The sequence below is a fragment of the Pseudorca crassidens genome, chromosome X, assembly GCF_039906515.1.
Source record: "Pseudorca crassidens isolate mPseCra1 chromosome X, mPseCra1.hap1, whole genome shotgun sequence".
Classification (NCBI taxonomy): domain Eukaryota; kingdom Metazoa; phylum Chordata; class Mammalia; order Artiodactyla; family Delphinidae; genus Pseudorca; species Pseudorca crassidens.
In genome coordinates this window covers 100,561,935-100,850,292 of record NC_090317.1, presented here as the reverse complement: position 1 = coordinate 100,850,292, position 288,358 = coordinate 100,561,935, and the positions used below count along the sequence as shown (strand labels likewise).

The window sequence follows — 288,358 nt, the reverse complement described above, 5'->3', positions numbered from 1 at the left end:
GAAAGAAAAGCAAAAATAAACAAATGGGACCTAATTAAACTTCAAAGCTTTTGTACAGTGAACTATTGACAGAACGAAAAGACAACCCCCGGAATGGGAGAAAATATTTGCAAATGATATAACTGACAAGGAGTTAATATCCAAAATATATAAATAGCTCATACAAATCAATATCAAAAAACAAACAACCCAATCAAAAAATGGGCAGAAGACGAGCAAAAACATTTTTCCAAAATAGACATACAGACAGCTAACAGGCACTTGAAAAGATGCCCAACATCACTAATTATTAGAGAAATGCAAATCAAAACTACAATGAGGTATCACCTCATACCTGTCAGAATGGCTATCATCCAAAGGGTCTACAAATAACAAATGTCAGTTTGCCTACATGCAGTAAAGTCAATTTACTAACACCGGGTTGTGGTGAAGGAAAGTGCAACATTTACTATGGGGCACCAAGCAAGGAGTAAAGGTGACTAATGCTTAAAGGCCTGAACTCCCTGAAGTCCTTCAGGGAAAGGTTTTAAAAGACGGTGGAGGGGCTTCCCTGGTGGCGCAGTGCTTAAGAATCCACTTGCCAATTGTAGGGGACATGGGTTCGAACCCTGGTCGGGGAAGATCCCACATGCCACGGAGCAGCTAAGCCTGTGTGCCACAACTACTGAGCCTGCGCTCTAGAGCCAGCCAGCCACAACTACTGAACCCACGTGCCACAACTACTGAAGCCCACACACCTAGAGCCCATGCTCTGCAACAAGAGAAGCCACTGCAATGAGTAGCCCGTACACCGCAACAAAGAGTAGCCCCTGCTCGCGGCAACTACAGAAAGCCCACGTGCAGCAAGGAAGACCCAATGCAGCCGAAAAGAAATAATTTTTTAAAAAAAGAGGAAGGGGGAGAGTTTCAGGGTGTATAATCAGTTTGTGGACATTTTTCTGATTGGTTGTTGGTGAGGTAATCAGGAGTCAACATCATCAACCTTCTGGTTCCAACTTGTCTAAAGTCTATGTGCTTGTGGTCAGCACATAGTAAACTTCTTCCACCTGGTAGGGGTTTCAGTATCTTCAAAACAGCTCAGGGCTTCCGTGGTGGCACAGTTGTTGAGAGTCCGCCTGCCGATGCAGGGGACGCGGGTTTGTGCCCCGGTCCGGGAGGATCCCACATGCCGCGGAGCGGCTGGGCCCGTGAGCCATGGCCGCTGAGCCTGCGTGTCCGGAGTCTGTGCCACAACAGTGAGAGGCCCACGTATCCTCAAAAAAAAAAAAAAAACCCAAAACAAAAAACAAAACAGCTCAAAGGATTTGGCTCAGAATATTATCTATAGCCCTTGAGGAGGAACTAAAGGTCCTTGACTTAGTTTAATGGCTAAATTATTATTTTGTCTTGTTTGTTTTCCTTTGTTTCTGTACTTTCTTATTCCGCTGATTAAATTTATCTGTTGGAATTCGGGGAAGGCCTAGGGGGTAAAGTTTTTCTACAAACAAGAGGCAGGCAGAGGACATGGGGAGTTCTTTCCCAGGAATGCCCCATGGAGTCCTGCTTAGTTATGAAACTAAGCCCAAAAATACCAGAAGGAAGGAAATTATAAAGGTTAGAGCAAAAATAAATCAAACAGAGAATAGAAAACGAATAGAAAAAACAAAATAAGGTTTGGTCTTTTGAAAAGAACAACAAAATTGACAAACCTTTAGCTAAACTAAGAAACAGAGGACTCAAAATCAGAAATTCAAGAGAAGACCTTAGAACCAATGCCACAGAAATAAAATGGGTTATGAGACTACTGAGAACAAGTATACACCAAGAAATTGGATAACCTGGAAGAAATGGATAAATTCCTAGAAACATATAACTTACAAAAAACTGAATTACGAAGAAATAAAAAATCTGAATAAACCTACATCTATAAGAAGATTAAATGAGTAATCAAAAACTTCCTAATAAAGAAAAGCCCAGGATCAGACGGCTTCATGAGTGAATTCTGCCAAACAATTTAAAGAACAAATAATGCCAATCCTTCTCCAACGCCTCCAGAAAATTGAAGAGGAGGGGAGACTTCCAAACTCTTTTTATGAGACCAGCATTACCCTGCTAACAAAACCGGAAAAAGACAGTTCAAGAAAACTACAGGTCAATATCCGTGATGAACATAGATTCAAAAATTCTCAACAAAATACTAGCAAACTGAATTCAACAGCACATTAAAAGGATCACACACTCTGATCAGGTGGTATTTACCCCTGGGATGTAAGGATGGTTCAACATACCCAAATCTGTAAATGTGATACAGCATTAACAGACTTAAGGATAGAAATCACATGGTTACCTCAACATATGCCGAAAAAGCATTTTACCGAATACAACACCCTTTCGTGATTAAAAACTCTGAACAAGGTACGTATACAAGGAATTTACCTCAACACATTAACAGCTATATATGAAAAGCTTGAGGAATTCACGTTTTGTGAGCTTTAGTGAGAGGCAGAATCTACCTCCTCTTATAAGAATAAAACAATACCACACTCAGATTTTTCCCAGCATCCCTTGCAGCTAGGATGTAAGTACATAACTACATTCTGTTACTCAGATACATTTGTCAGTCCATTCAGACTTTGGATTGAAGTCAGCCATGCACAAAATCCATAGCTGTGGAGATTCATCTTGGGTGGAAAGTATGGTTGTGTCAAGATAACGTTCTCAGGGCAGCAGAGACAGGATCCTAGTGGCAGCATGTAATGTCCGATACTGTGGTAGCTGTGGCACAAGCTGTAGTATCCACTGCCCAGAGATTGTGACAGCTGAGTCCTCAGTAGACTGTTCTGTCGGGTCATTTAGGTGAGTGTCCCTGTCTTTAGTCTCTGAGCCTAGCTTTCCACCCCTTCCAGAGTTTCTATGAGCTACCCAATTTCCTGTTAATAAATCACTTTTCTGTTCAAATCAGCCAAAGTTGTTTTCGACTGAAATAACCTCGAGTCTCTGTAAGTGTTCCTGGTTTCCACTTTCTCCTGATCTTTGTTGTTCTGACATTTTCAATTTGAGAATAATTGTCCTCAATGGAAAAACAATAGAAACAGAAGTGGAATAGTTTTAACTTTCCTTCTATCATCTGTTATGACCCAACACATACTCCTATAGTTTCCTATATCTTCTTGCTGAGAAGAGAATTTTTAAAAAAGGATTGTATCTTATTTTTGCACACTTACTTAATGACCTAAACTCTCTCTGTGTCTTCCTGATGCCTCCCTTAGACCTTCATGCTACTCCTCCGTATTCATGTTTGGTTAGTTGCTCCATCGTGTCTTTGTCTTTCTAAAATATTTGTTGCTCAGCAAATGCACTGTGCAACTCCATTGGATTCTTTAGATGCCTCTGAATTAGGCAGAACTCAGCTCAACCTTTCTACCTGGGCTTTGCCAAAAGGCTCAGAACCAAAATATCCTGGCATGGCTGGAACCAAGTGCTAAAATAATGATGTTAAGATATCTCCTCTCTCTCTGCCCCTTCCTCCCCCTCCCTCCCCCTCCCTCCCCCTCTCTCACCCTCTCCACTCCCCATGTTGGATCCCTTCTTAAGCAGGCTCTTTTCTTATACTGACAAAATAGCCACCATCAGACGGTGGAGACAGGCTTAAGTGCTCCAAATTAACGCCCTAATAAACGTGCTTCCTGGGGACTTCCCTGGCAGTCCAGTGGTTAGGACTCCATGCTTCCACTGCAGGGGGCCCAGGTTCAATCCCTGGTCAGGGAACTAAGATCCCACAAGCCGTGTGGCTCAGCCAAAAAAAGAAGTGCTTCTCTCAAGGTTTTGGCCTGATTTGGGTCACATTCCAGAACAAATCTGATTGTCCACACTTTGGTCATATGTATGACCAAATAATATGTATTTATGTGTGTGTATATATATATATGATAGGGTGTTTGTTGATGCCACAGCAAAGGAAGAGGGATACCAGGCCAAAAAATCCATCCCAATCTCTTAGTCTTTCACCCCCACACATAGAACACAACTGTCAAAAGAGTTTATTCCTGTTTTTCTTCTGTTAAAATTTTGAAATCTCTGCTCACCAAATATCTAGACAGATATATCCAGGGTCATCTAAGTCAGACAATTTCTAAAACAACAAGGCAATATTCTTCAGATTCCTAACACTTCTATAGCACCACCATCACCAGCCAATTCTTCCTTGTGATTAGAATTAAAAGTAACAGTTCCCTTGTTACCCTCACTCTCCATTGACAGATGAAACTTCCACTGGGGCTAAATAAGAATTTATCCAACATTTCATGTGTCGCAGAATGAGATTTCTGAAAGTACCTGGTGGCTGAAACCCTCCCTCTTCACTGAACCAGTTATGCTATAATATTAAGTTAATTGGAAAGCATTAGAGGTAAAAACAATTCAAGGCTCTCAATCTCTCCCAAGTTTTATCTCTTCTTTTCCACCAGGAAGGAAGCTTCAATACAAATCTTAGTCCTGGTTTTGCCACACACTAGCATATAACCTTAGGTGAGTCTTCTCAACCTCTTTGTATCTCAATTTTTAAAATGTATTTCAGAGGTTGCTTTAGACTAAAGTGTGGTAAAATATCATAAAATAATTTACAAATAAGAGACTCTAGGGACTTCCCTGGTGGCACAGTGGATATGAATCCGCCTGCCGATGCAGGGGACACGGGTTTGATCCCTGGTCCGGGAAGATCCCACATGCCGCGGAGCAACTAACCCCGTGTGCCACAACTACTGAGCCTGAGCTTCAGAGCCCGTGAGCCACAACTACTGAGCCCATGCACCACAACTACTGAAGCCCGCACGCCTAGAGCCTGTGCTCTGCAACAAGAGAAGCCACTGCAAGGAGAAGCCCGCGCACCGCAACGAAGAGTAGGCCCTGCTGGCCACAACTAGAGAAAGCCCGCGCACAGCAACGAAGACCCAACTCCACCGATAATAAAAATAATTAAAGTGAAATTAATAGACTCTAAGATCCTGGTTGTACTTCTTAGAATACTTTTGGTTGCAAGTGACAGAAACCCAAATCAAGCAAATTTGGACGATAAATTCAGGCAATGTATTGGCTCACAAAACCAGGGGAAGGACAGGGAGACAGTTAGACTTCAGGGACAACTGGAATTAGGGACTTGAGTATTTCTAGGACAATCTCATTCTGTCTCTACACTTCTTCCAAACTTAGGGGAATATGGCAACCTCACAGCTCACAATGTTCACCATCAAAGGGAAACTGAGACTCTTAATAAGCTCCTACTATGTAAGCAACAGTATTTGAAATGCTCGGTATACATCAGAGAACAAAACAGCTTCTGCTCCTCATGGAACTTCTAGTCCAGGGGCCATAAATTTAACATTCTGAGGAAGAGCTCTGATTGGCTCTGAGTGATGGGCTCACTCCTGGGCCAATCAGTGTTGGTCAGGTGGAGCTTGATAAAAGGGAGGGCCCTATCTCTAGAAGTTAGGATTCAAAAGGTGGATCCTGGAAATTTGCATTTTCAATATGCCTTACCAACTGATTCTGATTTAGGTGGTTCTTTTTTAAAATTTATTTTTTATTGAAGTATAGCTGATTTACAGTGTTGTGTTAATTTCTGACGCACAGCAAAGTGACTCAGATATCCCAATACATACAATCTTTTAAAATATTCTTTTCCATTATGGTTTATCCCAGGATATCGAATATAGTCCCCTAGGCTATACAGTAGGACCTTGTTGTTTATCCACTCTATATGTAATAGTTTGCATCTACTCACTCCAAACTCCAAGTCCATCCTTTCCCTACCACCCTCCCCCTTGGTAACCACAAGTCTGTTCTCTATGTCTGTGACTCTGTTTATGTTTTGTAAATAGGTTGATTTTTATCATTGTTTTTACATTCCCCATATAAGTGATACTGTATGGTATTTGTCTTTCTCTGTCTGACTGACTTCACTTAGTATGATAATCTCTAGTTGTATCCATATTACTGCAAATGGCATGATTTCATTCTTTTTATGGCTGTGTAGTATTCCATTGTATATATATACCACATCTTCTTTATCCATTCGTCTGTCGATGGACATTTAGGTTGTTCCATGTCTTGGCTATTGTGAATAGTGCTGCTGTGAACATAGGGGTGCATGTATCTTTTTGAATTATAATTTTGTCTAGATATATGCCCAGGAGTGGGATTGCTGGATCATATGGTAGCTCTAGTTTTAGTTTTCTGAGGAACCTCCATACTGTTCTCTGCAGTGGATGCACTAACTTACATGTCCACGAACAGTGTAGGAGGGTTTGCTTTTCTCCACACCCTCTCCAGCCTTTGTTATTTGTAGACTTTTTAATAATGGCCATTCCGATCAGTGTAAGGTGGTACCTCACTGTAGTTTTGATTTGCATTTCTCTAATAATTGGCAATGTTGAGCATCTTTTCATGTGCCTATTGGCCATCTGTATGTCTTCTTTAGAGAAATGCCTATTTAGGTCTGCTGCCCATTTTTCAATTGGGTTGTTTGTTTTTTTGTTGATGTTGAGTTTTATGAGCTGTTTGTATATTTTGGAAGTTAAGTCCTTGTCGGTCGCATCATTTGCCAACATTTTCTTCCATTCCACAGGTTGTCTTTTCGTATTTCTTATGGTTTCCTTTGCTGTGCAAAAGCTTGTAGGTTTTATTAGGTCCCATTTGTTTATTTTTGTTTTTATTTCCGTTGCCTTGGGAGACCGACCTAAGAAAACATTGGTACGATTTATGTCAGAGAATGTTTTGCCTATGTTCTCTTCTAGGAGTTTTATGGTGTCTTGTCTTATATTTAAGTCTTGAAGTCATTTTGAGGTTTTTTTTGTGCATGGTGTGAGTGTGTTCTAACTTCACTGATTTACAGACAGCTGTCCAGCTTTCCCAACACCAGTTGCTGACGAGACTGTCTTTTTCCTGTTTTATATTCTTGCCTCCTTTGTTGAAGATTCATTGACCATAGGTGTGTGGGTTTACTTCTGGGCTCTCTATTCTGTTCCGTTGATCCATATGTCTGTTTTTGTGCCAATACCACACTGCTTTGATTACTGTAGCTTTGTAGTATTGTGTGAAGTCTGAAGGGATTATGCCTCCTGCTTTGTTCTGTTTCCTCAGGATTGCTTTGGCAATTCTTGGTCTTTTCTGGTTCCATATGAATTTTAGGATTATCTGTTCTAGTTCTGTGAAAAAGGTCATGGGTAACTTGGTAGGGATCACGTTAAATCTGTAGATTGCTTTGGGTAGTATGGCCATTTTAACAGTATTAATTCTTCCATTCCAAGAGCATGGGATATCCTTGAAAGAAATTGAGAAACACTTTTGTCGGCACAGAGGCACCGTCATTTTTGGCCTTGGCTTAGAATTTCATACCTCTATCCACATGCCCTAATGCTAGGAAATATGTTCTCCTCCAGCAACACTTTCTGGAACTTTGGCAGTAAGGGCCAACCATGACAATGAATGAAGAACTACAGAATTAAAATAACAACAGCCACGTTGAAATAATTGTGCACTTTTGTAAAGAGCTGGCATGAGGCAGCAACTCAGCCATGGGGAAGCCCTTGGAAAAATGACTTTTCTTTATTACACGTGCCAAAGTGATGAAAAATACCTCAGGTTTTCGGAATTTCTGCAACAGCTTTTTTTTCCAGGCTACATGTTTAGCCAAGCCTAATTTGCATGGAAATTGGTTGAAGGTGGAGATCAATTTTCTCTCTAATAAGAAAACTTCTGAAATTTAATGTACAACTGCTTGATGGAAGGACCATTCCAAGGCATTACAGGTAACTGAGTTAAAGCAAACAGACTTAGGAAGGGCCGCTTCCCTCGTCCTGGGGACTGTCATTTCTGGGAGATGACAAGAAGGGGTGTTTTGCAGGGCAGCCAGGTTGCTGAGCTCATTTGCCTGCTGGGAGGATTTTGCATGTGAGTGTCCCAAATGGGCTTAGCTGAAGGGTGTTAGGGAAAAGGCATTGGGTAGGACTGGATTGGATGGCAAAAGAGACTAGACGAAACCTTTTATCCCCTCTTTCGTTTCTAATTATGGCTTTTTGAAAAATTTGTGTCAGATTATATGTGAGTAATTTTAGCAGGAATTAATCATAAAATGGTCCAAAAGACAGATTCTGTAGTGGTGTAATTATTTTCACCATTTCTGACTTTAAATCCCTTTTGATGATGAATTCATTTTAAAGAAAAATTCACTTGGTTATTTTTAAGTCATAAGACTTTTAAAAATATATGTTCTGCCTGCCTAGAAAAAGAATCCTTTAATAACATATGGTTTAAGGTTTTTTGGACTATTCTTCACGTACATGTCTAGGAAACGTATGTGTACCCCGTCTGGTTTGAAAAAACACAAACAGCATTAGTGAGCACGTATTCTGTATGGGTGGTCTGTGATGTATTGTCGGGGTAGGGAGGGAAGAGATAAAGGGACACAGGGAATAAAGCATTTCACATTCTCAAGGACTCAGAGAGAAGTACAGATATATAAATAATAGAAATGACTAATTGATAAAGGCAGAATAAAATATAGGCTAAAGAGTGCTGAGTGTATTAAGCTCTGTGTGTGTGTGTTTATATAGGAATACAGCGTAAGAAAACTGCCTTAGGTCATGATTCACAGAAGCAGACCCTGAGAAGAGGATTTGCGTGCAAGTGATTTATTAAGGACCTGTTCCCATGGCAGAGTGGGGGATGAAGTAGGGGAGCTGGGGGAAGGCTCCAATAATGGGAGTGGGAGAAGTAGAAAGGGAAAAGCGAGAAAGCCAAGTAAGGGTTCCATTTTAGGCCAAATTTCATAGAGGGTAGCTTCAACGTGTTTTCATGAAGGAACTCTGGAGTGTAAGTTACACTTCAGAATCATGCCAACTTGATTGTTTTCATACTTCCACATCCACAATCATTGCAAAGCAGTTCCAGTAGCCTGAGGGGAGTCTCCTTCCAGAAGAAGAGCTGCAGGTATTGGCCTGGCTGTTGAAAGCACACCAAAGTTGAGTCAGGGCCACACAGAAATCCATAAAAAGGGATCCTTGTGCCTTAATACAGGAAGTGTGGGATGTTTTGCCTAGCTGTGAAATAGACATCATCTGCTATTGTAAGACATTATGATATGATGATACTATACTTAATCCTGCTAAGGGGTGATACGTTCATATTGTGATGCCCTTCTGTAGACAATTAAAACATATAATGCTTTAGAGTAGATATTTAAAATGACTTACTGTTGAATGAATGAGTGAATGAATCAATGGACAAGGAGCAGGTAAAAATCCAATTCTCATAACATAAAATTTTCCTTGGAAAACTTGCAGGCTTCCTTTGAAGCCCTGTACATGAAATAAGAGACTATTGATTGTTCAAGACTTAAAGAATGCAATATGTAAAATTTTTCCTTTAAGCAATAAATACCTCATAAAAAATACATCTCATAAGCCTGTCATTTTCAAAACCAGATGCTTTCTACTGCTTTTCTATTCTGCCTGCATAGAACCTCTGCCATGCACTTGGCAAATCTCTGTGAGGGAAGATGGTTCTACCTTTTAATTATTGATTCATTATGTACGTATTTGTGGAGGGCCTGTTAACACAAGTTCGTGTGCCCGACGCACAGTGAAGCCATACAAACTGAAACATCGGAGTTTGGAGCAGAGAAGGGTTTACTGCAGGGCCATGCGAGGAGCCGGGCGGCTCCTGCCCTGAAAGCCCCGAAATCCCCTAAGGGTTTCTGCAGAGCACTTTTAAAAGCCAGGTGAGGGAGGGGAGGGTCGCAGGGTATGGGATCAGCTTGTGCACAGTTCTCTGACGGGCTGATGGTGAGGCAGCAGGGTGGTGTCACAGTGGTTAACATTATCAGTCCTTAGGCTCCAGGAGGCCTGGGGCTATGTGCTCTTGGTTGTCAAGTAGTTAACATCTTCCATTTGTTGGAGAGAAGGGCTTGTTTTTTTTTTTACATCTGCAAAACAACTCAGGAAATGTGCATGAAATACAATTATCTAGGTACTTCAGAGAGGAGCTAAAGCAGAGGATATGGGGGAAGGCCTGTCCCAGGAAGGCCTGCATGGGGTCCTGCTTGGTTACAGGCCTAGGAACCCTAGGAGTTCAAGGACATCTGGTCCCGCCCCTGAAGGAGCACAGGGGGTACGAGGAGCTACAGCCTCACTGCAGATGAATTATAATCGCAGAAGGCCACACACACAGGAGCGTCTCTTTACTAGAGGTGTTAGGGGGATGCTACACAGGATGTCTGTGTTGGTATTTGTATGCTAAGTTTGCATATACCAGGAGAGGAAGGAGGGAAGTGGACATTCTAGTCAGGGATGTTGGCCACGTGAAGGCAGGAATAACAATAATATCTAGCTCACGTTTATTGAGGGCTTCCTCTGTGCCTAGCACTGTAAATCAACATGGTGAAAGAGTTTGGGGTCCAGCAGGAATGTAACTGAGGAGGTAGAATCTGATTGTGAAACGTCTTGTGTGATGAGGTTCATAAATGTTGTCAGAGTAATTAAATCATTGATTTCCTGTTGTCAGTGAACGCAAGTCCATGTGCCCGACGCACAGTGAGGCCAAACAAACCGAAACACTGGAGTTTGGAGCACAGAAAGGTTTATGGCAGGGCCACGCAAGGAAAGGGGTGGCTCATGCTGAAAAACCTCTGAACTCCCTGATGGTTTGGACGTAGAAATTTTTATAGGCAAAATTTGGGGTGAGGGCGCGGGTGCCCGCGCACAGCAACGAAGACCCAAGGCGGCCAAAAATTAAAAAAAAAAAAAAAAAAAGTTCTTAGGTAATGCCAATGCTTCTGGTCCATGGACCATACTTTGAGTAGTAAGGCCAGTTCACTAATTCTCAGCAGTGGCTGTACCTTGGAATTACTTGGGAAGCTCTTCAAACTACTACTGCCTGGATTCCACGCACATAAATTCTGATTGAATGTGTCAGGGGTGTGGCCTGAGCATTAGAATTGTTTCAGAATTCCCAAGGCGGTTCCAATAAGCAGCACAAATTGAGAGCCACCACAGTTAGTTATAAATGCACAGGCAAATGACTAAGGGGAACTTCTGGCACGTAGAGGAAGTACCTTTCAGAGGAGAAAAACATTTGTTAAGAGATGATTTTGGAAAACGGAAGAACCATTGCTTCTGGTCGGAATAGAACACTTAACATAATAGAACAAAAATTACCAGGACATGCAAATGAAGTTTCATATTGCAATAGTCAATCATTCAGGCTTTCTATTAATAACTCAGCAATTAGGATTGAAAGTATGTCCTTTAAATACTTACATACATTATAATACTGAATTCTCAGTAAAAATATTTTTCCATTTAGAAAAGCAATATGTGCTCATGGCAGGAAATTTGAAAAATATAACCCATAACCCAACACCTAGGGAACTATAACATTTTCATATATTCCTTTCATAAATTGTATGCATTTACACAGGTGTCTTGATTGTTTTAAAGTGTGAAAGTGCTGTATTTTCTATTAAAAGTACCTTAAAATATAATTTTAATGGCTACATTCATAGACTATTGTTTCTCTAGTGTTTAATGACTTTTTGTAAGTCAGTATGGGACATAATATCCTTTCCCCTTATTTGGCAGAGTGGTTCATCATAGTATAGATCACAGCAGAACTTAAATAACTAAGTTAAATGTTATACTAGCCTGTTATACTCTCTCATTTCTATTTTATTTAGTTTTTCACACTCATTTCTAAAAGCACAGACCTATAGTGAAGTCTCAATGTGAAAATGATATAACTCTCTAAATGGCAGCACAACTAAGTTATGATACAGGGATACTTTTTGTTATTGTTAATGGGTTGGATTTTACTTTCCCTTTGGACAAATGGGGCTTAGCACACAGCAATTTCTTATCTTGCTTGGTTATGCACACATCTAGTTGCTAATTTGGATGTTGGGATTGCTGCCAAAGAGATACGCAGAAATTGCTCAAGACTGGACAGATACTTAAAATAGGTCAAGCCAACCGATGGAAATAGCCTTGGCAGAGAAGGTGCAATCAGCTTTGCTCTGAGTTGTCTGAAGGAGGAATCGTCATCTTTCTTATTGTAGCAAAGATTGAACAGTAATTCTCATTGTTTAGTTTCATAGGGCGCTAGGGATGGCTTTTTACAATTTTACTCAGGCTAGAACTTGGTGACTTTGTCACTTAATTAAAATTCCCTGAATACTTCATGTACATAAAGTAATCAGTGGTGAGATTTTGAAAATGGTATTATAATCATTCTGTTACTATTATTTTTAGTTGGATGATATTAAAACTATATCCGTATTGGACACTATGTATCCTCCCACTCTAGAGGTTACCACAATCCTAAATTTGCTTTTTTTTATTCATATCTTTGTATACTTTATGCCCTATATATAATTTATATATGTATATATACATGTTGATAAACTGTACACAGATGGTATCATTTTGTACATACCCTCTGTACCTTACTTTTTTTTTTTTTTTTTTTTTTTTTGCGGTACGTGGGCCTCTCACTGTTGTGGCCTCTCCCGTTGCGGAGCCCAGCGGCCATGGCCCACGGGCCCAGCCGCTCCGCGGCATGTCGGACCCTCCCGGACCGGGGCACAAAGCCGTGTCCCCTGTATCGGTAGGCGGACTCTCAACCACTGCGCCACCAGGGAAGCCCTGTACCTTACTTTTTTGATCAACATAGGTTTTTGAGATCTATATTGATACATGTAGTTCTAGTCCATTGATTTTCATTGCTGTATGCTATTGATATTTCATTGTATGACCATGCTATACCATAATATAGTTATCCATTTTACACTGATGAATATTAGAGATGTTTCACTCTTTTTCCTACTAAAAGAATGCTGTAAATGTCTAATCATTTCTATGTGTGAGAGTTTCTTTAGGGACTATACGTAGGGTTGGAATTGCTGGGTCATAAGATACGCAAGTCATATATTTTACTAGATAATGCCTAATGTTAAACAAAATGGTTGAGGCAACTTACAATCTTTATAAGCAATAACAGAGGTTGCAGTGGTTTACATCCTCAGCAACCCATGGTATTATCAGACTTTTTAATTTTTGTCAGTATGATGGGTATAAAATGGTATCTCATGATCTCCCACATTATTGCATCATTACTCTATTCATTGGTCAATGAGTTTTCCTAGTCTATGAATTGCTTGTTCACATCTTTTGCCCACTTTTGATTGAGCTGTCTTTCTCATATTTCTTTATAGTAGCTTTTTATATCTTCTGATAACTAATCCTGTCAGTTATATGTAATTATAAAAATCTTCTCACAATCTGGGTCTTGTCTGGTCATTGTTTAGTGGTATCTTTCAATGCATAGGCATTTTTAATTTTAATATAGTTAAACTTTTCCAACTTATCAATCTTTTCCATGATGGTTGATACTTTTAATGTCTGTTTAAGAACCCCTTCCCTCAAATCATAAAACATTATTATCTTCTAGTTTCCTTCTAAAAATTTTAAAGTTTTACTTTTTACATTTAAATACCACAATCTCCCAAAATTGTTTTTGGTGTATGCCATGGGGTATGGATTCCATTTTTTATCTGTTGTTAACCTATTGCCCCATACCATTTATTAAGCCATTTATCCTATCCCTACTGAATTGCAATACTACTTCTATCATATCTAAGGTTTCTATAGACACACAGGTCTGTTTCTGAACTCTTTCTTCTCGGTTTCATTTGTCTATCTATCTCTGAACCAATGCCACTGTGTATTAGATACTATAGCTTTCTAATAAGCCTTGATATCTGACAAAGCAAGGTCTTCTCTCTAGCTCTTTTCAAAATAAGCCTGGCTATTCTTGGTCCTTTGTTCTTCCATGTTAATTTTAAAATCAGCTTCTAAAGTCCCAAGAGAATGTGGTTGAAATTCTCATTGGAATTGCATAGAATTTATTGATTAATATTGGACTGGATATCTTTAAAATATTGAGTGTTCTTATCCATTGATACGATTTATCTCTACATTTACTTAGACCTTTATCATCTTTGAATAGTTTTTAAATTTTTGGCATAGAAGTTTTACTCAACTTCCGGTAGATTTATCCCTCCCAAGGAACTTTATATTTTAATAGTAATATTGATCGTCCTTCTTGGAAATTACCTTTTCTAACTCTTTATTGCTGGTGGGTAAGAATGCAGTTGATTTTTGTGTATTGCCTATACATCCAGAAACCTTGCTGAACTCTCTTTTATTCATTCTAATAATATGTCAGATCAATAACATTTTTTAGGTGTGAATAAATTTTAATAATTTTTCTGAATACTAAATGTAGTACATGGTCATTCTTTAAAAAATCTGAAAGCACCCGAAGGAAATCCTTGTAAACATTTTGCCTTATTTAGTTTATTTCATTTTGGTTGTCTTCTTACCTTTCTTTCTTCCTTCCTTTAAAAAAAAAAACACTTTTACTCTAAAAATTTCCAACGTAAATGAAACTGAACAGAAAAGTATAATGAACCTTCATGTTTTAATCTTCCAGTATCCACAATTGCCAACTCATGGTTAATATTTACAGTGCACTACCCCCTACCTACTCCTTTCTCTCCTTCCCAGATTATTTGAAACAGATCTCAAACACTATATAATTACATCTGTAAATACTTTACCATGTATCTGTGAAACAGTGGTTCTCAATTTGTGGTCCCCATATCAGCAGCTTCAGCATCATCTGGGCACTAGTCATAAATGCAAATTCTGAGGCTCTCCCAAAGATCCACCGAATCAAAAACTCTGGGGATGGGGCCTCAGCCGTCTGTTTTTTAATTCACCTCCTGCTTTTTAATTAATCCTGCTGATGTACATTCAAGTTTGAGAACCCCTCTACTAAAACATAAGAACACTTAGGAAAAGTAATCTCAATATCATTGACGTGATTAAATAACAATTCTTTCATATCATCAGTCAGTGTTCAAATTTCTCTAAAGGTTTGTTTTGTTTAATTTGAATTTTTGGCAATACATCATATGTGAGTTGTGTACTTCCATCATGAGGCTCATAATATTTTCTTGCTTTTTGTGTAGTTAGAAGACACAGATGATCACATTGCAGATGCATTATTTCACTAGAGTCACAAAATGGTAATATTCTAACTCTATCATTTCTTCATTTCTTGCTGGGATACTTCTCAAACAGAAAATGTCTTCCATCAACCGTTTGGTTACTTTGCCATACAGTGTGTATAGGAAAGGCTATTTTCCGGCTTTCAAAACTTACCAGCTTTCTTTTACTATAGAAAATTTCCAACATATATAAAAGTAAAAAAAAAATTGTTTTCCTTACATAATTTTAAACATATTTGATGTGCTTTAATTATTGTTGCTTTTCTTATTGATATCGTCTTTCTTATAATTGAGTTTTTATTTATAGCAAAGCTCTGTTTGCACAGGGTATAAAAAGTCAAATCACTTCCGCATTTCCCCTTCCAATGGCAACAGTTTTCAATTATTTTAGCTTATTAGTTTGATATCTTTAAATAACTTGCTTCCCCCTTTCTTGTTTTCAGTTTTCAGCCTTATCTATTGACTTCCCATTGCTAACAGAAGATCTTCAGAGAGAAGAGACTTCCCATTGCTAATAGAGATCTTCATCTAGTTATAGCATAATTATGGTGAGTTCAGTATTGTATTTTCATTGACTATGTAAATTCTATTCACAGCTGAGCCCCGTACAATACTATGGTTATTTTTCTATTTTTGCACAACTTTTTCTTTTACCTGGAGTTGATGATCACCAATGTTTATTTGCTTGTTGAATTTTCTACATTTGTATTACCAATTCAACCCCCCAACTCTCCATTAGTTGTCTAAATCTCCTCTTAACAATTTTGATACATCAGGTATTCTCTCCATTTCAACATCTTGAAGAGTAAAGCTAAAGTCTTCTGACCACCTCCAACCTGGACTGCTGGGTCTCTACTCCTGGGCACAGCTGCCATGCTGTGATCTCCCCTCACCCTTCAGCCTGTGAGTTTCTGTGGCTTCTTTAGTTGCATCCACAGTTGCCTGGCTTCCTTACCTCCCTTTTCCTTTATTTAGTCCCTCATTTTGATGAAGCTCATCTCTAGTAGGTTCCTGGGAAGGGGCTTTAAAGAAGCCAATCTGGGGGGACTTTACTTGTTCAAAAATATTTTCATTGCCCTCTCAAACTTCATTGGTAATTACATAGAATTCTAGCTTGAGAGTCATCTTCCTTCAGAATCTTGAAGACATCGCCCCATTGCTTTCTTGGCTCCTGTGCTGTTGTTGAGAGGACTGAAGTCATTCTAATCTTTGGCCTTTTGAATAGAAACAGTTTATTCCTCTCTGTGGCAGCAAGTAGGGTCGTCTCTCTTTTCCCTAGGTTCTGAACATTCGTGAGGATATGTGTTGGTGTAGGTCTATTTCTATAAATTTTGCTGAGTGCTTAATAGGCCCTTTAAAACCTTTGGTCCTTCACTTGTGGGGCATTTTATTACTAGTTCTTTAATAATTTATTTCTCTCCATTTTCTGTGTTCTGTTTTTCTGTGATTCTTATTCATTGGCTGTTGGACCATCTGGACTGGTCCTTTAATTTTCTTATCTTTTCCATACTATCTCTTTGTCTTCTTGCTTTACTTTATGGAAGATTCCTTCAACTTTATAGGCCAAACATTTTATTTCTCTATCATGATTTTCGTCTCTATAATACCCGTTTTTTTTTGTTGTTGTTCTCTGAATGTTCCTTTACTAGCACCCTCTTCTTATTTCATGGATGCAGTATTCTCTTTTCTCTTTAGGGATATTAACGGAATTCTCTTCTTTAAAGTTTTCTTCTCCCTGCAATTTCAGTTCCCCCACCACACTCCTTTTTCTGTTTGTAGGTTTCATTTTGTTCTGTTTGACTTCAGTCTTTCAGGTTAGAGGCTCTCCTTAGAAGATTGCTCTCTTCAGTTCATACTTGAGAATGAAGTACTTAGAAGCTGACTGGAAGCTCTATGGGAGTAGGTGGGTCTTGTTGAACGTGGGTGACATGGTAACGTGGTGACACGACTGGCATATTCCCTTGGGGGACCTCTGATGTCTACATCCACAAAGAAGTATTATCCAGTAACCTGCCTGGGAGGCACAAGTCTGGCTGCCATCGCTACAGGGTCTGAGTGGAAGAAGGCGGCTAAGAGAAGTAGCGTATCAAATTCAGTGTATACTTTTTGACTTAATCCCCTATGTTTCATACGGTACTCCTGAGTTCACCTGTAGCTGGTGTTCTCCAGGCCAGAAGTCTCCTATGCTCTCCAAAGACCAACCCCAGTCACTGCCAGAGTATAGACGGTGCAATCAGATGCTGCACCTGGTGAAGTAGGGGATCTGGAATCTAAAGTCTTCCTAGAAAGAATTTCACCAGATCCTCCTGCTTTTAGGCCCACCCTCACCCCCAGTCTCAAGCTTTTCAAGGTGCTGGCTGGGTATATCAGATCGGTTCTCAGCTTTCCCTGCTGCCAGTTTAGGATTCAGATTTCCCAGGTTTTCTAAATCATTTACTGCTTTCCAGTTTCCGAATTTTGTTCGGGAACTGTTGTCTTATCTTCTATTGTACTTATCCTTTCAGGTTTCCATCTTTAAAAAATTCCATTTCCTGTTGTTTCAGTGGAGCTTTGGGAAGGAACAAAGGAAGGTCCTAGATTACCAGCTTCAAAGTTCCTTCTGAAGTAGGACCTCTTTGTTCTCCTAAGGAGAGAGTGCAGTCCTTGATCTTCAAGAAATAGAATCATATCCCCATTTTACAGATAGAACATTTTGGGGACAGAGAAGTCAGGTCATTTTTCCAAGATGACAGCATTGGGGGTGAGGCAGTGGCTCAGTGCATTTGTGTTGAGGGAAAAGACACTGCTGTAACACTATGCAGTTGTCACATTCCTGACATGTTACTCTGTCCTGCCTGCTCAGTGCTTTGCAGTTGACCTCTACCAATGTCACCGCCAAGCAAGCGTTAGTTGCTGAATACTAAATGACCGGGCTAAACATTCACACGTTGCTCTCTTCTGCAAAAAATGGAAGTAAGGTGACCTAGTATTTTTCATAATGGACTGTAATTAACTAACCAAGCTGAACAAGCCTTGAAGTTCATCTGAGAAAAGACTACCATTGCCAGCTTTCCGAAACTGAAAGCATGACAAATTTGTGAGTTGGGTCTTTTGGAGACAGGAAGAAAAAAGCTGAGGCCATCTAAAATTGAATTTAGTACCTAAAAGTAGGTCTCAAAATGAAAATGCTGCTTTACCCTTTACAGGCAGAGTTTTCTGGATCCTTATGCCTCCTGAAGCGATTTACTGCATGGATTTCTCTTAGGTCAGCAGGATGGTTACTCCAGGTTTAAGCCAAGAACATTTCGCCATCAGTTTTTGCTCCGATTCATTACTCTTATAGCTGGCCGTCAGGCTTCTATTGCATCAGTAGGAGTCAGACTAATACTGCCAGCAGATAATGTCATAATCTGTTGATGAGACTATTCATTTCTTTTGTCATTTCTTTATTTACTTAGGATACCAACTGTATCTTCCCTCTTAAAATGTGTCAGATGTGCTGACGCTCTATATACCTCAGTTATGTTCTCTTGAGTCTATGGATGAAAGGAACCTATACCAAAATCCTGGGGAAGAATGCCTCTGAATTAATTATACTGCCTGTGAGTGCATTCTATTTAAATATGCCTGAAATTGCATTTGCAGACCATTTATATTGAAACCAATCAGTGTTGCCGGTTTGTGGCTTTGCTTTCAGGAAGAAGGCTGCTATACTTAAAGGAATCAATAAAGAATAAATATACTCGCAAAAGAGTTCCTGACGTGGTGTTGTTAGAGGGAAGATGTGGAAAGAGGAGTCCTGCAAAGTGTGAGGGCAAGAACTCATCCTAGAGAATATCTAGACCAGCTCTTTCATTTTCTAGAAAACTGAGTCTCAGAACGATTTAGTGACTTTCTACCAAAATGCTCGGTTATTTGTCGGTGGAGCTCAGAGTAATGAATTCTCCGGCTTCTCAGGCCCATTCTCTTTCCACTTTACTGTGGCATCAAGGTATTTAAAAAACCTTTCTCTATGTTATTTATTTTTAATAAAAGAATATTCATAAAGCTGGCCTTTAAAATTTTGTATTGAGAAATAACTTAAAACTTACAGAAGAATCGCATGTATCATACACATAACTCCCTAACTTTACCTTTTATCTAGATATGTCGGTTGTTAACATTTTTCCACATCGTATGTGTGTGTGTACACACATACTTAATTATTTCAAGTTGAAGAGGCACTTGGGTATAGCTAATATCACCTAAGAACAAGCAGTTCTCTTGCAAAACCATAGTATAAGTATCAAATTCAGGAAATCTAACTTTGATACAATGCTATTTTTCATATAGAGTCCACGTTCAATTTTCACCAGTTGTCCCGACGATGCCCTCCTGGCAATTCTCTTTTTTCCCCCTAGATCTAATCCAGGTTTATGTATATTGCATTTAACTGTCCTGTCTCTCTCATCTCCTTTAATGTGGACTGGCTCTTGGCCTCTGTCTGTCATGACACAGATATGCTTAGAGAATATAGGCGGGCTGTTGTGGAGGAGTCTCTCAGTTTGGGTTTGTCTGATGTTTCCGCGTGATTAGATTTGGTTTATGTACTCTTCTGGCAGAAACGCTACATAAGTAGCTTTGTGTCCTTCGAGCGTCACATCAGGAGGCACACGATGTTGGTTTATCTGCTGCTGGTAATAACATCTTTGATGCTTGGTTAAGTGGGGTCTTCCAGTTTTCTTAGCAGGATATTTTCAGCACAGCAGGAGGATCAAGAAAGTTTGCACAGCAGGAGGTACCTAAAATCCCTCTGTGACCTGGACTCGATAAAAACTTGGCAAGAGCTGGGGTTAAGTATGGTTCCTTGTAGTGCTGGCCGGTGTGATTTAGCCCTGCAGCCGAGGGACCTCACCAAAGGTCTCAACTTGTATAGTTTCTCCAGGCCTCCTTCTGCCAAACCCTACAGTCTGCAGCACTAACATGGCAACCCCTGATGGGGCCTGCTGAGTCTCTTTCCTAGGAAGCCACACTACATAGATATCTCTTTAGCGGAAGGGAACTCACAAAGCATGATGTCAAAATCCAAAACTACACGAGCTGGGTGAAACCATATGGTCTGCATCACCTGAGCCCTTTATTGATTGGTTGTAGAGATGTTTGGTTACCAAGGCTGACTTTATCTCCTTGGGCTTATTTATGAAATGGGCAATGATAACGACCAAAAGGAATGTGTTTCCCAAAGCTGTGCCTGTGGTTGCAGGGACCTCCTTTCCCCACTCAATCTTCACAAACACGGTTGTGATTTCTCTTCCGCAGACGAGCATCCTCTCTGTGATGTAGGCCCTACCTGCTAGCCACGCCTATGCCCTGCCCTTCCTCTTACTAAGCTGGAATAACGTTTAAGAGGTTTTGACGTGAATATTTTATCAAGAAATATTCATTCTTGGTCAGTGATCACTGGGCTGTCTAAGAAAGGTGATGTTATATGGGACTGTGGACCTTCAAATCGGATACTCTCCCTCTTGAGGGGCTGATCAGAAAGTAACAGTAGGGCTTCCCTGGTGGTGCAGTGGTTGGGAGTCCGCCTGCCGATGCAGGGGACGTGGGTTCGTGCCCGGATCCGGGAGGATCCCACATGCCGCGGAGCGGCTGGGCCGTGAGCCATGGCCGCTGAGCCTGCGCGTCCGGAGCCTGTGCTCCGCAGCGGGAGAGGCCGCAACAGTGAGAGGCCCGCGTACCACAAAAAAAAAAAAAAAAAACAAGAAAAAAAAAAAAGAAAAGAAACTAACAGTAATCAAAACAAAATAACCAAGCAGCTCTCTGCAGACATGTTTCCAGGCCTACCTTCCCAACTTCAAAATAATTTAATAATGAGTTGCTGTTGAGACTGGAGCTTCTCCGACATTTTAGAATGTGATGGTTAAAAAGGACCGTCATTTATGAGGGACCTGCTGGCAACCTCAGTTTCTGCACTGCACATGAGAATAACCTGATCTGAAGAGACATATTTGGAGCAAGCTTGAATTTATGTGGCCTTGCAGTTGAGTCAAAGCTATTTAACCTGCAAGGAACAGAAACATACTTAAATTAGCAGCAGTCGAACTCACAGACATGGCAATGAGCCTCATGGGAGCTGGAACTAGAGAGGGGTTCTGTCGTCAAGGCCTTTCTGGAAACAGTCACTATAGGAGTTTCTGGCCCTTCCCTGGAAGCTGCACAATTTCTGTGATTTGGCTGCACTCCGCATGTCTGCTTCTTCCTGTTTTCTCATCAACTTGCTCGTTCTTCTCATTTCCTGAAGAAAGTCTGGTAGGATCGGGGTGGTGTCTCAGTTTGAGTTCTACCCAAAGAATATGCTAAGAAAAGTGTTGGATGCAAGTAGTCTGCTTTTGGAGTGAAGACAGGAGGCAGAGAGAGGGAAGAGCGGTGGAAAGGGAGGAAATTCAATAAAAGAGGAGTTAATACGTGAGTTATTGCTATGGAGCTCAGTTCTCCGAGGGACCCTCTGAGAGACGGAGGATCATGCTGCAGAATCGTCCCTCCAAGAGAGTGAGGAAACTGGGGATGTCCTCGTTCCGTCTGTTACCCTGCTAAATATTCATCACCTTTTAAGACCATGCCTTTGATGAGGTTTTTTTTTAATGACTTCATTACAAAAGAGTAGAAGAAATGCCCCATATGGCCTCCAGGAAATCATTCAAGTATTCCAAATTACAGGTAAGAATTGTTTTTTCTATTCATGCTGGAGTCGAGGGAATAAATAAATCCGCTCTTTGTTTCCCTCTTGAGCCAAAAACCAGTTGAGACATAAGACACAAGAATCAAACAGATAAGTGGGAAAAATATCAGCTTTGTCACTCTAAGATTGAATTGTACAATGAAACGGAACATATGGCCATAATGAGTCCCCCAGAGCCTCCCTTCCTGACAGCATGTCTGAGAATGCAGCCTCCCACTTGCAGGGGGAAATCATTCCTGGGGAACTTACCACAGGGAGTTTGTGAGAGAGGGTGAATCTTTGGGGTGGCAGAGGAGAGAGAGAGAGACAGACAGACAGACAGACGGACAGAGAAGGGGTAAAGCTACAGAGCCACACTGTGTTTGTTGGGTCTCCTGAGAGGCCCACTCTGAGACACAGGAGTGCAAACATTTTATTGAGAGGTAAAGTTTTGAAAGATAAAAGAAGGAGAAAGCACAATTGGGCAGGAGAGCCTGGGATCTCAATGCACATTTGACAGGACGTCTGCCAACCCATTGGGGAGCTCCACAGCAAGCACTGTCTATTAAAGGGGTACCACCTTGGGCTGAAATGCCAGGCCTTGGCACTCCTGCTACGTTCAGTCACTGGTTGGGGCTGCCCAAGAAGAACATGGCTTTCAAAATCTGGAGGCTGTCAACTAACTTCACTCGTTGCAACTCACTGTCAAGTTCTTTCTTGAAGGGGGATCTGAGTGGCACCCCTCCAGGGCTGCCACACAGACCTACTGTGTTCCTTTTCCTACTGTCTCTGATTAGAAAAGTTACTCTTTCATCCCTGAAGAGGAATGGACAAGGGAGCAGAGAGAAGCTAGCTGTGTTGCTCCCATGTGTTTCTTTCTCAAGGGATGAAGTGGAAACACAGAAAGAAATACCAGTTAAGGAAAGGTCCTTTACACAAACGTGAGACATAAGAAATAATTCCCTCTGCTTCTTGCAACCAATACCATGTCATCCCATTTGCCTTCTCAAAAGGTCCTGTTAACTGGAGAACTTGTTATGTTGCCGAGCTAGAGATCTGGAGGGGACTCTGCGTAGCAAGAGGGAAGAGAAAATAAGTAGGGGTGAGGATGACAAGAATGGAGCCAATGACGCTGGGCACTGTATGGAGGAAGGACAGAGAGAAAACCATTGTATCAAAGAAGGCTAAGAAGGGATTTGGGAGAAGATAAATGTCAGAGATATTAAAGTTGATTACTTTGGGTAGCATGATATCAATTCCTTCTTGATCTCCACTGTGGAATCTTAAGAAAGGCTACATTGCCCTCAGCTGCCCTTGTGCGAGTGGATTCTTCACAGGATCCTCGATGAGGTATTGACATGTATGCCTGGAGGAATAGACCACGCAACAGAACTGAGTAGCTGAGACACAGTCTACCTTAGGCCTGCGTGATGCCCAAACCTATGCTCTCAACTGCTCAGCTTATACTGCTGTTGGTTGGCTTCCAAGGAGGGTGGCAGTGGTTCACAAAGTCAGCGGAACAGCTTAAACATTCTTTTGCCCTGAATATGCCAGAATTGTGGAGTTCCTTCTCTAATGGGCTTGTGTTCCAAAACCCGGGGTGTGGACCCAGAGAGTAGAGACACACTCTTCGTTTTCCATAGTTGCTCCAGAGTAACTCTGCCTGGTTAGTCAACCCCCAAGGGTTGACGTGACTTGCCAAAGAAGATAGCCGTGATCCTTCCTATCGTTGCATTCAGCCGTTACCGTGGAGTTTCTCCTGGGTCCCCCCTGGAACAGGTTACAGGTGATCAGAAGCAGTCCCTCTGGGCGGAACTACAAGGCCAAACAGCCAAAGCAAAGGAAAGAAGATGCAGTCTCTGGTGAAGAGCAACGGAGAGAAGCTAAACGCACAGATCCTGGATATAGAAAATGAATACCCTCCAATCCTCCCATCACCGCCACTATTGTTATGACTAATAACAGATCAGTTGGAGGAGTCAGAAAAGGTCTGTTTCTATCTCTTCCTTTTCCCCTAGGCTGCAGTGAGTATTGCTCGCCCTGCTTCTGTCCAAACCCCGCTGCTTCTGATTCTCTCCGGTCCTCATCCCCTGGCCTCATTGCCCACTTTTCTTCTTCCGCCGCTAGTCCACTTTCTCCTCTTCCATAGGCCAGCCTTTGGTCTCCTCTTACAATAAACATGGCAGCACAGAGCACGTAGTGTACTGAACTGCCACAGACAGAGGCCAAACAAGAACAGGACAAGTATTGACCTCACCTCTGGTGAGCAAGCCCCATGTTTCCTTTTTATTTTATATATATACATATATATATATTTTAAAATTGCAGTATAGTTGATTTACAGTGTTGTGTTAATTTCTGCAGTATAGCCAAGTGATTCAGCTATACATTATATATATATATATACACATATATATATATATATATATTCTTTTTCTTTACATTCTTTTCCATTATGGTTTATTATAGGATATTGAATATAGTTCTCTGTGCTATGCAGTAGGACCTCGTTGTTTATCCATCCTATATATGAAAGCTTACATCTGCTAATCCCAGCCTCCCACTCCATCCCTTCCCCACCCCCTCCCCCTTGGCAACCACGAGTCTGTTTTCTACATCCGAGATTCTGTTTCTGTTTCATACATAGGTTCCTTTGTGTCCTACTTTAGATTCCACATATAAGTGATATCATATGGTATTTGTCTTTCTCTTCCTGACTTACTTCACTTAGTATGATAATCTCTAGTTGCATCCATGACGCTGCAAATGGCATTATTTCATTCTTTTTTATGGCTGAGTTGTATTCTATTGTATATATGGACCACCTCTTCTTTATCCATTCGTCTGCCGATGGAAATTTAGGTTGTTTCCATGTCTTGGCTATTGTAAATAGTGTTGCTATGAACATAGGGGTGCATGTATCTTTTTCCATTATAGTTTTGATTATATATGCCCAGGAGTGGGATTGCTGGATCATGTGGTAATTCTATTTTTGGTTTTCTGAGGAACCTCCATACTGTTCTCCATAGTGGCTGCACCAACTTACATTCCCACCAACAGTGTAGGAGGGTGCCCTTTTCTCCACACCCTCTTCAGCATTTGTTATTTGTAGACTTTTTAATGATGGCCATTCTGACTGGTGTGAGGTGGTACCTCACTGTAGTTTTGATTTGCATTTCTCTAACAATTAGTGATGTTGAGCAGCTTTTCATGAGGCTCTCGGCCATCTGTATGTCTTCTTTGGAGAAATGTCTACTTAGGTCTTCTGCCCATTTTTGGATTGGGTTGTTTGTTTTGTTGTTGTTGAGTTGTATGAAGCTCCATGTTTCCTTAATTCTCAAAAAGGAAACCATTGAACAAAATATAAGCCAACAAAAGTAAGCTATCATCATGACAATTCTAACATGTTCCATGTTAGGATTCCATGAAGTATGGTTGCCTCATGAGGCGTACTTCAGAAAAGAGGTTAGCTGTTTAAAATATGTATTAGTACGCATCCAACACCATGGAGAGGAAGGTTGGTTGGTTTCTACAGGACCAGTCCACTTATTCAGAAAAATTCCTATAGTAGAAAATTTACTCATTAATTCATATTACCTTATTGTGACTATCACTTGGGAGAAAAAAGGAGTAGCAGATGCTGTTGATGCCCCACTCATATCGCCTTGACATCTCCCATGTCCATCCATGCTGCCCAACTTCCAGCTGCCAGCACCTGCCACTCTTTGCCTGAATCCTCTGTCTGGACACTGGAGCCCTGTCTGCCCTCTGCCCTCCCAGAAGCAACCCTCACCCAATGGCCGATGGAGTTACTGGGTAAATATCCCCACTCCCTTGCCTCAGGAGTAGAATAAATCTGAGGCCTGTTCTATCAGGAAGTTGCCCTTAGTGATCCTTGTCATCGATGCAAATTTTACTGGCTTCCTTCCCTTCCCTGCTTTTTACACTTCTACTTGTTACTGGTATTTCCAGGGATTTTCTGCCAAGTAAATACTTGGCATTTAAACCGTTTTCTCAGCGTCACTTCTGGAAGAACAAAAACCAAGAAAATTTGCCTGACCCACTGCTTACTAAGCAGCCTTTTGATGTGTAGTAGAGTTACATTAATGGCTAATTCCTGGTAGGACGTTCTTGGGAGGTAATCTGTCGTGGTCATATGTGAGTCTTATCTGGCTGATGAGTGACTCTTGGAAATACTGTTGGTGTAAGTCAATCTTCTAGAACAGGGATTGGCAAACTACAACCTGTGTGTCAAATCTGACCAGCCAGCTAGTTCTATAAGTAAAGTTTTATTGGGACTGCAGCGACACCCATTCATTTACATATTCTTTGTGGCTTTCACACTACAGTAACAGAGTTGGATAGCTGTGACTAAGGCCATAGGTCTGTAAATTCTAAAATATTTACGCCTTAGAGAAAAAGCCTGCTGATCCCTCATGTAGAACTGTTCACATTTGGGTTCACTGAGAAAAAGCAAGCCATGTATTTGTAAAGACGAGGGTCAGAACTTGGACCAGTGGCTTCTCACCAAATGGCAGCAGCTCAGCCTGAAATCCAGACTGATCACCACCCTCTCAGTTTGTCCCAGTGTTTGGTTATAGCATGTCCAGAATCATGTCTTGAGAATTCTAGAGTAAAAATGAGCAGGAGGGCATGGGCTAGAAAGGAGTATTGAGAAAGTGTCTTTGATTTTATTTTACGTTTTTGTTTTGTACAAAGATAAAACCATTTTTATGTTATGTATTTTTTCACATCTTTATTGGAGTATAATTGCTTTACAATGTTGTGTTAGTTTCTGCTGTACAACAGAGTGAATCAGCTATATGTATACATGTATCCCCATATCCCCTCCTTCTTGAGCCTCCCTCCCACCCTCCCTATCCCACCCCTCTAGGTGGTCACAAAGCACCGAACTGATCTCCCTGTGCTATGCAGCAGCTTCCCACTAGCCATCCATTTTACATTTGGTAGTGTATGTATGTCCATGCCACTCTCTCACTTCGTCCCAGCTTCCCCTTCCTCTGCTGTGTCCTCAAGTCCATTCTCTACGTCTGCATCTTTATTCCTGCCCTGCCACTACGTTCATCAGTACCGTTGTTTTAGATTCCATATATATGCTTTAGCGTATGGTATTTGTTTTTCTCTTTCTGACTGACTTCACTCTGTATGACAGACTCTAGATCCGTCCACCTCACTACAAATTAACTCAATTTTGTTTCTTTTTATGGCTGAGTAATATTCCATTGTATACATGTGCCACATCTTCTTTATCCATTCATCTGTCGATGGACATTTAGGTTGCTTCCATGTCCTGGCCATTGTAAATAGTGCTGCAGTGAACATTGTGGTCCATATCTCTTTTTGAATTATGGTTTTCTCAGGGTATATGCCCAGTAGTGGCATTGCTGGGTCATACGGTAGTTCTATTTGTAGTTTTTTAAGGAACCTCCATACTGTTCTCCATAGTGGCTGTATCAATTTTCATTCCCACCAACAGTGCAGGAGGGTTCCCCTTTCTCCACACCCTCTCCAGCATTTATTGTTTCGTAGATGTTTTGGTGATGGCCATTCTGACGGGTGTGAGGTGATACCTCATTGTGGTTTTGATTTGCATTTCTCTAATGATTAGTGATGTTGAGCATCTTTTCATGTGTTTGCTGACAATCTCTATGCCTTCTTTGGAGAAATGTCTGTTTAGGTTTTCCACCCATTTTTGGATTGGGTTGTTTGTGTTTTTGATATTGAGCTGCTTGTGTATTTTGGAGATTAATCTTTTGTCAGTTGCTTCATTTGCAAATATAGAAAGTGTCTTTTCAAATGTGGTTCATCCGCACACTTGAAAATTTCTCTCCAAAAAACGTTCTTTCTTGATTGACATGGTGCTTGCTTATCATCCCATTGTGCTATACCCTCTTGGATCTTAGAGGCTCAGCATTAATTATTAACCAATTTGAAACTGGTTAATGGAGGTCCTCTGTATGTGATCCTACGCTGTGGATGCCCTGATTCTAGCTAGCTTGAGCTCCTTCTGCATAGAGACACTTTCTGTTCTTTCTTGTCAACCGTCTAACCCCCAACAATTGATCAAACAGTATTCTATATATAATAAATGCTCAGTAAACTTTGTCTCATGTCCATCACACACAGACTCCTACCCTTGAGCCAACATGGTAATAAAACTGGAATCATATGCCAAATATGAAGTAATTGTGCATAACGGGTGAGCGATAAGGAATATAGGTTGGAAATATGCGAACACAGTGGGTGAAATCCTTCGTCCTGGCCATCCAGGCTTATGTTCAGACATTCGAATGGAACAAATTGCTAAGTCACAAAATTTTAAACCTGAGCCCTTCCTGAGTAGGTAATAATGAAACTAGAAAAGAAAGAATAAATCTCTGACCCCTTTGGGAAATTAACCAGATTGCATAAACTTTATGTCTTGTTATGAGATCCTTTTGGCCAGAGACTAATTACTAAAAACTTGTTTTTGCTCTATCATCCACAATCTAGTAGGGCGATAAAATAGGTACGCCAATCACGACCTTTAGAAAGACATTTAGAAACGACATTGGAAAGAATAGCCTAGCACTACATTTATTGTCTCGTCTCTCTCACTTCTATGCATTTTTTAAACCACTGTGATCTGGCCTTTATTTTCAGTTAGGTTCAGCTTACCATTTTTTTTAAAGTTCCTATTACATGTATACTAGTGCTTAAGGAGAGGGGAAAAGACCCCACATATTCCCTGCCGTCAAGGATTCTATAGCCTATTAAGGAATGTGTATAATGTGCATGTGTATAAAAAAATTGTCATACAGAGTGGTAAGTGTGATTGAAAGAAATGAAGTAGGAGTTGTATTGCCTGTGTTTAAGGGTGCATTTTAGGTTGAGTGTTCTGGAAACAGAGCCCGAGACGGATTTATTGAAGGAGTATACTCAGGGGAAAACTGTATACAAGTAAGGGAAGCCGAATAGGGCAGGAGAAGGAATCAAGCAAGGATGTGATCTTAGGCAAAATCTAACCTTGGCTTGACACAAGACAGATTCTGGAGCACAAATCTCACTGCAGAGACAGGGCAAAGCGTTCAGGCTCTTTTGCCTCTATCATTGGCCGTCCCAGTTAGCCAAGGGCACTCCTGAGAACATCACAGATGTAAGCTGTCAGCTGCAGCACGCACAAGCAGCTGGGGGTTTGGCTGTCCTGGCTGGTCAAATTGATCTGGGCAGAGCACCAATAGCATCTACAAAAGGAGGGTTAGAAAAAACTAGATGATATGTTTATCCCTTTGGACAGCTCAACATCTGTGCACCCTTCCTGTTTGGTGAAAAATGTCAAGACTGGAAACACTCCCATTTACCATTGCAACAAAAAGAATACACCTAGGAATGAACCTAGGAATGAACCTACCTAGAGGAGGTAAAAGACCTGTACTCAGCAAACTATAAGACACTGATGAAAGAAATCAAAGATGACACAAACAGATGGAGAGATATACCATGTTCTTGGATCGGAAGAATCAATGTTGTGAAAATGACTGTATTACCCAAAGCAATCTACAGATTCAGTGCAATCCCTATCAAATTACCAGTGGCATTTTTTTTACAGAGCTAGACCAAATAATCTTAAAATCTGTATGGAGACATAAAAGACCCCGAAGAGCCAAAGCAGTCTTGAGGGAAAAAAACGGAGCTGGAGGAATCAGACTCCCTGACTTCAGACTATACTACAAAGCTACAGTAATCAAGACAATATGGCACTGGCACAGAAACAGAAATATAGATCAGTGGAACAGGATAGAAAGCCCAGAGATAAACCCATGCACCTATGGTCAACTAATCTGTGACAAAGGAGGCAAGAATATAAAATGGAGGAAAGACAGCCTCTTCAATAAGTGGTGCTGGGAAAACTGGACAGCTACATGTAAAAGAATGAAATCAGAACACTCCCTAACACCATACACAAAAATAAAGTCCAGGGGCTTCCCTGGTGGCGCAGTGGTTGAGAGTCCGCCTGCCGATGCATGGGACGCGGGTTCGTGCCCCGGTCCGGGAGGATCCCACATGCCGCGGAGCGGCTGGGCCCGTGAGCCATGACCGCTAAGCCTGTGCGTCCGGAGCCTGTGCTCTGCAACGTGAGAGGCCCGCGTACCGCAAAAAAAAAAAACAAAAAAAAAAACAAAAAAAATAAAGTCCAAATGGATTAAAGACCTAAATGTAAGGCCAGACACTCTAAAACTCCTAGAGGAAAACATAGGCAGAACCGTCTATGATATAAATCACAGCAGGATCCTTTTTGACCCACCTCCTAGAGAAATGGAAATAAAAACAAAACTAAACAAATGGGACCTAATGAAACTTAAAAGCTTTTGCACAGCAAAAGAAACCAAAACAAGGCGAAAAGACAACCCTCATAATGGGAGAAAATATTTGCAAACGAAGCAACTGACAATGGGTTAATCTCTAAAGTATACAAGCAGCTCATGCAGCTCAATATCAAAAAAACAACCCAATCCAAAAATGGGCAGAAGACCTAACTAGATATTTCTCCAAGGAAGATATCCAGATTGGCAACAAACACATGAAAGGATGCTCAACATCACTAATCATTAGAGAAATGCAAATCAAAACTACAACGAGGTATCACCTCACACGGGTCAGAATGGCCATCATCAAAAATCAACAATAATAAATGCTGGAGAGGGTGTGGAGAAAAGGGAACCCTCCTACTCTGTTGGTGGGAATGTAAATTGGTACAGCCACTATGGAGAACAGTATGGAGGTTCCTTAAAAAACTAAAAATAGAACTACCATATAACCGGCAATCCCACTACTGGGCATATACCCTGAGAAAACCATAATTCAGAAAGAGTCACGGGCTTCCCTGGTGGCGCAGTGGTTGAGAGTCCGCCTGCCGATGCAGGGGACACGGGTTCGTGTCCTGGTCCAGAGGATCCCACATGCCGCAGAGCAGCTGGGCCCGTGAGCCATGGCTGCTGGGGCTGTGCGTCCGGAGCCTGTGCTCCGCAACAGGAGAGGCCACAACAGTGAGAGGCCTGTGTACCGCAAAAAAAAACACAAAAGAGTCATGTACCACAATAGTCATTGCAGCTCTATTTACAATAGCCAGGACATGGAAGCCACCTAAGTGTCCATCGACAGATGAATGGATAAAGAAGATGTGGCACATGTATACAATGGAATATTACTCAGGCATAAAAAGAAATGAAATTGAGTTATTTGTAGTGAGGTGGTTGGACCTAGAGTCTGTCATACAGAGTGAAATAAGTCAGAAAGAGAAAAACAAATACTGTATGCTAACACATATATATGGAATCTTAAAAAGAAAAATGGTTCTGAAGAACCTAGGGGCAGGACAGCCATAAACACGCAGATGTAGAGAATGGACTTGTGGACACGGGGAGGGGGAAGGGCAAGCTGGGACGAAGTGAGAGAGTGGCATGGACATATATACACTACCAAATGTAAAATAGGTAGCTAGTGGGAAGCAGCCGCATAGCACAGAGAGATCACCTTGGTGCTTTGTGTCCACCTAGAGGGGTGGGATAGGGAGGGTGGGAGGGAGGGAGACGCAAGAGGGAAGAGATATGGGGATATATGTATATGTATAACTGATTCACTTTGTTATAAAGGAGAAACTAACACACCACTGTAAAGCAATTATACTCCAATAAAGATGTTAAAAAAGAAAAAAAGAGGGAGGGGATATGGGGATATATGTATACGTATAGCTGGTTCACTTTGTTATGCAGCGGCAATTAACACAACAACGTAAAGCAATTATAGTCCAATACAGATGTTAAAAAAAAGAAAAAAGAAAACAAGGCTCTGCTCCATATGATGCTTCCCATTTTCTGAGCAAAGTTCTAGGGCTTCCCCATCGGCTACCAGACATCCTTCTAAAATGCCTTTTCTGTTTTGATTAGCCAGGGTCCCATTTTGTGGTTTGCCACCAAGAACCCTGACAAGTACAGAGATTATGGAAATTGTTAGATCATAGATGATTAGAGCCTGAAAAAGATGGGGGTGTCAGGTAAGAGAAGAGCTAATGGAGAGGAAAGAGATGTTCAGACTGAGTAAGACCAGAAGTCTAGGGTCGACTCTGAAATGTTTTACTTGTAACACTCCCAGGAGGTGTGTCAAATCTAGGGGGAGTTTAGTGAAGGGGCAGTGAGTTCATCTGGGGACTTGGGGAATCTGAGTTTTCTGGCGACATCCAGAAGGAGATGTTTCACAGATGGCTGTGCAAGTGTCATAGTCAAGGGAAGCGTCTGGGAGTGGGGGCAGAGAGAGAGAGAGAGAGAGAGAGAGAGAGAGAAAGATTGGCCCATGGATGTGGCTGAATTGGAGGGGAAATATATATTGAACAAGGGTTGAAGAGGCCAGCAGCAGAATGCAGGAGGATGGTTCGCTTTATATAGTTCTCTATAGATAAACCTTAGGTAAACCACGAAAGGACAAGGAAGGTAAGAAAAGAAGGACACTGTTAAGAACTGCGGAATGATCAAGCAGAGCAAGTGCTGAAAAGGACTTTTGTGATGTGAATTAGTAAGCCAGTGATTACTTTTGAGAGAGGAGTTTTGGGAGAGTTCCTTAAAGGGGAAAAATCTCTCCCTCCTCCTGTGTCACGTAAATCCACTGCCTCTCCCCTGTCTCCTCTGGGTCTTCTCTCATTAACTGTATCCCAGTCCACTCCTGAATTTGTAACCTTTCCCACTCTGTTGGCTCCCCTGCAGTAAATGAACATAGCTAAAATACCCTTTCCACTCTTCTCCACTTGTAGAACTCCAGTTCCTCTCTGAAGACTCCGTGTTACCTCCACAGCGGATGTTGCCTTCGACCCAGGTAAGATCCAGACTCTACCCTTTCCTCTCCTGCACTCACACGGCACCTTGTAAGCCTCCTCTTTTAGCTCTTACTCAGATAGATGGGTGGTATCTCTCTGTGTGTGCATCTTTTCCACCACGCTTGTGAGCAGGAACTGTGCCCTAGTCATATTATATTCCTAGTGCCAAGCATAGCGCAGAAAACTTCCAAGAATCCAGGATAATTTGTTGAAAGAATTTGGCTAAAAATTCTTGGCTATTTTAATTGGGCCATTTGGCTAAAAATGTCAAAAGCTGCATGAATGCTCCCTCCTAGAATGTTTTCTTTTAGGTTTGTTTCTTGAATTACGGTTCTAAAACATATTTTAAGGTGGAACTTTTACTTCTCCATCAACTTTATAGAAGAATTAAACTTTGGGGAGAAAAAACAATCATGCCCAGGGAATTAGCGCACAGGAAAAAAAAAAGAGAATAAATCTCCTCGTTGCATGTGGCATAGTTAATATCAGATATAACATGTTGTAAACCAAAAGTAATGTTACCAAAAAATAAACGTTAAAATACAGATGAAAGGGAAGGAGTCTATTCCTCCTCAGGCAAGGCAGTCGCTTTGCATATTAATGAACCTTAAATGCCTCACAGTAAGAAAAATGATTGGAATGGATTGCAGTAACTTAAAAATGAGTACACTTTAAACAGCTTCTGTGACGAATATGTGATTATGGAGAATCAAAATGGCTAGTCCCACTCTGATGCTCCCAGAAGAGAGATGACTGCTGGCCCTTAATTAACAAAGCCACATGTGGAGCCCAGGAAACTGAAGACACAAAGAAAGTTGACAGGTTGACGTGCTGAAATTCGCAAAGATGTCAGTCTGGAAGGTGACAACTACAATTCTGGGGAGTGTGAGGGTTAGGGATGTGTATAAAATATTATAAACATCCAAGCCATTCTAGAATATTCATTGAAAGCGACCCAAAAATGGAAGGAAACGGGAAAAGACAAAGAGCTGCATAAAGACAGGTGAAAAGTTTAAAATATTTGATGGCTTGAGATGACGTCAGGGCTTGCGGCAAATTACTGTAAAACATGGCTTGGCAAAGATTTCCTGTAACGTGTTAGGCTTTGCAGGCCACACGGTCTTTGTTGCAATGGCTGACTCTGCAGTTGTAGTGCTAGTGCGTATGTAGCCACAGACAATGGGTAATTGATTGGGTGCGGCAGTGTTCCAGTAAAACTTTGTTTATCAAAACCCTTGGGGGCCAGATGTGGCTTGCAGTCTGTAGTTTGCCAAGCCGTACTCTAAAAACACCAGTTTGTGACAAAACAGCACATTGCGCAAAAGCCGGTATGTAAATACGTGTGTGTGATCGATAGTTGTTGGTTCAATCATTGTTGTTCGGGTTTTTATTGTGCTTGGTATGTTTTTGTTGTGCTTGGTCCCGTACTTACATGAGGGTATGGCTGAGTGAGTTGGTTAAATCGAGGCATCAGTGTCATTTTCCAGCGTCCCAGGCGATTCCAAGGTGCAGCCACGTGTAACAAATAGGATGCTGAAGAATGCTGCCCAAAATTCAATGTGCATATTATTCGTCACCTGGGGTCTTGTTAAAATGCAGATTCTGATTCGGGAGGTCTGTGGTAGAGCTTGGGATTGTGCATTTCTAACAAGCTGTCAGATGACACTGACCTGCCCGTCCAGGGACCACATTTTGAGTAGCAAGGTGTGCTTGCACTGGCTTTCAATACTTGGGATGTCGTGGTCCTGCCCCTGAGACTGATGTAATTGGTCCTGGAGGTGGCCTGGGCATTGAGAGCTCTAAAAACTCCCAGGTGGCTCTAAGGTGCAGCAAAGCTTGAGAACGTCTTTGCTAAATCAAGTGCGTGGTGACATACATTTTCGTTATTATGTTATCAGTAGCCCTGTTGCCCGTTCTCCCCTTCCAATCCACCCATTCCTCTCCTTTTCAGGTCCCAACATCCAGAAGATGGGTGGGATCAGGATTAGCTTTTCATCCTTTCAGTCTTTCCCACCTCTGAGGAGTGGACTGTAGTTCAGGATGGAAAGAGGAGGGAGGCTCAGGCAACCTGGGTCGGGGAAGAATAAGCAAAACAATTGTTCTAGGGGCCGACTTAAAGGGGAGGCTGATTGAGACAAATGGGGAATTACCACAGAGGGTTGTCACAGCAAAACTCACCTCCAGGCTTGGGCCTGAGTTTGGGGCACTGAAAACAGCAATCTGCCCTCCCTGAAGCCTGGCAGCAACTGGCAGCCAAGCAGCTAGGAAGGATTTCTCCTTCTTGATATGCAGAGTGACACAGTTGGTGGAGATGCAAGAGAGCCCCCTAGTGGCAAAGTATAAATGTGAATGAAATCCTTTTATCAACAAATCATAAACACCACAAATGAACTTAGAAGTAAGTGAATGATAATGATGGTAATGATGATAAATGGTGGCTTACAAATATATGTACTATATGTGCCAGGCACTGTTGTAAGTATTTAGAAAATATTAACTCATTTAATCTCAGCAACCCAGTGGGGTTGATGCTTTTTAAAAATTTTAGTTGATTTACAATATGTTTCTGGTGTACAGCAGAGTGATTCAGTTATACATATATATTCGTTTTTCTTATTGTTTATTACAAGATATGGAATATAGTTCCCTGTGCTATACAGGAGGACGTTGTTGTTTATCTGTATTGTATAGAGTAGCTTGAATCTGCTAATCCCAAACTCCTAATTTATACTGCCTCCCCCCTTCACCTTTGGTAACCATAAGTTTGTTTTCTATGTCTGTGAGTCTGTTTTTGTTTTGTAAATAAGTTCATTTGTATCATACTTTAGGTTCCATATATAAGTGATATCATATGACATTTGTTTTTCTCTGTCTGACTTAACTTCACTTAGTATGATAATCTCTAGGTCCATCCGTGTTGCTGCAAATGGCATTATTTCATTCTTTTTTATGGCTGAGTAATAGTCCGTAGTATATATATACACACCACATCTTCTTTATCCACTGATCTGTCGATGGCCACTTAGGTTGCTTCCATGTCTTGGCTGTTGTAAATAGTGCTGCTATGAACACTGAGGTGCATGTCTCTTTATGAATTATAGTTTTGTACAGATATATGCCCAGGAGTGGGATTGCTGGATCATGCTGTAGCTCTATTTTTCGTTGTTTAAGAAACCTCCAGACTGTTCTCCACAGTGGCTGCATCAATGTACATTCCCACCAACAGTGTAGGAGTGTTCCCTTTTCTCCACACCCTCTTCAGCCTTTGTTCTTTGTAGATTGTCTGATGATGCCCATTCTAACTGGTGGGAGGTGAGACCTCATTGTCCTTTTGATTTGCATTTCTCTAAGAATTAGTGATGTTGAGCATCTTTTCATGTGCTTCTTGGCCATCTGTAATGTCTTCTTTGGAGAAATGTCTTCTGCCCATTTTTTGATAGGGTTGTTTGTTGTTTTTGTTACTGACTTGTATGAGCTGTTTGTATATTTTGAATATTCAGCCCTTGTCAGTGGCATCATTCGCAAATATTTTCTTCAATGGGGTTGACACTTTTATTATCCCTGTTTTACATCTGAGGAAACTGAGGCGCAGAGAAGTGAAATAACATGCCCAAGTTCCCCCAATTTCGTAAGTGGCGAAACTGGGATTTGAATCGAGTCACCCTGTGGTGAAGGATCCAAGACACCAAACTGCTTCTCCAAAACAGGAGAGTAAGAAGGATCTTCAGTCAATTTATAGCTGTAAACACTGATGAACAGCTGCTCAGCCTGTGCTTCCTCATATCTAGAGGAGAACAGTTTATATATATATATATACACATATATATGTATATATATATACACATACATATATATGTATACGTGTATGTATGTATGTATTGAGACTATCAGAGAGAGAACAGGGACCTCAAAGCAGACAGAGAAAGAGTGAAAAAAACAAGTTTGACTAAAAAGAGTAAAGGGGGAAATACCATTCAACACCATTTTCTGGAAACTAAACTCAAAGGACCATAATCCTCATTTTTAAGAAAGTATTGAAGCAGAGTTATAGGGAAATGTAGAAAGAAATTACTCCTTAGCTACACTTGTTCATATTTCAGTAAATGTTAAAACAATCTAGTTAACTCTGAAATGACTCAAGCTACTCATGTGTCTTTGAATATAGGATACGAAGTCTGAAAATTTCTAACTCTGACCCTTGTAAACTATACAGGACACAGAAGAAATTATATGTTTTGAGTATTTTTTCTCAGACCTAGACAACCTTAGGGTTTACATGGGAACAGATTTCATCTGCTCAAATAGAGAATGGACTGAGAGAGGGGAAGAGTTGTAAAAGGGGAACGGAAAAAAACCAAAAAGCCAAACATAGAAAAGCAGGTCTGTCGTTTCCTTGGGAAATCCTTTTACTGGGAAATAATTGTCTTTCTACCTATAGTCAAGAAGACAAGGTAATAGGCTAACACCTCTCCACATCTAGAAAGGAGAAACCAGAGACCACACTGAGATTAAGAACAGGCTGATTTTGAGATAAACTCTGAGCAGACACAGGTGGCCACAGTCTGGAATGAGGCAATGGTCCAAGCGGGACCAGCGGCTCTCTAGGTGTTCCAGTGTCTCATCCCATCCTCTGAGTGCTGGCTGCTCTGGGTTTGGGGCCGCCTGTGCCATCATCTCTCTACTTCCTTTCTGGTGAGCTTATCTACTCCGTGACCTCAACCCATCTATGTATATATAGGCTAATATGTCCCATATGTATTTTTCCAAACCTGACATCCCCCCCTGAGCTCCAGTTTCATTTTTCTGGCTACCTGCATGACAGTTCCACTTGGGTATCTAATAGGCACCTCAGATTTTACATGACATGCCTTCCCAGCTCCTCGAGTCCCCCTGCAAATACGCCCAGCTTAATAAATAGCACGACCAGCAGCCAGGGTGTTCAGATCCAAACTTGAGCCTAGATTATTTTTGTCCTTTCCCATTCCTCACCTCTGGTCCATAAAGCAGATCCTGTAGACTCATCCAGTTCATCTGCAATTTGTCTGCATCTCTTCATTTCCTCTACCAACACGCAGTTCAAGCCACCATTGTCTCTCTGGGCCTGCTACAGTGATCTCTTAACTGGCCTTTCAGCTTCAACTCTCCTCATCCTCTACATTCTTCACAGCAGCCAGAGTCAGAGTAACGTGGCTTAACATTCAGAGAGCTTTATTCTACATGATATTCAATATCACAAAGTGACCTTCAGCCGGGACCTTATATTTTTCAGTCCTTCTGTTGAGTAATTTGGGGTTTGTGGTAACATGTTACCTTAATGGAAGAAAGAGTACAGTAAAAAGCCTACATTTGCATGTGTTGTAAGGGCAATATGCATGTCCAGCATGGTGACGAGGGAGTCACCCCTGTGTTTGTGTGCAGGCCAGCCTGAGGCTCAGTTACCATTATCACTGTTGCTCAGGGTGAGCTTGTCAAAGAGGGACCCTGCCAAGCTGGCTTCTGGGGTCTCCATCTTGCTTCCCAGAATCAACAGACACTAACATTTACATATTTTAGTAAACTCGAAGCTTTCAGGTAAAGTTTTAAGGACGTTTTATTTTAATCCCTGTCCCACCCCATTCCCTTCATTCTTCCTCCAGAAGCCACACTACTGTGATTTTTATACCGCGTTTTTATACTCCTGCTATTCGCAGGCACCCGCATTCAGCAGCGCCTCACCTCACCACCCCCCCATATACCCACATTGTTTATAAGGGGAAGATGGATTTTGCACTTTCCGGCGCCCCATGGAATGCCTTCTCCCTCCCTCTGTGGAGATCCTGAGCGGCATGTGGGTGGGGCATGGGTGGGTGGAGAGCCTCCTGGATACCTGTTTTAAAAAGTGAGCGATTTGCACACAGGAACCAAGGAGAGACCTTTATTTCTTTAGGACCCAAATAAGTTTATTGGAAGAAGTGGCAAAGCTGGAAGAAAAAAACTTAAGTGAACTTCTTCTGCAATGGCACTATTGCCGTGTGCATGGCAGGCACTGTGACCAGCGCTCTGGTCACCCCGTGGCTCTGGGGAAGTCCAGTCCACGCTCAGTTCTTGTCACTGTCGCCCAGGGTGAGCTTATCAAAGAGGGACCCTGCCAGGTCGACGTCCGGGGCCCCCATCATGCTCAGGGTGGTGACATGACCCTCCAGCTCGCTGACGAACGCCACCTGCTGGCTGGGGTAGTGAGTTGCCAGGAAGCGGTGCAGGTGGGGGTCGCTCTTGTCGATGGCCAGCTGGTGCAGGTGGAGCAGGCTGTGGTTCATGAGCTTTTCCAGGAACAAGGTGCACTTCATGGCCTTGAGGCCGCTCTTCCAGTTGACACTGACTGGGCTCCTGATGTCTTGGAAGTCGAGGCAGCCCCCGCGCTGGTTCTGCAGGCGCATCAGGCACCGGGCCCGCATGCTGTGCTCGCGGGAGCGGCGCAGGAAGAACCGGGTGAAGTGCTTCAAGGCCACGTCGTCGCGGTCGAGGTAAAGGGCCGTGGCCAGGCACACGAAGGACGCGTGGAACTCCAGGGTGAAATGGCTGTTGACGGCGGCCTCGCAGTCGGGGTGGTAGCTCTGGCGCACCTGCGAGGGCGGCGCGGGCAGCAAGGTGGACAGCAAGGGCATCGTGGCGGGCGTGAAGGTGAAGCCGCGGGGCCTGCGGTAGCTGCCTCGGAGCGAAGAGGGCGGCCGCTCTGGGGTGGACCGGAAATGGTGTTCGTTTTGGGAGTCAGGCGGTGGGCTCCTGGTCCTGTTACCGGGAGAGGTCGCGTGGCGTTGGCGGGGCACAAACGCTGCACGCACGTTGCGTCACAGGCTGGGTGAGGCAGGGTGACTTTGACGTACGCCCCTGGTATCTATTACGTTTTTAACGTTGCAAAAATATTTCTGTTTCCAAGGGCTTTCTCTTGTTCTCCAGTTGCGCCCTCTTATAGCACCCTGTTCTCATTTTATAAATCCATTGTCTTCCTTAAAATTCTGAGAATATGAATTTGTAAGTTTTGGTAATGTTCTCTTCCGTTTCCTGTATTATAGTTGTTTTCTTCTCCAGAAATACTTATGTTTGTTCATCATGATCTTCTCTTTCACTTTCCTCAAGTATCTGGCAACCATTTGTCCATTCGTATTTGGGAGTAAAGGAGTCATGTGATCAGCCAAGGTAACTGGCATGGATCTGATCTACAGTTGGGACGCCATTTCACTAACAGTCTTCTGCTGTGAATGGAGGGGCTCAGTGTGTCAGTTAGGGAGTCTTTTCTATTTGGGGTACATGGTGTGGAGCTTGTAGGTAAGATAGGGACCATCCCAAGTGCCCAAAGCTTGGCATTTTCTGACATTAGAAGACTTTCGTGTATCTCTTCTGTAATAGATCGTGTCGTTCTCTTTTGTTTCTTCCTCTTCTGCTGAGCGGGTCTGCGGTTATCTCAAACCTGTTGTCATATGGGTTCCCTTCCTGAGCCTTTGAATGACACAAGGAGACTATCACCCCATCGCCTGCAGCACCACTGTGCACTGGATCTTGGTAAGAACAAAAAATAAAAATGTACTGTCTTAGGCCAGCAAGACTTGGGATATTTGTGACAGCAGTGAGCCTACCCTGACTAGTTACCCAAGGGAAGTTCTGGCTGACTACGGGTTATAAGCCATTGTAAGCTTATAGCATTTCCTCTTGGTGGAAATGCAGTTGCAAAAGTTAAACAGTCTAGATAGAGCCGAATCATCATGCTCTTCTTTCTTTTGCTAAATTCATCAATAATATGTATCAGTCCTGCTCCCTTTTTCCCTCATGGAGAGTGGAATGAAAAATCCCTCAAAGACCCATGAAGCACAAGGAGTAAGTTTTTCCGTTTCCCTCAGTGCTGGGGAAGAAACCCAGGCTGGGCCTCAGGTGGCCGGCCTCAAGCCGACAACAGGAGGCGTAAGGGGTGGGAGTGGGACTGGCTGACCCCTGAACCAGTCAGCTGTGGTGAGGGAGATGTGGGTCACGTAGGAACGGGGGGCGCCCCCGGAACCACATAACCGGAGGATGTGTTTGTGTGGGGCAGCTCCCCCGAAGAGGAGGATACTGGTCCAGAACTGGCAGCGGAGCTAGGGAGATGGTCCAGGGATTGTACCAGTTAGCCTTCCCGATTGGAGTGTGAGGGCTGGAGGCTGGAGGGAGTCCCAGACCTGTGGGTGTCCTCTCCACCACACAGCACGCCGGGCGCTGAGCACCTCATTCCCTGAGCAGTTCTTCGCCTTTGGAAAAGAGTAGAGAGAGAGAAAGGAGCAACAACAGTGGGCTCAGAAAGGCCTGGAAGAACGAGTTTGAGCCATCTGTGGGGGTGGAAAATGGCTTCAGCTCCCAAACGCAGCCTCGGGAGGCCCTGGGGCAGCGCTCTCCACGAAGGGCAGGGTTCGGGAGCCTGGCCGCAGTGAGCACCGGCTAACCAAGGGGACCAGGGCGCCATTCCCAGGGAAAGATTTGATGAGTCCTCACCAGACCCGGTGATTCCCTGCCTTCTCACTAATCCTCGCGATTCTGTGAGGGAGGATTGTTTTTATCATGTCCCACACGAGGAAACTGAAGTCTGCGATATAAACTTCTTGAGCAAGATGATGTGGAACCTGGAGTAAAGTCAGATCTGACTCTCAGCTACACCCCTGATGACCTCAGTCAATAAAATGGGGTATACACAGGACACTGTCATGTGGATTCTTGAGGCCTCTCCCAGGTTTCCATAATGAGAGAACAAAGAGGTGCAGACAAACAGCTGTTCTGCTTCTGTAGCCGCTCAGTTACCCGCCTGCCCCCCTTCTCGGCACAGTCCTAACCTTCAGCAAGGCCAGGTTTCCCGTACGCGGCCATACAGGACAGTCTCTTCTTGCTCAGCTTCTACTAGGAAAGAAGTTTAAGTAAATTTTTGAAAATTTGTGGAGGACCACAGTTTGAGATGGAACAGAAGTTTTCCTCAGCAGGCCGCCAAGCCCCTGACCATGGCTGGACGAGGGCGTTGAAGTTGGGCATCACTCCTGTCATGTGCCTCCTGGCCAACGCCTCCAGCGGGGTTGTTCTTGATTTACATTCTGCTGGTCTAATTGATAGGTGACATTTCCTCTGAAGTTTGTGATCTCTCATCCTCTTTCAATGGGGGTAATCAATATTTCATCCTAGGGTTAGAACAGAGACTTGGCCTGCCTTTCCACGTAGACTAAAATCAGTTTTCTAGAGAATTATTTAGCACCTCTCTCCCAAACTCCTGTCCCTTGGTCGATTCTCCAAATAACCATTGACACGTGTGTATGCTTCTTCCCAACCAGACTGTACTTGGTGAGGTCTTGTGAAGATCACCACCCGTCTCCCTCTCTCCACAGTTTGATGCACGTAAATCCCCCCAAATTGCTTACTGGTTCTGTGTACCTGTTTGGTGTAAGTAAACCACACTTCTCAAATGTGGACGGTAAATCTTCACACCTGAGTTTTTAATCTGGGGGAAGGGGTGGGGCTGATATGTTCGAAAACCACCCATGTTCTGCACTTAGTGGCCAGCAATGGACTCAGACCCATTTCTTGGAGAAACGAGCGCAAAGAGCGATGGGGATCATCCCTGGTCCTCCGTGCATTCCTCACCGTTACTTTATGATTGAGCACGTGTTGTTCAAAAATCCAGTACCTCAGTTGTACTTCTTCATGCAGAAGGAGTTCAAATGATTCCTCTGTCACGTGTGGCCAGAGACTGTGACTCTCTTGTGGAGAGTTGTAGTCTAGCTGTGGTCCTGTGGTTACTGACTGCTATCAAAGGATCCATTTGACCCAAGGAGGGGTGAGGGAGAACCCCTCCAGGAGGAAGGTAAACAACAGAAGTCTTGGGGGTGGGCTCAGCCTCTCAGTAGTGATGCTATTGTCCAGAAATGCCTGGGGCACTCACCTGGGCCATACTGCTTGAGGCAGCCCTCACAGACATTTCCCCTTTGGGAGCCAGTATTGTGATTAGACCCGCCCTCCCCCCCACCCCCCACCCCCCACCCCCCACCCCCGCCACCTTGCGGTTCTTATTATGATTGCAAGACACACTTCAGTAACAGCCATCAGAGAACTTCGAAGAAAAAACATGATTTATTACTCACAGGTCCTGGGGGACACATGGCATGCGTGGAGGCACACAGCGAGGTCATGGGTAGAAAGAGTACGTGTGCAGGCCTGGGCTTCTTTGACTTGGGTCTAGCACGGGATGCCTAGGGGTTCACAGGTTCAGTCTTTATTGGTGAATTTAAAACATGAGCGGGAATTACAATGCCAGAAGGGAAAAACAAGTGGTCAGATGGTCAGTTTCCTAAGTCGACCAGAGATCTCCGAAACAAAGGAAGCTTCTGGGGCGGGGCCGCCTGACTCTTCCTCTAGTCCTGTAGCTGGCAGTGTGTTTATTCACGATAGCTGTCTTTGATGTGGGTGCCTAGGCAATGCGAAGCTTAAAGTCAGGCACTTGCATTACAATAAAAAAAAAAACTAACTCAGCTGCTTTCAGTAGAATCCCCCCTGTGATGCTGAAGCATCTGAGTTAGTGGTGAGGACGTTAACACCCTTCAGTCGCTTGTAGGCGGGGAGCTGTCTGGTTTGGAGCGCACATTGTGGCCTGCTTCCGTGGGGAAATATGATACAGCGCTGTCCTGCTGTCGGCGGGGGACAAACTCACAGTCTGGCGAGCCTCTTGGTATAGGGTAGGGTCAGCCGGCAAGGACCTAGCAAGTTCTGCAAAATCATATCATAGTAGGTCATCCCCCGATGCCATCAGGGCAATGCGTTTACTCTACTGTTTCTGGGAAGTCTTAGTCTCCGTGGCAGCGTTCCGCAATATAAACTTTACCTTTTTGAGCTTAACTTTCTACATATGTAGTAATGTATATCTTCGAAGGTTAACTGAATCACAGGGAGATTGTCATTGAAGGCTGTTTTCCCTAAGCAAGTGGGCAGCTGCCCATCCAAAATATCTAATAAATACACAGGCACATTGTACATCAAACTGAAATAGGGCAGCCTAGTGTAGTGGCTAAAAGGATGGATTCTGGAGCCTGATGCCTCGGATTCAAATCCAACCTTTATCATTTAACAGATGTGTGGCTTCAGGCAACTTATTTCATCTTGTGGCTCCAGTCTTCTCATTTATAAAGTGGGAATAATGATAGTACATACCTCAAAAGCTTGGTGTGAGGATTAAATCAATTAATACAGCTATAACACCTAGCACAGTGCCTGGCACATACTAGGTGTTCAAGAAGGCTATCTCCTCTTATTATTGATACAAGTGTTGTTAACACTACTACTAATAAATAAATAAGTAAAGATGATAGATGTAGAGATTGAGATAAAGGATGATACCTTGGTCTCTAGCTTCAGCAACTGGTTCTGTAGTGGTACCATTTATTGAGATGGAGAAAACCGGGAGAGGAGTACACTTGGGCATAAGTTTGGGGAATGGCAAAGTTTAGTTTTTGATGTAAATGTGAGGTGCCTGTGGAATAGGAATATAAAAGTTTCAAATAGGCAGTTTTTCTACAGGTCTGGGGTTCACAGAATTATGGACCAGGGATATACTTTTGAGAGTAGTCAATATACTGTATTTTTAAGATTATGACACTGGATGACATAACCTAGAGAGAGAATTTAGAAAGAGAAGGAATGAGGGTGTCCAGGATCAGTCTCTGGGGGTATGGCTAATGAAGAACCAGTGAAGGAGATGAAGAGGTATGGCAAAAATAAAAGAAGGAAACCTACCTTTTACGTAGGTTTCAAGAAGGAGGGCATTGTCAACTGTATAAAGTGAGGGCAGAAATATCCATTGAATTGGACCCTTCTGAGAAGTTTGGTTATGAAGAAGCATAGACTAATGAGGATGATAGCTGGATGTGTCATCAAGGAAGGATCTCTTTTTTAAAATATCGAAAATTCTAGCACATGTTCATATGTCAGCAGAGGTGATCTGTTCGAGAAGGAGCGATCAAGGAAGAGAAAACAGGAGGAGATAGAATCCAGAGCATAAATGGAGGGGTTGGCCTTTGACAGCGGCAAGAACACTGCCTTTATTTCTATGAGATAAAGCGCATAGCACAATGCTTGACATATAGTAACTGCTCGGTAATTAGTAGCTGTTATGCTTGTTGTTTTTGTCGTAAGCTCAAGAGCCATGCTGACTTGGACATGGAAAAGGCAGTTTGAGTATGCTCAGAGCCCAAGCCTTAGTGGAAGGAAAGCCTGGGCAAGGAGTTGGCATTTAGGGTGTGCTATTCTAAACAAAGACCCAAGAAATGTGAATTTTGAGATATAAATGCATTTGGCTAGGCTGCCCCACCTAACATAGCCGTATTTTATATATCAGGGGAGGGTACGAGGCATCTCTGATTATGACATGGACGAAAGACAAGGTACTTTTATTTTATCAAGTATACTTCAAAGACGTGGCTCTGAGAAATGGGCAGATTGAGCTCCATTGAGATTCACTGATCAGCATCTCTCATAGTGCCTGTTGTCCCTGTGACACATGTAATTAAGGAGAAAGTGTTCCCATCCATTATATGTACCTCAGCAAAATGTGCTTCCATATGATGACATTAAGCAGTAAGTGCTTTGTGATTTATGCTGTTTCTATGATGTCATTGTCTGTGCTCTCACTACAATAAGCTGAAGGCGTTTTAGCTATTATTCCTTTAGAGACAAGTACCTTTTGTTAAGGGCCGGTTTTTCCCAGCATCCTGAAATGCCTTTTGCCTAATCATCTCTGAGCATAAATGCAAGCTTTGTGATTTTTCAAAAATGCTTCAGAATATCCTATAAATGTGTGCTTTTTAATTCTTTCCTCAAGTGGTCTTTGTGTATCCGGTAGAAGTCTAAATGTTTGATTGTTTTTTTCACCCTATGTTTTTTAGATTAAAAAAAGAGTTTGATTGGTATTAGATATGAAAGATAGAATATGCTTTAAAACTTTCAAACTGTTCTTTGAGATCAGTATTAGAGAGAGAGGCTCTTTCAACAACTATCTGTCATCCTGGTTAAAGTGTGTAAGAAGCTACCTGGCCAGGAAATGGGCTGCATTGGTTTTGAACCTGCCTTGTTATTGGTACCATCTGTCTGTTCTCCTAAATACTGAGCCTGGCCCTTTGGTTTCTGTGAATTTCCAGATTCCTGCATATTTGCCTTAGTCTCTAGGATTTAGGCCTTTCTAGTTCCCATATCTTTGCTTGGTCTGGCCTGTCATGCTTTGTCCTGTGTGTTTTCAGACATGTGTGTGCTTGCCTGGTTTAATTCACTAACTTTTCTCAAATGCTCAATCAGGTATGCCTTCTGACTTTTGATCCCGGGACTGATCTCTGTCCTGGAGTACCAGCTTTTTACCCTGGCCTCCATGTTATACTGTAACTCCCAGCACCGGCATTGAGAGCTGAATAAATCACTGATCTGACCCAGTACAGCATTTCTGATTTTCATAGCAGTAGTCGTAGAATGTAAAGGATGCTGTGCTTGACGTTTGAATCTCTGGGGTTAAACTCTGGCACTGCCAGAAACTCACTAAGTGTCTATGAGCAAATAGCTTAGCTTCTCTGAATTCAGTCTCTTCTTTTGTAAAATAGGGATAATTTTTGCTTCATTCATTTTTGTGAGGATAAAATGAGAAATAAGATATCATATGTTGCAAAAAAACCCTAACATGATAACTAGCACATGTCTGTTAAATCTGATATTTTCATACACAATTGTGTGTCATTAAGTAGTTTCTTTTTACAGGCAAGTACTTTGTTTTCAGAGCAAATACTAGCCCATAAGTAAAAAGTATCAGTGACAAAAATTTCCTGCTTAAAAGTCAGAAAGACATTACCACACAAGTTCCTTTTAACAATGATCCCAAGTTTCCCAATTAATTTATCTTCAATTCTTATGTATTCTGATCACCAATTGCATTATGTCCCTTCTGAAAACAATTCATAGGACAACTTGTAAATTTCTTGCAGAGAAACTGGATATTCAGAACTGAACAAAAACATGACAGTGATCATAAGAACAAATATTTGTGTATTTGGTGGGGAAGCTTTTTGTTATCCAAGAAATCATTTGAACTTTTGTCCATTTATAAGATGTGATTTGCTTCTTATGTTCAATGTGCCATTCATTAAAACAGCAGCATAACATGCCATTTTAATCTATATATTTCTGGTGAAGTCATGCTCTTGAAATACAACTTCATGTGATTACAATGATTGCTGTCACATTATCTAACCATAAAGAAGATGAGAAAGTAAATCAGCTCTTTTCGAGTACTTGGTGCATAGAGAGGTATTCAATATACAGCATTCTGTTCAAAGTTCAGGGAGGCAAATATCATTATTCCTGATTTACAGATGTGAAAACTGAAGCTCAGAGAATTTGAGTAACCTATGTTTATACAGCTAGTTCAGAGTGTAGCTGAGATTCGAACTCATGTGTTCTTTATTCCAGTTCCATGTGTCCTTTTCACTACTTGAGGTAAACTACTACTGTCTCCTGATGCCAGAATGGTAGGGAAGACCCCCTGTACTTGGAGCTGTTCAACGGTTAATCCGATTCCTGGCAGTGAACACATACAACTGAGTGTGAAAGGATAGGTTAGTAAGGGAACAGAGAACAGGCAAAGGCTGAATAGCTCACATTCAGAGGCATGTTGTATTCAGCTAATCCATAAACACTGCACATTGGACCTGCAGGTACGTAAAACTCAATGATTGCAACCTCCCATCTTCAAAAAAGGGAAGGTCAGTGTAGAGGAAGTATATCATATGTGGAATGAATCTGTAAGTCATTTTAGTGTCACGTCATTCCCGTTACTGTCTTACTAGGGGATGGCAGCAGTGTTTTTTTTACTCGATGTGTGCATGTGTGCAATTGTTTTCACTGGGAAATAAATCAGCGATGCTATAGTCTTATGACCCTAAGAGAAGTGTATAGGTTTGTAATGCATCTATCATGCATCCTACAGAGAACTTTGCCCAGGACAATTCAGCCATCAGTTTCATTCTTGTTGTTAACATATACGACATCCATAATGTTATAGTGTAGATCAGGTTTCGTATTTCAGCTCTTCCATTTTTGTTTAAGTGTCCATGATCAATTACTTAATGTCTCTGAATCTCAATTCCTTCTATGAAATAGGGCTAAGACTACCTTATAGATGTATAATAAAGAGGAAATGAGGAAAAATAGATGGACATATTCCCTTATATTCTGTTCAAATGTTACATGGAGATGAATGAAAGCCAGTTCCATTGCTGTTCATGACAACACTCTTGTAGTAGCTTAAGTTCCACTAGCTCTGCACTGCTCATGGAAGCTATTATGTGTGTATGTGTGTGTTTTGTTTCCACATCTAGACTGCTTTGCTCTTGAGGACAGGGCAAGTGTCTAATAACATTTTTGTATCTCTAGGGCCTTTCATAAGTATTTAATACATGGCGGTTGCTCATAATGATTACAAAGTGTGTGCCTACAACAACAGTATTCAGATCGCCTTTCTTTGTTGTCCACATTCCATTCCATAAACCACCAAAGCTGATGCAGAGATGGAGCTCCTTTAGGCCTGCTCATTCATTCATTCATTCGTTCATTTATTTATGTATTTATTTATTTATTTCCATAGCTCTTTGCAGTGACTATCCTAGAAAAGTTATATAGTTATATTTTGAAGATATATTATTTTGAAGATAATTACTAAAATTTTAAACTATTTTCACTAGGTATTTTTTCTGCAATTAATGAAAGCTATAGGTGGGAGTGACTTTCATTATGTCATGTGGTTTGACTAATAGCCTTTTACTGCAAGAGTAGTTTACTGAAGACATTTTTTTCCAAAGATGGAAATTCCTATTTAAATAGCTAAAATTAAAGATTCTTAGTAAACACGGTATTTTAAAACTAGCTAACTAACAATTATCAAGTAGTAATTATGTGTCAGATTCTATACTAAGTCCTCTGTGCACATTAAATTATTTAATCCTGATAATACCTCTGTGAGGTAGAATATTGCTGTGATCCACATTTTACAGATAAAGAAACTAAGGCACAGAGAGGTTAAGTAACTTGCCCAAGCTCACACAGCTAACATGGGCAGAGATTCACATATAGGTGATCCAATTCCAGAATCTGCTCCTAGTTTCAAAATTATGCTGCCTCTTACTATACCTTGGTACTAGGTTTTTAAATGAAATGAACTCTGGCTGTCATTATCATTGATGCTGAAACATTATGCATTTATTCCAGTTCTTGGTCTCATTCATAGACCTTAATTAGGATTTTTCCTTTATAATTTGCTTTGCTTCTCTTAGCTGGGAATCCAAAACTTTGTTTTGTTTTGTTTTTCCCAACTTTGCATCAGAATCCATTGCAGGGATGTGGAATGTTCTCATCACAAGAAAAAACTGTGAATATGTGTGGTGACAGATGTTAACTGGGCTTAACTACGGTGATCACTTTGCAGTATATACAAATATCGAGTTATTATCTTGTACACCTGAAACTAATATAATGTTATGCTAATGATACCTCAATAAAAAAGTTTATTGCAGTTACCTTTCTTCATGGGCTGCCTAATTAAAATATTCCACTTTGACAGTTCCTATATTTTAAAGATATGTTTATAAATATACTTATATATTTATCCATCCACATTTTCTGATATTTTCTTGCTATTCTGCCTATGTGAAATTGAAGCTCACAGGTGTCTGTCTCATGGAGACTTGACATTGACGTGTAGTTAGATATGCAGTCAAAAGAGAGCAATTTTAAATTGTTTTCTTCAAGAGTATCTCTTTGCCTGTCTGCCTGTGTAGGAATCTGTCTGCTGTGTTCAGTGTTATTTGACATTTCTATACAATGTGTTAGCCTTTTATAGCCTTGGCTACATACTGCTTTAGAAACGCACTTGTCATATGAATTTAAAAACCAACAGATATGTATGCCTCCCAGACAAAAGATATTTTGAGGATAAATGTAAAGCATTTTCATCATAACGTTTGAGTGAGTCCTTTGGTTTCCAGACGCTAAAACATTAAACTTGTCTGTTCAACTCCAGTTGCCTTTTATTAATCATTATGATGTTTTCAAAAATATTATTTAAAGGTAGCTAATATCTGATTTTAGGTTCCACATATAAGTGATATCATATGACATTTGTCTTTCTCTGTCTGACTTAACTTCACTTAGTATGATAATCTCTAGGTCCATCCGTGTTGCTGCAAATGGCATTATTTCATTCTTTTTTATGACTGAGTAATAGTCCATTGTATACATATATACCACATCTTCTTGATCCACTCATCTGTTGATGGCCACTTAGGTTGCTTCCATGTCTTGGCTGTTCTAAATAGTGCTGCTATGAACACTGGGGTGCATGTATCTTTACGAATTATAGTTTAGTACAGATATATGCCCAGGAGTGGGATTGCTGGATCATGCTGTAGCTCTATTTTTCGTTTTTTAAGAAACCTCCAGACTGTTCTCCACAGTGGCTGCATCAATGTACATTCCCACCAACAGTGTAGGAGTGTTCCCTTTTCTCCACACCCTCTCCAGCCTTTGTTCTTTGTAGATTGTCTGATGATGCCCATTCTAACTGGTGGGAGGTGAGACCTCATTGTAGTCTTGATTTGCATTTCTCTAAGAATTAGTGATGTTGAGCATCTTTTCATGTGCTTCTTGGCCATCTGTATGTCTTCTTTGGAGAAATGTCTTCTGCCCATTTTTTGATAGGGTTGTTTGTTGTTTTTGTTACTGACTTGTATGAGCTGTTTGTATATTTTGAATATTAAGCCCTTGTCAGTCGCATCATTTGCAAATATTTTCTCCAATGGGGTTGACACTTTTATTATCCCTGTTTTACATCTGAGGAAACTGAGGCGCAGAGAAGTGAAATAACATGCCCAAGTTCCCCCAATTTCGTAAGTGGCGAAACTGGGATTTGATCGAGTCACCCTGTGGTGAAGGATCCAAGACACCAAACTGCTTCTCCAAAACAGGAGAGTAAGAAGGATCTTCAGTCAATTTATAGCTGTAAACACTGATGAACAGCTGCTCAGCCTGTGCTTCCTCATATCTAGAGGAGAACAGTTTATATGTGTGTATATATATATATATATATATATAAAAACATATATATATACACATATGTATGTATATATATGTGTGTGTGTGTGTATATATATATATGTATGTATGTATTGAGACTGTATCAGAGAGAGAGCAGGGACCTCAAAGCAGACAGAGAAAGAGTGAAAAAAACAAGTTTGACTAAAAAGAGTAAAGGGGGAAATACCATTCAACACCATTTTCTGGAAACTAAACTCAAAGGACCATAATCCTCATTTTTAAGAAAGTATTGAAGCAGAGTTATAGGGAAATGTAGAAAGAAATTACTCCTTAGCTACACTTGTTCATATTTCAGTAAATGTTAACAGGAATCTAGTTAACTCTGAAATGACTCAAGCTACTCATGTGTCTTTGAATATGGGATACGAAGTCTGAAAATTTCTAACTCTGACCCTTGTAAACTATACAGGACACAGAAGAAATTATATGTTTTGAGTATTTTTTCTCAGACCTAGACAACCTTAGGGTTTACATGGGAACAGATTTCATCTGCTGAAATAGAGAATGGACTGAGAGAGGGGAAGAGTTGCAAAAGGGGAACGGAAAAAAACCAAAAACCAAACATAGAAAAGCAGGTCTGTCGTTTCCTTGGGAAATCCTTTTACTGGGAAATAATTGTCTTTCTACCTATAGTCAAGAAGACAAGGTAATAGGCTAACGCCTCTCCACGTCTAGAAAGGAGAAACCAGAGACCACGCTGAGATTAAGAACAGGCTGATTTTGAGATAATCTCTGAGCAGACGCAGGTGGCCACAGTCTGGAATGAGGCAATGGTCCAAGCGGGACCAGCAGCTCTCTAGGTGTTCCAGTGTCTCATCCCATCCTCTGAGTGCTGGCTGCTCTGGGTTTGGGGCCGCCTGTGCCATCATCTCTCTACTTCCTTTCTGGTGAGCTTCTATCTACTCCGTGACCTCAACCCATCTATGTATATATAGGCTAATATGTCCCATATGTATTTTTCCAAACCTGACATCTCCCCTGAGCTCCAGATTCATTTTTCTGGCTACCTGCATGACAGTTCCACTTGGGTATCTAATAGGCACCTCAGATTTTACATGACATGCCTTCCCAGCTCCTCGAGTCCCCCTGCAAATACGCCCAGCTTAATAAATAGCACGACCAGCAGCCAGGGTGTTCAGATCCAAACTTGAGCCTAGATTATTTTTGTCCTTTCCCATTCCTCACCTCTGGTCCATATAGCAGATCCTGTAGACTCATCCAGTTCATCTGCAATTTGTCTGCATCTCTTCATTTCCTCTACCAACACGCAGTTCAAGCCACCATTGTCTCTCTGGGCCTGCTACAGTGAACTCTTAACTGGCCTTTCAGCTTCAACTCTCCTCATCCTCTACATTCTTCACAGCAGCCAGAGTCAGAGTAACGTGGCTTAACATTCAGAGAGCTTTATTCTACTTGATATTCAATATCACAAATTGACCTTCAGCCGGGACCTTATATTTTTCAGTCCTTCTTTTGAGGTAATTTGGGGTTTGGGGTACCATGTTACCTTAATGGAAGAAAGAGTACAGTAAAAAAACCTACATTTGCATGTGTTGTAAGGGCAATATGCATGTCCAGCATGGTGACGAGGGAGTCACCCCTGTGTTTGTGTGCAGGGCAGCCTGAGGCTCAGTTACCATTATCACTGTTGCTCAGGGTGAGCTTGTCAAAGAGGGACCCTGCCAAGCTGGCTTCTGGGGTCTCCATCTTGCTTCCCAGAATCAACAGACACTAACATTTACATATTTTAGTAAACTCGAAGCTTTCAGGTAAAGTTTTAAGGACGTTTTATTTTAATCCCTGTCCCACCCCATTCCCTTCATTCTTCCTCCAGAAGCCACACTACTGTGATTTTTATACCGCGTTTTTATACTCCTGCTATTCGCAGGCACCCGCATTCAGCAGCGCCTCACCTCACCACCCCCCATATACCCACATTGTTTATAAGGGGAAGATGGATTTTGCACTTTCCGGCGCCCCATGGAATGCCTTCTCCCTCCCTCTGTGGAGATCCTGAGCGGCATGTGGGTGGGGCATGGGTGGGTGGAGAGCCTCCTGGATACCTGTTTTAAAAAGTGAGCGATTTGCACACAGGAACCAAGGAGAGACCTTTATTTCTTTAGGAACCAAATAACTTTATTGGAAGAAGTGGCAAAACTGGAAGAAAAAAACTTAAGTGAACTTCTAATGCCAGGGCACTATTGCCGTCTGCATGGCAGGCATGGAGACCAGCGCTCTGGTCACCCTGTGGCTCTGGGGAAGTCCAGTCCACGCTCAGTTCTTGTCACTGTCGCCCAGGGTGAGCTTGTCAAAGAGGGACCCTGCCAGGTCGACGTCCGGGGCCCCCATCATGCTCAGGGTGGTGACATGACCCTCCAGCTCGCTGATGAACGCCACCTGCTGGCTGAGGTAGTGAGTTGCCAGGAAGCGGTGCAGGTTGGGGTCCCTCTTGTCGATGGCCAGCTGGTGCAGGTGGAGCAGGCTGCGATTCACGAACTTCTCCAGGAACAAGGTGCACTTCATGGCCTTGAGGCCGCTCTTCCACTCGATACTGACTGGTCTCCTGATGTCTTGGAAGTGGATGCGGCTCCCGCGCTGGTTCTGCAGGCGCATCAGGCGCCGGGCCCAACCGCTGTGCTGGAGGGAGCGGCGCACGAAGAACCAGCTGAAGTGCTTCAAGGCCACGTCGTAGCGGTCGAGGTAAACGGCCGTGGTCAGGCACATTAAGGAGGCGTGGAACTCCAGGTTGAAATGGCTGTTGATGGCGGCCTCGCAGTCGGGGTGGTAGTTCTGGCGCACCTGCGAGGGTGGCGCGGGCAGCGTGGCGGACGGCAAGGGCATCGTGGCGGGCGTGAAGGCCAAGGTGAAGGTGAAGCCGCGGGGCCTGCGGTAGCTGCCTCGGAGCGAAGAGCGCGGCCGCTCTGGGGTGGACCGGAAATGGCGTTCGTTATGGGAGTCAGGCGGTGGGCTCGCGGTCCCGTTACCGGAAGAGGTCGCGTGGCGTTGGCGGGGCAGGAACGGCTGCACTCACGTTCCATCACAGCCTGGGTGAGGCAGGGTGACTTTGACCTGCGCACCTGGTATCTATTACGTTTTTAACGTTGCAAAAATATTTCGGTTTCCAAGGGCTTTCTCTTGTTCTCCAGTTGCGCCCTCTTATAGCACGCTGTTCTCATTTTATAAACCCATTGTCTTCCTTAAAATTCTGAGAATATGAATTTGTAAGTTTTGGTAATGTTCTCTTCCGTTTCCTGTATTATAGTTGTTTTCTTCTCCAGAAATACTTATGTTTGTTCATCATGATCTTCTCTTTCACTTTCCTCAAGTATCTGGCAACCATTTGTCCATTCGTATTTGGGAGTAAAGGAGTCATGTGATCAGCCAAGGTAACTGGCATGGATCTGATCTACAGTTGGGATGCCCATTTCACTAACAGTCTTCTGCTGTGAATGGAGGGGCTCAGTGTGTCAGTTAGGGAGTCTTTTCTATTTGGGGTACATGGTGTGGAGCTTGTAGGTAAGATAGGGACCATCCCAAGTGCCCAAAGCTTGGCATTTTCTGACATTAGAAGACTTCCGTGTATCTCTTCTGTAATAGATCGTGTCGTTCTCTTTTGTTTCTTCCTCTTCTGCTGAGCGGGTCTGCGGTTATCTCAAACCTGTTGTCATATGGGTTCCCTTCCTGAGCCTTTGAATGACACAAGGAGACTATCACCCCATCGCCTGCAGCACCACTGTGCACTGGATCTTGGTAAGAACAAAAAATAAAAATGTACTGTCTTAGGCCAGCAAGACTTGGGATATTTGTGACAGCAGTGAGCCTACCCTGACTAGTTACCCAAAGGAAGTTCTGGCTGACTACGGGTTATAAGCCATTGTAAGCTTATAGCATTTCCTCTTGGTGGAAATGCAGTTGCAAAAGTTAAAAAGTCTAGATAGAGCCGAATCATCATGCTCTTCTTTCTTTTGCTAAATTCATCAATAATATGTATCAGTCCTGCTCCCTTTTTCCCTCATGGAGAGTGGAATGAAAAATCCCTCAAAGACCCATGAAGCACAAGGAGTAAGTTTTTCCGTTTCCCTCAGTGCTGGGGAAGAAACCCAGGCTGGTGCTCAGGTGGCCGGCCTTAAGCCGACAACAGGAGGCGTAAGGGATGGGACTGGCTGACCCCTGAACCAGTCAGCTGTGGTGAGGGAGATGTGGGTCACGTAGGAACGGGGGGCGCCCCCGGAACCACATAACCGGAGGATGTGTTTGTGTGGGGCAGCTCCCCCGAAGAGGAGGATACTGGTCCAGAGCTGGCAGCGGAGCTAGGGAGATGGTCCAGGGATTGTACCAGTTAGCCTTCCCGATTGGAGTGTGAGGGCTGTAGGCTGGAGGGAGTCCCAGACCTGTGTGTGTCCTCTCCACCACACAGCACGCCGGGCGCTGAGCACCTCATTCCCTGAGCAGTTCTTCGCCTTTGGAAAAGAGTAGAGAGAGAGAAAGGAGCAACAACAGTGGGCTCAGAAAGGCCTGGAACAACCAGTTTGAGCCATCTGTGGGGGTGGAAAATGGCTTCAGCTCCCAAACGCAGCCTCGGGAGGCCCTGGGGCAGCGCTCTCCACGAAGGGCAGGGTTCGGGAGCCTGGCCGCAGTGAGCACCGGCTAACCAAGGGGACCAGGGTGCCATTCCCAGGGAAAGATTTGATGAGTCCTCACCAGACCCGGTGATTCCCTGCCTTCTCACTAATCCTCGCGATTCTGTGAGGGAGGATTGTTTTTATCATGTCCCACACGAGGAAACTGAAGTCTGCGATATAAACTTCTTGAGCAAGATGATGTGGAACCTGGAGTAAAGTCAGATCTGACTCTCAGCTACACCCCTGATGACCTCAGTCAATAAAATGGGGTATACACAGGACACTGTCATGTGGATTCTTGAGGCCTCTCCCAGGTTTCCATAATGAGAGAACAAAGAGGTGCAGACAAACAGCTGTTCTGCTTCTGTAGCCGCTCAGTTACCCGCCTGCCCCCCTTCTCGGCACAGTCCTAACCTTCAGCAAGGCCAGGTTTCCCATACGCAGCCATACAGGACAGTCTTTTCTTGCTCAGCTTCTACTAGGAAAGAAGTTTAAGTAAATTTTTGAAAATTTGTGGAGGACCACAGTTTGAGATGGAACAAAACTTTTCCTCAGCAGGCCGCCAAGCCCCTGACCATGGCTGGACGAGGGCGTTGAAGTTGGGCATCACTCCTGTCATGTGCCTCCTGGCCAACGCCTCCAGCGGGGTTGTTCTTGATTTACATTCTGCTGGTCTAATTGATAGGTGACATTTCCTCTGAAGTTTGTGATCTCTCATCCTCTTTCAATGGGGGTAATCAATATTTCATCCTAGGGTTAGACCAGAGACTTGGCCTGCCTTTCCACGTAGACTAAAATCAGTTTTCTAGAGAATTATTTAGCACCTCTCTCCCAAACTCCTGTCCCTTGGTCGATTCTCCAAATAACCATTGACACGTGTGTATGCTTCTTCCCAACCAGACTGTACTTGGTGAGGTCTTGTGAAGATCACCACCCGTCTCCCTCTCTCCACAGTTTGATGCACGTAAATCCCCCCAAATTGCTTACTGGTTCTGTGTACCTGTTTGGTGTAAGTAAACCACACTTCTCAAATGTGGACGGTAAATCTTCACACCTGAGTTTTTAATCTGGGGGGAGGGGTGGGGTTGATATGTTCGAAAACCACCCATGTTCTGCACTTAGTGGCCAGCAATGGACTCAGACCCATTTCTTGGAGAAACGAGCGCAAAGAGCGATGGGGATCATCCCTGGTCCTCCGTGCATTTCTGACCGTTACTTTATGATTGAGCACGTGTTGTTCAAAAATCCAGTACCTCAGTTGTACTTCTTCATGCAGAAGGAGTTCAAATGATTCCTCTGTCACGTGTGGCCAGAGACTGTGACTCTCTTGTGGAGAGTTGTAGTCTAGCTGTGGTCCTGTGATTACTGACTGCTATCAAAGGATCCATTTGACCCAAGGAGGGGTGAGGAAGAACCCCTCCAGGAGGAAGGTAAACAACAGAAGTCTTGGGGGTGGGCTCAGCCTCTCAGTAGTGATGCTGTCGTCCAGAAATGCCTGGGGAACTCACCTGGGCCATACTGCTTGAGGCAGCCCTCACAGACATTTCCCCTTTGGGAGCCAGTATTGTGATTGGACCCGCCGTTCCCCCCCATCCCCCACCCTGCCACCTTGCGGATCTTATTATGATTGCAAGACACACTTCAGTAACAGCCATCAGAGAACTTCGAAGAAAAAACATGATTTATTACTCACAGGTCCCGGAGGACACATGGCATGCGAGGAAGCACGCAGCGAGGTCATGGGTAGAAAGAATATGTGTGCAGGCCTGGGCTTCTTTTACTGGGGTCTAGCACGGGATGCCTAGGGGTTCACAGGTTCAGTCTTTATTGGTGAATTTAAAACATGAGCGGGAATTAAAATGCCAGAAGGGAAAAACAAGTGGTCAGGTGGTCAGTTCCCTCAGTCGACCAGAGATCTCCGAAACAAAGGAGGCTTCTGGGGCGGGGCCGCCTGACTCTTCCTCTAGTCCTGTAGCTGGCAGTGTGTTTATTCAAGATAGCTGTCTTTGATGTGGGTGCCTAGGCAATGCGAAGCTTAAAGTCAGGCACTTGCATTACAATAAAAAAAAATAAAAAAAAATACTAACTCAGCTGCTTTCAGTAGAATCCCCCCTGTGATGCTGAAGCATCTGAGTTAGTGGTGAGGACGTTAACACCCTTCAGTCGCTTGTAGGCGGGGAGCTGTCTGGTTTGGAGCGCACATTGTGGCCTGCTTCCGTGGGGAAATATGATACAGCGCTGTCCTGCTGTCGGCGGGGGACAAACTCACAGTCTGGCGAGCCTCTTGGTATAGGGTAGGGTCAGCCGGCAAGGACCTAGCAAGTTCTGCAAAATCATATCATAGTAGGTCATCCCCCGATGCCATCGGGGCACTGCGTTTACTCCACTGTTTCTGGGAAGTCTTAGTCTCCATGGCAGCGTTCCGCAATATAAACTGGGAAGTCGGGCCATCTGGGTGAGCAGCTAGGTCTCCAGCTGGTGCCACGGCCCTGGGGTGTCATCTCTGGTATAGGACGCATAGGCATCTCCAGTGGTGAGCTCTTGGGCTGGGGCGGTATTGTCTGGAATGGTATCCTCTCCAGCAGTGAGTCTGTCTCACTCAGGGGTGAGGTCCTCTGGAGTGGTGGCCACCCAGGGGCGGGTGCATCCTCCCATGTGGCTGTGCAGTTGGGGTGTTGATCATGGGCTGGGCATAGGCTAGCCTGATATAACTTAGAGGCTTCCCCGAGGACCGAGCTGCACGTCTGGTGCCTGCTGCTAGTGGAACAAATGGTTAAGAGCTCTCTGGGGTCATCAAGGGCACCTTTAGCAACAGAGTAGGATGCTGTCCTTTCCTTCCCGGAGGAGCTCATCCAAGCACATAAAGATTCTGGGCACATTTATATCCCAGGCTACGGGAGATCTTATGGGTGCTCCTTAGGCATTCCTGGGCTCGAGCCGTGAGGGCAATCAGTGGACAAATCCTGGGAGCACAGTCCCTGTACCCAGGTGGGTTTTATGTACGAGCAATCATAGGGCCAGTTAGCTTGTAGCAGTGTTTGATGTTGAAATTGGGCGAGTGTCATTTAGACATTGCTTCCAGCGGGCCCGTTGCCTATAAAGGGATGCGATCCCCTTGCCCCTCAGACTCAGTGGCACACTAGCCTGAGCCCTTCCAACAGGGCTCGCCAACATTCCCTGCTTTTCCACCCTGTGGTGCTACTGTGGGCCGCAGCAGTGTTTTGACAGCATTCTATCTGGGTGAGGGTTAGGCCCAAGGGCTCTACCAGTAACCCTATCACCCAGGCGGTACAAAGCAATAAGAATAGCCATCAGCAGATGGAGCGCTGACGTTCGAATGAGCTGGGGTCAGGTTCCTTCTGGATGAGCTCTCTGTGTATTGCTTAATGGCTGAGCGCGGTTGCTTGGTGGGGGAAAGTACTGGGTCGCCTTGCCTGGCGTGGGGTCAGGCCACGACTTGTAGCTTGCTCGGCATGTTCTCATCCCCAAATGTGGCCTGCGTCCACCAAGCAGAGTTCCTTTCCCTCTTTCAGACACCCAAAGTGCGCCACTGGTTGGTCCCGGGGCGCTGACTTCTGCTTCCTCTAAATTAGCCGGGGCGTTCAGTTTCATCAGCCAGCTCTTGTGGCCACTGTATTTGGTGAGAGCGGCCGGTGTGGAGGTGGCTGCTTTTGGAGAGTCGTCACCGTTGGCAGGATTTCCAAAGAGATGATCTCGCACTGACTTGGTGGGCTTGTGGCCTGTGGGGCATTCAGTGGTGACGGGACCATATAGGACTCTCTGCCCTCGATCAGGCTATATCAGAGGGAAGCGGATGGTCAGATGATGAAAAAGAAAATCATAGGAGCATAGGGAAGTGGAGTCAGAGGTCAAAACATAAAGGGCGTCGTGCTAGAGTGTGAAAGCTTGAGAACTGCCAGAAACGACCCGCGGTGGCATTTTGGAGGGTGTGTGATAATTGTGTAATCATTGGTATGAGGGGTATAAAGGCTCAGGGGGTGAGAATTAAGCAAGATGAGGGCCTGCGGCAAGAGTTGCATCCATTTCGAGAACCACTTGCTTGCAAATAATTTAAGTGGTGTCTCTTTAAGGAGGTCATTAAGATGCTTGATGAGGCCAGCCACCTGGGGGTGGGATCCTAGATGGAAGTTTGGAAGAATGTTGGGTGGGAGAGCCCACTGTTGAATGTCCTGAGAGGTACAGTGGGTGCCCTGGTCAGAGTCAGCAGTGTTTGGCCATCTGAAGGGAGCAGCATTGAAGGTAGTAAGGAAAGAGATTACCTGTTTTGAGGAGGAATTGTGGGCGGAGTTCACCAAGGGAAGCCTCGTGTTAAGTATCAGTGATGGTGATGGGTTATCTGGAAGCCCCAGCAGAGCAGGAGTATGGTCGGTCTCCCCGGGGGAGTGGGTCCCCGTTGTTCGGTTTGGGTGCAGAGAATGCGCTCATCTATCACCACCTTGGCTGCCGCTGAGGAGGGGGGCGTCCCCTCGCACAAGCACGAGTTGTTAAGGCACGAATTCCCCGATGACCTGAGGTTGTGCGGGTCCATTTTGCAAGCTGGGGAGAAGGGTCGGTACCCTGAGGCATCTACAGGGCAGAGAGTGGAAGGCTGAGTGAGGGGGTCTGACCGCAGTATTCCTAAAAATGGCCTCGGGTGTGGAGCGGTTAGCGTGAGCAGAAACGTGAGAACTGATGATAGGGATGGGGGATTCTGCTAGTTCCTTGCGTATCTTGGAGCCCCAGATGGCCTTGCCTTGTATGAGAAAATTGTCCCTTAGCCATTGGCCAGACCCAACTGCAAGGCTGTTAGCAACAGCCCGGGAGGCTGTGAAAGGCCCCTTTTGGTGGCCTCCTTAAGGGCTGGGTGAACAGCTACAGGTTCTGCCAGTTGGGCTGAGCCAGGAGTGTCCTCCTCGACTAGAAAGGTGCCCGAGGCCGGGTGGATGACGCAGCCCTCCAGCGAGCTGCATGGCATGCAGCGATGGCACTGCCCTCGGTGAAGAGCACTGACTCCCTGTCCATTTCAGACAGGTGGTCCCAAGGGGCGCCCCAAGTAGCCACAGGAGGAGAAAGCGGGGTGGGGTGGGGATGGGGGCTGTCACCTCTCGAGGCTCTCCGGCAAGGGGCTGAGCATGGGGGAAACCACATCCTCCTGTCATTTGGAAAGGCCTTTGACATCAGGTTTAGCCCTCCCCTGAAGGTACCATTTCCCTGTTACCAAGGAGGCATCAGTGGCCGTGCTGAGCTTTTCTCTTAAGAGGCATCTCTCACCCAGGGCACTTGAGGAACTTGTGTTCAGAGTGATACCTGGTGGGGGCTGGCTAGGGGCTCAGTTCCTAAAAGAGCCCGAGAGGCTGCCGAAAGCTGGTGCCCAGGGGAGTCTACGGGCCTGCCGCTGGGGAAGGTGCTTAGTCCACAACCCCATAGGAAGCCAGGTAGACTCCTGTTTGGTCCCGAGACTGCAGGAGGCCACTTGACATGGAATGTGGAACCAGTGGGAACTAAAGGTAAGACTTGCTGGACTGCGTGCTGGGCACCTTGCAAAGCACACTTGTCGGGCTTTGCCCCAGTGGAAGGTGGGTGACTTGTGTGCGATTGCGTATACGATAGGGCGGGATGAGGGATGTGTTGCCTCCAGAACGTGAAAAGGCCTGATATGTGTTGTGCTTGTCTGAGTGTCGTGGGTGGTTGAATGGTGAGTAATTGATGTTTGGCCGTTGGGGAAATTTCTCAGCCCTTAGAGGACTAGATGATGCCCAGAAACAAGACAGATGAGGCCGGGCCTTGGCTCTTGAGGTCCGGGTGGTGTGCGAAGGGATGCGAATCTGCTCGTACTGCTTTCTCAGAGGAACCCCTGAGCGTAATGTCATCAGCGTAGTGCCCAAAGCGGCACCTTTCCAACTGTTAGGTGCTTAAGTCCTGGTGGCAGAGGTTATGTATGGTTGCAGGGCCGTTTCAGTATCCCACTGGGAAGCACGTAAATGTATAACCTGCCCCCTTCAAAAGTGAAGGCAAACGGAGCCTGGGATTCCTCCAAGGTGGGAACAGAATAGAAGATGTTAGTAGGTCAGTGAACACAGAGGACGCTCCTTGGGCCGACTGGACATCCTCAGTCAGTTCTATGTTATTAGGGATTGGAGCCTTACTGGGGAACCTGAGCCACTGAGGTTTTGATGGCCAACGGTCAGGTGCCTTTGGTTGGTGGCTGGCTTAAGTACTGGCCAAATGGGGCTACTGAACGGGGAGATGGTGGCTTCGTGACTCCAGTCTGAAGCACCTCTTTAATGACGTAGGCGTAGGCCTCCAGCGGCCTGTTTAAGTCCCTACTGGGGAAGGTTTACCGTCTTGACCAGGGGACGAAGAGTCCCTGGCGTCCATTTGGAGAGTCCCACCAGCAAGGCCAAGAACTTGGGCTTACTCCATGTGGCACGGTGTTGTGTCAGTGCCTCCATGCCTATAATAGGAAAGAACGAGCTGGGGGGCCACCACCAGAGGAAGCCATTTGAGGTGAAGGGTCCCAATAGTGATATCCGAATAGCTTTGTGAAGCTTTGATTGTTTTACCAGCAGTGCCCTGTAGGTGGAAGGGCTTCCCTTTTGGGGATACAGAGGGATTGCCTAGAATGGCAGTGACTTGGGTCCCCATGTCTAGTAGGGCCAAAAAGGACTGTGCATTTTTATTGTCCTAATGGACCACCAGAGTGGTACAGGGGTAATTGTCCCCAGGTGGTGGGACAAGCCCCTGGGAGCGGCTGATTTCCTAGGGTAGGAGCTTAAGTGGCTGCCAGTCCTGGAGGTTAGGGAAGCGGGCAGAGGGGGTAGCGGGGACGGGCTTGGGGCTAGAAGATGGCCGGCAGAAGAGGGCTGTAGCTGGGAGAATGTGAGTTTTGGGGCCTGGAGTTTAGAGAGTGGCTGTCCAGAGGTTAAGTAGCCAGGAACCCCAGGTTTTCCTAACTCCCAGTAGAGGTTTTGCCTGTGTATTCCCATAAGGGACAAAATTAAATCAGAGGTTTATTAGGAAGGGAGTGGGGAACCCTTCCCATTGAGGGACATTTGTTCGAGGGAGACCTTCCTGGAGCGGTGGTGACGGAGGGCCTTGAGTGTGACGTATTGGGGCATCTGGGCAGCAATCTCCTCTGTGTCTAGCAGCCATGTCAGTGCCCTCCAGTTGCCTGATGGATGGTTTCAGGAGTCCCCCCGAAATGTAGTAGCGCTGCCCTGTGATTAGGGGGGCACTTTGTAAAAAGGAATTCTCTGGGCTTAGGGTCAGATGGGGCCTATTCAGGGTTGGAAACTCAGGGAGTCGTTTGGGTCACTGTGGTGATGGAAATGACAAAGCCATTGGATCATGCCAATTTTGCACAGCAGGAGGCACGGAGGACCCTCACGTGCATGAATGGTCAATGAAGGCCTTTTAAATTAGTGGTCTGACTGTCTCATTCGACCGTATGGCCTTGATCACGGCTGCTCTGGGGAGATCATTGAATTATTATGGCAGCAGTGACATTTTGACGTGGGTACCGCAGGCATCGCACGACAGAGGCGATATGCAAAAGCACGTAGCAGCATGGCAGACCTCCAGCAAGCGGTGTTCCGTTCCCAGGTGGTGTTCCCCCCCTGGGCTGGTCAGCTAGTAAGTCAGTCGCAGCTAACGGGTATTCCTCTTGATTAACTGCAAGGCAATCATGCAATCCTGCCAACAAGGCCAATTGTTTTGTGCTGGTCTCAACCTATCAGTAGTGATCTATTGGCTAGAAATGCCTAGGGGCACTCACCTGGGCCTGAGGTGAGCCCTCACAGACATTTCCCCTTTCAGAGCCAGTGGTGTGATTGGACCCGTCCTGGTGGTTCTTACGATGGCAACAACCATCAGGGAACTTTGAAAGAAAAGAAAAGAAAACCAAGGATTATTACTCACAAATCCTGAAGGATACATGGTACAGCTGGGGCCACTCAGCGAGGTTGCGGCAGAAAGGTAGTGGGCCTGGGGTTGTGTCTTTATTGGAGTCTAGGATGGGGTGCCTAGGGTTTCACAGGTTCACTCTTTGTTGGCGAATTTAAAACATACGGGTGGGAATTAAAGCTCGGGAAGGGAAAAACAAGTGGTCAAATGGTGAGTTATCTAAGTGGACCAGAGATCTCCGAAACAAAGGAAACTTCTGAGGCCGGGCTGCCTGGCTCTTCCTCTAGTCCTGTAGCCTGCAGTGTGTTTATTCAAGATAGCGGTCTTTGAAGTGGGTGCCTAGGCAATCCGAAGCTTCAGGTCAGGCACTTGCATTACAGAAACAAAACAACACAAAACAAAACCCAACTGTCTGGTGCTTACACTATATTTACATAAAGATGCCCTAATCTTATTGTACATCCTCTAGGGCAGGGATTGGTTACAAAAATGGCTGAGGGAGCAAGAGTGTCCTTCAAATGCGTAAGTCTGCCATATGGTTTTTCTTCCAGTTTTACTGAGATATAATTGACATGTAGCACTGATAAGGTTAAGATGTACAGCAGAATGGTTTGACTTACATAGATCATGGAGTGATTGCCAGTATGAGTTAGCATCAATCATCACATATAGATACAAGGAAAAAAACATGTTTTTCCTCGTGATGAGAACGCTTAGGATTTACTCTTAACAACTTGCGTGTATACTATAGAGCAGTGTTAATTATATTCATCATGTTGTATATTACATCCCCAGTACTTATTTATCTTAAAGCTGGAAGTTTTCACTTTGTGACCGTCTTCATCCAATTTCCTCTCCCCACATGCCCCACCTCTGGTAACCACAAATTGAATCTCTTTTTCTGTGAGTTATTTTGCTTTGATTCCATATACAGGTAAGATGATACAGTATTTGTCCTTCTCGGACTGATTTCACTTAGCACAATGCCCTCAAGGTCTATTCATGTTGTCACAAATGGCAGGATTTCCTCCTTCTTTATGGCTGAGTAATATTCCGTTGTATATACGTATCCCATGTCTTTGTCCGTCTACAGGTGAAAGGATAACATTTAGGTTGTTTCCATGTCTTGTCTATTGCAAATAATGCTGCTCTGAACATGGGGCGTGGGGTAGGGACAGGTATCTCTTCAACATAGTGTTTTCACTTCCTTCTGATGTATTCCCAGAAGTGGAATTGCTGGATTATATGGTTGTTAATTTTTTTGAGGAATCTCCGTACTGTTTTCCATAGTGGCCGTGCCAGTTCGTAATTTCGCCATCAGTGCATAAGGGTTCCTTTTTCTCCACGTGCATGGTGGCATTCGTTATCTCTTGTCTTTTTGATGCTAGCCATTCTAACTGGTGTGAGGTGATATCGCATGTGGTTTTGATTTGCATTGCCCTAGTGCTGTTGAACATCTCTTCACGTAGCTGTTGGTCATTCATGTATCTTCTTTGGAAAAATGTCTATTCCAGTCCCTTGCCCATTTTTTAGTTGGATTGTTTGTTTGCTATTGAGTTGTATGGGTTCTTTACATATTTTGGATATTAACCCCATATCAGATATTTGGTTTGCAAGAATTTTTTCCCATTCCATAGGTTGTCTTTTCATTTTGTTGGTCGTTTCTGTTGCTAAGCAGCTTTTTAGTTTGATGTAATCCCACTTATTTATTTTTTAAATTTTGTTTGCTTGTGCTTTAGGTGTCATGTACAAAAAATTCATTGCCAATACCCATGTTAAGGAGCTTTTTACCTATGTTTACTTCCAGTAGTTTTATGGTTTCTGGGTTTACATTAAAGTCTTTAATCTATTTCCAGTAAACTTTTGTGAGTGGTGTAAGATAGGGGTCTCATTTCATTCTTTTACATGTGAAGATGCACTTTTCCCAGCCACAGTTATTGACGAGATCGTCTTTTCTCCACTGAGTATTGTTGCCTCCCTTGTCAAATATGACTTGACCATATATATTTGGGTTTATTTCTGGGTTCTTGATTCTGTTTCAGTGGTTGAGATGTCTCTTTTTATGCCAGCACCGTACTATTTTGAAGACAGTAGCTTTACAACATAGCTTGAATTCAGGAAGTGTGACGCCTCCTGGTTGGTTGTTTTCCAGGATTGCTTTGAGTATTCAGGGTCCTTTTTGGGTCCATCTAAATTTTAGGATTGTTGCTTCTATTTCTGTAAAAAATGCCATTGGACTCTTGGTATGGATTGCATTAAATCTATGGATGGCTTTGTGTAGTGTGGCAATTTTAACAACATTAATTCTTCCAATCTATGAATGAGGAGTCTCTTTCCCTTTATTTATGTCATCTTTGATTTTGTTCATCAATGTCTCATAGTTTTCAGTGTAGAGATCTTTTGCCTGCTTGACTGTATTTTTTCCTAAGTATTTTATTGTTTTTGATGCTATTGTAAGTGGGATCGTTTTCTTTGCTTCATTTTCAGATAATTCTTTGTTAGTGTATAGAAACGCTACTGATTTTTGCATGTTAAATTTGAATCCTACAACTTCATGGAATTTATTGATTCGATGGTAAGTTTTTGGTGGAGTCTTTAGCAATTTTTTTAGATATAAAATCATGTCTTCTGCAAATAGAGACAATTTTACTTTTTCCTTTAAAATTCTGATGCATTTTATTTGTTTTCCTTGCCTGATTGCTCTGGCTTAACCATCCAGTACTATGCTGAACAGAAGTGGTGAGAGTGGACACTCTTGTCTTATTTCTAATTTTAGAGGAAAGCTTTCAACCTTTCCACCTTTATTATTATATTAGCTGTTGGTTTGTCAACATTATGATCATGTTATATATTGTTATTAAGTTGAGGTAAATTCTTTCAATACCTAATGTGTTAAGAGTTTTTTTTTTAAATCATGAACAGATGTTGAATTTCATCAAATGCTTTTTCTGCATCTATTGAGTTGATCATATGATTTTTATTTTTCATTCTATTAATGTGAGGTATCACACTGATTAATGTGGATGTGTTGAAACATCCCTACATCTCAAGATAAATCCCACTTGATCATAATGAATGGTCTTTTTAATATGCTGCTGAGTTGTGTTTGATAGTATTTTATGGAGAATTTTGAATCTATATTTATCAGGTATATTGGCCTGTTATTTTCTTTATTGGTGGTGTCCTTTTCTGGCTTTTGTACCAGCGTAATGTTGGCCTCGTAAAATGAGTTTGAGAGTGTTCCCTCCTCTTTGATTTTTCTTTGGAAGAGTTTGGGAAATATTGGCGTTAATTTTTTATTTTTATTTCTTTTTATTTTAAAAAATTTTATTGGAGTATAGTTGATTTACAATGTTGTGTTTCAGGTGTACAGCAAAGTTATTCAGTTATACATGTACAGACACGTATTCTTTTTCAAATTCTTTTCCCATTTAGGTTATTGCAGAATATTGAGTGGAGTTCCCTGTGCTATACAGTAGGTCCTTGTTGCTTATCTTTTTAAAGTATAGTAGTGTGCATGTCTGTGACCACCAAAATCCCAGTTTATCCGTGAGCCCCACCTTTCCCCTTTGGTAACAACAAGCTTGTGTTCTAGGTCTGTGAGTCTGTTTCTGCTTTATGCATAAGTTCATTTGTATCTTTTTTGTAGATTCCGCATATAAGCGATATCATCTGATATTTGTCTTTCTCTGTGTGACTTACTTCACTTATGAAGTAAGTAGGAAGTATGATAATCCCCAGGGTCACCCATGTTGCTGCAAGTGGCATTATTTCATTCTTTTTAATGGCTGAGTAGTATTCCATCATAGATATATGTACCACATCTTCCTTATCCAGTCATCTGCTGATGTACATTTAGGTTGTTTCCATGTCTTGGCTATTGTAAATAGTGCCGCAGTGAACATTGGGGTGCATGTATCCTTTCGAAGCATGACTAACTTTACTGTTGTGTTTGGGTTCCTTATTCTTTTTTGTGTTTGTATCTATTGCAGATTTTCAGTTTGTGGTTACCATGAGGTTTTGACATAGCAGTCTATATACAAATAAGTTTGTTTTCAGTTGCCGGTCTTTGAATTTCAAATGCATTTCCAATATCCTGCATTTGTACTCTCCTGTTCTCACGATTGCCGGTTTTGATATCACGTTTGTGTGTGGATGGTTTCGTACCTTTACTTTATGTTTGCCTTTACCGGTGAGCTTTCCCATTCGTAATTGTCTTGATTCTAGTTGTGGCCTTTTCTTCTCCTCCTAGAGAAGTTCCTTTAGGATTTCTTGTAAAGCTGGTTTTGTGGTGCTGAATTCTCTTAGCCTTTGCTTGTCTGTAAAGCTTTTGATTTCTCTGTCGAGTATGAACGAGAGCCTTCCTGGGTAGAGTATTCTTGGCTGTAGGTTTCCCCCTTGTATCACTTTAAATGTATTGTGCCACTCCTTTCTGGCCTGCAGGGTTTCTGCTGAAAAATCAGCAGATAACTTTATGGGGATCCCCTTGTATGTTATTTGTTGCTCTTCTCTTGTTGCTTTTAATATTTTTTCTTTGTATTTACTTTTTGTCAGTTTGATGAACATGTGTCTCAGCATGCTCCTCCTTGTGCTTATCTTGCACGGGACTCCCTGCGCTTCCTGGGCTTGAGTGTGTTTCCTTTCTCATGTTAGGGAAGTTTTGGGCTATATTCTCTTCAGATATTTTCTCAGCCCCTTTGTCTCTCTGTCCTCCTTCTGGGACCCCTGTAATGGAAATGTTGGTGTGTTTAGTGTTGTCCCAGAGGTCTCTGAGAGTGTCCTCATTTCTCTTCATTCTGTTTTCTTTATTCTGTTCCATGGCAGTGATTTCCACCATTCTGTCTTCAAGCTCACTTATTCGTTCTTCTGCCTCAATTATTCTGCTACTGATTTCTTTTGATGTGGTTTCCTTTTTAGTTATTGTGTCCTTCATCTCTGTTGGTTTGTTCTTTAAATCTTCTAGTTCTTTGTTAAACATCTCTTGTATCTTCTCGATCTGTGCCTGCATTCTTTTTCCGAGACCTTGCATCGTCTTTGCTGTCATTACTCTAAATTCTTTTTCAGGTAGTTCGCCTATCTCCACTTCATTTAGTTGCTGTTGTGGGTTTTTATCTTGTGCCTTCATCTTCCACATATTTCTCTGCTGTCTCATTTTGTCTGACTTTCTGTATTCGTGGTCTCCTTTTTTTTTTTTTTTTTTTTTTTGCAGTACGCGGGCCTCTTACTGCTGTGGCCTCTCCCATTGCGGAGCACAGGCTCCGGACGCACAGGCTCAGCAGCCATGGCTCACAGGCCCAGCTGCTCCGCGTCATGTGGGATCTTCCCGGACCAGGGCTAAAACCCGTGTCCCCTGCATCGGCAGACGGACTCTCAACCACTGCGCCATCAGGGAAGCCCCGTGGTCTCCTTTCTGCTGCTGTAGGATCATGGCTCCTCTTGCATCTGGTGTCTGCCCCCCGGTGGGTCAGGTTGGTCCTGAGGCTTGTGCAGGCTTCCTTGTTGGGGGAGGACTGGTGCCTCCCCATTGGTAGGTGGAGCTTGTCCCTCTGGTGGGCAGGGCCGTGTCAAGGGGTGTGTTTTGAGGTGTCTGTGAGCTCAGGACAACTTTAGGCAGCCTGTCTGCTGATGGGCAGGGTTGTGTTCCTGTGCTGCTGGTTGCTTGGCCTGAGGCGTTCCAGCACTGGAGCCTGTAGGCTGTTGGGTGGGGCCAGGTCTTGAGGCCAAAATGGTGATCTCTGTGAGAGTTCACACCAATCAATATCCTGTGGGTCCTTTGCCACCTGTGTCCTTGCCCCCCCTCCAAGTGAGCCACAGCTGACCCCCACCTCCTTAGGTGATCCTCCAAGACTCATAGGTATGTCCAGCCCAGGCTCTTATGGAGTTACTGCCTTGTGCTGGGTCCTAGTGCATATGAAACCTTGTGTGCACCCTTCTGCAGTGGCATCTCTGTTTCCCCCAGTCCTGCACCCAAGCTCAGCTGGCCTTCGAAGGCAAACGCTGTGGGTGTTCCTCCTCCCGATGCCAGACCCTCAGGCTGGGGAGCCTGACGTGGGGCTCAGGACTCTCACTCTTGTGGGAGAACATCTGTGATATAATTATTTTCCCGTTTGTGGGTCACCCATACCTGGTGGGTATGGGATTTGATTATGTCATGAAAGTGCCCCTCCTACTGTCTTGTTGTGGCTTCTTCTTTGTCTTTGACTGTAAGGTATCTTTGTTGATAGGTTCCAGTCCATTTTGTCAATGGTTGTTCAGCAGTTAGCTGTGGTCGTGGTGTTTGCATGAGAGGAGGTGAGCTCAAGTCCTTCTGCTCTGCTGTCTTTTCCATAATAGAGGGGCTGCTTTCAGTTTGCATGCTTGCTGCCTCTTTCCTCCGTGTGTGCTGGCAGTTCTCCCCTTGATATGGGGTGTGCAGGTGCAGCAGCCCTTGCGTGCTCCCAGGATGGCGGGGGCAGGGCTTGGCACCTGCTCACAGGTCTCCTAGGGTCGGCTGCGGTCCATGCAGTCCCAGGACATCAGGCGTAGGGCTTGGCGCCTGCCTGTGGGTCTCCTAGGGGCAGCTGCTCTTTGTGCTGTCCCAGGACAGCAGGAGCAGCGCTTGTCACCTGCCTGTGGGTCTTGTAGTGGTATCCTGTGCCCACTTCTGGAGCCCACAATGGCGTTGGACCTGCCCTGGGAGCTCCTGTAGTTGGTGTCTCGTTGCCTGGGAGTGCTCACAGGGAAAGAAGCTCTTATAGTGGTCCCACCCCTCTTCTCGTGTGCCCCCCAGTAGTGGCACCTTGCCTCTCTGGCAGGTCCTGGCTTCTTCGGAGTACACCGTCAGTTGCCACAGTCCAGCCTCTTCAGGCTGTCTCCGCACAGCCAACCCCAGTCCTGTCTCTGGGCCTGACCTCTGAAGCCTGAGCTTCAGCACCCAGCCCCCACCTGCAACAAGTGAGGCAGGGAGACTGCACTGAGCTTCTGGCCCAATCTTTTTAAATGTTATTCACGAATGTAAGTGCAAGCGTTTTGAGTTAATCACTTGCGTGATTTCTTATTTGAATAGTGCCCTAATGTGATTCTTTCCTTAAACTGTTCTTTTGTGGTATCATTGGTTATATTTACTGTCACGGAGCTCTATTGGAAGTTAGCTCTCCTCAGTGACTTCAACATCCATACTAATGACACTTCTGGTAGCCTCTTCACTGGGTTCCTGGACCTTATTAACTCCAGTGGTCTCCACTTTTCTTTTTCTGTTTCTGGTCACGTTCACACTTGTCTGACAGCAGAGCACCACCTCCAAAGTCTCAGTGAATCTTGCCACCTCTCCAGCTTTCACTCGTTTTGAACTTGGTCTTCGTTCTCTTTGTTGTCTCTCATCTCTTAATCTTTCAGCACAGCCCTAGAATCACAGCCCCTTTCACCTGATTTACCAATTCCTTCCTCTGGGGTAGGTACAGACTTCTGTTTTTTCTGTCAGAAAACAAAAGGCTTGGATGCAGTCTTAGAGAAAGCTCTTAACCATGTGGATGTATTCATCCTCTCCAACCTCATTTGTCCTTTCACTGGCACTCAGCCAGCATTTCTTTAACCCCTCAAATTATGTTGTATGGAATGAGGCACAGTGGTAGGAAATACCATTGATCTCAAATTATCTTTCATTCATTCATTCAACAAATATTTATTGAATATTTATTATCCTTACAACTTTACTCCACAGATTTTTAAAATAATAATACTCTTGAATGGTTATATTCGTACTAAGGGGTGATAATGGATGGTGTTTCTCAAGTATTTTATACCTCAGCATTACTTCCTAGGTAAGTAGGTAACAGTAGAATATATGTTATAGCTAAGAAAAACCTAAAACTTAAAAACTACCTTTTCTAAGGGAAAATCAACAAACAAGCATGGACTGGGACCTCAAATTTCCACAAAGGAAATATGCATATGTATAAACAAAAGCCTTTCATCCAGTGTTCTGTTAACGAAGAATGTAAACTAAGTAGAAAGACAGAGTGAGAAACCTTCAGAGCAGATAGATTGTATTTTTTTAATGTGATTATAGGACCATAAAATGAAATGTTTGTGGTCAGTATTTGTATTAGTCAGTGTTCTGCAGAGAAACAGAACCAATAGGATTGATTGATTGATTGATTGTAAGAATTGGCTGGCGCAATTAAGGAGGCTGACAAGACCCAAGATCTGCAGTCAACAAGCTGGAGACACAGGAGAGCCTGAGTAGAAAGAGAAGCCAGAGGAGCTGCTGGGTCAGTTTAAGTCTGAAGTCAAGAAAAAAACTGATGTCCCAGATCGAAGGCAGTCAGACAGGAGGCGTTCCCTATTGCTCAAACGAGGGTCAGCCTTTTTGTTCTTTTGAGGCCTTCAGCTTATCCACGCTAAGGAGGGCAATCTGCTTTACTCAGTCTACCAATTCAAGTTGTTTTTTTTTTTTTTTTTCCCCTTGCGGTACGAGGCCCTGTCACTGTTGTGGCCTCTCCCGTTGCGGAGCACAGGCTCCGGCCGCGCAGGCTCAGTGGCCATGGCTCACGGGCCCAGACGCTCCGGGGCATGTGTGATCCTCCCAGACCAGGGCACGAACCCCTGTGCCCTGCATCGGCAGGCGGACTCTCAACCACTGCGCCACCAGGGAAGCCCTCAAAGCATTTTAAAAAATATATTTTCTTGGCCGCTGCGCCACGCAGCACGTGCAGTCTTCGCTCCCCGACCAGGGATCAAACCTACGCCCCTTGCATTGGAAGCACGGAGTCTTAACCACTGGACCACCAGGGAAGTCCCTCAAAACATTTTAAAAAGTAGGTTCATTGGCTCATTCATATTGGGGAACGAATTAGGGACAACCAGTTGTCAACCATCACCTGCAAAAAATGTTCACATAAAAATAGCAAAAATTGGGAATTCCCTGGCGCCCCAGTGGTTAGGACTCAGTGCTTTCACTGCCGAGGGCGTGAGTTCAGTCCTTGGTTGGGGAACTAAGATCCCACAAGGCACACAGCAAGGCCGGGGGAAAAACAAAAAAAAAAAAGCAGAAATTGTAGAAGAGGGAAAAGACTAAAGAAAATACAGAGTGACTGCGGAGGGGACAAAGATGTAAAAAACTGGGGTATTGTGTGATGTTGGGACAATGCAAATCACTGGACTTCTGTATTACATTTATTTTATCACAGGTCCCTTGGTGAAGAAAATCTTTGCACATGGTCACTTCTATCTCAGTGTGTCTTCTTCAGACAGTGACCACCAGGCAACTCTTTAAAGGAGCAGTTGCACAAATTAGTTGCATTCAAGGACTTTCATTTCTTCAGTTTAGCCCAAGGCTCTTAATCTCAGCAACAAAGTATATCTGAGACTGGTGCACTCAAGGAGTGTGTCATCTCAAGACAGAAACGCAGAGTGCCATTCATCCATTGCTTTCTGTGCCACTGCCCACCTTCTACGCCTTAATACCTTTGATCTATGGCCAGGGCTCCTTATCTGGTTGACTTCCCTTTAGTCTCTTTCTCACCCCTCCAATAAATCCTCCATACTGACTCTAATTGTGCATCTTTCCAGAACCAAGACCCAGCATGGCGTTCTTCCTTCATTGGATTTCTGCAGCTAGAAAAAAACCCAGCTTCTCAGCCAGCCGTTTAAAACCTTCCACAGCCTTCTCCTGACCTGCCTTTTCTACTTTGTCTTCTTTACTCCCTGCGTTCTATACAACTCCATGCTGTTGTAGCTACTGTTTCTGAATGCATCCTGCTCTCATCCACTTTCTGGGTCAAGCTCGAGCTTGCTTCTCAGCCTTGCTGCTAACCCCATCCCTTTACTGCCATTCTGACAATGGAGTCCTATCCATCCTCCGTGACCTTGTTCAAATAATTCCCTAGAGAATCCTCCTAGATGTCTGCAGTTGGAAGCAACCTACCTTTTGCTTATGTTCCCAGAACACTTTGCACCTTTTTCAGAAAACTCTTCAGCAGCTGGCCTTTTTAGTCAATTACTACCACTGCCTCCCTTTCACTAGATGATGAGTGCCTTTGGGGCAAAGCCTGTGTTGTAGTCATCATTGTGTCCCTGATAGTACCTAGCACAGTATGAACATTTGATGGGGATTCAGGAAACATTTGGTGACAACCTAAGATAAGATTACAGCAAGAATATCACACAAGTAATATCCAGGAGGTAATACTGAACATCCTGTTAGTTTTAATGGTAACTTTATCTCTGGCCCTATTTGTAAGACTGTTAGGCAATAAAGAACTTGCTAGATAAAACATTTCTATCCCCTTTACTGAAGATTGTCATTCTATCCATTTATGCTAAATCTTTATTAGGGAGGTCAAAGTCAAATAGCAGAAACAGTTGAGATTGGCATTTTAAATAGAATTTGGTGTTACCCAGGTGTAACGAAAATTTCTAGTATATGATTATTGAAAGTCAGTTCTCCTACCATTGTGTAATATATTTTTTAGCGCATTGGTCAAGTGTTCTTCCCTGTTTGTTTTTAGAACCCTCTCCCTCCCGTACCATGGCAAACAGACCAGAGAGAGTTAGTAAAGAGTACTGATAACTATCACTTATGTATGTATCTTTTTATCATGTTCTGAGCACTATACTGTATTTTAGGTTATTTAAACCTTCTAAAATCTCTTCAAGGAAGGATTTGTTTCCTTTCTGTGAATGATGAATATTAGGCTCAAAGAGCTTAAAATTTCTTGTCTCAGATCTAACAGTCAGCAAATGGCAGAACCAGGTTCCAATCCAGATTTTCTGACTCAGAATAGCCTACTCGACCTTGGACGAGAGAAAGAAGAAGAGTTGGTCTATAGAAATATCATTTGCAGTCCATCCCCAGACCCAGCCAATATTCCCAGAATGTATCTAACCTCGAAAAAATCCATGTAATGACTAGATTTCCCTGTATAACCAAGCTTATCTATTTGTGTTTCAGCAATACCTGTATTACACTGAAAACTATCTGTGACCATTTTCCAAGATTAGTGTGGTTTGTTCTCTGAAAGAAAAACTTATACCAGAGCTTATTAGAGCTCCAAAATGGGGAAGATGGAGCTAATGCAAGTCTTGTTGTAAATTATCTAATTATCTTGACCTTCAAGAAAAGTTCAGAAGGAGCTTCCTTCATTCTCTCTTTCTATTATTTTACATTTTCACCGTTTTCTCAATACCAAAGAAATGTTTCTAAGGAGCTCCACTCCCGAGAACAGCCTGTCTGGGTCCTTTAGCTCCATCTTCTCCTGTATTCAGAGCCATCCCTATCTTTGCCTTCATGATCCTCAAATTCAGTATTTCTTAGCGAGCCTTTAATTTGCTCTCTTTTTGTTCTTCTCCTCACGGGACCAGCAGGTCATTAGATGCCCTCTCTGTGTGTCTGCCAACCTCGCTGTACTTCCCAAGTCAAAATTGGGCTGTGTGGTTTGACAAATACAAGCATGCTCTTCGAGGTAAGGGAAATGGACATTAAAATTGAGATTGTCCCAAACCCTTTGGATGTATGGCCCCATACCTATCTATGTATATTTTGTGTTCCTTTATCCTGTAGCTGTAACTTACCTTCACATGAGAGCAGAGGAGAGGGACTTGGATACCCCCGTTCCTGACTAGATACGCGATTTAATTCTGTTACTTCTTCTTATTCACAACACCTCTCCACAGATTCCCTTGGAAAATAGAGACTGGCTAATTTAGAAGTTTCACGGATATGTCATCACCCTGTTTAGAGTGATCTTACTCCAAATTCTTGCACATAGCATTCAATAAGTATTGTTGAATGAATGAATGAACGAATTGAAATGCAACTGAGTTTATTTTAACTGTAGCACACAGGTACTCTTTGTGGTTAATATTCTTCTGTTGTCCATTCTCTGATTCTTGGCATGTGCCGCAAAGGTGAGGCAAAAGCTAACCCAGACTCTGAATTTTCCTGATAGTGTCTCTGATAAGGTTGGGCTACTTAGTGACATTAGTGAGATGTAAAAATCTCAAATGTTTCTGATGTGCATATCTCTCCCTCATCACCACAGATGATTCAGCCCCAGTTTTATTTGATCGAGACCCCGTGGATGTTGGGGATTTCCCCACTATGCATCTTTATCGCCGCAGACTTACACCAAGACTCAAGGTGCTTTTGTTTTATGACTTAAATCTGTAATATCCAGATCCTGACATATTTTCCTCTGCACTAAGTGAACTCAGACTTGCCCCGAAACTCAAGATGTGACCCTAGAAATACAAAAGGAGCCTTTATGAGAGGCAAAAACACATCTTCATTCTGCTGCCTGCACATCAAATCCATTAGCTTGTTCCCGAGTCTAAAAGGAGGGTAAATGCTGAAGGTAGATGATTCACTGTGAAGTGTAGAGTTAATTAAAGTCGTTGGCAGATGTTATATGACAACAGGGGACTCTATGGAGTCTTAGTACCTCCTCAGTACCTTTCATATGTCTTGTGGTTGGGTGACCAGACATGATGCAGCCTAAACTTGAGTTGTCTCTTGCTCCTTTTCATTTCTTCCAGTGGTCATGCAAGATTGTTAATGTTGTTTTCAAAGAAATTCTAGATCGGTTACTTATGCCACTGAATTAAACTAGCTGGAGATCATGATCCTTTTGCTTTCCCTTGTCAGTGATGTTACGACCGGGCCCGAGGCTCACAGTTTTCAATGTTCGCCGTCTCAGGACGTCTTTATTCCACGTTCCTTCCTTAGGTCTTTGTGTGAGTCTCACGTGATGGTGAGGAGATGGCCAAGATGAAGGGAAGCCGAAGGGGGTCAGGAGTGGGCATTCTGAGCTAAGCAAGGAGCATAAACAAAGGTGTCAGAGAGGAACAGCACAGGATGCTTGGGAAACCGCAAACAGTTGCGCGACCTCTGTAATTAGTCCAGAAATGGGAGGAGATGAAGCCGGACAGGTCGGCAAAGCCAGGTGGGGAACGACAAGGCCAGGTGGGGAGGGACAAGGACGCGGTGCGGTGCTGTGTGGGGGCCTCCTCATGTAGTACAGGGAGCCTCCCGGGGGTGAGCCAGGAGCGATGCTGTTAGAGTTACACTTACATGTGTGACTTGGGCAGCTGGGCGGAGGTTGGGGGGACTTTGAAAAGCACAGGCCTGGAAGAAGGAAGTCAGATGGGGAGGGAGCATGGAAGCCCAGGAAAGAGATGATAAGGGCCCACAGGAGGGTATTAGAAATGGGGAGGATGGGCTGAATCTGAGGGATATTTTAGGGGAGGGGAGGGGCGGGGTGTTTGGCTGGCTGGTTGGGCGGATCTGGGGAGGGAAGGAATGAACCCCAGTTCTGGCGGGTGCAGGGCGAGACCACGGTTGTTGGCAGCTGGGACTGACAACTCAGGAGGAGCAGCAGCAGGGTCGTCCTTCAGTTCAGCAGGATTTACAGAGGGCCTTCCTCAAGGTCAAGTAGCTGGAAGATGGTGCATGGGGTGCAGGAGACGTTGAGTTTGAGGTTCTGGTGGCATACCCACGGACAAATGTCTGACGGTGGGAAATGGAACTTTGAAGCTGGAAGGAGGGGTGTGGGCCAGAGATAACAGATCTGTGAGTCCCCAGCTCATAACTGGTAGTCGAAACTGAGAGTCAATTTATCTACCCAGGGAGCACGTGGCAGAAGGGGAACAATGGGCTTGGTAAAACTCTAGAAGATGTAAACATTAAACTGTTTATAGAATTCCCTTTATTGTTTAATAGGTAATCCGTGCACATTATATGAAATCCAAAGGGTCGGAAAGGCACGTAGAGAAAAGTGAGTCTTTCTCCAACCTCATCCCCTGGCTGTCGTGCTCCCAGCGCTGGGGGCTGCCACCTTTATTGGTTTCTTGTGTACCGTTTGAAAGATATTCTCTACATATGCACATATTTGCAAATATGTTTGTGGTTGTTGGGGTTATTTCACACAGTGCCGTCTAGTGTTCAGTCTGGTCGAGCTGCGGTCCTGGGGACCCACCCATGTGCAGATGTCTAACAGTCGGTGAGAAATAGACCTTTGAGGCTTGCAGGAGAGGTGTCAGCCAGATATAACAGGTTTATAAGGCATCAGCTCACAGGTGGTAGTTGAAACCCTGAGAGTGGATTATCTAGTCACAGAGTGCTTATTTCCTCCTAGAAGTGCAACAGAGAGGGGAAGAGAGGAGTGAGCGATAGAAAGAAAAAGGGGGAGAGAAAGGGTGTGAACCTGAGGAGAAGTGAAGAAGGGGAGGGACGTTATTGCTTTTAAGAAAATAAATTATTAGAGGAAAAAAAGAGAACAGTTCAAGTTGTGTTTTGTTCCAGATAGCTAACGGGGTGGGGGAAATAAAGCATTATGATAAAACGGACAGCATAGGGCTTTTGGAAGAGGTGGAGGGACAGACACCACAGAGACACCCTTTCTCTGCTTGTTTAATTTCCTTAAGACTTACATTCTGGGAAGTCTCGCGAAGCCTTCAAACCTAGAGGCCTCTCAGTAGTATGCACTGAAAATACATGGGACGTTTTCCTTTTAAAAGCATTCTAGCAACACCCTCCTCCTTTTGAATGAACCGGCCTCATGATGTCAGAAGCGGCGCACTCCAGCTCGGAGGTTCTGGGCAGTGGCTTGCTGGCCTCTAGTGGCCAGGAAGGAGCCTCGCCGCTCCCGGCTCCGCCTGGCTTCACTGTGACTTCAGCGAGGAGAGGGGGATGTGGACAGGGGTTTATGCTAATAAGGGTCTTAGTTACTAACCACGTGGAGGGCTTCTTGGGAATACTGGAGACGATTGGCTTCTTCATGCAAACCCCCATTTACCTGGATAACAAACTTGCTTTGGCCCAGAACAGATTATGAAGGCAGCATTTAGGCCCACACTCGAATTCCTTGTTTCTAAGACGTAGAAAATATTCTAAAGATAATGCTTTCCAGTTTCTCTGGTGAAAGGTGCAAAAGTAGATGGCAGGTAAGATAGGTTTGGAGCAGACTCGTGAGCATGTGAGGAAGCAGATCAAATGGAAATAACGAAAACCAAACAAGTGTGTAAACTCTAAAGGAGGATGTACATAGCATTATTTTGAGGAAAACTCAGTGATCATGTGGCCTCCGTAATAGTTTCTTGAGCAACCTTTGCAACTTCTCCAAGCTTCAGCTTGCCCATCTGGGAATACCGGTACGTCCCACGTGTATGCGTTGCCAAGATTACACGAGTCAGAACGTGAAGGGCTTACTTTACCTTTCACTGTGCAGCAGTGACACTTATTAAGTTTTAATAAATTTAGCTATTATTATTATTTTACTGTTTTAGTATTATTATTCTCTAGGAGATACAGTCCCATCTTCAGTTTTAGGACAGACCGGGAGAATCTTGCCCTAAATTGAAATTCTGCTTGACAGTTTATACAGCTCTTCAAGTACATGTTGATCCCACTTAATTAAGGCAGCGCCTAAAATTCCTCATAAACTTCTCCTCAAATAGATGGAATGCTCCTTCTTCTAAGGGGAAAGATGTACTTGAATGGCCTCTTTTTTTTTTTTTTTTTTCCCCCGCGGTACGCGGGCGTCTCACTGTTGTGGCCTCTCCCATTGCGGAGCACAGGCTCCGGACGCGCAGGCTCAGCGGCCATGGCTCGCGGGCCCAGCTGCTCCGCGGCATGTGGGATCTTCCTGGATCGGGGCACGAACCCGTGTCCCCTGCATCGGCAGGCAGACTCTCAACCGCTGAGCCACCAGGGAAGCCCTGATAGTACTTTTTGTTATTTATTTTTATTATCCCACTAGACTATAAAGAAAATGGTTGTTAGAAAACTCCGTTTTTAATAACTCAGTTTTAATAAATTCTCAAATACATAGGGACTTTAAAGGAAAAGCTTTTCATCTAACTTATATCATTATTTGTGGCGGTAAAGAGTGGGTTATCAATTGTTAAAAAAGAGAAAAGCCCTACCTGAAACATTCCACGATGAATGTTGAAGCTAATCCAACGTTCCCTGTCAGCCATTCTGTAGGGTTCCATTGATCACTTAGGAGCACGAAAGCGAGTGTCTGGATACTGTTTCGAATGTGACTGCCTTTCGGGACTTCCGTGGTGGTCCAGTGGTTAAGACTCCGCCCTTCCAATGCAGGGGGCGCGGGTTCGCTCCCCGGTTGGGGAACTAGGGTCCTGCATGCTGTGTGGCGTGGCCGAAAAATAAAAAATAATTTAAAAAAAGAATGTTACTGCCTCTCAACTTTAAATAAACCTCGTCAATTACCTTTATTTTTCCAGAAGGAATTAACTTCTAGTTTTCAACTAGCTTGGCATTTTCATCTTCATTTCTAATATTTCCGGTATTCTCCAGCACAAGGGTCCTCACTTTTCTCCACGTATCTTCAGAATAGAACTCCTGTCTGTCCTCATGACTAAGCTTCGAACCACACGTCATCATATCCCAAAGACAGATTCATTCCTAGGTAGACACTGAAATGCCCAAGGTCGCGAGGCCCCTCCACAAGACCACCAGAGTCGAGAGTCAAAGCCAAACGGCAAGGGTCATTTATTGCAGGTTCGAACCTGGAACTCCGCGCACTCGTTGCCAGTGACGCTAAGAGGTCCTGGCGGAGTTTAGTACAGCTCTTTTATAGACCGGTACAAACATAGTCGCCGATTGGTTGACTTTTAAACAAAGACACTAGTCGCCGATTGGTTGACTTTTAAACAGAGACACTAGTCGCCGATTGGTTGACTTTTAAACAGAGACACTAGTCGCCGTCTGATTGGTTGGACGGTTGCGGGGGGGGGGGGGGTCAGCAGGCGTAATTACAGAAGCGAGAGCGGCTGGTTAAGTTTCGGTTTCCTGAGGTTTTGTTTCTTAATTAGAAATACTTAAGGCGGGGCCATGGTCGCAAAAAGAAATAGTGCAAACAGGAGGACTGATACAACCCTAGCAGTGCTGCGGCCTCCACCAGCCCAACGGCAGGGCGTCGGGAGGCTGTGCGCCCAACTTCAGGCGGCGCTCCCAAATGTGGCAAGCCCAGCGCCGCGCCCTGGAATGGTCCTTTTTCGGCCCTTCCCCTCCGGAAAGAACAGAAAAGAAATTCCAGGAAAAGCACAAATTGAATGCAGGGCGTCAACTCAGTCCTATTCTCACCAAACTAGAACATAGCCCCCTCAACACAAATCAAAAGTTTGTGAGTGATTTGACACTTATAATGTCCTTTATTATTTTGAATAAGTACATTATCACCAGGTACACCAAAAAACTGATATTGACATTACTTGTTTGCATTCAAGGCCACGGAACCAAGAGTAGGATGAAAACTGGAAGTGGAGAGAACGGGAGAGGATGACATCTTCCTGACTTGGCTAAGGAGCCAGACTTGGAGGAGTCGCAAGAAATCTGTCTGTCTTTGACTGCTGTGTCACTTTCCATGTATCTCCCAGTGCCCTAAGCCAGAGTTTCTTGCTCCCCGACGCACACTCCCCTGCCCCCCTCCCAAGCAGAAGTCCTCTATTCTCAGTCTCTGTGGTCTTTGCTCCTTGTACCTGATCACACTCATGGGGTGGACAGTGCTTGCTACATTGTGCAGTTCATCTGTGGTGCCTTAATCTTCAGGCCTTTAGAAGAAAAGCAAAAACTTGTGGATAATGATGCCATCATGGATCTTTGTTTGAACATGGGCAATTCCTTGTGCCACAGTGTTGGTTTTGGCAGCCAAATGTATCTGATTCTTCTTCAGACTGTGAGTAAATCTGGAGATTTTACAGGGCTGCTAGCTCACGAAGTGTTTCATGTTAGACTTGTGGAGTCCTCGCTCACGTAACTTCCTAGTTACCCTAGACAAGCAAATCTGCGCTCCCCGTGACTTTCATGACAACAAAGGGAAGGTTCTTCTAGTATGGCAGAGGCCCCAGGGACAATTCTACTGGTGATTTTAAGTTTTCCAAACACTGCTGAGTTTTCCTTATTATTCTCTTGGCCTTCTCTCTGAGTGGTGAGGTTACGCTAGAAGTGGAGCTTCTTAATCATAACATCACTACCTCATTAGCAGAAAGAAGTCAGGCCCAAAGAGCCTGAGTCCTAGAAAGTTGTTTGCAAGCAGCCTCAGTAGTGGTGCTGCTGTCCTTGCCTGTCAGTGTAGAAGCCCAGCCGGAGAAGGCCTGGCCGGGACAGTAAATTAAACAAGGAGGCCCCTGGGCTGAGGTGGCTCGGAGGCCACTGTGAAAGTGAACTGAAGTCTAAGCCTGCATATGCCTCAAGGCTACTAAATTGAAACCTAAGGGCAACCAATCACAACAGGCCAACTAGGCTTTAAGCTGTAACCCATCGAAGCATTTCCTTTCTTTGCTTCCACACTTCTCTGTATAATCTTTCAGCAGAGCACCCCTAACAACTTCCGGTTTGGCACTGTGCCATTGGAATCAATGTTTGCTCGGATAAGCTCTTAAAATTTTTAATATACCTCAGTTTATCGTTTGACAACACCAAACGCTGAACACCTTCAGACAGGGACATTTATTTCCTCCCGAACATTCAGTTCAGTGAGCAGATGTGATGTCTGCTACGGTAGAATTCTGGCAAACAGGGAAAATAATCATCTGCTGTTTTCAATCTTTCTATGTTTTGCATTATATTTTTGATGTACCAGGGCGTAAAAGGCTTCCGACAGTAATAGGGACATTCCATGAGGTGGCAGTAATTTTACTGAAGCAAGTGCATTGAAATTCACTTGAGGTTTTTCTCATTATCAAATTCTATGCCAAATGAATATTCCATAAATCCAAATGGATTACCAGTGGGATATACACTTGTTATAGAACAACATTACATATTTGGTCTACATCAGAAATAGTAAGCCTTGTTTGCCATTGAAAATGTCTTTATATGTTCCTTTTTAAACTTTTTAAACCATTTTTAATTGAAGTATAGTTAATTTACAATGTTGTGTTAGTTTCAAGTGTACAGTAAAGTGATTCAGTTATTCATATATATATATATACATATTCTTGTTCAGATTCTTTTCCCTTCTAGGTTATTACAAGATATTGAGTATAGTTCCCTGTGCTGTACAGTCGGTCCTTGTTCGTTATCTCTTTGATACATAGTAGTATATGTATTTTAATCCCAACCTCCTAATTTATCCTGCCCCCCCACCCCCCCATCCCCTTTGGTAACCATAAGTTTGTTTTCCATATCTGTGAGTTTATTTCTGTTTTGTAAATAAGTTCATTTGTATCATTTTTGTAGATTCCACGTATAAGTGATATCATATGATAGTTGTCTTTCTTTGTCTGACTTCCTTAACATGATAATCTCTAGGTCCATCCATGTTGCTGCAAATGGCATTATTTCATTCTTTTTTGTGGCTGAGTAGTGTTCCATTGTGTGTGTGTGTATGTATATATATACATACACACATACACACATACCACATCTTCTTTATCCATTCCTCTGTTGATGAACCTGTATTTTGCTTCTCTGTCTTGGCTGTTGTAAATAGTGCTGCTCTGAACATTGGGTGCATGTATCTTTTCAAATTAGAGTTTTGTCTGGATATATGCCCAGGAGTGGGATTGCTGGATCATATGGCAACTCTATTTTCAGTTTTTTTGAGGAACCTCTATACTGTTTTCCATAGTGGCTGCACCACTTTACATTCCCACCCACAGTGCAACAGGGTTCCCTTTTCTCCACACCCTCTCCAGCATTTATTGTTTGTAGATTTTTTAATGATGGCCATTCTGACTGGTGTGAGGTGATACCTCATTGTGGTTTTGATTTGCATTTCTCTAATAATTAGCGATGTTGAGCATCTTTTCATGTGCCTGTTGGCCATCTGTATGTCTGCTTTGGAGAAATGTCTGTTTAGGTCTATTCTTCCTGAGAGGCGCGTCTTAACTATCTAGCGCCCATTTTTCCAAAGCACAATGCTGTTGCATACTTAATAGACTCCAGCATAGTGTAAACATAACCTTTGTATGCATGAGGAAACCAAAAAATGTGTGTGACTGACTTTATTGCAATATTGGCTTTATTGCAGAGGTCTGGAACTGAACCTGCAGCATCTTCGAGGTACACCTGTGTTTGTAAAAAAGACTGCAGTAATATCCTCCCACTGTCCATACCCATGAGCACTTCCCTCCCACACTGGCTCTGTGCTTGCCTGCGTGACTTACTTTGGTTAATGGGGCAATAGCAAATGTGACATAAACGGAGACTTGAAAAGTGCTTGCCCTCTTTTGCTGCTCTTGGGAACCCTGTAATCACCACCATGCAACAGGCCCAGACTAGCCTGCTGGATGATGAGGGACACATGGCCAAGTCATCCCCTGCCTCACCTGACAGAGAGCCAACAATCAGACACGTGAAGGAGGCCATCTGGAACTAACCAGAGAAAGAAAATTTAAGATAAGATCTGAAGCCTACTAGGAGTTAGCCAGCAAGTCTCTCTGTGCCAACCAGTGCCCAATATCAAGCCAGGAACTGCCTCTCAAAGAAGGTGGGCTGGTGCCAGACACGTAACAAGACCCTCCTCAGGAGGATAATAGTTATGTATAATGCCTGCACTAAAAGATCCTGGTAGATAACCTTTGATCAAGTGGTCACCTGGCAGTCATGTGTGTAATACTCGTGTGATAAACTGTATTCAGCATTTGAAGCTATAGTAAAATGATAGCCCAAAATTAACTTAAATTTGAGATACTTTATTCTTTAATAAAAACACAGGATCATACTATACAGAATTTAAATATGCGTGAATCTGAACAATTTCTTTTATCACAGTGAGCATGCAAGTGTCTACAAGATGAGCACTCTTAAAATTAGGGCCAGATGATAGCTTCAGTTAGCTGGTTCCAAGTTTCTTTTAACTCTTAATGTCTTGGAATAGAATCTCGAGTGAAGAAGTCCTATATTTGGCAATATCTTAACACACTTATTTCTATCTCAAGAGACCTAGTTACTACTACAGATGTGAATAATTCTAAACAGCAATACATGATTTACTTAGCTTCTGTACTTGTAAACTGGGAAAGGGAAGAAAAACAAAAAGTGTGGAATCATTTTAACATCATTAATTGTTGACTCTTAGTAAAAGTTACATATGGCCAGAAATATACATGGGATACAAGAACAGTAAGAAAAAGTCCTGCATCTTATTCCACTTAATCATCACACATGTAACAAATAATTGTAACTTTTATTGATATTTCATAAAACCAACTTTCACTCCCTTTTAAGTCCTCAACTTCATTTTCTTTTTTTAAGGAAACTTTATTTATTTATTTATATATAAACATCTTTATTGGTGTATAATTGCTTTCCAATGGTGTGTTAGTTTCTGCTATATAACAGAGTGAATCCGCTCTACCTATACATATATCCCCATATCCCCTCCCTCTTAAGCCTCCCTCCCACCTCCCCCATCCCACCCTTCTAGGTGGACACAAAGCACCGAGCTGATCTCCCTGTGCTATGCGGCTGCTTCCCATTAGCTATCTATTTTACATTTGGTAGTGTATATATGGAACTTTACTTTTATTTATTTATTTATTTTTGGCTGCGTTGGGTCTTCGTTGCTGCACGCAGGCTTTCTCTAGTTGTGGCGAGCAGGGGCTACTCTTCGTTGCGGTGCGCGGGCTTCACGTTGCGGTCGGTGGCTTTTCCAGTTGCAGAGCATGGGCTCTAGGCGCGCGGGCTGCAGTAGTTGTGGCTCGCGGGCTCTAGAGCGCAGGCTCAGTAGTTGTGGCGCACGGGCTTAGTTGCTCCACGGCATGTGGGATCTTCCCGGACCAGGGCTCGAACCTGTGTCCCCTGCATTGGCAGGCAGATTCTTAACCACTGCGCCACCAGGGAAGCCATCAACTTTATTTTCAATCCCTGCTGTTAGCTTCATGCTTGGGACTTGCCAGATTAAAAATTTTATAACCATAATCGTTTCAGAAGGAATTGTGATTAATTTTGGTAGATTGTATAGTGGATTACCACCATCTTCATTTCCTCTCCCCTACCGTTTAATTCAGTTAGGCCGTAAAGCTTGTGAAGGATATGTTTGCTATTTCGTTTTTGGCCTCTTCAGCACTCACCACAGTGTTTGGTAGGAGCTTAGTAAATGATTGTTGAATACTCAGAGGAAGTGCCTAATCCGTCCCTTCTTCTCCCTGACTTCCTCTTAGTCCTCAGTAAATTTTGGCGAATATGTCTAAGACATGCTCAGAATCTGCGAGGGGGTTTAAGTCGGGATGCTTTAATGTCTCTGCACTTTGTCTCCATATTTTACTGCCTGTAATTCCATGACTAGTGATACTCCCCTAGAGATCTGGACAGTATGCTTTCTTCTTTCCATTTCTCACGCTCTCTCTGTGAATCCATCCTACGCATCAGGGCCAGGGCTGAATAACGTGTGTATCTTTACCTGGGTCAGTTTTGCAAATGTAAGGAATTTGTTGCTTCAGTGATGTGGACAAATCAATTCAGGTGGTTTCATGCACACATTCAAAACTGTGCCCATGTAATCATTGGAAAGAGTTAGCAAGGAAGGAGGCAAGCCTGGGAGAGATGGAATGCACTTACATTTTTCATTTCCCTCTGCATAAATACGTGTCATAAATACATTTTCTAAAATCTCTCTCGAGACTTCCTCTTTCACTGGATTGTTTAGAAGTGTGGTGTTTAATTTCCAAAAGATTGGAGATTTTCCTTTCTGTTAATGATTTCCAGTTTAATTCCATTACGATCAGAGATTTTAATTCTTTAAAATGTGTTCATGTTTTATTTATGACCCAGGATGTGGCCTATCTTAGTGAGTATTCCCTGTGTGCTTGAGAGGAATGGGTATTCTGTTGTTGTTGGGTAGAATGTTCTGTAGATGTCAGGTGGATCCCATTTGTTGATGTTGTTCGGTTCTTTCATACACTTGCTGATTTTTTATCTGGTAGTTCCATCAGTTACTGAAAGAGAGGTGTTGAAATTGTCAGCTATAATGTGGATTTGCCTATTTCTCTTTCAGTCATGTCAGTTTTGGTTTTGTGTGTTTTGCCGCTCTGTTGTTTGGGGTGTACATGTATGTGGGATTGCTACATGCTCCTGGTAGACTCATCTTTTTATCATTATATAATGTCCCACTTTATCCCCGGTGATGTTTTTTCCCCTGAAGTCTACTTTATCTGATATTAGTAGGTCACCTCTGCTTTCTTTTGAATGGTGTTTGTATGATACATCATTTTGCATCCTTTTATTTTTAACCTACCTATATCATTATATTTGAAGTGAATTTCTTGTAGACAGCATGTATTTGGGTTTGGGGAAACTTTAATTATTGTTTATTCTGCTCTTCCTTCCTGTTCATAATCTCTCAATCTCCTGTTTTCCCATTGTACTTTATTTGTATTTACGGTATAGCAGTTTATCACATTTTGTCTTATGTACGTATTCGAATGTGATTACAGAAGCAGTTTCTTATGTATTTGAATGCGATTATAGAAGCAGTTTCTTATATCTTTGATCCCCCATATTGGAAGACAGGCAAATTTTGGTGGCTTGAGTTCAATATAGTACTATTTTTAAATTCGCTGTGCTCTATTACCTGGTTTTCTTTCATTGAAGTGCAGTTGACTTACAGTGTTGTGTTAGTTTCTGGTGTACAGCAAAGTGATTCAGTTATACATATATATACACATTCTTTTCCATATTCATTTCCATTCTGGTTTATCACAGGATATTGAATATAGTTCCGTGTGCTATACATCAGGACCTTGTTGGTTCTCTCTCTTACCTGTTAATGGTAAACTTAAAGTGTGAAACCCATGAAAGAAATGAGATTTTACATTTTGAAAAGTCTCACCCTTAGTTTACTTTAGGAAGGCATATTGATGTTTGGTTGCTACACATAAAAATGCTTATGTAAAAGATTTAAAACTTTGTTTTTAATTCCATCAAAGGGAAATATTATATCAGAGAGTCATAGTCTCAAATTCTGAAATCTGGGAAATCTAAATTTAAGAAAATACAAACTCGAGTGTATTTGACATGAGAACTTCTTGGGTGAATTAACGTAAGATGGTTAGAGGATGAAGAACTGTGGTGAAGGAGGGGAGTAGGTGGGAAGAAGCAAGTGAAAACTCCTTTCATTGCCAATTCATACCCATTCTCTGCAACAAATCAAATATTCTTACTCCCTAATTTAATGTCAATGCTAACATTGCCCCTCATATATATATATATATATATATATATATATATATATATATTTTTTTTTTTTTTTAAATCTTTTTTGGAGTATAGTTGATTTACAAGGCTATGTTAGTTTCCGGTGTACAGCCCTCATATGTTAATAATAGCAAAATATAGGGATTTCTGTTGGCTCATAAAATAATAGCCTCATTGATGAGAACTAATAATTTTCGCAGAAGTGTTTTAGTAACATGTAGAGACTATGGTAACATCAGGGAACATTTTGCTTTTCCTTCAAGGGTTGCAAACCCCACCGCCCACCTGGGTCAGGGAGGTCATTTAAATGTGTGAAATGGGTCAAGGGTTTACCAAGGAATGTTGAGGACTGTGGTAAAGTAGCAAGCGCACGCCCCATATAAAGGCATTCCATTTAAAACATTTTAAAAATTTTATGAAGGACATACAAAACACGTCTCCTGGCCAAGCCACCTTTGTGCGACCTCCAGTTAAATTACTTAGCCATTTCAATGGAGAAGAAAACCAGTCTGTCTTTATCACGTTCAGGGTGCCTTTACCTCACATGTAACTTTCTCGTTTCGGAGTCATGTGGAATCTCTGTATATGGAATCATCATATGGGGACATTTTACAGTATGTAGTGACTATAAGACATGATGCTATGCCTCAGGAATTTCTGACCCCTAGAATCTTAAAATCAATAGGCAGATTAAAAAAATCAGGGTCCCAAAAAGGTCTAAATAGTCATTTTTACTTTAAAACTTATTTTGTATATGAACATATATAATCTTTCTTTAAAATTAAGAATGGGACTTCCCTGGAGGTCCAGTGGTTAAGACTCCATGCTCCCCCTGCAGGGGGTGCACGTTTGATCCCTGATCGGAGAACTAAGATCCCACATGCTGCGTGATGCGGTCAAAAAAAAAAAAAAAAAAAAAACTTAGGCTAAAACAGCAAATAATTAAAACACTTAGCAAAAAAAAAGAATAACAATTATTTTTAAAAATTAAATTAAGAATGGCATCAATGATTCAATATATATTTTGCTCTAGATCAGGGGCCAGCAAAATTTTTCTGTAAAGGTTCAGATAGTAAATATTTTAGGCTTGCAGGCCACATGATCTCTGTCGCGAGTAGTAAATTCTCTCATGATAGTACAGATGTAGCCACAGACAATATATGTGTGTGACTGTGTTCCAATAAAAGTTACTTATGGACTTTGTGATATTTTCACAGAAAAAAATTGGGGTACTAGTTTTTTAAAAACAAATGGGTAAAACCATGACTAGTTACCCAAACCTTTAATGCTCAGCCAAAATTGAGTTGATATGACCCTTGTTTCTGCACTCGAAGTGAGCTCCATTTACTATCAAAATCCCACAGGGTGTTTTCCAGTTGTTTTGGAAAGAAGGCAATATCATGTCTCAGAGCCAGCCCAGTGGCGTACAATGACCAGGCAGTGGGAGTGTCTGCCCACATGGGAAGGCTTATGACTTGCACTGTTTTGCTGTGCCTAGTGATAATAAAATGCAGACAGATTTTAGTCAGGTTTATTTTTTATTATTCTTGAAATTGTCTGTAGTCAGTGAACCCTATTGTTGGCTGTACTCATTGCCTACACCAAGGGGCAGACCGCTTCCACTGGCCCATCCTTGGAATGCCACATGGGACCAGCCTACATGACGTTTGCCCACATGGTATCATTGGAGGGCTGTAGGAAAGCCTCAGACAAGTCTACCATAAAACAGCTGAAATTCTGCCATTCATAACAGAAATAATAATGATAGAAGTGGAGAATTAGCATTCATTGACTGTCTACCATGTACCAGAAATTATGTGTTAAATGCTTTATTTATATTTGAAAGATGAGCGAATGGAGTTTCTGAGAGGCGAAATAACTTATCCAAGGCCACAGAAGGGGGCCAGATTCGGGGGGATTCGGGACTGGGTGCAGGGAGTGAGTAGGGTGGAGAAGGCAATGTGAGAAACCTCAGGAAAGAGGATGCATAAAGTCATGAGAAGAAACGGTTCTGAAGAACCTAGGGGCAGGACAGGAATAAAGACACAGATGTAGAGAATGGACTTGAGGACACGGGGAGGGGGAAGGGTAAGCTGGGACGAAGTGAGAGAGTGCCATGGACATATATACACTACCAAAAGTAAAATAGATAGCTAGTGGGAAGCAGCCGCATAGCACAGGGAGATCAGCTCGGTGCTTTGTGACCACCTAGAGGGGTGGGATAGGGAGGGTGGGAGGGAGGGAGACGCAAGAGGGAGGAGATATGGGAACATATGTGTATGTATAGCTGATTCACTTTGTTATACAGCAGAAACTAACACACCATTGTAAAGTAATTATACTCCCATAAAGATGTTAAAAAAAGAGAGAAATGTATGTGAACAAACAGCTCATGAGATGGGAACTTGAAGTGGCTATTAAAAATTTGGGGAAAAAAGAAAGGAAAAAAAGTCGTGAGAAGAGAGAGTTGCATGAGGAAAATATGAAAGGGTAGGGTTGAAATGAACGAGTGTGTCACAAGTTTCCCATGGCTGCCTTTGTTCCCCAGTGTGTCCTTTCTCCTCATCTTGAGCAGTGTATTTACAGCTAACAATATGCAGAATGCTTCCAGATTGCTGCTATCACAGGAGCCAGGGCTTTTCTGTGTCCGCTGAGCCTGCGGAATGCTCACTTGTTCAGTTTGTCAGCTATGCTGCAAACAAAGACTATGAACCATGTGACCAATCGTCATATAGAATTGCTCGAAAAGAAAACTTACTCCATACACATTTATAAAGAAGCTCAAATAATCATTCAAGCCTTCTTCCTAGCACTTTGACATAATATTAAAAAACAACACTGAAGCAACATTCACAAGCATCAGCATATTGTAGAAGAATTAATTACCATAGTTTGATTGTTATATAAGATCACCTTTTCTAACCCCTAAAAACTATTTAACACCTTTTGAAAAGTGAGGTGATTGTGTAAGATGTAAAGGTAGTTTTGGTCTCATAGAAAGATTTCAGCACTTAACAGGCTCAGGGCCTTCCTCGTTCAAAAGAGGTGTGTCTTATTTTGGCAACCCAGATCTTTTTCCTATGACTCTGTAAACATTTTAAGTATGGCCATAGCTGTCATGTAGTAAAAGACCTCAACTAAGATGAATACTAAAAGCATCTCTAGTGAGAAAAAGAAAGAGAAAAGAATAGAAAAAATAAGATGAAAGCATGTCTACAATTGGTGAAAAGAGAAGGGAGAGACAGGGAAGTTATCATCATATTCACTGAAATTGAAAGTAAATGTAAAATGGATAGAAAGTTTTAACGTTAGGAGACTAAAAGTGGTCCTGCAACTTCAGTGTGCATCTCTATCACCTGGAGGGATTGTTAAAACACAGATCACAGGTCCTCACCCTGAAAGTCTCTGATTCAGGAGGTCTGAGGTGAGGCCCAATAATCTGCATTTTTAGCAAGTTTCCAGGTAATGCTGATGATGCAGGTGTGGGGACCACCCTTTAAGAACTGTTGGACCAGAGCAATGCTGCTTACTCTTTTCAAACTAACTACTCCTGATAGCAGAGGAGAGCAGGCCACCATGGGCTGCATGTGTGAATCCTGTATCTACCATTCACCAATTGTATGACCTTGGCCTAGGTACTTGACTGCTCTGTGAATTTTGCATTCTACTCTGTGACATATCCCTGTTTTTTTTCATATAAGAATGATACCCCCTTAAATCTTTTGAGTAAAATGTTAAGTTCTAGGGTAAGGCACTGATCTGCAAACCCCACAGCACGCTAGAGTCACCAAGGGGACTCGAAAAAATACTGATGGCTGGTACCCATCCCCAGAGACTCTAACGTATTAAGTATAAGGTTAGCTTGGGAAGAGGCATTTTAAGAAAGTGGTTGGTGTAGTTATAACAGTACATGGTATAGATCAGTGAAAATATATAAGCCGAGGCTGCATGCATCTACATGGAGAAATAAACCCTCAAAAAAGCAACAGGAAATAGTCACATTATAACACAATAATACTTCTGTAAGGATCAAACACATTTAAAACAACTCCACATACATAGATGGTAAAAGAGTGAGAATGTGGACAGGAAACATAACGTACACCCCCAAGGTAATATTTGCCTCTTGTTAGGAAGGGGCTTGGAGGATGCCATTGAAGCGGCATACAAAAGAAACTTCTGGTGCAAAAATACTTAATTACTTTTAAAAAAGGAACGGGAGCAAGTGTGACAAAATGTTAACATCTAATACATCTAGGTGGGAGTTAGATGAGTAATTTTTATATCATTATATACATTTCTGTTGTGTATTTGCAAGTCATAGAAAGGGAAGCTACATCTTCTATGCTCAGGGAGTGTGTCAGTTGTGGACCCTGCTGTGTGGTACTGGAAAAGACAAAGGGGAATCTATTGCACTGAGAGAAATCTCAAAAATACTTGACACAGGGCCCTTTTATTCAAGGAGAGTCTTGTAGGATGAGAGCTGTCAGAACACATTTGGGAAGCACTGCTTTATTGAATGGTGGACACCATCATCCAACGTTCGATGTCATTATATGTCACCCCCGATGAGTGAAGACACAGACTTAAGCTTGTAAAGGATGGACTGTCATAGTCAGGCTTGGGCTCCCACCCCTGCTTGATAGTAGGAATCAGGCAATTTAGATCTGCAAGTAGCTCAGAGTCGGGAGGTACGTCCCGGGTCCTCAGTGTTGCACCCAGGTTCAGAGATTCACTAGGATTCTTGGAAGAGGATTCTTGGGAATCAGCATATAGTTGCAGTCGGGGCTGAGATTTATCACAGCCATGTCGTAAGGATACAGAGCCAGATCCTACGGGGACAAACACAGGCGGAGTCTGGAGGAATCCATGTGTACGCCTCCCATGAGGGGCCACACACAACATCCTCTTCCCCCAGAAATTAAAATGCAGCATGATGTGTGCAATGCTTTTGCCCAGGGAAGCCCTTTGAGACTCAGTTTAGGGTTGTTTTTTGTTTTTTACTGGAGGCTGGTCACATAGGCACCCTCTGCCTATCATGTAGCAGAAGTCCAGACTTCCAGAAGGAAAGTAGGTGTCAGAATAAAAGACGATGTTTGTATTCGGTCCAGGCACAGTAAAAATTCGTATCAATTAGGGAGTATTAAGTACCCCCCCCCCGAAATCGAAGCTCCCAGACACCAGCCAAGGGCCAAGTTTGCAAACAGGCCTTTCTGAGGGTAGCAGTCTCAGGACTGCTATGTTCTTGTGTCTGCAGAGGACAGTTGGTGGAAATCTCAGATACTACCATCGCTAGTATTAAGGAACCCTACAGGATAGAATGATGGGGTGAAACCAGCAAGGTGAAGCCTATTAAGGGAAAACAAGAGCTTTGCCTTAAAGTCCAAAAGATCAATTCCGAGTACTGGCTGGAGGAGACCCCAGCTTGACAGCAGTTAATGTGAAAACCCCCAGGGGGTTTGCTGCTCAATATCAATTAACAGTGTTAACTGAGCCATTGGAAAAACTAATTGAAACTTATTCTAAATTAATGAGCGTGTCATGTCCAGATCAATGGATGTAGAACTCCCATGGTATTCTGAAATGACCAAACATCATTTGGAAAATGTATGCACTTCTAAGGCTTTTATTCTAATACATGGATGAATATATAAAAGATGTGCAGTAGGTAGTGTGGGCTGCTAGAGTGACACATGTATGAGCAGCTTTACCTTTTTTTTTTTCTTTGCGGTACGCGGGCCTCTCACTGCTGTGGCCTCTCCCGTTGCGGAGCACAGGCTCCGGACGTGCAGGCTCAGCGGCCATGGCTCCGCGGCATGTGGGCTCTTCCCAGACCGGCGCACGAACCTGTGTCCCCTGCATCGGCAGGCGAACTCTCAACCACTGCGCCACCAGGGAAGCCCAGCCTTATCATTTTTGAAATGAGGTTTTGAACATTTTGAAATGAGTCTGGGAGATTCTCTTTTGCTCCATTTGGCAGAACTGAGACCATGGAGGCAGCTTTAGGAGACAGATACGGAGACAATATAAAAAAGGAATGAGGGCAGCCCAGCTATGGAATTAGCTGACTTGGGCAAGAATGTCTTCCCCAATAATGGAAATGTACACACAGCTGGATGAACATGAGTCTCTAGACTGGAGGAGACATTGAAACTGAAGATCTGTAGAGTCTCTTTCTACTCTACAATGCTTGACCCTGTGGTCCTATTAATTTAGACGTTTCCACTGTGCCCGTGGCTCAGAGGCTGCTGAATGGACGGTCAAAGGAAGAACAGGAGTCATGACCTTTGTCCGGTGTCTCAGTCTCATTTTGAGTGTTGCTGCAGGAACCCCGGGGATGCTCCCAAGCCCTGGGGGCTCATTTCATAACATTGCCTCATACAGGCAGGCCCTAAAAGTTTTGGAGACACAACTTTTCACTGGCAAGATTCATGCTTGAAATTCTACCTCGAGAATTAATCTGCTAAGGATTCTGTGACAGACATCAAGACACTACCTCAGTGAAGGACTCTGTTAAATTTGAGATGCAATTTCAGTATACACCAGGAAGTTCCTTAGTCCCAACTGACCAGAGCTCCTCACGTTATACCATTAAGCATTCATTTTTCTGCATCTTACTAATATGTCAACTTTCACAAAACACCCACTAAAAATAAACACCCCTGGGTGAAGTAGTGCTTTAGCTAATCTCATGTAAATCAGGGTTCTCTAAATGCTTCATATTATGTAAAAAATATTGATTTCTATCAGGAAAAATTCAGTTGTATCAGTAAAAAAAAAAAAAAAAAATTGTGTCCCCACCATGCCTATATCTATTTTATTTCCTCATATACTTGACTCCCTGGACTCAGTCTCATTCAAACTTACTTCCTTGAAACAACCAGAACCCTAGTCACAGCCAGCTCTCTGCCTGCCCTGCAGCTGTACCCTGCTAGTGCCTTTGGCTGGAGTAAAACTCACCGCCACGCAGACGGGTGTCTCTTGAAATTCATAGTGCAAACCTCACGTGGGCCCTTAGTGCAGCTGGGCCATCAGACTGTTCTTCCCCAATCTAGTCACTCTCCCGGAAGTATATCTCAGACTTGAGTGTGCTGTCAATCACCGGGGGTCTTGATAAATACACTTTCTGATCTTGCCATTGAGTATGAGAGCCTGTGTTTCTAACAGGCCTCCAGGTAAGGTACAACGCTGGTGACCCTCGAGTAGCAAAGTCCTAGATGACTATTTCATACTTTATTATCTCTCTTCAAGCTTCTAACACTTGATCCCCGACCCCTACAACCAGCTAGTGACCTGCTTCTTACTGTACCGAGAAAGTGGTAGGAATCAGAGGAGGGCATCACAGACTCCGTCACCTCACCTACTGTCCTGCCAGCACCTGGACCCACGCATTCTGCCTTCCCATCTGTTAACAGACATCTCAGACATACGTTGCTCAAGAGTGAACTTCTGATGTTGTCCCTACTATCTCCTCTACCAAGTTCCATGCGCCCATCTCTGCCGGGCGCATCTCTGTCATTTCTCCAGTTGCTGAAATCAAAAGCCTTGAAGTAATCCTTTCTCATGTTTCTTTCCTTCATACCCTATATCCAATCCTATTTGCTTTACCTTCAAAACACATCCATAGTCTGACCACTTCTCACTACCTGTACTGTTACCACCCCCTCCAAGATACCTGGATCACCATAATCATCTGGTAAATGGCCTCCCTGCTTCTAACCTTGCCCCATTAGGGTCTATTTAAAACTAAGCAGTGAGAGTGATCTTATTAAACTTACCATATGTTATTGAATCTAAGATGCCATCAATTGTAGGAAGCAGCCTTATTTTATGTATAAGTAAGTTTAAAGTAAGGGACATTGCCTTGAAGTAAACTATGACGTTTTGCCTTAATAATAATCTTGTGCAAAACATCACTTAGTCTCACCAGAACCTGTCTGCTTTGAAGATACTTCGCAATTCCAGGATACTTGATACTTTTTACTGCATGCAGATTCATTCATTGCTTGATGGAATGGTAGGCAATCCTTTCGGATGTATATCATGAACAAAAGAAAACCCAAGTCCATCTACTCATTGATACATTTTTAAAGCACTTACTTGGTAATTGCTTTGCAAGAAGTTATGGACTTTCAGTCATTCCTCCAACGATGAACATTCATTTCACTAGTATCCAATTTTTACGCTGCTGCTGTGTTTCCCTGACTTTCTGTTGCACCTTAACTTTTTGTTCCAGTACCAAATCATCATATAATCTTTTGGAAGGCACTTGAAAAAGCAATTAGACTCAACATGGGTAGTACGGATAATGCACAGAACTCGCCTAAAGGGAGGAAAATGAGAACTTTCCTGAACAAGTTCCTCTGTGCAGGCAATGACAACTATGCCTGAACTGCCACTTGCCAGACAGGTATTCTAATACAATTTCTACAAGGATAATCCTGATAACCCCAGTGATAAAACGTAGGGAAAAAGTGACAAAATTCAGTACGTCAGATCATGTCCCTCCTATAGTCGAAACTATCAAAGGCTGTCTATTGCATTTACCAGCATCTGTACCATACCCTACAGAGTGTTATGCGTGAGCTCCCTGGCCCCCACCACAAGCACTTGGGTCTTTGCCCTAGAGGGGGTTTGTCGTTAGAGTAACCAGGTAGGTGTTTGGAATCTAGCCACGAGGATACTGAGTTGAGGATATATTTAGTTTGGACTTCTGTGCTGTATTTCAGTGGTTCACAGTCCTACCTAGAGGTAAGCTACTGCTAGCTTTCCCACGTACGAAATGGCTTCCAGAAATTCTTCTCATGTCCGCTGTGCTGACTCACCTGTGTTAGGACATGAGGATGCAAGGCCAAAGGCTGTTTGGTAACATAACCACGTGCTCTGGCTCCTGGCACCGGGAAGAAGGGACGGACTGGCAGAGAAACAATTATCGGAATGCATGGTGCCAGAAGCTAGACCATGGGAAACTCTTCTAAGCACTAGCATATAAAATTGTAGGCAGAGTGGTTTACTCACATCAGTGCTTGTCGAACAGAAGTTCTCTCCTATCAGGAACATACATGAAAGTGCAGCCGTAAACGCCACCCCATACTTCAGGATTCTCAGTGTGTGTGCTGTTTGTCGGATTTTAGGGGTGGTAATATACTGCAGTTTCCTTTGTCATTCTACATAAATCTTTGATTTTGTGCCTCATCTTGTATTTGTGCCTTTGAAGTCTTTTTTTTTCTAATACTTTTATTGGAGTATGATTGCTTTACAATGGTGTGTTAGTTTCTGCTTTATAACAAAGTGAATCAGCTCTACATATACATATAGCCCCATATCTCCTCCCTCTTGCGTCTGCCTCCCTCCCACCCTCCCTATCCCACCCCTCTAGGTGGTCACAAAGCACCGAGCTGATCTCCCTGTGCTATACGGTTGCTTCCCACTAGCTATCTGTTTTACGATTGGTAGTGTATATATGTCCATGCCACTCTCTCACTTTGTCACAGCTTACCCTTCCCCCTCCCCGAGTCCTCAAGTCCATTCTCACCATCTGTGTCTTTATTCCTCTCCTGCCCCTAGGTTCTTCAGAACCATTTTGGTTTTTTTTTTAGATTCCATATATATGTGTTAGCATACGGTATTTGATGTTCTCTTTCTGACTTACTTCACTCTGTATGACAGACTCTAGGTCCACCCACCTCACTACAAAGAATTCGATTTTGTTTCTTTTTATGACTGAGTAATATTCCATTGTATGTATGTGCCACATCTTCTTTATCCATTCGTCTGTCAATGGACACTTAAGTTGCTTCCATGTCCTGGCTATTGTAGATAGAGCTGCAGTGAACGTTGTGGTACATGACTCTTTTTGAATTATGGTTTTCTCAGGGTATATGCCCAGTAGTGGGATTGCTGGGTCATATGGTACTTCTGTTTTTAGTTTTTTAAGGAACCTCCATACTGTTCTCCATAGTGGCTGTATCAATGTACATTCCCACCAACAGTACAAGAGGGTTCCCTTTTCTCCACATGCTCTCCAGCATTTATTATTTGTAGACTTTTTGATGATGGCCATTCTGACTGGTGTGAGGTGATAACTCATTGTGGTTTTGATTTGCATTTCTCTAATGATTAGTGATGTTGAGCGTCTTGTGTTTGTTGGCCATCTGTATGTCTTCTTTGGAGAAATGTCTGTTTAGGTCTTCTGCCCATTTTTGGATTGGGTTGTTTGTTTTTTTGATATTGAGCTGCATGAGCTGCTTGTAAATTTTAGAAATTCATCCTTTGTCTGTTGCTTCATTTGTCAATATTTTCTCCCATTCTGAGGGTTGTCTTTTGCTCTTGTTTATGGTTTCCTTTGCTGTGCAAAAGCTTTGAAGTTTCATTAGGTCCCATTTGTTTATTTTTGTTTTTCTTTCCATTTCTCTAGGAGGTGGGTCCAAAAGGATCTTGCTGTGATTTATGTCATAGAGTGTTCTGCCTATGTTTTCCTCTAAGAGTTTGATAGTTTCTGGCCTTACGTGTAGGTCTTTAATCCATTTTTAGCTTACTTTTGTGTATGGTGTTAGGGAGTGATCTAATCTCATACTTTTTCATGTACCTGTCCAGTTTTCCCAGCACCATTTATTGAAGACGCTGTCCTTTCTCCACTGTACATTCCTGCCTTCTTTATCAAAGATAAGGTGACCAAATGTGTATGGGTTTATCTCTGGGCTTTCTATCCTGTTCCATTGATCTATATTTCTGTTTTTGTGCCAGTACCATACTGTCTTGATTACTGTAGCTCTGTAGTATAGTCTGAATTCAGGGAGCCTGATGCCTCCAGCTCCATTTTTCTTTTTCAAGATTGCTTTGCCTATTCGGGGTCTTATGTGTTTCCATACAAATTGTGGAATTTTTTGTTCTAGTTCTGTGAAAAATGCCATTAATAGTTTTATAGGGATTGCATTGAATCTGTAGATTGCTTGGGTAGTAGAGTCATTTTCACAGTGTTGATTCTTCCAATCCAAGAACATAGTGTATCTCTCCATCTGCTTGTATCATCTTTAATTTCTTTCATCAGAGTCTTATAGTTTTCTGCATACATGCCTATCGTCTACTTAGGTAGGTTTATTCCTATGTATTTTATTCTTTTCATTGCAGTGGTAAATGGGAGTGTTTCCTTAAATTCTCTTTCAGATTTTTCAGCATTTGTGTATAGGAATGCAGGAGATTTCTGTGCATTAATTTTATATCCTGCTACTTTACCAAATTCATGGTTTAGCTCTAGTAGATTTCTGGTAGCATCTTTAGGATTCTCTGTGTATAGTATCATGTCTTCTGCAAACAGTGACAGCTTTACTTCTTGTTTTCCAATTTGGATTCCTTTTATTTCTTTTTCTTCTCTGATTGCTGTGGCTAAAAATTCCAAAACTATGTTGAATAATAGTGGTGAGTGTGGGAAACCTTGTCTTGTTCCTGATGTTAGTGGAAATGGTTTCAGTTTTTCACCATTGAGAACGACGTTGGCTGTGGGTTTGTCATATATGGCCTTTATTATGTTGAGGAAAGTTCCCTCTATGCCTACTTTCTGGAGGGTTTTTATCATAAATGGGTGTTGCATTTTGTCGAAAGCTTTGTCTGCATCTATTGAGATGATCATATGGTTTTTATCCTTCAATTTGTTAATATGGTGTATCACGTTGATTGATTTGCGTATATTGAAGAATCCTTGCATTCCTGGGATAAACCCCACTGGACCATAGTGTATGATCCTTCTAATGTGCTGCTGGACTCTGTTTGCTAGTATTTTGTTGAGGAGTTTTGCATCTATGTTCATCAGTGATATTGGCCTGTAGTTTTCTTTCTCTGAGACACCTTTGTCTCGTTTAGGTATCAGAGTGATGGTGGCCTCATAGAATGAGTTTGGGAGTGTTCCTCCCTCTGAATATTTTGGAAGAGTTTGAGAAGGATAGGTGTTAGCTCTTCTCTAAATGTTTCATAGAATTTGCCTGTGAAGCCCTCCGGTCCTGGGCTTCTGTTTGTTGGAAGATTTTTAATCACAGTTTCAATCTGAGTCCTTGTGATTGGTTTGTTTATATTTTCTGTTTCTTCTTGGTTCAGTCTCAGAAGGTTGTGCTTTTCTAAGAATTTGTCCATTTCTTCCAGGTTGTCCATTGTATTGGCATAGAGTTGCTTGTAGTAGTCTCTCATGATCCTTTGTATTTCTGCAGTGTCAGTTGTTACTTCTCCTTTTTCATTTCTAAGTCCATTGATTTGAGTCTTCTCCCTTTTTCTCTTGTTGAGTCTGGTTAACGGTTTATCAATTTTGTGTATCTTCTCAAAGAACCAGCTTTTAGTCTTACTGATCTTTGCTATCGTTTCCTTCATTTCTTTTTCACTGATTACTGATCTGATCTTTATGATTTCTTTCCTTCTGCTAAATTTGGGGTTTTTTTATTCTTCTTTTTCTAATTGCTTTAGGTGCAAGGTTAGGTTGTTCATTTGAGATGTTTCCTGTTTCTTAAGGTAGGATTGTATTGCTGTAAACTTCCCTCTTAGAACTGCTTTTGCTGCACCCATAGGTTTTGGGTCGTCATGTCTCCATTGTCATTTGTTTCTAGGTAGTTTTTGATTTCCTCTTTGATTTCTTCATGATCTCTTGGTCATTCAGTAGCGTATTTTTTAGCCTCCATGTGTTTGTATTTTTCCTGGAGTTGATATCTTGTCTCGTAGCGTTGTGGTCAGAAAAGATAGTTGATGTGAACAACCAAACCAAAAAAGAAATCCACCAATGATAACAAGCACTAAAATCTATACTAAGAAAAAAAAAAGGACATACAGAACCCTAGGGCCCATAGTAAAAGCAAAGCTATACAGACAAAGTCACACAAAGAAGCATACACTTACATACTCACAAAAAGAGAAAAAGGAAAAAAAGTATATATAAAAGGAAGAGAGCAACAATAGCAATAAACAAATGTACCAATGATAATAAGCTCTACATACTAAATACAATAAACATAAAACCAGAAACAAATTAGATGCAGAAAGCAAACCTCAAGTCTGCAGTTGCTCCCAACGTCTACTGCCTCAATCTGGGGATGATTCATTGTCTATTCAGGTATTCCACAGATGCAGGGTACATCAAGTTGATTGTAGAGATTTAATCCGCTACTTCTGAGGCTGCTGGGAGAGAGTTCCCTTTCTCGTCTTTGTTCGCACAGCTCCTGGGGTTCAGCTTTGTATTAGCCCCGCCTCTGCGTGTAGGTCACCTGTGGGCATCTTTTGGGAAGTCTGAGGTCTTCTGCCCACATTCAGTAGGTGTTCTGTAGGAGCTGTTCCACACATAGATGTATTTTTGATGTATTTGTGGGGAGGAAGGTGATCTCCATGTCTTACTCCTCCACCATCTTGAAGGTCCCTTCCAATTCTTTCTTTTAATTGTGCAAGATTCAGGCCCCATGAAACCTAGATCTGTCCATGCTCTGACATCTATACCATTAGTCTTGGGCCCCTGTCCCCACACACTTGCCCTGAGCTCCTGCCGTGCTGGCCTTCTCACCATTCCTCAGACAATTCCGTCATTCCCTGGTCTCTGCACTGGTCCCCCTGCCTGGAGCCTTCTTCCTCCAAACATCCACATTGCTTGCTTCTTCCCCTTTCAGCAGTTTTTCTCAAAATTGACATTTACAGGGAAACTATATTCAATATCCTGAGATAAACTATAATGGAAAAGAGTAGTTTAAAAATGTCTATGTATAACTGAATCACTTTACTGTACATCAGAAACTAACAAAACATTGTAAGTCAACTATACTTCAGCGAAGAAGAAAGAAAAAATAAAATTCACCTGCTCCGTAAGGCGTTCCCTGTCCTGTCCTCTCCTTTGAATATGAAGTCCATATCTATACACACTCCTGAAATTTCTTATTCCGCTTTCGTTGTCTCCTTTCTGTAGCATCTTTCACACTCTAAAGTAGATAGATTGATAATGATTGATCAAGCAATAGATAGATGATAGACACTATCAGCAAACAATCAGGTTATTATGCTTCAAGCTAATTGCCTGCCCCTCCACAAGAATGTACTCAATAAATATTTGTTAAATGAATGAAACACTCCTTACATCAAAACCTGTGAATCATTTACTTAGGTCACACACACACACACACACACACACACACACACACACACACACACACAAAACGGTCTTCTAAACCAAATGGATAACAACTTCTAGGACCTTAAGTGAAATGAAAATCAAGATGGAGTCACTATTGCTAAGAGAGCTCTCTAAAATGGAGCTGGGAGGCCATTAAGGAAGTGTGACTTATGCATGTCTCAGCCTGGATGGAATCTGATCTTTGGACCTGATGAAGCCTCCCAGAACACCGGCCAGAAACTCAAGATACTTATCTGACCGTGACCCCTAAAGTAACTCGTGACAGTCTATCTATTATTGGACCCTTACCCTAAAACAACTTGTGTTCCTTAAGGACAGATATTTTCTGACTCGAGTCAGAGTCAGTCACCGTTCTCTCTCTCCAGGCAACTTTTAACCAACCATCGTGTGGCTTTTTGTCTCTGTAAGCCCCTGACTCTTTCTCTTCCCCAGAGCATTCTTTAGGGATGCTAAAGAATGTGGGGATCTCCCAAATTGCAATTCTTAGGATCCCAGATAAACACTTTTCTTATCTGCAGCCTCCTGCATTATTATTATTTTTTTTGGTTGACACCCTTTACTGTGCCTTGTAGAAATTTAATATCAACATGATACTCTGTGCCCCAGAATGTGAAAGTGTGGAGAAAATGTGACTCTTTGATTGAAAAGGCCCAGGGAAATATTGTAGGGTTTAGTTGTAGTTGGTGGATGCATAGTCTTCTTTTTGGATTGTGTGAGGATTTTTCTTTTAAGACCATTTTTTTAGAGCAGTTTTAGGTTCGCAGAAAAATTGAGGAAGGTACAGACTTTTCCCATATACCCCCTGCCCAGAGGTTGCAGGTTCTTACTACAGAAAAAGGACAGGATGATTTTTATAGTTGAATGACTGCAGGACAAAAGACAAAAGCTGCCTTTGAAATAAAGCTTCTCAGACGCATGGCTCTCGGTTCAGGAAACCAGAGAATTCTATGGTGGTCATTATGTAGAACAGTGAGGAAAATGAGTACAGCGGAAAATGTGGAATGCTGTGAGCATTGGATACAAGCCAAACGTTTGAAATGATTGTTTATTAACTTCTTTTCTGCCTGAATTTGTTTAGCTTTTTTTTTTTCTTCTCTTCTCGCCTGAGAAGTGAGGATCATTTCTCCACACCTGCATGATAGGGTAGCATCCAGGGCTCCATTTCCATCACAGTGCAGGAGGGGATGGCGGCAGGATCCTGACAGATCTTAATTTCGCTTCTGTCTCAGAACTTCACGTTTCAGGAAAAATCTTCCTCCTTGTCAACAACAAATTAAGTTAGTGTTCATAGCTATGTTTCTTGTGTTTCCCCTGGCTGTGGGCGGCTTCGAGCAACTTCTGTCACTGTGTGAGAGGCTGAATGAGAGGTCACGCTTCTCCTTCTCGCTGAAACAAAAGAAAGATTCAGTCACTATGTTTTCTGCTTGGCTTAGCACATACCCTGGGATGCTTACATATTTTGCATGGCGATTCTAGGGAAATGTTAATTTCAAGAGCAGGTATCCCCCATGAGGATCAGTTGTCAGGGTGGTTAACCACGTTTGTTCTTAATGTATATTTTACAAACGTATTTGTAACTTCGGTTCATGTCTGATACTGAGCCTTGCCAGTTGTCAGAGAGCTGTAGCTTTCTGTTCACAGCATGATGAACTGGCAGGAGGGGGCCTCCAATGGGAGCTGATGGCTTGTGGGGGCCGAGGGAGGGGCCACACGTGCCAGGGCCTATGAGGGCTTATGAGGTTTGTTACTTTGTTATCCAAGTGAATAAGACACTAGTCTTACTGCCTTCGTCCTGGCGCCCACACAGCAGGCCGAGGGACCCTGTTGAAACCGGAATCAGATCATGTCACTCCGCGGCTTCGCACGTTCCCCTGGGTTCTCATTTCACTCAGAGGAAAGACAGAGTCTTCACAATGGCCCCCAAAGCCCTCCTCGATCGGACCCATGCCCGCCTCTTACCTCTCCAGCCTCTTCTATTATTCTCCACCCCCCTTGCTCCATCCACTTGGACCACACCGGTCTTCTTGCTGGGCCTAGGACACACCAAGCCCATACCCTCCTCTGGTCCCTTGCATTTGCTGTCTCTTCTGCCTGGAATTCTCTTCCCCCAGATTTCCTCAAGGCACCCTCCCTCATCTTCCACAAATCTCTGCTTAGAAGTCATCTTCTCACGGAGGCTTAGCCTGACTGCTACATTTTAATTAGCACCCTCCAGACACCGCACGCACACATATATACCTAACTTTTCTCTGGTTTCATTGTCCCATAGCCCTCTGTCATCATGTAACATTCTAGATTATCTTTCTTGATTGTTGTATCGTCTGTCTTTCCTACTGTGTACAACGTAAGCTCCAAGAAGGCATTGATTTTTACCTTGATATGATATTCACTGCTCTAGTCCAAGCCCCTGGAATAGCACTTGGAATATAGCCAGGTTGAGCATCCATTACTGGTTTGCCAGGACCGTTCCGGTTATGCCTGAGGTCCTGGTGTGATTATTAACGGCACTCCCTTCGCTGTGCAAAGTGTTAATGATTAGATTTATGGTCACTGTACACAGAGGAGAGGCTCAGTAACTATATCTTTATTTATTTATTTTTTTCATTTCAGTTTATGGACAATGTATCTGCTAGGTTTTTTTGGTTATTTTTGTGTTTTTTTTTGTTTTTTCTGGGGGGTGGTACGCGGGCCTCTCACTCTTGTGGCCTCTCCCGTTGCGGAGCACAGGCTCCGGACATGCAGGCTCATCGGCCGTGGCTCACGGGCCTAGCCACTCCGCGGCATGTGGGCTCTTCCCGGACCGGGGCACGAACCCGTGTCCCCTGCATCGGCAGGCGGACTCTCAACCACTGCGCCACCAGGGAAGCCCTCAGTAACTATATCTTAATTGAGAGGCTGCTCCCTCAGGGGTAGAACCTTTTCTAGTTGTGGTTCAGGCAAATAGTCAGGACTGGGGGAAAAAATCAGAGCGCTCACCAGGATAAAGCAGCTGAGGCTCAGAAATGGTGGTATAGAAGAGCAGCTGGCAGCTGGACGGTCAGTCTTTGGGCTACAGTCCATCAGTCTCTGATATTCAGGAGCAGGGTACCAGTTTCCTACAAAGAGCACAGTGGAGTCACTGCTCCTGCCAGAAGCCTTGGGGACTAGAAAGTTGACCAGAGCAGACATGTCGAATAGCATCCAAAACAGAAATCTAGCTTTAGAAACTGGGGTAGCAGCCAGGTAATCACACGCTCAGTTAAAAGCGCAGCTAATGAAAAGGATCCTCGGGACTTCCCCGGCGGTCCAGCGGTGAAGACTTCGTCTTCCCACGCAGGGGGTGGGGCGTCGATCCCTGGTCGGGGAGCTAGGATCCCACATGCCTCGTGGTCAAAAAACATAAAACAGAGGCAACATTGTAACAAATTCAATAAAGACTTTATTTTACTTTTTTAGTATTTATTTACTTATTTAATTTTATTTATTTTTGGCTGCATTGGGTCTTCGTCGCTGCACATGGGCTCTCCTGTAGTTGAAACGAGCGGGTTCTATTCTTCGTTGCGATGCGTGGGCTTCTCATTGCGGTGGCTTCTCGTTGCGGAGCATGGGCTCTAGTCACGTGGGCTTCAGTAGCCGTGGCACGCGGGCTCAGTAGCTGTGGCATGCGGGCTCAGTAGTTGTGGCTCGTGGGCTCAGTAGTTGTGGCTCGTGGGCCCTAGAGCGCAGGCTCAGTAGTTGTGGCGCACGGGCTTGGTTGCTCCGTGGCTTGTGGGATCTTCCCGGACCAGGGCTGGAACCCCTGTCTCCTGCACTGGTGGGCGGATTCTTAACCACTGCGCCACCAGGGAAGCCCTCAATAAAGACTTTTAAAATGGTCCACATCAAAAAAAAAAAAAGAAAGAAAAACAGGATCCTTAATGCTTTACTCTCTTGAATGAATTCTGTGAAGCCTTTACGTATATTCAGAATCATCCTTTTCTTAATGAAGACTGTGGCTCCCCTTCTATTTGCCTTGTTAATCTGTGACTTTCCCTTGTTTCAAAATATATTCTTGAATATCTTTTTAAATATATCTTTCACCTTGATTTCTCTTATTCCCTGTATTAGTTTTCTGTTGCTGACCTAGCAGCCGGCCACAAGCTTTTAGCAGCTCAAAACAACACAAATTTATCATCTCACGGTTCTGCAAGTCAAAAATATGGGTTGGATCAGCGGGTTTTTCTACTCTAGGTCCCACAAAGCTGAAATCAAGGCATTGGCTGGCCTGGGCACTTACGTGGAGGCTCTGAGAGCTATTCCCCTGCTAGGCACATTCAGGTTTTTAGCGGGATTCAGTTCCATGCTGCTTGAGGACTGACACCCCCATTTCCTTGCCGGCTGTTGTCTGGGAGTCATTTACAGCTCCTGGAAGCTGCCCACATTCCTTGGTTTGTGGTCCCTTTTTACCTTCAAAGCCAGCAAGAGGTGGTCGACTTCCTCTCCCAATTGGAATCGCCCTGACCTGTTCCTCCCTAGCATCTCTCCTCCATTCTCCTCTGCTGCTGCATCTCTCTGACTGACTTCTCAGCCTTCCTCTTTTGTTTCTCTGGATTCATTTGTTTCGAATGGGCCCACATAGATAACCCAGAATATTCTCCCTATTATAAGGTTAACTGATTAATCGCTGTTCATCAGTTATTGATGAACTGGTAATTGTAATAAACTGTAATAACTGTAAGAAACAGATGAATTACATCTGCAAAGCCCCTTCACAGCAGTACCTAGCTTAGTACTGGGTTGAATAAGCAGGAAAGGGGACTCTTGGGGGAGTCACCTTTAAGAATTCTGCCTGTCACACTCCTCCTGCTTTTGAAAATGTATATTTGAATCTCTCTTCAAAATGTTTACTGTCAGGCACTTGAGGTGTTCTTACTTGTGAGTATGAGGGCCTCCCTGCCCTGCAGCTCCCCAAATGATGCCTGCGAAGGTGGTAAAATGGGTGGGCAGAATCTTGGGCTGGACTTAAAAAAGTAGACTCATTTGGTGAGAACTGATTTGAGAGAGACCTCCGGCTTCTGGCTGGTACTCAGTAGCTTCATTCCTTCCTACCAGCAGAGTGTTCAGTAAATAGCAAAATTCGATGTCAACAATATGTCTCCAAGTCTCTGATTTCCCAGGCAGGGGAAATGGGTAGGAGGATGTGCACAGGGCTTAGAAAACTCCAGCACGGGAGCATAATTATCAAAACGGTGCACCCGCGAAGTGGAGGTGGGAGGATCCCACGGAACTGAGGCCCACCAGATAGATGTGAATTGTGACAAGGGACATGTGGGTGATGATTCTGAAACTGCCGCAGTAACTCCTCTCTGGAGCTAGGATAGGTCAAAGGCGGTGGTTCTCCAAGTGTGAGTCCTAGACCAATCAGCGTCACCTGGGAACTTGTTAGAAGCGTCAGTTCTTGGGCCCCATTCCCTACCTATTGAATCAGAAATGCTAGGGATAGGGCCCAGGTGTCCGTGTTTTAACATGCCCTCCAGGTGATTCTGATGCAGGCTGGAAGGAGTCCAACAGTGATTTCAAAGGGATTCCAAGAGGTTCCCCTTTCTGAAGATTAGGCTGCTCTCAAGATAATGGAGAGAAAGGAAAGGGGTTTGCTCCCTGGTTGGGGTCCCCTTCTGTTTAGGCATCACACTGCACAAGAAACGGAAAGAGACACATTATCTGCAGGAGGTAAGGGTGTAAGGTTAAAATATCACGGACACTCTCAGTTACCTTTCATGCATAACACCGTGTTAGTGATTTTCTGAGAAGACGTGAGCACAGAATTACTTCCTCTAGAAATTTATACGCAAGACGCAGTTCCTTAACATCATATTTGAACATTCCTCTAGAACGGGAGTTTTTGTTGCCCGGAACCTCTGGGAACATTTTCCAACTTCAGTAATCTAGGGCTATACTTAGTGCCCAGGGGAAAGAATATTTAAAATTTGAAAAACATTCCCCAAGAGATTCTGATCAAGTTCAGCGTTTCCTGGTCCTGGTGAAAGCCACGGAGGAAAGAGTGTTCACGTCACGGTTCCAACCTGAGCTGAAGGTATTCCTAAGTCGTTCAACTGAAGCCCTTGAGGTCTGTCAGCTTTTCACTCACGACCCAGGGTGTGGAGGGCCCTGTTACCAATCTGGCTGCTAGATGGCTGGTGCTGAATAAAAGTAAGGGTCTAAACAGCAACAGTGAGCCCTGGCTCTCTACAGTGAGCTTCTCCTTTGATTGAACTTGGATGTGGGGCTGGCAAGTTGCCCAGACCATCAGCGAGTGAAAGAGTTTATTGTGAGTAAATGCTTGAGGCGGAGGGAGTGGAAAAGGTCAAGGACACGGTTGAACTCAGCCATCAGCTTGGCTTCATAAAGAGAGGCGTGGGCCGTGTTAAAGGAATTGAGGCTTTTGTCCTCTTTTTCTTTCTTTGCTAAATGCTGATTGACTCCCTTTTCACTGAGACGGTATGCTTTGGCTTTTGTTTTCCTCTGTTTTGTTTTCTGGTTGGCCTGGAAGCTCCATGACCAAAAGAAATGGCTTTTCTTGATGTTTTGTCGTCAAGTTTTGACATACCCAAGTAGCAACTCCTGAAACTTGTTCCTTGAGAGCTGCCTGCCCCCCAGCTCTGCCTTTTCCAAACTCTGTAAGCTTGGGCAAGTCACTTAGCGCCTCAGCGTCTCATCTGCAACATACAGATATAGTAGTTCTTACCTCACTGGGTGACTTTAAGGGCTGAGTGGTTCATAAATGCCAAGTGCTTACAACCACGCCTCCCACAGAATAGGCGCACAGCAAGTATGAAAATTCTTATTGCTGTCGTGGTGGCTGTTTGCCCTGCCCTGGGTCTCTTACTTCTCACACTTCCCGTCCTTCACCCAGTATGTACCACGTGCCTGGTGGCCATAACTAGGGGAGAAGACAGACGCCATGGATTGGGGGTGAAATAGTTCCCCAAAGGCCACATCCCATCTGCATTCATAGTACCTCCTTGTCTTCTCTGACGGACCGAGAGTTCCTGAATGAAATGGTAGGAGAGTGAAAGAAGAGCAAAGAATTACTTTAATGACCTGAAAACGTGGCCTTTTAGCATCTAGAAATGTAAACAGTAGAAACTAGCACAGACAAATTTTAAATCATTCCAACATAACGTACAGCCCGTGTCAGTCAGAATAGGCAACGTCTTGTGCAGGGAAGCCCGGCATTGTAAGAATGTATGACAACAAGGGCTTATTCCTTGCTCACATAACCAGTCTGTCCTGGGGAAGCTGGGTCCCTCCTCCATAGCTCTCTTCTCTGGCCGACTTGGGCTGTAAGGGCAGCCAGCATCGGGAGGGTTGCTGTATTGTCACCATGGCACATGAAGAAGGTCACGAGGGACTTCCCTGGGGGTCCAGTGGATAAGACTCCGGGCTCCCAATGCAGGGGGCCCGGGTTTGATCCCACATGCTGCAACTAAGAGCCCACACGCATGCTGCAACTAAAGATCCCGCCCGCCACAAGGAGGATCCCATGTGCCGCACTAAGGCCCGGTGCAGCCAAATAAATAAAGATAAAAGAAATATTAAAAAGAAAAAAGAAAAGTAAAGCTTAAAATAGGATAAACAAGAAAAAGAAAACAGTCACGAGGCAAATCATGTACTCGCTCTTAAAGCTGCAGCCCAGAAATCAGCCACTTCTCCTCACATTCCTTTGGCTAAAGCAAGTCAGCTGTCTATGCTTAACTTCCACAGGGTTAATCTTTGAAGCAGTTATCCTAAAAACTATAAACATTGTAAACTATTGCTTCAAAAGAAATAATGAAAAATATTTCATATTTAACAGTATAAGGACACAAATGAACCTGAAGTGAATCATCTCAACCCCAAATGCAAATTATATCAAGTCAGTTTTTTCAGTCTTAGCTCCCTTTTTTTTGGCCGCACTGTGTGGCACGCGGGATCTCAGTTCTTCGACCAGGGATCCAACCCGTGCCCCTGCATTGGGAGCATGGAGTCTTAACCACTGGACCACCAGGGAAGTCCTTCATGTAATATTTACATGATTAGTATACTTTTTCAAAACCATCACCATAAGCAGAATGATACAATTTTCAAACACTTCAGTTGTCTAAGAAAGAACTGCATAAAAAGATCAGTCTCATTCCGATTTTAGGACAATAGAGAGATAAGTGGAATTTTTCTCCCTGACTTATTTGTATTATCCTACATTTGTAGATATATAATTCCTAAAGTGTATTTTTCTGTAATGTCTTTTGTTCCTGGTGTTCAGTGTATGCATATATGTATTCCAATTGCTTTAATTCAAAGAAACTACTTAAACTTTAACTAAGGAAATATATTTTTGAGAAAGTCTATCAAGTTTACTAGGTTGTAAGCATGGACTATAGTCTTTTTCCTTTTAAGTTAACCTTGGTAATTCCAGCTGTATAGTTCAGTGTTTGCATTTAAAGCCAACTCTGAATTATCCACAGCCATGAAATGAGAATAATAATAAACAGTATCTTAAGTTACTGTTTTATATACTTATTTAATCCCTTCAATGCTCAGAAGGAGGTGCTATTATCCCCCCCGCCCCCATTTTACAATTTTAGAGATTGAGGAGAGGCTAAGAGACTTAACCAGGGTGACACAGTAAGTGGCAGAGAGAGCATGCAAATCCTAGTCTCCCTGGGCACCGGAGTCGGTGCTCTTAATACCACTCTATGCTCAGGCGCTGACCAAGCCCCCCCAAAGTGAAATAAGATCATTTTGATTATCCAGCTGAACTTATCCACATGGAATCCCTGAATATATAAAACAAAAACAGGATTACTTAGGGCCAGATAAAAAGACATCCCAGTGAGTTAAGAGTAGGTATAATTTACCCAAAAGCATAACGATCACCTACCCACACAGGTAGAATGAGTCCAATACAACGATATCTATGTTTAAAGTATATAAGTAGGGAGTAGCAGGCTTTTGTAGGCTAAACGGATGAAAAAACAGTTGTGCTTAGAGATGAGCAGCCGAATTCTTAATATTAAAGGAAAAACAACTATTTAAAAAATTGGGTTAAACTGGTAGGTATGTCAAAGGCTTCTTTAGTAAAAGTAGAGATGAACAGCAAGGAATGTGCAATAGCTTCAACTCACCTATTAACACGTGAACCTCCAGGCCTGCCAAGAGACTTAGAGTGGCCAAACGTGTCATAATAGGCTTTTAGTTTTCAACAGGATCAGAGAGAAATCACATTTTGACTCCGATTAATTCCAACATCCTGTTAATTGAATACCTTGACAAGCTGGTTAATGAGACCGTGGACGGAAGAATGTAAGAGCACTTGTTTTTTTATTGTGGCTTTTCAGTTTACATTTCCTTCATAAAGAAAAGCTGATAAATGACACTGGAACATCTATATTTGTAACCAGAAAATAAATTGCTATTACAGTAACTTTGCTGCGGTAGGCAGGCTACAGTATAAAGGGAATTTATTTTTAGGTAGATTGCTGGTGTTCAAAAATGTTCTATTTGCAAGGCTAGCTTGGTTAGCTACTATGCAGAAAAGAGTTAAGATAACATGCCTGAGACTGCTTTCGGAAGAATGGTCTGTTAGTAAGGTTGGCCCTTGCCTGGCATCTGGGAACTTGGGTTTTGGGAGGGTTCCCACCAGTCCCAGAACTGCTAAGGGTGACTCACTGTGTCTAAGTGGTTTGTGCAGTGTAGTGCCTGCTGAACTCTGCTTTCCTTCTGGGGGGAGTTTTGATATATGATTGACAGAGGGGACCTACGTGACCAGCCCCCAATGAAAAGCCCAAATGCTAAGTCTCCAATGGGCGTCCCAGGGCAGTAACATCACACGCGTGTTGCTGCATTTTTGTTGCTGGGGGAAGAGTGCGCTCTGAGTGACCCCTCATGGGAGGAATGAAACCAAGTAGGACCGTGTGGGCCCTCCCTGGTAGAAAAGCGCCTCTGTGTCCCCCGTTTCTTGTCTGTAGAAAAAGGCTTTAGTCTCCTAGACCCTTCGTGAGTTCCAAAGAGCAGACTCCAACATTTGCTCATTGGGGAAGTGAGGGAATGCAGAAACAAAGGAGGAGCAATCAAGCAAGAAAAGTAATGACAGCTTAAACAGTAGTTCAGCAATAAAACAGAGTCTTAGTTCCTCCTCAAGAGATCCACATAATAATCTGACGTACACCTTTGAGTTGTTCTGCACAAACTAAGACTCCCCACCCAGGCGGAGGGTGGTGACGACACGCTGACCACAAGCAAGTAGACCTGAGACTGACTGGAACCAGAAGTTTGGTGACTGATTAAGATTACCGAAACATCACCCTGTTACCCCACCACCAACCAATCAGAAGAAAGTCTTGCATCCTGCAGCCCTCCCCCCAAATGTTGCCTTCAGAAACCCTCCCCTGAAGCCACCAAGGAGTTCTGGTCTTTTGAGCATGAGCTGCCCATTCTCCTTGCTTGGTGTCCCACAAATAAATGCTGTACTTTCCTTTACCACACCTGGTGTCAGTAGACTGGCTTTGCTGCTCGGTGGGCACACGGACCCAAATTTGGTTTAGTAACTGGAAGAGAGTAAAAGGAAGCCTGCATGTGGATTCCTCTAGATCCTGCTCGTGGCTTTTTCCCTCGTGATCTGGCTGTATACCCATACTGTATCGCCGTAATACATCTTAGCCATGTGTGCCACTATATGCTGAGTCCCGTGAGTCCTCCTAGTGAATCTGAAGGTGGGGATGGTCTTGGAAACCCTTCAGCACAGCTACTTTCTACAGGCATTTTACATCCACAGGCTTTAGTTTGAGAAGCAGTGCTAAGTACATGTGTTTCATCAGAAGCTTGTAGAAAGATGATGTCTTGCCCCTGTTCTGACCAGATAAATAAAACTCCAAATATATTTGCAATCTTTGATTTCAATACATCAGCCCGCAACAAACATTTTACACAGTAAGAAGCTCTGGAAGAGAATCAGGAGGGCAGTGAATGCACACAGCAGAAACAATAGTTCACTTTTAAAGAAAAGTAAGCAGAAATGTCATTGTTCCTTTAGCCTTGGGGCACAATTATTCTTTGTTCTGAGAATTGTAAAAAGAATAAAATCCAAGAAGCCATATGAAGATCTCCTGTGGACTTTTAAAAATATCAGCCAAGGGAGAAAGTGGGCAGAGATAGAGGGATCATGTTATTAACAAATGTTGTCTTTTTTGTTTGTTTGTTATTTTGTAATGCTTTTCTCTTCTTTTAAAATTTTTTTGCGCTTTGTGAATGTTGTCTTTTAAAATTACAATAACATTACCTTCACTACAATATCAGTATGTGTTTTATCTACTCTTCTTTTTAGGTACTGGGGGGCTGTGAAATATTTGTGAACAAAGGAAGAAAAAACATTCACACTGTATGTTTTGAAACGGAATTGAAAACAAAAGAAAAGAACAAAGCAGAGCATTCACTGAGATCATCACATGAAAAGAGAAGATGCCTGACAGGATTAAAATGCCAGTGCCTGGCATCAGGTAAAATTAAAATGTCAATTTCATAATAAATATGTCATGAAGAGATCCTGTCACACAGTATGAAATGTTAGAAAACGACAGTGCGGTGCAATGTACATCTTCTAAGCATCACTGTGGTTTTTTTCCTCATCCTTTAAAGCAATATGATTTTTCAGAATGCATAAAATACAATGTTAGGACAGCGTTTAACACGTTTCATATAGTTTCACAGGGCACTTCCAGAATATGAGTAATAATTTAAGGAAGATATTTCATCTATTGCGAGTAGGGTTTGACACTCTCTTCCTTTCCTCTACGATTCCTGTAACATTTATGCGTCTTTAGCATCGGCCTCCTGTGTTTTTCCGCTTGCCACCCACTGACTACTTTGTAATTAAGTTTATTTTTTCCTCCACAAACTGAAGATTTCTTAATGGAAGAAATGGTAAAAGACTGGCCTTAAAGGGCAATGGGTTTTGCCAGAAAGTTGCAAGAGGATAAGGTTAAAAAGAAGAAAGATAGTGAGAGTAATGAATAGTTTGAGGACTAGAGATGGCATGGAGTTACTGGAATTGCAATGTGAAGCCTATTGAAATGATCTGTCGTTAAAATAGAAGTGATGTGACAAATAGCTATGTCTATCAAAGAACTTTAATATTGTCTCAAAAAGGATTATTTTCCAATACTCTCAGTCCAGTTAGAATAGACAAATCATTTGTAACAAAGATATTTTTATTTCTGTTACATTCCTCATAATAAAGGTGAGTAGATTTGGCTTCACAAAATTATTTCTAAGACCGTAAACTCCTTTAAGGAAGGGAAGTGAATCCATTATTCCTTACTTGTATTTTTCTCCCCACGCCCTCAGGCTCTTCTCAATGCTTAGTTCATAAAAGGAATTTGGAGAAAAGTGGAGGGGGTGATGGGGGCAGGTTGCTCCTTTTGTTGATAGGTCGACTTGAAGAAAAATGCACAATATAAGAGTTGTGAGTTTGGTGTTTGTTTTTAACTTTTTATTTTATACTGGGGTATAGTTGATTAACGATGTTGTATTAGTTTCAGGTGTACAACAGAGTGATTCAGTTATACATATTACATGTATCTGTTCTTTTTCAAATTTTTTCCCCCAATGAGGTTGTTACAAAATATTGAGCAGAGTTCCCTGTGCTACACAGCAGGTCCTTGTTGGGTATCCATTTTAAATACAGCAGTGTGTACATGTCAAGACCTTGCTGGGGACTATTGCCCAGGAGACAGCCTCTCAGTAGTTCCGAGGGAACTGCTCTGAAGAGGAAGAGGAAGAAGCCTAGTTTATATATGATTTTTGGCTAGGGAATCTATGCAGTCAAGCATGCATCTTGGTAGAAGATTACTGCTGTTCACAAAGAACAGGTGTCTCAGGTTAATGATTTCAGTGCTTTTCTATGTATGGGTCTAACTATCTAAGGGGCTTGTTTTCTCCAAAGCACAGAGTGCCTCATCCTGATTTTCATCCTGAATGGTTCTCAGGGTACACTGTCAGTCAGTAACGACTTAGAGCTGGGTGCTGAGCAATGCTCTTTGTTCTTCTTTGTTTACAGCTATGTTATAAAAAATTAATTTTACTTTGTAATTCATAATTGAGAGGTGGACTGCAGCTCTATCTGATTTCAGTTCTAGAATTTCCACTGGGTTCTATTTATAGTTGATACTTCTTTGCTGAGAGTCCCTGTCTGTATATTCATTGTGAGGGTATTTTTATTTACTTCCCCTGAGCATAATTAAAATAGCTCCTTTAATATCCTTGCCTAATAATTTGGACAACTGCGTCATCTTAGGGTTGATCTCTGTTGATTAACTTTTCTCCTCAACACTGGGCCACGTTCTCCTGTTTTGTTGTATAATTTTGGATTTTCCCCTGGATATTGTGACTGTTATATCATGGAGACTCTGGATTCTGCTCTAGTCTCCTGAAGAGTTGATTTTGATATTTTGCTTGTTTGTTTGTTTTTAAGTCGGGTATGTCATTTGGTTGGTTTCAGACTTCATGGTCTGAATCTCCTGAGGTGGCAACATCTCAGATTTCAGCTCTCTTAGATTTAGCTGTGTTAATTTGAGCCTACCCTAGCACCTGTGCAGATCAGGGGTCAGCCAGAGAATTGAGCGAAATTTGTAGAGAGAAATCGATGCACCCCCCTCTCTTGTCTCCTTTCCATTGTCACCCCCTTGCTTTCCAGTGGCTGTGGTTGCCCTGGATTCTATCCTCTATTTCTTCAGGCCAGAAATTCTGCAGATTTTCTGAGTTTTAGCCACTCCAGGTAGAGATACCTTTGTTTTTTCCTCAGTCTAACGGATGGAAAACTGGTACTGTGCTCTGTTCCTTCTTCCGAGTTTCAAATTCCCTCCAAGATCTACTGTTTTTGTTTATTCTCCTATGCCTCCCAGTTACTGTTTGTTTTATATTATTTTTGGTATTTTTTTCCCCAGCATCTTAAATTGTTTCCTGTGGCAGGGTTGGATCTAGTAGAGCTACTCAGCTGTACTGATAGCAAAACTGATAGCTCTATGTGATTTCAAATGTGACAACTATAAAATGAACTTTGTGACTGTAAAAGTTTCTATGGTGTTTTCGCTAGTGGGATGTTATAATAAAAATAATCGGCCTAGCTATTAAAAGTGAGCCTACCAAATATAACTTTTCTATAAGCTATTTAAATATTTTAAAAATAGAACTTTCAAAAGATAGTAAAATAAAAAGTAAACAGAACTATAGTTACTTGGAAATTCATATTATAAATTAAGGATATTTGAAGGAAGGATAAGTGGCATTACAGAAGACATAAGGTGAGAAGTAAACACAAAGGCTGTGACCTTGATTCTAAGTCATTATAGATAAAGACATTGGACTTCAGTATAGGTTTTCTCCCTCAAAGTCTGATGTGGGTTGGCAGGGGCTCTCGTCCATTTAGTGACTCAGGGATCCAGCGTCGCACCATCTTGTGATGTTGCCATATAAACACGTGGCTTGCATGACCTCTGCTGTAGGGAGAGAAAGAGCCAGAGAGTTGCTTGCACACAGGCTTTTTATAGCCGGACTTGGAAACGGCGTGCCATTTTTGTCTACATTCCATTGGCAAGAACTCAGTGAAATGCTCCCAATCCATCTGCAGGGGAGGTTGGGAATGTTGTCTTTCTGTGTGTCCAAGAAGAGGAAGTGGTACGGTGAACACATGGCACCGTATGTGCAACGCTCTCCTTGTAATCGAGGCTACAAGAGGGAAAAAAAAAGATACGGTTTTTAGTCCACATTTCTCTTCTTAATGGGAAAGAAAGTTGCTACTTCTTGCATATTACAAGAATACTGATAGGATCAAGATTACCTCAGAAAAGTATTTATGCAGTTGATCCAAAAGGAGCAGAGAGGCCCACTTACAGTAAAGAGTGACATCTGTAGTTATAGACAGACTGGTATTTGCGTACGAGGGCGGTGTTTTATAAGATGTTCTTTCTGCTCCCTTTTCTCAGTAGTTTTAGCAGCCTGCTCTATATTATAAGGGCAATACGGAGTCTGTAGTTCTTGTACAATAAGAGGTATAGGATATGTAGCTTTTATATACAAGAAGGTAATATGCAGCCTATATGGAGGGTGGGAGCACTGAGAGCCCGCCACTGAGGTTGGTGCAGCTGGGCTCCCTTCATGCTGATTGTCCTTCAACCCCAGGGAGGCTGGTGGGATGGGCTTTGACCTATCTCTCCTGAGGCTCTCTGCCCTGACATGTGGGAGTGGCCTACGTGTAATCCATTCAGGAATCCCAAAGCTTGAAAAGTTCTCCATTGATTACTGATTCTCCCTTCAAGAGTATTCCCTACGTCAGATTTGGGACTTACCGTGCATGGTTTGTTTTATTGTTACAGTTGGGTTTTAATTTTGTTTTAACTTAGAATATCTTAGCTGATCTTTCATAGTTTCTCTGGTGGGGTTCTTTGTATTGTAACGAACTTTAACCTCTTTCCTGTTTTACTAAGTAAATGTTTAACACAGTTTTTTTTAGCTCCTTTCATACCTATATACAGAGAGGGAGAGAAGTGGAGTGAGAAACCAAAAGATATAGGAATAGATGGCAATTTATGTATCCGATACAGGATTTTTGTGCAGAAATGATCAAAAACTATTTTCTGAAAGAGCCAGTATCTCTGTCACAATCATTTTATGAAGAAATTATTTTATTATTTTAATACCGTACATAATATTTTCTGGAATTTATAATATATTTCTAGAATTATAATACATTAATATATTATTGTATATTAATATATTATATATCATATTTTCTAGAATTTATACAATATAAAGTATACAAAAAATGCCCCAAAAAATCAAAAAGAAAAAAATCGCTCACAGTCCCATCATTCATTCACTGTTTACAATTTAGAAAATGTGTGCACTGAAAACTTGATGATATTTGTAAGGAGATAGAGGGCAAATCCGTTATAAAATCATGAACAGCTGGTTAGCTGAGGAGGCAGTCTGTAGAAATGGAGAGAATGGAAGATTTGAGACAGTGATATTAGAAGAGCATGAAGCAACTAAATGAATGAAGAGGCGTCAGAGAGGAAAATTTTTTCCTCTACCCTTCTGAGTTCTTCTTGCCGGTCTAAGAATTAATCTGACGTGAGACAGATTGACAGCAGAAAATCAAACAAAAATTTAGTAACATGTAGACGTGGGAGAGACCCAGGAAAACTGAGTAACTTGCCAGAATGTGTGAAGCCCTCACCTTAAATACCATCTTCAGCTAAAGACAAAAGAGGATGTTGGGGGCAGTGGTTTGGAACTTCAACGGGGAGGAAGGCAATTCACACAGAGATGGAAAAGCAAATGTTCGCTAAACAAATGTTTGCTGGGCCTTGCAGAGATGATGCAGAAACAGAGTGGACCCTGATCTCTAGGCCCTGCTGAGTTTCCCCAATACATCTAGCCTGTGTTCTTTAGACACCTCTAGTGATAGCTCTATTCTGGGAACAGGACTTCTGTCTAAATTCTTTTAGGCAGTGAGGTGGAAGGTCAGAGATTCTTCCTGAGTCTTTTGGGTCTTGATGGTTTTCAGCTTGAAATAATCCGCATGTCAAAGAGACACATTTTGGTGTGGCGAATTTTGTTCCCCTATAGAGTAAAAGTGTTATAAAGGTATAGTGTTAGGGCTTCCCCGGTGGCGCAGTGGTTGAGAGTCCGCCTGCCGATGCAGGGGACGCGGGTTCGTGCCCCGGTCCGGGAAGATCCCACATGCCGCGGAGCGGCTGGACCCGTGAACCATGGCCGCTGAGCCTGCACATCCGGAGCCTGTGCTCAGCAACGGGAGAGGCCACAACAGTGAGAGGCCCGCATACTGCAAAAAAAAAAAAAAAATGTTTCTTAACCTCAAATGTGAAATGAGGATGATAATAAGTGCTACCTCAAAAAGGTACGGGGAGGACTAAAAGTACATGACACATTGTAAATGTTCACATGTTATTATTAATACTGTTACTGCTACTATGTATATGGTTTATTCAAGAATGACTACGGGGACCATCTATTAATGGAGCCATACTCAAAGAAGGCCCCCGGGCTTTAAGTCAAAAGACTGATAAATAAATGTACATATAGCTTTATGTTAAAATGAAGTTTTCAATTCTCCACTTTAGCCAGCTTTGCCAATTACCAAACCAATTCCAATCCTAATTGCTTTTTTTCTTTTTGCGGTATGCGGGCCTCTCACTGTTGTGGCCTCTCCCGTTGCGAAGCACAGGCTCCGGACGCGCAGGCTCAGCGGCCATGGCTCATGGGCCCAGCCGCTCCGCGGCATGTGGGATCCTCCCGGACCAGGGCACGAACCTGTGTCCCCTGCATCGGCAGGCGGACTCTCAACTACTGCGCCACCGGGGAAGCCCCCTAATTGCTTTTGATGAGGGAATTGTCCTACAAGCTGGTTTATTTTTCTGCAAATTATTAGCTTACAAACACAAAAATAAGACCCAAATCCTATGAAAATACAAAGCTCCCGTGACAGATAAGTATCACTTCACTCAACCCTTCCTTCCATAGTTTTTTAAAGATTAAGAGTTTAAAACAGTAATGCCATGTGCCTGTGGCCCATGGCATCCTGTACCAGTCCGGCTCCACCCTTCTGTCCCTATGCAACATTCATCTTATATAAAACAAGGGCCAAGGTCTTTTCAAGCTGAGGTTGCCTTCTGTAGCTGGTGTAGGATTCCCGTTGCACCTTGCTTTCAAACATTTCAATATTGCCTCTCTCTTGTTATCTTACCTTAAAAAATCATAATGAAGTAAATGGTGTCAGACGTATCCTGAGACCTAGCCTATTGTATTGGCCTAGGTCACCCAGAGGGGTCTACCCACGAGAAATGAGGGAAATTAATCACTACCTCCCGACAAAATAAACAGAATTTCCTTTTTCTTATCCAGGATCATAATAATAAGTACTTCTGGTTAGGCTATAAAGGGCTCAAGTGAAGAGGGCAATGGAATCCCAGGTTGCTTCTGATAGAATCATCTCAATGTTTTAGTAATTAGCAATTGGGCTTTTCTCAAATGTCTTATATGGAAAATCTGTAATTATCTGGAGAAAAATGTTCCCTATTTTGGGGGTCAGATTGGGAGAAGATACCCCAAAGTCTACAGCTATTGATCCAAAGGGAAGACAAATCAGAAGGAAGCAAATATCATCCAGTAATATTTATTAAGGTAGGGCTCTGTTGGGCTTCTTCCCAAAGGTAAAAAGAGACTCGGCCCCTCTTCTCCCGGTGATAGTAGATTTAAGAAAATCAGCTCAGATTGTGATGAAACAAAAGACATATTAGAGCTGAAGACAAAATGGCCAACAAACACTCAGACCAAACAGAGAGCAAATACAAAATCACTGAACGTTGTATCGATTTTTCTGTCTGAAAGCTGGATATATGTTTGACTATAGGATTTCAGAATTCAATCGAACGTCTTAGATTAAGAATCGTAACTCTTAGCCTTAAAAGGGATACTCATGATTTAGAGGCAAGAGCACCAAATGAGGTTTCAGAAGACCTGAATTCTAGTCCCAGCTCCATTCTGTATTTAGGTGAAGACACTTAACCTCTCAGAACTGAGTGAATTAGGATCACACACTTACTGGATTCTAATCTAGTCCTTGACCCTTAGCAGCCATGACCTTGGGCCCAGTGCTTAACCTTCCCTAGCCTTGGATTGGCTATTTGCAAAACAGGGATAATCATAGAACTGAACTGTTGTAGGTAGAAGTGATGATTCCATGGAATAAACATATGTAAAGAGCATAGCACTGTGGCCAGCATACAAGTACTCAACAAATATTAGCTGGAATTTACTTATTCACTTGTCTGGGAGGTGGTTAGAGAGACTGGCTGGAAGGAGTGAGTGTCAGAATCGGTGGCGTCAGCTCATTGAAAGGGAGCTATTTTTTTTTTAATTATTTACAATTTTTCAGCCTCTAAAGAAATGCTGGTACCCTGAGGCATAGTCCTGGGTGACCACACCCTAGTCAAACCTCTCATAACAGATCTTGCTCTTTTGCATGAAGATCCAGGGTCTTTGAATGCCTTCTGTGTAGTACTCATTCTTTTTAACCAGAAACTAGACAGTTAGCCTGGGGAATAAAAGAGTATGCAGAAGTACAATTTATATTTATAGTAATTATTTTAGCTTTTATTCCAGTATCGACAATGCCATATTAATAGTATCCTTTTCCAACAATTGAGAACTGTTTAGCCACCAAAAAGATGATCCAAATTTAATGCACTTAGGGCTTAGAAGAGTGCCTGTTTGGGACCTCCAGGAAGTCAACTCTGAGACAATCAGGATAAAAAGAGGTTTGGGGGAAGGATGGAGAAGTAACATCTCTGAAAGGTAAATGGCCGGGGAAGGCTTGGGCAGAGAAAACCTTGATCCTGAGATGCTGATTTGACACTTCTGAAAGGAAAGCGAGGAGCTTCAGACCAAAATGCAGATGTGATCAAGTTTCAGCCAACCCGAGAGGGAGCTCCAGACCAAAGATTGCTCCTTAGAGGAGTCCCACATTGGGCAGGAAGGGCCAGGTACCAGTGACCCACCATGCTCATTCACATGGTGGGGATTGCCCATCAAGCATGCATCGCCTCTGCTCCCACCTCCGAAGTTGAGGCGCATCCTGAAGGTGATATAGCTGGAGGCTGCCCGCTAAGCCTACTGTTTGTAGCTGAGCAAGAATTTTCTTTCTTGAAGGAAGATCTGAGAGGCATACCTGAATGGCTGCCAAAGAGAGTTCCCATAATATACACACCCTCAATATATTTTATTAGAATACAGACTTTTCCTGTTTTTATACCTTACATCATTTAATGTTTTGTGATTTAAATCTTTATATTTTTTTCTTGAAATTTTTTTACCAAATTCTTGAGTAGTTAAATTGAAATAGCAAATTACAAATTATAGTAAAGGACTTTAAAGTATATATTTAAAAGTCGATTTATTTTATTTTTAGAGGCAACTAAGTAAATGTTCATTCCTGTGTTCCCAGGTGTACCGATAAAGTTGGCATTTAAAATGCTGAGGTGCCTAACCATAAAATTTCATTTATATTTTGTATTGAATTAAAATTCGTACTTTTGAAGTCATATTTTTGATATTGCAAGCACATGTTAGATGCAAAAACAGCATTCTCTTTTAGTTTTCAGGTTCTTTGAGGATAGGCATTGTATCCGTATTGCCAAGTATTTTCCAAGAGGTTCTGTAGCCCAATTATAATGAACAGAGAATCACCTCATTTCTTGAATGTGATGAAGGATTATTTAAAATAGACATTTAACATTAGTGAGATATATAAAACATTCATTGAAAATGGAATATGTTTTTTACATAACCTTACCTTTTAGTGAATTCAGGAGGATGATAGACTATGCTTTTGGATTACTCTGTGATACAATGAAAGTTGTAAACAAAATGAGCCATGGACATTAGAAATGAAAAGCCATACTCTCTCCATCATGACAGTAAACCAGAGGATATTCTTTCATATATATTTTTACAGACATGTATGGACAGACAGATTGAATTCTGTAGATATACATTGGAATTTCCAATGTGCTTTAAGACCTTTTAAAAAATGTAAATATTGGCTCCCTGGACTATCTAAAGATTTAAATAAGTTAAGCTGCACATACATGGCAGTCATAATTATTATGTAACTAACTTTTGTATTCTGTAGCCAAAAGAAATTCCTGTATTCTGATGAGACTCAGTAAATATGGATAGAAAAAAATGTTTAACATCTCCTAATTATATCACATTTTGCTGAGTATTTTTCCAATATTTTACTATAAAATTTTTCAATGATACAGAAAAGTGGGAAGGATTGTACAGTGAACACTCACCAAAGAGATTCTACAAATAACATTTAACTTTACTTGCTTTTATCTGTCCATCTATCCATTACTTCATCCTTGCATCAGTCCAAATGATTTTCAACACATTTGAAAGTAGGTCGTACATATCAGTATATTCCCCCTAAAATCCATTAGAATTCATTAGAGTTTAATATTTGGTTGTCTTTTTTTCTTTTGAGGTAAAATTTCGATACAATATAATGCAGATGTCTTGAGGGTGCCATTCGGTGAGGTTCCACAGATGCACAGATCTGTGCACCCAGAATACAGTATGTTAATATCATCCCATAAATTTTCTCATGCCTGCGTACCACTTCCCAGTGAATCTCCCAACACCCCACAGGGAAATACCATTGTCTTTTTTTTCCCACCATAGATGAGTTTTGCCTGCTCTAGAAATTCATGTAAATGGTATCATACACATTCTTTCTTTTCTTTTCTTTTCGGTTCGGTTTTGTTTTTGGTTTTGTATGTTTTAAATTAATTTTTATTGGAGTATAGTTGATTTACAATGTTGTGTTGGTTTCTGCTGTACAGCAAAGTGAATCAGTTATATATATACATGTATTCACTCTTTTTTTAGATCTTATTCCCCTATAGGTCATTACAGAGTATTGAGTAGAGTTCCCTGTGCTATACAATAGGTTCTTATTAGTTTTCTATTTTATATATAGTAGTGTATATATGTCAATCCCAGTCTCCCAATTGATCCACCCCCCCTTCCCCCTTGGTAACCATAAGTTTGTTTTCTACATCTGTGACTATTTCTGTTTTGTAAATAGGTACGTTTGTACCGTGTTTTTAGATTCCACATGTAAGCAATATCATATGATATTTGTCTTTCTCTGTCTGACTTACTTCACTCAGTATGATAATCTCCAGGTCCATCCATGTTGCTGCAAATGGCATTATTTCATTCTTTTTAATGGCTGAGTAATATTCCATTGTATATATGTGCCACATCTTCTTTATCCATTCATCTGTCGATGGACACTTAGGTTGCTTCCATGTCCTGGCTATTGTAAATAGTGCTGTAATGAACACTGTGGTACATGACTCTTGTTGAATTACGGTTTTCTCAGGATATATGCCCAGTAGTGGGATTGCTGGGTCATATAGTAGTTCTATTTTTAGTTTTTTAAGGAACCTCCATGCTGTTCTCCATAGTGGCTGTATCAATTTACATTCCCACCAACAGTGCAAGAGTGTTCCCTTTTCTCCACACCCTCTTCAGCATTTATTGTTTGTAGATTTTTTGATGATGGCCATTCTGACCTGTGTGAGGTGATACCTCATTTTAGTTTTGATTTGCATTTCTCTAATGATTAGTGATGTTGAGCATCTTTTCATGTGTTTGTTGGCCATCTGTATGTCTTCTTTGGAGAAATGTCTATTTAGGTCTTCTGCCCATTTTTGGATTGTGTTGTTTGTTTGTTTGTTTGTTTGTGCGGTACGCGGGCCTCTCACTGCTGTGGCCTCTCCCGTTGCGGAGCACAGGCTCCGGACGCGCAGGCTCAGCGGCCATGGCTCACGGGCCCAGCCGCTCCGCGGCATGTGGGATCTTCCCGGACCGGGGCACGAACCCGCGTCCCCTGCATCGGCAGGCGGACTCTCAACGACTGCGCCACCAGGGAAGCCCTGTTTTTTTGATAATGAGCTGCATGAGCTGCTTGTATGTTTTGGAGATTAATCTCTTGTTGGTCACTTCATTTGCAAATATCTTCTCCCATTCTGAGGGTTGTTTTCATTTTGTTCCTACATAGTCTTTCATGTAAGGCTTTCTTCACTCAGCACTTTTTTTTCAGATTCATCCACATTGTTACTTGTTTCAGTAGTTCATTTCTTTTTCTTTTTCTTTTTTTTTTGCTGAGTTATACCTCCTTGTGTGAAGATCTCAGTTTGTTTATTCATTGTCTTACTTATGGGCAACTCTGTTTCCAATTTCAGACTACTGTAAATAAAGCTGTTAAGAACCTTTTCATACTAGTCTTTTTTGTACACATTTGTTATCATTTCTCTTGAGTAAATACTGATGAGGGGAGTTGTTTGGTTATAGAGTAGGCATATGTCTAATTTTAGAAGAAGCTGCCAGATCTTTGTCCAAAGTAGTTGTATGTTGTTTCACTCCCACCAACAATGTATGAATGTTCCGATTGCTCCATATGTTCACTCACATTTGGTGGTGTTGATCTTTTCAATTTTAGCCAAACTGGTGGGTATGTTTTGTGAGCTAATTGTGGTTTTATTTTGCGTTTCCCTGATGATTGATGATGTTGGGCGCATTGTCATGTGCTCATTGACCATTTGTATCTCTTCCTTTGTGAGATCTCTACTCAACTTTTTTGTTCATTTTTAAATTGCTTTTTTCTTTTTATTATTGAGTTTCAGAAATTCTGTTTGTGTATTGATGGCAGTATTTTGTGAGATATATGTTATGCAGAGTTTTCTCCCAGTCTGAAGGTTTTTCATTAATTTTCTAAATGATACCATTTGATGAACAAAAGTTTTAAATTTTCATGAAGTCTAAGTCATCATTATTTTTGTTTATGGTTATTGCTTTCTTTGTTCTGTCTTAGAAATCTTTGCCTACCTCCAAGTCACAAAAATATTCTGTTTCCACATAAATGATTTATTTTATTTTATTTTTTAATATTACTTAACTAATTTATTTTTGGCTGCATTGGGTCTTCGTTGCTGCACGCAGGCTTTCTCTAGTTGGGGCAAGCGGGGGCTACTCTTCATTGTGGTGCGGCGGGCTTCTTATTGCAGTGGCTTCTCTTGTTGCGGAGCATGGGCTCTAGGTGCGTGGGCTTCAGTAGTAGTGGCTTGCAGGCTCAGTAGTTGTTGCTCGCGGGCTCTAGAGCGAAGGCTCAGTAGTTGTGGCGCACGGGCTTAGTTGCTCCACAGCATGTGGGATCTTCCTGGACCAGGGCTCGAACCCGTGTCCCCTGCATTGGCAGGTGGATTCTTAACCACTGTGCCACCAGGGAAGTCCCCCACATACAAGATTTATAGTTTTACTTTGTACATTTAGGTCTATGTTCTATCTCAAATTAAGTTTTTATTGTGTGAGGTAGGAATCAAGTTTCAATATCTTTGCATATGGGTACCCGTTATTCCAGCATTATTCATGGAAAAGGCTCTCCTGTCCCTAACAGATTGCCTTGGCTACTTTGTCAGTAATCAAATGACCATATAAGTGGGACACTTCTGTGCTCTCTATTTAATCTATTGATATTTCTATTGGTCTGTATGCCAGGCTGTCTATGATGTTATAGTAGGTCTTAAAAGTCAGTTATTGTAAGTCCTCTAAGCTTGCTTTTCTTTTTCAAAATTGCTTTGGATAATTTGTATTCTTCCTTTACATTCCTATATGGCTTTATTTTCCTATATTCCTTTTATATTCAGTGTGATTATTTTTTAGGTCTGCTGGGATTATGATTGGGAATGTGATGAGTCTAAAATCAAAACTGGGAGAAATATGTCTTAACATTGAGTTTTCCAGTACATGAACATGGTGTATCTTTCCATTTAGTTAGGTCTTTCTGAATTTCTATCAGCAGTTTTTTGTAGTTAATAATAAAGAGGTCTTGCATATCCTTTGTGAAATTTATTCTTAACCACTTTATAGTTTCTGATGTTATCATAAATTAAACTGTTTCCAGTTTTATTTTCTAATTGTGTGCTAGCATATAAAACATGATTGACTTTTTCTATTATTTTATTTCCAAATATATGGATTTTGTCTAAATATCTATTGTACTTATTTCTTTTTTTTAATGTTTTGATAATTTTATTTTTTATTATTTTTAATTAATTAATTTATTTGGCTGTGCCAGGTCTTAGTTGCGGTTAGTTGCCTTGTGCGGGATCTTCGTTGTGGCATGCGGGATCTGTTAGTTGCGGCAGTGCAGGGTCTTTAGTTGCGGCGTGCGAACTCTTAGTTGCAGCATGTGGGAACTAGTTCCCTGACCAGGGATTGAACCCGTGCCCCCTGCATTGGGCGTGCCAGTCTTAGTCACTGGACCACCAGGGAAGTCCCTATTGTACTTATTTCTAATTTAATCTCATTGTAGTCAGAGTGCATACTCTGTTTCATTTCAGTCCTCTTAAGTTTATTGACCTTAGTTTTATGGCCCATCATATGGTCTTCCATGCTACCTGTATGCTTACCAAGATTGTTTGAGATGATACAAAAGAAATACAAAAATTAAACTCTGCTTTCTTGCAGTTTCCCAACCACATGGGAGTTAGAAATGTAAATACATGGAACAATACAACAAAGTCAGGAAAAACTAAATTATATCATCAGTAGGGGTAGGGGCACAACAGGGTATGCACCCCTCCACTTATTCTGGACATGAGTGTTTAAGCCAATTCTTGAAGCAAGTGCTGGGTGCAAACTATTAGATTGGAAATTGGAGAACTAATGAGTGAAATGATTAAGGGATGAAAAAAGGATCTGGCAAGTCATGAGCAGAAGACAGCATGGAATCTTATTTCCTTGTGTTCCTTCTTTATTTCCCACAAGAATTTTTTCTAACCTTGTATGTGTCAGGCTTTGTAATTAATGCCAGAGCTACATTGTTCCCCTGCCTCAGAGGTCTGGGTGAAGTGAAAGATTCAGGCATAAAGAAGAGGGGGTTGCTGGTACTAGGAGAGCAAGGGGAATAGCAATAACTAATTTACTTTGCATGTGACTTTCCCATTTCTAATGTGTGATGGGGTGCGTAGGGGTTTCATTAACAAGGAAAGAAATTGCAGGACAAAAGCAGGATTTGGAAGAAAAACTGAGTTTCATTTCTTATCAGTTGAGGAGGAAAGATCCATTAGTCAGTTTTAACTATAGAACTGAAGATTAGGAGAAGGGGAGGCCGGAGATTTGATTTGCAAGTCATTTACTTGCCAGCAGTCAAGCAGAGAACTAGAACTACATCCACCTGGTGTGTCTTGTGGAGACTGGACTATTGAATGAGAAAAAGGCTGAGATAACTTGTGAGTCCCCTTCTGGGCCTTTGAGTAACTATTAAGAGGAAGGAGGGTAACCAGGAGGTGGGGTACTAGTGAAGTAGACAGCTCTTGAATACCAACTCTGACAGTTTGGTTCTGAAATTTGCTTCTTTTCTTAAACAAGAGACATCTCATAAATAAGCAATTGGGGGAAAATTAAGCTCACATCATGTATTAATGAGAACATTTGGGGGTTTATGCAAGAGAAACCAATGTGAGCTAGCTTCAGCAAAATAAGATTTTCTTATGAGAATGCAGGGGTGCCTCATAGCAGCCAAGGGTAAGAATGCCACTGTAAGCAGGAGGTGGACAGCCACTGAGACTCCAGGCTTGGCTCCACTCTGTTTACCTCCTTTCTCTTTGTGTCTCTTCCCTTTCTTGACTTGTTTTTTATCTTTCTCCTGATGCCATAGGTCCTAAATTGACATTATAGCTCCAAACACCCAGTGTTACTAATTTCCCCTTTCTAATCCCCAGGCAAGTTCTAAATCTCCAGGCAAGTTCTCTGATTGGGCCAGCATGGGTGAGAGGGTCCATCCTGATCCAATCGTGTGTGTGTGTGTGTGTGTGTGTGTGTGTGTGTATGTGTGTGTGTGTGTGTGTGTGTGTGTGTGTGTGTGTGTGTGTTTAAGGGCCAGTGGACTCCAGGCCAATTAAATCATTAGATCTGGGGGTGGTATCCAGACATCAGTATCTGTTAGAAGTGTCCCAGTTTGGGAACCAATGCCTTAGGCTCTATTATTTTTATGAAAATAAAGACTATGGTAGGGTTAATAATGCCCCCACCATGTCCATGTGCTAGTAGCCAGAACCTGTGGAAATATTATGTTAAATGGCAAAGGGGCATTAAAGTTTCAGATGGAATTGAGGTTGCTAAAAAACTGACCTTAAAATAAGGAGATTGTTTTGGATTATCTGGGTGGGACTGATATAATCACAAAGGTCCTCAAATGTGGAAGAGGTAAGCAGAATTGTCAGTGTGAGAGAGGAATGTCATTGCTGGCTTTACAGCAATGGAAAGGAAAGGGCCATTATCCAGGGTGTGTGGGTGGTGTCTGGAAAGTGGAAAAGTCAAGAAAAATCATTCTCCCTTAGAACCTCCATAAAGGAACTCAACCCATCTGGCACCTTGATTTTAGCCCAGTGTGACACTTTTCAGACTTCTGACCTCTAGAGCTGTAATACATTTGTGTTGTTTTAAGCCATGAAGTTTGTGGTGATTTTTTTAACAGCAGCCATGGAAAACCAATACAGAGACATTATTGAGAAGACTGGTTAGTACTTGAATAAAAGAGAGAGAGATCAAAGATAATTCCAAGGCTGTATTCCTTAAATACAGTTGTTCCATGGTGAACATTGAACTTTTTTTTTTTTTTCGGTCTCTCTAGCGCTTCTCTTCTGAAGACAGCATCTCCTTCTACCTTCTGTTTTCATTTAGAAATTTTCTCTTCATTTTTTTCCTCCAACCTTGAGTTTCTACTGGGGGGGTACCATTCTTCTGTCCCACCTGCACTTTCTCTCCAAGAATGGTTATATGACTCAGCCTCACCCAGTCATGCTCTTTATCTGGTGTTCTAAAAATTGAAACTTCGGGAAGAGAGGTACTTTCTGTCTGCTGACAGCTTGGTAGATGTGAGCCCACAATTTGTCCGAAGCCATGGTTCCAAGTGTACAGAACATGACTTGGAGGTTCTGAAGAGTGAACCCTTCCAAGAGAGGCAGGGTTGAGAGCCTAATCTGGAATTTGAAGCATTCAGTTACTGGTTCCATTTATTCTTAAGGCCAATCATAGACTTCCCTTTCGCAACTTGGGTTACACAATAACTTTCTCTTTTTGCCTAAGCTACTGCATTTTAGTTTTCGTCACTTCAATCAAAATATTCAGACAAAAAAAAATATTCAGACAAATTCAGATATAAAATAAGAAAATAAATCCGTAATCAAATGAAAGTGAACAAACATATATCTGCATCTATTAAAGATGCAAAAATTATCTTTATTAACACAGTGTTATTGTTGTTTTTTCTTTTAGCACCTTCTGTATGTAAAACATTTTACCAGTGAAGTAACTAGGACAAGGTCCTACTTCCAGGCACTTACAGATTTATTCAGCCTACAGAGTCTGTCTACATTTACCAGTATACATACCCTCTTGCAGTCTGTTCTTACTGCAGTCCCCCTATGCTTATTTGACAAAAGCAAAACAGAAATGAGTTCAGAAAGTCTGGTTTGTAAAATACACAAACGGAAGAATCACAAAGGTTAATGGGAAGCATTTCAGGATGTTCAGATCTCTAAGGGCAGTGACCAGTCTCTCCCCAAAAATGTTCCTTTCCCTTTTCGGTCAGAATACTTGCTGGGAAGGACTATTGGTGTGGCCCTGTGGCAATTCTATTATTCTTAATAAGCCAAATGTTTCTTAGTTCCATCATAACTAAAGTAAAAAGAAGAAAGGAAAAGTAATTTGGAATAAATCACTTCAGGCCCACAGGCCAATTCACTTTGGATTCACTCAGGTGTGTTTGTTTTAATAGCTGATCTGAAGGCATGTGAGATACCACAGCTTACCAGATTTTAAACAGAAAAGTACAGAACTTAAAACTAAGCACGCATGCAGCATGGAATAATAATCAAGTTAGGCTTCTTAAAATGCTAACTGCCAGAAAACCTGAAACCAATAGAGCAAAATTCACAGGACAACACAGGCTGAATATTCTGTTTCTCAGAGGGGCTTTTAAGAAGGCTCAAATTCTGAGGTAGCTCCCTAAAAAAGCAGGGTCAATAATGGGTCTTATTTGACAACATGTGTTCTTCTCCCCAAGATATTTGGGTAGGTTTGTTCAAGACTTTTTTTTTTTTTTTTTTTAAAGAAAAAGCAGATGTTGTCAGCAAAAGGCCAGAACAGCAGAAGAGTTTGTTCTCAGGGAAAGGGCTGAACTGTAACAGTGGGCAACGGTTGGAAAGTCACCAACCACGTTCTGGGCTCACACAGCAGAGACATGTTAACTAGGGTGCCCTGCACAGGCGCTTTGTGGGTGAGAAATTTCCATGCCGCTTACCATGGGCTGAGGACACCGCACAATGAGGAGAGAGGCCAGTGGGCGGAATAGTGTGTGGGGAGGTAGGCATGTAAAAGGGTGAAAGGCTCGCGAGGATCTAGGGTGGGTCCAGGGAGAGGCGTGCTGACGCAGGGGGGCTGGCTAGCTTGGCCCCGCGCCATGCTGGGCTTTCTGGAGTGTGAATGTGCGTGGGGTGCACCCAGGGGCCTCGACGACTTCTCTTGCCAGTGTTATTTATAACAGATCTCAAGAGTGGAAAGCTCTAACGCGGTGCCCTAAGCACTAAGTCTTCCGAACCTAGGCGGCGGAGGCCCCGCCCCTCTGTTTCCCACCCTGCCTGGCCCCTCCCCTCCCCTTCCTAACTCCGCCCGGGCCCCGCCCCCGCCGCTTCCCACCGCCCTTCCCGTCGGCTCCTGGCTCCTCCTGGGCTCGGCGGCGGTGGGAAGGCGCAAGCGCGGTTGGCGGCCGGCAGGAGCGCGGAGTAGTGGCGCGGGACGCGCGGTGAGTGCGGTGGCGGCGCGGGGCTCGCAGCCGGGGAACGTGGTTCGGGCGGGCGTCCGGGGAGGGTTCGGAACGTGTGCGGGTGGCGGCCCGGGGAGACGTCGGCCCCATAAGGAGAAACCTGCCAGACGTGCGGCAGCGGGGCTGGCCTCGCTGCCGGACAGTGTCCGGCCCCGGCCGCGTGGGGAGCTGAGTGCGTGGTGGCGGGAGCGGGAGAGGGTATGTGTGAGGAGAAATTGAAGGAAAGGGCTCCAGAGGCTGGAAGTCCGGACTCAGGCTTGGCAGAACCGGGAGCCTCGCCAAGAGCGCTGGAGGGTGTCCCAGCTTCAAGTTCAGTACCCTCGCTTGGTGCCCCTGAGCGGCGGGCGTCCCGGGCCTGTCCCTTCCCCCGCGCTGCCGTCTCGGAGTGCAGAGTTGCCAGGAACATTCCGCGTCGCGGGGGGAGAGGATTTGGAGGAGGTGGGCTGTCGCCCCAAGCTTGTGCCAAGGAGGGAGTGGCATTCGTGTGACTTTCTTCACCCCGCCCCCGGGAATGTGTCCGTCTTCTGGTACATTGTGCTCATGGACGTTTTAACAAAGGCTATGACTGTTTTCTAGGCAGTGGCTGGTGACAGCGGGGGCGGGTCGGTGGAGGGGGGGCGCACGAGGTCGCGGTGCGGCCCTGGGGGAATGGGGAGCGGGGGGGGGCAGGCTTGGGGGGAGTGGAAGGAAGGGAACAACCCTCCTGGCTCAGCTTTTTCCTCCTTCCTGGTCCGCTGATTTTGATCAGTGGTAGAAACAGCCTCGAGAAGGATGTGAGTGGAAATGAGTGTGTGTGTGCAGACTGGCTGCAGCCATTGGTTTTGTAATTGTGCTGTTGATGTATTTTCTAAGTGTCCCTTAAGGAGAAAGGCGAAATTAATGGAATTTAAGAGGAAATAATTGAACGGAAGGATGAAGAGGTGGAGTGCCAAAACTTAGAACTAAATTAATGCTTTGAGATAGTTATACTATAAATTAAGCCAAACTTTGAAGGATGTGGAGATGTGAAAGTTAGAGTAAGTGGAAGTTGGTTAGGGTGTGGTTGATTGTTTGGTATTGGGGATATAAAACACCAGGGCAGGGGCTTCCCTGGTGGCGCAGTGGTTGAGAGTCCGCCTGCCGATGCAAGGGACCGGGTTCGTGCCCCGGTCCGGGAAGATCCCACATGCCGCGGAGCGGCTGGGCCCGTGAGCCATGGCCGCTGAGCCTGCGCGTCCGGAGCCAGTGCTCCGCAACGGGAGAGGCCGCAACAGTGAGAGGCCCGCGTACCGCAAAAAAAAAAAAAAAAAAAAAAAACACCAGGGCAAATATTGTAATTTTAGATAAGATTCTGAGGCTTTCATTTTCAAGCTTAGGATCTTTATGGAAAGTAGTATGTGTTCCCAAGCATAGATGTTGATATTTTTACTCATTTGTTTAACTTAATACAATAAAACAAACTGAACTTCTTCCTCCTCCACCCCTTTCCCTCGATTGTGAATCCCGTTTTATAAACATTTACTTTCAGATCTGAAGTGTGTTTAAAGGCTCAGTACCCCCTCCAACCCCCAAATCATGAAGTGAGCACGATTTCTTCTTGTGTTATTGTCATTTTATTCTTTCTTTTACTGTTATTTTAAGTTAAATGCCACTAACATTACCAGATTCGGGGAGGGAGGTGCTAGGGATACTTCCCTTTTCCAGTGGCTAATGAACTCCTATTCATCCCTTCAGACTCAGCCTAATTCACCACTTGGAAAAATTGCCAGATCCATCAGAATGAATTAGTCACCCCCCTTTTCTGCTAAACTGATACTACTGGCCTTATTTCTCTCTTGCTACTGGAACGTCAGTCTTCTGTGTTATCCCAGTACCTAGGGCTGCTGGGTAGGTACTAAGTGCCTAATGAATACACTTAGATGTTAATAAGTGCTGTTGGAAAGATAGTAATTTGTATCACATAAAGTTCATGGGGTAATGGAAGAAATTCAAAAGGCTGAAATTATATTTAGTATTTGAACAACATTATTTGGAATATGGATAAGAAACAAGTATGGAAATATGTTCCCATGTATTAGTCTGTGGATTATCCTTCTAGAAGAGGTGAAAAAGCTTTGCGGATATTGACAAAATAGACATCAGAAAAAGGCCAATTCTTTTAAAAGGTCAACTTCTGACACTGAAACAAGTGAAAAGTCAACATGAAAGGAAGATTAATCATTTGTAGAAAGACACAAATAGGTTGCTGCTGGAATTTAGGAAATTTGTAAGGGGATTAAGCGGGCCAGATGGTATCTTATGAAAGCTAATGTAACTAAAGAAGCTGTAACCTATTAGACCAATTAGAGAGACTAGTGAATTGCATTATACTCCTCCTAAAAGGTGATTTGAGTATTTGGCTAATGAGTCTCTTCACTTCAGAGTGCCCTCAATAGGCTTGTCCTATTTTCTACCAGCCAGTTCTCTTCACTGCACCAGCACCACTGGCCTTCTATTCACCTCCGGCTCATAACAGGGATTATCTTCCTCTTGCCCCTCACCACTCAAGCTCATCACCCCTACACCTAGCTTTCGTCTGCTAGATGGATTTACCCATCGCAGAGAATACCGTGAGCAAATGTTTACTCAGCTTATAAGTGAAGAAAATTGATACTTTAGTTTTAAAAATGAGTCAGGATTGACTACTTGGTTACTCTAGGCTTCTGTGCCTGCAAAGCAGAAAACCTATTCTGGCTCTTAGTAAACTTGTAAGGTTTCTCCCCTCAATTTATCCCCTCTCCACATGAAGAAAACTCTTTTTCTTCATGTCACTTTTTAAAAATATATATAATATTAACCACTGTTCCCCTCAAAACACTGCAAGTTAGTGTCTGGTTTTTGTCAGTAAAACTTGGGAATCAGAGAGAATGAGTAGCCGCCATAAAACATTTTCTAAAAAAGTTCTACATCCTCTGTGGTCTGTAGATGCACTGAAAAAACAAAAAAAAATCCCAACTACTGTGATTAAGGCTTCCTACTTAAAACTTTCCTCACCTGGACTTCCTCCCTTATTTCTGGTTTTTCCTCTCATTCTTTGACCAGTCAACCTCAGTCACTTCCACTGAGTCTTCTTAGGATTCTGTCCAAGACTCCTTCTTTCCCACTCTGTGCAGGAGACAATAATATGGTGGTCAAGGGCGTGAAATTTGGAGGAAGATGTTAAAAATCTTTCTCTAAGTGTCAGTTTCCTCATCTGTAAAAATGATAATTATAACACCTGATAAGTGAGATCAAGTGTATTAACAGCTTCCCATAATATCTAGCACATACTAATTGCCCTAATAATGGTAGCTATCGTTATTCCTAATTGCCATTTCTTATGACAAGTACTATAATTTCACTAGCAGTTAACTTCAAAATATGGATGTATTGACATCTACTCTGTTGGAGCTTCAGTTCTGTGATTGTAGATTCCTCCCATATTTCTAAAACAGGTGGCTTAGCACAGTGGTTCCCAAACATCAGCGTGCATAATAATCACAAGAATGCGTAGATTTCTGGGCCCCATCCCTGGAGTTTCTGATGTCTGGGATGGGGCCTGAGGAGTTTTCATTTCTTACAAGTTTCCAAATGATAGTGATGCTGCTGACCCTTGGATCACATTGAGAGGCACTGATCTAGATGGATTAAGACAAATTGGCAGGGAGGAAGGGAGACCAAAAAAATAAAAGACCAAAAAGTTATCGAAGAGAGGAGCATACTTAAAAGCTGGTGGTATCAAATATCTTGTAAAGTTTGGAAAGGATAAAACTAAGAGAACACAGTTGAATTTGGTGACCAGGAGCCTTTTTGTTTGTTTTTCATGTGTGTCAGATACAGAGGGTTGATTTAATTATACTCCTCAGTTGGTGGAATATTGTCATTATTATGACCAGAAAAAACATATGGCAGGTATTTGAGGTAATGGTTCTTAATCTGGGGTGTGCATTAGACTCTGTTAGGGAGTTGTTTTCACCAGCATACTTATGTTTAGTGCCCTTCCCCCCAGTGCAAACTCATCAAGTCAGAATTTCAGTGTGTGGAACCTGGGCATGAAAAAATTCCAGGAGATTTTCATGTACACCCTGGTTAAGAACCACTTCTTTGAACAATGATGGTCAGGAAGTAGAAGCAGTGAAAATAAACCTAGTTTTTGGTAAATTGTTGATGAAGTGAGAAGGGAAGAAAAACACTGGAGTTTGAGAATTTTAAGGGATCAAGAAAACAGGAATGTGTAAAAAGAAGTAAAAAGCCTGCTGGAGTGTTTGAAGGTGTAATGCTAAGGGGATATAATTGATGAAATAGAGAACTGGAGCCAGAGGGCAGGAGGGAATAGAATCGGGCACCAAGAGAATAGAGGGGAAAGGAATGAGTGAAGAAACATAAATCTAAAAGTAGAGAGGGGAGAAGTTGAAGGAACACTCCTTAAGGGAGGTTGTTTGCACACTACTGTTCAGTGGAACTTAAATAGTCCATGAACTCTATGGATTTTTCAAGGTTAGTAATGCTGGTAAATAAAATAGTTCAGCTACTCCAGCTCCCTCTAATGGTTACACAGTTGTGTTTTTTCACAACTTTTCTCATTTAGAAGAATTTTTTGAAATTAAGTCTAGACTTGCTGTGCTGTAACGCTCTTGCCCCAGCCCTTGCCATAAGATGACATATCGTAAGTATTTATATGATTATTATTCAACAAATGTTTGTGTACCTCTCAGTTGCCAGGCATTGTTCTAAGAACTAAGGATATAGCAGTGAATAAAATATTTGTATTTTATTGGAAATTTCTGTCTTCAAGGAGCTCACATCCTATTTGAGGGAGGAAGATAATAAAATAAATAAATAAAATATAAGTGTGCATGTGTGTGCTGTCTCTCTCTCTCTCTGTGTGTGTGTGTATATATATATACACATACACGTATATGTATATATGTGTATGTATGTAAAGTTATAAAGTGTTGCATTCTTTGGAGAAATACAAAGTAGGGAAAGTGAATAGTGGAGCATCTATAGGTATTCACCAGTAGTGGAATAGAGTCTATTGGAGGGTGGTGATCAGGGAAGACTTCGCTGTCAGCAAAGACTTGTAAGAGATGAGAAAACCATTTATTTGGAGGAAGAGCTTTCTGGGCACAGAGAACAGCAAGTATAGAGGTCCTGAGGTGGTACCTTTTTGAGACCTTTTTGCTAGGAATCACAAAACAGTCCTTGTGGTTAGAGTAGCATGAATGAGTGGGGATCAATAATAAGAAACAGGGTCAGATAAGTAAGAAGGTGTGTTGGAGGGTGGGAAGAGCATGTAGGGCTATTCAGCTCCTTGTGAGAGGACATTGTAAGGTTATTGAGTGAGAAGGAAAGCCATGAAACGTTTGAAGAGTGAAATGATGTGATCTGATTTGTTTTTTGCAAGGATCAATCTGAGTGCTTTGTGGAGAATAGATTATAAGGGGAGCAAGAACAGAAGAGACCAATTTGAGGAGAGGTTGTGGTGGCTCGGACCAAGACAGTATAATGCTGGAGGTATGATAAGTGATCAGATTTCCTGCTCATTTATTGGAAGTGGAATTGGAAGGGGAATGTGACGAAGCATGAGAGTCAGGGATGACGCCGAGGATTTTGATCTGAACAACTAGAAGGATGGAGTAGCTATTTAGTGAGATATGGAAGATTGTTGGAGAAGAAAATTTGAGAGAAGGAAGACCAAGGATTCAGTACTAGGCATGCTGAGTCTGAGATGACTGTTTGATATCCAGGTGGAATTCAGGAGAGTGGCATGGGTGGACAGGAAGCTCTGGGAATGGAACAAATCATTACAAGGAAAGAGAAAGGGTTATTACTTTGCTTTAAAAACATTAATGAACTGGTTTTTAGAGCATTTTAGGTTCACAGCAAAATTGAGCAGAAAATACAGAGTTCCCATATACCCACAAACACACACGAACTCTTCCACTATGAACATCCTGCAACATAGTGGTACCTTTGTTATAAGCAGTGAACCTACACTGACACATCATTATCACCTAAAGTCCGTAGTTTACATTAGAGTTCACTCTTGGTGTTGTACATTGTGTGGGTTTGGATAAATGTTTAATGACATGCATCTACCATTGTAACATCATACAGAATAGTTTTGCTGCCCTAAAAATCCTCTGTGCTCTGCCTGTTGATCCCTGGCAACCCTGGTCTTCTTACTGTTTCCATAGATTTACCTTTTCTAGAATGTCAATTGTTGGAATTCCACAGTATGTGAACTTTTTACATTGGCTTCTTTCATGTAGCAATATGCGTTACTTTCCTCCATGTCTTTTCATGGCTTGATAGCTCATTTCTTTTCAGTGCTGAATAATATTCAGTTGTCTGGATATATCACAATTTATCCGTTAATTTACTGAAGGACATCTTGGTTGCTTCCCAGTTTTGGCAACTGTGAATAAAGCTGCTGTAAACATCTATGTGTAGGCTTTTTTTGTGGACACAATTGCTGGATCATATGATAAGAGTATGTTTAACTTTGTAAGAAACTGCCAGTTTGTATTACAAAGTGGCTGTACCATTTTACATCTCCACCTACAATGGATGAGAATTCCTGTTGCTCCACATATTCACTAGCATTTGGTTTTTTCAGTGTTTTGGGTTTTGGTCATTCAAATAGGTGTGTAGTAATATCTCATTGCTTTAATTTGGAATTCACCAATGATAAAAGATATTAAACATCGTTTCATATGCTTACTTGCCATCTGTATATTTTCTTTTTCAGGTGTCCAGATCTTTTGCCCATTTTTTATTTTTATTTATTTATTTTTTTAACATCTTTATAGGAGTATAATTGCTTTACAATAGTGTGTTAGTTTCTGCTTTATAACAAAGTGAATTAGTTATACATATACATATGTTCCCATATCTCTTCACTCTGGTGTCTCCCTCCCTCCCACTCTCCCTATCCCACCCCTCTAGGTGATCACAAAGCACCGAGCTGATCTCCCTGTGCTATGAGGCTGCTTCCCACTAGCTATCTTTTTTACGTTTGGTAGTGTATATATGTCCATGCCACTCTCTCACTCCGTCACAGCTTACCCTTCCCCCTCCCCATAGCCTCAAGTCCATTCTCTACTAGGTCTGTGTCTTTATTCCTCTCTTACCCCTAGGTTCTAAATGACTTTTTTTCCCTTAAATTCCATATATATGTGTTAGCGTATGGTATTTGTCTTTCTCTTTCTGACTTGCTTCACTCTGTATGACAGACTCTAGATCCATCCACCTGACTACAAATAGCTCAATTTCGTTTCTTTTTATGGCTGAGTAATATTCCATTGTATACATGTGCCACATCTTCTTTATCCATTCATCTGATGATGGGCACTTAGGTTGTTTCCATCTCTGGGCTATTGTAAATAGAGCTGCAATGAACATTTTGGTACATGACTCTTTTTGAGTTATGTTTTTCTCAGGGTATATGGCCACTAGTGGGATTGCTGGGTCATATGGTAGTTCTATTTGTAGTTTTTTAAGGAACCTCCATACTGTTCACCATATTGGCTGTACCAATTCACATTCCAACCAGCAGTGCAAGAGTGTTCCCTTTTCTCCACACCCTCTCCAGCATTAATTGTTTCTAGATTTTTTGATGATGGCCATTCTGACCGGTGTGAGATGATATCTCATTGCAATTTGATTTGCATTTCTCTAATGATTAATGATGTTGTGCATTCTTTCATGTGTTTGTTGGCAGTCTGTATATCTTCTTTGGAGAAATGTCTGTTTAGGTCTTCTGCCCATTTTTGGATCGGGTTGTTTGTTTTCTTGATATTGAGCTGCATGAGCTGCTTATAAATTTTGGAGATTAACCCTTTGTCAGTTTCTTCATTTGCAAATATTTTTTTCCCATTCTGAGGGTTGTCTTTTGGTCTTGTTCATGGTTTCCTTTGCTGTGCAAAAGATTTTAAGTTTCATTAGGTCCCATTTCTTTATTTTTGTTTTTATTTCATTTCTCTAGGAGGTGTGTCAAAAAGGATCTTGCTGTGCTTTATTTCATAGAGTGTTCTGCCTATGTTTTCCTCTAAGAGTTTGATAGTTTCTGGCCTTACATTTAGGTCTTTAATCCATTTTGAGCTTATTTTTGTGTATGGTGTTACGGAGTGATCTAATCTCATACTTTTACATATACCTGTCCAGTTTTCCCAGCACCACTTATTGAAGAGGCTGTCCTTTCTCCACTGTACATTCCTGCCTCCTTTATCAAAGATAAGGTGACCATATGTGCGTGGGTTTATCTCTGGGCTTTCTATCCTGTTCCATTGATCTTTCTGTTTTTGTGCCAGTACCATACTGTCTTGATTACTGTAGCTTTGTAGTATAGTCTGAAGTCCGGGAGCCTGATTCCTCCAGCTCCTTTTTTTTGTTCTCAAGATTGCTTTGGCTATTTGGGGTCTTTTGTGTTTCCATACAAATTGTGAAATTTTTTGTTCTAGTTCTGTGAAAAATGTCAGTGGTAGCTTGATAGGGATTGCATTGAATCTGTAGATTGCTTTGGGTAGTAGAGTCATTTTCACAATGTTGATTCTTCCAATCCAAGAACATGGTATATCTCTCCATCTAGTTGTATCATCTTTAATTTCCTTCATCAGTGTCTTATAATTTTCTGCATACAGGTCTTTTGTTTCCTTAGGTTTATTCCTGGATATTTTATTCTTTTTGTTGCAGTGGTAAATGGGAGTGTTTTCTTGATTTCACTTTCAGATTTTTCATCATTAGTGTATAGGAATGCCAGAGATTTCTGTGCATTAATTTTGTATCCTGCTACTTTACCAAATTCATTGATTAGATCTAGTAGTTTTCTGGTAGAATTTTTAGGATTCTCTATGTATAGTATCATGTCATCTGCAAACAGTGACAGCTGTACTTTTTCTTTTCCGATTTGGATTCCTTTTCTTTCCTTTTCTTCTCTGATTGCTGTGGCTAAAACTTCCAAAACTATGTTGAATAAGAGTGGTGAGAGTGGGCAACCTTGTCTTGTTCCTGATCTTAGTGGAAATGCTTTCAGTTTTTCATCACTGAGGACGATGTTGGCTGTGGGTTTGTCATATATGGCCTTTATTATGTTGAGGAAAGTTCCCTCTATGCCTACTTTCTGCAGAGTTTTTTTATCATAAATGGGTGTTGCATTTTGTCAAAAGCTTTCTCTGCATCTATTGAGATGGTCATATGGTTTTTCTCCTTCAATTTGTTAATATGGTGTATCACGTTGATTGATTTGCGTATATTGAAGAATCCTTGCATTCCTGGAATAAACGCCACTTGATCATGGTGTATGATCCTTTTAATGTGCTGTTGGATTCTGTTTGCTAGTATTTTGTTGAGGATTTTTGCATCTTGTTCATCAGTGATATTGGCCTGTAGTTTTCTTTCTTTGTGACATCCTTGTCTGGTTTTGGTATCATCGTGATGGTGGCCTCATAGAATGAGTTTGCGAGTGTTCCTCCCTCTGCTAGATTTTGGAAGAGTTTGAGAAGGACAGGTGTTAGCTCTTCTCTAAATGTTTGATAGAATTTGCCTGTGAAGCCATCTGGTCCTAGGCTTCAGTTTGTTGGAAGTTTTTTAATCACAGTTGCAATTTCAGTGCTTTTGACTGGTCTATTCATATTTTCTATTTCTTCCCGATTCAGTCTTGGCTGGTTGTGCATTTCTAAGAATTTGTCCTTTCTTCCAGGTTGTCCATTTTATTGGCATAGAGTTGCTTGTAGTAATCTCTCATGATCCTTTGTATTTCTGCAGTGTCAGTTGTTACTTCTCCTTTTTCATTTCTAATTCTATTGACTTGAATCTTCTCCCTTTTTTTCTTGATGAGTCTGGCTAATGGTATATCAATTTTGTTTATCTTCTCAAAGAACCAGCTTTTAGTTTTATTGATCTTTGCTATCATTTCCTTCATTTATTTTTCATTTATTTCTGATCTGATCTTTATGATTTCTTTCCTTCTGCTAACTTTGGGGTTTTTTTGTTCTTCTTTCTCTAATTGCTTTAGGTGCAAGGTTAGGTTGTTTATTTGAGATGTTTCCTGTTTCTTAAGGTAGGATTGTATTGCTATAAACTTCCCCCTTAGAACTGCTTTTGCTGCATCCCATAGGTTTTGGGTCGTCATGTCTCCTTTGTCATTTGTTTCTAGGTATGTTTTGATTTCCTTTTTGATTTCTTCAGTGATCACTTCGTTATTAAGTAGTGTTTTGTTTAGCCTCCATGTATTTTGTATTTTTTACAGTTCTTTTCCTGTAATTAGTATCTAGTCTCATAGCATTGTGGTCGGAAAAGATACTTGATACAATTTCAGTTTTCTTAAATTTACCAAGGCTTGACTTGTGACCCAAGATATGATCTATCCTGCAGAATGTTCCATGACCACTTGAGAAAAATGTGCATTCTGTTGTTTTTGGATGGAATGTCCTATAAATATCAGTTAAGTCCATCTTGTTTAATGTATCATTTAAAGCTTCTATTTCCTTATTTATTTTCATTTTGGATGATCTGTCCATTGGTGAAAGTAGGGTGTTAAAGTCTCCTACTATGAATGTGTTACTATCGATTTCCCCTTTTATGGCTGTTAGTATTTGCCTTATGTATTGAGGTGCTCCTATGTTGGGTTCATAAATATTTACAATTGTTATATCTTCTTCTTGGATCGATCCCTTGATCATTATGTAGTGTCCTTCTTTGTCTCTTGTAATAGTCTTTATTTTAAAGTCTGTTTTTTCTGATATGAGAATTGCTGCTCCAGCTTTCTTTTGATTTCCATTTGCATGGAATATCTTTTTCCATCCCCTTACTTTCAGTCTGTAGGTGTCTCTAGGCCTGAAGTGGGTCTCTTGTAGACAGCATATATATGGGTCTTGTTTTTGTATCCATTCAGCCAATCTGTGTCTTTTGGTGGGAGCATTTAGTCCGTTTACATTTAAGGTAATTATCAATATGTATGTTCCTATTCCCATTTTCTTAGTTGTTTTGGGTTCGTTATTGTAGGTCTTTTCCTTCTCTTGTGTATCCTGCCTAGAGAAGTTCCTTTAGCAGTTGTTGTAAAGCTGGTTTGGTGGTGCTGAACTCTCAGCTTTTGCTTGTCTGTAAAGGTTTTAATTTCTCCATCTAATCTGAATGAGATCCTTGCTGGCTAGAGTAATCTTGGTTGCAGGTTCTTCTCCTTCATCACTTTAAATATGTCCTGCCACTCCCTTCTGGCTTGCAGAGCTTCTGCTGAAAGATCAGCTGTTAACCTTATGGGGATTCCCTTGTGTGTTATTTGTTGTTGTTCCCTTGCTGCTTTTAATATGTTTTCTTTGTATTTCATTTTTGACAGTTTGATTAATATGTGTCTTGGCGTATTTCGCCTTGGATTTATCTTGTATGGGACTCTCTGTGCTTCCTGGACTTGATTAACTATTTCCTTTCCCATATTAGGGAAGTTTTCAACTATAATCTCTTCAAATATTTTCTCAGTCCCTCTCTTTTTCTCTTCCTCTTCTGGGACCCCTATAATTCGAATGTTGGTGCATTTAATGTTGTCCCAGAGGTCTCTGAGATTGTCCTCAGTTCTTTTCATTCTTTTTTCTTTATTCTGCTCTGCAGTAGTTATTTCCACTGTTTTATCTTCCAGGTCACTTATCCGTTCTTCTGCCTCAGTTATTCTGCTATTGATCCCTTCTAGAGTATTTTTAATTTCATTTATTGTGTTTTTCATCGTTGCTTGTTTCATCTTTAGTTCTTCTAGGTCCTTGTTAAATGTTTCTTCCATTTTGTCATATTTCCAAGATTTTGGATCATCTTCGCTATCATTATTCTGAATTCTTTTTCAGGTAGACTGCCTGTTTCCTCTTCATTTGTTAGGTCTGGTGCATTTTTATCTTGCTCCTTCATCTGGTGTGTGTTTTTCTGTCTTCTCATTTTGCTTATCTTACTTTGTTTGGGGTCTCCTTTTTGCAGGCTGCAGGTTCGTAGTTCCCATTGTTTTTGGTGTCTGTCGCCAGTGGCTAAAGTTGGTTCAGTGGGTTGTGTAGGCTTCCTAGTGGAGGGGGCTAGTGCCTGTGTTCTGGTGGATGAGGCTGGATCTTGTCTTTCTGGTGGGCAGGTCCACGTCTGGTGGTGTGTTTTGGGGTGTCTGTGGCCTTATTATGATTTTAGGCAGCCTCTCTGCTAATAGGTGGGGTTGTGTTCCTGTCTTGCTAGTTGTTTGGCATAGGGTGTGCAGCACTGTAGCTTACTTGTCGTTGAGTGAAGGTGGTTGCTGGTGTTGAGATGAGATCTCTCGGAGATTTTTGCCGTTTGATATTCTGTGGAGCCTGGAGGTCTCTTGTGGACTAGTGTCCTGAAGTTGGCTCTCCCACCTCAGAGGCACAGCACTGACTCCTGGCTGCGGCACCAAGAACCTTTCATCCACATGGCTCAAAATAAAAGAGAGAAGAAGTAGAAAGAAAGAAAGAAAGGAAAGAAGGAAGGAAGGAAGGACGGAAGAAAGATAGAAAAAGAGAGGAAGGGAGGGGGATAGGGAGGGAGGAAGGAAGGAAGGAAGGAGGGAAGGAAAGAAAGAAAGAAAGAAGATAAAATAAAGTAAAACAAAAAAAGTTATTAAAATGAAAAGTAATTATTAAGAAAAAAATTTTTTAAGAAAAAAAATGGACCGATAGAACCCTAGGACAAATGGTGGAAGCAAAGCTATACAGACAAAATCTCACACAGAAGCATACACCTACACACTGACAAAAAGAGGAAAAGGGGAAAAAATAATAAATCTTGCTCTCAAAGTCCACCTCCTCAATTTGGGATGATTCGTTGTCTTTTCATGTATTCCGCAGATGCAGGGTACCTCAAGTTGATTGTGGAGATTTAATCCGCTACTTCTGAGGCTGCTGGGAGAGATTTCCCTTTCTCTTCTTTGTTCTCACAGCTCCTGGGGCTCAGCTTTGGATTTGGCCCCGCTTCTGTGTGTAGGTCGCCGGACGGCGTCTGTTCTTCTTTCAGACAGGACGGGGTTAAAGGAACAGCTGCTTCGGGGTCTCTGGCTCACTCAGGCCGGGCGGAGGGAGGGGTACGGAGGGCAGGGCGAGCCTACAGCGGCAGAGGACAGCGTGACGTTGCACCAGCCTGAGGCGTGCTGTGCATTCTCCCGGGGAATTTGTCCCTGGATCCTGGGACCCTGGCAGTGGCGAGCTGCACAGGCTCCCCAGAAGCGGGGTGTGGATAGTGACCTGTGCTCTCACACAGACTTCTTGGCAGCGGCAGCAGCAGCCTTAGTGTCTCATGCCTGTCTCTGGGGTCCACTCTTTTAGCCATGGCTCGTGCCCTTCTCTGGAGCTCCTTTAAGCAGTGCTCTTGATCCCCTCTCCTAGCGCACCAGGAAACAAAGAGGCAAGAAAAGGTCTCTTGCCTCTTCGGCAGCTCCAGACTTCTCCCGGACTCCCTCCCTGCTAGCTGTGGTGCACTAACCCCTTCAGGCTGTGTTCACGCCGCCAACCCCAGTCTTCTCGCTGCTATCGAACCGAAGCCCGAGCCTCAGCTCCCAGCCCCCCTCACCCCCGTCCCGGAGGGTGAGCAGACAAGCCTCTTGGGCTGGTGAGTGCCCGTCGGCGCCGATCCTCTGTGCAGGAATCTCTCCGCCCTTTGCCCTCCGCACACCTGTTGCTGTGCTCTCCTCCGTGGCTCTGGCTCCGAAGCTTCCCTCTCCGCCACCCGCAGTCTCCGCCCGCGAAGGGGCTTCCTAGTGTGTGGAAACCTTTCCTCCTTCACAGCTCCCTCCCACTGGTGCAGGTTCCGTCCCTATCCTTTTGTCTCTGTTTCTTTTTTCTTTTGCCCTACCCAGGTACGTGGGGACTTTCTTGCCTTTTGGGAGGTCTGAGGTCTTCTGCCAGCGTTCAGTAGGTGTTCTGTAGGAATTGTTCCACGTGTAGTTGTATTTCTGGTGTATCTGTGGGGAGGAAGGTGATCTCCGCATCTTACTCTTCCGCCATCTTGCCCTCGTCCTCCAGGAAACACAAGCTTTAAATGATACATTAAACAAGGTGGACTTAATTGATATTTTTAGGACATTCCATCCAAGAACAACAGAATACACATTTTTCTCAAGTGCTCATGGGACATTCTCCAGGATAGGTTATATCTTGGGTCATAAATCAAGCCTTGATAAATTTAAGAAAATTGAAATTGTATCAAGTATCTTTTCCGACCACAACGCAATGAGACTAGATATCAATTACACGAACACATCTGTAAAAAATACAAACACATGGAGGCTAAGCAATACACTACTTAATAATGAAGCGATCACTGAAGAAATCAATGAGGAAATCAAAAAATACCTAGAAACAAATGACAGTGGACACATGACGACCCAAAACCAATGGGATGCAGCAAAAGCAGTTCTAAGAGGGAAGTTTATAGCAATACAATCCTACCTTAAGAAGCAGGAAATAATCTCAAATAAACAACCTAATCTTGCACCTAAAGCAATTAGAGAAAGAAGAACAAAAACCCCCCAAAGTTAGCAGAAGGAAGGAAATCATAAAAATCAGATCAGAAATAAATGAAAAAGAAATGAAGGAAACAATAGCAAAGATCAATAAAACTAAAAGCTGGTTCTTTGAGAAGATAAACAAAATTGATAAACCATTAGCCAGACTCATCAAGAAAAAAAGGGAGAAGACTCAAGTCAATAGAATTAGAAATGAAAAAGGAGAAGTTGCAACTGACACTGCAGACGTACAAAAGATCATAAGAGATTACTACAAGCAACTCTATGCCAATAAAATGGACAACCTGGAAGAAATGGATAAATTCTTAGAAATGCACAACCTGCCAAGACCGAATCGGGAAGAAATAGAAAATATGAATAGACCAGCCAGAAGCACTGAAATTGCAACTGTGATTAAAAAAACTTCCAACAAACTGAAGCCTAGGACCAGATGGCTTCACAGGCGAATTCTATCAAACATTTAGAGAAGAGCTTACACCTATCCTTCTCAAACTCTTCCAAAATCTAGCAGAGGGAGGAACACTCCCAAACTCATTCTACAAGGCCACCATCACCCTGATACTAAAACCAGACAAGGATGTCACAAAGAAAGAAAACTACAGGCCAATATCACTGATGAACATAGATGCAAAAATCCTCAACAAAATACGAGCAAACAGAATCCAGCAGCACATTTAAAGGATCATACACCATGATCAAGTGGGGTTTATTCCAGGAATGCAAGGATTCTTCAATATACGCAAATCTATCAATGTGATACATCATATTAACAAATTGAAGGAGAAAAACCATATGATCATCTCAATGGGTGCAGAGAAAGCTTTTGACAAAATTCAACACCCATTTATGATAAAAACCCTGCAGAAAGTAGGCATAGAGGGAAGTTTCCTCAACATAATAAAGGCCATATATGACAAACCCTCAGCCAGCATCATTCTCAGTGGTGAAATACTGAAACCATTTCCGCTAAGATCAGGAAGAAGACAAGGTTGCCCACTCTCACCACTGTTATTCAACATAGTTTTGGGAGTTTTAGCCACAGCAATCAGGGAAGAAAAAGAAATAAAAGGAATCTAAATCAGAAAACAAGAAGTAAAGCTGTCACTGCCCATTTTTTAAATCAGTTTGTTAATTTTCATATTGAGTTTTTTGGTATTTTTTTGATAACACTCCTTTTTCAGATATCTATTTTCCAAGTATTTCCTCTCAGACTGTGGCTTGTCTTCTCATCCTTTTAACATTGTCTTTCACAGAGCAGAAGTTTTTAATTTTAATGAAATCCAGCTTATCAGTTTATTTCTTCCACACATCATGCCTTTAGTGTTGTATCTCAAAGTCATTGCCATATCCAAGGCCAATTAGGTTTTCTCCTATGTTATCTTCCAGGGGTTTTGTTTTGTATTTTACATTTGGTCTTTGATCATTTTGAGTTAAATTTTGTGAAGGGTGTAAAGTCTGCGTCTGGATTCTTTTTTTTTCTTTGTAGGTGGATGTTCAGTTGTTATAGCACCATTTGGTGAAAAGACTATCTTTGCCCCGTTATGTTGCCTTTGCTCCTTTGTTAACAATCAGTTGACTATATTTATTTGGGTCTTTTTTCTGGGCTCCCTGTTTTTTTCATTGATCTATTTGTGTTCTTTCTCAATACCACAGTCTCTTGATTACTGTACCTTTATTGTAATTCTGTAAATGGGGTCGAGTCAGTCTTTTGACTTTGTTCTGCTTCAGTATTGAGTTGACTCCTTTAGGTCTTTTGCTTCTCCATATAAATTTTGGAATAAGTTTGTTGATATCCACAAAATAACTTGCTAGATTTTCACTGAGATTATGTTGAATCTGTTGATCAACTTGGGAAAAACTGACATTTTGACACTATTGAGTCTTTCTATCCATGAATATGGAATAATTCTCCATTTATTTAGTTCTTTGATATCTTTTGTCAGAATTATGAGTAATTTTCCTCATACAGATTTTGTACAGATTTTTTAGATTTATACATAAGTAATTCATTTTGGTGGGGGGAGTGCTAATGTAAATGGTAATATATTTTTAATTTCAAATTCCACTTATTTATTGCTGGTATATAGGAAATTGATTAACTTTTGCATATTAATGTTGTACCTTGCAACATTTCTATCATTGCTTATTAGTTCCACGAGTTTTATTGTTGTTGTTGTTGATTCTTTTGGATTTTCTACATTGATAATAATGCCATCTGTGAACATTTGATTTCTTACTTACCAGTCTGTATAACTTGGAAAGGAGTGGTGAAAGGGCACATTATTTCTTTGTTCCTTATCTTAGTTGGAAAGCTTTGAGTGTCTCCTTATTAAGTATGATGTTAGCTGTATGTTGTTTGTAGATATCCTTAACACATTGAGGAAGTTCCCCTCTATTCTTAATTTTCTGAGAGTCCTTAATCATGAATAGGTGTTGGATTTTGTCAAGTCCTTTTTCTGCATCTACTGATAAGATCATGTTATTTTTCTTCTTTAGCCCATTGATGTGATGGATTACATTAATTGATCTTCAAATGTTGAATCAACCTTGCATACATGGGATAAATCTCTCTTGGTTATGGTGTGTAATCTTTTTTATACATTGTTGCATTTGATTTGCTAATCTTTTCTTGAGGATTTTTGCATGTATGTTCATGAGAGGTACTAGTCTGTACTTTTCTTTCCCTGTAATGTCTTTGGTTTTGGTATTAGGTTAATTCTGGCCTCATGAGTTAGGAAGTATTCCCTTAGTTTGGTTTCTGTCTTCTGGAAGAGACTGTAGAAAATTGGTATCATTTCTCCTTAGGGGTTTGATAGAATTCTCAAGTGAGCCCATCTGGGCCTGTTGCTTTCTGTTTTGGAAGGTTATTAATTTTTGATTTAATTTCTTTAATATATATAGGCCTATTCATGCTGTCTATTCTTGTGTAAGTTTTGGCAGATTGACTCTTTCAGGGAATTGGTTTGTTTAATCTAGGTTATAAAATTTGTGGGCATGGATTTGTTCATAATAATCTTTTATTAACATTTTAATGTCTCCATGCAATCTGTTGTGATGTCTTTTATTTCATTTCTAATATTGTAATTCGTCTTTTTTTTTCTTAGCTTGGCTAGAAGTTTACCAATTTTAAAGATCTTTTAAAGAATCAGGTTTAGGTTTTACTTTCTCTGTTGATTTCTTGTTTTCAATTTCACTGATATCTGCTCTAATTTTCTTTTTTTTTTTTTTTTTTTTTTTGTGGTACGCGGGCCTCTCACTGTTGTGGCCTCTTCCGTTGCGGAGCACAGGCTCCGGACACGCGGAGGCTCAGCGGCCATGGCTCACGGGCCCAGCCGCTCCGCGGCATGTGGGATCTTCCTGGACCGGGGCACGAACCCGTGTCCCCTGCATCGGCAGGCGGACTCTCAACCACTGCGCCACCAGGGAAGCCCTATCTGCTCTAATTTTTATTATTTCTCTTCTTTTGCTTACTTTGAATTTAATTTGCTCTTTTCTGGCTTCCTAAGGTGGAACCTTAGATTGTTAATTTTAGATCTTTCTTCTTTTTTAATATATGCATTCAATGCTATAAATTTCTCTCTAAGCACTGCTTTCACTGCATTCCATAGTGTCTGGTAAGTTGCATTTTCTTTTTCATTTAGTTCAAAATATTTTAAAATTTATTTTGAGAGTTCTTCATTGACCCATGTGTTGTTTAGAAGTGAGTTGTTTAATCAGCATATATTTTGGGATTTTGCAGTTATTTTACTGTTAACTGATCTCTAGTGTAATTCCATTTTGGTCTGAGAGCAGACACTGTATGATTTCTATTCTTTTAAATTTGTTAAGGTTGTGTTTTATGTTCCAGAATGTGGTTTGTTTTGGTGCATATTCCATCAAGCTAGAGAAAATTGTGAACTCTGCTGTTGGTGGATGAAGTAGTCTTTAGATATCTATTATATCCAATTGATTGATGGTGCTGTAGGGATTGACTGTGTACTTACTGAATTTCTGCCTGCTGGATTTGTCCATTTCTGTTAGAGGAGTGTTAAAGTCTGCACCTATAATAGGGGATTCATCTACTTTTCCTTGCAGTTCTGTCAGGTTTTTTTTTTTGTTTTTTTTTTTTTTGCGGTACGTGGGCCTCTCACCGCTGTGGCCTCTCCCGTCATGGAGCACAGGCTCCGGACGCGCAGGCCCAGTGGCCATGGCTCACGGGCCCAGCCGCTCCGCGGCACGCGGGATCCTCCCGGACCAGGGCACGAACCCGTGTCCCCTGCATCGGCAGGCGGACTCTCAACCACTGCGCCACCAGGGAAGCCCAGTTCTGTCAGGTTTTGCCAAATATATTTTAACACTTTGTTGTTATGTGCATGCACATTGAGGATTGTTATGTCTTCTTGGAGGATCGACCCCTTTATCATTATGTTATGGTATTATCCTCTTATTGCTGAAAACTTTCCTTGCCCTGAAGTAGTTCTGTCTGAAATTGATACAGCTGCTTCTGCTTTCTTTTGATTAATTACTAGCATGGTGTATCTTTCTCTATGCCTTTACTTTTCATGTATATATGTCTTTATATTTAAAATGGGTTTCTGAATAATGCCATTTGCAGCAACGTGGATGGACCTAGAGGTTGTCATACTGAGTGAAGTAAGTCAGAGAAAGAAACATCCTGTGATATCGCATATATGTGGAATCTAAAAAGAAATAATACACATGAACTTATTTACAAAACAGAAACAGACTCACAGACTTAGAGAAACAACGTATGGTTCCCCGTGGGGAAGAGTTGGGGGAAGGGTTAGTTAGGGAGTTTGGGATTCACAGGTACACACTGCTGTTTTTAAAATAGATAACCAACAAGGACCTTCTGTATAGCACAGGGAACTCTGCTTAGTGTTGCAGCCTGGATGGGAGGGGAGTTTGGGGGAGAATGGATACATGCATATGTATGGCTGAGTCACTTTGCTGTGCACCTCAAACTGTCACAACATTGTTAATCAGCTATACTCTAGTATAAAGTAAAAAATTAAAAAAAATAATAAAATGAGTTTCTTGTAGACCAGCAGTCCCCAACCTTTTTGGTATCAGGGACCGGTTTCGTGGAAGGCAGTTTTTCCACGGACAGGGGTGGGAGCAGGATGACGGTTCAGGTGGTAATGCGAGTGACGGGGAGCGGAAGATGCAGCTTCGCTCACTTGCCCACCACTCACCTCCTGCTGTGTGACCTGGTTCCTAACAGGCCACAGACCCGTTCTGGTCTGCGGCCTGGGAGTTGGGGACTCCTGTTGTAGACAACATATATTTGGGTTTTGTTTTTTTCATCCTCTCTGGCAATCTGTCTTTTCATTGGTATATTTAGATTATTGACATTTTAAAGGGATTATTGATATAGTTGGATTAATAACTACCATATTTGTCACTGTTTTCTATTTGCTGCCCTTGTTCTTTGTTCCTGTTTTTGTCTTTCATACTTTTTCTGGCTTTCTGTGGTTTTAACTGAGCACTTTATATGATTCCATTTTCTGTCATTTGTTAGCGTATCAATTATGCCTTTTTGAAAAAACTTTTAATGGTTTCCCTAGCATTGGCTAAATATACATTTCCAACTAATCCAATTCCTCTTTCAAATAATACTGTATCACTTCATGGGTAATACAAGTACCGTATAATAACAAAATATTCCAAATTCCTCCCTCCTATTCCTTGTATCATTGTTATCATTCATTTCACTTATACAAAAGCATATTACATATATAAGCATTCATAATTGAATACATTGTTGCTATTATTTTCAACAAATTGTTATCTTTTAGATCATTTAAGAATAAGAAAAATAAATGTTTTTATATTACCTTTAGTTATTCATTTTTTGATGGTCTTCCTTTCTTTATGTAGATCCTTATTTCTGACCTATATTATTTTCCTTCTCTCTGAAGAACTTCTTTTAACATATCTTGTCAGACAGATCTGTCTAAAAGTTTCCTCAGTTTTTGTTTGTCTGAGAAAGTCTTTATTTCTCCTTCCCTTTTGAAAGATAATTTCTCAGGGTACAGAATTCTGAATTGGTGGATTTTTTTAATCTCAACACTGTAAATACTTCTCTTCACTCCCTTCTTGCTTGCTTCGTTTCTGAGGGAAAGTCAGATGTACAGTTAAGCCTTGCACAATGTGGGGGTTAATCCAAGTGAGTATAACTTACAGCCATCCCTCTGCATCTGCATCCTCTGCATCTGCAAAATCAACCAACCATGGGCCGTGTAGTACTTCAGTATTTACTATTGAAAAATATCTGCATATAAGTGAGCCCAGGCAGTTCAAAACCAGGTTATTCAAGGATCAACTTACCTTTGTTCCTCTATAGGTAAGTTTTTTTTTGTCCCACTTTGGCTTCTTTCCAGATTTTTTTGTCTTTGATTTTCTGCAATTTGAATATAACATGCCTAGACATAGCTTTTTGTTTGTTTCTTTGTTTTTGTATTTTTTAAACTTTTTGTTTTTGGTTTAATTAATTTATTTCTTGGCTGTGTTGGGTCTTCGTTGCTGCACATGGGCTTTCTCTAGTTGCAGCAAGTGGGGGCTACTCTTCGTTGTTGTGCGCGGGCTTCTCATTGCGGTGGCTCCTCTTGTTGCGGAGCATGAGCTGTAGGCACGTGGCCTCAGCAGTTGTGGCTCGCAGGCTCTAGAGCACAGGCTCAGTAGCTGTGGCGCACGGGCTTAGTTGCTCCGCAGCATGTGGGATCTTCCTGGACCAGGGCTTGAACCCATGTACCTTGCATTGGCAGGCGGATTCTTAACCACTGTGCCACCAGGGAAGCCCTGTTTCTTTGTTTTGTTTTGTTTTTAAGCATTTATCCTGCTTGGTGTTCTCTGAGCTTCCTGGATCTGTGGTTTGGTATCGGACACTTATTGGGGACATTCTCACTCACTATTGCTTCAGATATTGCTTCTGTTCTTTTCTCTGTTTCCTCTTTCTGGTATTCTCATTACACATATGTTACATCTTTAGTAGTTGTCTCAGAGTTCTTGGATATTCTTTTCAGTTTTGGTAAGTTTTTATTGTCATATTTTCAAGCTTAGAGATTCTTTACTCACCTGTGTCCATTCTACTAATGAGCCCATCAAAGGCATTCTTTATTTCAGTTACAGCGTTTTTGATTGGTAGCATTTCTTTTTGATACTTTCTTAGAATATCCATCTCTCTGCTTACATTGTCCATCTTTTCTTGCATGTTTTTTACTTTTTCCATTAAAGCCTATAGCATGTTATTCTTAGTATTTTAAAATTCCTGGTCTGATAATTCCAGCGTTCCTGCCATATCTGACTCTGGTTTTGTTTTGATTTTTCTCCCTTTTCACGGGGTTTAGAAGACAACCTCTTGGTATTGCAATACCTTTCCTACAATGGCAAAGTGATTGGGTTATCCTGAAAACCTTGAAATAATATTGTCAGTGCAAGTTGACTTTTAGAGTCTCTTAAAGAAATGGCTTTATACAACGTTTGTCAAACTTTTATTTAGCATTTATTGAACACCTTTGCTGTGAAAGGGGTATGCTTTACCCTTTGTAAAGCAGAAACATAAATATTTCTCAAGAGTGTTATTGAGCGTAATGAAGTGAGAGTCGAATAAAGTTCCACAAGGCAGAGATAATTAGAGCTCTTAAAGATGCTCAGTGGTTGCTTTGCTTTCTCTATTATTGCATGGAAACAGCTGGTATACTTCTTTTCAAGCTCATTCACATACTTATGATGAAGTTTTGATAGCATTCATTATCTTCTTGAAAGTCTTGGCAGTTAAATGGGCCAGAATTTAAATAACAATTTGAGCTTCTTAGGTACGTTTTTTTCAGTGCCTCAGAATTTAAAATCTAGGATTTCTTTAGGAAAATGTATTCTCTTTTATATTCCTGCCTTGGAATAAGTTCCTTGCATTCTGTTTTTTCCCTTCTTTGTGTCTTAGAAGGTATGTGTTATTTCCTGGAATCCTAGGTAACCAAACTCCTCCTTTTTGAGTGACAAAACCTTGTTACTCAAAGCACTGTATGTTCTGTGTATGTGCTCCAGTCTGGCTCTAGAGAGCCTGTTCTTTGTGGTTTGGTTTCTAATGTTATGTGTTACCATTTTGTAAAAAAAAAAAAAAAATCCATATGACTAACTTGCCACAGTAATCCTCTCTGACACATTTGCTTCAGGGAGAAAGCTGGCAAAGTTAGAAACACACGCCTAGTTTAAAATTTGCTGTCACTGCAGAAAAAAAGTTAATGGAATATAGTCCTAGTTTTTTCCTCTGTGTTAGTATTACTCATGGGACCAGAATAATGATTTTGGCAAGAGTATATTTACTTTCCTGTGTAATTTTATCATACTTCAGTATCTCACTCATATTTTCCCTAGGATTTGTCAAGAAAATATTATTATATAGAGGAGTAAAAATAAAATTCTTTCTTTAGGCTCATAAGCAGTTAGTCTGAAAATACAAGTGTTTTATTTTGCATTAATATGAACTATACAAAATTTAGTGTTCCTTGTATTTTAAAGTTCCTTTAACTTAAAATGCAAATGGTAGATATTAATATTTATTATTAGCATCTTTTTATATTTCATTTTCTCAACTCTGAATGTTCACCTAGTTTACAAAATTGACCTTTGCAAAGTTTTCAATAGTCCATCCCCACTCTGTTGTCCTTGTTCAGGGTTCATTACTTCTTTCCTAACACTATAATCATATCCTTTTTACTGGTCTCCTCAGTCATTTCTTACCAGTGCTTAATGCAGATCTGCCCATCCACAGATACTGAAAGCCTCCAGCCTACAGGTACCACCCTTCACAGTGCTTCTAGAAAGCCCCACCCACCCCTAAAGTCTGACCTCTTTACTTTCTTAAAAGGTTGTATAGGGCTTCCCTGGTGGCGTAGTGGTTGAGAGTCCGCCTGCCGATGCAGGGGATGCGGGTTCGTGCCCCGGTCCGGGAAGATCCCACATGCCGTGGAGCGGCTGGGCCCGTGAGCCATGGCCGCTGAGCCTACGTGGCCGGAGCCTGTGCTCCGCAGCTGGCTTCTGCTTTTTCTGTCTGATTCCTCATTTGCATTTCAGTTCTTAACTAATGAACTGGTGCTAGTTCTCTGCCAGAATCTCAGCCTCATTAGCCAGGGGTCAGAGCATCACTGTTGTCTTTGACTACTTGGTCTCTGCCTGGTTAGTGTTGGGAATCAGGATTCTGAACACCCCGCGACTCCTTGCCACTATATTGGGTGGCCTCTAGTGTACTTCATCAGGGCTGATAAGAGGAAGAAGATAATCAGGGCCTTCAGAAGACCAGGAAGGGCACTGGGGTAAATCCTGCTTAGAATGGGATTTTGTTTTTTCCTCTGGGACCGAAGCACACTCTTAGCAACCCTGTCCTTCATGGGAGTATAGTGAGTTCATTATTCAGAAGGTTGCCCACATTATATTTTCTTCTCATCTCTCAAGCAACTCCTGACCGCACAGATTATCTTCCTTAATAGTGATAATAACAGCAATGACAACCCCTCTGTGTTGTACCAGACATTTTACTTTTATTATTTTTGTTGCCTTGCAGGGGATATGACATTTACCCCCACTGTATACTGAGGACACTGCAGTTCAGAGAGGTTAAGAGCTCAAGGTCACTTTGGGGTATGTGGTAGAGCTGGAATTCCAGTCCAGCTCTCTGACACTAAAGCTTGTAGCTTTTTTCAGGAGGCCCCAGTGCATGAAGCATGCTTTTGGGCTGCCCCTTTCCATTTTCAGCTTTATACAGTAAAACTCTTGTGTTCAGGAAGAGAAAATATATATTGAACACTTACTATGCATGCATTTCAAGCATCAAACATTATGGTCTAGCAAGCATTAGGTGCTTAATGATTGTTGAATGAATTGATAAATGAATGAATGAGAGGATACTATGTAAATTTGTTAGAAAGGGCAATCTCTTTGTGCTTAACACAGTGGCAGGCATACGGTAGGTGCTCAAAAATACTTGAATTAATGAGATTATTCAGATATTGTTGAATTAATGAGATTATCCAGTGCACCCTTCTATTAAAACATGATGATGAATATAAGTATTTGAGTGATAGATCTAGTCTTCTGGTGAAGAAAAGATGGGTTTTAATGGATGTTTTTTTCCTTTGTATCCCTCAAAGAGTAGTTGATATCCTATGATGAGCTCCACTTCCAGTAGAAGGCTTCATTTACCTACTTCATCTTACTCGACCTCTCACTTATTCACTCCTTAAAACTCCTTCCTTGACTTTGGCCCTTGCCCTTGGATAATGCCATTAATTCTCATAACCAGCTACATTCTGCACACTGACTATTCCCACAGCTATATCAGAATTTTTTAGGCAGAATTTTTCCTTGACGATCCAGGGTCATGTAAATGACTGTCTACCTTAAACTAAAATGTCATAGAACTTTCCCGCCCTGCCCACTACCCCGTGTATATATCTGCTGCTTCTCCTTTGTGTCTTGTATTGTTAAAGGGGAAGAAACTCTGTATTCAGGACAGAGACCTCTGGGTAAGAAGCAGCCTCAGTATAATCACGAATGTGACCACATGGGGTTCCCTTAGCCACTGCTTTGGAGAAATCAGTGTTGACCTAGATTTAAGACCCCCTAACTTAAGGGGCTAACAGTGGTCTACATCACCCCCTCCAAACAAGTTTTGTCTTTTGGTGCTTTTCTGTGCCACTGACCTTCTATTCCTCCTTGCCGATGCAAGCAGGGATGACAGGAGAGTGAGGCCTCTTTCTCATTACATTCCTTTCTCAAGCATGATGTGTGAGAGAATGTACTTTGATTATCACATCCACAGAACTCTCTCAAGGTTTGTGTAGACTTTTCCCCCATTGTCTGTTTCTTTCCTGGCTGGATAATAGACCATAAGTTGTTTTGTGAGTTATTTTTCCTGTTACTTGCAGTCCTCACAGCAGGCCTGCCCAGTGACACAGTGCGGTTAACTCTTACCTATTTCTCTGGGCCTATTCATGGTTTCCCTTTCTTGTGCTAGAGTCACTGGACTTCAGCTGATAGTGTTATGTTTTGTCCTGTTACATTACTACAATGGCATGTGGTTTTGCTTCTCTTTTTTCCTTCATCACATTTGTGTGGGACCCATTTGTCTAAAACTGTATATGAAATGTCTTCAAACAGCCTTAATCAAGTCAGTCTCTGTCTGTGTATAATGTTGGCAAAGAAATCTTAAGCATTTCCTTCCTACATTTAGTCATATTAAAGAGAAATTTATAAGGAGTATTTTATTCTTTTTATTACAAAATGTTTACTATAAGATGACCAAAAGTTAATGCAAATCTAGCCTCCACTTTGGCGTAGGTAAATCTTAGTTGCTATGTGGCCATTTGCTGTCTGTCTGTCCATATCTGTATTTGAAGAAACGTAATTCAAACTCCTTTTGTTGAAGTGAGACAGTGGTAGTATATATATGGACATATATACACTACCAAATGTAAGGTAGATAGCTAGTGGGAAGCAGCCGCATAGCACAGGGAGATCAGCTCAGTGCTTTGTGACCGCCTGGAGGGGTGGGATAGGGAGGGTGGGAGGGAGGGAGACGCAAGAGGGAGGAGATATGGGGATATATGTATATGTATAATTGATTCACTTTGTTATAAAGCAGAAACTAACACACCATTGTAAAGCAATTATGCTCCAATAAAAATGTTAAAAAAAAGGTAAATGTAGTGTTAGATTGTCTGGTGAAAGGTGAAAGTTGTTTGATGTTATTATCATTTTTATAGTATATGTTATTTCACTGTAAGATGAAAATTTGTCAGTAAGTGGTTGGGACACAAACATAATTAAATACCTTTGTTCTCTACATTTCTTAAAAAAATGAGAATATTAAATAATTTGTTAGTTGTTTCATGCAGTGTGTGATCACTGATCACAATCAATATTTTTAAGCTACCTATAATGATTAAGTTCACTGTTTATTTTAAGGGTATATAACCGTAGTGTTCATTTTCTAAACTTACTAGAGAGAGAGTTCTCTTAGCAAAACTGTGCATCAGTGTTTGTTTTGATTTTGGTTCACCGCTTAGCATCTTGTCTGGTCTTTAATCAACATAAAGCTTGTCTAATTCATTGGCTCAAAAAAAAAAAAAAAAACCCAAACTCATTTTGTTGTAGGTTCCCCAGCTAGCCAGGACTAAGGCAGACTGTCTCAGAGAGCTCTGAGATGGGTTTGTTTATAGCCTAAGTTTCTCACACTGTCTGCGGTAGATATTGCTGATTATAGTGCGCTGGTTGTTTTAGAACCACAGCCTTTGATCTGACCTTATTCTTTTTGACCAGAAGTAGCAGCATTAATTCCACACCACAGAGTATTACAAGACCCTGAGAGTATCCTTCTGTAGGACCAAGAGTGAGTGGTTAAGGAAGTCATATAGCTGGTACACAGCTTCCTTCATTGTGCACTACACATATCTCCCACAAATAGGCCCCCTGCTTCAAGGGTGTTTGTATTTGGAGTGGTTAATTCCATTAGCCTGTATGGGTAGATGACAGAAGATATTCTGTTAAAAACTTCACACTTACTGTCCTCCTCCATGACTTTCTTTCAGTTAATTCAGGGCCCAGCTGAAATGCTCGGTATCACTTCTTAGTGAGTGCTTCAGAATTCTTGGCATTGAATATCACTGTAGTAAAAGCACATAAAATCAACATACTGTGGAAAAGCTGCTCTGTGCAGCACCCTGCCCACCTTGCACGTCTTCATTCAGGGCACGTGGGCAATGCTTCACCACAGTCTGACTCAAGTCTTGGCGAAATGCCCTGTGGTTCCTCCCGGAGCAAGGGGAGATAAGCAGCTTGGTGAGGAGCTGTCACTAGGTGGTTTCTCCTAACGTACCTTGTGGGAAACTGTCATAAGTCCATTTCTCATCCATCTCCTCGTTCAGCTGAGTGCAGGGGTCTCCACCTTGTACCTTGTACCCTTGAGGTGTCTCTGTAAGTCTGTAAAACTGCTTGGATTTAGTTTAGAGGTGGCTCCTTGACAGCAGCATGACACATCGCTTGAACATCTGTCATCTGGCCCTTCCTGTTTGATGTCAGCATGTGGGATTAAGGGCTTGGTACACTGACACCGTGCTGATTTTGCTTTTGCTGTGTGTTTGAGTAATAAATTTTCTGAATCCATTTGAGCTCATTGTCTCCTTACCAGACTAACCTGTGGAAGTGTGGCAAGCCAACCTAATAGCTGTACTAGTAATACTTGTGGCCCTGTGAGCCATTGAGTTGCTGCTTTGGGAATGTTTGACTGTGTGACGCAGTGGGGCAGTGGGGCTCTCACTGGCCAAACACTCGACTCCTATATGTACCATGGGTTACCCTTTGAGCCTTTGTACTCGTCTCTGGGCAGAGTGAGGCCCCTATTGGAATTACCCTTTTCTCACATTGCCAGGCCAACAAAAATACTAAAATCTGCTCATCAGAAAGTCTTTTTATACAACTGGAAGGACCACACAAATTCTAAAGCTGACCCCTAACACCTGCCTCCCGCCTCCCTCCCTCCCCCCGCCCCCAGCCTCTACATCTCTCTAAGTGTGGTAGGAAACAGAATAATCACAGTGTTTGGGCCTACTCAGAATGGTGTACTTTATTTTTTTATTTTTTTGGCTGCGTCGGGTCTTAGTTGCGGCATGTGGGATCTTCGTTGCAGCACGCAGGATGTTTTCATTGCAGCGAGCAGGCTCTTCATTGCGGCATGCAGGCTTTTCTCTAGTTGTGGCATGCAGCTTCTCTCTCTGTAGTTGTGGCATGCGGGTTCCAGGGCGCGTGGGCTCTGTAGTTTGAGGCACGCGGGCTCTAGTTGAGGTGCGCGAGCTCAGTAGTTGTGGCGCGTGGCCTTAGTTGCCCCGTGGCATGTGAGACGTTAGTTCCCCGATGAGGGATTGAACCCGCGTCCCCTGCATTGGAAGGTGGATTCTCTACCACTGGACTACCAGGGTTAGGGTTAGGGTGTACTTTAAATGGTACATTCCTACTCAGGAGGTGGTTCCCTCTTGCTCATAGATTTTGTGATATTTTGGTTTCCAAAGAAACCAAATGTTTCACCCTACAAGCACCTACAAACATTTCTATTCTGGCATTAGATCTGGGAAAAATGGAAGACAACATGGAGGGTAATTTCTACTTATATATTTTTGAAAATTTTTCTATATAGTACTTGTTGATTTTGCATTATGATCTTTTTTAATACAGACATTTAAGGCTATAACTTTCCTTCTAAGCACAACTTTAACTGCATTCCACAGATTTTATGTTGTATTTTCATTACCATTTAGTTCAAAATATTGTGTAATTTCTCTTGTAATTGATTTTTTGTGTGTTTCCCTTTGTTGAAAGCTTTTTATCCAAATGCAGTCACATACATTTCACTACATACTACTATAATTTTTATTCTAATACAGTAATACTCCTTCAACTTATCAGATCCCTTTCATAAGAGAAGTTAGCATATATGTAATTTATGTTTTGATCCAGTGATTATTTAGAGTTTTATTGTTTACTTTCCAAATATGTAGTGTTTTCCTGGTTTACATATTGGTATTTGTGAGGACAATGTTAACACAGGGGGTCTGGTTGCTGACTCCTTCATGTCTCTAAGGGAACCTGGAACCATGATTGACTCTTGGTTAACCCCTGGGAATGTGGCCCTCCGCATGTTTTTATGTTAATGGTTGATTTAGTTTTGAACACCAGGAGCAATAGACCGTGCTGTACCTGTTTGTCAGAACTGCTTTGTACAAACATCCAGATTGATGAAGTGTACCTAGTTTCATTGTTGGGGTCCTGAGTTTCAGTTACCATGGCGGTCAAGTAGCAGGATATGCCTGTATGACCAGCCTTTCTTACAAGCCATGAAAGCTGAGACTCAGTTGCTCTTTCTGCTCTTCCCTGGTCAGAGGTATTTTGCATATATCCCTATAGTTTGCTTCTAGAGAGAGTATGTATAAAAAGGTCTGTGACCTCTCTGGATTCTACCCAATGCATATCTTTTTCCTCCTGCTTTTACTCTGTACCCTAGACTGTGATAAATCTTAGCCATGAATATAACCTACTGTTGACTCTTCCGTGGTGAATCACAAACTTGAGGGTGGTCCTGTGTGCCCTAAAATGGTATTCTAATTTGATTCTTTTGTGGTCAGAGAACATACTCCATGTGATTTCAGGTTTGTTTTTTTTAAGAAAAAAATTATTGAGGCTTGTTTTATAACCTAGAATATGATCTCTCCTGGTAACTATCCCATGTAAATCTGAAAAGAATGTGTATTTTGCCATTTTGGGGTATATCAGTCTATAAATATATATTAGGTCAAAGTGGCTAATAATGTTGTGCATGTCTTCTATGGCTTTGCTGATTGTTCTTTTTTTTTTTCTAGTTCAATCCATTGCTGAGACAAGAGTGTTAAAGTCATCAACTATGATTGGAGAATTGTCTGTTTCTCCCTTTAATTCTGTCAATTCTTGTTTCATATATTTTGAAACTCTGTTATGGGATGCATACACATTTGGGTTGGTCCCTTTCTGTTGAATTGACTCTTTTATCATTATTGACTCTATTATCATTCTCCTTTATTTCTGGTAATACATTTGGTTTTGAAATTTGTCTTGTGATGTTAATGGCCATTCCAGCCTTTTGCTTATTACTCTTTGCAAGGTATGTTTTTCATCTGCTCATTTTTAACCTGTCTGTGTATTTATATTTAAAATGAGTGTCTTGTAAACAGTGTAGACTTGTGTAGTTTGTTTTATTTTTGCCTTCTGACAATTTCTGCTTCTTAATTGGAGTGTTTAGTTCAATGATCTTTAATGTAATTATTGACATGATTGGGCTTAGGCCTAATATTTTTTATTTTCTACACATCTCTGTTTTTCCTTCCTCTCTTCATCCTGCCTTGTTTGTAGAGGATTTGAATATGTTTTCAGAATTCTCTTTTATTTTGTCTTTTGATATTTTAGCTATTCTTTTTCGTACTATTTTTATAGCGGCTGCCCTAGGGATTATAATATACAAAAATAACTTTTCACAGTCCACTTAATTAGTTAATAATGTACTACTTAGTACATTAGTTAATACTGTACTACTTCAAGTAAAACATCGAAAACTCACAAACTTATAGGTCCACACCTCTATCCTTTTTGTTATAGTTGTTACATGTAAACACACACATACACACACACACACACACACACACACACTCCACAAGACACTTACCATTTTAGTTTTAGACAGTTATTTGATTTATAAAGAAATTCAGAGGAAAAAAGCAAAATATAGTCCTCTGTATTTATTCCTCCATTTATCACTTCTGATGCTCTTTATTCATTTTTGAGTGTCCCAATTCCATCTAGTATCATTTGCCTTACATCTAAATAACTTCTAGCATTTCTTACAGTGCAAGTCCGCTGCCAGCAAATGCACTTCTTATAGTGATCTGCCAGTGACAAATGCTTTTAGTTTTCTTTTATCTGAAAGTATCTTTATTTTGTTTTCACTCTTCAGGGATATGTTTGCTGGATACAGAATTCTGGGTTAACATTTCTTTCCCCCCCCCCCAAGACTTTAAAGATGTTCCAGTCTTTCTGTCTTCCATGGTTCTGATGAGAAGTTAAGCATTAATCAGATCATTGTTCTCTTGTTGGTGATATGTCATTTTTCTCTGGCTGCTTTCAAGGTTTGCTCTTTATCTTTGCCTTACAATGGTTTATTATGTACCGTGGCTGGGTTTCTCTGTGTTTATCCTGCTTTGATTCATGTATTTTGTATCTGCGAATTTCTTTCATCAATTTTGGGAAATTTTTATCCATTATTTCTACAAATATTTTTTCTCTCTCCTCTTCATCTGGTATTCTATTTACATTTATTTATGACTGTATAATATCATTTAACAGGTCTCTTAGCTTCTGTTCATTTTGTTTAATTTTTTCTCTCTATTCTTCACCTTCTGTAATTTCTGTTGATTTGTCTTTAAGTTCACTTACTCATTCCTCTGTCATATCCATTTGGTTGTTAGTCAATCTAGTGATTTTTTTTCAGAAATTATATTTTTTTGTTGTTCTAAAATTTCATTTTTATTGTTTCTGTTTCTCTGCTGAGACTTCCAATTTCTCTGCTGAAGTTTTCATCAATTGATCATTCCAACATCTCTGCCATAATTGAGTCTAGTTCTCATGCTTTCTTTGTCTCATCTAACTAGATTGTTTTATTTTATTATGCTTTGAAATTTTTTGTTGAAAACTGGACATCATGTACTGAGTAATAGGAGCTGAGGTAAATAGGCGTTTAGTGTGAAGTTTGATGTTTATCTGGCTAGAAGTTAGACTGTGTAGTATGTACTGTAGCTGTAGGTGACAGAGGATAAACCTTCCGCTGGTGTCTTTGTTTTTCACTCCCCTATTGTCTTCAGGTTCTCCTAGGGACTTGGTCTTAAATAAGGTCTGGGATGAGCTATTCGCTCAGTTTTATTCCCCTGTCATTATACAAGAGTTCTACTGCTGTAGTGGGAAGGTGTGGGGAGAGAGGAAGTGTTTTATAATCCTAACACTGGGTCTCAGTCTTTTAGTGAGCCTGTACCCCTGGGCTGTGACCTTCACGACTGCTTCTCAGCATTTGTTTTTCACCGTTAGGTGAAATAGGAAGGCTAGATGGGGGCTGGAATTGGGTGATTTCCTTCCCCCATGTGGAAGGCTAAAGGGGGTTAGAACCAACTGGGTATTTGGGTATTTTGAGCCAATTTGAGTATTTCACTTCCCCAAGGTTGATTAGGCTCTGTTAAATAGTTTCTCTTGAGGGCAGACCTTGTTAAGAGGTAGAGAATGTTCTGGGCATATTACAAAGTGGCTACTTTCCCCCTCCCACTTCTGGAAGCCTGAGGGAATTTTTCTCTGATCTTCACTGTGAGAACTTGGCAGGGCTCCTGGTGGTAAAACTCAAAAAAGTATGAGGGTCCCCCTAAGATCAAGCCCCCCTGAAGTTTTTAACTCTCAAACTTGTCCACACTGAGCTTCTAGCAATCAACTACAGTTTAGGTTTTCTACTCTGGTACTGGTTCTGGAGTTTTCTGTTCCTGGGCCTCTGCTTTGGTAAGTTGGATTTTCTGTATGCACCTGTTTCTACAGTTTTGGGGACAGTGTTTTGCCCTGTGAGCTCAGTGCTCTGCTGGATCTAGAAAGAGTTGTTGACTTTCAGTTTGTTCACCTTTTTTCTTGTTGTGAGAATGGGAGTGATAAATTCCAAAGTCCTTCTATACCAAGGTCAGAAGTCAGGTTTTTATGAATTGAAAACATTGTCTTCTTGTATTTCATTGAGGATAGCCACTTTAACATCCTTGTCTGTTAGTTCTGGTTCATCTTGGAGTTGGACCAGAATGATTTTCTTTTCTCCTGATAATGTGTTATATTTTGTGTGTGTGCGTGTGCGATATTTTCTTGATTCTTTGTATGCTGGCTACTTTGGGATTATATCTTGGATGTTATGAATGTTAAATTGAGGAAATTCTGGACTATGTTATTTTTATCCAATAAGTACTATTTCTTTATCTTAGCAGCCAGTTTTCTTGGCTGGGCTTGAACAGCTAACTCCTGTGTAGTAGCTCTTGTCTTTGTTCAGATCTGCTGTTTTTGGATGGGCTGTTAATAGTCTAGCCTGTGCAAGTGTTGTTCAGGGTTTAGTCAGAGATGTGGGTAATCAGGGATTAGGGATCTACTCTTTGGGTCTTTCTCTTCAATGCTCATGATTTCCTGGATTCTTTTTATCTGGTTTTTCAGGTCTGAATGACTGGGTTTTTCACACATGCTTATACTTCTGCTGTGAGCACTTGGGCTTCACCTAAATCCAGACTAAAAGGCACATCATCTCCTCTCCTTCAGCTGAGTGCACAATCTGCCAGTGTCTGTCTGCTTCTCTTCACTCATCAGCACCTTCTGGGTGGCAGTTATAGTCTTAGTTCAAAATTTGTTCTTTTGTTTTGCATTTATTCCATACCACCATAGTTAGGATTCAATTACAGAAGTAATTGAATACAGAGCTTGGGGGTTCCCTCTCTGGCTGTCTTCCTTCTGGGATTCCCTCACTTCTTCAGCATTTTCCCAACTCACCTTTTCTGGTTCCCTACGCCAGGATTATGTCGGGTTTTTTCTATGTGTGCCCTGTCCTCCACTAGCTGCTGTTCATCACAAATGCTGCATTTAGCCCCAGGCTAAAAGCCATGGTGAGTAAAACTTATTGATATAGTTCCCTGTCTCTATTCCTCCCAGCAGTTGTGAGTTCCCTGTGAGAGTCTGTATGCTTTTGCTCACTGTCCAGTACCTTAAGTTCATTTCTTTCTATGATACCTAGGTTTTGTGGTTGTTTTTTGTGTGTATATGTGCGGGGGACGGAGAGAGTCCTATAGGTTCTGAGTTTATCATATCCAGAAATGGAAAGTTTTGAGGAATACTTCCATGAGGGCAAAAAACCAATTTACTGAATAACCTCTTAGAATCCAAGACCATGTGCTCCTTTAGGGAATGTTGGTAAGACAGAATCCTGTGATGTCCTAGCCTCTTGTTTTCCATACAAAAGGGAGTAGGGGGCAGAGACATTTTAGAGATAAGCAGAATCCTTTAAGGGCTATGAGCAACCTATATGATCCCACCTCACTAAGTTGTATTGAAAATAGAATAACTTTTCACCAAGCCTGGAGATTTTTAAAAAACCTATTTAGAGCTGTTTTAAGTCAAATGCTAGATTCTACTCTGCTTAGTACAATGCTTGTAGTAGGTATTCAGTAAATGTTGTTTCACCATAATAAATTACTCACCATTAATAAATTAACTAAGAGTGAGCATTTTGATTATCTCAGAAATAAGAAAATTAAAGAAATATATTTGTATATTTTTTCTTCTTGTACTCATGTAGATATGCAGCTGATATATTTCAAGCCATTTTAAATAAGATTACTTTGTCCATGATATACTTTGTTATATAGTGCTATATAAATGCGTTTGGGAGGAAGTCCCTGTAATGGTTATTTCTTCTAACTCATTTGCTGAAGGACTGTAGGGAATAGTGAGCTAGATAATTAAATAAAGTTCGTTTTGTAGTTTCTACCTTATATGACAGCCAGAGTAAATGAGATTATTAACTTGAACACCTTAAGAATGCATACAGTAATTAGGAGACTTATAGAAATCATCAAGGAATTTACAATGATAGAAGAGCAAAGAATTAAGGTTTCTCTAATGATGGGGTTAAAGTGTTCTGCGTGTATGTCTGCACACATACAAAGTATAAAATTCATCAAAATACAACTCACAATACTTTTGGCTCATTATCCTCTTGTAAATTCACATGTAAGAGATTATGTGGGGTCTTGATAGCGTTATGGTAAATCACAGGCTGTACTGTAGGTGCTACTCACTATTGAATGGGAATGAGATCAAAGCAGCCATGTTGGCCTGTCACTAAAATGAGAGATTTGGCATTGACTTGTCAGTGTGGTTACTGTAAAAGAGATGCAGTATGGAGCTATTTCCTAAGATTAATCCAGGTATTCAGCATCATAACTCAGAAACTCATTCAATTCTCTGCCCTAAGTCTCCATTTACTTAGTGCTGTAGGCAGATTGGTGGACCCTGAGAAGGCTTAGGACTTTGAAGGGGCTGTGGTAGCTATCTTGCTGTTGGCTCTAGTGACCTGTAGCTATGGATCCCCCTGTATGCACCCCTTTTCTGGGGTTGAAATCCAGTGCCCCAAAGCTGCTTTGAGGGCTGAATTGCATGAGTGAGCACTCAAAATGTGAAAACAATTATAGACCAGAATAACAAGGTAAGGCCAAAGAATGTCTTTATGGATATTCATGCGTGTTGCCAGCAGGATTCAGTTTTTTTCCAGATGATTCTGAAAGATTCGCTTATAATTTAATGAATTTATATTTGATTCTTCTGAGCATCCAGTTACCTTCCTATTGGTTTTGTACCAGACCACATCATTTTATGTCCCTTTGTCCTACCCATCTCTGAGGTAGATGAATGCTTCAGTTCAACGGGTGGTAAGGGGCTGTATTTTCACGGGACTTTCCTTGTGTTTCACAGTGTCTGTGTGATAAGAAGGACAGGAAGAAAATCTGTTTTAGAATAAACTGCATGAGGTGTTAGAATCCTATAATGCTTATTATGAAGTTTGGTGAAATGCTTTTCCAAAGAGAATTTTCTCCTCAAATTAGTAGCTATCAATAAATTGGTATGTGGGAGGAACCTTCCTTAAGATTGGTGTTCCTTGGTAGCTAAAGCAAGACGTTGCAGACATTTCAGAAGCAGTTTCCAAGGAAGTGAATAGATGGTGAGGTAATTTTCTTTAGTACTTGTATCCTGATAGTCTCCAGAGGCTTTGAAGCTGTGAGTTACAAAATAGACTGATTTGGTCTCCTGGGGATATTTGCCAGCTTCATAATTGCACCGAGATTTTTAATGAAAACAAGTGACAACACGATGTCTTTCCCTTTGTTCTAGGAGGGAGGCGATTCCTCGGTGATAAGGAACAAAGTGTAGGTTTTAGTTTGGAAGACTTGGAAAACCAGACTTCTTATAGGCCAAACACAGCAGTATATCTGTGATACAGTTATGCAGCCACCAAGTTGTGACTACTTGTTTTATTGAGATAGCCTTGACAAAAGTCAATTAGACTAAGCAACATGAAGGCAGGTTTTATGTTATTTTGGTAATCAGACTCCTGGCACGACGCTTGGCTGTGGTAGATCCTGTTACATTTTTGTTAGAAGAATGGGAAGTCTATTGTGTTGCAGTGTCCTAGGTTGCTTGACATGTAGACTTTCCCTCCTGCCCCTGGCAAACAAGTCATTTTTCAGGACTCTCAAGTGTTGCCTGGTCTGTGAAGACTTCATATCTTTTCTGGTTACCACTAACCTGACCATTCTTCCCTTAATGTATCCTTTACTTCCTTTATAGCATCTATGACATTTTAATTTCATTTTTGATGTGTATCTGCCTCTTTATACCACAGTGAGGAGCTCAATTACAGTTTGTTTGTTTACCCTTGGTATATTAGTAGGAATGAGTTTGGCTGCAATTAGCAGAAATGCAATTAATAGAGGCTTAGATAAGAGTGTAGTTATCTCACAAAATTAGTTTGGAGGTAAGCAGTTCAGGGTGGATGTCTTCAAGGACACATACCTTTCTGTTTTTCCAACCCATTAAGTTTAGCATGTGGTTCTCATTCGCATTATTGTACGATGGCTATACTCCACACCTCACATCCATATTCCATGCAGGAAGAAAGAGGGCAAATGGCAGAAGGGTTTGCAGAGGTATGTCGTCTTGAAAACAAGACTCTTCCCTTACATCACATTGGCTAGAACTGGGTCACATGTACACCCTTAGTTACAAGGGAGTCTGAGAACTTTTCCAGCCCTCCTCCTACAGAAAGGCTGGGGGGCAAAGGCATTGTGGATGGCATTTGTGTAGGTAGTCTACAGTTTCCTGTTGATGATTGGGGTCTCCCTCAAAAATGTCCTGGCACATGTCCAACCAATTATGTCACATATTGAGCATATTTTAGTAGTACGCTTACCATTTTAAATCTCAAGAACAAAATCTGTTTCTTTGCTATTTCTTCAGATTCTTTGCATCTATTTTAAAAGTGTGGTCTGGCTCTTGGTTTCAAATTAAACTTACTTTGGCCATTTTCAAGATGAAGGTTATGGTCAGAGATGGAAATAAGCAGTAGTACAAGAGAATGTGGTTCTAGGAACTTGGCCCCAGCAGTATGGAAACCATTTTCCTGTAAGTGATGGACTCCATAAATAGTCTCTCTGCTTCCTAGGGTTCTGTGATTTCTAGATGTCATTCAATTCCTTTTTCCTTTTATGAATTGCATTTGACAGAGGGAGGGGATGCAGCACTTGATGGGTCCCTTTATTTGTAGTGTGAGTATATTTAATTTCTGTATCAACACATAGTTTCTGGGTGTCCTCTTTAAACTGGTTGGAATGAAGCTGAGGGCATCTGGGAACCCTTAGGACCCTCTACTCCTTGCTGCTGCTGCCCCCACTCCTATTCTCTACTGCCTTCTTAGGGCACTCCTTCCTGTGATTCGTGACTTTATTTGCATTCCTTATTGTGTTCTCTAGATAGTTGTGAATTGTAATGTCTCTTTCTTTATCCAAATATATGTTTTTTTCAGCCATAAATTTCCTTGTCCTTACTTACGGCAGCAACAGGGAAACACTACAGTCATATCTATTAGACAAATCCCTTTCCTCAGAGACCAAGCTTTCCTCCACAGTCCTTCCCTTTAGTTGTTCTAGGAAAGGCAGGAGGTTTTCTGGAGGTTTTCTGAAGCAGTTTTTAAGTTGCTTCTAGGAAATTTATATCCATTTTGGTAGTGGACAAATTTTTTTCCTTCGAAGGCCACATATATAAGGAGGAAGAGATCAAATAAGGGCCACACATGTAAAGATCCTACTTAGAAGGTAGTTCTTTTGGGTAGAAGTTTTATTTTTGAGAGAAAATGTTCTTCATCCATGCTTTTGCAATTAAAAACAGAGCATAAATGCCCCAAAAGAGCAGAGAGCACAAAATTTTAACCAAAAGCTATAGGTTTATAAAAGAAGAAATACAGCTAGCTCATATATACATTATATATAATCTGTTCAACCTGATTGTGATCAAGGAATTGTAAACTAAAGCAATGAGATACCATTTTTCATCTATAGAATTCACAAATTTGAAAAACAAAATGCTCATACTCATTGTTGACAAGTGTGAGAAATAGTCTTTAAAAGTTTTTTTTTTAATTATAAAAGGTTAGGCATACTGAAAAGTAGAGAAGCCAGTATGATGAAAACTTCTATGTCTACTATTTTATTTATTTCGAATCTTTTTTTAAAGGCCTAATCCTCCCTAATCTGGTTCTCTTTCTTCCTCCCTCCTTCCTTCACTGTCAACCTCCCTAAAGCCAACCTGAGACAGCCACTTTCTGTAAACAAGCATTCTCGTATACTGGTGGTAAAAATGAAATTGCTTTAAACTTTCTGGAGGGCAAGTTAGCAATATGTATCAATCAACCTAGGAATCTCAGAAAACAATAAGATGTGCATAAAAATATAGGTGGGTACATATCAACATTATTTATAATAAAGAAACAGAACCATCCTAAATGAACACCAGTAAAGCACTGGTTACATAAATGATAACTATTCATACAGTGGATTATGAAGTAGTGATGAAAATTTATGTGTGTTCCAAGTTGTCTGCCCTATGTATATATCATTGAGTAGAAAATATTTCCCATACATGTCATGCAAGAATCGGTAGTCAGTGCAATGGTAAAACATAAAATTTGGTTTTGTGTTATGAACAGTTAAAGTAGAAAAAGAAAGGTAAAGGGGAAAATGGAAAATTAAAAGATTGGTTGAGTTTATAATGAAAGAAAGTGAAGTCGGCAGCTGGTTTGTTTAGGCTGTTCAGGGGTCTTGGTGTCTTAGCCATCAGTTATTGCGTGTTTTTTCTCTGTGTCACCTGGGTGCAGAAAGGCCAAGTGATGGCTTCATCCCTCAAGCAGCTTGTGATCTGGGGGAGATAATACACAGAAAATTGGTGAACAAACAAGAGAGAGTAATATTTGACAAATGAGTACTACAGATTTGAATGCTATAGAAATTCGGAGGACAGAGAGATTATGTCCTGCTGGGCTGATAGAGATGCATTTCTAAGGAGGCAGGAAATTATACTGTCATTAATAATGACTTTTGGATTCAAATATGCCAAAAGGAAGGGACATCATATTTAAATGAAGGGGAACGGTATGAACAAAGGCTTGGAAGTGGGAAAGTATATAGTATGTGTAGACAGCTGGCTTGACTTGATTTGTAGGTTTCTTGTTGGAGTGGAAAAACAATTAACAGGGACCAGTACTCAGCCTAGAATGTCACCCTTGTCTTCAGACCTCTGATGCAGCTTTGCATGTAGTTGTGTTTGTTGTTTTAATTGCAAGTCGCAAAAATGTCAGTTTTAGTATTCGAAAATCCACTGTAGGACATATGGAATTAAGCTGAGAGCTGAAAATTTTCCATTCTTGGTTCACTACTATAGTGGGGACAGCATTAGAGTGAGAAGCAGATCTAGGATGTGCTACAGGGTCTACCAAGCAGCAACTCTGCAGAGTTTGGTTACAACCAAACCAAGCCTTGGTTTCCTCATCTGTAAGACAAATATGATATTATTCACCTTACTGAATTCATAGGGTTTCTAATGTGCAGATCAAGTAAAATGATATAAAGATTCTTCTTGACGCAGTGTTGGAAGGGCAAAAAAAATCTTCAGACAGAACCCCCTCTGTACCCTCTGCTCCCTCAACCTCAACTCTGATGAAAAGGTATGTAACTAAGGGAAATAAAGGATTTATAGAGAAATTTGCAGCCACCTGAAAATTGAGTACTGACATGACAATAGTCCAGAAAAATGTTCCCCCACCCAATACCAGAATACTTAGTGCGTTGTCCCCAGACAGTTGGACTCCAGTATAGATTTGGGGGTTGCTTTTCAGCCATGATTATATTGTAACAAACATCCTCTTTTGTTTTGGCCAGTTGGTCCCAGGGCTGTACTGATTTGGTAAACTCACTTGACAGGCATTCACAATGTATTTCCGAGGTGTAGTAATTCTTAGGGACCCAAGGCTACCCCCAGATGAACTATAGTCCCTCATCCTTAATTATTTAGTGTAGAATGATATTCTGAATTCTCTTGGCCCTTGGGTTTGCTTATCGGCATTTTTTCCAGGGCTGCCACTCTTTTTTGGCTAAGGGCCAGCAGAGTGAGTCAGATCATTTAGGATTTGTTTATAGAGTGGCCATCAGGATATTTGTCAGAATCAGCCAGGTGCAGTGAGTTTCCTTTGGCATGGGCATTCCTCTGGGCCTGGTGTGATTTTGATTGTATCTAGGAAGTTTTAGGAAGCCATTTGAGTGGGTCCATTTCTAAATATATTATACAAATGTAGAGTACACTGCTTCTGTGCTATCTTGCCATTGGCCTACTTATAACAAAGAAACTATTGAAATTGTGTTGTAAAGTGCCTTATACTAGGGACTTCCCTGGCGCTCCAGCACTTGAGACTCTGTGCTTCTGTTGCAAGGGGGCACCGGTTCAATCTCTGGTCGGGAAACTAAGATACCACATGCCATGTGGTGCAGCCAAAAAGTTCAAGACAAAACAAAACAAAACCTTATAGTATTTACCATATGGATGTTGAAGATATTGTTCATTACAGTATGACACTTGGGATAATTTTTCTCTCTAATCTCAAAATCATAAGTGATAAGCCTTCTAGGCAATTGGTTTGTTTTTATGGTAGGAATGCCATGGCTTATGTAACTAATAGTGTTTTTCTCTTGGCATTAGCTACTAAGAGGTTTATCTCTTTCTTTAACAAAGACACAGAACCTTTCAGCAAGTTTTTTGTATACAAATCTTAGTTCTCTCTCTTGAGGCTATATTATCCTGAAACTCTTCTATTCTTGATTTTTCCCTTTGTCACATTTTCCTCAAATGCTTTTTGTTTTTTAATTTTATTTTATCTTCTTTTATTATCTGATTTTATATAGATCATCTTTAATTCTTTCCAGAACTAGGTAGGGTATGAGTAAATAAAATTAATTTGATACTGAAATGTTAAGTTTAATGTGTTGAAATGGTGTCTGTTATTTATTATGACTTGGTGGTGATGTAGGATGCCAACGTAGGTGATCTACTGAAGTATATAACAATTGAACTTTTAGATAAGATAGCATGAGAGGTAAAGCAACAAATGATCATATGCCTACAATAACCCCTGCAGTGAATACCTCAAGGTATGCACAAGTTATATCTGCCCTTTCCTGTCAAGCTTCTCAAGTCTCAGTTCATTTCACCAGGAAGCCTTATATAGAAGAGGAAACCCAGTTCCAGATATTTCTCACAATTCACTAAGTAACAAGAACAAAGGAGTAGCACAGTGCACATTCCTTGATCAAGATCAATTCTCCCGGGCTTCCCTGGTGGCTCAGTGGTTGAGAGTCCACCTGCCGATGCAGGGGACACGGGGTCGTGCCCCGGTCTGGGAAGATTCCACATGCTGCAGAGCGGCTGGGCCCGTGAGCCATGGCCGCTGAGCCTGCGCGTCCGGAGCCTGTGCTCCGCAACGGGAGAGGCCACAACAGTAAGAGGCCCGCGTACCTCAAAAAAAAAAAAAAAAAAAGATCAATTCTCCCATACCCACCCTATATGATCCAACTCTTTCATTGCCATATCATCTCTGTTTTAGCATGGGAAAACTCCAATTTTTGTAGTTTATTTCAGCTAGGTATTAAGAAGCAAGCTGATTAAATTAATTTACACATGTGTGAAGAGTCGATAACTGCCTCTGATTTTCCTAGTAATATATGCTGGTTTGCCACAAAGGATAAGATAGCTCTATCTCTAGATAATCTAAATCCAGTTTCTCCCATTTATCTGTCCCAAGGCAGTAATCAGAAATGAGAATAACAGTTTATATTTTAAAATATACACTGCTACATTATTTATGACGGCAAAAAATAGAATCAGTTCTTAATGGCTGCATAAATTTTTATTGTATGAATGTAACAGAGTTTCTTTTATTTGTCTTTTTTTTTAACATCTTTATTGGAGTATAATTGCTTTACAATGGTGTGTTAGTTTCTGCATTATAACAAAGTGAATCAGTTATACATACACATATGTTCCCATATCTCTTCCCTCTTGTGTCTCCCTCCCTCCCACCCTTCCTATCCCACCCCTCTAGGTGGTCACAAAGCACCCAGCTGATCTCCCTGTGCTATGCGGCTGCTTCCCACTAGCTATCTATTTTACGTTTGGTAGTGTGTATATGTCCATGCTACTCTCACTTCGTCCCAGCTTACCCTTCCCCCTCCCCACATCCTCAAGTCCATTCTCTAGTAGGTTTGTGTCTTTATTCCCGTCTTACCCCTAGGTTCTTCATGACCTTTTTTTTTTTCTTCTTAGATTCCATATATATGTGTTAGCATATGGTATTTGTTTTTCTCTTTCTGACTTACTTCACTCTGTATGACAGACTCTAGGTCCCTCCACCTCACTACAAATAACTCAATTTTGTTTCTTTTATGGCTGAGTAATAATCCATTGTATACATGTGCCACATCTTCTTTATCCATTCATCTGTTGATGGACACTTAGGTTGCTTCCATGTCCTGGCTATTGTAAATAGAACTGCAGTGAACACTGTGGTACGTGACACTTTTTGAATTATGGTTTTCTCAGGGTATATGCCCAGTAGTGGGATTTCTGGGTCGTATGGTAGTTCTATTTGTAGTTTTTTAAGGAACCTCCATACTGTTCTCCATAGTGGCTGTACCAATTTACATTCCCACCAACAGTGCAAGAGGGTTCCCTTTTCTCCACACCCTCTCCAGCATTTATTGTTTCTAGATTTTTTGATGATGGCCATTCTGACTGGTGTGAGATGATATCTCATTGTAGTTTTTTTGTTTTGTTTGGTTTGGTTTGGTTTGGTTTTTTCGGTACACGGGCCTCTCACTGCTGTGGCCTCTCCCGTTGTGGAGCACAGGCTCCGGACGCACAGGCTCAGCGGCCATGGCTCACGGGCCCAGCCGCTCTGCGGCATGTGGGATCTTCCCGGACCGGGGCAGTAACCCGTGTCCCCTGCATTGGCAGGCGGACTCTCAACCACTGTGCCACCAGGGAAGCCCTCATTGTAGTTTTGATTTGCACTTCTCTAATGATTAATGATGTTGAGCATTCTTTCATGTGTTTGCTGGCAATCTGTATATCTTCTTTGGAGAAATGTCTGTTTAGGTCTTCTGCCCATTTTTAGATTGGTTTTTTTGTTTGTTATTGAGCTGCATGAGCTGCTTGTAAATTTTGGAGATTAATCCTTTGTCAGTTGCTTCATTTGCAAATATTTTCTCCCATTCTGAGGGTTGTCTTTTGGTATTGTTTATGGTTTCCTTTGCTGTGCAGAAGCTTTTAAGTTTCATTAGGTCCCATTTGTTTATTTTTGTTTTTCTTTCCATTTCTCTAGGAGGTGGGTCCAAAAGGATCTTGCTGTGATTTATGTCATAGAGTGTTCTGCCTATGTTTTCCTCTAAGAGTTTGATAGTTTCTGGCCTTACATTTAGGTTTTTAATCCATTTTGAACTTATTTTTGTGTATGATGTTAGGGAGTGTTCTAATCTCATACTTTTACATGTACCTGTCCAGTTTTCCCAGCACCACTTATTGAAGAGGCTGTCTTTTCTCCACTGTATATTCTTGCCTCCTTTATCAAAGATAAGGTGACGATATGTGCGTGGGTTTATCTCTGGGACAAAGTTTATTTCTGAATAGTAGAACATTTAGGGAATGATTAAATTATGGTACATGAATATAATGTAACCATCAAGAATCATGTTTATGAAATATTTTATTTCATAGGAAGATTATTATGTATGAATGAAAAAGGTTGGACACAAAATGGAGTATCATATGAGCTCAATTTGTTAAAATACAATATTTTATTTTTTCAATAAATTTTTTATTCAGTAAATTTTGCATGTCTAGTGTGTGTCAAGTAGAGTGATGAGTGTGAGGGTATAGAATCAAACAAGATATGCATGATCCCTGCCAGCATTAAACAAAATAGGGCATGATTATGAAATTAAATCTCCCTTTGGGGATTGGTGATTTGTAGTCAAATGTGATTAAGCTCATTTTCTAGTTTGTGGATTCTCCAGGACCTTGGTTTCATTTCTCTTCTGCTTTTTGTCTGGGAATTCATAGCTCTCCAGTTCAATTAGATTGAGTGGTAGAATTTAAAAATAATAGCAACAGACAATTCAAGCCTAACATTCCGCATCATCTTGAGATTTTTATTTTTTTTAACCTATGTGGTCAGTGCTGCCCAGTGGCATCAGTATAATAGCTTCTTCTAGAAATCTATCCTTGTGAGTTTGTGTGGGCTACTTCTGCAGGAGAAGATACTAGTTTGCAAAGGAAAAAAACATTTTTTTAGTTTTACCTGACACGAGCCTTTATAGAATGTGATTCTTATTGTTGGGTCGCATTACGAACTTAATTTTGTTCTCGAGACAAATTTCCTTTAAAAAAATTTGAATGATGCTTATAGGAAATGGACCTTTACTCAGAAATAGTTTTTATTGAAGAAGGTATAAATGTTACTTATTTAGGAAAGTCATCCTGCAAAATAAACCTTCTTTAGAATTGAGGTTAATGTTTTAATTTAATGTTTAATGGACTATGTCAAACCATTAAATTTTGGTTCTCCCAGTAGCTTTACTGTAATATCCTTGAACATATTCACTACAATGATACACTTTGTTAAATAGTGATGCAACTTATTACATGTCATAGAAAGAGCTCTTCCTTCTAAAGCCTTAGAGGTATATCAGATTTGTTCGATATACTATTTGTTATGATATTTCAATGCCATTTTTGTCATGTGCATACACAGTAGGATAGTGGGAATGTTAAAAATGTGAGAACGGATTTTTTTTCTTGTTGAATTGTAAATGTTGAGCTCTTGAAGTTATTTAGTATATCTGACCTCATTTATTTAAAAAAATTGTAAACCTGAATTACTTATATGATCACATTTAAAGCACCAGTATTGTTGCATTTAGGGCTAAGATTTTGTGCTGTGGTTTGCCTAAGGTAATACAACCAAAGCCACATTGTTTGTTCTTCTACTTTTTCACTCACACATGGTGTCCATTATGCATTGATCTTGTCCAGCAGTATTAACTTTCTTTAACTGATTGTTCTGCTATCTGAAGAGTTGTATTAAAATTTAATCAGTAAACTAAAAATAAGCAGCTAATGCCATAGTGCATTTTGGTAACTCATAAAAGAGAAAAAGAAAGTGAAACCTAATGTGGGCCTGTGAGGTTAAAGGAAGGTGAGTATGTATTTATTGGCTATTCAAAGATATATGTAAATTACAATTTTTTCTCTCTGAGAAGTGTAATGTAATGGGACCACACTTGTAGGTGATACACTTTTCCACTTGCAGATATTTACTGTTTTCCCTACTAGCACTAAACTGCTCTGAATTATATAGCACTATATAATAGGGGTAAAGCCCATCTGTGCCCCTTGTTTTCCTCAGAAAAGCTTTTCTGGACAGTGACTATGGCTAACATGGTTCTTGAGTTATGTCCTGTGTGTGCTGCACTTCCCATCCGCCAAAACGAAGCAAATCCTACCCACATGCATCATCTTCATAGTAACCTCTCCCTTTTTGTCTCATTTCCACGTTGAAGGTTCTTTCTGACTTACTGCTTTTCTTGCTTCTCTTTTCAAAACATTTCTAGATTTAGAAGAGGTACCTAACCATATTCCTGCTGTTAGTTCTAACTTTCCTTTTATTTTTGATGGCTCTCTTCTGCTCAAAGGTACTTGTTTTCACAATACCACAGAGAACCTATTAGTTTAGAAAATTATGGCATTTTGCTCATCGTAAAAGTAATATTTGCTTAAATGGGCAAAAGATTTGAATCAGGCACTTCACATAAGATGTCCAAATGGCCAAGTAATGTTCAAAAAGGTGTTCAGCTTCATCACTCATCAGGAAAATATGATATGATACCATTAACACCCACCAGAGTAGGAAGGATGAAAAAGACAATACCAAGAGTCTGTGAAAATGTGGACTAACTGGAACTCTGCTCTAGTGCTGCTGATAGTGTTTATTGGTCCAACCACACTGGAAGAGTGTTGATCGGGTAATGAGTGGAGCTGAATATAGGCATGCCTATGAACCCATTAATTCCATTTTTAGGCATAGACGCAGAAACAGTTACATACATTCATAAAAAAACAGGTACAAGAATGTTCATAGCACTATTTGTAGTAGACCTAAACTTGAGAAAACCCAAATGTCCATCAGTAGTAAAATGAATACATTAACGGGGATATATACCTATCATGGAATTGGTAGTGAGAATGAATGAACCATAGCTACATGGAACAATATGGATGAATCTTATAAACATTATGTTGAGCAGAAGCAGCTAGATCCAGAAGAGTATACACTGTGATTCTACTTATATGAAGTTCAAAAACACTCAAACTTCATCTATGATGTAAGAAATCAGGCTGGTGGCTACCCTTGCTGTGAGGTAGTGACTAGACAGGAGGGGGGGTTGGGGGGGGCTTCTTGGGTGCCAGTATTCTGTTTGGTGTTCTGGTCTGGGCACTGGTTACATGGGTTGTGCTCACTTTATGAAAATTCAACAAGGAATATACTTACGATTTGTACACTTTTATGTATGTATGCTTTATTTTAATAATATTTTATATAAACAAATAATAAGTACTGTATTATTTATCTACTGCTACATAACAAATTACCCCAAAACTTAGCAGTTTAAAATAATAATTATCTCCCACAGTTTCTGAGAGTTAATGATCCAGCAGTAGCTAAGCTGGGTGGTTTTAGCTCAGGGTCTTTCACAAGGTTGCTAACAACATGTCAGCTGGGACCTGCAGTCATGTGACACCTCGAATGGGGCTGGAGGATCTGCTTCAAGGTGGCTCAGTCACCTACCTGTTGACAGAGGCCTCACTGAAAGCTCCTTATATTACCACAGACTGGGAAAAAGGAAAACCCCACAGATAACATTTATTTGCACATTTATTTATTTATATACCTATATGTGTGTATAATGTTTTTACACGTTTAAATGTATTTAATGAATTATAATGAATACTGTCATAATTTTTTTCTCCACTCAATACATTGTGGGCATCCATTTTTTTATGACTGGCTCATCTGTAGATCTATTTCATCATTTTTGCATATAGTTTTACTGAGGTATAATCGACATACAGTTGACATACATGCACATAATTAAAGTGTACAACTGGATAATTTTTTGTGCATGTATACACCCATGAAACTGTCATCACAATCAAGATAATGAGTAACTTCTCACCCCAAAAAGTTTCCTCCTGTCTCTTTATCATAATCCCTCCTCTCATTCTTTTTAATGGCTGAAAAGTTTCATTTACATATGTAAAGCATCTTTAAATTCCACACTTAGGTATGCTCACAGGTAGCTCAATCTGATTTTTTGTTTAAATTGTAGAACTCTCACCCCATTTGGAGGAAGAAATCCCCCTCTCCCAGTCAAGAGCACGTAAGCCAGATTGCCTGGGTTAGAATTTGAGCTCTGCCACTTTGCACACTGTATGACCTTTGACAAATTGCTTAATTATTCTGCATCAGATTCCTTATCTGTACCTCTCTTGCTAATGCTAGTACTATACCTAACTCATAAGATAACAAAGATTAAAGGAATTAGTATACATAATGATCTGATGACAAAGCACTATGTTATTGTCTTCTGTTGTTATTGTTCTCGTGGGTTGCTATGCTAAAAGCCTGGGTTCTCAGTTTCTCCTGATGATATTAAAGCTGTGAGTTGATAGTGTCCTACCTTCAAATATATTACTGGCACCTACTTCTTCCTTTCACTCCTATTTCTTCTGTATCACCTCCCTCTGAGCTCCTTACTAAAGATGAGGAAAGGTATGTATTTAATGCCAGGCTCTTTTGGTATTTAGGTGATGTCTTAGGGACATTTAATTTGCTGAGAGATACCCAAAATAGGATGCTTTAAAAATCCCAAGACCTTATGAGTCAAGATGTCAGAATGCCACTTGCATTTCTACCTTAAATGTTGTTAGTGGTCACTTTGATAGTAGTGGTTATACATGTACAATAATTATTCCTTGAATATATACTAAGTATATATCCTGTGAAAGATCCAAAGAATTAAGATATTTTTTGTCCTTGGGAGGCTTACTATCAACTTGAAGAAATAAGATTATGTTTTGAAGTAGTGAGTGTGGAAAGACTGGGATCAGGTATTAGAGATACAGCAAAGGAAGAGTGAATATGTCTTACTGATTGTTTATGTTAGATTGAGCCGAGGATACTGCCACTGCTGTAAACCATGTAACAGGGGTGTGTTTTACTACTTCCCCTAAACTGGAAACAACCCAAATTTCCATCAGTGATAGAATGAATAAATAAATAGGAATGTATAACTAATAGGGAGTGGGTAGTGAGGATGAATGTACTACAACCACATGCAACAGTATAGATGTTCACAAACACGAAGTTGAGTGGAAGAAGCTAACTCCCAAAGTATACACTATGATTCCATTTAAATGAAGATCAAAAAACACGCAAAACTCATTTGTGGTGTAAGAAATCAGGTTAGCAGTTACAGGTGCCTACCCCTCCACCCCCACTTTCCTCATCTTGCTAATTCAGAGTACTGGGCTTGCCCTGATCACCGTAACCACCATTACCACCATCACCTCCAAGGAGTGATCGGGGCTCTGTTCTTCAGGATTTATGGTCCAGGGGAGTTGCAGAGTGGGCTATCTACATGGCACATTGGATGGGGACTGAATAAAGCCTCAGACATAGGTAGGCATCCTTCTAGCAGGGAGGTCGTCAGCAAGGGGATGAGCACCATCCGAGAGAAGCCCTCACCGTGCACCACCAGGAAAGATTCTGTCCATATGCTTGCACTTGTGGTCTTTTGATGCTAAAACCACTCCTAAGGGACTCTTGGGCATTCAAGTAATGCCCCTCACTAAAATGGCCCAGCGTTACTCACCTGTTTGGTCCCTGCAGATCTGGCCCTTCTGTCCTATGGCCCACTGACTTCTCCCTTTAACCTAAGGGAGCCTTTCTAGCCTGGGATGGGGGAATGAATGGATGGGATTGGAGGGGGAACCCATGCTCTCGTTACATTCTTCAGTCATATTGTCTGCTGTACCTTGGAAGACAAAGTTAGGAATTTTTTTTTCTCTTTTTCTGACCCAAGCTTATCTTTCATTTGAAGCAGTGAGCACAGAATGGCTTAGCTACTTGTGGAGGCAGTAGTAGGTAAGGGTGAAAGAAAAGGAAAAAAATGAACTCTTGGGAGAAATAAAACTTTAAATACCTTAAAATGTCAATCCCACAACACTTGGGTTGAATGAGATAATGATGATATCAATAATATAGTTATGGAATTTAGAGGGGAAGCTATTTTATATATGTGGTGGAGAAAATACTTGGTTTTAGATCTGTGATGTTTCAGGTGGTGGCACGATATCCAGGTGTAGATTTCTCTGAGGCATTTGGAATTATGGAAGTTAGGGGAAAGGTCAAGGCTGGATATATGGCTTTGTATTTTATTGGGGTGGAAGTGATAATTGAAACTTATAATTGTGGATGAAATAAATGGTTTCTGTTAGGAAATACCGGTGACTTCATCAGGTGATTTATAGGGCATCTAGATTACTTGATGTAAGTTGTGATGACTTCTTTTTATTCACTGAGGTACTTCTATAGCATTAGCATGATTTATTTAGATAGCTACACCATTGTCTTTAATATTTTATTCTGTACTTGAAATATAAGTCCCACTATCATATAAAATTAATATCTCTAACTTAAAAGTTATTAGAGAATTTTCTAACTGTTGTTATTGATAGTGCTAGATCTTTATATTTCAATAATATTTATCCTGGGCCTACTTGTATGTCTTTTGACTTGTTGATTTATGGAAATTCAGTAAGCCATTTCACAGTATAATCCTGGGGTTGGCAAATAATGGCTTGCTTCCTGTTTTGTGTGGCCCGTGAACTGAGAATCGTTTTTACATTTTTAAACGGTTGAAAAATTTTAAAAGGAAATTTCATGACACGTGAAAAATGATACAGAGTTCTAATTTCAGTATCCATAAATAAAGTTTTATTAGAACACAGACACACACAAATGCATTTCTGTGCTTGCTTTTGTGCTACAACAAAATTGAATCATTGTAGCAGAGACCAATTGGCCTGCAAAGCTCGAAATACATACTCTCTGGCCCTTTACGGAAAAAGTTTGCTGACCCCTGGTATACACCGCCAACAGTTGTGTCATTGATAAACTACTAAAAGACAAGTATTCAAAAAGAAGTGCTTGTTTACACAGATAGTCATTTTAATCCCGTCTTCCTTTCCTGCTTTATTTTTTTATCCTTTGTATGCACCACTGTTTATCACGATTTAGTATGCTATATGTTTTGCTTGTTTCAGTAAACAAGCACAGGTTTCCATCTAGGTTGTAACTTTCATGAGGGCAGGGATTTTTGTCTTTTTTATTTACTGCTGTCTCCCCAGTACCTAGGCATGTGGTAGAAACACAATATTTATTTGAGTAGTCACATAGGATATATTTGCGGAATTGAAGAAATGATTGTGCTGAATTGGCTACGTATTACTCTACCCAAATCTGAGGATAACTGGAGAACAGGCCGAAACAAAGCCTTTATGTCAGTTATTATATTTATACATTGAGGTCGACAGGCCTAGTGAAGTGAGTGGCGTGGAGTAAGTACCCAAAGGTTAGAGTAGTTGAAGAATTAAGCAAGCTCTTTAGGAATAGGTTGTTTTATGAATGCAGGGGTATTGTTTAGCAGTGTTTCACTACATTTAGAATCCAAACTATTTTTCAACCAGTAAATCCTTGTATGATTTGACTGTTTATCTCTTTCTCCAACCTCTTCTCTCTTGCTTGCCATGCTGAAGCCATACTGAGCTTCTTTAAATTCCCTTAATAACATAAGTTCCTTTATGTATAGGTTTTTTTGTAATATTTATTTATTTTATTATTTATTTATTTGTTTGTGCTGGGTCTTAGTTGCAGCAGGTGGGCTCCTTAGTTGTGGCATGTGAACTCTTATCCACTGCACCACCAATGAAGTCCCAATGTATGGGGTTTTTTTTGTTTGTTTTGTTTTTTAACTATTATGGCCCCCTAGAGATTCTAAGGTCTATTAAGGCAGGGATCAAGTCTGTCTTATTCACCATCAAGTCTGCAGTGCTTACCAAATTTCTGACGTTTAGTAAGCAGTAAGTAAATATTTGTTGAATGACTACATACATGATTTAAAGAGCGCTAGACTTGGTGTCAGAACCCCTAGGTTAAAAGCCTGTGGAATGTGTTCTGAATCTTAATCTGGATGCCAGTTAGACAGGTGTGTTTGTGAAGTCATTGAGCTGTACATTTCCGAGCAGTTTTGATGCAGATGTGTTGATGAGTTAAAAACAATTCTGGGATGCCCCTGCTTACTGATGATGTGAACATGAGTGAGACAATTTCTTTGAAATTTAGTTTTATCAGTTATCAAGATATATTGTTGTACCTATCTCATAAGGTTGTTGTGAGCACTGATAAGATGATGTATGTGAAATGGTCTTAACCGTTGTAGAGATTCATCATATACCAGTTGAATCTTCATTATTTGAAGGATGTGGAAGTGGAGAAGGTACAGAGAGGAAGCTCTGTACCTAGTAGAATAAGCCCATCTCTCACAGAAGGGCCCTTAGGCAGCTGAAGAGAGCTGGGGCTTTAAGAGACACCATTAGGAGACAATGGACTTCATCTGTCTCTGGAGTATGCCACAGGGCCCTTAGGCCCTCTTACTCTTAAAAATTGGAAGGACTTTGGGGCTTGGGGAAGAGCAGGAGACTAGGACTGGCAAAGCCTTTAGTAAGGTGGCCAGAAATTAATGCAAGTGCATATCTGTGTCTTCCACAGTGGAGGACAATGAAGTGATTGACCTACCTAATCAACCATGAGAGAGCCATGTGGCTAAAAAATAAAACCATCATTGAAGTGCTTCTCTACAAATTAAAATGTACCCTGCAGTGTTTCAGAACTAATAAAGAGCTAGATATAATTGAATCTCAGAGGATTACTGGAAGAAGAATCACTACTGGGATTAGGAGTTTCCAGGCTGTGATTGTCACTGAAAGGCTGGGAGGAGAGAGGCAAGCGTGTAAGGACATCAAAAACGGCGAAGGAGGCTCTTAAAGAACTGAGGGCACACATTTCAAACTTAAATAGGACATGCAACTGAAGCTAAAACTGTAAAATCAAATTTTATTTTTAAAAATTCAGGTCATAAAATATATATTATTCTACCCTCTGTCTTAAGTAGTAATATTTACACTTAATGTAGTGAACCAGATTGACCACCAGAACTACATTGAACCAAGACATTTTGGGAAAAGGAAGTCTTTGTTATGATCCTCACAGGTCCTGCTCACTGTTTATTTAATGTTATCAAGAACTGTTCTAGCTGTTCTCATTTAATCTTCCCTCAAAGTCTGTGAAATCAGGGCTACCAGTAATAACTCCATTATGGATGGGGAAACTGAGACTTAGAGAGTTAAATAACTTGCACAAGGCCACATAGCTAGTGATTGGCAAGGCAGGCCTCAAATCCTGGTACATGTGGTGGCAAAGCCCACACTCTGACCTGGTGGGGGAGCTTTTGTCGGGATGTACGTAACCTGCCATCATTTAAGAGGCCACCGTTCTGGAAATTTGCTCAGTACCAGCATGCCTTCCGTATATAAGAAATTCACACCACAGAGAAGAAATCCTAAAAACCTGTAGACTGATGAATGTTACTTGAATGTACTGGAAGACAGTAGCATCCGTAACGTTGTTACTGGATTGTAAGCTCCAAAAAAGCAGAGAATTTGTCTCTCTTTTGTTTACCATGTTTCTCTGAAGCAGGGTTTCTCAACTTTGACACTGTTGACATCTTGGACCAGGTAATTCTTTGTTGTAGGGGACTGTTCTGTGAATTGTAGGATGTTTACCAGTATCCCTGGCCTCAACCCACTAGAGGTTAGTAGCACCCCTCCTCAGTTGTGACCAGCAAGAATATCTCTAGACATTGCTAAACGTCTTTTGGGGAGAAAATTGCCTCCAGTTGAGAACAAATGCCCTTTTAAAGAATAGAACAGTGCCTGGCAAGTAAAAGACCCCCAGTATTTTTTTAATTGACTGAAGACAGGAGTGAACGGTGTTCCACAAAGTATACTGCTTGTGATATGCAAGATAACTAGAGGGAACCTTGAAAAAGTTCTAGAACTTTAATAGTTATGCATTTTTATATGCATTAGAAAAAGATAACGTTTTGAACCCATGATTTCACATAGTATTTTACAGGACAAGGCTAAAGTGGATACTGAAGTTTAAAAAAATGGCTTAATTGAAGGAAACAGTAAGTGTAGACAATAAATGCATTTAGCAAAAATCATAAAATTGATTAAGGTGGTATGTAAATGACTGGAGTTTGATGCATTGCTCTATACTAAGGGCAAACAGTGTGTCCTGAATATACCAGGTATGAGAGCCTCCTCTAAGTCTGGCCCCTAGAGCCCTCATTGGGAATGATCTGGTGTCCTGTACAACCTAGGCACAGATGTTGAAGACAAATTGCTTACCCTCTGAAAACTGGACAGTCTGATGGATACTGTAAGGTATGCACATCTGTATGACATAGCACCTAAGTTCCATATTGTATGAGAGTTCAAAGGAAACAAAGATTACTTCCTGTTCATGTGATGAGGAAAGGCCACACTACTGATAGTGAAGGATGAATGGAATCTTAGTAGGTATGTACATTGCAGAGAAAAAGCACAGAGGAGTAGAGCTGGAACAGTTTAAAGCATACTTAAGGGATGAGTAGAGGCCACTTGGCTGCAATGTAGGGTGACTACTGATGATGAAGGTGGAACCTGCTTGTCGAGAATGTTTAATGCCAGGCTGAGTAAGTCCACGGAACAGTGATTTTCATTTAGATTTCCTAATGTCTGGCTAAAAGCTGCTTTGTTGTTGTTTTTAAGTGTGTTGCCATTACTTTAGAAGTGATATTTAGTTTGGGATGAGGATCTAAGAGTCAAGATTGATGAATACTGCTGCTTAGAGAGGTATACAGACTTAGATATATACACACACACACAGCAGCCGAAAGAAGAGAATAAAGCAAGAGGAAATCAGAGTAGAAACAAAAAGCTAAACCCTGGCAACAGGAGAAGAAGCAGAGTAGTAACCTGGGACTGGGGGAATACAGGGTTTTGGGGGCAATATTGGCAATAGGCCTTAAACTCCATACCTCTGTAAGGAAACTGTCTTCTTTAAAACAAGATTCGGATCTTTGCAAGTTTACTACTGGAACACTAGGTGAGTCAGCTGACGGGTAATATTGATCTTTACCTCCTTGGTTTTGTCTTCGCCTGGAAGAGAGCTGCCTCTGAAGCCTGTTCTCTCCACCATGTTGACCTCTGGAGAGGCAAGTCCTCTTGAAAATCCTGGCCTATGCCTGACAGCCCTTTCCTTTGTGCTTCCCCTAACACAACTGAGAATGGCTTGATTCTTTTCAAAAAGACTATTAAATATTAAAGAAGAAACAAGAAATAAAATACAAGAAGCCTTGCCTGTCAAATCTCCTTTCCCTGCTGCCACCACAGACAACTTCTTAAAATCCAAATTTAGCCATGTGACTCCCTGGCTTAGCTCTTTCATAGCATCTTGTTTGTATAGGGATTGCATTTTAGTGTATTGACTTTCTTGTGGTTTTTCTTGGAGTCAAAAAGGTTTTATAATTCTCTTTACATAATGCTTATTTTACTTATCTGATTTGGAGGGGTGACAGTGAAAATTGAGATGATACTGGGAAGGGTGAAGGACCTTCCTGTGAATATGTATGAGAGTTCCAGCTCTTTCCTAAAGCCTTCCCAGAATAGCTTCATCCAAAGGGTCAGGGCTCACTAAACTCTTGCTTTCCGACGAGGTGTTTCTAGGCTACCTCAAGGAGAAATCTCAGTGAGTGGGACTACAGCCCTCCACTTCAATTCAACCTGAAAACTTTGGCCCTAACCCATTTTATATATTAGTGTTCTGCATAAGATTTTTTGAGAGTGAGTCTGCTGCTTTAAATAAAAGGTGAGGTGGGCTTCCCTGGTGGTGCAGTGGTTGAGAGTCCGCCTGCCGATGCAGGGGACACGGGTTCGTGCCCCGGTCCGGGAAGATCCCACATGCTGCGGAGCGGCTGGGCCCGTGAGCCGTGGCCACTGAGCCTGCGCATCTGGAGCCTGTGCTCCGCGGTGGGAGAGGCCACAACAGTGAGGCCCGTGTTCCGCAAAAAAAAAAAAAAAAAAGGTGAGGTGATGAGAAATCATTAGATGATTTCTCAAGTTCCTTTTGGCTCCAAAATTCTCTGAGAATCAAGCCCCCTTGACTTCTTTCTTGATTCACCTTATGTTAATTTTGTTCCATACAATTAATGCCTTGTTAGAAAGTAATGCAATTTCAGAGCTGCGAGAGGTTTTAGCAGTTATCTTGTCCAGTTTCCCAAACTGAGCTCCCAAGAATAGAACTCCTGAGAAGTACTGATTGCTCACAAAAAGGATTGTATAGCCAAATACATTGAGAGACTATACTTTTGTCACATTGCTTATTAGCATTTTTAAGGCTCTGAAAAGTTTTATAATAAAGAAACCTGTTTAACCTTAAGACAGCATGTCTTACATTTATTTGATCAGAGCCCTATTTCTGAATAATGCACCTTTTAACATCCTGTGGACATCAATTTGGGAAACACTCATCTAGTTCTGCTCCCTCCTTTTGCAAAGAACTTGAGATAGAAAATTTTCCAGTGTTACACAACTAGTTCTCAGGTTTCAGTCGCATATTTATTCCCTGATTGTCTCTATTTCATATATGCTTTATTTCTTTCTTTCCCAGCTTTATTTGAGATATAATTGATATATAAAATTGTATAAGTTTAAGGTGTACAATGTGATGATTTGATACATAGATATATTGTGAAATGATTGCCACAATAATGTTACTTAACATATCCATCACCACAGTAAGGTTAGTTAGCAGATCCATCACCTCACATAGTTACAATTTTTTGTGTGGTGTGTTGAGAACTTTTAAGGTCTACTTGCTTAGCATCTTTCAAATATACAGTAAGTATTGATAACTATAATCATCATGCTCTATATTACATCCCCAGAACTTACTCATCTTAAAATTGGAAGTTTGTACCTTTTGACCATCTTCACCCATTCTCACCACCACTCCCTGCCCCCACTCCTGGCAACCACCAGGCTACTCTCTATTTTTATGAGTTTGGTTCTCTTCGGATTCCACATATAAGTGAGATTATACAGTATTTGTCTTTCAGTATCTGACTTATTTCACTTAGCCTAATGCGTTAAGATTCATCCATCTTGTCACAAGTGGCAGAATTTCCTGTTTTATGGCTGAATAATATTTGTGTGTGTGTGTGTGTGTGTGTGTGTTTATCCATTCATCTGTTGGTAGGCATTTAGGTGTTTCCATGTCTTGACTATTGTAAATGATGCTGCAGTGAATATAGTGGTACAGAAATCTCTTCCAGATAGTGATTTCATTTCCTTCAGCTATATACCCCAAAGAGGAATTGCTGGATCACATGGTATTTCTGTTTTTTTTATTTTCTTGAGGAACTTACATACTCCTTTCCACAGTGGCTGTACTAGGTTACATTCCCACCAACAGTGTCCAAGGATTCCCCTTTTTCCATGTTCTCACTAGCATTTATTATCTCTTGTCTTTGATAATAGACATAGTAACAGGTGTGAGGTGTGATGTATCATTGTGGTTTTGATTTGCATTTCTCTCATGATTAGTGACGTTGAGCACCTTTTCATATCCCTGTTGGCCATTTATATGTTCTCTTTCGAAAAATATCTACTTAGATTCATTGCCCATTTTAAAATTTGGTTGTTTTTCGGCTTTTGAGTTGTGTAAGTTCATTGTATATTTTGGATATTAACCCTTTATTGGATATGTGGTTTGCAAATAAACTCTCCCATTCCTTTGGTTACCTCTTCATTTTGTTGATCATTTCTTTTGCTATGCAGAAGCTTTTTACTTTGGTGTAGTCTCATTTATTTGTGCTTTTTCTTGCCTGTGTTGTTTCCCTTTGTTTTCTTCTAGGACTTTTATGAGTTCAAGTCTTACATTTAAGTCTTTAATTCATTTCAAGTTAATTTTTGTCGATGGCGTAAGGTAGGTGGTCCACCTTCATTTTTTTGCATGTGAATATCTAGTTTTCCCAGAATCGTTTATTGAAGAGACTGTCTTTTCCCCATTGAGTGTTCTTGCCTCCCTTGTCAAATATTAGTTGACCTTATATGCTTGGGTTTATTTCTGGATTCTGGATTCTTTTCTTTGGGTCTTTCTGTTTTGTTTTGTTTTTTTCCTATGCTAGTACTTCTAGGTTGTTTAATTTGTTGGTGTATAATTATTCATAGTAGTCTCATGATCCTTTGTATTTTTGTGGTATTAGTTGTAATGTCTCCTCTTTCATTTCTGACCTTATTTATTTGGGTCCTTTTTTTTTTCCTTGGTCTAGCTAAAAATTTGTAAATTTCGTTCATCTTTTCAGTGAACCAACTTTTAGTTTCGTTAATCTTTTCTATTGTTTTCCTATTCTTTATTTCATTCATTTCTGCTCTGATATTTAGTATTTCCTTCCTCTAATTTTGGGCTTAGTTTGTTCTTCTTTTACTAATTCCTTGAGGGGTAAAGTTCGGTTGTTCTTTTGAGATCCTTCTTTTCTCTTAAAAGTTTACTGCTATAAACTTCCTCTTAGAACTCATTCCTCTCAAAAGCAGTGAGATGCTTTGTTGCATCACATTGGTTTTATTGTGTTGTGTTTCTATTTTTGTTTTCGTTTTTCTTGGGGTTTTTTTGGTTTCATTTATTTTTAGTACCTTTTTTTAACATATTTATTGGAGTATAATTGCTTTAAAATGGTATGTTAGTTTCTGCTTTATAACAAAGTGAATCAGCTATACATATACATATATCCCCATATCTCTTCCCTCTTGTGTCTCCCTCCCTCCTACCCTCCCCATCCCACTGCTCTAGGTGGTGACAAAGCACCGAGCTGATCTCCTTGTGCTATGCGGCTGCTTCCCACTAGCTATCGGTTTTACATTTGATAGTGTATATGTGTACATGCCACTCTCTCATTTTGTCCCAGCTTACCCTTCCCCCTCCCCGTGTCCTCAAGTCCATTCTCTAGTAGGTGTGCATCTTTATTCCCTTTATCACTTTATTCCCATTATCCTCCCTAGGTTCTTCATGACCATTTTTTTTTTCTTTTTTAGATTCCATATATATATGTAAGCATACAGTATTTGTCTTCCTCTTTCTGACTTACTTCACTCTGTATGACACACTCTAGGTCCATCAACCTCACTACAAATAACTCAATTTTGATTCTTTATATGGCTGAGTAATATTCCATTGTATATATGTGCCACATCCTCTTTATCCATTCATCTGTCAGTGGTCACTTAGGTTGCTTCCATGTCCTGGCTATTGTAAATAGAGCTGCAATGAGCACTGCGGTACTTGACTCTTTTTGAATTATGGTTTTCTTAGGGTATATGCCCAGTAGTGGGATTGCTGGGTCATATGGTAGTTCTGTTTTTAGGTTTTTAAGGAACCTCCATACTGTTCTCCATAGTGGCTGTATCAATGTACATGCCCACCAGCAGTGCAAGAGGGTTCCCTTTTCTCCACACCCTCTCCAGCATTTACTGTTTGTAGATATTTTGATCATGGCCATTCTGACTGATGTGAGGTGGTACCTCATTGCAGTTTTGATTTGCATTTCTCTAATGATTAATGATGTTGAGCATTCTTTCATGTGTCTCTTGGCAATCTGTATATCTTCTTTGGAGAAATGTCTGTTTAGGTCTTCTGCCCATTTTGGGATTGGGTTGTTTGCATTTTTGGTATTGAACTGCATGAGCTGCTTGTAAATTTTGGAGATTAATCCTTTGTCAGTTGCTTCATTTGCAAATATTTTCTCCCATTCTGAGGGTTGTCTTTTGGTATTGTTTATGGTTTCATTTGCTGTGCAGAAGCTTTTAAGTTTCATTAGGTCCCATTTGTTTATTTTTGTTTCTATTTCCATTTCTCTAGGAGGTGGGTCAAAAAGGATCCTGCTGTGATTTATATCATAGAGGGTTCTGCCTATGTTTTCCTCTAAGGGTTTTATAGTTTCTGGCCTTACATTTAGGTCTTTAATCCATTTTGAGTTTATTTTTGTGTGTAGTGTTAGGGAGTGTTCTGATTTCATTCTTTTACATGTAGCTGTCCAGTATTCCCAGCACCACTTATTGAAGAGGCTGTCCTTTCTCCATTGTATATTCTTGCCTCCTTTATCAAAATAAGGTGACCATATGTGTGTGGGTTTATCTCTGGGCTTTCTATCCTGTTCCATTGATCTGTATTTCTGTTTTTGTGCCAGTACCATACTGTCTAGATTACTGTAGCTTTGTAGTATAGTCTGAAGTCCAGGAGCCTGATTCCTCCAGCTCCGTTTTTCTTTCTCAAGATTGCTTTGGGTATTTGGGGTCTTTTGTGTTTCCATACAAATTGTGAAATTTTTTGTTTTAGTTCTGTGAAAAATGCCATTGGTAGTTTGATAGGGATTGCATTGAATCTGTAGTTTGCTTTGCGTAGTGTAGTCATTTTCACAGTGTTAATTCTTCCAATCCAAGAACATGGTATATCTCTCCATCTGCTTGTATCATCTTTATTTTCTTTCATCAGTGTCTTATAGTTTTCTGCATACAGGTGTTTTGTCTCCTTAGGTAGGTTTATTCCTTGGTCTTTTATTCTTTTTGTTGCGGTGGTAAATGGGAGTGTTTCCTTAATTCCTCTTTCAGATTTTTCATCATTAGTGTATAGGAATGCAAGAGAGTTCTGTGCCTTAATTTTGTATCCTGCTACTTTACCAAATTCATTGATTAGCTCTAGTAGTTTTCTGGTAGCATCTTTAGGATTCTCTATGTACAGTATCATGTCATCTGCAAACAGTGACAGTTTTACTTCTTCTTTTCCAATTCGGATATCTTTTATTCCCTTTTCTTCTCTGATTGCTGTGGCTAAAACTTCCAAAACTGTGTTGAATAAGAGTGGTGAGAGTGGGCAACCTTGTCTTGTTCCTGATCTTAGTGGAAATGCTTTCAGGTTTTCACCATTGAGGACAATGTTGGCTGTGGGTTTGTCATATATGGCCTTTATTATGTTGAGGTAAGTTCCCTCTATGCCTACTTTCAGGAGGGTTTTTATCATAAATGGGTGTTGAATTTTGTCAAAAGCTTTTTCTGCATCTATTGAGATGATCGTATGGTTTTTATTCCTCAGTTTGTTAATATGGTGTATCACATTGATTGATTTGCGTATATTGAAGAATCCTTGCATTCCTGGAATAAACCCCACTTGATCATGGTGTATGATCCTTTTCATGTGCTGTTGGATTCTGTTTGCTAGTATTTTGTTGAGGATTTTTGCATCTATGTTCATCAGTGATATTGGCCTGTAGTTTTCTTTCTTTGTGACATCTTTGTCTGGTTTTAGTATCAGGGTGATGGTGGCCTCATAGAAGGAGTTTGGGAGTGTTCCTTCCTCTGCTATATTTTGGAATAGTTTGAGAAGGATAGGAGTTAGCCCTTCTCTAAATGTTTGATAGAATTCACCTGTGAAGCCATCTTGTCCTGGGCTTTTGTTTTTTGGAAGGTTTTTAATCACAGTTTCAATGTCAGTGCCTGTGATTGGTCTGTTTGTGTTTTCTGTTTCTTCCTTGTTCAATCTCAGAAGGTTGCCTTTTTCTAAGAATTTGTCCATTTCTTCCAGGTTGTCCATTTTATTGGCATACAGTTGTGTGTAGTAATCTCTCATGATCCATTGTATTTCTGCAATGTCAGTTGTTACTTCTTTTTCATTTCTGATTCTCTTGATTTGAGTTTTCTCCCTTTTTCCCTTGATGAGTCTGGCTAATGGTTTATCAATTTTATCTTCTCAAAAAACCAGCTTTTAGTTTTATTGATCTTTGCTATTGTTTCCTTCATTTCTTTTTCATTTATTTCTGATCTGATCTTTATGATTTCTTCTGCTAACTTTGTGGGTTTTTTGTTCTTCTTTCTCTAATTGCTTTAGGTGTAAGGTTAGGTTGTTTATTTGAGATGTTTCTTGTTTCTTGAGGGAGGATTGGATTGCTCTAAACTTCCCTCTTAGAACTGCTTTTGCTGCATCCCATAGGTTTTGGGTTGTCGTGTTTTCATTGTCATTTGTTTCTAGGTATTTTTTTTGATTTCCTCTTTGATTCCTTCAGTAATTTTTTGGTTATTATGTAGTCTATTGTTTAGCCTCCATGTGTTTGTATTTTTTACAGATTTTTTCCTGTACTTGATATTTAGTCACATAGCATTGTTGTCAGAAAAGATACTTGATACAATTTCAGTTTTATTTAATTTATCAAGGCTTGATTTGTGACCCAAGATATGATCTATCCTGGAGAATGTTCCACGAGCACTTGAGAAGAAAGTGTATTCTGTAGTTTTTGGATGGAATGTCCTATAAGTAACAAGTCCATCTTGTTTAATGTATCATTTAAAGCTTGTGTTTCCTTATTTGTTTTCCTTTGGATGATCTGTCCATTGGTGAAAGTGGGGTCTTAAAGTCCCCTACTATGATTGTGTTACTGTCGATTTTCCCTTTTATGGCTGTTAGCATTTGCCTTATGTATTGAGGTGCTCCTATGTTGGGTGCATAAATATTTACAATTGTTATATCTTCTTCTGGGATCGATCCCTTGATCATTATGTAGTGTCCTTCTTTCTCTCTTGTAATAGTCTTTATTTTAAAGTCTAGTTTGTCTGATATGAGAATTGCTACTCCAGCTTTCTTTTGATTTCCGTTTGCATGGAATATCTTTTTCCATCCCCTTACTTTCAGTCTGTATGTGTCTCTAGGTCTGAAGTGGGTCTCTTGTAGACAGCATATATATGGGTCTTGTTTTTCTATCCATTCAGCCAATCTGTGTCTTTTGGTGGGAGCATTTAGTCCGTTTACATTTAAGGTAATTCTCGATATGTATGTTCCTATTCCCATTTTCTTAGTTGCTTTGGGTTCGTTATTGTAGGTCTTTTCCTTCTCTTGTGTATCCTGCCTAGAGAAATTCCTTTAGCATTTGTTGTAAAGCTGGTTTGGTGGTGCTGAACTCTCTCAGCTTTTGCTTGTCTGTAAAGGTTTTAATTTCTCCATCAAATCTGAATGAGATCCTTGCTGGGTAGAGTAATCTTGGTTGTAGTTTTTTCCCTTTGATCGCTTTACATATGTCCTGCCACTCCCTTCTGGGTTGCAGAGTTTCTGGTGAAAGATAAGCTGTTCATCTTATGGGGCTTTCCTTGTATGTCATTTGTTGTTTTTCCCTTGCTGGTTTTGATATTTTTTCTTTGTATTTAATTTTCGATAGTTTGATTAATTTGTGTCTTGTCGTGTTTCTCCTTGGGTTTATCCTGTTTGGGACTCTCTGTGCTTCCTGGACTTGATTAACTATTTCCTTTCCCGTATTAGGGAAGTTTTCAACTATAATGTCTTCACATATTTTCTCAGTCCCTCTCTTTTTCTGTTCTTCACCTGGGACTCCTATAATTCGAATGTTGGTGTGTTTAATGTTGTTCCAGAGGTCTCTGAGACTGTCCTCAATTCTTTTCATTCTTTTTCTTTATTCTGCTGTGCAGTAATTATTTTCACTATTTTATCTTCCAGGTCACTTATCCATTCTTCTGCCTCTGTTATCCTGCTATTGATTCCTTCTAGAGAAAGTTTAATTTCACTTATTGTGTTGTTCATCATTGTTTGTTTGCTCTTTAGTTCTTCTGGGTCCTTCTTAAACGTTTCTTGTATTTTCTCCATTCTATTTCCAAGATATTGGATCATATTTACTATCATTACTCTGAATTCTTTTTCAGGTAGACTGCCTATTTCCTCTTCATTTGTTAGGTCTGGTGGGTTTTTACCTTGCTTCTTCATCTGCTGTGTGTTTCTCTGTTTTCTCATTTTGTTTAACTTACTGTGTTTGGGGTCTCCTTTTTGCAGGCTGCAGGTTCGTAGTTCCCATTGTTTTTGGTGTCTGCTCCCAGTGGGTAAGGTTGGTTTAGTAGGTTGTGTAGGCTTCCTGGTGGAGGGGACTAGTGCCTGTGTTCTGGTGGATGAGGCTGGATCTTGTCTTTCTGGTGGACAGGTGTTTTGGGGTGTCTGTGACCTTATTATGATTTTAGGTATCCTCTCTGGTAATGGGTGGGGTTGTGTTCCTGTCTTGCCAGTTGTTTGGCATAGGGTGTCCAGCACTGGAGCTTGCTGGTCATGAGTGAAGGTGGGTGTTGGTGTTGAGATGGAGATCTCTGGTACATTTTCGCCGTTTGATATTACGTGGAGCTGGGAGGTCTCTGGTGGACCAATGTACTGAACTCGGCTCTGCCACCTCAGAGGCACAGGCCTGACACCCAGCCAGAGCACCGAGAGCCTGTCTTCCACACAGTTCAGAATAAAAGGGAGAAAAAAAGAAAGAAAGAAAGAAGAGAGCAACCAAACCAAAAAACACATCCAGCAATAATAACAAGTGCTAAGAACTATACTAAAAAATTTTTTTTTAAAAAAGGGACAGAAAGAACCCTAGGACAAATGGTAAGAGCAAAGCTGTACAGAGAAAATCACACACAAAAGCATACACATACACACTCACAGAAGGAGAAAAAGGAAAATATATATATATATATATATATATATATATATATTGTTGCTCCCAAAGTCCACCGTCTCTATTTGGGATGATTCGTTGTCTATTCAGGTATTCCACAGATGCAGGGTACATCAAGTTGATTGTGGAGATTTAATCAGCTGCTCCTGAGGCTGCTGGGAGACATTTCCCTTTCTCTTCTTTGTTCGCACAGCTCCTGGGGGTCAGCTGTGGATTTGGCCCCGCCTCTGCATGTTGGTCGCCTGAGGGCGTCTGTTCTTCACTCAGACAGGAAGGGGTTAAAGGAGCAGGTGATTCGGGGGCTCTGGCTCACTCAGGCCGGGGGGAGGGAGGGGTACGGAGTGCTGGGCGAGCCTGCAGCTGCAGAGGCCAGCATTGACGTCACACAAGCCTGAGACGCGCCGTGCATTCTCCTGGGGAAGTTGTCCCTGGATCCCGGGACCCTGGCAGTGGCGGGCTGCACAGGCTCCCAGGAGGGGAGGTGTGGAGAGTGAGCTGTGCTTGCACACAGGCTTCTTGGTGGCTGCAGCAGCAGCCTTAGCGTTTCATGCCCGTCTCTGGAGTCTGCGCTGATAGCCGCAGCTTGTGCCCGTCTCTGGAGCTCCTGTAAGCGGTGCTCTGAATCCCTTCTCCTCACGCACCGTGAAACATATAGGCAAGTAAAACTCTTGCTTCTTTGCAGCTCCAGACATTTTCCCAGACTCCCTCCCAGCTAGCTGTGGTGCACTAGCCTCCTTCAGGCTGTGTTCACGCAGCCAACCCCAGTCCTCTCCCTGGGCCCCGACCTCCAAAGCTGGAGCCTCAGCTCCCAGCCCCCGCCCACCCCGGCGGGTAAGCAGACAAGCCTCTCAGGCTGGTGAGTGCTGGTCGGCACCGATCCTCTGTGCGGGAACCTCTCCTCTTTGCCGGAACCTCTCCTCTTTGCCGTCCGCACCCCTGTTGCTGTGCTCTCCTCCATGGCTCCGAAGCTCCTCCCCACCCTCCCCACCACCCCGCTCTGCTCTCTGCCCGCAAAGGGGCTTCCTAGTGTGTGGAAACCTTTCCTCTTTCACAGCTCCCTCCCACTGGTGCAGGTCCCGTCCCTAACCTTTTGTCTCTGTTTTTTTCTTTTTTCTTTTGCCCTACCCAGGTACGTGGGGGGTTTCTTGCCTTTTGGGAGGTCTGAGGTCTTCTGCCAGTGTTCAGTAGGTGTTCTGTAGGAGTTGTTCCACGTGTAGATGTATTTCTTATGTATCTGTGAGGAGGAAGGTGATCTCTACTTCTTACTCTTTCGCCATCTTGAAGTTCTTCTCCATTTTTGTATGTCTTAAAATTTGTTTTATTTACCTTTTGATTTCTTCTTTGGTCCATTGGTTGGTCAGGAGTGTGTTGTTTAATTTCCATGTATTTGAAAAATTTCTGGCTTTCTAACAGTTATTGATTTCTGCCTTCATAACATAGTGTTTGTAAAAGATGCTTGATAAAATTTGTCTTCTTGAATTTGTTGAGACTTATTTTGTGGCCTACCATATGATCAATCCTAGAAAATTTTTCTCTGTACTTGAGAAGAATGTGTATTCTGTTGCTGTTGGATGGAATGTTCTATATGTGTCTGTTTTATCCATTTAGTTTATAGTGTTATTTAAATCCACTGTTTCCTGATTGATTCTCTGTCTGGATGATCTGTCCATTGCTGAGAGTGGGATATTAAAGTAAACTGGTGTTATTATATTGCTATTTCTCATTTTATTTATGTTAGTATTTGCTTTATATATTTAGGTGCTCCAGTGTTGGGTGCTAAAACATTTACAATTGTCATATCTTCTTGATTAATTGACCCCGTTTTCATTATATAATGACCTTCTTTGTCTCTCATGACTATATTTAGCTTAAAGTCTACCTTGTCTGATATTTGTATAGCTATCCCTGCTTTCTTTCAGTTACCACTTGCTTGGAATATCTATCACTTCATCCTATATGTGTCCTTTAAACTAAAGTTGAATCTCTTGTAGACAGCATGCCATTGGGATCTTGTTTTTTATCCATTCAGCCATTCTGTCTTTTGATTGGAGAATTTAATCCATTTATGTTTAAAGTAATTTTTGATAGGTATTGCCATTTTGTTCTATTGAATTCTTCAGCCATTGTATTCTTCAGCTCTAAGATTTCTTTTTTTTTTTGATAGTTTCCCTTTCTTTCTTGAACTTTTTGTTTTGTTTGTGTACTGTTTTCCTAATTTTCTTTAGATGTCTATGTGCTCTTGTAGTTCACTGAAGTTCTTTAAGAGGATTATTCTGAATTCTTTCTCAGACAGCTTATAGACCTCTGTTACATTAGGGTCAGTTATTGGAGCTTTATTAGTTTGTTTGGGTGGTGTCATGTTATGTTTACCTATTTTCTTCGTGATCCTTGATTCCTTGCATTGTTTAAACAGTTTCCTCCAGACTTTACACGTTCACTTCTGTAGGGAAAGACCTTCACCAGTCATGATTGCTTGAGGCTACTGGACAGGTCAGCTGGTAGCCTTCACAGTCAGCAGGGCTTGCTGTTGGGGTCTCTAGTTAGATGAGGCCGTTGCTTGTGCTCTGAGGTTGGGGGGATGCCACTGGCTGGGCTCCACAGTTGGGTAGGCCTATTGGCTGGGCTCCATGTTCAAGCAGGACCACTGGGTGACCATCTCCCTGTTTGGGTGGGGCTACTGGTTTTGCTCAGCAGTCAGATGGGGCCGCTAGCTGGCTTCTGCAATCACCTCCAGTTGGGTAAAGTCCCAGGCTGTGTTCACTGCTAGGGTGGTGCCACTGGTTGGATTCCATGATTGAGCAGGGCTGTGGGTTGGGTTTAGCAATCACCCCTTGTTGTGTGGAGTCTCAGACTGTGCTCCACGACCAAGTGGTACTGCTGGCTGGATTTTATGTTTAAGTAGGGCCCCAGGCAGGACGTATTGGTTCGACGTGGCCTTAGGCTGTGCTCTGCGATTAGGTGGGGCCGCAGACTGTGCCCTGAAGTTGAGCAGGGCTGCATTCTGGTGTTCCTGATCAGTAGACTGTGCTCTGCCGCTAGGCTGAGCTTCCTTGTTGGGTGGGATCACAGGCTATGCTTCTTGGTTGGGCAGGATTACTGGCTGGGCTTCCTGCCTGGGCAAGGCCGCAGACTGTGTTCAGCAATTGGGCAGGGCCGTAGACTGGGCTTCTCTGCTTATCAGGGTTGTAAGGCTGGGATCCATGGCTGAGTGGGATTGTAGGGTGGGCTCTCCCTCTCTAGCAGTCCCATAGGCTGGGTTCCCTTGTCACCCAGGGTCACTGTTCCAGCTCTCTGGTTTTGCAGGGCCAGTGGCTATTCTCACCAGTTGGGCAGGGCTGCTGGTTTGGCTGCCTGACCAAGTGGGGCTATACGATGGGCTTGTGGCTGCTCTAGTTCCCTGGCCAGGCTTCCTGGAAGGAGAGACTGGAGGCTATGCTGAGCACTTGGGCAAGGCTGAGTATTTGCTTGCCTTCATGGGCTGGATGGTAGAACAGGCTCCATTTCCAGTCTGGCCCATTGATTGTGGGTCCAAATCAGGTAGAACTACCAACTGAGCTCCCTAGCCAGAAGGGGCCACTGGCTCAGCTCTGCAGATGGCCAGAGTTGCTGGCTGGGATCTTTGCTCAGGCACTGATATGAGCAGGAATGCCATTTTCCAGAGCCTGAGCAGTGTTTGCTGTAAGCTCCGCCCCCCTTCTCCATCTCTCTCTGATCCCCAGTAGTCAAGCCCAGCTGATTCCTCTGATGATCTCCATGAGGCAAGACCTGAGTGGGCCTCCTGGAAGTGTCCCATATGCTGGTTGTCCACCTCGGGCTCTCTTTTCCCATTATGGAATCCATATTCCCACTTCTCCCCACAGGGAGGAGGGTGATGTGGTCAGGGTATATCCAGTTCTCTCACCCTTCTAATATGCTCCTTCTCAGTCTCTGTTGTCCAGCAGGGTGCTTCAGCCTTACCCTCAGGTTCTAACATCTTCACAATGGAGTCTTTTCTATGCATAGTTGCTAGGTGGTCTTCTTGTGAGGGAGACTGAAGTTGGGAATGATCTATGTGACCATCTTGATGACATCACTCTCCTCTTCATGCTTGACTTCAAGTAGATTATATATTCCTTAACGTATTGATAAATTATGTCTTATAATTTTGCCTCTCTGGTGCTTAGCTCCATACTGGGAATGTGGCAGGTGAACAATAGATGTGTGGTAGTTCTGTGATTAAACCCTGTGAGAAAATAAAGCATTATGGTATAAATTGCTGCTCCTCCATGCACACCTGCATTTGCAATATGTATTTTTTTCCTCCAGAGTTTCTGTTGTCAGTAGCTCATAGTTATTGATTCATACTGTTTATTGGTAGTAACTCTGTGGGCTGCTTTGCTGCAGGGATAATTTGATTAGAGGTACTGCTGTTTGACACCATTCAGGAAAATGTTACACTATAAATGGTATTGGATTTGTCACAGAGTGACATTGAAGAGAAACCAGGGATAGGCAAACTAATAACATGCTAGCCTTGTTATTAAAATTGGGCCTTTTGGCATTTTTGTCCACCATTTTTTACTGATATCACTGCCTTCCTAAGAGATAAACCATGTGACCAATTTGATGACTTTTATTTGGCAAGGGCAGAAACTAATGCCAGATAAACAAGGTCATAGTAAGCTGATGTAGAGCCCGTGCTTCCAGAATACTGTGTTTCTGTCCTGTGAGGTTAGATATCCGTTTTATTTAGGTAAGGGGGTAAGATTGGAATGCACTGGAATGAAATGCTCATGTTGACAACATAAGTTTTAATGGAACTTGAATCTGACTGTGTGTGTGTGCTGTGTTTTTTACAGGGAATCATCATCAAAGGACCTACCAGAGACCACAGGAAAACATGGGGAGAAGTAAGTTTCTCTTTACTTTTAAATAACTTAGATTCTCTCCACATTAATCCACTATATCCAGGAAATTAGATTTGCAACTCAAAGCTTGTATTTTGTTTTTTTTTTGTTCTTTTTTGTTTTTTTTGTGGACACCTAAATCATATTTCTGGTTAGTGTTAGAAAGGTTTCGTTTGAAGCAGGGCTGTGCAGAAAAAGACCAACAGATCACATGTTGCTCACTGGAAAGGGTCTTTTGTTTCCCCTGCTCTTTTCTGGACATCTTCCAGTACAGGGAGAGAAGGCTCAAACTTGATGTTATATAAACCTGCCCTAATCCCAGCTTCTTTACAACTCTTAGCAAAGTAACCCATATGCTGCTAATGGTTTCTGAGGCTTGCTGATAATAACATAAACAAAAATATGATTGTACTGTGCAACCAGTGATAATAGTGACAAATTCATCTGTGAGGTTGACTTATAAATGGCTTTGGTTGCCCCTAAAATGTTTAAGCCTGGCATTAAGAAGCATTAGATGAATTCTTTTTATTTTTCCTTTCTCATAAGGCTGTTATATGGGCAGTGAACAATAGACAAATTTAAGGTCATTTCTTTCTTAAGTTGTTAATAACCAGCCACTGCAGTGACTTCATAAATAATTCTAATCAATGTGGACCATAAAAATCTGATGCTATAAAGGACCTCAGAGGAAGACTTGGTATTGGGGAAGTATAATGAGAAGAGTACTGGACATAGGTCAAAGACCTGAATTCAAGTTCTACCTCTACTGTCTTGATCAAATCCTACTGTTCCCCTAAACTTGTTTGTTCATCTCTGAGGTGGGATTAAAAACATTCTGCACTATTAGCCTCAGGAGATTGTGGTTGTCATAATGTGATAATATATATGAAAGCGTGTTGAGAACTCTGAAGTATAATGGAAGAGTGCAGTGATGTGCTCGTTGCTGTCCTTACTGTATATCTTCATTGGTTATGTCTTTCAGTAGTTAAAATGAAGTTATTTGATCAGATGCCTCTGTAGGCAGCAGGGCTGGGACCAGGGTTGTGCAAGTGACAGAGAGTGCTTCCTTATGTTTATACTCTAGGCATCTTTCTCGCCCCATGTCAGTATGGGCCCTGGTAGGCAGCCCCAAGGATTATAGATAGAAAATATCTTGCTGAACCTTGACGAGCCAGCTTTTGTGTGTTTTCTCCAGTGCTTTCCTGGGTACTCTGGTTCTTTCCCAACCTTCACAAAAGATACCAATCTCTGAAAGTTTAGAAATTTTTAAAAAATGACTAAATAAAAAAAACTGGTCAAAGTTCTGGGACTAATCCATACCACGTCCTAACTCCAAGTCAGCTGTCAACAGAACCTTCCAGAGTGACTCATCATGGTTTGATCCTCACTTTCTCCAAGCTTCAAGTGAATTTGAGAATGTTGTGATGATTGGATTTCATCATGGCCATATGGTGAAGAAAGCTGCACTGAGACAGGGCAACATATTACTTCTTGTTTTCATTCTTCCTTTTCACAATGGTCATCAGGTTATTAGCAGGGAGATCATTCGGTGCTTGCTTTAAAAGGCGCCCCACCAAGTATTTGTTTAAATGGTCAGGTAATTAATAGAGTTCTTGCTAAAGGACAGGGCATGGTACTGTAATCTGCAAAGATGGGCATGTTTCCAACCTGGAGATGAGATAAGGGAAGTGCTTCAAAAGAAATACTACTTTTACAAACACATGGAAGTGTGTAATAGCAGCATTTTGACTGTGTTAAGCACTTTAAAAACATCCTTAAAATCCTGAATCTCAAAGAATCTGTCCTTTACACTCTAAGCTTTACTTAGTTTGTCTGATTATACTTGTTAATTGCTGAAAAAAAGGATGCTTAGTGAAAGAAAAGGTGCTTCTGTGGGCTCTTTTTTTCCTTTTCTGGCAGTGTACAATGGAGTTTTTAGTAGATTTGGCAAAGATTCTCACAAACATAGCTCAATGTGTCATACAAAGGGACAGCAGAGGAAAATATCACAAAGACATGGCACTAGCCTCATTAATTAAGGAGCCATGAAAACAAAGAACACAGCTGGGAAACCATACAGTGTCGATGAAAAATTAAAATGAAATTGAGGTGAATTTCTTTTAGTATTCTTTGATACTGGATGAAGAAATTATTTATAAGTATGTTAGAGGAATCATTCTTTTATTTATGTGATATGAAAAAATTCATAAACAAATTCTTACAAATTGTGTCCTTGGTATGTGGCATTGAAATCCCATTTACTATATAGGGATTTAGTATTTAGCTAGAATTTAGTATTTAGGACTTTTATGAATATATAATTATTTTGATATTAACAAGTATCTGTAGAGCATTTCATAACTCGTACATATTTCTCCTTCATTATCTTATTTGAGTTGTAAGAGAACCCTATAATGTAAATAGGTATTATTACCTTCATTTTATATATTATAAAACTGAGGGTCATGAGAGAAAGTCTTATCTAAAGTCCACAGTTTATAAATGAAGAGTCAGAAGACAAACGTGGGTTTCCTTATGTCATATCCAGTTTTTATTTTCTTCCAACAAATTGTATTCTGAACACCCTAGTCATCAGCAGTGTATAAAGTTGATTAAAAACTTAGGAGCTATCTGCTGCTGTGAAAGGTATGGAAGAAAATATTTTCTTAGAACTACGATGATATTCATATGTTTCTCACAGCATGGGGGGAGTGGGCAGATAGGAAAAGAGAAATGGCTCAGTGTTCATCAACATTTATGGTAACAGCTAAAACACGTGTGTCAGATAGTAGAGTGCCTCAAATATCAAAATCCTCTGAGCAGGGCTTCCCTGGTGGCGCAGTGGTTGAGAGTCTGCCTGCCGATGCAGGGGACACGGGCTCGTTCCCCAGTCCAGGAAGATCCCACATGCCGTGGGGCGGCTGGGCCCGTGAGCCATGGCCACTGAGCCTGTGCTCTGCAACGGGAGAGGCCACAACAGTGAGAGGCCCGCGTACTGCAAAAAAAAAAAAAAAAAAAAAATCCTCTGAGCAGCGGTGGTCCGTGGCTGCAGTAATTCAAAGGCAGCAGCAGTAATTGGCAGTCACCAAGCTAGATAACAGGATAATTCAACTCAGAAGCTTGCTGTACACAGCCCACAGTGGGAGGTGCCCAAAGTAAGGGGCCTAAGACACCACTTCTGTGGTGAAAGTCAACCTTCTTGATTGATAGGTTTTTATATTTGTGGTTCTTCATAACACAAAGAATAAAATACAGCATGGAATACCAGAACAGCATGTAGACGACAAGGGGAGATGCTGTTACAAAAAAACAATAGCATGTATAAATAAAACTATGTGTAAGATTTTACTAGAGAATTAGCATTTTCACAAAGAAGAGAATGTAAGGATTTTGCAAATATGTATATATAGGCTTACCAAATATCATGTACATAATACTAGAGAGTATATATCAATAATCGTCTTCAGATGGAAAGTAAAACTTTATCCTACCTTCTCATCCCCGCCCCACCCCTACCCTCCCCGCCCCGAATAACTGGTACATTCACGATAAAATGACAAAAGTCTCAGTATTCCACAAAGCAATTTCTTGGGAGATGTCTTGCTAAAAAATTTGGGGGTTGTTGTTTTTGTTACAATGTTTGAGTAGAATTTGACTTTGAATCACACCTATTTTCCATCTGATTTTTTTCTGTCAGAACACACTTTCTGCATATTTTAAGTGCTGTAGCAGCAATTTATGGTATTTATTACTCTAATATGCAGTTATGATGGCTGATTTCACTGTCTTTACCTTAATAACAAAGCTTCTGGAAGAAATTCTTCATGTTTCCTCAATAATAGCAAACCACAAGATGTTCCTACTCGTCTTTTACAAAATAGGAATAATATTTAGCCATGAATCTTCAAACTGATTAATTTTGCTTTGTTGTGTAGAAAACAATATCTGGAATAGCTGAATGATAGCAGGCAGACAGGTCTTATTTGTGAAGAATAATTAACATAAAAATATAAAAGATACCTTAGCATTTTTTCTGTTTCTCCTCTTTCAGTATTTAATCTTTGGAGATAGCTTTTACCTAGCCTAGTAGGTAACCCTAGGTCTATAAATTCTTAATCTGCAAAGTCAGTTTCCATCTTCATTTTCCATGCTTAATGGTAACATGCCCTTGATGTCCTAGTATACATGAATATATTGTTGTGCTGTAGAGAAACAGAGACAGTGCTACCAGTTACACTCTTTTTATTATTATTAAAACATAGCAGCATCATTCCTTTGGGTCACTGGATGTACTTGGCTCCTTTAGTTCAAAGAACCCAAACATGTCCCCTCCACTTATTAAGACTTAATGGAAGGAAAGATGGTTTATAGCTACCACAGTAAATTTCTAAGCTCTTTGAGTCACTGGTGAACTACTGTTCAGTTGAGGCCAATCCTAAACTTTCATTCTGAGCATACAGCTCCATGTTTTCAAACAGGGAATGAGTGAGTGTTCAAACTGACAAGCCTTGTAAAGTGACTGTCTCGTAATGTAGTGCCGAATTTTATTTGACAGCTCCCAGTTTACAGTTCAAGTGAAGGCACACATTTAAAGACAGTTATTTCATTTTCTGGCCTATATTAAATCTGAGAGTCTTTCTATTATGGTAGCATATTCATGCCTCTGCAGTTCAGATGATGTCACCAATTTATCGTAAACCCTTGTCTAGCTTCATAATTTTATAACAGTAAAACAAATCTGCTTGGGGTTGACAACAGCCATTATTTTTTCCTGGCAAGTTTTTTCCATCAGAAAAAAAATGAGCTTACTATTTAAGGGTCAGGCTGCTTTTTTTTTTTTTTTTAAACTCATTATAGTGCTTGATGCTTTTTGTCTTTGATGGAATCCTCTTTGCCTTTTACCTATTCAAGAAGAAAATAACTTTGGTACGTAAGTTTAGAATGGTTTCTCAACCTTAGCACTATTGACATTTTTTTTAAAAAATTGAGGCAAAACACATAATGTAGGCAAAACAATTCACATAACATAGAATTGACCATTTTAAAGTGTGCAGTTTCGTGGCATTTGTACAGTCACAGTGTTGTACAACTATCTTGTACCAAAACATTTCCATCACCTCCAAGGGAGACCCTCTACCCATTAAACAGTCTCTGTTTCTCCCTTCCCATGCCCTGGCAACCTGTGATCTGATTTCTAGCTCTATGGATTTACCTATCCTGGATATTTCATTTAAATGGAATAATACAATATGTGCCCTTTTGTTGTGTCTGGCTTTTTTCACGTAGCATAATGGTTTTTAGGTTTATCCATGTTGTATTAGTACCTTATTCCTTTTTATGGCTGAATAATATCCCATTGTGTGAATATACTACAATGTGATTAGTCATTCATCAGTTGGTGGACGTTTGTGTTGTTTCCACCCTTTGGCTATTCTAAATAGTGCTACCGTGAACCTCGATGTACAAGTTTTTGTTTGAGTATCTGTTCTCAGTTCTTTGGGGCATACATGTAGGAGTGACTATGGACATTTGGGGCCAGGTCAGTCTTTGTTGTGGGGCATCTCCCCACTACATGCCAGTGGCACCTACCCCCCAAGTTGTGAGAATCAAAAATGTATCCAGACACTGCCAAATGTTCCCTGGGGTGCGATATCTCCCAAGATTGAAAACCACTGATTTAGAATAAAGGGAAGGAAATCTTTAGAGATAAGCCATAATTAACATATTATGATTTTCATAGAAGTAATTCCGGTCTAAAGGAGAGCACTAGAGTTGGCCCTCTGTGTCTGCAGGTATCCACAGGTTCCACATACATGGATTCAACCAACCATGGATCAAAAATATTGGAAAAAAGTAAAAATTCCAGAAAGTTCAAAAAAGTGAAACTTGAATTTGCTGCATGCCTGCAACTATTTACATAGAATTTACATTATGTTTCCAACTATTTATGTATCACATTGTATTAGTTATTATAAGTAATGTAGAGATGATTTATAGTATATGAGAGGATGTGCATAGGTTATATGCAAATACTATGCCATTTCACATAAGGGACTTGAGCATCTGCAGAATTTGGTATCCATAGGGGGTTCTGGAATGAATCCCCCATGGCTACCGAGGGACAAATGCATATGGTTGTCAACAGAAATAATCAATAAACTGATCTATGATAGGAATAGAAAGAAGTTTTATTTGAGCCAAACTAAGAACTGTAGCCCAGTAGACAGCAGCTCAGGTAACTCTGAGGAACTAGTCTGAAGAAGCATGGTTTTCAGCACAGTTTTATATCTTGTCAGAACAAAGAACATCAAAGAAGTCAGGGATCCATTCCTTCAAGATTTCAAAACAACAGCCACAACAAATCAGCATATACACAGGGACTCAGTATGGCCTTGGCACCTGGGAAGGGAGTCTTATCACTGAAAGCATACCAGCATTGGCGACCCAGGAAGGGAGGCATTTCACCTTTATTTTTAACATGGACAGTGCACCCTTTTCTTTAAGGATTAAGGCAGCTGTACAATGCATGTTTGATAGGCCACAAACAGGCTGTTTTAGTTAGCATAAACTTCGAGTTAAATCATATATAAGCCAGAATGACTTTCCCATACCGCAGTATGTGAAATTTTCTTCCATTATGGTTCTAGAAACCAAGGTACAGTCCTGGTCCTATAATCAAGCAGCTGTGTCCTTGGATAAGTCACTTAACCTCTGGATTTCAGTGTAAAATGAAGGGATTGAGATGGATCAGTGGTTTCCAGTGTTGCTCAGTGAAGCGCCAGGTTTTCTAAAGGGGTCCCTGAGTAGCCACTATGAGAGAAGGGGAGGAAAAGAGAGCTCCTGGTATGTAGTACCTCCCCTTCAGACAGAGCAAGCGAAAGTTTGAATTCTATCATTTCTAGAGCAAATTCACATATAAATAACATTGATTTCACCAGCGAAAAGTCATTTCTGAAATCCATGTGCTAATTAACAAAGGCACTAATTTGTCAATGAGACGCCATTTCTGAAATCCACCATGCTCTGCTGTTTGTGCACAGAAGAGAAAGATAGCTGAATACTATCTTTGAATGCTGTCTGAACAACCACCTCTGAAATGTGGCTTTTTGATTAAATGTAGTATGTGTTCTATTAGGACAACTATTCACTCCTAACATCTATTCACTCCTTACATCTAGATTACAGCTAACTATCACATAGATAATACCATACTGTCTATGTTGACAGATTGTGAAGCATTGATTATAACATAGAGCTATGTATTTAAAACTATATTTCACATTTGCTGAGTCTCTCTACATGCCTTTCCCCCCATTTAAATGGTGATTGTTATAGTTGTTTCTATTTTCTACCATATGGGACAGAACTGTAATCAGTGTAAATCAGATCCATAAGCTAAAAACAAAGTTTTATGGTCGTGACAACTATAAACTCTAAGACTAATGATATTCTTGTTGATAACAGTTGAGGCACTAGTGATAAGAGAAATACCTATCTTTGGAATTCCCGTGTTTTCATGATTCCACCTGATCGTGTGCTTAATTTTGTGCAAATTAGACCATTTTCTAATTCCATGTTTGTTTCCTGTGGGTAAGGCACAGCCCCTAGTCTATAAATATCATGTGTTAGAGTACCATACCATACATTTAAACCAGTTACTGCAATTGCTATTAACTTGATTGCTGTCATCCTTATTTCATTAAGAATTCTTTTTGATAAGGCGTTATGAATTGTAAAACTCCTTCAAAGAAAATTTGGCCTTTTACCTTCCTTTATGGGAGAATCTATTAGATCTTTTCTCTGTATCTCATTATTCCTTACAAAGCGTAAAATTGTTAGACAAGAGACATCTGAATATTTGATGTAAAATTTAGCTTTTAAGAAAACCATATTGAGTTAGCAAGACCCAGTCGGCAGGGGGGAACCATATTTGTTTTGTTTTAAAAAAACATTGGCTTTATAGACGTACATTACCTGTTTTGTCTTCTCTCTCATAGAAATCCATTTCTGGCATTTTCTCCACAGTTATTCCAGGAAACCTGCCTGTTATCATCTGGCGTTTCATTGCATACCTCCGGTAGCACAAAGATATCTTTTTTTAAAGTTTTAGTTCGTGATCATAACCACTACATTGTCCTTAAGAAGCAGGTTCAGGATATTAAAGATATTAATTACTTCTTCTCTCAAACCCTGAGACTCCCCACTCTAACTAGCTCAGTCCTGTAACTTCACATTATTTTTCAAATATCTCAGTCCTTGAGTGGGTTTCAGCTTCCTAATTCCTGTGAATACATATACTACATGCCATTCTAACTAAGCTGTAAGTTTGTGACAACCTGTTTGGGCACATGAGCACCACTGTACAACAAATTCTGAATTATAAACCTACCTGCTATGAAAAAATTAACCTTTAATTTCCACAAATAGGTTACAGTGGTGAAATACAATTGGGAAATAATCTGATTTTTCCACCTCCCTAACTAATAGGAAGATAATCCAAATAGGATCTTTTTATTTTGCATAATATTGGTTTTTAGGAGGTGAAATGTCACTTTAGAATTCTAGTGAGACTTTGTTTTTCTAGGGAAAGTTATATCCATCAGTCTGATAAGAAATGCCTATTTAATACCCATTTCAGCAGGAAAAAAACCTTGAAGGCATCGTATGCACGCACAACTGAGTAAATGATGGTATCAAAATGGCTTAGAAGCAAGAAAACAAAGAATTATGAGTATGACACTTCATAAGATTTTCTTTTATAGTATATAAATCTGAGCACAGGATTTAGTGCGCTTCTTGTTGATTTTTGCTTCTTGTTTGTTTGTTTTTTTTGGTTGGTTTGTGGGATGGTGGTTGCTTGGCTGAAAAATAGTGTGTTCATATCCCCAAAGAATTTGGATGTGATACGCTACTCCCACTTAACAAAAATCTTTCCAAGTATAGAACTTCACAGTTACAACTCAAAGGACCTAAGAAATCATATACATATAACACCTTAGGTTCACAAATTAGGAGACAGGCCCAGATAAATTAAGCAACAAATGCAGAATCATGCAGCCAGGTTAGTGCCAGAGCTGGACAGGAATCCGCATACCTGACTACAAATTCGGGACCTTTTCACCCTACCATACTCTTCTCTTTGCCTGCAGTTTCATTTGTTTCAATAAAGGGTTAGTGAAAGTGGTGAACGGATATTGGCTTTCTCAGACTTCAGCAAGATAGCCTCAAAAGGCAGTTTTCATATGACTAACAGAAGGCTCAAATAAGTGGATAGCTTAGCATCTTATGCAGTCTTTTATGAGAAATTCACAACTAAACAAGATATCAGAGATTTATTCAGAAAAGAAACAGCTTCCTGGTTAGCATGTGGACTCATTATAGTTTCAGTCTGTGGCACACCAACATTTACACAGCACTGTCTAGGAATGAAGTTTCCACTTGAATAAATACATTTTGCAGACTGCTCATGCTCACCTTTTTTAATTGTTAAAAAAAACTTTTTAAAAACTATTTTTATGGAAATAGTTCTAAAATAGATCATATACCTTACTGCCTTCTTAAACAATATCGTGAACATCATGTGGTCCTTTCTTGGTGAGTCAGGTTCACCATCATAAACATAATCATTGATGCCTACAGCTTTGGGAGCTGTTAGTGTGAGCAGGGTTAGGACCTACTCAATAACCCTCAAAGGGCCTTCTGTCTGTCTTTCCTCTTGTCTTCAGATTCATCAGCTTTCACTTCTTGTTGCTGTCAGTGTGTTGATCTAGTTCAGCCCACCCCTAGTCCCTTCTACTTCTCAGCTTTAATGTGCAATGAGGCTTTCAAGTCTTATAGCCAGGCTTGTGGATGAGGGTTGAGTAAATTGATCCTTGATTAGTCTAAGGGAGCTGAGGCTCCCCTGTAGGTAAAACATAAGATAAGTTATAATGCATGACCTTGGTCATCTTTTGTTTCTAAGTTTATGAGACTGGATTTATTTGAGTGACTTCTACATAAATAATGTCTTACTGTCCTTAATATCCACAGTGATTATGTCAAATATTGAATAGCTACCTGAACTATCAAATAACCCAAGTATCAATGGAAAATAATTTATTTAGTATATTTTGTTATAGCTACTCATTCATGATTCACTGAACATATATATCTGTCATGTGTATGATTCTCATTTCTTAATCTGTCCTTCTTAAGAGCTTTTGTGATCTATTATTAAAATTCTCATGATGATAGACTATCAGCATACATTTAATCAAAGTTGAAGTTAATAAAAGTAAACATATAAGGTATGGTAAAGGATACTTGCTTATGAGTTTCTTACAAAATCAAGTCCTTCTAAATAAGGACCAGAGATAGTCCTTAATTTACATTCTGAAGAACTTCTGAAATTTTTAAATCTCATGATATCCTCAAAATATTTATGACTCATCAAAGTAGGCACTACTCAACATTAGCTAATTGAAAGGCCCTATGAGACTCTCATAAGGCTTTAATAATGTCTAAAGGTATGGTGCAGCAGGAGAAAGATGGCTCCTAAGGCCATTTTTAGTCACACAGGGCATGCTTTTTCTTCTAATTGTGAACAGTCGAGATACATGCAAGATAACCTTGGACTCAGGGAAGCCAAGGCACATGTTTACTGAGAATCTTTGATACCCAATGGTCATACAGATGAAATTAGGCTGCATACCATCAGTGCAAACCATCAATCTATACATTTTCAATAAACAGTGTAGACAAGCTAGTACAGAGTGCCCCCAAGGGCTTTAAACAGCACTTTATAAAGCTAGTACATTTCATCCCAATCTTGACCAAGGGGACGAAACTTCTAGGCATCCCTGGAGTTAAACATACAGACTGACTGAAAGCTAACCCTATCCTTTATCATTTATTCTTTATTTTCTAAGTGTATTTTTTTTATCATCTTGGTAAATCTCTTGTTTTTCCTTTAATGGAGTAACTGCCACCATGACAGCTGTCATGGTGACAGCAAATCACACTCTTGTTTATTGAGCTCCATTTTTTGCCAAGCTCTGAGCAAAGCACTTTATGTCCATTACCTCATTTATAACTATGACGTCGGTGCTGTTATTCCAATTTTATGGATGAGGAAGGGAAGTGTAGGGTTTTTGCTTTCCTCACATAGCTGTTTGCTTTAACAACTTTTTCTTACTGTCTAAATGCATAACTGATGTGTACCATTTAACAAGCTTGGAATACCAATGAGATCACATTTGTTACTCAGATTAAATAGCCACAGCCCCTGGAAATATGAGAATGTCTGTCTTCCTTCCCTGACCAACCCTATTCCCATGGGAAATTGAAGAACTCTAGGGTTGCACCTTAGGTCTAGAGGAGTACGCCCTGGGAGGAGCAATCAAGATGGCGGAGTAGTAGGACATGAAGCTCACCCTCTCCCACAAACAGAGGAGTATGCCCTGCCTCCTGCACTGAAGAAAGATAATGGAATGCTAGGTGCATTTGTAGGAAGTTCCCATTCTCTCTTGATCTTCATGTTCTTGCTATTGTTGCCGGCGTATAGTCTTACATTAAAACCAGGGCACTCAAACCAGGCTTTCTGGTACCCAGGACAATTCCAAGGACAGTAGAGGAGTCACTTTGTGAACTGTGGCATAGGTTGCCTTTGCTTGGCTGGTAGTAATTACCAGCAGTGCCAGGAAAAGAGTAGGGCACCTTTCTACCCAGCATTTCACTCACCTGTGCTTGCTCCATAACACAGGAGGCCCGATTGCCCGGTGTTCCGGCTACCTAGTGACCCTGTTGTTTCATTTTCATCTCCCTGGCCTCTTTCCCAGGCAAGCTCACAGAACCAGAGTGGCTAATTGAGGGAGACCTTAGGATAACCTACAATTGAAGGGTTTGACTGGATGGGGGGGAACTGTACTGTATTCTTTTCCTGCTAGCTCTTATCAGGGCCACAGTAACCCATGTGACAGGTTTCAGTAACTGTAAACTTTCAAAAGGGATTTCAGTTTCCTTCCTCAGAGAAGGAACTTCCTAGCCCATTCAAGCATGGTGTGTCAGATGTATTTGGGAGAGCAGTGGCAGGACTCCATCAGCCTCTAGAACCCCTAGGTCAGAGGTTCCCAAACTTTCTGAGTTTAAGGTGCCCTTAGTTATTGCAGAGACTTTTTCACAGCAGCCGTAGGCCAAAAGAAATGCCTAATAGTTCCATTTATTAAGTAATTAGGTCCAAACAACTTAATAGGTATTTATATCCTGACAGCTTGGTAACCATTTGAAAAAATAATACAGACATACCTCCTTTTTTTTTTTTTTTTTTTTTTGCGGTACGCGGGCCTCTCACTGTTGTGGCCTGTCCCGTCGCAGAGCACAGGCTCCAGATGCACAGGCTCAGCGGCCATGGCTCACGGGCCCAGCCGCTCTGTGGCATGTGGGATCTTCCCGGACCGGGGCACGAACCCGCGTCCCCTGCATCGGCAGGCAGACTTTGAACCACTGCGTCACCAGGGAAGCCCGAGGCATACCTCCTTTTATTGCACTTTGCAAATATTGTGTTTTTTTACAAATTGAAGGTTTGTGGCAACCCTGTGTTGTCAGGTAATAGCATTTTTAGCAATAAAGTATTTTCTAATTAAGGTATGCACATTGCTTTTTAAAGGTATAATGCTATTGCATACTTAATAGTCTATAGTATAGTGTAAACGTAACTTTTATAAATGCACTAGGAAACCAAAAAAAACTCATGTGACTTGCTTTGTTTCGATATTTCTATCTTAAAATAGCCATGCAGTTACTAATTGGATGTGTGTACCTGTTGGGCACCGCACTTCTCAAACCTCACTTCTTGTCAAACACAGCACTTTTTTTAAAAAAAATCATAGCTGAAAATCCAGTTTCACAAAGGAAAGGAATGTAGAACTATCTAATAATGAAACTGTGAATTACCTTAAGCTCATAGTTTGTGTGGTATCCAACAGATGTTAAGTATCAATGCATTTCTCCAAAACTGTAAAATATCCTGCACATTCTTCATGAATTCACTGCAGCACCCTGGAGAGCCAAGGTGCTAGTTCCTTGCCAAGCCAAAAAGCATCTGGCTGTGCCCTCTTCCCACAACAGTAGTTGTCCAGCTACTCTCCCTCTACATAAGTATTACGGCAAATCAATGGTTCTTTCAGAACAAAAAAAGACGTGCTCCAAGCGGAGCCCAAACAGAAGTACTGTACAAATTTCAAAAGGTAGTTTCTCTTGCAAAAGGATATTCAAATGCTGTCTCACTAGAAACTTTGCAGTAAATGTATTGATTTCATAATCATATATTAAGTTTGCGATGCTGCCTCATAATTAGAGGCATGGTCCATGGCTTCCCAGCTTCTAGTCATTCAGATATCAAGTTTCTCCCATTCTGCCTTTTCCTTTATTCCACGCTTATTGAATCATGTACTGTACCAAGGTCTTTACTAGGTATTATGAAAGACAGATGTTGGATCAAAATATTAATAATACATGGGCCCTGCCCTCAAGTCTTGAGGGGGAACCAGATAGGCATACCAAAAATTATAATAAAATTACAATATAGTTAATTGCTATAATTGAAGTATACGTAAATACTGAGAGTCTATAGCAGCTCTGTCTAACGAAGTGGGGAGTACAATCTGGGGAAAGTTTTTAGAGGATTTTACATCTGAATGGAATAGCAGTTTGCCAGGTAGAGGAAATATTAGGTACAGAATTATGGAGGCATAAAAAGAACCTATATGAAGGATGGTAAGATTTGGTTTGACTGAGGAATAAGGTACATGATGGGTGTAGTGGCCAAAGAGATCACCCATATTTCACATCTGTCCCTTTCTTTCCCTTCCTATTGCCACCATGCTAATGCATGATCTCATTATTTCTTAACCTGGTCTGTTGTAAGTAGCCTTTTTCCTGCCTTTATCCGTCCATTTTCTCTTCATCCTACCCCCAAATCTGTTGTACTTATACATTTTTCTAGGTTATTCTCCATGAAGTATCGGTTTAAACTCTTGAATGCTGTCGAATAGTTTAAATATCTTAGCCTAACATTAAATGCCTCCATGACATGGCTATCAGGCCCCTTTCCGGTTTCATCTCCCTCTCTCCCTCTTTTGAATCGTGTACTCTGGCCCTACTGACCAGCTCATATTCCTCATTTATGGCCATAGGTTTATTCGATTTCAGGCCCTCACTCACTATTTTGTCTTCCTAGGATGTCTTTCCTCACCATCTTTGCATGCCCCAATCCTGCCAATTTTTAAAAGGCCAGCCCAAATATACTTTTTACTTGCCCTTCTCCAGGTTCCTCTCCCATCCCGAAACACACTTACCCAGTAGAAGTACGCCTGCCTGCTGACCTCAAAGAGCATCTACCTTGTTCATCTTGTGTTAGAGCTGTTTTTGTATCTCTTTTATCTTCATTATCTCTTGCACTGAAGAACCTTGAGGTCAAAGGCAGTCTCCTACTCATCTTTGTGACTTGTCATGATCTCATTGTACATAGTCTGTGTTCAGTAAATATGTCCTAAAGAAGGAATTTTGTTCACTTAAAAGAAAAATGTAAACATTTGCAACTTTAAATAATGACTGTTTCAATGAATCCAGACCCAAGATTAGAGAACTGATTAGATAAGTGGAGTAGAGATTTTCCATGTGGGCTGTTAATTTTCAGGCCTTACCATCTGCTGTTTTTCAGCAAATGTACGGACATGATTTTGCCTAGATAAAGATTTTTGGCATTAAAATGTCAGTTTTAGTATGCTGCAATGCATTAAAAATATGTAACATGACTACATATTTCGGTTTAAGGCAGTAATTTAGAGAGTTACTTGAGAAGCTATCTTATTTCATTTATCTTTATTCTTTTCTTTTGAGGAGAAAGCATGGGTGAGAGCTATTTATTTTGAAATTATGAAAAAGTAGTTACGTTTTTTGAGTTAATATACTTATTTTGTGGTCGTTTATGTGTTTACCAGACTTAGAGTTTAAATATTTTCTTTAGTAAGGGTGTTTCCTAACTGAATCTAAAGAAACAGCTTAGGTTTTTCTTTATGTCCTTTAATGAGAAAAGAACATGTTTGATTAATACCTTAGTGTTGTGTTCTCAAAGTAAATTTACAGTCTGTATACTTGCCACATCATGTAATCTCTGATGAAGGCATACACATGATTCTGGACAGCTGTGGGGTAACTCACACCTTTTTTTTTTTTTTTTTTTTTTTTTTTGGCGGTACATGGGCCTCTCACTGTTGTGGCCTCTCCCGTTGCGGAGCACAGGCTCCGGACGCGAAGGCTCAGCGGCCATGGCTCACGGGCCCAGCCGCTCCGCGACATGTGGGATCTTCCCGGACCGGGGCACGAACCCGCGTCCCCTGCATCGGCAGGCGGACTCTCAACCACTGCGCCACCAGGGAAGCCCAACTCACACATTTTGATGAGAAGGAGGTAGAGGGAAGTAATCAACTTTAGTTTCAAACATTAAGTCCAAACACAAGGCCTAGCATTGTGGAAACTGCCCAGTGTTTTAGGAAGAAATAGTCTGATCTTAACCTATAGGTCCAAGCTGCCACCTTTCTCTTTATTTTGTTTCCACATAGAAAGAGTCCCAATTCTGGTATCACCCATGAGATTTCCAAATTACCTTGATGAGGAACAGCAAATACTCTGCCACAACTTCCTATTCCCTAATATATGGCAAATGGAACTAATCTGTAACAATATCTTTCCTACTGGTCAGACTCTTACTCTAGGTGGTATCTTCTAATTGAGCACATTTGGCAGGTGAGATAAAATCTACTTGCCAGCTTATTCCATCTAGAGTTCTCTGTATTATATCATGTTGCCTCCCAGTACAAGAAAATACACAGAAGGTGTTTGTGGAATGCTCTTGGTAATTTGATTCGGCTGGAATAAGAAGGGCTGTGTCTTGCTATATTACCTTATAGTTGCTTAACCTTCTGAATTAGCCTGCTTTCTGGTTTCAAGAGTTAGCTGCTTTCCTTCACCCCTTTATGGAGATAGTGTATATAACATTTTCTCTTAGGAGAATTTAGGTTTCTTTTTTCCTCTTAAAAGCTTAAAATACATTATTACTGATTGGTTTATTTTCAAGAAAACTGTCCCAAAAGCCAAAGATGCGTTAGACTTTATTGACATATCTGTTGTGTTTAGAAACAAGGAAGCCAATAGCCCTGATCAGTTTTTTACTTGTCAGACCACACTGAGTGTAGAATACAATATTTCATGAGGTAAAGACGGTACGGAGACTCCTATCTATTTTATATGACCAACAGATGAAGGAACTAGACATGTTTATCCTAGAAAAGAGAAGCCTCGAGAGAAATCAGTTACTGTCTTCATGAATTAGTTGGCCTATTATATGGAAGAGAATTGTTTGTCATGGCATAAATAAAACCAATGGCTAGGAAGTTGTTAATTCAGTGAAATGTTCCTTGAAAAAGGGCTCCACAGTCAAATAAATATGACACATGCCTGTGTCATGTTCGTTTTTTGGAGATTTAAAATATATATTAAGTGCATATTAAGGGTCCTGAAAAGTCATGCAGTAAAAGATCTTTTTTAAATTTGTTAATCCCAGCATTCCATAAACACCTTCCTCAGAACTAGTTTTCTAAGGAGCTCCCATTTGAGTAGTGGTTTCAAACTGTGGGAGTGGGACCAGCAGCACCAGTGTTACCTGGGATCTTACTAGAAATGCAGCTTCTTGGCCCTACCCGAGACCTATGGAATCAGAGACTCTGGGAGGTCGGCCCAGCAATATGTGTGATAAGTCCAGCATGGGCTTCTGATGCTGCTAAACTGTGAAAAGCACTGATAGAAAATTCTACTATTACTCTCCCACTCAATAGCATCCTTTTATTTTTTTATTTTTTAAGATTTCTTCTAATGATATTTTATGACTGTGTGATTAATTTTTATCGATGGTTACCCTTCTGAAGTACAGAAGGAAGGAAACACTTATGGAAGGCCTACTGTAGTTTTCAATGTAGCCATCTAATTGGTATCAATTTGGATACTTTAAAGAATCCTAAGTAATGAATCCGTATCTTCTATGACGTGAAATACACATTTCTAAAATGAGGTAAACCTTAAATTCATTGCTATTGTGGCCATTTTTAAAAGAGCATTTACCGGTTTTCATTTCACTTCAAAATGTTTTTTGCAAAATGTACACTTTTTTTTTTTTTTAAATACATCTTGAAGGATCTGTAATGTGCCTTCTCTCATGTCAGAGGTCTTTAAGATTAGGGAATTTTGTAATTTCTTTGCATTAGCAAAGATTAAATTCTGGTAGCATTCTATTTATCTCTCCAAACAAGCAGGACAGTTTTAGAAAAATGTAATTGAAGTATAGTTTAAAATGAATCTGTACGTAAAAAAAAATAATTCCCCATGAGTATGCATATAACCATTGCCTTATTTTACTGGGTATCATAAATGTGCATTTTGAATGTTTATATGAAATGCCCCTATAAGTCATGCAGAACAATTTTCTTTTTCTGAAGGACACTGAAATGGGGTTAAATATATTAAAGTGTCAAAATATATTTAAGTGCATTTAGAACAAAATTATTACTAATATCTCTTGGAATGAATTATGGCCAAATTTGTCTTAATTTCTTGATATTATTTTGTCAACTCTTCCTTTCGTACAAGTAAGTGTTCTCTGGGTTTCTATTAGGTCGATTGGAATTTTATTATTTTTTAGTTAGGGGGACAAAGACTGATAGTCCATAGACTGGATTTTGATCTCATTGCTGCTGTCCAACAGCAGAACGCCTGGGGGCTTCCTCTTACAGTAATGAGCACAAGTACTGGTATCATTATTGCTATATTTAAACACCCATGGTTGGCAGGAATGTGCTAAAGTCTGGATATAACATCGTTAATCATGTCGTTGTCCCTGCCCAGGGCAACTGCTACTGAAAGGACACACTCACATGATGAGGAAGACAGCAGATTGGTGGTTGAGAGCTGAATGTCACTTTGCTGACCTAGAGAAAGAGGTTTAGGGTGTTGGCTATGTTTTCTAAAGAGTATCCAGCAGATTTCATCTTGTTTATTAACTTTCCACATTTTTTTAAATTACAGTTTTATGCTTATTATTATATCTCTTTTTAGTTTTCCTCACAGGAGAAAAAGCCAATTCAGTATTAAAACGCTACCCAAGAGCTAATGGACTTTTTGAAGAGATAAGGCAGGGCAATATTGAACGTGAATGCAAAGAAGAAGTCTGCACATTTGAAGAAGCAAGAGAAGCTTTTGAAAATAACGAAAAAACTGTAAGTATATCGGCAATCTTTTTTAAATGTTCATAGATTTGCCTACCTTTGTGATGTATATTTGAAACCTGCATTCCCAAATTGTGTGCACTGCTGTCATTTAAAAACTACCCTCCCAAAGAACTAACTCTGAACGGGGCCTCTAACTAAGCCACCCGACTCTGCGGGTCGGAGGTCTAGTTTCACTTCCCTGTGTGCTGGTCTGTCTTTGAGGGCTCCATTGCCATAGGACCCTGCTGAGTTGAGATCGATCATCTGAGCAAGGGGGAAGCATGATTTACACAAGGCTTTGTTCGGGAAAGTTATAGATACCATTATGACCATACCGTGCTTCATCTGGGAGAAAGTGCAGAGGAAGCTAACAGATAGTGATGCTGTTTTAAAATGTTTTACTCATTAGGTAGGTTTATTCCTAGGTATTTTATTCTTTCTGTTGCAATGGTAAATGGGAGTGTGTCCTTAATTTCTCTTTCAGATTGTTCATCATTAGTGTATAGGAATGCCAGAGATTTCTGTGCATTAATTTTGTATCCTGCTACTTTACCACATTCATTGATTAGCTCTAGTAGTTTTCTGGTAGCCTCTTTAGGATTCTCTATGTATAGTATCATGTCATCTGCAAACAGTGACACCTTTACTACTTCTTTTCCGATTTGGATTTCTTTTATTTCTTTTTCTTCTCTGATTGCTGTGGCTAAAACTTACAAAACTATGTTGAATAAAAGACCTGTATGCAGAAAACTATAAGACGCTAATGAAAGAAATTAAAAATGATACAAACAGATGGAGAGACATACCATGTTCTTGGATTGGAAAAAATCAGTATTGTGAAATTGACTATACTACCCAAAGCAATCTACAGATTCAGTGCAATCCCTATCAAACTACCAATGGCATTTTTCACAGAACTAGAACAAAAAAACTCACAATTTGTATGGAAACACAAAAGACCCCAAATACCCAAAGCAATCTTGAGAAAGAAAAATGGAGATGGAGGAATCAGGCTCCTGGACTTCACACTATACTACGAAGCTACAGTAATCAAGACAGTATGGTACTGGCACAAAAACAGAAATATAGATCAATGGAACAGGATAGAAAGCCCAGAGATAAACCCACGCACCTATGGTCAACTAACCTATGATGAAGGAGGCAAGGATATACAATGGAGAAAAGACAGCCTCTTCAATAAGTGGTGCTGGGAAAACTGGACAGCTACAGGTAGAAGAATGAAACTGGAACACTCCCTAACACGATACACGAAAATAAACTCTAAATGGATTAAAGACCTAAATGTAAGGCCAGACACCATAAAACTATAGAGGAAAACATAGGCAGAACACTCTGACATAAATCACAGCAAGATCCTTTTTGACTCACCTCCTAGAGAAATGGAAATAAAAACAAAAATAAACAAATGGGACCTAATGAAACTTCAAAGCTTTTGCACAACAAAGGAAACCATAAACAAGACCAAAAGATTACCCTCAGAATGGGAGAAAATATTGCAAAGGAAGCAACTGACAAAGGATTAATCTCCGAAATTTACAAGCAGCTCATGCAGCTCAATATTAAAACAACAAACAACCCAATCCAAAAAGGGGCAGAAGACCTAAATACACATTTCTCCAAAGGAGATATACAGATTGCCAACAAACACATGAAAGGATGCTCAGCATCACTAATCATTAGAGAAATGCAAACCAAAACTACGATGAGGTATCACCTCACACCAGTCAGAATGGCCATCATCAAAAAATCTACAAAGAATTCATGCTGGAGAGGGTGTGGAGAAAAGGGAACCCTCTTGCACTGTTGGTGGATATGTAAATTGATACAGCCACTATGGAGAACAGTATGGAGCTTCCTTAAAAACTAAAAATAGAACTACCCTATGACCCAGCCACCCCATTACTGGGCATATACCCTGAGAAAACCATAACTCAAAAAGAGTCATGTACCACAATGTTCATTGCAGCTCTGTTTACAATAGCCAGGACATGGAAGCAACCTAAGTGTCCATCGACAGATGAATGGATAAAGAAGATGTGGCACATATATACAATGGAATATTACTCAGCCATGAAAAGAAACAAAATTGAGTTATTTGTAGTGAGGTGGATGGACCTAGAGTCTGTCGTACAGAGTGAAGTAAGTCAGAAAGAGAAAAACAAATACCGTATGCTAACACATATATATGGAATCTAAAAAAATTGGTTCTGAAGAACCTAGGAGCAGGACAGGAATAAAGATGCAGATGTAGAGAATGGACTTGAGGACTCAGGGAGGGGAAAGGGTAAGCTGGGACAAAGTGAGAGAGTGGCACTGACATATATACACTACCAAATGTAAAATAGATAGCTAGTGGGAAGCAGCCACATAGCACAGGGGGATCAGCTCACTGCTTTGTGACCACCTAGAGGGGTGGGAGGGAGGCACAAGAGGGAGGAGATATGGGGATAGATATGTGTATACCTATAGCTGATTCACTTTGTTATAAAGCAGAAACTAACACACCACTGTAAAGCAAGTATACTCCAATAAAGATGTTATAAAAAATAATAAAACGTTTTACTTCTACAAAAGAAGAGACATATCAGAACTCCCCTACCCACTCTGACAAGATACCTCTTCACCTCTCCTTACTCTAGACCAATTGCTATGCAAGGAGAACAGGGATGAGAAAGCACAAGGCAGTGGTATACATTCTCTGGAACTGCTTTATGGTAGGAAATGACATTACCAGTGGTTGCCATTATATAAAGATCCATTCCTGTACGCTAACCATGAAAATAACACTACATGCGAAACAAATGATGTTAGCTGTGATAAAGGGACATCAAATAATCTCAGGAGCAGTGGATGCAGAAGTTTTAAAGAAAGAGGATTTGTTCTCTTGTTAGGTAGAGAAGGATCCAGGGCGTAAGAGGAAGGAGTTCAAGGAGAGATTATCAGAGAGGCAGCATTGCTAGATTCCAGTGTGCACAGCAAAGGAAAAATCAGTTTATAAAGTGATAAGTTGTGAGCATCATGGCTTTTAAATCTTAAGTCCCACAGTTAAAAACAGGGAAAAGAATACATCACCCATGATGCCATTATGCAATCACAAAGCACTGTTGGCTTTTTAATTTCTTTCCAGCTTTTTTCTTCTGTATCTGCTTACTTCTTGCAGGGTTTTTTTTACACATTTTTTTCTTCTTCTTAATATATGTTCATTGTAGAGAAATTGAAAATGTAGTAAAACATAAAATGAATAAAATCACTTGAATTCTTAGCACCATCAGTTTTATACTTTTGGTATTTATCATTCTAGCCTATTTTTAGTATAAATTTTTAATAAGAACAATAGGATTATCGTATAAATGGTGCTTTGTAGCATGCAGGTTTTAATAAAAAACTAGTTCATGTACTTAAATGGAACTTAGTTTTTGATATTGTGATTTTCCAAAAAATACAAATTTTAGATATTCTACTGTGGTTTTCATAAAGCTAATGGCTTTTCATCCTGCTTTATCATTCTCCTTTAAAGGAATGGTAAGAACTTTAGTGGGAAGATACTTTGAGACTGTGTAAATATTCTGTTCTCCACCAAACTTCTACCTACTAGTTTTTGTGGGGTTTTTTTAGTGTGTAATCTTTTTATTGCATATAGAATTTTGAGCCTGAATTTCCCTTCTGAATCCAGAACATTATTAAAAACAAGCATATTTAAATGTCATTAGGCTTTTCTCCAGGTACTAGTATTTTTACAATCATCGAACAGCATTCTTAGTACTACATGAAGTATAATACTTTGAGATTGAACTATGGAATATGTCAGGACTTAAATAAACTTTGTAAATATACACTGGCTGTGGATCGTACACATTAGTCAGACATGATTTCTGCCCACCTTACACGGCATTTTGCTCTCACATACATTTCCCCTCTCAGCTAAGTTTAAGTTCAGATTATCATAGCAATATGTATAACGGGTTTATTAAAAGTCCTAAGATTTGTGAGATACAAGTAGAAATCAACTTTATTTTTCCTTTTCAGTAGAATTTCTCCTTCCACTCGTTCCTAGAGTTGATCTTGAGTGCAATCAGTCCACAGCTTTTTTATGTGTTGTTTCCCTTATTTTGTATTTTCAAATGAGTTCCAACCTTACCGTCTAGTTTTAATGTCTGCTGTTGATAGTTCTTGACTGAATCAATTAAATTCTAGTTTAATATAATGCTAAATGGTGAATTTCTGACTCAATCATTCTGTGTACGTTTGTTAGTTGGCATTCCACTATGGGCAGGAACTTTCCCTTTATCTATCTTTCATAGATCATTTTATTCAGTGAGTTATAATTCATTGCTGTCAGTGTTTTTTGTTTTTTGTTTTTTTTTTCCGGTATGCGGGCCTCTCACTGTTGTGGCCTCTCCCGTTGCAGAGCACAGGCTCTGGACGCGCAGGCTCAGCGGCCATGGCTCACGGGCCCAGCTGCTCCGCGGCATGTGGGATCTTCCCGGACCGGGGCACGAACCCGTGTCCCCTGCATCGGCAGGCAGACTCTCAGCCACTGTGCCACCAGGGAAGCCCAACTGTCAGTGTTTTGATCAAAATGTCTCAAATTTGGTTAATGGAAGTTTCTTCAAACTGGCTTCTGTCTCTTTGACATGTCCCTATCAGTTTTTCTGGCACTTTTTTACTTTTTGGCCCAACAAGGTGTCCAGGATAATCTTGTACTTTCTCTGCCCCAGTCTTGGAATTGGCTGTGTCTCTGAGGAGGCTTTCTTACTTATAGTTAGGAATAATATTTAGAAACCAAGATCTGGGAGCTAGAGTGTTCTCATTGCTATCAGAGTATCATTGCTTCTGGGCCTTCCAGCAACAGAGGTAGGAAAATAATTACACACATGTATGCACATAAATGTGTGTATGTACATGTGTGTGGTGTATGGACTTGCATATTCATCCTGCTGATCTCCGATTCCAATACCCCTCAGGGTTCTTCTTTGTTTTCCCCATTCTGTATTTGTAGGTGCGATGTAGATATTCTTTGTAGATATTCTTCCCTGACTTTCAGTAACATCAATATGTTAACTCATTTGCCCAGTTCTACAACACACATACAGTGGTTTCAGAATTTTAATACCCATATCGTAATAGGGAGGGGGAAAACATTTATATTCATCCATCCATCTATCCATTCTGGAAGTCACTCCTTATGTATTCACAGAGATTATCCTATTTTTAAAAATCTGTATAGTACTTCCTAGTAAGGATGTGTCACAGTTTATTCAACCAGTCTACTGTATTTAGGCATTAAGTAGTTTCCAGTATTTTTGCAATTACAGATAATGCTGTAGTAAATAATTTTGCATTATTGGAAGTGTATCTTCAGGGTAAATTCTTAGAAGTGGATTGCTCGTCAAGGATTGATGCATATGTACTTTTGTTAGATATTGCCAGAGTACCCTCTGTAAAGCTTGTACTATTTTACATTCCCACCAGATATTTGAGAGTGCCTATTTCCTCACAGTCTGACCAGCAGAGTGTATTTTAAAAGCGTTGACATTCTTTTCAATCTTTTGGGTGTGACGTGGTATCTTGGTGGTGTTTCAATTTACATTTCTCTTATGAGTGAAGTTGTGTATTTTGCCATGTGTTTATGGGCCATTTTTATATCTGTCTTGTGAATTGTCTTTGCCTTTTGCCCATTTTTGTATCAGATTTATGGTCTTTTTTCCCTGAATTTTTAATAAGTATATTAGAGATACTATAGCTTTTATTGGTGATATATTTCAAATATTTGCTTACAGTTGTCATTTATATTTTGACTTTGCTTATGGATTTTTATCATGCAGTTTTTTTTTCATTTTCATTGTAGCCATAAATTAAAGAAATATTTTATTAAATCCAGATTTTTAATCATAGTAGAAAACCATCCTCTTATGCCCTGGTTATAGAGGAATTCACCCAATCTCTTCTAACATATTTGAGTTTTTACATTTAGATCTCTGATTCACTTACAGTTTATTCTTGGGTGTGGTGTGAGTTATGGATCTGATTTGTTTTCACATAGCTATCCAGTTGTCCAAACACAATTTATTATGAAATCCTTCTTTGCCCCAGTGATTTAATTACCCTTATCATATACCTAATTTCAGTATGTGCCTAGTCAATTTCAGGATTTTATATTCTTTTCCATTGGTCCATCCTTCTGCTCAAATGCCAGTGACACACTGTTTTATTTATAGAAGATTTTTAGTATACTTAGTATAAATTAGAACTAGTTCTCCTTATAAGCTCTTCTTTTTCAGTGTTTTGTGAGCTATTCTTACATGCCTATTTTTCCATATAAATTTTAGTATTAATTTTTCTAGCACAGAAAAAAATCATTTGTCAGTATTTTTATTGGGATTTCTTTCAGTTTGTAAATTAATTTAGGGAGAACTAACATCTTTAAGGTATTAAATCACCCTCTACAAGAAGAGATTTCTTTCTATTTGTTGAAATCAGCATTTCTCTCTTTCAGGAATGTTTTATTGTTTTCATCATATAAGTTTTGCACAGTTCTTAGGTTGGTTCCTAACTATTTCTTTGTTGCTACTGTACATGGGTTCTTTTCCATGATATATTCTAATTGGTTGTTATTTGTGAATGTGTAAGCTACTGATTTTTTTAAACCTTATTGAGTTATAACTGACATACAATTAACCACACATATGTAAAGTATACAACTTGGTAAGTTTTAACATATGCATACACCTGTGAAACCATTACCACAGTCAAGATAGTGAACAGATTCATCATTCCCAAAAGGTCCTTCTTGCCCCATTGTAATTCCTCCTTCCCACCTCTCCCCATGATCAAGAGCACCCCAAGGCAATGATTCATCTGACTTCTGTCACTGTAGATTAGTTTATATTTTCTAGAGTTTTCTGTAAGTGAAATCATACATTATGCACTGTTTTGTCTGACTTCTTTTACTCTGCATGATTATGTTCAGATGTCCATAGTGCACATATCAATAGTTATTCATTTTTATTGCTGAGTAGTATATCATTATATGTATATGGACATTTGGGTTGTTTCCTGTGTGGGGTTATTACAAATGAAGCTGCTATGAACACTCATGTACTAGGTTATTGATTTTTTAAAATTAATAAACCATATATTTATTTTGACTTGAGTTCTGAGAAATCCTGTGGTCCAAGTTATACTTACAAGGATGCATTAGATTTTTAAAAACTTTTGAGATAATTATAGATTCTCAGAAAATTGCAAAGATAATACAGAGAGGTTCCATGTAGCCTCTACCCAGTTTCCCTCAGTCATTACATCTTACATAATTGTAGTACAGTATCAAAACCAGGAAACTGACATTGGTACAATCCGTGTGTATAGTTCTGTGCCATTTTATCACTTGTGTAGACTCCTGTAACCACCACTACAGTTAAGATGCAGAATTCTTTCATTTGTACAAAATCTCCCTTAATAGTCGCACCCCCCCACACCACCACCATCCCTAACCTGTGGTAATCACTAATCTGTTCCCCACCTCTGTAATTCTGTCATTGCAAGAATGTTATATAAATGGAATCATATATATGGAACCTTTTAATATTGCCTGTTTACACTCAACATAATGCTCTTGAGTTCACCTAAGTTGTGTGTATATCAATAGTTCATTATTTTTTATTATCCATGGTATGGATGTATCACAGTTTGTTGAACCATTCACTCGTTGAGGGACATCTGGGTTTCCAGTTTGGGGCTATTTTACATAAAGCTGCTATGAATATTTGTGTACAGGTTTTTGTGTGAACATAAGTTTTTATTTCTCTGGGGTATAATTGTTGTATGCTAAGTATATGTATAGTTCTTTAGGATACTGACAGACTAAGTTGTCATTGTATAAATTACTGTTTTAAATTCCCACCAGCAGTGTTTGAGTGATCCAGTTTCTCTTCATACTTGCCAGCACTTGGTGCTGTTACTGTGTTTCCTTTTGTAGTCATTCTGATAGACGTGTAGTGATACCACATTGTGGTTTTAATTTCCATTTCCTTAATGGCCAGTAATGTTGAACATCTTTTCATATGCTTATTTTCCATTTATATATTCTCTTCTGTGAAATCTCCTTTCCCTTTTTTTTTTTTTTTTTTGCTGTACGCGGGCTCTCGCTGTTGTGGCCTCTCCCGTTGCGGAGCACAGGCTCCGGACGCGCAGGCTCAGCAGCCATGGCTCACGGGCCCAGCCGCTCTGCGGCATGTGGGATCTTCCTGGACCGGGGCACGAACCCGTGTCCCCTGCATCGGCAGGCGGACTCTCAACCACTGCGCCACCAGGGAAGCCCCCTTTCCTGTCTTTTGGTTATTTTCTAATTGGATTGTTTTGTTGTATTTTTGAGTTTTGAGAGTTTTCTGTATATTCTAGATACAAATCCATTGTCAGGTATGTGTTTTGTAGGCTATTGATTTTTATGTGTTAATCGTATACCTTACTACCTTACCGACCTCTTTTATTGCTTTCAAGGTGAATGATGATGTTTTTATTGCTTCCCTCTCTGGCCCTTATGCGTATCAGTGCTTCTCTGTATCCTTTCCTGCCCTCAGAGACAGGATGCTGCATTTCAGCAATCTTCGAAGCAAATAGAAGAAGAAACTCTTTCAGCAATTGCTCAAGCAATTCTCCGCCCTTTCCAGCATCACCTCTTCCTCTCTGTAGAATCATTCTCATTAGCCTACACACCTCTTAGGAAAAAAAACTCTCTTCACCCTACATCTCCCTTCAGCAATCAGCTCATTTCTTGAAACTCTGCTCTGTCTGTACTCACTCCCCTGGTGAGCTTTCCTAGTTTGTGGCTTGAAATGCTAATAACTCCCAAATTTATATCCTGGAGGTTTACCTTGAACTGCAGACCTGGGTGACTAACTGCCTACTCAACATCTCCTCTTGGAATTGGATACATTTCTACGTAGACAAATTTGTGTCCCTTCCCTCCAAATCTGCTTCTGCCACAGCCTTTCTGATCTCAGTATGCAGTAGTAACGCATCCATCCATCTCTTTGCTAAGCCCCAAACCTTGTTGCCAAGGTTTGCATTATTGGAAGTATATCTTCAGGGTAAATTGATCAAAATGTCTCAAATTTGGTTAATGGAAGTTTCTTCAAACTGGCTTCTCTGTCTCTTTGACATGTCCCTATCAGTTTTTCTAGCACTTTTTTACTTTTTGGCCCAACAAGGTGTCCAGGATAATCTTGTACTTTCTCTACCCCAGTCTTGGAATTGGCTGTTTCTCTGAGGAGCCTTTCTTATTTTCCATTTATATATTCTCTTCTGTGAAATCTCCTTCCCTTTTTTTTTTTTTGCGGTACGCGGGCCTCTCACTGTTGTGGCCTCTCCCGTTGCGGAGCACAGGCTCCGGACGCGCAGGCTCAGCGGCCATGGCTCACGGGCCCAGCCGCTCTTCTCCCTTTTTCATATCCTCACTCCATCTGCCAACAGTGTTGGTTCTAACATGAAAGTATATTCAGAATAGAGCCACCTCTCAGCCTCTCTACTTGTTACCACTTTACATCCAAGCCACCATCACTCTGTCACTCGTATGATTTCTTGGCCCCCTCCTCATAGGTCATTCTCAAAAGAGCAGGCTAGCGTGATCCTTTAAAGTGTCTTCTCTGTAACGGCTTCCTGTCTTCCTCAGTACACATCCAAGTGCTCAGAATCACCCACAAGGCACTAAACGATCAGTCCTCATCCCTTTCCCCTCCACACCTCCACTGTGGCTGCAGGTACTTCTTTATCTCATCTCCTATGACACATCACCCCTTAATCACTTTTCTGTGGATTCCTTGTGGCTCCTTACACACACATAGCACATGTCCTGCCTCAGGGCTTTGGCACTTGCTCTTTCCTATCCCACATGGATGTTTCTGAGCTCCCTCATCACTCCCCGTTCACTTTCTCAGTGAGGAAGTATCCTACTTTAAATTGCAACCTCTTGACCCTTCTGGGAATTATTTTTCTTCTCAGCACTTACCACCATTTGACATCTATTTGTTGTATTTGTTTATTGGTGCTCTCCCCCCAGAACTGTTAGCTCTGTGACAGCAGTGTTTCTCTTCTGTTTTGTTCATAGCTGTGGTCTTTAGCATCTGAGACAGTGCTGGCACATAATGGGAATTAAATAAATATTTGATGAAGGAATGAACGAATGGATTGGCATGTTATGAAGTACATTTAATTCATAGAAGTAGTGATCGGAAACTTGTTCACAAGTTAGCTGATAGATGTGGACTTAATTTAAAACGTATTTTTTATTATGTTGGGGTTAGGTTTCTTTCCTTCTTTATGGTTTACGGCCTGTCATCTGAGTTTGCTTATGCCATTGAAACCATACCATTTACAAAAAGGTGTAATCAGGGGATTTTGGTCTAGTAAGTGTAATAGAAATGGTATTCTGATCCTTGATCTATTTCAGAACATCTATTTCAGAATATTGTTTGTTATTTGTTAAGAAGGATCTACTCTGTGTTAAGAAGCATTTGAATAACATAGTATTGTCTTTGAAGTTCACTTGATTAATCCAGGCAGTGAAGAAAATTATGACTTTTGACATTTGCTTTCTAGTCTTAGAGTACATACTAACTATCTTTTTGTTTACTAAAATTTATCACTCAGGACAGTTTTACTCATACTTAATTTTCATCATCCCCAAATCTGAACTGTGTGAAGTTAGAAGTATGCTTTCAGTAAAAATTCTTTTTTGGTAATTTCTTACCTAATTTGGAACATAAGTCTAATTATAAGATACAATAGAAGAAAATGTGTTATACCTCATGGTCCTCCTCTTCACCAATGTAGAAATTTGGTCAGATTTATTCGGATGTTATCTGCTGAGTGCCTACTGTATAACAGACACAGGACATACAACAGTGAATAAGCTGACCCTCCGTCCTGGCATTTGAGATCTGGGAGAAACAGCCTGTATACTCACATAAGCAGTACTTAACAGAATGCCCTGCACAAATCCTCTGCTTGGAAGATTACATGGACCTGATTTGGTGTCTCAGCTCTGCCACCTACTGACTGTATTGCTTTGTGCAAACATTTCACCTTTCTAGGCCTCAATTTCTGTACCTTTAAAAAAGGAGAAATTACACTCTCAGCATTATGTTTGGAGCTGTGCGCTTAGCTTAGTGCCTGGCACAGAGAACGCCTTTGATAAATATATTTTATTCTAATTTTTAGGTGCTGAATTATAATCACTTTATTTCAGAATCATTATTCGATCTCTACCATTGTTTTCTCTCTTTTCCTCTCTACAGGTCCCCCAGGGTACTTTGCATTTTGGAAGTTTTAATCTTGAACTAACATGAACCAAATAGTAGTAATTCTTTAAAACAACTATTTCAGAACTTTTCTTGACAAATTATTTCTAGTTTATTTGTGCTTGACTTTCCAAAATGGCTGTCCTCAAACTTGAAGAGTGCATTAAGAATCGGCTTGGTTGCTTCTCGAAACTGCACAGTCCCCCCTCAATGCCCAGATCTGGGTCTCTCATACTATACCACAGCAAAAGAAATCAGGACTCTTTGGGGGAAATGGCTGATTCGAGGGCTGGAGCAGGGAGAATACAAGATGAGCTGAAGTGTACTGTAGTAACAGAAAGTAAGGAAGTACTCAAAGAGCAAATGAGAGCATGTCCAAGAGGCACAGGAGCCAATCTGAAGGAGTTCTCACCGGCCAAAGGCAGAACTATTTGAATAACAAAATAAGTGATGTAGTATTGGATTATAACCTAAAGCATATAATAAATGCTTGAGTCCATAATGATATAAATAAATGAATAAATAGGTGAGAGAGACCAATCTACAGTACACAAGAATTCCAAACTGTGTATGTAAGTACCCCCCTCTCCAGGAGGCAGAGCTTAATTCTCTGCCTCTCTTGAGGGTTGCTTGGTCTTAACGATCTGCTTCCAAAGATTAGAGTACGGAAAGTGGAGGGAAATACCTTACTTCTCCACTTACTTTGCCAGTGGAGAAAGCTGGCAAACCACTACCTTGACAGGGTGATCAAAGTTAGCATAACCAGTGATAAGTCATGTATAGCATGTTATGAGAAGGGACTTCACCTCTGTGATATTTTCCCCCCAAAGCAATAACCCCAATGGAATTATGAGAAAATTACCAAAGACATCCAAATTGAGATATATTCTACAAAATACTGACCCCTCAAAACTGTCAAGGTCATGAAAAAGAAGAAAAGACTGAGAAACTGTCACAGAACAGATGAGACTAAAGATATATGACGATTAAGTGCAATGTGGATTGGATTCTGGAACAAAAAGGTCATTAGTGGGAAAACCAGTGAAATCCAAATCCATTGTTAATAATAATGGACCAATATTAGTTAATTAATGATAACAAATGTGCCATCCTAATGTAAGATGCTAACATGAGGGGATACTGGGTGAGGGGTACAGAGGGATGCTCTGTACCATCTTTGCGATTTTGCTGTAAATCTAAAATTACTCCAAAATAAGAAAAAAAATTATTTTAAGAATGCACAGTCCAGGGTCCACAAGTCTCCGTAGGACCAGGGAATCTGCTTTAATGAGCAGTCCTGGGGATTCTAATGTAGGTGATCAGCCGATTACATTTTGTTAGATTGTAAAGCAAATGGTTTAACTAAAACTGCTTAGTTGGAATACTCAAAAAGCTTTGCAGCGGGTAGTATTTGTGGGGGTGCGGACGATTGTCCTGCCTGGGGCTGTCCCATGCCCTGTGCACTCCATGCTCCACTCCTCCCCCAAGCTGTGTCTGCAATTTAGAAACTGGGTCCAAGGATTTTAGTCTAAGTCCAGCTATTCCTTTTTGGATAATACCTCTCATTCCAAAGTGTTGCCTTAAATTTGTCTTGTGTGGAAATTATTAAAAGAGAAATTGAAGAAAGAGATATGCAGTGCCCCTTCATACTAGGATATGCTACAAAAGCTACATAGGGGATCTCTGAATTCAGAGCCCACGGCAGGACGTACGTAGCATGTAGACATTTTTGGGTGAAGATGGTGATTAACAAGAAGTGCTCAGTGTCTGAGGTATTTAACAGTTGGTCACTAGTTCCCTGGAGATTACTCGGCACACCTGCAGGCAGAAACTTGGATTCTTTGACATTGTTAGGGGAACTCCTATTTCACTTAGCTTCTCATGATCCACTGATGGCCCTTGAGCTACTGATTCAGAGCTTTGCCCTTTGAGAGCTGAGGGAATTTAGGAAGGTAGAGAGTCAAGTCTGGGCATAGACATATAGGGGCCAAACAGGGGGCATCAGTGTGGCTGTCTCCCAGTCATACTCTATGCATTTCCGTCCAAATATTTCCACACCTTCCCTGGACCCATCCCAGACCCTCTTGGAGGAGCCAAATATGAAGTTCCCTTTTAGCCACAAGGGGTATTTCCTGGGGCTCCCATGGGCTTTGTCACTGTTTCTTTTCTTTTTTTTTTTTTTTTTTTGTGCGATACGCGGGCCTCTCACTGTTGTGGCCTCTCCCGTTGCGGAGCACAGGCTCCGGACGCACAGGCTCAGCGGCCATGGCTCACGGGCCCAGCTGCTCCGCGGCATGTGGGATCTTCCCGGACCGGGGCACGAACCCGCGTCCCCTGCATCGGCAGGCGGACTCTCAGCCACTGCGCCACCAGGGAAGCCCTGTCATTGTTTCCTTTGGGATCTCTTGAGAGTAAGTTAAACAGGACCAAAGTCTGTTATTTTGTGGAATTGGTATTCTGAGCTACCAGAAAGATCGGGAAGGTCTGACAGCATGTTGTCCATTATATGATCATTTAAGGTAAGTTTTTATTGATTATATTGTCGATGTTGTTTTTAAATTTGTGGTGAATTTTATTCTCTGGCAGTTGGGCCCTTTTGTAGATTATAATTCCTATGTAGTTTCAGTTATTCTTTTCAGGTTATGGTAGTAACTTAATTTGGAGGGTTTCAGCCTGCATATTAACAAAGCAGTGGACTTGCTCCAGTGTGGGTCTCTCCTGCCCATGCCAGCAGTCTGTTAACCTTGACCTGAAGTTACCTCAGCACGTTTCCTGTCTTAATGCCAGTTAATCTTTTTACAGACTTCCCCTCAGAGACTGGGTACTGGTGGGGCTGAGGGGTCCATTTTTTTGGTCATTTGTAGAATCATCTGTACCATAGATTTAATATAACTCTGCGTATCTTAGGCAGCAATGTCCAGTTAGTGATGCCCTGTTTAACCTCCAAATATGCTGCTATTTACCCCCTGATTACCCTCAAGACACATGTGGAATTTCAGAGCTCATCAATACTCATTAGAATTAGTTTGCCCAGAAGGAGTTCTCCTAATAGAGCTGGTAGAAATTCAAGGGTTCCATGGGAATATCACACCAGAGTTTAAGGTCACATAAGTGATGAATCAGGTGTCTGAAAAGACCCTGCCTTGCATGACCACTCTAGTTTGACAGTGTAGACTCTTATTCCTTGAAGACAGGCAAATTTCTTACCTTTCTAGGCACTTTGGGACATAAAAATTCCTATCCATTCTCTTCCACTTGAAAGTTGAGTGTTGGATTCGCTTTAGGCGCTCACCTTTTCCTCCTCTGCTCCTTCAGCTTCTGCTAGACCTTGACCTGAAGATCGTGGAGGAAGGAAACGGTCATGATCTACTCTTTAACCCTTGCCCCTTCCCATTTCTCTCTCCTCTGGTATTTTGAGGACCTGGGAGAAGGAAGGGGAAAGGGGACAGATGTCTCTAACTTAACTGGTATTGCTGTCACCCCCTCTTGGCTGTCACTAATTCTTTGGTGGGCCTAATTATAAGTTGGGTGGGAGATGCACAGTGTTCTTCAAGGGCTCCTAGAAGAAGCCTCCCCACAACACAGTTCCAAGAATAGGACTCATGACTCTGCACTGGCCTCTTTTGCACCCTTCCCCAGCTGGCTCCTATCCTGGTATGCACACCTCACTTCCTCGTTGTTGAAGCCGTCTGCCTGGCAAACAGCCCTCTGGGGCAGAGTAGCAGCAACATAGCTCAAGTTTTGCACAGTATCCACCTAACTTATGGGAAGTACTTACACCCTCATTTTAATCCTTGGAAGTAGTCTGCTCTATTGCTGACCCTGTTCCCCACTTTGCTTTTCCTCATATCCACCCTGTGGGCACAGGGGGCAGGAGTGGGGCACATCGGCCATTCCACTGCTTAAGCAGATGTCCACTTGGGGAATGGTTGTTAGTGTACTCCTCTTGCAAGTACCCTACATGTGGCTTTCTGAGAGCTCCCCTTAGTAGTTCAGGGTCTTAGGGTCTAAACAGTAACTTTGAATTTATGAAAGTGTGACCAACCAACCTAGCATGTGCAGTGGTGATCCTAGTGGCCCCGTCAGCCACCATGCCACTGCTTTGGAGTGCCTGATTGCTTGCTAGGCAGTACTGTCACTGTTAGAAACGGCTCATGCTATCCAATAATGAGTGGCGTTCAGTCAGTGGAATTGATGAGAATGGAACTTTCACATTCAAACTGGGATTTGAGTAGAACCCTAAATCAGCAACTTTGCTTGGTAAATGTTTAACGCACCTATTATTTCATCTGAAAGATGGTGTCACATGCCTCCCATGGCATGCTAGGAGGAGGTTAGCTATGAATTCAGAGAACAGGGGTTTACCTGTTACCCAAGGAATTATATTCCTTAGCCTAATACATTAAACCTCTCTCTCCAAAGAAGTAAAAGAAAGAAGAAAAAAGTCAGAAACCACCCATCCTAGGATGAGGCTGAAGTGTTGTAAAATGATACAATATCCAACAGAAAATGCCAGTTTTTTTAAATTAATGTTTTCCATATTTATGCATAATACTGTGGACCATTAGGGCCACAAATAAATTACCAAAAAGTTTAAACAATTATGAATAATTTTAAAAAGTAGCTACTTTGATAAATATACTAAGGCAAGTGGATGACAAAACCCAATATGTTTTACCATATTTCATCAATTCTCTAATCATTTATTCACATTTTAACTTCTGTGAAATTGAGGTGCTGCAGCTTACAATCAATGACATGTGTTTGAAAGCATGTTTTTTTCTTTTTTAATACAGAAAAAAAGTGTGCTTTTCAATTCATGGTATATTTGATAAAATACAGCAGCCAATCACCACCCCTGCGCACTCCTCAGAGATTCCCATCTGGATGGGGCCACTACTGTAAATCAATTTCTGTTACAGTGGGTGGCTGCTGATTTAATATTGGGGGTGGTAACTGGTCCTTTCCCCCAGCGTTAGGGCACAGTTCCTCTAGTGTTAGGGTGCAGCTCCCCCAAGGCAAGACTTCTGACCATGGTTCTCATGGTTGGAATATCAGCAACTGTAAAAATAAGATTCAGTTTAGTGGGATAAGGAGGGTGGGAGGAAGACACAAGAGGGAGACGATATGGGGGGATATATGTATACGTATAGCTGATTCACTTTGTTATACAGCAGAAACTAACACACCATTGTAAAGCAATTATACTCCAATAAAGATGTAATAAATAAATAAATAAAGTGACTATTGATTAAAAAAAGATTCAGTTTAGCCACTTGCAAGGTACAGTAAAATCCATGGCAAAGGAAATTAGAACTTTGCAATAGCCCTATATTGTCAGCCATAGGTCTTAAGTACCATCAAGCTGAAACAGGGCATCTCTTCCCCTAGTGCACAGACAGCCACCTGCAGAGCAAAGAGGGCTCCGCCTTTTCTTGAATTGTATGCTTCAGAGGGTTGCACTGTCATAACTTAACATAGCATTACTATCTGAATGTTAAAATATTACCCCATTCCCAAAGCTAGTATTTGATACCAATCACTGCTCATCATGAATAGACTAAAGCCTGATTTTTCTTTCCATTCTATTATTGAAGAAAGGACTCATGGAATAGGCTCCAGTCATTGTTATAACTGATAGGGTCCAGGAAAACCAAATAGGTCAAGCTCTTCATTTCACAAAGAAGGAAATAACAGCCTCAGAGAAGTTGTCTGTTTGCTCATTTCCCCACAGCAAGATATTGATTGGTCCAGCCCCAAGTAGGACCCAGGTCTCCCTGCCCTGCCTTCCCCTCCCTCTGCGTTGAACACAGTTCCCTCCTAATTTAATGGGTGATGGTTATGCTGGGGTTTCACAGTGGAACAATTTACCTCTAGGCTTCTTATGCCAGTTCTTATTAGGCCATTAGTAAAGGCACATCACAATATGCTTATTCAAGCCCAGATATGATCGAAATGGAAAAACTGGTGGCTGGTTCATACTCTTAGCTGTATTTTTATTTTTACTGTTTTAAAATGCATTAGAACAGGCAAAGCAGGTGACATTCTTTGCATCTGTAGACCAATATTGTGAGTGCCAAAAAGACCAATGATGCGCCTGATTTCTGACTGGAGTTGGAACTCGTGGCTTTTGATTCCTAATCAGGTACTCCGGAGCATCATACCATGTAGCTGACATAGTTGGAGCACAAGGCAGGAAGAAAAGAAAAAGAAAACCTAATAGAACTTGCAATATAATAGGGCCAACTGGGAAAGAATACAGAGGTTGGCTGAAATTTCCTGTTACTATCTGAGAAGTGGCAACCTGAACTCTTGGACAGTTTTGAACTTGTTTGGTTTAATGGTGAGATCATTTTCAAGGGAGCTGTCTTTAAGCTAAATAAACTGATGAGATTTCATTATAATTCTAGAGTAATGTCTGAAGAGGTAGAAGAGATGATAAAGAATTCTATTTAAAGTTAGTGAAACTTTTCAATTCTATAGAGAGTTATTTTTATTACTTTGAAAGACAGATTACATTATAAAGATCCAGGTACATACTAATAACTAAAATGAGATAAAGTAGTAAGAACAATAATTCCCCACAAATCTAGAATTTCCCCACAAATCTAGAATTTATATTAGTTTTTCATTAAAACTGTTCCATTTTGCTATTTTGTATTTTAAAATATTAAAATCCAGAAACTAACACAACACTGTAAATCAACTATACTTCAAAAAACAAAAAGAAAAAGTATCCAGGGTAAACTTTAGACGAAACTGAGATAAATAATTATTTACTAAGAATTGTAATGTCTCTTCAACTTACTATAAAGAGATACTTTGTTCCAGTATATGCCATTCTCTTTGCCTTTTCCACTCCACCACCTGTTGTATTACTCATTTCCATTATACTAGAAATCCTGTGCTCATTGCAGTTTGGTCTGAATTGTCCTACCACCAACATTCTTGGTGAGAAAAGAAAGTAATTGCCTGAATTAATGTATTCTAAGTTGCAATCTGTGTGGCAGATAGTTGATCTAAGAACCATTTTACCCCCTTCTTCCTTGCTAAGAGAACCCCAATTTGGGGGAGTAATAACATACCCAGGTGCTAGAGGTGAATCATAGTCTATTCATGATTCTGGTCTAGTCTAGTCATTGCCATGACTAATCACAGCAATACTGTTTCCTTTCCATAATCTGTAGTAATGTCTTCTCCCTCATTCTTTTTTTTTTTTAATTTTTATTTTTTATTTTATTTATTTAAATTTATTTATTTATTTATTTAATGTATTTTTGGCTGCGTTGGGTCTTCGTTGCTGCATGGGGGCTTCCTCTAGTTGCAAGCAAGCAGGGGCCACTCTTCGCTGCAGTGCACGTGCTTCTCATTGTGGTGGCCTCTCTTGTTGCAGAGCAAGGGCTCTAGGTGCGTGGGCTTCAGTAGCTGTGGCACCCGGGCTTAGTTGCTCCTTGGCATGTGGGATCTTCCCAGACCAGGGCTCGAACCCGTGTCCCCTGCACTGGCAGGCGGATTCTTAACCACTGCGCCACCAGGGAAGCCCCCTCATTCTTGATATTGGTAATTTGCCTTCTCTCTTTTTTCCTGATCTGTCAGTCTAGAAATTTCTTTAATCCTAAAGAGTCTGTGTTTGGTTTTATTTATTTTCTCTATTTTTTGTTTATTTTCTATTTCACTGAATTTTCCTTTCTTGATTGTTCCTGACTTATGCTTGATTTGGGTGTTTATTGCTCTTCTTTTTCTTGTTCCTTAAGGGCGATGGTTAGATTTTTGATTTTACATGTTTTTTTCTTTTTTAATCGTGTGTGATTTGAATCCTTTGAAATTTATTGAGACTTGGTTATGGCCCAGAATATGATTTATCTTGGTAAATATTCTATGTGTACTTGAGAAGAATGTGCTTCTAAAGAATATATTTAAAAGTTTCTTCTCTTCTGTTTCATGAGTATTATTTCTTCCTCTTTTGCTTTTCTCCTCCTGATTTATAAGAAGTAATACCATACTGGTTGCCTGCAGAAAGGAGACCAGTGTGGCTTTGAACCATGTGACTATATTACCTATTCAGAAAATTCTTTACAGTTTTAGAAATTTTTAAAAAATGATAATTGAATCATGGTAGTGGTTAAACACACCAAAAACATCTACACGCACGCATGCGCGCATACACACACACACACCACATACCCTAAAGGGTATCATTAGCACACCAGATATATGAGGAATTCTTGGAAGATAGGAAATGGCAGATACAGTCAAATTAGTTAATTCAGAGAATTTGAAACATCTGCGGTAGAAAACTGAGGCCATTCAGACACACTTCAGGAACAGTCACCAAAACTGAAGCATTGTACAGAGTCCTAGGTCAGCAGTGAGATGAAAGACCTACTCTATGAACGGTACATGTTTCATCCTGCCCTGAGCCTCCCCCACCCCTGCTTCCATTGGGCATAAGCACCTGTGCCATATGACCACCTTTAATGTCCCAAAACTGCACTCCAAAGACAGCGAATGAGCTTAAGATACCTGTAGACCTGCACAGAAGGGAAACATCAGGACACAGCTACCTCGAAGGGAAAAACATGTGTCTTCTGATGTGAGAAATTACATCTTTCTTTTGGCAACAGTGAGGGTCTCTAGCCTACCTGAAAGCTCCATGCCATGTTCCCGCAAAGGAGGCCACTGAATAATTGACACGCTCTGCCCTCCCATTCCAAGGAGGAGACTATAAGTGAAATGGATGTCCGAACTCCAGAGCTTATCCGTGCTAATTACCGAGGCTAATCAAATGAGTCCTTTCTTCCTAAGTTTAAATGAACAAAAAGGCTTGCCAGACATTGAGGAAAGTAAAAGAGAAGATCATGATGAACAAACACAACTATTTCTGCAGAAAAAGCAAATATAATACAGGAAACAGAATAAATTCATATTCTCAGAATTTTAAGGAAGATAGTGGGTTTATAAAATGAGAGCAGGGTGCTATAAGAAGGAGCAATTAGAGAACAAGAGAAAGTCCTTGGAAGATAAAAATATTATTGCAAAATTTAAAGATTAATAGATGCCAGATGCTCAGCGCAGTCGGCCTACCTCACCCAGGCCTGGATGAAACCTGGAACACAGGTTTCGTGCCCCGCCCTCCGTGCACATCAACCCTCCCAATCCCCCCCCCCCCCCCCGGTAACGGAACCGGAACCTCCTTTCCCCCTCCCAAACCCGGGTAATGGGCCGCCCTTTCCGTCCATCCCAAAGCGGCTGCCCTCTTCGACCACATGGGACCGCTCCGAGGCAGCTACCGCAGGCTCCGCAGCCTTGCTTTCTCGCTCGCCACGCTGCCCACGCCGCCCTCTCAGGTGCGCCAGAACTACCACCGCGACTGCGAGGCCGCTGTCAACAGCCATTTCACCCTGGAGCTCCACGCCTCTTTCGTGTGCCTGGCCCTGGCCTTTTACCTCGACCGCGACGACGTGGCCTTGAAGCACTTCACCCGGTTCTTCCTGCACCACTCTCACGAGCACAGCGGGCGGGCCCAGGGCCTGATGGGTCTACAGAACCAGCGTGGGGGCCGCCTCCACTTCCAAGACATCAGGAAGCCAGACAGTGACGAGTGGAAGAGTGGCCTCAAGGCCATGAAGTGCGCCTTGTTCCTGGAGAAGCTCGTGAACCAGAGCCTGCTCCACCTGCACCAGCTGGCCATCGACATGAGCGACCCCCACCTGCGCCACTTCCTGGCAACTCACTACCTCCGCCAGCAGGTGGCGTTCATCAGCGAGCTGGAGGGTCATGTCACCACCCTGAGCATGATGGGGGCCCCGGACGTCGACCTGGCAGGGTCCCTCTTTGACAAGCTCACCCTGGGCGACAGCGACAAGAACTGAGCGTGGACTGGACTTCCCCAGAGCCACGGGGTGACCAGAGTGCTGGTCACCGTGCCTGCCATGCACACGGCAATAGTGCCCTTGCAGAAGAAATTCGATTTTTTTTTTTTTTTTGCAACAAGTGCAGGACTCTTTTCCTGGACTTTATCACTTAAGTTTTTTTCTTCCAGTTTTTCCATTTCTTCCAATAAAGTTATTGGTTCATAAATAAATAAAGGTCTCTGGTTGATTCATGTGGGCAAATCTCATTTTTTAAGTTTTAAAACAGGTATCCAGGAGTCTCTGAACACAGCCATACCCCAACCATATGCAGCTCAGGATCTCCACTGGGAGGGAGAAGGTGTTCCATGGGGCCCTGGAAAACACAAAATCAATCTTCCCCTTATAAATAATGTGGGTATATGGGGGTAGACTGGGGTGGGGTGGGGTGAGGTAGGGGTCCTTGGTGAATGTGGGTGCATGTGCATAGTAAAAGTATAGAACCATAGCCTGAAAATCATGATTGCAGTTGCCTCTGGGGAAGAAGTGAAGGGAATAGGATTGCGCAGGGATTAAAATATAGGGAGTCTTCAGTTTCACCTGAAATGTTCATGTTCATTAAATTATGCAGATACTAATTGTTAAGTATGAGTAGAAGATGGGGGGTGGAGGGGTTTGGAAGTCTGAATGGTGGAGTATCTCTTTGACAAGTTCACTCTGGGCAACAGTGATAATGGAAAAATGAGTGTTAGGCTGTCTTGCTCAGAAACAACGGGGGTGACTTCCCATGGTCACCAATGCCTGGCATGCATGTTGTAATAACAAAACATCCACTTATATATGTTTTCTTTCCTTTGTATCGTATGTGTATATATGCATGCGTGTGTGTGTGTGTGTGTGTGTATTTTAATTCCAACCAGCAGCAGAGTTCATTTTGAATCTCTAGACGACATTCTGAATGTTTGCTTAGGAAGACGCCCTTTGTTGAAAAGCAGTTCGGTGATCACATTACTGGAAATGATATAGCTGCTTCCTAGACCTTTCCTGAGCCTGGCTGTATTTCTGCCCTTGGGTTTCATATATCCAACTTTGATTTAGTTTTTGTTATTTGCTACCAAGAGAACCAAAGCTAGTATGTCTTATTATCAACACGCTTTTACCAGCCTCCACTGTATTTACAGTAGAGTAAATAGCTCTTCTAGGGTAGTAAATGACATTTTTCTCTTTATCCCTACTACGGAGTCCACTGAAAGGAAAAAGGATCAAGGGTGGAAGGGATCAAATAAGAACAATTGCCTGGTTGATTCGTGTGTGCAACTCTCTTACCTTTAAAGTTTTAAAACAAGTATCTAGGAGTCTCTCCAGCTACCCATGCCCGGTCCACATGTAGCTCAGGATCTCCACAGAGGGAGGGAGAAGGTGTTCCATGGGACCCTGGAAAACACAAAATCCGTCTTCCCCTAATAAACAATGTGGGGGTGGCCTGGGGCCCTGGTGAATGTGGATGTCTCTACATAGTTGAAGTATAAAAACATGCCCTGAAAATCATGATTGGGGTTGATCAGGGGAAAGAGTGAAGGGAATGAGATTGGGCAGGGCTTGAAATAAAGGGGGTCTTCACTTTATTTGAAATGTTAATGGTTAATTCTGGATTAGCAAGATGGGGGGCCCTGGAAGCCAACACAGCAGAGTCCCTCTTTGAAAAGCTCACCCTGCGCTACAGTGTTAAGGGAAACTGAACCTTAGCCTGTCTTCCCCATAGATGTGAGGGTGACTTCCTCTGGTCCCCTATGCAGGACATGCAGTTGTCCTTAGAAAACCTCTACTTTCCCCTTATAAACAGTGTGGTTATGTGGGGTGAGGTGAGAGGGGCGGTTTGGGGCTCTGGTGTCTGTGGGTGCATGTGTATGGTAAAAATGTGGATAAAAACATGTTCTGTAATGCATCATAGCGGTTGCCTCCCAGGAAGAAGTGAAAAACGGGATTGGGCAGGGGTTAAATAAATGGAGTCTTCAACTTTATCTGAAGTATGTTAGCTTATTAAATTATGCAAGTGTTAATGTTTATTACTTCTCAGTAATTCTAGTTCATTCTAGTTGTTAACATCAGGATTTCCTTCTTTCCCATGGCTGAATAATACTCCATTGTGTATGTGTGTGTGTGTGTGTGTATACATATATATAATATATATATATTATATATATATCCTCCCGGACCAGGGCACGAACCCGTGTCCCCTGCATGGGCAGGCGGACTCTCAACCACTGTGCCACCAGGGAAGCCCAGTTCAGTTTATTCTTAAATATTTTATTGCTTTTGATTTTATTGTGAATAAGATTGTTTTCTTTATTTTTCAGATGTCTTGTTAGTGTATAGAAAATACAACTGTTTACGTTAATTTTGTATCCTGCAACTTTCCTGAATTCCTTGATTAGTTATAACAGGTTTTTGGTGGAGTCTTTAGGACTTTCTATATATATAATCATATCATCTGCAAAGACATTCTGACTTCTTCCTTTCCAATATGGTTTCCTTTTATTTCTCTTTCTTGCCTGATTGCTATGGCTGGGACTTCCAGTACTATGTTGAATAGGAGTGGTGAAAGTGGGATTCTTGTCTTGTTCCTGATCTTAGAGGAAAAGCTTTCAACTTTTCATCATTGTGGATGATGTTAGCTGTGGACTTGCTCTATATGGCTTGTATTATGTTGAGGTGTCTTCTCTCTATACCCAATTTAAGAATTTTTATCATGAAAGAATGTATTTTATTAAATTATTTTTATTCATCAAGGTGATCATATGATTTTTATCTTCCATTCTATTAATGTAGTGGATCAGTTTTTGATTTGCATATGTTAAACTATCCTTCCATCCCAGTGATAAATCCCACTTGATCATAGAACGTGACCTTTTTAATGTGCTGCTCAGTTCAGTTTGCAAAGGTTATGTTGAGGATATTTGCATCTATACTGAACAGGGATATTGACCTGTAGTTTTTTTTCTTGTAGTGTCCTTACCTGGCTTTGGTATTAGGGTAATGCTAGCCTTGTAAGATGATTTTTGGAGTGTTCCCTCCTGTCCAATTTTTTAGAAGTGTTTGAGAAGGATTGGTGTTAATTCTTCTTTAAATGTTTGGTAGAATTCACCAGGGAAACGATCTGGTCCTGGCTTTTCTTTGGGAGAGCTTTTTCATTAGTGATTCAATTACCCTACTCATTATTGTTCTGTTCAGATTTTCTGTTTCTTCCTGATAAAAGTCTTGGTAGTTGCATGTTTCTCAGAATTTATCCATTTCTTCTAGGTTCCAATTTGTTGGTGTATAGTTGTTTATAGGATCTCTTATGATCCTTTGTATTTCTGTGGTATCAGTTGTAATGTCTCCTCTTTCATTTCTGATTTTGAGTCTTTTTTTTTCTTAGTCTAGCCAAAGGTTGTCAATTTCATTAATTTTTTTTTCTTGATGTATGCATTTGTCACTATGCATTTCCCTCTTAGAACTGTTGTTTGTGCATCCCATTTGTTTTCATATGCTGTTTCCACTTTTGTTTGCCTCAAGATAATATTCTATTTCCCTTTTGAATTGTTCTGTGACCCTTTGGTTGTTCAGGAGTATGTTTTTTTAATTTCCACATATTGGTGATTTTTCCAGCTTTCCTTCCATTGCTGACTTCTAGTTTCATACCATTGTGCTCAGGAAAGCTACTTGGTATGATTTCAGTCTTCTTAAATTTGCTAAGACTTTTTCTGAGACTTATCATGCGATCTACACTGGAGAATGTTTCTCCTGTGCTTGAGAAGAATGTGTGTGTTCTCCCGCTGTTGGATGGGATGATCTGTATATATCTATTTGACCCCTTTGACCTAAAGTACAGTAAAGTCCAACCTTTCCTCGTTGATTTTCTGTCTGGATGATCTGTGTTGAGAGTAGAGTATTAAAGGCCCCAACTATTATTGTATTGCTATTTATTTCTCCTTTTACATCTCTTAGTGTTTGCTTTATATTACTTAGGCATTCTGTGTTGGGTGCCTAAATATTTACACTTGTTATATCTTCTTGATGAATTGACTCCTTTATCATAATGACTTTGTGTCTTTTGCCATATTTAGCTTTAAATCTATTTTGTGTGATAGATGCATAGCTACTTCTGCTTTCTTTTGGTTATATTTGCTAGAAATACCTTTTTCCACCCCTACACTCTCTATATATGTATGTCCTTAAAGCTAAAGTAATTATCTTGTAGGCAACTTATCACTGGATCTTGTTTTTTTAATCCATTCAGCCATCCTATGTCTCTTGATTAGAGAATTTAATCCTTTTATGTTTAAAATAATTATTTATAGGTAAGGACTTACTATTGCCATTTTGTTCATTGTTTTCTGACTGTTTTGTACATCCTTTGTTCCTTTTTTTGCCTCTCTTGCTGTCTTGATTTGATGACTTTTTGTAGTGGAATGCTTTGATTCCTTTTATTATAATCTTCTTTTTGTATCTAACACAGATTTTTCCCTTGCATCTTTGGGATTGGTTACTGATGATTATTGTGATCCTTTGGTCATGTCATGTTTCCTTGATGTTTTTCATGTTCCTTGAAGTTTTGCATTGCTGTCTTTTCATTTGAAGCAGTAGTCACCTCCTACAGTCTTTACTAATTGCCTTCAGGAGAGAAATACCTGCTCTGAGCCCTGGTAGTGATTCTGAGGCTTTCTCAGACCTTCTATTGATATAGCTGCTCCATACTTCTTCCTCCCTCTTGTGGCAGAAGTCTTAAGCTTTTTCTTTCTTTTTTTTTTTTTTTTTTTTTTTTTTTTGTGGTATGCGGGCCTCTCACTGTTGTGGCCTCTCCTGTTGCAGAGCACAGGCTCTGGACGCGCAGGCTCAGCGGCCATGGCTCACTGGTCCAGCCGCTCCGCGGCATGTGGGATCTTCCCGGACCGGGGCACGAACCCATGTCCCCTGCATCACCCATGTCCCCTGCATCGGCAGGCGGACTCTCAACCACTGCGCCACCAGGGAAGCCCCTTAAGGTTTTTCTTATGCCTTCTCTTGTTCTTGTGCTGCACCAGTACAGGTGATGACAGTCTCACTTTTGTTTTCCAAAAAGTGGCACTAAATCTCAAGTTTGTGGTGTTTCCCTAGCCTGCAGATTTGGGCGATTTTCTGCACGTGCTTACTAGCCATTTTCCAAAGCTCACCCTGCCACCACCACTGGGAGCACACACAGGGAGCTGACCAAAGTGTGGGTGTGTGTGTGTAGAGGAGGCATGCTGAGTACTGAGGGTACCCACAGGTCAATTGGGGTCATCCATGAGCAAGGCATAACCAGTGTTTGTGGGCAGGCTTCTTGATGGAGTCCAAGACACAATTATTAGGATCCATGTCCCTTTAATGCCCTCTAAGAGGCCTGTCTGCCACTCTCTCAGCTTCTTCTTGACCCGCAGTCATGAAGCTCACAATTCAGTATTCCTCTCCAATGTGTCTGAAATTTGTATTATTTTTTCCAATGGTGTGTTGGAACTTTTCCTCTGGAAACCTGGACTTCCACAAAGGTTCTCACATCTGTGGGTGATTGTCTAAGACAGTGTTTTCCAGGGGCTCCTGGACTGTGGCCAAGAGAAGCTGGAACTGGTTCACAGGCTACCCCAGGAGCCATACCTGGGACCAAGTCAATATGCCCTTTACCCAGCGTGTGGGTGGTTGAGCCTCCTTCTGGGACATTTAGCATATGGAGCTGCATCATCCCACAGCTCCCACAAGGCACTGTTGTCCATGAATGGATACCAAATTGTTGTTGAGGGGGGACGAAAACAATAAATCTCTTATTTCACCATGATGCTGACATTACTCTTGCTAATATTTCTACTTATGATTTTTCATCTGTGTTCATACTTTAACATGTAGATTTTTAAAAAATATGTGTGAGTAACACCCCTGTCCTGCTTTGGTGTTAGGATCATTCTGCCCTTGTAAAACAAACTGGGAAGTTTTCTCCATGTTTATATGCTCTGGAAGAGTTTTCGTATCATAGGTGTTTTGTTCTTAGGCGGTTTAGTAGAATTCCCATTAACATTATCTGGATTTGCGTTCTTTTTGTTAAGATAGATACGTTTATTTCTGTGAAAAAAAAATGCCTTTGGGATTTTGATAGGGATTGCATTGAATCTGTGGATTGCTTTGGGTAGTATGGATATTTTAACAATATTAAGTCTTCTAATCCATGAAATGGTATGTCTTTTCATTTATTTGTTTCTTTTTAAATTTCTTTCAGCAATGTTTTGTGTCACATTGATTGATTTTCATACATTCAACTATCCTTGTATCCCAGGGATAAATCCCACTTGGTCATGATATATGATCCCTTTAATGTGCTGTTGAATTTTGTTTGCCTAGTATTTTGTTGAGGTTTTTTGCATCTATATTCATCAGAGATATTGGCCTGTAGTTTCCTTTTCTTGTAATTTCATTTTCTGACTTTGGAGGTAGTGTAATACTGGCCACATAAAATCAGTTTAGAAGTGTTTCCTCCTCTTCAGTTTCTTGGAAGAGTTTGAGAAGGATTAGTATTATTTTTTCTTAAATTCACATAGGGGCTTCCCTGGTGGTGCAGTGGTTGGGAACCCACCTGCCAGTGCAGGGGACACAGGTTCAGGTCCTGGTCCGGGAGGATCTCACATGCTGCGGAGCAACTAAGCCCGTGCACCACAGCTACTGAGCCTGTGCTCTGGAGCCCGCGAGCCACAGCTACTGAGCCCACGTGCCACAACTACTGAAGCCCGCACGCCTAGAGCCTGTGCTCCGCAACAGGAGAAGCCACCGCAATGAGAAGCCCGTGCACTGCAACGAGGAGTGGCCCCCGCTCGCCACAACTAGAGAAAGCCCACGCACAGCAACGAAGACCCAACACAGCCATAAATAAATAAATAAATTTATTAAAAAAAATATTCACATGGAACCACAAAGGACTCCAATGAATGCATAAGGAAGAAGCAGTGAAGAAAATACAAATAGGAAAGAAAGAAATCCTCTCATATGCTCCAATATGTATGAACCTTGAGGACACTATGATAAGTGAAATAAGCCAATCACAGAAGGACACATACTGCATTATTCCACTAATAGAAGATATACAAAGTAATCAGGCTCATAAAAAGAAGGTTGGATGGAGATTTCCAGGTGCTGGGGGGCAGGGAAAACTGGGAATTTGCTGTTCAATGTGTATAGAGTTTCAGTTATGCACAATAAAAAAGTTCTAGATATCGTGCTACACAATATTGGGATTATAGTTGAAGATACTGTATTGTACACTTAAATTTTAATTAAGAGGGTAGATATCGTGTTACATGTTTTCTACCACAATAATAAATCACTTGTAATAGATGCCTTGTAAATATCTGTTGAATAAATGAAAAGTAAAAATAGATAATCTTATTTATTATACTTAGTAATCTATCAAGATTCTTCCTTAGATTTCAAGATATTAATTGCCACCACATACCATTTTGGCCATCCTAACATATTTTAATATGTAATTCTCTTACTGCTTTTAGTTTCTAAATAGCTTAGAATATCAAATTTTATTTTCCCTTTAACTCAAGAAATTTAGAAAGATGTTTATAAAATTTAAAACAGATGTTGGGATTACCACTTTTTGCTAATTTTTAATTGTATATGATATCGAGTGAGAATATAATTGCCCTAATTTCATTCATTTCTTTTTGTTCATTGTTCATTTAACAAGTATTTAGTGCATGCCTACTGTGTATCACGCACTATACTCATCGATGAGGATATAGCATGGTCAGACAAAGGCCCTTGTCTTAAAGGAACTTAAAGCCTAAAAATAAATAAGTAAATAAATATGATTAATTTCAATTGGGATTAAAACCATAGATAAGTATTTAGTTTACTGTGATAGAGAATAGCTTTTGCTGGAGAAGACATTATTATTATTTTGAATAAGGTGATCAGGGATACTTCTGTGGGTTGATGTTATATTGAAGGCCAAAGGATAAGTGAGAGTCAGCATATAATATAGCCAAGGGAAGGCATTTTAGGTGTTAGGGTATCAGAAAGGAGGAGGTGTATGTCACTGAACCATAATGAATTGAGGTAGAGTTGTACGAGGTAAGGTGGAGATGTAGGGTCTTGTAAGCAGTATTAGAGTAGTCCAAATTATATTCCAAGTGCAAATGCAAGGCTGTAAAGGGGTTTAAGCAGGCAAATGATTCTGGCTGTTCTGAAGGATGTTGGGTTTGGGGAAGAGTTGAAGCAAGAGGACCAGGTAAGAGGTATTGCAGAGGTCCAGGTGAAAGACCATGGTAGTTGGAACGACAGGGGTGGCTAAGGAAATGAGATATAGACAGATTCACATGGATTTTGGATAAGCTGATAGGATTTGTTCATCGATTTGAAAGTGAGAAATAAGAAATGGAGAAAATCTAGATTCAGAGATTTGGACTTGAGCACCTGGGTTGATGGTAGTGCTGTTTATTAATCTGGGGACTTTTGCTGGGGATACATTGGAGGTGGAAGGGTGGGGAAGGTATGTCATCTAAACAAAATCTGAGATGCATATTTTAGACATCCAAGTGGAATTGTCATGCAGGTAGCCAGAAAAATGAATCTGGAGCTCAGGAGGAGGTCTTGTTTTGAAATATACATATGGGAGGCATCAGCTACAGATGATGTTGAGGTGAGGTCAAGGTACTGGAGAAGCTTACCAGAAAGGGAGTGGGGAGAGAGCATGGCGCAGCCTGCCACACACCCAGGGCAGCTAACATTAGAGAGCTGCTGGCCCCACCTGGACCATTACCTCATTCCAGACTGTGACCACCTGTGTCCACACCCAGTGGCCCCAAATCAGCCTGGCTTCTGGTTTCTCCTTTCAGGATGTGAAAAAGAGTTAGCTCTTTACGTTGTCTTCCCCAAGGAAATGATCTCCTTTTTCCATATGTCTTTTTTTTTTCTGTTCCCTTTCAAAACCTCAGTCTCTCACTCAGTCCACTGTGTTTGACCAGATGAAATCTGTGCCCATGTAAAGTCTAAGGTTGTCCATGTCTGGGGAAAAAATTCTCAAAATATTTTGTTTCTTCTGAGCCGCCTATGTGTTACAAAGATAAAAGTTGAAAATTACAGATTTTTGTATGCAGTATTCAAGGTTACAGGAATAGTGCGAGTCTTTTTAAAGCTAGCAGATTGCTTTGAACATCTAATAAAACGTGAATAAGTTTATCTACATAGTAATTACCATCCACAATTCATCACTGCATTTTAACACTTTTTTAAAAAATGAAAATTATCGCCCTGTGAGTTCAGTTTCCAGAAAATGCTATTGGCATTTACCTCTTCTTAGTCAAAGTTGGTCACAGTTTTTACTTTCTTTCTCTGCTTGCTTGAAGGACCCCTCCTCTCTCTGACCTCGACTCAGATCCTACCTAGTAACTGTACTCCTCTAGATATGAGGAAGCACAGTGTAAGCAGCTGTGTTTATAACTGTAAATTGACTGAGGATCCTTATTTTCCTGACTTGGAGAGGCAGTTTGCTGTACCGATTTCTTAAGCTCAGATTACCTGGCTTCAAATCCCAGTTTATCCACTTACTTATCTTGGGTAAACTTGGCCAAGTTATTTAACTTCTCTGTGCCTCAGTTTCCTCACACGTAAAATAGAGATAATAAAAGTGTCAATCCCATTGGGTTTTTGCAATTAAATGAGCTATATGTAAATCATTTTGAACAGTGTCTGGTATATAGTAGGTACATTATGTGTTAGTCATCGTTTATCATCACCATCCTCATTGTCCACCCACTTCTAAGTTTTTTTGTGCTGTTTATGCTTTGGGGAGAAGATTTCATGTCTGTACTTTGCTACTGGTGGGTCTCTTGCATTTTGACCAACATTCCTTACCTGCATATTTAGAAGGAAAAACTCTTTGTAGCTGCTTAGTTGTCAGGTGTTGCCAGGATTCAGGAGGGTAGATCGTTATTTTCACTAACCCAAACTCAGGCCCAAGACTACAAGCGAATTTTGCTATGACAGTTTTCCCTAGTAATCCTCCCCATTCTGTCTCAATGAGCTTCCCTTTTAAATCACCCCGTAGAACACTTTTTGCTTATTCTTCCCAATTCCAGGTTGCCCAAGTCTGTGTTTTCCATCCTGAACTACCTCTCAGTTCTCAGAGATGGAAAAGAGCAAAAGGATGAAGTGCTAATCGTTAATCGTAATCCCCCTGTCATCTGGAGGTTGGGATCTGAAAAGGAGAGGAATGAGTGGGCACAAATGGGGGGCTGAGGAGTAGGCAAACAGGATCACATTAGAGCTACTAACAAAATAATAACTAAAATTGATAAATAACCACACACTTCGCCATGGGGGTTCTCAAGCTTTGTTGCACGTTAGAATTACCTCCAGGGTACATCCCAGACCAATTATATCAGTCTCTGGGGGTGGGACCTAGGCATCCCAGGCAGTCAAACCAGCATGAGCACCTTGCTACTTAAAGTGTGGTCTGTAGAGCAGCAGCAGCAACCTCACCTGAGAGCCTGTTAGAAACTCAGTAATCTTAAGCACTACCCCAGACTTACTGAATCAGAATCTACAGTTTTTTAAATTTTTGGCTGTGTTGGGTCTTCGTTTCTGCGCGTGGGCTTTCTCTAGTTGCGGCAAGCGAGGGCTACCCTTCGTTGCGGTGAGCGGGCTTCTCATCGCGGTGGCTTCTCTTGTTGCGGAGCAAGGGCTCTAGGGCGCACGGGCTTCAGCAGTTGTGGCTCGTGGGCTCTAGAGCGCAGGCTCAATAGTTGTGGTGCACGGGCTTAGTTGCTCCGTGGCATGTGGGATCATTTCTTTTCAGTCTTTATTCTTTTCTGCAGCGGTGAATTCCACCATTCTGTCTTCCAGGTCACTTATCCGTTCTTCTGCCTCAGTTATTTTGCTATTGATTCCTTCTAGTGTAGTTTTCATTTCAGTTATTGTATTGTTCATCTCTGTTTGTTTGTTCTTTGATTCTTGTAGGTCTTTCTTAAACATTTCTTGCATCTTCTTGATCTTTGTCTCCATTCTTTTTCCAAGGTCCTGGATCATCTTCACTATCATTATTCTGAATTCTTTTTCTGGAAGGTTGCCTATCTCCACTTCATTCAGTTGTTTTTCTGGGGTTTTCTCTTGTTTCTTCATCTGGTACATAGTCCTCTGCCTTTTCATCTTGTCTGTCTTTCTGTGAATGTGTTTTTTGTTCCACAGGCTGCAGGATTGTAGTTCTTCTTGCTTCTGCTGTCTGCCCTCTGGTGGGTGAGGCTATCTAAGAGGCTTGTGTACGTTTCCTGATGGGAGGGACTGGTGGTGGGTAGAGCTGAGTGTTGCTCTGGTGGGCAGAGCTCAGTAAAACTTTAATCTGCTTGTCTGCTGATGGGTGGGGCTGGGTTCCCTCCCTGTTGGTTGTTTGGCCTGAGGCGAGCCAATACTGGAGCCTACGTGGGCTCTTTGGTGGGGCCAATGACAGCCCCCGGGAGGGCTCATGCCAAGGAGTACTTCCCAGACCTTCTGCTGCCAGTGTCCTTGTCCCCACAGTGAGCCACAGCCACCCCCTGCCTCTTCAGGAGACCCTCCAACACTAGCAGGTAGGTGTGGCTCAGTCTCCCCTGGGGTCACTGCTCCTCCCCTGGGTCCCGATGCGCACACTACTTTGTGTGTGCTCTCCAAGAGTGGAGTCTCTGTTTCCTCCAGTCCTGTCGAAGTCCTGCAATCAAATCCCACTAGGCTTCAAAGTCTGATTCTCTAGGAATTCCTCTTCCTGTTGCCGGACCCTCAGGTTGTGAAGCCTGACATGGGGCTCAGAACCTTCACTCCAGTGGGTGGACTTCTGTGGCATAAGTGTTCTCCAGTCTGTGAGTCACCCACTCAGCAGTTATGGGATTTGATTTTACTGTGATTGTGCCCTTCCTACCATCTCATTGTGGCTTCTCCTTTGTCTTTGGATGTGGGGGTACCCTTTCTGGTGGGCTCCGGTGTCCTCCTGTTGATGATTGTCCAGCAGCTAGCCATGACTCTGGCGTTCTCACAAGAGGGAGTGAGAGCACGTCCTTCTACTCTGCCATCTTGGTTCGTCTTTTCTGTTGTACAAGTTTTGATGGTCATTCTGACCAGTGTGAGGTGATGTTATAGAGATTGTTTTAAACAAATTAATTTTGGCAATATAACCCAGAGGTAGATAAAAGGTCACATATACGTAACATGCATCCATAGACATACATAGACCCACAGAGACCTTATAGCTTCCATTCCAAATTTTAGCCATGAATAAGATACAACAATACAAAACTCACTTGTGTATAAATAATGATTGAATCCAAATTGTGTCTGGCAGATGGAACAAGTTAGGATTACCTGCTCCAGTGGCTAAAGCTTTTTACTAATATTTTCGGAGAAGACTTTAAAGATTTGTATTTGTCCTTGACAAGTAATATTATGGAGGCTATGGAGTAGATTTTGTGCAACAGAGCTTTGAAGGCAGTTGCATTATTAAAAGCATCCCCCCCACCCTCTTTTTCTTCAGTCTTAGGTGATTATGAGCAGTGTTTTAGTTACCATGTCTTTGAAATATAATCTCCCCAGGAGCTAAGATTTACATCTTCAAGGGACAGAGAGAAAGATTGTAAGTTTGCTCCTAGGAGTTTTAGTGCCCTTTGGATCATTTCAGGAATCCCAATAAAAGGTAGTGCCACACACCCCCCCAATAATTAGGGGAATACACCCTGTAAAAAGAATTCTCTGGACTCAGGGTCCAAGGGGGCCCATTCAGGGTTGGAAATGAAGAAGGGGTCATTTGGGTCACTGTGGTCATGGAAACCATCAACCCATTGGACTGTGCCAATTTTGTGCAGCAGGAGATGGTTCTCGTCTTAATGTTTTCCATTCACTGTGATGCTTAGCAGTGATCACTGTGGTGGAAGGATGGGGATGGTGCTAGGCAATAAATATCCAAGTAAGGAGAGGGACGGCTCTGGTACAGGTATCGGTGGCTCTAGGAACCTTTGCCTTCTCTTCTCCCTCCTCCTCCTCAATAGAGGCCCCGATAATCTCGTCAGCTTTTCTTTTGGTGGCAGGAATGTCTCATGAGGCATGTTTCTCCATTCTGCCTCATTCAGGGGAAAGCTGAGGGGCTCAGGATCTGTGGTATCATACAGGAGAGGGGCAGGTTATAGATTTTAGGATCTTCAGAGATACCAACCAGTTAACACGTTTTGGCAGCCATGAGTAGCAATTCAGAGTTTGTTCCCCCCAAAAAAACACGAAAACCTGCAATGGCCAGTTAGCTTCCCCTTCTTCTTCCTGCTGCATAAAATCTTTAGGAAAGGTTTGAATTTAGTTAAGGTATAGTTTCTGATCTGTTTCTGTTGCACTTCTTGATTTTTTCCTATTGCCTCAATCTTAAGAATTATTATTGGAAAATTTTGAATGACATCACTGTGAGCCCTTTTCGTGGGCAGCTGCTTTCCTTTCCAGGGTGTGCCTCCACTAGCATGATACGCACAAGGCCTTTGGAAAAAGCCTCTGAGCCTCTGGAGCATAACAGCACAGTCTTGGCGTGTTGGTATGCTGGCACTGAGTAATGCCCTGGAAGCTTCCATGGGGTTTTACATTTATCAAGGAGCTGGTACACCTCCTTAGAGTTGTTAGGAGGTGCTGGCACCAGGTGCTCAGGAGAGGACATTTATAAATATTTGTCCATTAATTGTTTAGCAACATCATGGTCGGGATGCTTATCTCATCAGGTCTGGGAGGCGAAGAGCAATAGTAGTGAGTAGTGAAGCAGTGACACAGAGACTGCAGGCCTCTGTTGTATTTTCCCTTTTGTGGTGCCGTCAGTTTCCTGTCAGGAGGCTACTTCACTGTTCTGGGTTAAGGCTCACAGTCCAAGCGTGACCCACCAACTCAATTTTCAGAAGTCTCCTATCTTCCTTACCTATAGGAACCCTTTCATCCTGCCTTTAGCCCAGAGCCTCTCCTTGGTCAGTGACAATAGCCTGGTGATCCAGTCCACCTTCCTAAGTTCTCCTTGGCCTTGAGGTGTGGAGTACCCTCACACACATTCATAGTCAATTAAAGCCTCTACAATTAGTGGTCTAATCACCTTATTAGACCACATGCCCTTGATCACACTGCTCTGGGTATACTGTTGATAGCAGCCATGATGTGCAAGCAACATGCAACAGAGGCAGTATGTGAAAGCACATAGCAGCTCAACAGACCTCAGGTAAGCAGTGCCCTTTCTCAGATGGGGTTACCCACCTGAGTTGGTTAGATCATGGTGTGTGATCCTTTTCATATATTGTTGAAATCAGTTTGCTCGTATTTTGTTGAGGATTTTTGCATCTGTGTTCATCAGGGATATTGGCCTGTAACTTTCTTTTCTTGTAGCATCCTCGTCTGGTTTTGGAGTCAGGGTTATGCTCACCTTGTAAAATGAGTTTGGAAGTGTTCCCTCTCCTTTTTTTTGGAAGCCTTTGAGAAGGATTGGTACTAACTCTTCTTTGAATGTGTTGTATAATTCACCAGTGAAACTGTCTGGTCCTTGTCTTTTGCTGGCAGGTTTTTTGTTTAATAATCTCTAATTTAATTACTGGTAATTGGTCTGTTCAGATTTTCTATTTCTTTATGATCCTGTCTTGGTGTTTGTACATTTCTAGGAATTTATCCATTTCTTCTAGGTTGTCAAATTTGTTGGCAGGTAATTGTTCATAGTAGTCTCTTACATACTTTGTGTTTCTGTGGTATCGGTTGTTACGTGTCCTGTTTCATTTCTGATTTTATTTTAGTCCTCCCTTTTTCTTGGTGAGTCTAAAGGCTTGTCAACTTTGTTTAGCTTTTCAAAGAACCAGCTCTCAGTTTCACTGATTTTTCTATTGTCTTTTTAGTCCCTAGTTAGTTCATATATTTCCACTCTGATCTTTGTTATTTCCTTCCTTCTACTAACTTTGGCCTTCGCTTTTCCTTCTTTGAGTTCACTGAGGTATAAAATTAGGTTTTTTACAATTTTTGTTTCTTGATGTAGGAATTTATTGCAATGAACTTCCCTTTAGAACTGCTTTTGCTGCATCCCATATGTTTTGGTATGTTTTATTACCATTTCATTTGTCCCAGGAATTTTTTTTCTCTGTGATTTCTTCGTTGACCCATGGGTTGTTCACATGTTGTTTAATTTCTGAATTTTCCAGTTTCCTTCTTGTAACGGACTTCTAGTTTCATCCCACTGTGGTTGGAAAAGATGCTTGATAGCAGCTTTCAATCTTCGTAATATATTAAGGTTTGTTTTGTGTCCTAACATATGAACTATACTGGAAGAAATTATATGTGCACTTAACAAGAATGTGTATTCTATTGCTTTTGGATGGAATGATCTGTATCTCTCTCAAGTCCATCTGTTCTAATGTATCACTCATTTAAGGCTGATGTTTCCTTATTGATGTTCTGTCTGGTTGACCTATCCATTGATGAAAGTGACGTATAAAAGTCCCCTACTATCATTGTACTGCTATTTCTCCCTTTAGGGCTGTTAATCTTTGCTTTATATATTGAGGTGCTCCTATGTTGGGTGCATATTTACAAATGGTACATACTCCTGTTGGACTGACCCCTTTATGTAATGCCCTTCTTTCTCTCTTATTACAGTCTTTGTTTTAAAGTCTATTTTGTCTGGTGTAAGTATAGCTACCCCAGCTTTCTTTTGGTTCCTGTTTGCATGGAGTATCTTTTTCCATCCCTTCACTTTCAGTCTCTGTGTCCTTACATGCAAGGTGAGTCTCTTGAAGGCAGCATATAGATAGATAGGTCGTCTTTTTTTTTAATGCCTTTTGATTACAGACTTTATTAGTTCATTTACATTTAAAGTAACGAATTATAGGTATATACTTATTTTTGTTTTGTTAATGAATTATAGGTAATTATAGGTATATACTTACTGCTGTTTTGTTAATTCTTTTCTTACCATTTTATAGTTCTCATTTCTTCTGTTCTTTTCCTTTGTGATTTGATGATTTTTAGTAGTATGCTTAGATTTCTTTTGCTTTATCTTGTGTGTCTTACTATAGGGTTTTTGCTTTGTGTCTACCATGAGGCTTACATATAGCAACTTTAACAACAGTCTATATATTTTAACTTTGAACACATTCTGAAGTTCTACATTCTTACTCCTCCCCCTGCCACATTATGTTTTTCATATCACATTTTACATCTCTTTATCTCGTATATCCCCCCTTACATACCGTTGACCCTTGAATAACATGGGTTTGAACTGCCCAGGTCCACTTACACATGGATTTGTTTTCACTAAATATGTACTACAGTACTACAAAATATGTACTATAGTACTACACAACGTACAGTTGGTTGACTCCACGGATGTGGAACTGGTATATGCGAATTTTCAAGTGGGTGGAGGGTCAGCACACTTAACCCGTGTTGTTCAAGGGTCAACTATGTCTGTAGTTATTTTTACTACTTTTGTCCTTTAACATTCATACTCGCTTTAAGCCACCATTTTACTATATATTTACCAGTGAGATTTATCCTTTCATATGTTTTCTTGTTACTAGTACCCCTTTTTATTCAGCTTAAAGAAATTCCTTTAACATGATGAACTCCTTTACCTTTTGCTTGTCCAGAAAACTCTTTCTGTCTCCAACTAACTATCAATACTTAGATGGGGAGAGTATTCTTGGTTGGAAGTTTTTCTTTCAGCACTTTGACTATATCATGCCACGCCCTTCTGGCCTGCAGCATTTCACCTAAAAAACCTACTGATGGTCTTACGGGGGTTCCCTTGTATGTTACAAATTGTTTTTCTCTTGCTGCTCTTAGAAGTCTCTCCTTAACTTTTAATTATAATGTGTCTTGGTGTGCGTCTCTTTGGGTTCATCTTGTTAGTTTGGAACTCCCTAGGCTTCCCAATCTGGATGTCTGTTTCCTTCCCCAGGTTAGGGAAGTTTGAGCCATTATTTCTTCAAAATATCTTTCTGTCCCTTTCTCCTCTTTCCGCCTCCTGGCACCTCCCTAAAATGTGAATGTTAAGTCAGCTTGATGTTGTCCCCACAGTCCCTTAAGCTATCATCTTCATTCTTTTTTTCTTTTTGCTGCTCTGACTGGGTGAGTTCCACTGCCCTGTCTTCGAGTTCACTGACCTTTTTTGCTTCATCTAGTCTGCTGTTGAACCCCACTAGTGTATTCTTCAGTACAGTTATTGTATCCTTCAGCTTTGTGACTTCCTTTTGAAGTTATCACTGAGTTTATCCATTCCTTTCCTGATGTTCCTGAGTACAGCAACATCTTTATGACCATTATTTATTTTGAACTCTTTATCAGATGATAACTAAGTCACTTACCTCAGTTTCATTAAGGATTTTTTTTCTGAGGTTTTTATCTTGTTTCATGTGCAACATATTCCTCTGTTTCTTCACTTTCCTTGACTCTTTGTATTGGTTTCTATATAGTAGATGAAACAACCACCTCTCTGTCTTGAAGGAGTAGCCTCATGTAGGAGATGAACCTTATCATTCAACCCTGCTCTAGCTCTTGGCTGTCTCTCAACCAGCAATCAATCAATCATGAGAAGAGGAGAGTACAAATGCAGGATAGTGGAAATGCATCGGAAATTAAAGACCAGTAACTTCTTTTAAAACAATCTTGTTGTTTATATATAGACTGCTATATCAAAACCTCATGGGAACCACAAACCAAAAATGTACAATAGATACACACACACACACACACACAAAGAAAAAGGAATCCTAACACAAAACTGAAGATAGACAGTCATCAAATCACAAGAGGAGAGACCAAAAGAGGAAGGGAAGAAAAAAGACCTTCACCACAAAATCCAAAACAAAATGGCAATAAGAACATACATATTGATAATTACCTTAAATGTAAAGGACTAAATGCTCCAACCAAAAGACACAGACTAGCTGAATGAATGGATCCAAAAACAAGACCCGTATATATGCTGTCTACAAGAGCCCCACCTCAGACGTAGAGACACATACAGACTGAAAGTGAGGGGATGGAAAAAGGTATTCCATGCAAATGGAAATCAAAAGAAAGCTGGAGTAGCAATACTCATATCAGACAAAATAGACTTTAAAGAATGTTAAAGAGACAAGGAAGGACACTACATAATGATCAAGGGATCAATCCAAGAAGAAGATATAACAATTCTAACTATTTATGCACCCAACAGAGGAGCACCTCAATATATAAGGCAAATACTAACAGCCATAAAAGGGGAAATCGACAGTAACACAATAGTAGCGGGGGACTTTAACACCCCACTTTCATCAATAGACATACACAGGCCTTAAATGACACACTAGACCAGATGGACTTAACTGAAATTTATAGAGCATTCCATCCAAAAGCAGCAGAATACACATTCTTGTCAAGTGCACATGGAACATTCTCCAGAATAGATCACATGCTGGGCCACAAAGCAAACCTTGGTTTACAATTAAGAAAATTGAAATCATATCAAGCATTTTTCCAACCACAATGCTATGAGATTAGAAATCAACTACAAGGAAAAATGTGTAAAAAAAACACAAGCACATGGAGGCTACAAAATATGCTACTAAATAACCAATGGATCACTGAAGAAATCAATACCTAGAGACTAATGAAAATGAAAGCATGACAATCCAAAACCTATGGGACGTAGCAAAAGCAGTTCTAAGAGGGAAGTTTATAGCAATACAGTCTTACCTCAGGAAACAGGAAAAATCTCAAATAAACAACCTAACCTTACACCTAAAGCAAATAGAGAAAGAAGAAACAAAACCCAAAGTTAGTAGAAGGAAAGAAATCATAAAGATCAGAGTAGAAATAAATGAAATAGAGATGAAGACAACAAGAAAAGATCAAGGAAACTAAAACTGGTTCTTTGAGAAGATAAACAAAACTGATAAACCTTTAGCCAGATTCATCAAGAAAAAAAGGGAGAGGGCTCAAATCAATAAAATTAGAAATGAAAAAGGAGAAGTTACAGCACATGCCACAGAAATACAAAGGATCATCAATAAAATTAGAAATGAAAAAGGAGAAGTTACAGCACATGCCACAGAAATACAAAGGATCATGAAAGATTACTACAAGCAACTCTATGCCAATAAGATGGACAGATTCTTAGAAAGGCACAATCTCCCATGACTGAACCAGGAAGAGGTAGAAAATACGAACAGACCAATCATAAGTACTGAAATTGAAACTGTGATTTAAAAACTCCCAAGAAACAAAAGCCCAGGACCAGATGGCTTCACAGTCAAATTCTATCAAACATTTAGAGAAGAGTTAACACCTACCCTTCTCCAACTCTTCCAAAAAATTGCAGAGGAAGGAACACTCCCAAACTCATTCTGTGAGGCCACCGTCACCCTCATAGCAAAACCAGACAAAGATCCTACAGAAAAAGAAAATTACAGGCCAGTGTCACTGATGAACATAGATGCAAAAATCCTCAACAAAATACTGGCAAACTGAATTCAACAATACATTAAAAGGATCATACACCACCAGCAAGTGGGATTTAGTCCAGGGATGCATATCTGAAATGATTGTCAGACCTGTCTGGTCCCTTCTGATTACATTTATTATCTGTATCATTTTAGCCTTATCTAAAACTACTGAATCCCTTTAATCTTTTTCATTAAAATTTTTTCTTCATTAAACAAATGTTCATTCCCTCTAAAGCACTGTTTTACCAAGTCTTTTTTTATATTATATTTTTATTAGTTATAATATCACATTGTAATATAGTGTATCATTATTATATTATATTTAGTTATAAATTATTTTCCATGCAAGTTAAATTTGATCCTTACATGTAATCTGAAAGATCCAGACCAGGGTTAAGAAATGACAAAAGTAAAAGCCATCATGGAAAGAAGGAACAAAACAAAACAGAAGCATCAGTAACAACAAAACCTGTTACCTCACATTGGAGATCAATAATACCTTCTTCATAAAGCAGGCTGCTTGCCACTCACCTGGTCGGCAAGTCTTAATCCATATGAATACCTTCTGCAGTAAAGATTAAGGATTTTTACCAAGTCTTGAAATCACTTATTTGCTCTTTCTGAATATCTTCTGGCTGTTTTCAGTGAGACAGAGAAGAATCTAAAGAGCTCAGAAACACATAAACTGGGTTTACTTGTTTGAAGGACAGTTATACTATTTTACTTGTTTGAATGGCATTTATAGTATTTTACTTGATTTCACATGACTATATTTCTCCAATTCTCTTGCCTCAAAGACAAAGTAAGGCTAGTTTCCCAAAAAATAAATCTGTCAGTACCTTTTATTCAGATCAGTGTAACTTGCTTTCAACTCCACATTTAACATGATGAGAAGATTGAATTTTCTAGGAAAGTGTCCAGGTTTAAAATACCTTATACATCAGGGCAGATTGCTTTTTGGTTTGCTCTGATGCCAGGCCTGTGGCATTCTAAATCCCAGCCTCAACATCTGTGTGTTAAATGACCTTGGTTTTATTATTCGGTAACATCTCTGAGCCTCCATTTCCTCATCTGCAAGTAGGGATGATAATTATACCTTCATTATTGGGTGTGGCTTAAGAATTGAGTTGCTACAGGTAAAGTAAAAATCGGTGTTGTAATTCCATTTTTGCCTAAGCTTTATTTTTAACCCTGGAAACTACAAGTGTGACTTTGTTTTAAAGTTTTTTTTCTCCCAAAGAAAAAAATTACTAGTCTGTAGATTTATTTCTGAGCATGCGGAAGAAACCTCAGAAATTGAATCACACAAGCCAAGCATGAAAAAAAAAATCATTTTCATGTGCATCATTGATGCTTGATTATCCCAAAGTGACTGGACAAGATTAAAAATCCACATTTTATTGTGTTTATCTAAGATTAACATTAGATAATTATCTGAAATCACATACTTATTGTGTTTTGTGCTTAAGATTAAATGCGGGGTGGGGGAAGGAGACGGTGATCTGAGAGATTAGGAAGAGAGGAGGGATCCTCATCTATATAGGTAAAGAAAATCGACTACAAATCAGATACTTGGTAGGTCTCTGTAAGTACATTATTAAAAAGTTTATTGTGGTTTAGTAGTTTGATTCCAGATTTCTAAAGAATGTGTATGTGTGTAAGGATTCGAATGTGAGTTGGAAGTAAGAGTAGATGTAAACCAAAAATGTTAATAGTGATTATATCTTTGCAATGTAATTAATTGCAGGTGATTGGTTTTCTTTTTTAGATGTTTCTGCATTAGTAAATTTTTATGTAGTATATATTTTCTGTAGTAAAGTTGGCAATCCTAAAAGTAACAGTTATACAAAAAGATAATAGTGTACAGTTTTATTGTTTAAAAAAAACTTCATGTATCTGTGTTTCATGAGTTTTCAACTTGTGATTATCAAGTGATTGTTTCACTAATAAAAATATAATTTCCAGTTTGGGGTATTGTCCTAAAATAAATGCTGTATGATTTGGGATTATACTGTCTCTACTCTTGGCTTGTTTTAATAGTGCACCTTGTGTATTTTCATCTGTACATAGCCTTTAGTAAATACCATATTTCTTATAACATTGAAATTTTATCTTAGAATCACAGAATGTTGGAATAATAATGTACCTTATAGGAGATTGAGTTCAGGGGTGGAACATTGATGACTGTGGGTCATTTGTTATACCCAGAGAATTTTAAAAGCCTTTATGACTAATAAAACATAGTACTATAAAACAAGCAGCTTTATAGTGCCCACCGTCTTACTTTCTGCCAGATATTTAAATAATATCAGTGACCTGTAGTGCCTGCAAATATTGTTTAAAAAAAAAAGCTATTATTGGCTAAGTTTAAGCCTTGAAAACAAAGTCAGTAGCACTGGGGGTGGTGTCTGTACCAAGGTTTGGGATATAGGTTAATCAGTCAATTTGAAGCAGAGGCTTGATTATGATATACAAGAATTCATTATAATCACTACTACTCATTGAATGTTTGTTTATATGCTGGGACTTACTTACTTAGATGCATTAGAGCTGTGTACTTTGGGGCTGGGGAGGAATATCTGGTAGAAGAGGATCCCAAACAGAACCATTAAGAAAACAAGGCATTCATCTGTGAAGCATTTCAACACTAAGAGCCTACAACAGCCAGAAATAGCACAATGATGATGGGATGCCTGAATGAAAACCTCGTAATTGGACATGGAAAATGGTATTTAACTTATATTTTAAAGGGAAGATTATGTTCTATATTTGGAAAGAGGAAAATCCCTTATGCTTTTTTTCCCCTTCTAATATGTCATAACTGAAAATACAAATAACACCAAGTCTTGAAGACTTTTGGTTCTGACTGACTATTGTAGGGGAGGATCCGGAGTGAGCACCATGGTTTGTAACTTCTTGTCAGGGAAAATATAGGCTGTAGGTCATCTGAACCAGCGAGTCTGGTTTTGGGTTTTGTTTTCATCATGTTAACAGAACCCAGATATGTGTTCATTTGCTATCTCCTATCTTTTGATTACACTGATTTTCAATTCATTTCGTCTTGTATTTTCAGAAGGAGTTTTGGAACACTTACACAAAAGCACAACAAGGAGAGAGTAACAGAGGAAGTGACTGGTTTCAGTTTTACCTTACCTTTCCATTAATTTTTGGCCTCTTCATTATCCTCCTTGTCATTTTCCTAATCTGGAGATGCTTCCTAAGAAACAAAACTCGCAGACAGACAGTGACTGAAGGCCATATTCCTTTCCCTCAGCACCTCAATATTATCACTCCGCCTCCTCCACCAGATGAAGTCTTTGATAGCAGCGGATTGTCGCCAGGCTTTCTGGAATATGTAGTTGGGCGCTCAGATTCCGTCTCCACTCGCCTGTCCAACTGCGATCCCCCACCGACCTACGAGGAAGCCACTGGTCAGGTGAACCTGCGGAGGAGTGAAACAGAACCTCATTTAGATCCACCCCCAGAGTATGAGGACATCATCAACTCCAACTCAGCCAGTGCCATTGCTATGGTGCCTGTGGTCACCACCATCAAATGAAACTGCACACTTCTTTTTATTATAATCATTTTTAAAATACTAATGAAAGAACTTTCTAGCACTTTACCACTACATAAATGTGCATTTGACTTATTGGATTCTGACAGCATACCACTTCACATCCTCTGATTTGATTTTCATTAGTTTTGTTTCCTACTATAAATTCATTATCCATGCTCATTTTTGCTAATGGAAATATGTTAAGAGGGAAAAATACTAGTGGAGGTCTTCGTGTGAGGAGATGTACATGTGTGTACGCATATGTTTATGTATATATGTACATGCACATATGTGTGTGTGTACATCAGCCCAGTGTACGGGCAACTGTCTTAAAAAGTCATTAACATCTATCTAAATCACCTGTAAAGTTAGAACATTACTCACCAAAACCGGGGTGGGGGAGAAGGCACCAACAACTTGTGTAACAGGTAGCAACATGCTGTTGAATTTTGAAAATAAGATGAACTTAGCATGTTTTCTGATTCGTACAGTCTTTTGTTAACCTTCTTCAACTACCTTAAAAGGAAAAAAAAATGCATGTAGTCAATCTTGACTTTAGGAACAGCTCAGAAGGCGACAGAGAAGGAAGGCACAATAAACAATACCTTGCTTATTTCAGTGGACAGCAAGAAAATCATGGGTCCTTAGTGGCATTTGGCTGGTTTCATAGGAGGGATTTTTGTTGCTGTTATTGACTGCCTCCCCCACAAAAATTAAACAGTATTTGCTCAGTATCTTTGCATGTGTCATGCTATTTGTATTAACATCTTGATGGAGTGGATATCCTGGCAAAAGAATAATTTCTCAAGTAGATACACGTATTAATGATAGGGAACAGATGCAGATTTCTCCTTTGCCCATTGGCAACAGTATTTGTTTCTCGTTGTTTCATTGCCCTTTACTCTACTCCTTCTCCTACCACCACAGAATCTTCAAGCACCTAAGAATTTAGTTACAATTCCTGAAATTATTTTCTTAATGTTTTTATATAGGGTGAAGCCTTTGTCTCAAGATGATTAGGAGGCAATTTTCCATTAAATTAAGAACTGTGATTTTTATATTGTTCTCCAGTTGGTGGAGGAAGATTGCAAAGTCTGTGCTGTGCCAGGTGCACAATAAATCTAGTTATACCTGCACACAGGCCTCATTGTTGCTACTTCATTTTGTATTTTCATCAGATTTTTTTTTAACTGCAGGATTTTTACTTTTCCCTTGGAGCAGGGGGAACAGGCTGCGAATGAACTGCCAACATAAACTGGCTCAGAAAGGAAAAAATAAAAGTTATACATGCACTGATGGAAAATTCATTATATCGGTCAGGGAAATGTCTGTGCCACTCCCATGACTGCGTAGTGTTGGATAAAATGGTTGAGCAGGCAGAAGGAATGCAGGTTTTGGAAGTGTCATACCGTGCTGCCTCCATCTCCAGCCCAGCCAGACTCCCCCAAACCCAAGGAAGGAGGACCCTGAACTAAGGAGTCAGATGACCTGAATTTGAATTCCGCTCTGCCATACACTTGCCAGTCTACCTTGGCAAAGACCCACATCTGACCCTCAAATTCCTTCCCTCTGAAACAGCAATAGTATCCTTTGCCCTGCCTTTCTCCTGGGGCTTAAAAAGTATCTAATGAGATGGTGTGCATGAAAGTCATTTGTAAGACGTGAAGAGCTCTCTAGGTGAAAGGTCATAGCATCGTTCTCACTGCTCCTATGAAGGGAGAATTTTCTCCCCGTTTCCCTAAAATGTATCTGAGTTTTCACATAGTGAGGAAGTAGAGTAGGCGGCTCCATAAATGGCTAACATGTTCCTAATCTGAGTGTGTGGGCTCTTAGTTAAACACCTGTCATTCTCTGGTCTCTACCAATGCTGGGCCTACCGAATGACGACTGCCAGCTCAGCACAAACAGGATTAAGCAAATGTTGGAAAGGGAACTAAGATGTCTGTGTTTAGATAATAGGTTTTATAGCTTTCATGGACTAAAAATGAATAAATCTTGAACCTGGTCTCAGCAGAAATGACAATATTATTTTGAATTTGGTCATGAGTACATGGTGATCTGTGGCTTCTATTTAAAGCTGAGAGTGGGAGTGTTGGAGCCAGTGATTTGTGTGCATGTGTGTAGGTATGTATTTTGGTTTATTTTTAAAGCAAAAGTAAGGCTCCTTTTGTGTGGACTTTTTTGTCATTAATAACAGGCCTTAGATTAAACCAGCAGTTTTTCCAAGTGTGGCCAGTGAACCCCTGGGTGTCCTTGAGAACCTTTGAGGGGATCTGTGGGATCAAAAGTATTCTCATAATAATAACCAAGACATTAGCTGTCTTTCCACTCTCTCTCAAAAAGTAGTTAAAAATGTAAAAGCCATCTTCCCATGAATTTTTTTTTTTGTTTTAGAAAATATAACTATTTTCTTTAAAGTGTTATTTATGTTAGCATGTAATGGACTTTTTACTTTTTAAATGAATACTTAAAACTTTTTTCAGTTTTACTTTCTTAGATGGCAAATACTGGTAGATATAAACTCCATAAACAAAAAAAGCTCTTTGGTGTCCAGATCCCCAACGAATGTTGAGTATAAAAGGGTCTGGAGACCAAAAGTTTGAGAATTACAGGATTAGACAAAGAGGCAGGATGTTCTATTACTAAGTATGTATTCTTGCAATTTTATTTTACATTCTAAACTCCTGGTATTGGACTTAATGCTGCCTCTTAGAGATACCCGAATTTCAGTATAAGAATGAATGTTGATCCTTGAAGGAAAAGCCAAATGATTAAACTGATCAATGACTACAGCTTTTTAGACTGCTGGTCACAGACCACACTACTCCACAGTGATAACTGGCATCAGCCACAGGTCTCCTGGCAGCATTCAGGTGATAATGACAGAAGAAGTAAATTGTTAAGATAAACAAAATACTTTCTTCAAGAAACAGTCTCTTCGGTTACTTTGTTTTGTTTGATATTGGTTTGGGTTTGACATTTTTAGAAACCCTTTTGCTACCCCATCTGGTTTTATAAACTGCGTTTCTTAACATTTGTTATAATTAATGGGGCTTATCTGGAATAACATATTTTTTATGCTTTGGCCTTTCTTATTACCTGATTATTACATTCACCTTTGATTATTTTTAATAAAGGTTTATTTTTACAGATATATTTAGTACCTTCCTTAAGTAGTAACTAAACTGAATCAACCAATGTGCATTTAAATGAAAGAACGGGCTTCTGGGCCTTCCAGTGGACCCGTTTCCAGGCCTCCACATGCACTGCTTGTGTCTGGAATCCTAGAACTGGCACTTTTCCGCCTCCCTGCTTTGAATATTACAATGAACTGTATCTGTTTAAAGTAAATTAAATGATTTCTTGTTTTCCTATTGACCAGTACAAATACAGATGCTGTGTTTGATTCACTGTTACTGATGACTTCAAGATTGATGATCTGATAGGATAACTGTGGAGGTAGCTTTAACTTGGTTCTGTGTAAATAGCATGTATTTTATAATATTACACATTTTTAAACACTTGGTTTACATTAAATTATGGTATTTAACTATTTTTATGTTTATTCTAGGTAAGTTTTTTCTTACGTTTCTGTGTTTTTGGTATGCTAAATAAAGCTATTTTTAAACCCAAGCAATTTCTTCTGCCATGTGTTAACTATATTATGGTTAGGTGACAAACAAGCTCTTATTAATTGTGATCTTTTTAACATGGTAAAATTATTACATTTTTTCTTATGAATTTAGGGAATATTGGTCAGTAAAGAAATCAAAAATTACCTGGTGAAAACTTCAGGCTGTTCTCAGCATAAGAAAGAACCACCTGTACTAGTTGTGAATGATGCTGGAATGATACAGAATGGGAACACTTGCTCCAAAGGGATACATTGAGTTCCCCGCTATACTGTGGTTTGTCAATTATTCGGACTAGTGTTGTCTGCAGATACAAAGGAGCTGGGTTATTCCTCCTTAGCAGAATAGCTTGCATTTGACAGGAGAAAATGAGAAAGGAAAGCAAAGGATAGAAACATATGTGACCACAGGGCATCTCCCTAAGTGCAGTTACCTCAAAGACTAAAAGCTGATGTGCCATGTCATTAACCAAGCAAATGTAAATATGACTTGAGCTTCATGGTATAAAAAAATTTAAACTGTTTACTTATATCCAAGGAAGAATTTTAAGTATAAATTGTAAGTCTAAATATACATTTTATAAGCATAAGTTTTCAGAGAATTGTCCAAAATGTCATAGAAGGTACTTTTAAAAACATATAGCAATTTCTAAAAATTACATAACTTACATCTTAACACATCCATGAAACCCAACACCTGGATCTAGACATTTCCAGGACCTGAGAAGGCTCCCTCTTACCCCGTCCCCTCCTTAAAGAGAACACTATTCTCACTTTGATCATAAAACATCAGTTTTTAAAATTTCATACTTTGCTGTGGCCATATGGACTTGACCCTTTTCCTTTTTTTTTTTTTTTTTTTTTTTGCAGTACACGGGCCTCTCACTGTTGTGGCCTCTCCCGTTGCGAAGCACAGGCTCCGGACGTGCAGGCTCAGTGGCCATGGCTCACGGGCCCAGCCGCTCCGCGGCATGTGGGATCTTCTCAGACCGGGGCACAAACCCACGTCCCCTGCATTGGCAGGCGGACTCTCAACCACTGCACCACCAGGGAAGCCCAACCCCTTTTCCTTTTTTAAAGAATTTCCAAAAACTTCAAGCTAGAAGTTCCAGAGCTGCTCTTCCATCTCTTGGCCCTCCTTGAAATCACCTACTCATTCTAAGCCTTTTCTACATACCTGAAGCTCTTTGAGGGCCAAAATTATGTTTAATGCTTTTAACTCCCTTCCACAAATACACCAAATACCTAAAAGTGAGGACTCTTCTAATACTATAAATTGACCAAACGATCAGTACCTTTCTGGCTGGTCCCCTTAATGCTTGTCTTCGTCCTAAAATTCTTATCACATGCCATTTCCTTAAACTTTGTATGATAACATTTTGTTCTCAGGAATTTTATTTACTTTATCCACTACTTTTTTTTCCTTCAGATCAAAACCTGCTATAATCTGACCCCACAGGCTTATCCAACCTTATTTCCTTCCATAGCTCAGATGATAGATATTTACAAAAGTACCTACCTTGTGTTAGACACTAATGGGATTAGAAGGCAATGGTGTCTATAGCCCTCCTCCCTGGGGATTAGACTGGGATAACTTCCTAATCTTCTAATTTAGTGCAACCCTAATTCTACCCCATCTCACAAAGATTCTTTTTGCCCAAAGTTCTATGGTATTTATAATCAGTCATCTTTATCATGTAGTCCTTTATAGCAGGCTATGTTGTGATTTTTATAAGTTTTTAACAATGGAAACTAAGTTTGAAATTTTTTTTCATAGAGCCCTAATATATTAAACAGATGAGACTATTGTGGTTGACTACTGAAGTGGGAAGCTTGGAACCTCACCATCTGTGACCTTCCTTGTCAATCCCCCTTACTTCAAGTCAGTCCAAGTTCCCTCTGCAAACATTCGAATTTGATGAACATAACTGGAAAACCACTATAACATCTCCTTGGAAAACCACTATAACATCTCCTATTGATGTCCAATTTCTTAGTCCCTCATTTTTCCACACACGCAAAAAAGCAATCTACAGAATCTCCTCCACTAACACACAGCTTAGGGTTCAAAATGTTCTTTCTGGTCCAACTGTTCCTAGCATACTGCACTGGCCACCAACAAACACTATCAAAATTTTGTCAGAGGAGAGCACCATGTAATGTTAATAGTCCTGATTCTTTGGTTACATCATTTCCATCATCACCATACTTTTTGCTACATTTTCAATACTCAGTCCGTTTGCATTTGTGGAAATGATAGTTTGATTGTATCCACAAACCACATTTTAAAATAAGCATACAGTAATGTCAGTGAAAATAGCATGGACAGGGTACTCCGAAAACCTGTTCTTCCACAAAAGCAGCAAATAAACTGCCCAAAACTGTCAGAATCAACTTCATTAGAACTCTGGAAATAAAGTTGATAGCAACCAATCAAGAAAAAAACTTTCACTTACCCTGCCCTTATCCCCTGCTTCCCTTCTCAGTGGCATCTTGGAAGACAACAGCTCACATTCCAGGTATAGGTTCCTAGTACCAGAAGGAGAAAAATGAACCTTATTCTCAAAGAATTGAGGTTGGTTGTTTAGCCCTTTATTTTGGCTTCCTGAAGTACCAGCTCAAAGGGCTGATGTTTATTTCACCTCACTTAGAACTTTCCCAAGGTGGAGGCAGCTACCAGGGTGGGGTGGGGACGTTCAAAACTACTTAAAACGTAAAAGCATTAGCTGCTACCTGCTGGACAAGGAGTAACAGTTGGGATAAACAATAGACAAAATGAAAAACTTGGGAGGAAAGGCTAGGGAATGAAGAGAATAAGGACTTTGAAAAACTCCCACATAGTCTTAGGAATCTATTAATAGAAGGCCAAGCACATATCCAAAGCTGGGTACATGCTCTAAAAAATCTGAGAGGCTGGGGCTTCCCTGGTGGCTCAGTGGTTAAGAATCTGCCTGCCAATGCAGGGGACACGGGTTTGAGTGGTCCGGGAAGATCCCACATGCTGCGGAGCAACTAAGCCCATGTGCCACAACTACTGAGCCTATGCTCTACAGCCTGCGAGCCACAACTACTGAGCCTGTGCTCTAGAGCCTGTGAGCCACAACTACTGAGCCCACGTGCCACAACTACTGAAGCCCACACGCCTAGAGCCTGTGCTCTGTAACAAGAGAAGCCACCGCAATGAGAAGCCCGCGCACTGCAACAAAGAGTAGCCCCCACTCACCACAACTAAAGAAAGCACGCGCACAGCAACAAAGACCCAACCACAGCCAAAAATAAATAAATAAATAAATTTTAAGAAAATTGAGAGGCTTTAAACTCTCAACTTTGTCTGACCTTCAGGTTCTCCATAAGCAAGAAGTGAAGTTTATGATAGAGTTGTATATTATTTGGCTGACAGTTGAAGGTTTCCACCAACACAAAGAGCCCATCTGCCAAAACTAGGACACTTTTTTGGGGGGAGGGGCATTTAGGGAACTCTGTCAAGTCACTAGCTGACCACTACAATAACAGAAACGAGACTTCTATCACATGACAAAGAGTACAGACTTCAGCCACATACGACTTCAACCACATATGACAAAGAATACAGACTTTACAAAATGAGTTTAAAATGTTACTAAAACAACAAACAACAACTAAAACAAGTAGCAAAAACAAATCCTGAGGAGGGGGAAGAATCTGATTTCCAGAGTTGCTATCCTTTAATATTAATTCATAGCTCCACCTTATTGCTTAGTCAGTATAGTACCCAGTCCCCACCATCTAGGAAGCCTGACGAGAAAACTCAGGCAACTGTGGAGCCCATCCTACAACCTCATGTGGGCAGGGTACAAAGCTAACAGTTCTATCCAACAGTTCTCAGCCAGCAACACACACACCCCCAACCTTGGAGCTCATGTAGTGGCCTCACCCCAAAATAGACCCAGCAAGCCCCAGTGGCCCAAGGATGTTACCAGCAGACATGTACAGGAACCCAACAGCTCTGAAGAACTGTCTCTGACAAAGCAAACCTGTTAAGTCTGGAAGAGGAAACCACTTACTCAAATGTGCAGATACCAATGTAAGGAATCAAAGATCATAAAAAACCAAGTAAATATGACACCAAAGGAAACTAAGAAAACTCCAATTACTAACTGTAAAGAAATATAAATTACGAACTGTCAGACAAAGAATTCAGAATAATCCTTTTAAAGAAGTTTAGTGAACTACAAGAAGACACAGAAAACTCAATGAAATCAGTAAAACAATACATGAACAAAAACAAAACTTCAAAGAAATAAAAACCATCAAAAACAAAAAATAAAAAATCCTAGAGCTAAAAAATATAAAAATATAATGAATAAACTGAAGAATTCAGTAGGGAGCTTCAAAAGCAGACTCAACCATACCAAAGAAGGAATCAGTGGCTGAGAAGACAGGAGTATTGAAATTATCCAGTCAGAGGAGAAAAAAGAAGAAAAAGAGTAAAGAAAGTTGATGGGACATATGGGACACAATGAAAAGAAACAATATCCACATTATAGGATTCCAGAAGGGGAAGAAAAAGACAAAGGGCCAGAAAGTATATTTGAAGCAATAATGGCTGAAAAAATTCCCAAACCAGGGGAGAGAAATGGACATCCAGATCCATGAGTCTTTAAAGGATCCCAAATAGGTTGAACTCAAAGACAGCTACTCCAAAATACATTATAATTAAGTTGTCAAATGTCAAACACAAAGGCGGAATTTTGAAAGCACAAAAAGAAGAGAAGTTATGTACACGGGAACCCCCATAACACAGTCAATGGATTTCTCAACAGAAACGTTTCAGGTCAGGAGAGAATAGCATGATATATTCAAAATATTGTAAGGAAAAATAAAAACCTGTTAACCAAGATTCCTATACCCAGCAAAGCTGTCCTTCAGAAATGAAGGAGGGATAAAGACTTTCTCAAACAAACAAAAGCTAAGGGAGTTCCTCACCACTAGACGTGCCTTACAAGAAATGCTAAAGGGAGTTCTTTGAGTGAAAGTAAAAGGACAATAATAAACATCATAAAAATGTAAGAAGGTAGAGTAAAACTCACTGATCATGGTAAATATATAGTCAAAGTTAGATTCTTTACTATGATAATAGTGGTGCATAATTCACTTACAGCTCTAGTTTAAAACTTAAAAACCAAATGTAAAAGTTACCAGAACTATAATAATCTGTTATTAGTTATACAATAATATGTAAACTGTAATATCAGTAACCAAAAATGTGAGGGGAAGGAGAAGTAAAAATGTAAAGCTTAGAAATTCAGGTGAAGTTAAGTTGTTATCAGTGTAACACAGGGTGTTATAATTTTAAGCTATTTCATGTGAGCCTCATGGTGAGCACAAGGAAAAAAACCTTTAGAGTTACACAAAAGAACATGATAAAGAATTCAAAGCATACAGATACCAAAAGACATCAAAACACACACACACACAAAGACAGCAGGAACAATGGATCTACATAACAGCCAGAAAACAATTTTAAAAATGACAATAGCAAGTCTGTACCTATCAATAATTACTTTAAATATAAATGGGTTAAATTCTCCAATCACAAGACATAAAATAAATGAATGGATTAAAAAAAAAGATCCAGAGAGGAGCTTAAAGATGGCGGAAGAGTAAGACACAGAGGTCACCTTCCTCCCAACAAATACATCAGAAATACATCTACATGTGGAACAATTCCTACAGAACACCTACTGAATGCTGGCAGAAGACCTCAGACCTCCCAAAAGGCAAGAAATTCCCCACGTACCTGGGTAAAGCAAAAGAAAAAAGAATAAATAGAGACAAAAGGATAGGGATGGGACATGCACCACTGGGAGGGAGCTGTGAAGGAGGAAAGGTTTCCACACACTAGGAGCCCCTTCGTGGGCGAAGACTGCGGGTGGCGGACGGGGGAAGCTTCGGAGCCACGGAGGAGAGCACAGCAACAGCAGTGCAGAGGGCAAAGCGGAGACATTCCCGCACAGAGGATCAGTGCCGACCAGCACTCACCAGCCCGAGAGGCTTGTCTGCTCACCCCCTGGGACGGGCGGGGGCTGGGAGCTGAGGCTCAGGCTTTGGTCAGATCCCAGGGAGAGGACTGGGTTTGGTGGCGTGAACACAGCCTAAAGGGGTTAGTGCGCCATAGCTAGCTGGGAGGGAGTCTGGGAAAAAGTATGGAGCTGCCGAAAAGACAAGAGACTTTTTCTTGCCTCGTTCTTTCCTGGTACACGAGGAGAGGGGATTAAGAGCGCCGCTTAAAGGAGCTCCAGAGACGGGCGTGAGCTGCGGCTATCAGCGTGGACCACACAGACGGGCATGAGATGCTAAGGCTGCTGCTGCTGCCACCAAGAAGCCTGTGTGCAAGCACAGCTCACTCTCGACACCTCCACTCCCCGGAGCCTGTTCAACCTGCCACTGCCAGGGTCCCGTGATCCATGGACAACTTCCCTGGGAGAACGCATGGCACGCCTCAGGCTGGTGCAACGTCGTGTTGACCTCTACCGCTGCAGGCTCACCCCAAATCCGTACCCCTCCCTCCCCCAACCCTGAGTGAGCCAGAGACCCTGAATCAGCTGCTCCTTTAACCCCGTCCTGTCTGAGCAAAGAACAGACGCCCTCAGGCGACCTACACGCAGAGGCGGGGCCAAATCCAAAGCTGAAACCCGGGAGCTGTGCGAACAAAGAAGAGAAAGGGAAATCTCTCCCAGCAGCCTCAGGAGCAGCTGATTAAATCTCCACAATCAACTTGATGTACCCTGCATCTGTGGAATACCTGAATAGACAACGAATCATCCCAAAATGAGGAGGTGGACTTTGGGAGCAATGATATATATATTTTTTTCCCCTTCTTTTCTCTTTGTGAGTGTGTATGTGTATGCTTCTGTGTGTGGTTTTGTCTGTATAGCTTTGCTTTTATCATTTGTCCTAGGGTCCTGTCTGTCCATTTTTGGTTTTATTACTTGAAAAAAATTTTTTTCTTAATACTTATTTTTTATTTTAATAACTTTATTTTACTTTACTTTATTTGATTTGATTTGATCTTCTTCTTTCTTTTTTTTTCCTCCCTTTATTCTGAACCATGTGGAGGACAGGCTCTTGGTGCTCCAGCCAGGCGTTAGGGCTGTGCCTCTGAGGTGGGAGAGCCAAGTTCAGGACACTGGCCGAAAAAAGACCTCCCAGCTCCACGTAATATCAAACAGTGAAAATCTCCCAGAGATCTCCATCTCAACGCCAAGACCCAGGTCCACTCAATGACCAGCAAGCTACAGGGCAGGACACCCTATGCCAAACAACTAGCAAGACAGGAACACAACCCCATCCATTAGCACAGAGGCTGCCTAAAATCATAACAGCCACAGACACCCCAAAACACACCACCAGAAGTGGACCTCCCCATCAGAAAGACAAGATCCAGCCTCATCCACCAGAACACACGCACTAGCCCCCTCCACCAGGAAGCCTATACAACACACTGAACCAACCTGAGCCACTGGGGAAAGACACCAAAAACAACGGAAACTACGAACCTGCAGCCTACGAAAAGGAGACCCCAAACATGGTAAGTTAAGCAAAATGAGAAGACAGAGAAACACACAGCAGATGAAGGAGCAAGGCAAAAACCCAACAGACCCAACAAATGAAGAGGAAATAGGCAGTCTACCTGTAAAAGAATTCAGAATAATGATAGTAAAGATGATCCAAAATCTTGGAAATAGAATGGAGAAAATACAACAAACATTTAACAAGGAACTAGAAGAACCAAAGAGCAAACAAACACAGATGAACAACACAATAAATGAAATAAAAAATTCTCTAGAAGGGATCAATAGCAGAATAACTGAGGTAGAAGAACGGATAAGTGACCTGGAAGATAAAATACTGGAAATAACTACTGCAGAGCAGAAGAAAGAAAAAAGAATGAAAAGAATTGAGGACACTCTCAGAGACCTCTGGGACAACATTAAATGCACCAACATTCGAATTATAGGGGTCCCAGAAGAAGGAGAGAAAAAGAAAGGGACTGAGAAAATATTTGAAGAGATTATAGTTGAAAACTTCCCCAATATGGGAAAGGAAATAGTTAATCAAGTCCAGGAAGCACAGAGAGTCCCATACAGGATAAATCCAAGGAGAAACACGCCAAGACACATATTAATCAAACTACCAAAAATTAAATACAAAGAACCAATATTAAAAGCAGTAAGGGAAAAACAACAAGTAACACAAAACGGAATCCCCATAAGGTTAACAGCTGATCTTTCAGAAGAAACTCTGCAAGCTAGAAGGGAGTGTCAGGACATATTTAAAGTGATGAAAGAGAAAAACCTACAACCAAGATTACTCTACCCACCAAGGATCTCATTCATATTTGATGGAGAGATTAAAACCTTTACAGACAAGCAAAAGCTGAGAGAGTTCAGCACCACCAAACCAGCTTTACCTCACATGCTAAAGGAACTTCTCTAGGCAAGAAACACAAGAGAAGGAAAAGACCTAAATAACAAACCCAAAACAATTAAGAAAATGGGAATAGGAACATACATATTGATAATTACCTTAAATGTAAATGGATTAAATGCTCCAACCAAAAGACACAGACTGGCTGAATGGATACAAAAATAAGACCCATATATATGCTGTCCACAAGAGACCCACTTCAGGCCTAGAGACACATACAGACTGAAAGTGAGGGGATGTAAAAAGATATTCCATGCAAATGGAAATCAAAGAAAGCTGGAGTAGCAATTCTCATATCAGACAAAATAGACTTTAAAATAAAGACTATTAGAAGAGTCAAAGAAGGACACTACATAATGATCAAGAGATCTATCCAAAAAGAAGATATAACAATTGTAAATATTTATGCACCCAACATAGGAGCACCTCAATATATAAAGCAAATACTAACAGCCATAAAAGGGAAAATCGACAGTAACACAATCATAGTAGGGGACTTTAACACCCCACTTTCACCAATAGACAGACCATCCAAAATGTAAATAAATACGGAAACACAAGCTTTAAATGATACATTAAACAAGATGGACTTAATTGATATTTATAGGCCATTCCATGCAAAAATAACAGAATACACTTTCTTCTCAAATGTTCATGGAACATTCTCCAGGATAGATCATATCTCGGGTCACAAAACAAGCCTTGGTAAAATTAAGAAAATTGAAATTGTATCAAGTATCTTTTCCGACCACAACACTATGAGACTAGATATCAATTACAGGAAAAATCTGTAAGAAATACAAACACATGGGGGCTAAACAACACACTACTTAATAACCAAGAGATCACTGAAGAAATTAAAGAGGAAATCAAAAAATACCTAGAAACAGGGCTTCCCTGGTTGCACAGTGGTTGAGAGTCGGCCTGCCGTTGCAGGGGACACGGGTTTGTGCCCTGGTCGGGGAGGATCCACATGCCGCGGAGTGGCTGGGCCTGTGAGCCATGGCTGCTGAGCCTGCGTGTCCAGAGCCTGTGCTCCACAACAGGAGAGGCAACAGTGAGAGGCCCACATACCACACAAAACAACAACAACAAAAAAAACCGAGAAACAAATGACCATGAAAACACAATGACCCAAAACCTATGGGATGCAGCAAAAGCATTTCTAAGACGGAAGTTTATACCTATACAAGCCTACCTTAAGAAGAAGCATCTAAAATGAACAAACTAACCTTACACCTGAAGCAATTAGAGAAAGAACAAAAAAAAACCCCAAAGTTAGCAGAAGGAAAGAAATCATAAAGATCAGATCAGAAATAAATGAAAAAGAAATGAAGGAATGATAGCAAAGATCAATTAAACTAAAAGCTGGTTCTTCGAGAAGATAAACAAAATTGATAAACCATTAGCCAGACTTATGAAGAAAAAAAGGGAGAAGACTCAAATCAATAGAATTAGAAATGAAAAAGGAGAAGTAACAACTGACACTGCAGAAATACAAAAGATCATGAGAGATTACTACAAGTAACTCTATGCCAATAAAATGGACAACCTGAAAGAAGTGGACAAATTCTTAGACATGCACAACCTTCCGAGACTGAACCAGGAAGAAAGCGAAAATATGAACAGAGCAATCACAAGCACTGACATTGAAACTGTGATTAAAAATCTTCCAACAAACAAAAGCCCAGGACCAGAAGGCTTCACAGGCGATTTCTATCAAACATTTAGAGAAGAGCTAACACCTACCTTTCTCAAACTCTTCCAAAATATAGCAGAGGGAGGAACACTCCCAAACTCATTCGACAAGGCCAACATCACCCTGATACCAAAACCAGAAAAAGATGTCACAAACAAAGAAAACTACACGCCAATATCACTGATGAACATAGATGCAAAAATCCTCAACAAAATACTAGCAAACAGAATCCAACAGCACATTAAAAGGATCATACACCATGATCAAGTGGGATTTATCCCAGGAATGCAAGGATACTTCAATATACGCAAATCAATCAATGTGATAAACCATACTAACAAATTGAAGGAGAAAACCATATGGTCATCTCAATAGATGCAGAGAAAGCTTTCGACAAAATTTAACACCCATTTACGATAAAAACCCTCCAGAAGGTAGGCACAGAGGGAACTTCCCTCAACATAATAAAGGCCATATAAACCCACAGCCAACATCGTCCTCAATGGTGAAAAACTGAAACCATTTCCACTAAGATCAGGAAGAAGACAAGGTTGCCCACTCTCACCACTCTTATTCAACATAGTTTTGGAAGTTTCAGCCACAGGAATCAGAGAAGAAAAAGAAATAAAAAGAATCCAAATTGGAAAAGAAGTAAAGCTGTCACTGTTTGCAGATGACATGATACTATGCATAGAGAATCCTAAAGATGCTACCAGAAAACTACTAGAGCTAATCAATGAATTTGGTAAAGTAGCAGGATACAAAATTAATGCACAGAAATCTCTTGCACTCCTATACACTAATGATGAAAAATCTGAAAGAGAAATTAAGAAAACACTCCCATTTACCACTGCAAAAAAAAGAAAATATCTAGGGATAAACCTACCTAAGAAGACAAAAGATCTGTATGCAGAAAATTATAAGACACTGATGAAGGAAATTAAAGATGATACAAATAGATGGAGAGATATACCATGTTCTTCGATTGGAAGAATCAACATTGTGAAAATGACTCTATTACCCAAAGCAATCTACAGATTCAATGCAATCCCTATCAAACTACCACTGGCATTTTTCAGAGAACTAGAAAAAAATTTTTCACAATTTGTATGGAAACACAAAGGACCCCGAATTGGCAAAGCAATCTTGAGAAAGAAAAACGGAGCTGGACTAATCAGGCTCTCTGACTTCAGACTATACTACAAAGGTACAGTAATCAAGGCAGTATGATACTGGCACAAAAACAGAAATATAGATCAATGGAACAAGATAGAAAGCCCAGAGATAAACCCATACACATATGGTCACCTTGTCTTTGAAAAAGGAGGCAAGAATATACAGTGGAGGAAAGACAGCCTCTTCAATAAGTGGTGCTGGGAAAACTGGACAGCTACATGTAAAAGAATGAAATTAGAACACTGCCTAACACCATACACAAAAATAAACTCAGAATAGATTCAAGACCTAAATGTAAGGCCAGACACTATCAAACTGTTAGAAGAAAACATAGGCAGAACACTCTATGACATACATCACCGCAAGATCCTTTTTGACCCACCTCCTAGAGAAATGGAAATAAAAACAAAAATAAACAAATGGGACCTAATGAAACTTAAAAGCTTTTGCACAGCAAAGGAAACCATAAACAAGACCAAAAGACAACCCTCAGAATGGGAGAAAATATTTGCAAATGAAGCAACTGACAAAGCATTAATCTCCAAAATTTATAAGCAGCTCATGCAGCTCAATATCAAAAAAACAAACAACCCAATCCAAAAATGGGCAGAAGACCTAAATAGACATTTCTCCAAAGAAGATATACAGTATGCCAGCAAACACATGAAAGAATGCTCAACATCATTAATCATTAGAGAAATGCAACTCAAAACTACAATGAGATATTATCTCATACCAGTCAGAATGGCCATCATCAAAAAATCTACAAACAATAAATGCTGGAGAGGGTGTGTAGAAAAGGGAACCCTCTTGCACTGTTGGTAGGAATGTAAACTGATACAGCCACTATAGAGAACAGTATGGAGGTTCCTTAAAAAACTAAAAATAGAACTACCATATGAGCCAGCAATCCCACTACTGGGCATATACCCTTAGAAAACCATAATTTAAAAAAGTCATGTACCAAAATGTTCATTGCAGCTCTATTTACAATAGCTAGGACATGGAAGCAACCTAAGTGTCCACTGACAGATAAATGGATAAAGAAGATGTGGCACATATATACAATGGAATATTACTCGGCCATAAAAAGGAACAAAACTGAGTTATTTGTAGTGAGGTGGATGGACCTAGGGACTGTCATACAGAGTAAAATAAGTCAAAAAATAAAAACAAATACCATATGGTAACACATATATATGGAATTAAAAAAAAGAAAATGGTCAGAAGAATGTAGGGGCAAGACGGGAATAAAGATGCAGACCTACTAAAGAATGGACTTGAGGATACGGCAAGGGGGAAGGGTAAGCTGGGACAAAGTGAGAGAGGGGCATGGACATATACACACTACCAAACATGAAATAGGTAGCTAGTGGGAAGCGGCCGCATAGCACAGGGAGATCAGCTCAGTGCTTTGTGACCACCTAGAGGGGTGGGATAGGGAGGGTGGGAGGGAGGGAGATGCAAGAGGGAAGAGATATAGGCACATATGTATATGTATAACTGATTCACTTTTTTATAAAGTAGAAACTGACACACCGTTGTAAAGCAATTATACTCTAATAAAGATGTTAAAATTTAAAAAAAATACGTAGAACGATAAAAAGCAAAACAAGATCCAGTGATATGCTGCTTACAAGAGACTCACTTTAGCATTACAAACATACTAAGAGTTAAGGGATAGAAGAAGATATTTCAGCAAATGGTATCCAGAAAAAGCAGGAATACCTAATTGACTTTACACTAAAAATGGTAAAAAGAGACAAAGAACATATAACAATTTTCAATATTTATACATCCAACATTGGTGTACCCAAGTATATAAAGCAAGAACTAACAGAGTTTAAAGAAGAAATAAAAAACAATATAATAATTGCGACTTTAATTACCCACTCTCAACAATGGATAGATCGTCCAAACAGACAATCAATAAGGAACCAGTGGATGAGAACAACATACAGCAAATGAACCTAACAGATAAAAACAGAACATTCTATCTGACAACAGCAGAATACACATTCTTCTCAAGCATGCATGGAACATTTTCTAGGACACACCATATGTTTAGCCAGTCTTAGAAAATTCAAGAAGATTGAAATCATACCAAATATCTTCTCTGACCACAACTGTATGAAACTAGAAATTAATAACAGGAGGAAAACTGGAAAATTCACAAATACATGGAAGTTTAAAAACACTTTCCTGAACATGCAATGTATCAAAGAAATTGCAGAGGAAATAAAAAGTAACTTGAGGCAAATGAAAATGGAAACACAGCCTATCAAAATTTGTGGGATATAGCAAAAGCAGTTCTAAGAGGATGTTCATAGCAATAAACACCTACATTAAGAAACTAGAAAAAAAAAGAAACTAGAAAAATTTCAAATAAACAACCTAGCTCTATGCCTTAAGGAACTAGAAAAAGAAGAAAGCTATGCCCAAAGTTTGCAGACAATGGAAAATTATATTAGAGCAGAAATAAATGAAACTGAGAACAGGAAAACAATTAAGCAAACTAAGAGTAGTTTTTTTGAAAGTATAAACAAAATTGGCATACCTTTAGCTAAACAAGGAAAAGACAGAGAAGATCCAAATCAACAAAATTATAAATGAAAATGGAGACATTACAACAGATACCACAGAAATACAAAGAATCATAAGAAGCTACTGTAACTATATGCCAACAAAGAGGACAACCTAGAAGAAATGGAAAAATTCTTGGAAAAATAAAATCAACCATGACTGAATCAGGAAGAAAATAGAAACTGAACAATCCAATTACTAGTAAGGAGACTGGATCAGTAATCAAAAATCTCCCAAAGAAGAAAAGCCCAGGACGAGATGGCATCACAGTTGAATTTTACCAGACATTTAAAACATTAATGCTGAAGGGGATCAAGATGGTGGAGGAGTAGGATATGGAACTCACCTTCTCCTACAAAAACATTAAAAATACATCTACAAGTAGAACGATTCACACAGAACATCTACTGAACGCCAAAAGAAGACCTCAGACTTCTGAAAGGGCAAGAAAACCTCCACGTAACTGGGTAGGACAAAGGAAAAAGAAAAATAAAGGAATTGGGACAGGCCCTGTGCCCCAGGGAGGGACCTGTGAAGGAAGAAAGGTTCCTGCACTCTGGGAAGTCTCCTCACCAGCAGGGAGATCAGCCTAGACAGAGGGGGAGCTTCAGAGCCTAGGAGGAGAGTACAGCAACTGGTTTGCAGAAGGCAAAACAGAGAGTAACCTGCACAGAAGGTCGGCACTGCCACCCTGTACTCCTCATATATACATATCTACAATGGAATATTACTCAGCCATTAAAAAGAATGAAATAATGCCATTTGCAGCAACATGGATGGACCTGGAGATTATCATACTGAGTGAAGTAAGTCAGACAGAGAAAGACAAATATCATATGATATTGCTTACATGTGGAATCTAAAAACACGGTACAAACGTACCTATTTACAAAACAGAAATAGTCACAGATGTAGAAAACAAACTTATGGTTACCAAGGGGGAAGGGGGGGTGGATCAATTGGGAGACTGGGATTGACATATATACACTACTATATATAAAATAGAAAACTAATAAGAACCTATTGTATAGCACAGGGAACTCTACTCAATACTCTGTAATGACCTATAGGGGAATAAGATCTAAAAAAAGAGTGAATACATGTATATATATAACTGATTCACTTTGCTGTACAGCAGAAACCAACACAACATTGTAAATCAACTATACTCCAATAAAAATTAATTTAAAACATACAAAACCAAAAACAAAACCGAACCGAAAAGAAAAGAAAAGAAAGAATGTGTATGATACCATTTACATGAATTTCTAGAGCAGGCAAAACTCATCTATGGTGGGAAAAAAAAGACAATGGTATTTCCCTGTGGGGTGTTGGGAGATTCACTGGGAAGTGGTACGCAGGCATGAGAAAATTTATGGGATGATATTAACATACTGTATTCTGGGTGCACAGATCTGTGCATCTGTGGAACCTCACCGAATGGCACCCTCAAGACATCTGCATTATATTGTATCGAAATTTTACCTCAAAAGAAAAAAAGACAACCAAATATTAAACTCTAATGAATTCTAATGGATTTTAGGGGGAATATACTGATATGTACGACCTACTTTCAAATGTGTTGAAAATCATTTGGACTGATGCAAGGATGAAGTAATGGATAGATGGACAGATAAAAGCAAGTAAAGTTAAATGTTATTTGTAGAATCTCTTTGGTGAGTGTTCACTGTACAATCCTTCCCACTTTTCTGTATCATTGAAAAATTTTATAGTAAAATATTGGAAAAATACTCAGCAAAATGTGATATAATTAGGAGATGTTAAACATTTTTTTCTATCCATATTTACTGAGTCTCATCAGAATACAGGAATTTCTTTTGGCTACAGAATACAAAAGTTAGTTACATAATAATTATGACTGCCATGTATGTGCAGCTTAACTTATTTAAATCTTTAGATAGTCCAGGGAGCCAATATTTACATTTTTTAAAAGGTCTTAAAGCACATTGGAAATTCCAATGTATATCTACAGAATTCAATCTGTCTGTCCATACATGTCTGTAAAAATATATATGAAAGAATATCCTCTGGTTTACTGTCACGATGGAGAGAGTATGGCTTTTCATTTCTAATGTCCATGGCTCATTTTGTTTACAACTTTCATTGTATCACAGAGTAATCCAAAAGCATAGTCTATCATCCTCCTGAATTCACTAAAAGGTAAGGTTATGTAAAAAACATATTCCATTTTCAATGAATGTTTTATATATCTCACTAATGTTAAATGTCTATTTTAAATAATCCTTCATCACATTCAAGAAATGAGGTGATTCTCTGTTCATTATAATTGGGCTACAGAACCTCTTGGAAAATACTTGGCAATACGGATACAATGCCTATCCTCAAAGAACCTGAAAACTAAAAGAGAATGCTGTTTTTGCATCTAACATGTGCTTGCAATATCAAAAATATGACTTCAAAAGTACGAATTTTAATTCAATACAAAATATAAATGAAATTTTATGGTTAGGCACCTCAGCATTTTAAATGCCAACTTTATCGGTACACCTGGGAACACAGGAATGAACATTTACTTAGTTGCCTCTAAAAATAAAATAAATCGACTTTTAAATATATACTTTAAAGTCCTTTACTATAATTTGTAATTTGCTATTTCAATTTAACTACTCAAGAATTTGGTAAAAAAATTTCAAGAAAAAAATATAAAGATTTAAATCACAAAACATTAAATGATGTAAGGTATAAAAACAGGAAAAGTCTGTATTCTAATAAAATATATTGAGGGTGTGTATATTATGGGAACTCTCTTTGGCAGCCATTCAGGTATGCCTCTCAGATCTTCCTTCAAGAAAGAAAATTCTTGCTCAGCTACAAACAGTAGGCTTAGCGGGCAGCCTCCAGCTATATCACCTTCAGGATGCGCCTCAACTTCGGAGGTGGGAGCAGAGGCGATGCATGCTTGATGGGCAATCCCCACCATGTGAATGAGCATGGTGGGTCACTGGTACCTGGCCCTTCCTGCCCAATGTGGGACTCCTCTAAGGAGCAATCTTTGGTCTGGAGCTCCCTCTCGGGTTGGCTGAAACTTGATCACATCTGCATTTTGGTCTGAAGCTCCTCGCTTTCCTTTCAGAAGTGTCAAATCAGCATCTCAGGATCAAGGTTTTCTCTGCCCAAGCCTTCCCCGGCCATTTACCTTTCAGAGATGTTACTTCTCCATCCTTCCCCCAAACCTCTTTTTATCCTGATTGTCTCAGAGTTGACTTCCTGGAGGTCCCAAACAGGCACTCTTCTAAGCCCTAAGTGCATTAAATTTGGATCATCTTTTTGGTGGCTAAACAGTTCTCAATTGTTGGAAAAGGATACTATTAATATGGCATTGTCGATACTGGAATAAAAGCTAAAATAATTACTATAAATATAAATTGTACTTCTGCATACTCTTTTATTCCCCAGGCTAACTGTCTAGTTTCTGGTTAAAAAGAATGAGTACTACACAGAAGGCATTCAAAGACCCTGGATCTTCATGCAAAAGAGCAAGATCTGTTATGAGAGGTTTGACTAGGGTGTGGTCACCCAGGACTATGCCTCAGGGTACCAGCATTTCTTTAGAGGCTGAAAAATTGTAAATAATTAAAAAAAAAAATAGCTCCCTTTCAATGAGCTAACGCCACCGATTCTGACACTCACTCCTTCCAGCCAGTCTCTCTAACCACCTCCCAGACAAGTGAATAAGTAAATTCCAGCTAATATTTGTTGAGTACTTGTATGCTGGCCACAGTGCTATGCTCTTTACATATGTTTATTCCATGGAATCATCACTTCTACCTACAACAGTTCAGTTCTATGATTATCCCTGTTTTGCAAATAGCCAATCCAAGGCTAGGGAAGGTTAAGCACTGGGCCCAAGGTCATGGCTGCTAAGGGTCAAGGACTAGATTAGAATCCAGTAAGTGTGTGATCCTAATTCACTCAGTTCTGAGAGGTTAAGTGTCTTCACCTAAATACAGAATGGAGCTGGGACTAGAATTCAGGTCTTCTGAAACCTCATTTGGTGCTCTTGCCTCTAAATCATGAGTATCCCTTTTAAGGCTAAGAGTTACGATTCTTAATCTAAGACGTTCGATTGAATTCTGAAATCCTATAGTCAAACATATATCCAGCTTTCAGACAGAAAAATCGATACAACGTTCAGTGATTTTGTATTTGCTCTCTGTTTGGTCTGAGTGTTTGTTGGCCATTTTGTCTTCAGCTCTAATATGTCTTTTGTTTCATCACAATCTGAGCTGATTTTCTTAAATCTACTATCACCGGGAGAAGAGGGGCCGAGTCTCTTTTTACCTTTGGGAAGAAGCCCAACAGAGCCCTACCTTAATAAATATTACTGGATGATATTTGCTTCCTTCTGATTTGTCTTCCCTTTGGATCAATAGCTGTAGACTTTGGGGTATCTTCTCCCAATCTGACCCCCAAAATAGGGAACATTTTTCTCCAAATAATTACAGATTTTCCATATAAGACATTTGAGAAAAGCCCAATTGCTAATTACTAAAACATTGAGATGATTCTATCAGAAGCAACCTGGGATTCCATTGCCCTCTTCACTTGAGCCCTTTATAGCCTAACCAGAAGTAGTTATTATTATGATCCTGGATAAGAAAAAGGAAATTCTGTTTATTTTGTCGGGAGGTAGTGATTAATTTCCCTCATTTCTCGTGGGTAGACCCCTCTGGGTGACCTAGGCCAATACAATAGGCTAGGTCTCAGGATACGTCTGACACCATTTACTTCAATATGATTTTTTAAGGTAAGATAACAAGAGAGAGGCAACATTGAAATGTTTGAAAGCAAGGTGCAACGGGAATCCTACACCAGCTACAGAAGGCAACCTCAGCTTGAAAAGACCTTGGCCCTTGTTTTATATAAGATGAATGTTGCATAGGGACAGAAGGGTGGAGCCGGACTGGTACAGGATGCCATGGGCCACAGGCACATGGCATTACTGTTTTAAACTCTTAATCTTTAAAAAACTATGGAAGGAAGGGTTGAGTGAAGTGATACTTATCTGTCACGGGAGCTTTGTATTTTCATAGGATTTGGGTCTTATTTTTGTGTTTGTAAGCTAATAATTTGCAGAAAAATAAACCAGCTTGTAGGACAATTCCCTCATCAAAAGCAATTAGGGGGCTTCCCCGGTGGCGCAGTAGTTGAGAGTCCGCCTGCCGATGCAGGGGACACAGGTTCGTGCCCTGGTCCGGGAGGATCCCACATGCCGCGGAGCGGCTGGGCCCATGAGCCATGGCCGCTGAGCCTGCGCGTCCGGAGCCTGTGCTTCGCAACGGGAGAGGCCACAACAGTGAGAGGCCCGCATACCGCAAAAAGAAAAAAAGCAATTAGGATTGGAATTGGTTTGGTAATTGGCAAAGCTGGCTAAAGTGGAGAATTGAAAACTTCATTTTAACATAAAGCTATATGTACATTTATTTATCAGTCTTTTGACTTAAAGCCCGGGGGCCTTCTTTGAGTATGGCTCCATTAATAGATGGTCCCCGTAGTCATTCTTGAATAAACCATATACATAGTAGCAGTAACAGTATTAATAATAACATGTGAACATTTACAATGTGTCATGTACTTTTAGTCCTCCCCGTACCTTTTTGAGGTAGCACTTATTATCATCCTCATTTCACATTTGAGGTTAAGAAACATTTTTTTTTTTTTTTTTTGCAGTATGCGGGCCTCTCACTGTTGTGGCCTCTCCCGTTGCTGAGCACAGGCTCCGGATGTGCAGGCTCAGCGGCCATGGTTCACGGGTCCAGCCGCTCCGCGGCATGTGGGATCTTCCCGGACCGGGGCACGAACCCGCGTCCCCTGCATCGGCAGGCGGACTCTCAACCACTGCGCCACCGGGGAAGCCCTAACACTATACCTTTATAACACTTTTACTCTATAGGGGAACAAAATTCGCCACACCAAAATGTGTCTCTTTGACATGCGGATTATTTCAAGCTGAAAACCATCAAGACCCAAAAGACTCAGGAAGAATCTCTGACCTTCCACCTCACTGCCTAAAAGAATTTAGACAGAAGTCCTGTTCCCAGAATAGAGCTATCACTAGAGGTGTCTAAAGAACACAGGCTAGATGTATTGGGGAAACTCAGCAGGGCCTAGAGATCAGGGTCCACTCTGTTTCTGCATCATCTCTGCAAGGCCCAGCAAACATTTGTTTAGCGAACATTTGCTTTTCCATCTCTGTGTGAATTGCCTTCCTCCCCGTTGAAGTTCCAAACCACTGCCCCCAACATCCTCTTTTGTCTTTAGCTGAAGATGGTATTTAAGGTGAGGGCTTCACACATTCTGGCAAGTTACTCAGTTTTCCTGGGTCTCTCCCACGTCTACATGTTACTAAATTTTTGTTTGATTTTCTGCTGTCAATCTGTCTCACGTCAGATTAATTCTTAGACCGGCAAGAAGAACTCAGAAGGGTAGAGGAAAAAATTTTCCTCTCTGACGCCTCTTCATTCATTTAGTTGCTTCATGCTCTTCTAATATCACTGTCTCAAATCTTCCATTCTCTCCATTTCTACAGACTGCCTCCTCAGCTAACCAGCTGTTCATGATTTTATAACGGATTTGCCCTCTATCTCCTTACAAATATCATCAAGTTTTCAGTGCACACATTTTCTAAATTGTAAACAGTGAATGAATGATGGGACTGTGAGCGATTTTTTTCTTTTTGATTTTTTGGGGCATTTTTTGTATACTTTATATTGTATAAATTCTAGAAAATATGATATATAATATATTAATATACAATAATATATTAATGTATTATAATTCTAGAAATATATTATAAATTCCAGAAAATATTATGTACGGTATTAAAATAATAAAATAATTTCTTCATAAAATGATTGTGACAGAGATACTGGCTCTTTCAGAAAATAGTTTTTGATCATTTCTGCACAAAAATCCTGTATCGGATACATAAATTGCCATCTATTCCTATATCTTTTGGTTTCTCACTCCACTTCTCTCCCTCTCTGTATATAGGTATGAAAGGAGCTAAAAAAAACTGTGTTAAACATTTACTTAGTAAAACAGGAAAGAGGTTAAAGTTCGTTACAATACAAAGAACCCCACCAGAGAAACTATGAAAGATCAGCTAAGATATTCTAAGTTAAAACAAAATTAAAACCCAACTGTAACAATAAAACAAACCATGCACGGTAAGTCCCAAATCTGACGTAGGGAATACTCTTGAAGGGAGAATCAGTAATCAATGGAGAACTTTTCAAGCTTTGGGATTCCTGAATGGATTACACGTAGGCCACTCCCACATGTCAGGGCAGAGAGCCCCAGGAGAGATAGGTCAAAGCCCATCCCACCAGCCTCCCTGGGGTTGAAGGACAATCAGCATGAAGGGAGCCCAGCTGCACCAACCTCAGTGGCGGGCTCTCAGTGCTCCCACCCTCCATATAGGCTGCATATTACCTTCTTGTATATAAAAGCTACATATCCTATACCTCTTATTGTACAAGAACTACAGACTCCGTATTGCCCTTATAATATAGAGCAGGCTGCTAAAACTACTGAGAAAAGGGAGCAGAAAGAACATCTTATAAAACACCGCCCTCGTACGCAAATACCAGTCTGTCTATAACTACAGATGTCACTCTTTACTGTAAGTGGGCCTCTCTGCTCCTTTTGGATCAACTGCATAAATACTTTTCTGAGGTAATCTTGATCCTATCAGTATTCTTGTAATATGCAAGAAGTAGCAACTTTCTTTCCCATTAAGAAGAGAAATGTGGACTAAAAACCGTATCTTTTTTTTTCCCTCTTGTAGCCTCGATTACAAGGAGAGCGTTGCGCATACGGTGCCATGTGTTCACCGTACCACTTCCTCTTCTTGGACACACAGAAAGACAACATTCCCAACCTCCCCTGCAGATGGATTGGGAGCATTTCACTGAGTTCTTGCCAATGGAATGTAGACAAAAATGGCACGCCGTTTCCAAGTCCGGCTATAAAAAGCCTGTGTGCAAGCAACTCTCTGGCTCTTTCTCTCCCTACAGCAGAGGTCATGCAAGCCACGTGTTTATATGGCAACATCACAAGATGGTGCGACGCTGGATCCCTGAGTCACTAAATGGACGAGAGCCCCTGCCAACCCACATCAGACTTTGAGGGAGAAAACCTATACTGAAGTCCAATGTCTTTATCTATAATGACTTAGAATCAAGGTCACAGCCTTTGTGTTTACTTCTCA

At 40.9% G+C, this 288,358-nt stretch overlaps 1 protein-coding gene and 3 pseudogenes across 1 annotated transcript; 2 read left to right on the top strand and 2 right to left on the bottom strand.

The window, feature by feature from the left end:
- Positions 1-38,723: 38,723 nt before the first annotated feature.
- Positions 38,724-39,290, bottom strand: LOC137217273 (ferritin heavy chain pseudogene; annotated as a pseudogene).
- A 13,789-nt stretch (positions 39,291-53,079) lies between these two features.
- Positions 53,080-56,944, bottom strand: LOC137217272 (ferritin heavy chain pseudogene; annotated as a pseudogene).
- A 74,003-nt stretch (positions 56,945-130,947) lies between these two features.
- PRRG1 (proline rich and Gla domain 1) lies at positions 130,948-266,179 on the top strand. Its single transcript, XM_067722217.1, has 4 exons — positions 130,948-131,072; positions 199,982-200,032; positions 218,174-218,334; positions 262,061-266,179. The coding sequence occupies exons 2-4, from the start codon at positions 200,023-200,025 to the stop codon at positions 262,544-262,546; spliced, it is 657 nt and encodes a 218-aa protein (XP_067578318.1). The 5' UTR covers positions 130,948-131,072; positions 199,982-200,022; the 3' UTR covers positions 262,547-266,179.
- Positions 237,037-239,905, top strand: LOC137216376 (ferritin heavy chain pseudogene; annotated as a pseudogene).
- Positions 266,180-288,358: the final 22,179 nt, after the last annotated feature.

Bases quoted from the DNA above. Each gene is read 5' to 3' on its own strand.
- PRRG1 (XM_067722217.1), top strand. The intron at 218,335-262,060 runs GTAAGTATATCG...TTGTATTTTCAG, and splicing joins TTGAAAATAACGAAAAAACT to AAGGAGTTTTGGAACACTTA.